This window comes from Colius striatus, chromosome 23 (assembly GCF_028858725.1).
Source record: "Colius striatus isolate bColStr4 chromosome 23, bColStr4.1.hap1, whole genome shotgun sequence".
NCBI lineage: Eukaryota > Metazoa > Chordata > Aves > Coliiformes > Coliidae > Colius > Colius striatus.
Window position 1 is genome coordinate 6233568 of NC_084781.1, and position 267756 is coordinate 6501323.

The 267756-nt window shown below is 58.4% G+C and overlaps 14 protein-coding genes and 1 long non-coding RNA gene across 31 annotated transcripts; 9 read left to right on the plus strand and 6 right to left on the minus strand.

Moving 5' to 3' along the window:
• Window positions 1–5154: 5154 nt before the first annotated feature.
• CEP164 (centrosomal protein 164) lies at window positions 5155–26413 on the minus strand. 6 transcript variants are annotated; one of them, XM_062014235.1, is made up of 30 exons: window positions 26352–26413; window positions 25988–26075; window positions 25659–25770; window positions 25091–25307; window positions 24672–24791; window positions 24403–24531; window positions 24165–24242; window positions 21394–21834; window positions 20139–20216; window positions 19118–19201; window positions 17254–17333; window positions 13886–14104; window positions 12944–13075; window positions 12593–12809; window positions 12229–12306; window positions 11849–11980; window positions 11464–11586; window positions 11213–11359; window positions 11001–11084; window positions 10170–10238; window positions 9652–9830; window positions 9035–9155; window positions 8758–8825; window positions 8504–8642; window positions 8049–8156; window positions 7750–7864; window positions 7161–7463; window positions 6917–6983; window positions 6521–6643; window positions 5155–6191 (listed from the first exon to the last, which is right to left on the minus strand). In XM_062014235.1, exons 2-30 carry the CDS (start codon window positions 26061–26063, stop codon window positions 6119–6121), a joined length of 3912 nt encoding a protein of 1303 aa, XP_061870219.1. In that variant the 5' UTR covers window positions 26064–26075; window positions 26352–26413; the 3' UTR covers window positions 5155–6118. The 6 variants fall into 6 exon arrangements, with proteins under 6 accessions (XP_061870219.1, XP_061870220.1, XP_061870222.1 ...); XM_062014236.1 differs by lacking the exon at window positions 26352–26413 and having other exon boundaries at window positions 11213–11356; window positions 25988–26152; XM_062014238.1 differs by lacking the exons at window positions 25988–26075; window positions 26352–26413 and adding an exon at window positions 25868–25942.
• Window positions 26414–26791: 378 nt separating this feature from the next.
• BACE1 (beta-secretase 1) lies at window positions 26792–34612 on the plus strand. Of its 2 annotated transcripts, XM_062013943.1 has the most exons (10): window positions 26792–27048; window positions 29933–30021; window positions 30118–30334; window positions 30563–30700; window positions 30783–30917; window positions 31031–31132; window positions 31268–31417; window positions 31521–31692; window positions 31776–32062; window positions 33394–34612. In XM_062013943.1, exons 1-9 carry the CDS (start codon window positions 26803–26805, stop codon window positions 32015–32017), a joined length of 1491 nt encoding a protein of 496 aa, XP_061869927.1. In that variant the 5' UTR covers window positions 26792–26802; the 3' UTR covers window positions 32018–32062; window positions 33394–34612. The 2 variants fall into 2 exon arrangements, with proteins under 2 accessions (XP_061869927.1, XP_061869926.1); XM_062013942.1 differs by having other exon boundaries at window positions 31776–34612.
• Window positions 34485–39984, minus strand: RNF214 (ring finger protein 214). Its single transcript, XM_062013915.1, has 15 exons — window positions 39940–39984; window positions 39583–39840; window positions 39445–39504; window positions 39020–39160; window positions 38561–38700; window positions 37936–38004; window positions 37483–37579; window positions 37153–37241; window positions 36984–37074; window positions 36701–36799; window positions 36051–36427; window positions 35726–35861; window positions 35428–35535; window positions 34996–35091; window positions 34485–34740 (listed from the first exon to the last, which is right to left on the minus strand). Exons 1-15 carry the CDS (start codon window positions 39982–39984, stop codon window positions 34675–34677), a joined length of 1872 nt encoding a protein of 623 aa, XP_061869899.1. The 3' UTR covers window positions 34485–34674.
• Window positions 39985–40151: 167 nt separating this feature from the next.
• On the plus strand, window positions 40152–51114 carry PCSK7 (proprotein convertase subtilisin/kexin type 7). Of its 2 annotated transcripts, XM_062014123.1 has the most exons (16): window positions 40152–40210; window positions 40545–41018; window positions 41818–41952; window positions 42072–42237; window positions 42534–42624; window positions 42938–42992; window positions 43483–43621; window positions 44122–44222; window positions 46524–46691; window positions 47503–47610; window positions 48249–48351; window positions 49095–49251; window positions 49334–49428; window positions 49517–49610; window positions 49865–49982; window positions 50095–51114. In XM_062014123.1, exons 2-16 carry the CDS (start codon window positions 40557–40559, stop codon window positions 50494–50496), a joined length of 2394 nt encoding a protein of 797 aa, XP_061870107.1. In that variant the 5' UTR covers window positions 40152–40210; window positions 40545–40556; the 3' UTR covers window positions 50497–51114. The 2 variants fall into 2 exon arrangements, with proteins under 2 accessions (XP_061870107.1, XP_061870106.1); XM_062014122.1 differs by lacking the exon at window positions 40152–40210 and having other exon boundaries at window positions 40391–41018.
• A 122-nt stretch (window positions 51115–51236) lies between these two features.
• Window positions 51237–53705, minus strand: TAGLN (transgelin). The gene is made up of 5 exons (XM_062014127.1): window positions 53376–53705; window positions 52170–52373; window positions 51919–52096; window positions 51730–51832; window positions 51237–51613 (listed from the first exon to the last, which is right to left on the minus strand). Exons 2-5 carry the CDS (start codon window positions 52347–52349, stop codon window positions 51472–51474), a joined length of 603 nt encoding a protein of 200 aa, XP_061870111.1. The 5' UTR covers window positions 52350–52373; window positions 53376–53705; the 3' UTR covers window positions 51237–51471.
• An 85-nt stretch (window positions 53706–53790) lies between these two features.
• Window positions 53791–60796, minus strand: SIDT2 (SID1 transmembrane family member 2). Of its 5 annotated transcripts, none has more exons than XM_062014119.1 (28): window positions 60303–60796; window positions 60039–60160; window positions 59390–59551; window positions 59262–59289; window positions 59077–59178; window positions 58916–58999; window positions 58662–58773; window positions 58506–58571; window positions 58302–58395; window positions 58164–58219; window positions 57869–57880; window positions 57689–57760; window positions 57539–57613; window positions 57232–57294; window positions 56872–56993; window positions 56724–56797; window positions 56572–56638; window positions 56357–56430; window positions 56142–56265; window positions 55944–56061; window positions 55733–55869; window positions 55513–55621; window positions 55336–55412; window positions 55200–55246; window positions 54810–54915; window positions 54609–54719; window positions 54398–54511; window positions 53791–54314 (listed from the first exon to the last, which is right to left on the minus strand). In XM_062014119.1, exons 1-28 carry the CDS (start codon window positions 60507–60509, stop codon window positions 54252–54254), a joined length of 2598 nt encoding a protein of 865 aa, XP_061870103.1. In that variant the 5' UTR covers window positions 60510–60796; the 3' UTR covers window positions 53791–54251. The 5 variants fall into 5 exon arrangements, with proteins under 5 accessions (XP_061870103.1, XP_061870101.1, XP_061870102.1 ...); XM_062014117.1 differs by having other exon boundaries at window positions 59262–59307; window positions 60303–60792; XM_062014118.1 differs by lacking the exon at window positions 57869–57880 and having other exon boundaries at window positions 59262–59307.
• Window positions 60797–63039: 2243 nt separating this feature from the next.
• PAFAH1B2 (platelet activating factor acetylhydrolase 1b catalytic subunit 2) lies at window positions 63040–66722 on the minus strand. 2 transcript variants are annotated; one of them, XM_062014124.1, is made up of 6 exons: window positions 66636–66722; window positions 66129–66216; window positions 65644–65733; window positions 64990–65106; window positions 64300–64422; window positions 63040–63899 (listed from the first exon to the last, which is right to left on the minus strand). In XM_062014124.1, exons 1-6 carry the CDS (start codon window positions 66662–66664, stop codon window positions 63621–63623), a joined length of 726 nt encoding a protein of 241 aa, XP_061870108.1. In that variant the 5' UTR covers window positions 66665–66722; the 3' UTR covers window positions 63040–63620. The 2 variants fall into 2 exon arrangements, with proteins under 2 accessions (XP_061870108.1, XP_061870110.1); XM_062014126.1 differs by lacking the exon at window positions 66636–66722 and adding an exon at window positions 66401–66488.
• A 563-nt stretch (window positions 66723–67285) lies between these two features.
• Window positions 67286–130177, plus strand: SIK3 (SIK family kinase 3). 4 transcript variants are annotated; one of them, XM_062013990.1, is made up of 25 exons: window positions 67286–67416; window positions 99845–99961; window positions 100270–100333; window positions 105977–106138; window positions 109965–110089; window positions 110814–110937; window positions 111846–111964; window positions 112279–112389; window positions 112536–112679; window positions 113212–113289; window positions 113396–113505; window positions 113893–114046; window positions 114498–114653; window positions 115191–115261; window positions 118237–118380; window positions 121172–121322; window positions 121460–121585; window positions 121848–121933; window positions 122625–122734; window positions 123092–123449; window positions 123550–124430; window positions 127326–127489; window positions 127998–128130; window positions 128395–128561; window positions 128690–130177. In XM_062013990.1, exons 2-24 carry the CDS (start codon window positions 99920–99922, stop codon window positions 128550–128552), a joined length of 3771 nt encoding a protein of 1256 aa, XP_061869974.1. In that variant the 5' UTR covers window positions 67286–67416; window positions 99845–99919; the 3' UTR covers window positions 128553–128561; window positions 128690–130177. The 4 variants fall into 4 exon arrangements, with proteins under 4 accessions (XP_061869974.1, XP_061869975.1, XP_061869973.1 ...); XM_062013989.1 differs by having other exon boundaries at window positions 67287–67416; window positions 113209–113289; XM_062013991.1 differs by lacking the exon at window positions 118237–118380.
• A 799-nt stretch (window positions 130178–130976) lies between these two features.
• Window positions 130977–132467, plus strand: APOA1 (apolipoprotein A1). The gene is made up of 4 exons (XM_062014253.1): window positions 130977–131061; window positions 131169–131224; window positions 131403–131556; window positions 131634–132467. Exons 2-4 carry the CDS (start codon window positions 131182–131184, stop codon window positions 132229–132231), a joined length of 795 nt encoding a protein of 264 aa, XP_061870237.1. The 5' UTR covers window positions 130977–131061; window positions 131169–131181; the 3' UTR covers window positions 132232–132467.
• A 378-nt stretch (window positions 132468–132845) lies between these two features.
• On the minus strand, window positions 132846–137011 carry APOC3 (apolipoprotein C3). Of its 2 annotated transcripts, none has more exons than XM_062014112.1 (4): window positions 136997–137011; window positions 133368–133427; window positions 133121–133247; window positions 132846–133014 (listed from the first exon to the last, which is right to left on the minus strand). In XM_062014112.1, exons 2-4 carry the CDS (start codon window positions 133423–133425, stop codon window positions 132918–132920), a joined length of 282 nt encoding a protein of 93 aa, XP_061870096.1. In that variant the 5' UTR covers window positions 133426–133427; window positions 136997–137011; the 3' UTR covers window positions 132846–132917. The 2 variants fall into 2 exon arrangements, with proteins under 2 accessions (XP_061870096.1, XP_061870095.1); XM_062014111.1 differs by lacking the exon at window positions 136997–137011 and adding an exon at window positions 133526–133569.
• APOA4 (apolipoprotein A4) lies at window positions 134946–136267 on the plus strand. The gene is made up of 3 exons (XM_062014252.1): window positions 134946–134994; window positions 135116–135242; window positions 135340–136267. The coding sequence occupies exons 1-3, from the start codon at window positions 134946–134948 to the stop codon at window positions 136265–136267; spliced, it is 1104 nt and encodes a 367-aa protein (XP_061870236.1).
• A 534-nt stretch (window positions 137012–137545) lies between the features above and the next one.
• APOA5 (apolipoprotein A5) lies at window positions 137546–139172 on the plus strand. The gene is made up of 4 exons (XM_062013916.1): window positions 137546–137643; window positions 137789–137864; window positions 137966–138077; window positions 138275–139172. The coding sequence occupies exons 2-4, from the start codon at window positions 137816–137818 to the stop codon at window positions 139170–139172; spliced, it is 1059 nt and encodes a 352-aa protein (XP_061869900.1). The 5' UTR covers window positions 137546–137643; window positions 137789–137815.
• A 723-nt stretch (window positions 139173–139895) lies between these two features.
• Window positions 139896–143632, plus strand: ZPR1 (ZPR1 zinc finger). The gene is made up of 14 exons (XM_062014110.1): window positions 139896–140042; window positions 140557–140718; window positions 140795–140885; window positions 141021–141091; window positions 141245–141331; window positions 141410–141532; window positions 141612–141665; window positions 141775–141841; window positions 142007–142077; window positions 142369–142458; window positions 142546–142656; window positions 142766–142852; window positions 142985–143050; window positions 143400–143632. The coding sequence occupies exons 1-14, from the start codon at window positions 139923–139925 to the stop codon at window positions 143526–143528; spliced, it is 1329 nt and encodes a 442-aa protein (XP_061870094.1). The 5' UTR covers window positions 139896–139922; the 3' UTR covers window positions 143529–143632.
• Window positions 143633–144152: 520 nt separating this feature from the next.
• Window positions 144153–149913, plus strand: BUD13 (BUD13 homolog). Its single transcript, XM_062014109.1, has 11 exons — window positions 144153–144296; window positions 144569–144668; window positions 145035–145119; window positions 145264–145321; window positions 146154–146803; window positions 147132–147289; window positions 147587–147692; window positions 148179–148317; window positions 148490–148674; window positions 149019–149100; window positions 149395–149913. The coding sequence occupies exons 1-11, from the start codon at window positions 144169–144171 to the stop codon at window positions 149486–149488; spliced, it is 1785 nt and encodes a 594-aa protein (XP_061870093.1). The 5' UTR covers window positions 144153–144168; the 3' UTR covers window positions 149489–149913.
• Window positions 149914–225901: 75988 nt separating this feature from the next.
• LOC133627651 (uncharacterized) lies at window positions 225902–230347 on the plus strand. Its single transcript, XR_009820334.1, has 3 exons — window positions 225902–225981; window positions 226292–226397; window positions 230304–230347. It is a non-coding gene; the product is annotated as an uncharacterized LOC133627651 (long non-coding RNA).
• Window positions 230348–267756: the final 37409 nt, after the last annotated feature.

Genomic DNA, 267756 nt, shown 5'->3' on the forward strand with positions numbered 1-267756 from the left:
TGTATATCCTTATTCACATCATGTCATTTCTATTTGTTGCATTCATTATCTATTCCTGTTATTTCATATTGCATCGTCTCATATTGCTTTCTATTGGTTTGTATTAACTTCTGGGTATTTATAGTTCTGTTGGCTTACAGCATTTTGTTGTATAATATTGTTTCTATTTTTATTCTATGACTTTGTAGTTACATTTATTCCTGTGTGTATTGTGTTTGTTACTGATCCATGCTGTGATTAACTGCTTCTGTCCCACTTAGTACAACACGAGGCTCTGTGGTGTGACCCAGAGCACCATCCGGTACAGAGGTACCTAGAAAAGGTGAATGCTTGGCCTTGATGGTGGAGATGTTAGTTTGCATGGATATGGCCACTCTTCAGTGACCATGAAGGACTAAAGAGCATTTGTTGTTGTCCATCTGATGTCATTGCACAGGGTCCAATTGCTGAGAGCTCGAGGGATGGGTTTTACAGGTGGCTGTGAAGCAGGTTTGGGGGCAGTTGTAGAAGGTTAGAAGCATCTTGTCGCAGCTCACTCTGCACTTTATGTCTTTGGCTTTGAGATACAGTGTGGGAACACGTGTTCACAACCAGCGTGCCCTTCACCCTGTGCCTTTTCACTGGGCAGAGAGCACACAGGTTACTCACAGGCTGGGGCAGCAGCAGCTGCACGTTGCAGCCAACGTCAGCTCGTCTGGAAGCCAGGTCTGTCTCACACTGATCTGTGTCTGCCTTCCACGGAGTGAAACCAGCTCTGCCTTTTCTGTGCCTCCCCAAGATCAGTGGGAAGCGTTGACAAGCAAGTGAGCAGTTCCCGAGCCGTTTCTGAGCGTTTCAAAGGCAGCTCGATGCTCATTAGACTTCAAAAGCCTTTCCGTGGTAGAGATTTTGAGGAGAGCCAAGTGCTCACCCCCATCTGATAGCAGTGGCACAGCTCAGCACCCACGCAGCACCTCTGCAACGCCAAACCCAGACTTCAAATAGAAGAGGCAAGAAAAGGCGAGAGCGCGTTCTGGCTGCGAGAGCAAGTGGATTAGCAAGATAAAAGGAAGCCCGGATTAAGGTCTTTTCCAGCCATAATGATTCTATGAACACACATCTTTATTGTAATTGGCCTAGTACAGATTTCCTTCTATATTTTAGCATATTTCTCTGCCTTCCCTTCCCCAGGAGCCTCAAAAGGTGAAAGGTCTGCGGAAGGGGCTGAGGACAGAGCCCGTGGGGCCACACTCCTCCTGACATGGCTGCTGGGGGTCCGCTGGCTGCTGCGTGGTTCTTGAGGCAGTGAGCACCGTGTGCCCTGGCCCACGAGGCCAGGCTGGCTGGGGAAGGGCTCACCAGGAACCGGAGCTCACGCTGAGCGGCGACCAACGCAAAGGGCAGAGCATCTACAGCTGCGTGGGCACCAGGAGCTACAGGTGAGGGAGCGGGTTCATGGGCGCCACGGCCACAGAGGTCTCCAGGGCACGGAGCAGAGACCGAGGGGGGACAGTGCAGGGCACGGGGCTGCTGCTACTTCTCCTGCTTCTGCTGCTGTTATCTCCTGAAGTGGGTCTGGATGGTGACGGCTGCCCTCTCGGAAGGGTCGCTGAAGGACGTGCCCTCGCTGCTGCCGTCGGAGCTCACGCTGCCTGTGGCGAGACACGAGCGTGGCAGCCAGCACAGGTAAGGACAAGCCCTGCCTCTCCAGCAGCACTGAGCTCTCTATATACACAGCTTTACTCCCCCCAGGGCTCTGCTTCCCCACATTTAATCACCAAGTATGGCTCTCACTTACTTTCACACACACAAATAAGATTAGGAAAAAAACCCCATCCTGGCCCCGTAGAGCAATAAAGCTCTCACGCTGACAAATGGGAGCCCTCCCCACCCCACGCTTAATGTGGCATTAGGGAAGTATTGTGAAACTCAACAGGAGCTGAATCAAAGCCACTCAGCAGTGCTCCTTTAAGCCAGCGTGTCACTGCTAAGCACCCCCCGAGCAGCCATCAGAAATCCTGCTGCCAGATGCTGCTGAATAAACTCTCTGCTGTCACCTGAACCCCTCTTTATTTGCATCCTACAAGAAATCGGGAAGTAAAAGATGCTTAAAGAGTCCACCTTGGGAACCAGCTCCCTCCTGCCTGCCTACCGAGATACAGCCTCGGCTGTGACTCCTGCCTGCTGCCAGAATCAGGTGCCAGAGGCTGGGGAGCCACGGGGCACGTACGGCCGGGCGCTGGTGGCACCGAGCCCCGGCCACGCCGGCTGCCAGCGACGCACCGGCTGCAGGAGCTCACTGGTAACGCCACAGCACTGCACCAGCACCACAGGCAGCCCAGAAGGACCTGCACTGAGCAACCCCCAACACGGTGAGTAGGAGCAGGGGCAGCTGAGCCCAGCCCCGAGCCCATCGCTGCCCGAGCGTGCCCAGAACAACCGCCCTCAAATCCTCTTTGCTGAGCACTTGACTTCAGCAGCACTTGGCCGTCACGGGAAGAGGGAGGCAGGGATTTGCACACACATGTTGGATAGTCAGCCAGGCAAGACTCAGGCCTCTAAGTGCCAGTACTACGGGTTTTAATGAACCTCTCCTCATCCTGCCCGTGCTCAGGGCACCTTCCCTGCTGAGGGGAATTGACTGAAAACCCACTATAGCCAGCGAGCCACGGGCTGGAGGGAAGCCATTGGAGAGGGCTTCTGCACAGCTGGCCTCCAGAATTACCCCTTAGTAATGTCAGATGGATTTGTCTGGAAGAAGGAAAGGGGTGGGTGCTGCAATGCCATCCCTTCTGTTGCATCCCATGGTCATAGCGAGTTCCCCCTGTTTGAGCAGGGCCATCTCTCTGCCTGCTCCACACTCACCCTTCTCTCCAGAAATGGAGTAGATGCTGTTGTGCCGAGAGCTCCTGCCCCTCTAGAAAGGTCAAGAACAAAAATACACCAGTTAGTGGTCTCTGAGGCAGGGGCTGCAGAACAGTCCCTGTCAGGGCAGGTGGGAAGCGCTGGCACGGTCAGGGCTGGTCTCACCAAGCTTTCCACTGACCTCTCCCTGTGGGAAACCTGAAAATGCTTACTGGCCTTCCCCTGAAGAGCACTGCACAGCCCTGAGGGATTAGTTTGTATTTGTGACAAAGGCTCCAAGCAGAAGTAGAAAAGAGCTTTGTGTGACAGGTCAGCTCCTTGTGGAGGTGTTGGCAGGGTCCAGCTTCACCAGATCTGCCCTGAGTCAGCCTGGAGCCAGACTTGCTGAGCTCCTTCCCCCCAGCCACAGGACTGCAGCACTTGTAGCCAAGTGCCTGTGCTTTCCAGCTTATCCTGCCACTACCCTGTGTGTTCTGTGTGTCAGGGAAGGAGCAGTCCCTCCCCCTCTGCCCAGGCTTTGCCGGGAGCCGGCGCTCACCTCGCTGTCGCGGCTGGTGCGGCGGCTCTGTGTCACACACTGGATCTGCCAGGGCAGCGGCTGGTACACCAGGTAGGGCAGAGGCTCTTCATGGAAGAGGTTGGTCCCCAGCTGCACACAGAAAAGATTGGCAGTGGGCAAGAGGACAGGAGAAAAGCAACAAGAAAGATCTGCTCGTCCCCACACATCGCCAGCGGCTGGGCTGAGACACGGGGCTCTGCACCAACACGGGGCTCTGCACCAACACAGGGGCACACGGCTTCCTCCCTGCAGGGGCACAGCGAGGAGCTGCACGCTGCAACACTCCCACCGCCACGGGCAGCCCGCTGAGGATGCAGCCCCTGCTCCCACCGCCTTCCCTCCCGCAGCCCACCCCCTGCCAGCAACGAAAGGGAGCATCAGAGCTGCTGCCAGCCCAGCCTCACCTGCCCGAACGCTCTCACCACGAAGAACAGTGCTGTCATCAGCGTGGCCAGCATGGCTGGGCCGGCCCAGGGGCTCCCTGGAAGCTCAGGGAGCAGCGCCGAGCAGTCGCCTGGGAGGCAGGGACTGAGAGCTGGGTCCCTCCTGGAGCAGGCGAGGCCAAGCCCCTAATGAGCTTGGGGCTGCGCCGTAATCGCCCGCTGCCCTTTTGCTCTTCTAATCGCCTGGTTTCTCCCCCACCACAGCCCTGGCACCCCAGGAAGGGCCAATCCTGTGCTCCAGGGCTCGTCCCCACCTACAGACCGCTGGGCAGCCCTCACAGCGGGCACTCACACGGTAAGAGCGGTCTGAGGCGGCTTCGGGGGTGGTCTGTGGGGTGCTTTGGAGGATGTGCCTCTATCAGCCTCTGTTGCTGCACGACCAGCTTGGTACCAAGAACTGGTCCAGAAGCAGCTCTCTCACACTCCACTTGGTATGAGCCAGCTCAGTTGCTTTTACCCCACGTCTCCACCCCTCTGAACTCAGCATTTCCAGGGAGCAGCACCCTGTGCAAAGGACTCAGAGCTGTGTGAGCTCTGCCTGGAGAGGCTGTGGGATCACTCATCTTTGTGTGAATGCTGAGCTTTTGCTTTGCTGTCTTGTCATGATAACTGGACAGTCAGAAACATGTTCCCTTGTTTTCTCCCTGGCAATTTGGGAGCAGAAAGAGCTGTCTAAAACACATTGACTCAATGTGGAGTCTGCTCAGACCTTTTGAATGGGGCTACCTGTGTGCAAACACTGAAGTGTGCTGGCACTGGTTTCTTGCTTTTGTCTGGTTGTTGGAACTCTGGGTTTTGCCTGTTTCATTAACCCACCCTCTTTGCTCCAGCACCAACCCCAGCCCCTTCTGCACCCTCCCCAGGCACTTAGCTGAGACTGTTCCCCCTCAGCCCATTCTCCAACCTTGGTGTGCAGCTCCTGAGGAGAGAGTGGTATGAAAGGGCAGGAGAGGAAGCCATGAAAAGCTGCCCTCTTGGCTGAAAGGCCCCTGAAGTGCTTGTGTATTGATTCTTGAGCTTTCTCTCTGCCCTTGCAGTTGCTACCCAGGCCAGGTGCTGAACAGAACAATGGTGACAAAAGCACAGGGAGCTGAAGTGGTCTTGGAAAGTGCCAGAAAGGACCTTGACAAGAACAAACAAGAGCGAGCCCAGAGACAAGGGAGGGGAAGACGGGGAAGGTAAGTACAAGCTGGATGTCTAGGGCTACAACAGAACATCTCACATGGAGAAAAACACAGCTGCAAACATCACCATCACACAGATCAGGCTCAGAATGATTTAATTTGATTACAAAACCAGATACAGCTGCTGTCCTCCATGAGGCTGAGCCTCCCTGGGTGACCATGCCTGAGCCACAGGGTCCCCTCTGCAGCACCTAAGGGGAAGGAGTGCCAGCTCTCCCACCAGGCAATGGAACCAAAAGTCCTGCAGATGATCCACACAGAGCAGGGCATCTGACAGCAGATGGGAAACCTGCTTCTCGGTCCTTCCCTTCCTGTGGAGTGGCTCCTCTGGACACCCACCGTTCCCTGTGGGCGCTTGTGGTCTCCTTCAGCCAGGGCTGGCAAGCGGCAGCTCAGAGTCCCTCGTGGGGACCCAGGGGGATGTTCCCCACCAGCAGTGGCTGCAGAAGGACTAACCCTGTGCTCTGAGAGCAGCCACAAGGTAGGAGAACACAGACCTGAGCAGAGCATGGGGCTGTCCTAGGCCAAAGGCTGGCCAAGTCATTACAACAATTCGAAGAAATATCAGCAAAAAAATATATCCCCAGAGACATTCTGAGGGAGTTTCACAGGGGGGTTCATCAAAAATAGACTTCTCTCTGCCATGTAAACATTTCCCAGCAGGAGCTGTTCGGGGGGGAGCTGCAGCTGCCTGGCTCAGCACCGTCCATGCCGAGCCCCTGGCGGGTTCCCACCCCACAGAGCCTGTTCCAGCAGCCCGGACCAGTTACTCCAAGTCGCCTCTGATTCACGGCTCTGCCTCACCACCAGCAGAATGCTGATGAGAGAGCTGCTGATTTATTGCAGCCCTGATGTTTCACCACTGGATTAAACAGTCCATAAAATATATTTGGACACGTGAGAGGATTAGAAGAATCCACCTGGGAAGTTCACTTCCTTCTTCCTCCGCTCTCTTTGTAAAGACACTTTATTTCAAGGGCACTGCAGGAACGCAGAGGGGAGGTGGCTGAGCATCACTGAACCCCCCTGCAGTGTGAGGGGGAGCACAGGGGCCTCAGCACCATCTCCCCCAGGCACAGCCTCCTCTTTCAGTTGTGGTACACTTTAATATGCCCCTTTTCATCGAGTCCCAGCTGAAGCTGTGCTGCAGGTAGGAGAGGCCTGGCAGGTGGGTGAAGGAAAAGCCTGGCTCAGAGCAGGACAGGGGCACACGTGCTGCAGCCAAGCCCAAGGGAATTACAGGGGGATGAGGGAGCTCAGGAGCAGGGATTTGCTGCTGAGATCAGAGCAGTTACCAAGAGCTTGCTGTAATGCTGTTACAGCACAGCCAATGTCCCCACCACGTGCCTCCCAGCCAAGCTGGACTGGGGAGAGCTCTGCCAGGGAGCCCGGCCCTCCCTGCCAGCCCCATGGGCCACCTCCTGCCGCTCTCTCATACCCGCTGCAGGAAGCTGCAGTGCAGTTAAAGACCAGGCCTAGGCAAAGGATACACTTTTGCATCCCTCTTGAAGTCTTCTAACCATTTCTTGTTGGCCTCGATCATTCTCTCGATGCTCAGCTTGTCTGGCTCGCGGCTCTGGAAGTGGGAATGCTGGAACAGCCGCAGCTGCTCCCTGTTGCACGGGACAAAGGGGAAGCACAAGTGGGAAAGAGATGAGAGGCAAAGTGATGAGCTGCTACAGAAAGAGCCACAGTTAAAAGCACTCCCAACCCTGGTCCTGCCAAGGGGTCCCACAGCTCTGCCAACTGACAGCAGCCAATTTGCCTACTCAAGATGGAGCTTGTGATTGTTATCTACTTCTTAAATGACATGTGACCTATAAAGCACTCCAGAGAAATGAAAGCAGCCCAATGAAGCCACAGCACTGAAGGCACGAGCCCCTTACTCTGCAGGTACATATCCCAGCCTGTTCTCCAGAGGCCTGGAGCTTCCGCTGAGCAACGGGAATCCACCTGGAAGACAGACATCAAATACAGGACCCAACGAGTCACTCCTGGCAGCTGGGTGCATTTGCCATCTTGTGTGATGGCCACAGCATCATCCCCACGCCCTGATAAGGGGCAGTGCTGGATCTGACCTTACCAGGTGGACCCTGCAGGGCTGTGAAATCCAACAGAGGGGAGACTCACCTGGGAAATATCTGCGCCACTTCTCTGCCAGGAGGTCATCCACCGACTGGGCAGCTGCCACGGACCGCCCAGAGCTCAGCCCCGTGCCCCAGGGCCACTGGGAGCTGGCAGCCCCCAGCCCTGCCAGGGGGGTGTATGCAGAGAGGGGCACCCCGCCGCAGGGTGCCGCAGGCTGCTGACCGCTCCGGGAGCCCAGCACGCCGAGGAACCCATTCAGCTCCTGGCTGAAGCGCTGTAGGGAGCTTGTCAGGTACTGGATCTTGTCCATATGGGAGCCAGGCTGTAAATCCGACCTCAAATCGACTGGCAGAAGGAGAGAGGGAAGAAAGGGGTGAGTGGGGAGGCCCAGCAGCCGCTGCCTGTTGGCAGGAGCCCCCTGCCCGCTGCTCCGTGCCCCGAGCCGAGTCTGATCTGTCTGTGCCACGTGGGACACGGGGGAAAAACCTCCTGTGCAGACAGACTAAAGGTTTTTAAATGCAGGGTGACAGCCAGAGCAGGCCCAGTCCCAGACAGCACGAGGTACAGAGGTGAGAGGGGAAGGCAGAGCGTCACCCCTGGGCCCGGCCGCTTGAGCCGCCCCAGCACTCACATGTGGGCTGCTGCAGGTCCACGCTGCCCGTGCTGCTGGTGTTCTCAGAGCTGCTCAGGTCAAAAGTCACCATCTTCTTGCATGCAGCACCCTTCAGCAGATCTTCATCTGAAAGCTGCTCAAAAGGAAAAGAAGGCTGCTAAACCCTGCTGTTCTGTCCCTGAGGCACAAGAGCTGTAGGAGGGCTGCCTGTGACAGCCCTCGTCAGGACAAGGGCCCTGCAGAGACACGAGCCCAGGGGAGGAGGTGGGCTGTGAGTGCCAGGGGCAGGCCTTAGCCACACTGGTGCTGGTGGTTACCTCCTCCAGCAGTGAGGACTCTAACTGACTCAGTTTCTCTTCTTTCTTGTTCAGCAGCACCTGCCCTTTCTGCACAGCTGACTTCACCTCATCCAACTGCTTTGTTTCCTGCAGGGGATCCCCAGCCAGGCCGAGGAGGAAAACCAAAGGAGGACAGGAAATAATCTGAGTTAGCACTCACAGGGACTGCCATCATCTCACTGCTACTCAGCACAGCAAACTAAGCTCCTGAGCATGGGCTGCACTGCAGCCACCGCTTTGAGAAGCGCTCCTAGTGCAGGGCATGCAGAGCAGAACGGAACTCGGGCATCCTGCTGCTCTGGGCACCATCAGCTGGAGGCCATGCACACACAGCCACTGTGCAGGGCTGCAGCCCCACAGCTGACCCTCAGTGCAGCTGCAGAGGCAGGAAGCCACAGCCCCTGCTGTGAGACAGGCTGTGCCCCAGAGCTCACCTCTTCCAGGTCCCGATGCTGCTGCTGCCGGGCGGCCCTCAGCGCCTGCTGCCTCCTCCTCACGGAGCGGCTCTGCCGTGCCACGAACTCCTTGGCCCTCCTGATGGAGATCCCTTCTGCTGACACCAGGCTCCTGACGCTGCAAGGGAGGGGAGGGCACGGCCCTGGACTCATGCTGCCCGTGGCACCCTCCCCAAAACCCCGCTGGGAAAAGCCCTCGTTGGGAAAAGCAAACCCTGCCCCCAGGTACTCACTGATCCCATGGGAAGCTGCTGGCCTCGTGGCTCTGGGAGGGTGGGGAAGCAGGTTCTCCAGACAAGGGCTAAGGAGGTGAACATGGCAAAAGCTCAGAGATACGGATGGGACACAGAACCCAGGCACCCCTGAGAATCCAGTCAGACCCCAGTTAGGAGCAAAACCTCAGAATGGCATCAGCACGATTCACGCAGAAGGAACAAGAGCTGGGACTTTCAGGGGAGTTACAGCCTCAGATCCCACCAGGCAAACAGCCTTACAGTCAGCTTTACTCACTTGAGTTGTTTCTCTTAGGTCTTCAACGTGGAGCTCAGCTTTTCGTGGAGACTCCGGCTCTTCTTCTGCCTCCAGCTCTTTCAAAGTCTGCTGCCTGCGGCTCACAGCTGCCTCCAGCTCGCTGCCACAAGAAAATGCAACAGCAGCAGCCCTTCGTTAGGCTGCAGGCACACCCAGCCCAGTGATCTGTCTGCCACAGCGTGCAGAGTGACCTCCAGCGTCCAGGAAAGGGCCACAGATGTGCAAAAGAACAGCAGCATCAGGTATGTGGGGGGATGTCAGGCACAAGCCCTGGCTGGGCAGGACATGTCGCTTCACAGCCCTGTCCCAGGGCTTGGGACCATCTGCTCTTTGCCTTTCAGTGCCCCTCTCAAAGCATCTCATTACCCTCTCAAGGCAGAGGTGGAGACAAACAAATGAACCTGACAAGCAGAGGCCAAGGGATGAATTTACACTGTGAGTTATTCCAGACCTGGGCCATGGAGGTCCTGGGCTCTGTGCCTTAACACACAGTTGTGAAAGAACACGGCCCAGCAGGCAAGGAGCTCGGAGGTAAGAGGTTTGTAAGGGGCATAGGGTAGATGTTTTGTACTGGAGGAAGCCCTTCCTACACACACCTGAGGCGTCTCTGCAGCCTCTGGCTTCGGCTCTGTAACAAATCCACCTGGGCCTCCAGCTCAGCCTTCTGGTCCTGGAGCTCCCCGAGAGTGCGGCGCAGGGGCCAGATGGACTCCAGGAGCCTGGCACGCTCCTGCCTGCTCTCCTCCAGCCACCTTTCTGAGGCCACAGCAGCTTCCTAGAACAAAATCAAACCAAGTCCCTCACAGGAACTTCCCCAGTAATCAGAGGCATGTACAGGGTGCAGGAGCTTGCTACAGGAGGTGCCAGAGCTACACAGGCACACGCCAATCCTGGAAGGACAGGACTGGCTCCCCCTTTAGGGAAATGACTCAGAGCTAATCAGTCTCCCAGCACAGGGACACTCCGGGCTGGGGCAGGGAGGGATTTTGAGACTCCCAGTTTAGAAGCAAGTCAGTTGCAGCAGGTGGCTGTGACCCCCAAAAGGAAAGCAAGGCGGCACCTCTCCAGGCCTAAGACACACGCTTCCTGTCCATGCAATACTTTGTATACATACGTCTCTTTCTAGCTCAATCTGTCTGTCTTCATCCAGCAGCTGCTGCCTTTTCTTCCTCAGAGACTCCTCCTGTATACAGATGGGAAAGTAGGTGAGTGGCAGAGCGAGGAGACCGCTGATGCTGAGCAGCACTCGGAGCAACTTCAGCCTGACCTCTGTACCAGACCCTTTCAAACACCTGAGGACCGCTGCCAGCTTTGCTTTATTCCCACACACAAACACGTTTCCCTCCCTTTGAAATCAAGCCAGAAGCTGGGGATATTTGTATCCCTGTGGGAAGCAGAACCCATCCTGCTCAGCCAGGAGAGTTTGTAAGGCACATGTCGCTGTGCTTTTGAGGAGCCTCCAGCATTTCTGCACCTTTTTACCTCCTCACTCCGGTGCTCCTTGGTGAGCAAGGGCTGACGGGAGCAAGGCTCTCTATGGCCATTGCCACGGGCCAGGATGTAAGAGACCTGGCAGGCAAGGGCAGCAGCCAGTGATTTTTGCTGGCTCCACAGGAGCCTTTGGAGTGTCTCCCTCCCCCAGGATCCAGAGATGCTCGTGGCCTTCTCGCAGCACCAGGGAGAAAGAGTGAAATCAGGAAGGCACTGGCTAAAAGCCGGCGTGGTGCTGAACAGGGTGTGCCACCTCGGGAGGCTGTTACAGCCTCTCTACCACTCTTAGAGCCACTCACAGCCTCTGACCTCTGCCAGGAGCCCTGCCCTCGCCTCTGATGGAAGCTTTGCCTCCAAGCTGATGGCAGCAGGAGCCCTGGTATTGGAGCAGGCATCCCCCAGGCAGCTGCCAGAGCAGCAGCATGGGCTGGGAACCCCTGTGGGGCCGACTCACCTGGCTCAGGAGCTGCGCTGACCTGGCTTGGGCTTTCTTCATGCGCAGGTCCAGCTCACTTTCCAAATCCTGCACTCTCCTTTCCTGTACAGAGCCAGGAGTCAGAGACAAGGGCACGAGCTCCTCGCTCCCCAGAGGAGCAGCACGAGCCTGGGACAGCGTGACCTGCGTCACCCCATGCTGCAGAGGGCACAGGGCCCTCTGCTCCTCACCTTCTCCCTGTGCCTGAGCTGCAGGGCAGAGAGCTGCCCGTCCAGCTCTGCCTGCAGAGCCTTGGCCTCGGCGTGGTGCAGCTGCCGCAGCCGGCTCATCTCGGCACACAGCCCCTCGGTCAGCTCTGCCCTGCGCTGCCGCTCCTGCTGGTCACACACAGAGCAAAGGGCTCTGGGCTCTCCAGCAAAACACCATGGGCACACAGCCCCTGCCAGCCCCTGCCACCCTTCCTGCTCTGCCCCCACCCTACCTCCTCCTTGTACTGATCCTGAACCCGGGCTATGGCCTCCTGGTGCTGCGCTTTCAGCCGCTCCAGCTTCCTCTCGTGGTCTCTTTCCACCTCCTGGCGCTTCTCTCGCATGAGCTCACTCAGCTGCAGGGACCACAAGCAGAGGTGTTTCTGTCACCTTCACTGTCACACAGCAGCAGCTCTCCCAGGCCTGAGCTTTGGGGTCCCTTGTGAGCAGCACCAGGCTGTGGCCTGGGTAGTGCAAGGTGAGCACCGTGGCAAGGAGAGATGCTGCAGGATGTCCTTTCCCCAAGCCCCCATCTGGGCAGGAGATGTGGCCTCAGACCTCATGTGCACCCAAGGGGAGGGGGTGAGGAACCTTGAGCAAGCCGGGATGGACACTTGCCTCGCGTTCGTATTCCCTCACTTGAAAGGCTTTCTGCTGCACTTTCTGCTCTGCCCTCTGCAAGTCTTCGTGCAGCTGAGCCTCCTCGCTCCTCTGGGCCTCTGCTATCTGGGTTTGCAGGCTGGAAATGACCTGCCATGAAAGCCACCCACAGAGACTTGTCACCCTTCTGCCGAGAGCCATTTAGTGCCCTCCCACAGAGAGGAAGCGCACGGCAGAGACCGGTGCGTGCAGTCTCACCACCCCCAGCCTGGAGCACATCCAAATGCTGAGCCACATTTAGGAACCAGGAAAAAATTAACACCCTCCCTTCCCTGGCCACCTTTGGTGACAGTGTGGGGAAAACCAACAGCTTACATTCTGAGGACACCATCTTTTACCTTCTGATGCTTCCGTTCTGCCGCAGACTTCAGCTGCTGGAGTTCAGTTGCAAAGTGCTTCTCCAGCTCTTCCACTGCCTACAGGAACCAGAGCAAGAGAGTCTGCTGCAAAAGCTCTGTGTGGAGACGTGCTGTGCATGGCACAGCTCCAATTAACAGCTACTCGTGAGCATCAAAAGCACAAGGGTGAAGCCCTTTCACGCTGGGTTACATACAAGGTGACTTTGCTGCGTGCTCTCCCTCTCAGGAGATCCCAGTGGATCTCAGCCATGTTGGAAGGCCTCCATAGGCCATTTGGATTATTAATAAGCCTGGACAGGGTGCACAGCATGGGCCTGAGCCTAGCTGGCCATAAAGATCTCACCTTCTTCTTCTCCCTGTCTAATCTTTCCTTGAGCTCGCTCAGGAATCGTTCCTTCTCTTGTTCCAGCTCATTCATCTCCTTCTGCTGGGCTTCCTCCACTTCTGCCTTCATTTTCTCCAGAGTGAGCTGCTGTTTCCTCTCCAGGCTCTCCTTCTCCATGACCTGCCGGGATTCCCACTCTGCCCTGAGTTTCTGCAGTGCCACCTCTTGCTCTGCCCTAGCAGGTTTGTGACAAGGAGACGGGCAGGTCGGCATCCATCCCTTGCCACCGGACTGCCCTTAGGAGCCAGAGCCAGGAGAAGACCCTGCTACAGGGTTCATGTCCCCAGGGATGGCAGCAAAACATCTCACCTGATCTTCTCCTCCTCTGCCTGAGTCTCCAGGGCAATTCTGGCTCGCAGCTTGGAGAGTCTCTCGGCTTCTTCTCTTCTGACACGCAGCTCTTCCTCCTCACAAGCCTTTGCCAGATCCTCCTTTAGAGCCCTGAGACACGAGCAGCCAGGGGGAAAGAGAAGAAAAGGTTGCTTTGTGTTTTCGTATGACACCTTGTTTCTGCTGCTTTGTCACTGCACAGACGTGCTCCCTTCCTGGGGGAATTCTTGTGTCTTCCCTCACACCCAGGACACCATTCCCAAGACATTCCACATCACAATACAGTTTCTGGCTGCCTCGCTGTGCTCAGGATGTAAGGACCGAGGCCACCTGAATAAAACACCAGCCTGGAGAGAAAACTCCCCGCAGGGAAAGGACACAGGTCCCAGTGCTGCTCCACTCCCTGGGTCACTGCTGGATTCTGGCTGCTGGCTGGGCTTCACACAGACATCCATACCCTATTCCTGAAAGCCTTGTTTGGAAGTCCCTCAGTAAAACACACAGCACTAGAGTTTCAGAGGGTTCCTCTGGGGTAACCTCATCTCCTCCAACGCTCCAATTTCCAGTCCTGTTAGCACCATTCAGCCCAGGATTTGAGGGTCTGCCAGGTGGTAGAGCTCCAAGCACTGAACTGGAAACTTCTCCCAGGTTAACCATAAGAGACGGGTTCAGAGCCCTGCAAGCTGCATGTGCACCACGTCAGAGCTGAGCTCGCAGGAGATGGCAAGATGCTCTCACGCACGGATCAGCCCACCCCGCTCCTCCCCAAGAGCCTTGCTCCTGCCTCCTTTGCCCACAGCTCTGCAGGGCAGCACCGCTTCCACGGGGCTGGCCCGGAACAGCACGAGCCCATGGCCGTGAAACCGCAGCTAGGAAAGGCTCAGGGAGAAACAGGGGAGATGGAGTGAAACGGGAAAGTACCTGAGGGACTTTTCTTTGTGCTGATGAAGCTTCTCAGCTGCCTCCTCCTCCTGCTGCCTCGTCTCCTCCTGGAATTGCTGCATTTTCTCCTCTTGGTTTTGCAATAAATGCATTTTGTCTCGCTGGGGCTCCAGCTCTGGCTCCTCGTCTGTTCCCTCTGGGGATCGTTCGCTAGGCTGCTGCAAACACTGCTCCTGTTGGATCCCCTTCTGGGGTTGCCTACCAAAACCAGAAAGCTCCTGGGGCAAAGGGGTGACAGAAAACTGCGTAACACGTCAGGAACGGCACCTTCCCCCCGACAGCATCGACTGCAAACCACTGCACGCGGAGCTGCCTCCTCTAGAGGCTTCCCTGCCGGTGAAGGGAGGGGACAGGCAGGATCCCCACGGGCAGGAGTGCAGGGGAGCGGAGGGAGAGGCGGCAGAAAGGCCTCTCACAGGGCTGCTGCAGCACACAGCAAGGCTTGGAGCTCACAGCCCTCAGCAGTGCTGTGCAGCTGGGAGCTGGCGGCACCCTGGACCAGGTACTTCCCTGCCTTTGCCATCGACAGCGTGCTGGGGCTTTGCCAGCTCCAGGCAAGAGAAAGCCCTGAGCGCTCCAAAAACCCAAACCCAATCTGTTTCTAATTAAGTTCTTTTATCAGGCAGAGAGCAGCGAAATTAGCAGGTCTGAGGGAGGCTGAAGTGGAAGGAGGAGAAAATGAAGATTAGGCTAGGGGAAGAAAAAGTGATTCTTTGCTGGTGGAAGCTGGAGCAGCGAGGCCTCCTGGAGCTCAGGCTGCTCACAGGCCTGAGGGGCTTTGCCTTTGCCAGGAACCAGGGGAAAACCAGCCCCGGTAACACAGCCCTGAGTCAAAAAAGGTCACTTGCACAGCCATTAGCAAAATGAACGAGACAGAGGAAAGAGTGGTTGTGTTTTGGCATCCTGCATCACTCCTGCTCCCTGTAAGGCTTCACCTCTGGGCCAGCTGCAGCGATTCCTGCAGGAGTCATTTATCAGGCTGCCCCGCAAAGCCCTTCAGCCTCTTCCTACCCTTTTAATAATTGCTTTAAAAGAGGCTCAGGCACCACCACCCCCCTCAACGCCATTCCTAACAGGAATAGGGAGATCCTGTGCTGGCCTCCACAGCAAAGATCCCTTCCCCACCACTTTGTCCTGAGAGGCACGCTGCCTGCCGTTCCCAGTTGCACCTCTGTCACTTGGCAGAGAAAGCCAAGTCAGCACAGCAGCGGGTGCACACGTGCACAGGGCATCCAGTCAGCCCAGCAACAGACTGCTGGCTTCTGCAGCCAGCCTCAGCTCTGGCCTGGTTGGGTCTTGTCGTTTCTCCTGGCCCGAGTGCGCAGGAAAGCGTTTGTGGGAGGAGGGTGAATGCCTACGGCCTCGTGAGAGACACTGAGGAGGAGGCTTTCCCAGGTACAAAGCAAACAGCTCCTCCTCTGTCCCAGAGTCCTGTGCCTCAGGCCCCAGGGGCTACGCTGCTGTTCTCAGCCTGCCCAGCACAGGCTGTTCACTTGGCGCTCCTGCCAGCCAAGCAGCTGCTTGGCTCCGCACGCAGAGGCACTGGGGCTGCGCTGTGCCCACCGAGCCGCATCTCCCAGCCTGCTGCCTTCACACACTGCCTTCCAACGCCACAGAGGGGAAGGAAAGGACAAAGGCTGTTCTGCTTACGCTGCCAGAGGGCTCAGGGGAAGCCCTTCCTCTCTGTGTGGGGCAGCTTGGCCCTGCAGCAGCCCCCCGGCCGGCTCCCGCGCCACAGCCTCGTCCTCACAGGCATTTGCTAAAGCACAACGCTGCTCCTCTGGCAGGTCACCAGCACCTTCATCCCTCTCGCTTTGCAGCACAAAAGAAGCAAGAGAAGGACCAGATTAGGATGGACCAGAGTGGAGTGGGTGCTGCAGGTAGAGGGGAGGGAGAAGAGGGGTGTGCAGCACCGAGCCATGCCTGCCAATGGGACCAGCGTGGGGCTGCCAAAGCCCCCACCACCCCAGCCCTGCCAGGCTAACAGGAGGAGCTCGTGTTCTGTCTCAAAACGGAGCTGAGGAGCTCGTGTTCTGTCTCAAAACGCTGACTCCTTTCCCTTGGGTCGTCCCCCTCTTCCCAGGCCCTTAGAGAACTTGCCCAAGGTAAGGCAGCCCTATTAACCATACTCACTGTCCAAAGTACAGATGGAAACATTGGCAGACATGTTTACATCTACAGTCCTACTTCATCTTGGAGCACAGAGCTGAGAGACAAGGCAAGCATGAGCTCATTTTACAGGCAGAGAGAAAGAGAAGCACAGCTGGGAAGCAGGTAGCAAGTGATAAGGAGACAATTCCTGCGGGCAGAACACATTTTCAGGGACCTTGGCATGAAGAGCTCCTCTAAGAACAAGGCTGTGAGCCTCAGTGCATGCAGCCTCTCGTTAAGGTGGATTCCTGTGAGCTTCTTCAGTTCACAAGTTTTCCTGGGACAGGAAACAGCTTCTTGGTTCCCAGTGCCCCAAAGTGTATATAACTCTGAACAGAGGCCAAGAGTTCTGCCACGATTCGTCTCCAAGTGCCACATGCTGCGGCTCTCAAAGGGTGAGGGGTGAGAGAGAGCAGGGGGCCCACTGCTCAGCACACTTCAGCTCTTTGATACGAGTCACCTCACTCGGGCTGAAGACAGCTCCTCTAGGTCTCACAGGACCTAAGGATCAGGAAGGCAGCATCACCCATGGGGTGCACCCTAGAGCCAGTCCTAGACACCAGGACATCAGATGGCTCAATGCTCACACCATCTGCTCTAGGCCACCTCCAGGGAAGGAGGTGGAAGAGAACTGTTTACACTGCAGCTGGACTCTCCTGCCAACAGGAACAGGCAGCAGGCCGGCCCTGGGAGCCTTCTGCCACAGCTCTGCCCAGAGAGGAGCCTGCAGCCCAGCAGCACCAGCGCTGACCGAGCCTGGGGGCTGTCTCACAACTGGGAAACTCTGTCATCAGGCGAGTCTGCCACAGTTAAATGCCACAGGGCATCACACACCATGTCAACAGGTTCAGATCATCTTGGCCAGAGCGTGACCTTTGCAGCCTTAGGGAAAAGTCAGAGAGCTGTAAGGCAAACAGCAGCCAGCTCCACACCCGACAAAAGAAAGGCAGGCACTTTGGCTGCCCACCCAGCCAGAGGCTGAAACAAAGCTAGCATCTGCTGTGGCTGTGCTAAGGAGGTGACAGGAGCAGGGAGAGTTTCAGTGGGAAAGTCCCTGTGAGAAGCTGCAGCATCTGGGCCAGCTGTAGAGGGAACGCAGTGCCCAGGGGACAGGGCCCAGAGCAGAGCAGGGCCGGATGGGACAGGGGAGTCACTCGGGCTGCCCAGGCCCCTGGGCTGCTCTGTTTGTACCGTACCTCTCAGCAGCTTCTGCTCTTTCGCTTTTCTCTTCCTCTATACTGGCTTTGCTTAGGGCTTTTTCCTCTTCTCCCTGGGCCTGCAGGCAAAAGCAAACAGTGTGGAGCTGGCTGGCTCCCTGAGCAGCGAAGCCTCTCGGGACCCTGCCGGGGCTGTGCTGGCGGGCAGGACGGCGCTGAGCCCAAGGACCAGCACCCAGCTCAGCTCCCCAGGCCTGGAGGTTACTTTTTAAGTAGGGAAGATCAGCTCCCTGTCAGCACTAAGCACTTGGGACACAGGTCTGGCTTTTCTCCTGGAGCTCATCCTACATACCCAAGTACCACTAAACTCCCTGAGAAGCACAGGATCTCCAGGGCAATGTCACACCTACAGAGCAAAGCAACGTGCTGTGGCCATGAAGCACGTCGATATATTGGCTGGGACCAAAGTGCTGATGGGGCTCAGCCCGGCCTCATGTCCTGGGTTTCAGGCAGCCCATGATGGGCACCACACACAGAGCCCAGGGGCTGCCAGCTGCACACCCCAGCACGCAGCCTGGGTGCTGCAGAGGAAGCTGGCTCCCTCAGCAACACACAGAGCAGCTTCAGGTGGCTTCTTCTGACCCAGGAAACGCTCGAGGTGTACATAGCAAATACTGGGATATGAAATAGTCAGCTGCTGCCCTTGCCACCCGCCGGCTCCCAGGTGCCTCTGTCCCCAGGGCAGGCACACAGGGATGCAATAGGCACTCCATGCTTCACCTGGGGAGGGGAAGAGCTGCCCTTTGAGCTGCCAGCCCCACAACAGGAGGCAGTAAGGGCTCATCCTCCCTGCTGAGGGTGAAGGGCCCCAGAAGTGCTGCCCATTCCTAAATTCGTAGCACTGGCAGATGAGTTCAGCCCTCCCCATGCAGGAGTGTGCTGTGCAGCAGGGCCAAAATAAGCCAGAATTAAACCAGCAATAATTTATGCAAATGTTCAGCAGAGCACACATCAGAAGGATTCCCTGCAAGTGCTGTCACCTCCCATCACATCAGCCTGGGCAGAGCTCTCACAGGCAGCTCCCCCTCCCAGCCTCTCTCCTGCCCCACTGGAAAGAACAACTCCAATCCTCAGGAACCGAGGAGCTCAGCAAACATTTCCCAGTTCAAAGAGGCTGTGTTGCTGCTGCTCAGCAAAGGGAAGAAGCCAGCACAGGCAGAACGCAGCAGGCACACGCTTCCTTTTCCCTTCACATCCCATTACGCTCATGATTAGGCACAAGAGGACAGGTGTACTCTGCAGACACAGCCTTACAAACAGGGTTGCTCCTTGCTGCTGGACAGGTGGCAGGTTTGCCACTCAGGGGCTCCTCCAGTGCAGCTGATGGACTCGCTTACAATCAGAGCAAGGCTGAGTAAGCCCAGCTGGAGCCTGACCCCGCCCCATCAGCCCCACGATGCCAGCTCCCAAGGCTCAGGAAGCTGACTCGAGGACATGCTGAGCACACAAGGGTGACACCTCAGGAAGCACAGCAAGGTTCTTCGCTCACAAGTGCCCCATCAGAGCCACATCCCAGGCTGACGTGGGATGGGATGCAGACGTGTGCCCCAGACTCACCGGAAGGAACCTACTTCTCCTTCTCCATGGAAGCAGGTAAGACAACCAAGTGCTTAAAAGCAAGCTTTTCTCTACCAAAAAAACTGACAAAGGGACTTTACCTCCTTTTCTTTGCATTTCTACTATCGTGTGCTGTTATGCACATCCTTTCCATCTGCTCAGGAGAAAGAAAAGGATGAAAAGACCTCACAAAAGAAAAGGGCAAATAGTCTCTGTTTCCCCATATTCCCCAGAGATGGTATGTTACCCTGCCCACTGGCTGCTGCTCCCCACTCAGAGCACTCACCTTGCACATGGGGCCATCCAAGGCAGGAGACAGAACCTCCCCAACCACGACCCGCTCAGAAAACCGACTCTGGAAACCCAAATCCTAAAGGAGAAAGCAGAAAAGGATCAGTGATGAGCACATGCAGGGTGGCCAGAGATCCTGAGACCAAAATCCTCCCTCGGCTTGGAATCCACACTCCTCCCACCGACAGCCAGGCCTTGGGAGCACTTGATATTGGAACACTGAAAGGTTTACATGGGAAATGGCTATGCCAAGACTCGGGCCTGCACCCGAGGGTGGGTCACATCTGTGCTGCAGTGCCAGGAGACTCTGGTGGGGGCTGCAGCAGCAGCCAGCTGGGCTGTGTCCCCAGGTGACACAGGGCAGCAGATCTGCCCCCAGCCTCTGCTGCTCTCCTTTCCCATACTGCAGCAGGTTTCCTAGATTTTCCCTAGGAGTCAGCTCCTGCAGTTTGCCCACGAGCTCTTCGCTCCCTGAGCCGATTGTCCCTCCTGCCCAGGAGCCAGCAGGACAAAGAGCCGTGTTAGAGGCAGCAGGCAAGTGCCAACACCCAGCCCTGTGCTAACACGGACAAATAATGATATTCTCAGCCGTTTGCTGGCCGTGCTGCCTCTGCTCCCACTGGCAGATGGCACCAGCAGTCTCCTGTGGAGATGAAGAGATGCTGATGGGCATCTCCCCCCATCTAGGGGACACCCTCCTCCCTCCAGCCCTTCAGGAGCCAGGTCTGCCAGCCAGCCAGCCTCCTCTTACAAAGAGCAGCTCAGGCCCTTAAAGCTGAGTTTTCACATTGCTTATTATTTTCCTTTTATTGCAATTACCCAAGCACGGTCCCAGCTCTTTGTGACCTACTTTTGCAGGGATGTTGCCTCACCCCCTGACAGAGCCTGCTAAGGGCAGGATGACATTGCAGGCACCTCAGTAGGGTGCCTGGGCCATGAGAGCTGGGTGCCACGGTGACTGTCCCCAGGGGAACGTGAGCCCACAGCCCAGGCACAAGGAGCTTGCTGGGACTCACCACAGGGCGCAGCAGCTCACAGTCAAAGATGTCTTGTGAGTCCTCCTCACAGCCAACGGACTCGGATCCCTTGGAGAGCTGAGAGGAGACATGCATTACAGCCTGTACCTGTCCTAGCCCTGCAGCCTCACCCAGGCATTTCCAACGAGATGACAACACCTACTGGGAAGATGCTTCTGGCTCCTCTATAATGCAGGGAAGAAGGGATGACTGAACATCACAGGGAAGACACTAACAGTGTGACCCACAAGACAAGCACAAAACAGCACTTCACAGGAAGGCAGGGGCAGGTTTGGGGACCGGGGAGGGCAAAGAAGTGCTCTTCAAATATTCCTGGTAAAAAGCACTTGCTTCCTGTCCTCTTCCTTCTGCAAGGAACAGCTTTATAGCTTATCATTTCTCAGGGAGACTACCAGTCAGCAGAACTAGAGAAATCAAAATCAGCTGGAAGGAAGCTAGATTGGAATGAGGGAGTTTTTTTCAGATCTGTGTTTCTGAAGACACTGAAGCAGAGTGGATAGCATGCACCTGTCTGGCAGCCCATGTGCAGGGGCCAGACCATGAGCCCCTCAGCACTTCAGGGTGCTCCCCCTGCCGGAGAGTGCCTAAAGTCTTGGCTCAGCCTGTTCTGCCTGTTCTCCTCCCAGAGAGGGACAGAGAGCAGCAGTGGGCAGACTGGAAGGCACTGTGCTCAGCAGAGTGGGGCTCCAGCAGCAGAGCCAGCCCCGAGGTGCCGTCCTTCCCCCGTGACCTCGCGCCTCCCCGGCGCAGCCTTGCTGCGAACATCGCAGCTGGCAGCTCGCTTTACACTTTTGGCCCATCTCTGCGTAAGCTGAGAGAAACAACAGAAGGAGAGAAACAAAGCAGCACGGACAGCTGGGCTCGGTGTGAACTTCATTATGAAACCTGCTTGCTTAGTACAGATGGCAGCACTGAAAGCTGAGACTTATTTCTCCTCCAAGACTCGCGACGTGCGTCACGGTTCGGGGTTTTTGCCTGTCGGATGCTTTGGACAGCACTCTGTGTGTGCCTAACGGAATGGTTTCCTAGCCTGGGACTAAAGAAGCCAATCTGGGAGTTGAGAGCACTCGTGTTCCCCCCCAGGAACACCCAGCTGACACAGAAAGTGCTTACACAGACTCAGCAGCAACCGAGGAAGTGCTCCGAGAGCTCTCCCGAGCCGGGGCCTTACGCTGCGAAGGAACGGCCCCAGGGCTCCCACAGCGAACCCAGCCCGTGCAGGCAGGTCTCTTACTTTGCCAGCATCCAGCCTGCTGTCTGTTTGCAGATCAGCTGCTGCTTCTTCCCTCGTTTCATCCACTGTCTTTTCCCCACCAGACACAGCATCCATGGTGGCAGCCACGCTCGCTGCCTCACATGCCTCAGCAGCCTCAGAAGCCGGAGACGCCGCTCGAGGTTGCCCAGGACCACCGGGCACATCTGTCCCTGCTGTGCTCCTTTCCCCCAGAGCCTGGGGCAGCTCAGCAGCTGCAGAGATGTCACCTTCCACCTCAGCATCCTGTTTTCCCCGTAGTTCACTCCCAGCGAGTTTCCCCTCAGACCCTTCCTCGTCCTGGCCAGACAGGCTACCATCAGCCTCGCCGGGAAGGACGTGAACTGGAGTCGGAGGGCATGCAGCATCAGAATCCAAGGAAGACTCTTGCCCTTCTTCAGGATGTCTTGATTTTAAAGACTCCTAGGCAGCAAGTCAAAGAGTTATAGCTAGAACTTTCTTTGCACCCTCTCTGAGAGGATGCAGGGGTCAGAAATAGCACAGGTTCTCCTACAGCAAGCAGGGAAATATCAAAGCTTTAGGGGCAACTTCAAAAGCGCTCCCTTGCAAGGATGGGAAACTTCATTCAGAGCAACACAGTCATTTCTTGGGCTCAGGCTTTCTTTTCTGTGTTGCTTTTTTACTCCCAGGGTCTCAGAGGCTAAGAGTTAGCAGGGGTTGCTGTGAGGCCCACCATCCTTGGGAGCACCCTGTGTGCTCTGAGGTAGAGCTATTTCTGCCTCCACATTGGGTCTGTCCAGCAAGAGACAGAGACTGTCACTGGACACAACCTCTGCTTGAAATCAGCAGAGGACAGTTGGTAGGATACAATCACCCCATCCTGATTTCTGCCTCCGCTTTGAGCCCAGCATGAGACTGTGATTCATCGGACTGAGAAACAGCAAAACTCGCTGGCCCTGGAGGAAAAACTGTCCCCAGGTAAAGCTTAGTCACCCAAAGGTTTGGCTGCCTCTCCCAGCAGTGGGGAGGCCCACAAGGCTCCCAGTAAACCTTGCCACAGCCAGGAGGAAGCGGGAGCAGGATCCCTCATCAGCATGTGAACAAAGGTGGCGGCATGTCTCACTTCCTCACTGTTTTATTAGCGCTGCGGTGTCTTGTCAAACATTAGCTGCATCCTGTGTACAGCGTGTACCAAGCACTGAGTGCATATTGTAACGAGGCATTTTTATCAAAGTGCAACTGGAATGCTGTCAGCTCTCACCCTGGAGCTGCAGCAGAGCGAGAGGACGGCTCCTCGCACATCGTTTGTCTGAGAGAGCTTCTCCGGGCCGAGCAAGCCATCCATCAGCCCGCAGAAGTCAGCGGCTGCTTTCCCAAAAGCCTGTTCACAGCCTCGTCTCCAACGCACAGGGCAATAACTGACAGAGTAGGTGAGAGCTAACCCACGGACAGCCAAGCCAACCAAGGTGCTCTGTTTCCAAGAGGGCACTCTAGCCACTACACAACCCTCACACCTCAACGGCTTGCTGCAAAATGCCTTTCCTCCTGCCCAAGGGCTGGGGCTGCAGGCTGAGGCTCACTCCCAGGAATGCTTTTCTACCGCCATCTCATGGCAATACAGGAGAACTTTCTTTTCCCGGGCAGCAACCTCTTAACCGCGACTGAGATCTCGCCCATCTGGCTTAGCAGAGCCTGGCTGCTGGGCAGCAATTGCAGTTTCATAATGGATTCCTGAAGCCCTGCTGCGGCATTGAAATGCCAAGACAGCTCTTTGTTCCTGGCCACCTTAACGTCTCGGTGACAAATTGGGCCCTGACAGGCTGCTGGTTGTTTGGAGAGGAGAGAAGGCCTCTCTTTTTCACACCCAGTTTAGCATAAGCCTTTGCAGTTTCTGCCCAGCATTGTGAATGGGTTCTCCAGCCAAGCACTTTACAGCTTGATGCCTGTATCCTCTGAAAAGGATAAGGGAAATACTGGAAAACACTTTCAAAGAAATTAATTTGCCTTTCAGATACTGGAACAGGATTTTCTAAGCTGTGAGAGGAGATCAATGTCAGCCCAAAGAGGCTGAATCCCTAGAGCTGCTTGCAACACACTTCCCATTGTGTCCTTGTCAGCCTAAGCCTGATCCCTGCTGAGGAGGCACGGAAAGCAGAGCCCCTTGTGCTCCTGAACTGAGGCTCTGTGCCTGAGCCATGGAATTCAGCAGCAGCGCGAGAACAAAACAGCTTTTAGGTCACCTCAGGAAACTGGGCACGTGTGGTCCTGATGGAAGTTGCTAAGATACTCGTGGAACAGCATCTGCAGAGTACATTCCCCCCTCCTCAGCAGTGTCAGCCTTGCAGCTTCAGCTGAGAACAAGCCTTCTTTCTACCCTCGCTGAGAAAAAGCAACGTGAAGCCAAGCTGTGCCTCTTCCTCCAGAAGCCTCCATCCCACAGGGGAGGGAGAGCCCATTTCCAGCTCGTCTGTCTCACCTCCATGGCTTTTGGATTCTCTGCTTTAGAATGAAACAAAGCTCCACCCAGAGAAAAGACACCATCTCCTCAAATCCCTCCTCATCTCCCAAACCATGAGCAGCCTCGTTCAAGCACGGATTTGCCTGGGATCACCTCCCTCAGCCCTGCTGTAGGGCCGCCTTCTCCATCAGTCTGCTCCAGGTGGCTCCAGCTCGTAAGTGACAGAGGAAACTCGTTCCCCCAGCAGCGTTCCTGCCCTCTCACAGCTCAGACCAGGCGCTGGCTGGTGGAGCCACAGCTGCCCTTCTTCCCCTGCCAGCAGCCACTGTCTTACCTCGCAGTCAAAGGTGCTCCCCAGGGCGCCGATATCCATGTGCAGGTTTTGGAACAGTCTCGCAGTCCCACGGAGACTCTAAAGGTATGAACAAAGGAGATGGGCAATGTTGAGTCCTGCCCTCTGCAACCCCAAAGGCCACAAACCAGCCATGAGCAGGGAATCACTGGCTGGTCACTCCTGGAGGCTTCCCCCGCTGTGGTTACAGACACGTTCAGAGCCAAGGCACGCCAGCTACCTCGTTCTCACTGTCATCCTCTTCACTTCTCCCTTTATAGAGAGCTCCTGTGTCCAAGGAACTCTTCTCTTCACACACCATGGCCAGCAACTTCTTGGTCTGGCTAGTGGGCTTAAAGGTCTCTGCAGGCTGGGAAGTCAAGAAGAAAGAGAAGTGAGAGGAGAGGCAAAGAGAGACGGGAGATAAACCTACCAAGACACCACCCCCAGGCCCATGGCCTTTGTCAGAGTGCTTTCCAGGGCATGTTCCCAGAGAAGACTGAGCCTCACCTGTGGCCCTGCTTTGGCCAGGAGGCTGGATTCCCCCGAGTTGCCCAGGTCGGAGCCCAGCGAGGTGAGCGGGATGCCACGCAGCGGGGGCAGGACAGGTACTGGCAGGGCACTTGAGGGCTGGAGCACACACAGGGGTTCGGTGAGAGCAGAACTGCTTATTCCCAAAAGGCAGAAATCAAGGAGAGTGGCCCCATTTACTCCCCCATTCCCAAAGGCCCGTGTGAGCACGGCGATTCACTTCACAGCACTGAGGGGATTCAGAAGACAAATGGGCATCACTCCGAAACCCAAGCGAGAGAAACCACCCCGATGGCAAGAAGCCTCCTGCTCTGCACAAGCTGCAGTTACCACAACCCAGGCTGCTTGCTCACCTTACCCCAGGGGGAAGGAAAGCACTGCAAGCAGGGTCTACTCACGGTGAGCCGCTTCAGTGACTCTTTCTCCTTCTTGTCTTTCTTCTCTTTCTTCTTTTCTTTCTTTTTCTTCTTGTCTTTCTTCTTCAAGCTGGCAGCTGCCTGCAGCTTCTCCCGCTCCCGAATGACAAGCTCTCTGTAGAAGGCATCACAGGGGTGGTCCCACATGGACTGGCCATTAGCGAAGTTGAAGTAATAGACATCACCGGTCACATCTTGGCTGTAAGGCAGAAACGGCAGGAGGTGAAAGAACAGAAGAGCAACACACTGGAACATTCTTAGTGGACCGTGCAGACACCTGAAGCTCAATGATGAGGAACACAACGACTCCAAAGACCCGTGGCTGTGGGGAAGTAGCTCTCCTAGAGATTGCTGATGCCCTGTTCCAACTTACCAAACGCTCCTTCCCCTTATTCCATCTTCCCAAGGACACCTGAGCTCCCCCATCCCCAGGAAGCACGTAAGTTGTGGCCATACTCCCCTTCAACACACAGTCCCCAGCTCTGCAACCAACAAGGGTGGCACAGAGGAAGGTGGGAGAGGCTGGGAGTTCCCCGGACAGAGCACTCACCAGGCCTTCCATTCAGGTGGCAACGAGGCCGCGATGCCTTCGCGGGCCACCCAGATCAGCTCTGGCTCCTTCTCAGGGTCGATCCCAATGTCCCGTGCAAAACTCTGGATTTCTAGGAAAACAAGAGAGGAACCTGTGCAGTGTCTACAACGGGCACCACACAGCACAACCTCCTCAGCTAAGCCACAGACACCCTGGGAAACCCGGACCTCGAGACCAGGCTGCTCCACGCTGCCAGGACGGCCCCTCACGTCAGTGAGTCCTTCCAGGCTGGTACAGCAGCGAGACACGCTGCACAGCGGCATTTGTCTTTGCAATCACACAGCTACCTTCCTCGGTGGGAATGTACGGCTCGTCATCTTCCTCCAGGATGAGCTGGTCCCCCACACGCAGAGCTCCCGCCATGGCTCCCCGCGCCTGGCGGGGAAAGGGAGGGTCACGGATCGCACAGCGCGGCCGGTAGCCGAGCCCCGCCCGCTCCCTGTCCTCAGCCCGCTCCGGATTTACAACGCTGACGTAAAGGCCGGCTCGGAATGGGCCGTTAATCCCGGCCCAGCGGCACCCCACACGCGGGCAGCGCGCTCCAGGCCCCCGCCTCCCGCGTCCCTCCGCCGCGGAACGGAGGCAGGCCGGGCCGGGCGCCGCGCTCCCCCCCGCGGCCCGCAGGCTGCGGCTCGGCTGGGCCCCGCTCACCGGGGCCGCTCGTGCGGCGGCGATGGCGGCGGCGGCCGCTGCCACGGACGCTCCCGCGTCGCCCGGGGCCGGCGGCGGCGGGTCCCGCCCCCGCTCCACTGCCATTGGGCGGCGCAACAGCGCGCGGCACCGGATTGGCCCGCGCTGCTGTGACGTCAGCGCCGCGGCGCCTGCCGGGGTCTGTAGTCCGGGCGGGGCCGGGCGCGGCGCGCGTTGCCATGGCGACACGTCAGCGCGTTCCGGCCGAACCGAAGCGAACCGGCCCCGGCCCCGGCCCCGGCCCCGGCCCCGGCCCCGGCTCGCCCCGCGCCGGGCCGCTGCCCGCGGACAGCGCCCAGCCCTGCCGGGACGCGCCGCGCGGGCGGGCCCGGCCGCGGCCACAAGCGCTTCCGCCGGCGGGCGGGCTTTCCGGGGCGGGGAGGCGGCGGCGGGCGCGGGCAGGGCTGCGGCGATGGCTGCCGCCTGGCCCTGGCTGCTGCTGTGGCTGGGGGCGGCCGCCCTGCGCGCCCTCCCGGCCCCGCCGCGCATCCGCCTGCCGCTGCGCAGCGGCGCCGCCCCGCCGCCCGGGCCCCGGGCGCGCCGGGCTCCCGACGAGGCCGAGCGGGGCGGCAGCTTCGTGGAGATGATCGACAACCTGCGCGGCAAGTCCGGGCAGGGCTACTACGTGGAGATGACGGTGGGCAGCCCTCCGCAGAAGGTGAGGGAGCCGCGGGGGCGGCGGGGCGGCGGCGGGGAGGACTCCGCCGTGGGGAAGCAAGGCGCTGCCCGGCTCGGGCGTCCTGCCCGGGCCTCCCTCGCCGTTGCCGTGGCGCTCGGGCTGCAGGCGCCGGCCGCAGGTGGCTGCCGCTAGCGCGGTGCCCGTGCCCGGCAGCAGCCCGGCCTGTCTCCCTCGCTCGCCCGCGGGCACCCGCCGGGCGGGAGCTGGCGCGGCGTGTGGGCGGCGAGGATGTGGCATCGGGCTGTGGCATCGCACGGCCGCGTGCCTGCCGGGTGCCGGCACGTGGAGGCACAAGGGGAGCGCGCACCCGCCTGGCACCTTCCTCCCAGCACGACACCAGCTCTCGGCTCCGTGTGCCGCCCCCTGGCCTGCAGCTTCTGCAGGGCTTGCGTTCAGTTCAGGGGGGTGTCATGGCAGGGGAGCAGAGGCAGAGTGGGGAGGCTCTGTGCTGGGAAAGGCACGAGCTGGCACCTCTGTGAGCTCTGCTCCTGCACCATTTGTTGGTGTCCTTTGCATTCTGGGAGCTGCGCTGCCCACCCCATTTGCACAGCCCCATCCACCTGTGTGCCAGGGACAGGATGGGCGCCCCTGACCATGCTCTGTGCTGGGCATCCAGCACAGCTCTGCAGATGTGGCAGGGGCAGCAACGCAAGCGAGACACAGCGTGCGGGGGGTAATGCCAGCACTGCAGAAATCGGCTCTCCCAGAGTGGTTTCGTGTCGTCCCTGCACAGCTGGGATTTATTCTCTGCTCTGACAGGATGCGTTTAGGGGAAAAGGAAGGAGATTATTCCTGAAATCCAGTTTCACACAGGGTTTCATGGTGTGCCTGTGCCCTGCCACGTGTCGCAGCCGCCGGTCATTTCCCCATGAACCACCTGTTTCCCGGCTCCCGCGGCGTCTCTGTGCCTCTCACCCCTTTTGGGCAGCACCCTCCAGCCGCGGGCTCCTGCCAAACGGCACCGTGGTGCCTGTGTGTGTACTGGAGCAAAATCCCTCCGGGCGTCGGGATGGCATCGAGAGCGGGCTGTGCACACGCAGGGCAGCGGCAGGGGGTCTGCCTCTGGGGGTGCGTGTATTCCTCAGCCCAGGCTCCTTGCTCCTCCCTGCTGTTCCAGCTCCCTCCTCTCTTTCCCACTGCTGGCAGGGGAGTTTCTTTATTCTGCTGTGCTTTAATTTTGGTTGTGAGCCGTGCTGCCAAGTCACTGCTGGCAGTTAATTGCTCTCGTGCTGCGTGTCCCTGAGCGTGTTGGTTACGCCATGTGCTCACGCCGGGAGCCCTGGGACCAGCTGATTCATAAATGCACCGGGAAGGGGGCGGGAGCTGAGCCTCCGGTGTCAGTGCCTCGGGAGAGATGGCGAAGGCTGGGTGCCTCTGTGAGGGGCTGAGGCTGGTGCCCTGGGACTGAGCTGCCCAGAGGGTCTGTCGCTGCCAGGGAGCAGCGGCCCCAGCACACGCGTCCTGGCCTCGTTGCTTCACGGCTCATGTCCTGGCCTGCATCAGCGGCTGGGCTGAGTGTCAAAGCGGGACAGCCCGGGCTGCAGGCTCTAGGGGAAAGCTGGGTGCTGAGGAGTATGCTGAACAGGCCTGAGGCTCTTGGTGGGGATGCTGGAGGAATGTTCATGCCACTATGATCTTTATTCACTCGTGCCTCAAAATGTCCCCTGGGCAAGCAGGCAGCCTGAGGCTGAGGGAGATGCATGCCCCAGCCCTGCATGGCCACGGCAGGGTGGCTGGTGCCCACAGGCAGCGTACTGCGCTGCTCCTGTGATTAGCACAAGCGCATTAGCCTCCCTCCTCTGCCCTCTGACCCTGCGGATTAAGGGCTGAAGCCCTGGCGTGGTGCTGCTGGGGTGGTGCTGCCAAGCAGCCCCCAGCATGGGGGTCAGAGCTCACCCCACACGGGCATGACCCCACGGAGCCGTGGTCCCACCCCACTGAGCCCCTTGCAGGGCAGAGGGGCCACAGGCAGGATCAGCAGGGGCAGGAGGCAGCCAGCCTCACTGCCAGCCCCGCTGCAGGGACGTGTGCCAAGCCCAGCCCAGCCTGGGAGCCGGTAATCCGCGGCAGAGGCAGAGCGAGCCCCGAGCAGAGCTCGCCATATGGACGGCCGATTAGCAGGCCCGGCACTCTGCAGGGGCCCACGAGCCACCAGCCCTTCCCACCGGCTTTGGGAGCTAAGTGTAGGGCTCCTGGCAATGGGAGCTCGAGCACCCTGTGCTGCCGCTGCTCCCTCTGTGCCACGACACGCCAGGGCCTTGCCAAATCCTGCCTGTGTGCCCTGGGTTCGGCGGGGAGAGAGTTAAGTTTCTGCAGGCCGTGCTGCATGACGTCAGGCGTGGGGCTGAGCTGCTGGTAGTGAGGGCACTGCCCGCCTTCCCTGTCCCCTGGCTGCCCTCACAGCTCCTTGTTCTCTGGGCTCTTCTGTTCAGTTGTCCTTATGTCAGCCCACAGAGCTCCACAGCTCCCTCTGGATTCTCCTCCCGTCCTGCTGAGCTTGGGGGTGATGAGGAACTGTGTGGTTTGCTTATGGTCAGCCAGGGCTGGACTGCTCTGTGGCTTTGGGGTCCGAGGCCGGGCTGTGCTGAGTGCTCACGCTCTGTGCGTGATGCTGGACGATGTCTGTTCTCTGTGCATCATGCTGCACGCTCCTGCCCCACCACTGTTCTCTCACGCAGCATCCCTGAGCTGTCCCTGGGCACGGCAGAGGAGGGACCCTGCTCAGCCTGCAGCTCTGTGCTGCTGCACAGCTCCCTCCTCCCTCCCGGGCGCATTGCCCGCTGTGCCAGGTGTGGGGATGAGGAAAAGGTGTCCCCTGGCTCCTGCTGCAGCCTGAGCCTCCCTCTGTCCCTTCCTTCTGCAGCTGAACATCCTGGTGGACACGGGCAGCAGCAACTTCGCAGTGGGAGCCGCGCCTCACCCCTTCCTCCGCAGATACTACCAGCGGCAGCTGTGAGTACGCAGGGGGGACGTAGAGGGCACATCCCCGCTCCAGCTGCCCCCTCGTGCCCCGCGCCCCTCTCACTCAGACCCTCGGTGCTGTTGCAGGTCCAGCACCTACCGCGACCTGCGGAAGGGCGTGTACGTGCCCTACACCCAGGGCAAGTGGGAAGGGGAACTGGGCACCGACCTGGTCACCATCCCCCATGGCCCCAACGTCACCGTCAGAGCCAACATCGCCGCCATCACTGAGTCGGACAAGTTCTTCATCAACGGCTCCAACTGGGAAGGGATCCTGGGGCTGGCGTACGCCGAGATCGCCCGGGTGAGTCCCGGCTCACCGCCGATGACTCTGCTGGCAGCCGCGGGCACCCATCCCAGCGGGGCTCAGCTCACCTCTCACCCTCCGGCCGCTACACCCCCTGTAGCCGTGCTGACGGCTGCAGGCCCTGCTCCCCAGCACGCAGGGGCACGGTGGGCATAGCCGGGGAGCTGTTCTGGGCACGGAGGGATGGCGCTGACGCTTCCTGCCTCTGCTTTCTGTCCCCACCAGCCCGACGACAGCCTGGAGCCCTTCTTTGACTCCTTGGTGAAGCAGACTCGAGTGCCCAACATCTTCTCCCTCCAGCTTTGCGGGGCAGGCTTCTCGCCCAACGAGACGGAGGCGCTGGCGTCGGTGGGAGGCAGCATGGTGGGTGCTCTGAGGGCTGCCGGGGGACGCGCGCGGCCGGGGCCGGCAGCACCCCGCGGCAGCGCCTGTGTGCCCGCTGCAGATCATCGGCGGCATCGACCGCTCGCTGTACGTGGGTGACATCTGGTACACGCCCATCCGGAAGGAGTGGTACTACGAGGTCATCATCGTCCGGCTGGAGGTCAACGGGCAGGACCTCAACATGGACTGCAAAGAGGTGAGGGGGCCGGGGGGCACCCGCCCGGAGGGGAGTCCGCCTCCGCTCCGACGGGGAGCGGGAGGGGAGGAGAGTGAGGCCTTGCACCCAGGTCACTCCTCCTCTGCCCACAGTACAACTATGACAAGAGCATCGTGGACAGCGGGACCACCAACCTCCGGCTGCCGAAGAAGGTGTTTGAGGCTGCGGTGAAGTCCATCAAAACGGCTTCTTCGGTGAGTGAGGCCCCGCCGTGGGCACGTCCCCGGGGCCGGTGCGGGGTGACACAGCAGCCAGTCACCATCCTGAGCCTGTGCTGCCTGCCCAGCACAGCCCCACTCGCCCCCCTCACCGCCCCTTCCCTCCGGCAGACAGAGAAGTTCCCAGACGGCTTCTGGCTGGGGGAGCAGCTGGTTTGCTGGCAGGTCGGCACCACCCCCTGGCACATCTTCCCGGTCCTGTCCCTCTACCTGATGGGGGAGGCCACCAACCAGTCCTTCCGGATCACCATCCTGCCCCAGGTGAGCCTCAGCTGGGCCGGGCCGATCCCGAGGGCCGGGCAGGACCGCGCTGGGGGAGCACGGCCCCTCCGGCCCCGTGCCGACGGCACCTCTCCTCCTGCAGCAATACCTGCGGCCCGTGGAGGACGTGGCCACCTCTCAGGACGACTGCTACAAGTTCGCCATCTCCCAGTCCTCCACTGGCACCGTGATGGGTGCTGTTATCATGGAGGGCTTCTACGTGGTCTTTGACCGTGCCCGCAAGCGCATCGGCTTCGCCGTCAGCGCCTGCCACGGTGAGGGCCGGCTCGGGAGGGATGGAGGGGACGGGGACGTGTGGTGGCACCACAGCTGCCAGAGCCCTGCCTTGTCCCCGCAGTGCATGATGAGTTTCGGACGGCGGCGGTGGAGGGGCCCTACCTGCACTCCAACATGGAGGACTGCGGCTACAACATCCCGCAGACGGACGAGTCCACGCTGATGACCATCGCCTACGTCATGGCGGCCATCTGCGCCCTCTTCATGCTGCCCCTCTGCCTCATGGTGTTCCAGTGGCGCTGCTTCCGCTGCCTGCGCCGCGACCACGACGACTTTGCCGACGACATATCCTTGCTGAAGTGACGGCGGAGCACGGGGGCCGCGGGGGAGGCGCCGGGGCAGGGAGAGGTAGGTCCTTTCTCCAGGGGCTGGAACGTGGCGGCGGAGCGGCAGCACGGGGAGCTCAGCGCCTTGGCACGGGCCGGGCTGGCCACGGGGCACTCGGTGCCCTTGGCGGCTGCAGGAGCCCTGTTGGGCCTGGGCTGGCTGGGTCCTACCGTAAGAGCGTGGTGGCAGCGGAGGGGGGCGGGAGCGCAGTGACCGCAGCCCAGGGGCTTTGGGCAGCCTCTCTGCTCCAGCCCCAGGCCAAGCTGTCCCAGGCTCTCCTGCCCAGCCCCGCCAGGCTCCACAGAGCCAGGCTGCCCGTCCCCATCCCTGCACAGCTGCCCTTCTCGCCCCAGCCCAGGAGGGAAGCCATGTCTTCCCTGCCTGTCCTAGCTCACAGCTCCAGAGCCTCCCAGCCCCAGCCTTTCCAGAGATGGCCATGCAGGACCAGCCTGGGGCTGCCTATCCATTCTTCTCCCCCTCCCATTTCCCCTGTCCTCCCACATTGCCCAGCTGCCACCAGCCCCACGACTCCCTGTGTGCACCCTGCCCAGCCAGCACAGGCAGGAGGAAGCACACATCCTCTCCCCACTCCTCTTTCACTCCCCACATCCCCTTTAGGGCTGGAAAGGGCCTCCGCTCCCTTCCAGCACCAGCAGCCCCTGCCACGGCAAAGCCAGTGGCTGCCGCCCTCCTGCCCCGGGAAAGCGGCAAAACCCCATGTGGCAGCGGGGAGGGAAGGAGAGCTGTGTGCCAGGAGAGCATGAAGCACCCAGCCCCGGTGCCAGCCACTCCCCAGCCCCGGGTGCTCCCCAGCCCCGCCACCCCTCCGAAAGCCATAGGGGAGCCGGCGCCGGGCTCGCCGGCCCCCGCTGCAGCCCCTGCCTCTGCATGGGCGCAGCCTGAGCCCCCCCAAGGCAGCAGCTCGGGGGCCTGAAGCATCCTCTCTTTTTTAAAGACATGGTTGTATTTGTTTCAGGTGGGTTTGTGTTTTGCAAGGCCAGTGAGGGTGCGGCGGTGCAGCTGCACAGCCGCAGAGCGTGCAGAGAGCGGGGCCCGTGCCACGGCCGCGCCGCAGCTCCGCCTGCCTCTGGCTTGAATTCTAGCGCCGAAAGCCACTCTGAACCCAACGGTAGGGGGGTTGGGCCGGGTTTGTTCTCGTTTTTTGGGGGGATTTTAAATAGTTTTAGCCCCCTGCTCAGGCCTGGGGCCCTGGGCACAACCGAGGCTGTCAGCAGCACGCACGGGCGGCGGCAGTACCGGGGGCTGCCAGGGGAGGGCAGCACCGCAGCAGGGGCCAGGCCCCAAGGACACCCAGCGCAGGAGGCACTTTTGTCCTCATCCTGTTCCTACAGCAAAGGGAGGATTGTCCGCTACGCCAGGACCACCCTCCCCTTCTCCCCACCGCCGCAGCTCGCCCAGCCCCAGGGACAGGGGCCTGCCTCTGCCCCACCGTGCCCCCTCCCCGGGGCAGACGCCCTGGAGCTTGCAGGCAGCTGCTGATGCTCCATTCCCCGGCTCCTCTGCCGCCAGCTCGGACGGGAATGTGCTCGTTTTGAACTGCTCAAGTTTGCTAATGAGAAGGTAACGAACGTTCCCCGCGGCGTCGGGGCGAGCAGGCGGCGCCTTGCCGGAGGCACACACAGGGCTGCGGCCACCGCCACAGGTAACGCTCCTCAGCCCCAGCCTGCACCGAGAGCTCCTCTGAGAAAGCAGCGAGGGGGCCGGAGGAGGAAGGGCACACAGGGCAGGAGAGGAGAGGCAGCCCGAGCCCTGGCACCACCACAACAGCCCCTCAAGCTCCCTCCGCTCGCCAGCGGCAGCCGGCCCCGTGCCTGGCTCCAGAGCCCACGCAGGCCTGCTGGCCGTGCCCCCGCCCGCCCCTGAGCCCCCAGCCCAGAGCCTGTTGTGGCCTTAAGGCACGCCAGCAGCGCGTGCGTGTGCGGAGCAAGCTTGGGTTGTGTCCCGCGGCACCGGCGCCCCGGCCACGCCAAACCTGTGCCACAGACTGCAAAGAAGAGAGGAAAAGAATTCTATGGAGTAAGTACAAGATTTTAAGCGGTGCTGAGCACCTCGTCACCCCATGGAAACCCACAGAGGACGGGCTGGTGCGTGAGCCCGGGCCTCAGGAGAGGGGAAGGCAGGAGCTGCGCCAGGCTGGTTCTCCCGCGGCTGTCGCTGGCGCCTCCAGTACTCTGTAACCCACTGTCTGTGTCAGAACGATGAATGTCAACACGGTAAATTATTATTACATTAAAAAAAGACCACAACAAACGCTGCTCCTCCTCCTCCACACCCCGGTGAGCGCCGAGAGGGGCAGGCTGGGCGAGGGGCCTGAGGCAGCCAGGCGCTCCCAGCCCAAGGAGCCGCTGGAAGGAGCCACGCGGGGAGAGGGAGAGAGGCAGGGCGAAGGCAGCCAGCCCCCAAAATAAGGAGCAGCAGCAAATGGCTGCATAATATACACACTTTATTTATGAACTCGTATGTATACAGACTTTCTATACACACATTACCTATAGAATAAAAATGTACATGTGTATACATGGTCGTATAAATATAGAACTGTAGAAATCTTCCAACTGATCCTGTCTATTCACAGCAGCTCCTCCCAGGGCAGCATTTTGCTCCTGCAGCTGTCACTTGAGGCTCGGGCAAAAGGGGCACGTGTCGTTCGTGTTGGTTTGTGCCCAGAATTTGATGCACTGGAAGAGAGAACGAGTCAAGAGCTGCTGGTGTGACCCAAAGGCACGGTGAGTGTTCTGGAACGGTGCTGCCCGGGATCTAACCCTCACGGCAACAGGCTCAGGGGCAGGAATAAGAACAGCCTCTTCCCAAAGCCACCAGCAGCCCAGCTCACAGCACGGCACTGGGGGCTGCCAGGATGTAGAGAAGCTGTGGACCCTTCTCCTGAGGCCCCCAGCACTCTGTGTGCTCCTGAGGCACAGCAAAGCACTCACCTCCTTGTGCAGCACATGCGAGCAGGCCATGGGGTGAAGGTCACTGGGCTGCACGAGCTTCTGGCACATCAGACACAGCTTACAGGCAGCCGGGCTCTGGGAGGAGCAGCGAGGGAGCAGAGACAGGCACTGATGTCAGCTTGGATCCTCTGTCCCCCATTCCAGCTGTGGCCAGGGGCCTCGGTGTGCCGACTCCCGCCTCTGCCCGCCACCATTCCAGGCTGCTGGAGCCCTGACACCTCTCTCATGACCCTTCCCATCTTCCCCACGGCAAAGCCCAAAGGACCTGCACCCCTGGCTCTTTGCTTCTACCTCCCCAGCCCGAGGAGCCGCGTGAGGACAGAGGTCCAGCTTCCCTGGCACATCCTTTCAGCCACCTCCCCGAAGGGTTCCCTCCCTGTGCTTCCCCAGGGGAGAGCCCCGAAGGCTTACGTGGGCCGCCGTCGCGGGGTAAGCCACCTGGCCCGGGGGCAGGAACATGGGCGTGCTGATCTGCGGCAGCGGGGCAGAGAACATGGGCGCGCGGATCCGGCCCAGCGGCTGCAGCGAGGAGCCCGGAGGGAGAGGACAGCCGTGTTACACCACGGGGCTCCAGCCCCTGGGGCAGGAAGCACAGCACAGGGGACGCACAGCCCCAGCTCTGCGCCAGCCCTGCCTGGCCAAGCGCAGCGGCTGCCGTGTCTGCTCAGGCTGCCCCACCGGCAGCCCCCCGGCCCCGGCGCTGTCCCACCTGAGCCCCAGCCGCTGCCCGCTCCTGCTGCTCCGCCAGCTTGGCCGCCACCAGCTGCTTCAGCTCCTCCATGGTCAGCCCCGCCATGGTCCTCCGAGCCGTCTTGATCTGCTGCAGTATGTTGGTGAGCTGGGCCCTGTGCGGACAGCAGCCTGCTGAGAGCTCCCAGCCCCCGCCAGCCAGCCCCACACCAGGGTCCTACTGTTAGAAGCCCCCCAGCACCACCCTCCAGAGGAAGCCCCTCACCCCAGCCTGTGTCCTGGCCACAGCTCACCTCTGGCATGCAGGGCTCCGCTCTCCAGGAAAGCCCAGGCCGGACACTTACTTGTTGCACTGTGGAAACCGAGCCAACAGCTTGTCCAGCAGCTTCTCCAGCTTGTCAGCCGGCTGCGGCCTGTGGAACTCCGGCGTGACGGTGACTCCCCCCAGGCCGGGCGGTGGGGGGATGGAGGCGGCGGGAGCCAGGTGGGGGCCGTGGGTGCCCATGAGCGAGGCCACGACGGGGCTGCTCCTGCCCTGGGAGGCGGGCAGCGGCGGGGAGGGCTGGTTGGGCCTGGAGATGGCGGGGTTCAGGAGAGGGAAGGAGAGCGCCCGGGGATCGGCGCTTGGCATGACCATGGGCACGGGGACGGGTCCGATGGGGAACGGCAGCCGGGGAGTAAGGGATGGGTTGGGCTGGAATGCCGTCAGCATGAAATCTGTCTGAGGAAGAGAAAGAGGGGGAGAGGAAAAGGCTGGTTAGAAATAAGCAGAGGTGAGTGCCTTCCACCCGAGCCCACAAGAGATGACTGAGCCGTGGGCCCCGGCTGCTCTACCCCGCACAGGGTCCTCTGCCCCAGGGAAGCCCAGACGGGCTGGGAGCAAGGGCAGGACTCCAAAGAAGCCCATCCTTGCAGCCTCCTGCCACAGGCAGAGTGGCCCCATGGCCACCCCCAGCAGCAACAGCCTGTGGCTGCTGGGCTGCTGGGCACTCACTTCCGAGGGTGGAGGTGGCAGCGTCGGGGTTGGGATCTGCGGGAGGCTGCTCAGTTTGGTTCCGTTTCTCACCATCTGAATGTGGTCGTTGAACTGATCCTGGCAGAGAGGAAAGAAGGGAGGCATTCAAAGCTTCTGCCTGAGGAAGCTTGGGGCACAGGGTTCCTCGAGCAGGCAGCCTCAGCAGGGCCGTGAGCCCCCATAGCTGGCTTCCCCCTGAGGAGGGCTGGCACTGAGCGTGCAGAGCAGCCCTCACGTGAAGAGCCATCCCCCAAGAACTCACTCGGACGCTTTCCTTGGTCATTCGTATCCTGTTGAGCCTCATCTCCCATTCCTGCTTTGGCCTCATGGTCTCCAGCGTGGGCGGTGCAGACCTGCAGGGTCACAGCAGCAGGGAATGAGCACATCCCTTCAGTGTGGGACATGCCCCATCGCACACTACGCTGACTTACTTGAGGTAGGTGAGGTGCAGCTCGGCTTCTTTTTCTGCCTCTTCTAGTTTTAAGACCAGCAGCTCCTTTCGGCTCTCCAGGGACAGGATCTGGTGGAGAGGCCTCACATGAGGAGCAGGTTTTGCACTCCCAGTTTCCTCTACCAGGCTGCCATCTCCTCGCTAAGCCCCACTGGGCACCCCGTTCACTATGCCTGGTACTTGCTTATCCCCCAGAGGGGGACTCAGCCTGATCCCTGCTGCTCATTTCACATTGTCATTCATTACGACCCAGGATCTCACAAAGATGCCCTTGGACAGTTGCTCAGCAGGTGAAGAGTTGCCCACTCACCTCTGCTTTCCAGGCCCGCTCTGTCTCTTCAAGAATGTTCCTGTTGATTTCGTTGTGCTGGTTCTTCAGCTTGTCCAGCTCCATCTCCCACAGCTGCCTGCAGACAGAAACGGCCCCAGTCGGCTCCGGCACAGGCATGGTGTGCAACAGGAAGCTGGTGACCCCCAGCCCTGCCGTGCTCCTGTTCTGCAGGGGTGGCACCGAGGGAGACTGACAGCTTGCAGAGCTTCCCTGGGCTGCACAAGTCTCCGTGCCACAGGCAAGCTGCTCTCGAGCACACCAGCAACCGGCACACCAACACGCCAGAGGGCATTGCCCACGGCAAAACCCACTCTGACCCCGGGCAGGGGGCACAGGAGATGGCCCTTCAATCCTGCCACGGTCCTCCCCACCCCCTGAAAGCGGAGGGGCAGAACATTAATGCATTACTGCAGTGCCAGGTCAGAGCCTTACTTCTCGTCAGACTGCTCTGCAATCAGGGAAGCAATCTTGTTTTCCTTCTCCTCCTGCTCCTTCAGCAATCTGCAGCAGAGGATGAGGGCAGAGGGAGTGAGCTGCTGGAAAGGTGTGACTGCCCCACGTCTGAACAGCATGCTGGCACAGCCCGTGCCCACCACAACCACACGCCTTGCTGGGACACCAGCGAGCAAGTGCTGGCATCCTGCAGAGCAAAGGTCCCGCTGCCCAGAGCCCATGGCACAGAGCCGGCCGGCACCATGCCCACAGCCTGTGCCTCACGCCAAAGCCGCTTCATCCATCGGGGGCCCCCAGCACAACCACCATCAGTGCAGTGAGAGGTGCAGTGGCTCCAGGAGAGTGCAAATATACCAGCGAAGGAATGGTCAGACCTCCACAAACACCCTGCGTCAGGCCCCTTGCCCCATCCAGCCAAGTTCTGTGCACGGAGCCCACAGCTGCCCACCCCAACGGGCCCTTTGGAGGAGAGCAGCCTGGAAAGACAGCTCCCTGCTCACAAACTGTTTAAAGGGATTCTCTTTTGCTTCACCAGGTACATGTCAGGCTTAGGCAATACCTTTCCTTTCCCCTCGCAAGAAATGACTCTTTTCCCTCCTCATACCTTCTGCCTTTCTCACAGAGTTTCTCGATTTCAGCTTTCAGGTCCTGCTCCTTCTGCAAGAATTCTTTCTTTTCTTTCTCCATCTTCTTCTTTGTCTCCTCCCGCTTGATGGTGACATCCTGGATTGCCTTCAGGATTTCCTAGGGGAAGGCACCGTGCCAGTAAAGTGCAAAGTCCCCCAGAAACTGTCTGGGGTTTAAATCTGCTACTGTTTCAGATTAACCGAAGAGAGGCCATGAGGTCAAACACATCATCAACATCTTTTTTTCTGATGGAAGCAGACAAGAGCTGCAGGGGTCATCACAAGGAAACCCAGGAGCCTGACAGTGTGCACACTGCAGGGGCCAGTCCTGACTGCTGTGAGAGTCACATGCCAGGGAAACCGCCACGCGCCTGCTCCTGCCACGCAGTGCCAAAGCCGCCCGCCCCGACCGCACCAAGGCAGGACAGCGGCAATACCTGGTGGTTCTTCATCTCTTCCTCCCTCCGCTGCTGGAGCTGCTTAAGCTGCACCTGCAGCTGGTTCTCCACTTGCCTCTGTTTGTCCAGCACCTCCTGGTAACGCTCCTTCAGCAAAGCCCTCTCGGACATCATCTTGTCCTGAAGCAGAGAGTGAAACATCAGGGGGAGAGAAGGCTGTGGGAGCCCAGACACAGGCGCGACAGCGCAGAACAGCCTCGCAGGTGCCACTGCCAACAACCCCCGGTGAATGGCCTCCACTTCCCCAGCCTGGGCTCTCTGGATGGGAAGGATGGAGGGAGGCCCTGCCTGCAGCTGCTCGTCCTCCATGACAGGGGACAGCTCCAGGACTGCAACGCTGGTATTGAACGTGCCGACAGAGCAGCACCGTGGCTCCTCTGCCCCACGAGGGACCCGATACCCACCAAGTTCTTCTCGATGTCCTGATCCGTGTTCACATCCATATCGTCCGTCTTGAAGTCAGTCTGCGGCGGGAGACGGCAGCTGTCAGACCTCCCCGGCTCTGCAGCCGCACCGCTCCCGGCCCCGGCCCCGGCACCCACCTGCACCGCGATGTTCTGCGAGGGCCTGCCCGGGGCCGCCTCCCCGTCCGCCTCCTCCGGCGCCCCGCCGCTCTGCTCTCCGGCCTCCACGCCGCCGGGCCCGGGCTGCCCCTCGCCCGGGGCCTGGCCGGGGGCGGCGGCGGCGGGCTCCCCCTCTCCGGGGCCGGGACTGGGGCCGCGGCCGGCGATCGCCGCCTCGCTGCAGCCGTCCGGTGCCGAGAGGCCGCTCCCGCTGCGCGAAACAAACAGGCCGCTGTCTCAGCTCGGCCCGCCCGCGGCCCCGCGGCCCCGCGCCGCCGGGCCTACCTACCTGCCGGGCGGCGCGGCGGGGCCGGGCTCGCAGAGGCGCGGCGGGGCCGGGGCGGCGGCGGGGCCCTCGGCCTGCGCCTGCTCCAGCGCCATCGCGGCGGCGGGGCCCGCGCCCGGCGCGGCGGGGCGGCCCGAGCGGGGCCGAGCGGAGCCGATCGGGGCCGAACGGGGCCGAGCGCAGCGGCCCGCGCGCCCCCGCCGCGCCGCCCCTTCCGCTGCCCCCGCGCCGCGGGACGGCGCCGCCCTGCCGGCGGGAGGCCCCCGCGCCCGGATATGACGTCGCTGTCAGCGGCCCGCGGGCGGCGGCGGCCCCTGCCCGGTGAGTGAGCGCGGGCCGGGCCGGGACGGGACGGGACGGGACGGGGCGGCGCGGGGGACAGGCTCGGCGGCGGCCCCGGCCCGCGGGGGACACGCTCGGCGGCAGCCCCCGGGGAGCGGCCCGCCCGGCCGCCCTTGAGCTTTAACCCGCGGCCGGCGGGCTCCGTGGGGAGCGGGTGCAGCGCGGGGTCCCAGGAGGGGCCGGGGCAGCTCCGGCTCCGCGCAGCAGCCGCGGCCCGGCCCGGCCCGGGAGAGCTGCTCGTGGCGCCGGTGGGGTTGGAAAAAGCCCTTCGAGAGCCCCCGGTCCAAGGGCGGACTCCGTTCCGTTCCCGCAGGCCGCCTGTCTGATGCCGCAGCGGGGGCCGCTATGGGGCGCGGGCATGGAGGCCGCGCTCTGTATCCACACGTGCCTTTGGCTCGGCGCCGCCTGGGTGCCGCTGGCCTCGCCGGACGGAGCGGCCGGCGGAGCGCAGCACGGCCCCGGCACTGACGGCGGCCGGCCCGGCGCGCTGAGCTGGGCCGTCAGCCTGGACGCGCCCGAGGAGCAGCTGGAGCAGCGTGCGGAGGAGCTGGCCCGCGCCGCGGGGCTGCGCAACATGGGCCGCGTCGGGGAGCTCAAGGGCCATTACCTCTTTGCCTACCAGCCCGACGGCAGCGCCGGGCCCCGGCCCGAAGCAATAAGGAGGTCGGTGGACGCTTTGTTTGCACAGCACGACAGCGTGCGGTGGCACTCGGAACAGAAGCTTCTGAAGCGATCCAAACGCAGCCTGCACTTTAACGACCCCAAGTACCCCCAGCAGTGGCACCTGGTGAGTGGCTTTCGGGCTCCCGGCAGGCCCAGGCCACCCCTGCCACCGCCTGCGTCCTGCTTTCGGCTGGCACGGTCGATTCTCTTCCTGGTAGCTGCTACAGGGCAGCGTTTTGGGTTTACACTGAAGAGTGTTGATAAGAGAGGAGTGTTTTGCTTGTGGTATTGCCCTTTGTTGCTTGTTTGCTCACAGAGCAGCAAGGCTCTTTCTTCTCCCTCTGCCCCAGCAGCGGTGTGTGCACAAGAAGCCAGGAGGGCGCATGGCCAGGAGAGCTGAGCCCAGCTGGCCACAGGGCTGTTCCAGGGCCTGCCCAGGGCAGAAACTGGGGGGACTGGCTGGAAGCAGGGGGTTGCTGCTGGGGCATCGCTCGCTGAGTGGGGAGCAGTTGTACTGGGCATCACTTCTTTGAGGTTTTTCCTCTTAGGTTTTGTTTCTCTTAATTGCTATTGTTATGTTTTATGATCATTTAGGGTAGTTATTATATGTGTTGTGGTTTTAATCTCCCAGTCTCAATTGCCTTTTCTATTCCTCTCCCCATCTCTGAGGCATTTGGGGAGGGTGAAGGGCTGCGTTACCAGCTCAGCTTGAGCCCCGACAGCATGTCCTCGTGGTGAGGAGGCAGCGTGCTGAGAGCTCCCCCTGCCCGGGCTCTGGCACCAGCACCGGGGCAGGCAGAAGGCTTTTGACCGGAGCACACCGCCTGGTCAGCCGGCTGGAGCAGGTCTGGGAGCCCCTTTCCTCACAGCTGACCCGCTCCTCCGCTCTTCCCTCTGCCCTCATTGCCCTTTCTGGGGCTTAGAACAACCGCAAGAGCCCTGGGAAGGACATCAACGTGACGGGCGTCTGGGAGCGCAACGTGACGGGGCGTGGTGTGACCGTGGTGGTGGTGGACGACGGCGTGGAGCACACCATCAAGGACATACAGCCAAACTACGTGAGTGGCAGCCCCGTGGCGAGCCTTGGCAGGGCTCTTTGCCTCCGTGAGAGCCGGCCTCCCTGGTCGCCGTCCCGCAGCAGCAGGAGCTGCAGCCCTGAGCACGGCTGTGTTTTCAGAGCCCAGAGGGCAGCTACGACTTGAACTCCAACGATCCTGACCCTATGCCCCACCCCGACGAGGAGAACGGCAACCACCACGGGACCCGCTGCGCCGGGGAGATCGCCGCTGTGCCCAACAACAGCTTCTGCACCGTGGGAGTCGCCTACGGCAGCCGCATCGCGGGTACGTGCCGGGGCACGGCTCCGGCGCTGAGTCAGCCCTGGCCTTGCTCGGGCTGGCGGAGGAAGAGGCTCTGCCCTCTGCGCACGGGTGGGCTGTGAAGCTCGGGCTGGGACTCGCTAGGAAGGAAAGCCTGGCCCAGCACAGAGTGTGGGGCTGTGTGTGGGGCTGCACTCACGGTCCCTCGCACAGTCAGGCCAGCCTGTGAGGTTCCCTCAGGGTGGGAGAGCGAGTGTCCCAGTGTGAAGCTGCCCAGGCCTTTGTCTGCAGCATCCACCTCTGTGTGCTTTGCCCTTCAGGCATCAGGGTGCTGGATGGGCCCCTCACCGACAGCATGGAGGCCATTGCCTTCAACAAGCACTATCAGATCAACGACATCTACAGCTGCAGGTGAGCCCCAGGGCACCCCGGGGCAAGGGCCGCACTCCCCAGCACCGCTGTGGCACCTTCCGGGGGCTGCCTGAGCCTGGGGACCACTGTGCCCCCCAGCACGCTCCACGACAGGCTCCCAGCCCCAGATGGGCTCTGCAATGAGATCTGCAGTGTCTGAGAAGCTGGGTGTTAAAGAGAAAGCAGCCATTCTGTGTCTGGAATCTGACCTGGGGGATGTGGTGCCAAGAGCAGTGATAGCTCAGCATTAGTGGGAGGGAGAGGAGCTCCTGTGGCGCCTGGGGCTGTCACTGCCCCGTGTCTCTCTTTGCAGCTGGGGGCCAGATGACGATGGGAAGACTGTGGATGGCCCACATCAGCTGGGAAAGGTAAAAACCAGTCCCAGCTACAGAGCTCATTGCAGGGCTGGCTCTCTGGGGCTCGTGCTTTGTGCTGTGGCATGGTGGAGCTGTCACAGGGCAGGTTCCTGTGCAGTGAGGAGAGAGGCAGGGCATTCAGGCACTACCAGGGGAGCTGCCCAAGGACAGACTGTGTCCAGGAGATAAAGCTCTTTCACAAGCTGTGCTGCTGTTGGGACAGCTGGTGCAACCCAAGGGACACTCTCCACTTGAGGGGACGGTTCTCCTGCAAGAATCTGAGTGGACTCTCCTGCCACATGCAGAGGCAGCTGTGGCACACAGGCACCAGCACAGCTTACTCTGCTGCAGCAGGGCACCCACAGGGTCTGAGCCAGCACAGTTACTCTCCACGTGCCCGTCAGCCACTTCCCCTCTGTGGGTGTCCTCCTGGGGCAGCAGCCCGTGGGGCTGGGCTGGGAAGGGCCCCGCAGGCTGGGCAGCGCCGCTTCCCCCTCCGCAGGCCGCCCTGCAGCACGGCGTCATAGCGGGTCGCAGGGGCTTCGGCAGCATCTTTGTGGTGGCCAGTGGCAATGGCGGGCAGCACAGCGACAACTGCAACTACGACGGCTACGCCAACTCCATCTACACTGTCACCATAGGTGAGTGTGGCTGTGCTCTGCCTCCTCCCTTCCCAGCGTGCCCAAATGAGATCCGATGGCACAAAGCCTGCCCGGCCGGGAGCTGGTGTCTGTCCTCTGGGAGTGCCCAGGGCAGTGGCTGGAGGGGTGCTGGGCCTGCAGGGTTCTGAGCTGCACAGGTAGAGCAGACCAGAGAAATCCCTGCCCAGAGAGGCCTCTGCCTGCACTCAGGCCTCTGTCCCCATGGCAGACACGCTGCCCTGCCGAAGCATGGAGCTGGAGTGCAGCATTCCCACCCCATGGGTTAGGAAACAGTCCTCTCATCCCCTCGCTACACGAGGGGCGCAAGATGCGTGTGATACTGAGCACAGTGCAAGGCCGTGGGCTGCAGCTCAGGCCTGGTCCCTGCAAGGCCACCAGCCTGTGGGGAGCAGAGCTGGCAGGGCAGGTCCCTGGGGGCTGGGGGTCTGGGTGAGGCAGCCCCTGGCAGGCAGCAGGGCGATGGTTTGGCCGTGTCGCAGGGGCGGTGGATGAGACGGGCTCGATGCCGTTCTACGCCGAGGAGTGTGCCTCCATGCTGGCCGTCACCTTCAGCGGTGGAGACAAGATGATGAGGAGCATCGTGAGTAGTGTCCCTCTCCCTGCTGCGGGCAGCGGGGGGCCGGGCAGCGGGGGGTGGGCAGCGGGGGGTGGCCAGCAGGGGCACCCCACAGAACCGCTCTGCCGCGCATCCCTGGGAGTGGCACGCGGGGAGCTCCCTCGGCCCTGCTCGTGTTCTGGCACGCCTGCTGCTCCCAGATGAATCTGTCAGAGTATTTTTATCAGCTTTGCCTTTTTGTTTTGCCAAAGAATGACTTCTTGTCAACAGAATGTCCCTCTTGCCTGAGCCAAGCGGCCGGGCCTGTTCCCAGCAGCCCCGGGCCTGCCCCGGCATGTTCCTGCCTGGGTGCTGCTGGGCTCCGAGGCTGCCAGGCTCACCAGCCCTCCTGGCTACAGCCCGCAGGGACAGCGGGCACTGCAGCACCCAGGCCACCCTGAGGCACCTCAGTGAGCATCACCCCTGCCAGGCCTCGCTCCTTGGGGTCAGCTGATCCGGGCAGGGTCCGGAGGGTCTCTGGGGGACTCCCCGAGGCACTGTCCCAGCAGAGGTGGTGAGGCAGCCGAGTCCTGGGGGCAGATCAGCACCAGTGACATGTGCTGGGGGGGTCTTGTAGGGTCTGGGCTCTGGGGAGGCTCAGGGGCTCGATGCTGCCCGGGGTGCTACTGCAGCTGAGGCTCTGTGCCTGCCAGACAGGAGCTGAACCCAGGCTTGTCGACAGGCTTCCCCACGTGCTGGGTGAGCGGGGGGAACAGGGAGAGCCCGGGCTCCTGGCTGGGACTCGCCAAGCTCCTGTGGCAGTGCTGAGCCATGTCAGGAGCCTGTGGCTCACTGAGGCACAGCTCTTGTGGCAGGAAAAGGCAAACCCAGAGCGTTTTTCCTTTCACAAGTAACTTCAGCTGTCCCGAGCTGCTTTGGAAACTTCTGATAGTGGGGAAAAAAGGAAGCAGCAGCCAAGCGAGGGCTCTACTTGTACTTTCACAGGGAGTTAGAAAACCACAGAGAGACTTGTGGCTTCATGTGCAGCTTCCTCCGAGCCTGCTGCTGCTGAGCATGCTGCAAAGGCCTCAGACAGCTCCTCCTTTGGCACCAGGGCAGACTGTGTGCCAGAGCTCTCATGCCCCTCTGCTGGCTCCTCCAGCCCATGCCATGCTGAAACCCACCCGTGCAGCCACGCACTGCCCTTTAGCTGTGCTGGCTGAGCTCCGAGCTGAGGCCTCAGCAGCCATCTGCGGGGTTTGTTCTTTTAGCACACTGTAAACTCGGTGTGGTTTCCTTAACGGGAAGAGTCTGATGCAGCTTCTGGCGCTGGCTGCCTGTCCTGCTGACAGCTTGTGCTGCTGGGGCCGTTCCTTGTGGGCAGAGGCTGGAGCTGCTGCTGGGTGCCAGAATGTTCCGGGGCTGAGCAGAAGGCAAAGAAGCGGCGAGGGTTGTGCAGCATGGGCTGCGCCTCTCGGCGGGACCCACAGCCAGACCCACATGTTGGGCTGCTCTCAGGTGCCGGGACTGGGGAACCTCCACCTCGGCTGGGGCTCATGAGCCCTGCACAGTCCCATGAGGTCCCTGCACAGAGCCCCAGCAGGGCTGGAGGGAAGATGAGGAAGGTCCCTAACCATCCCTGCCTTGGAGTTGTGCAGCTCAGGCCCAGTTCTTCTCCCTCTGCACAGGAAGCTGTGCATGGCTGCAGATGCATGGTCACTGCAGCAGCCCAGCGTCTGCCTCCCAGCCCTGCACCTCAGCTCTCACCAGGGAGCTTTGCTGCTGTCCTTCCCCCCCTTGTGCTGCTGTCTGCTGGGAACCCATCTCCTGGCCAGGAACTGCCTGGGAAATATTTGCAAGCTTTTCAGCAGCTAATCCCTGACCCTCTTTCCCCTGCTGCTGCTGCTGTTGTTGTTGTTCTGCTCTTGGCTGAGGGCTGATGACAGGATCTCTGGCTGCCCCTCCTGTCTCCCAGCTCCATCTCAGCAACCACAGAGGGAAGGAAAGCTCACATGCTAAATTCCTCCCTCCTGCCTTGGAGGGAAAGCTGCTCTTGTGGGACAGACAGCTGGGAGAGGGGCGGGTTAGGTGGGGTTCATGCAGCAAGAGGGTTAGGACCACCGCCCCGTGTCTCTGCTCTGAGGGGGAACCCTTGAGCAGCCAGAGGTCTGTCTGGTTTGTTCTGCAAGGCTTGTGGTGTGGGGTCAGGCTCGGGCAGGCTGCCTTGGGGCTCGACAGGCCCTGTGGCCCCTCTCTGCCTTTGGGCCGGAGCAGGGCTGGTTCCTTGGCACCCCGAGGGCCGGGAGGCCGTGGCCTGACAGGAGGCTGTCTGCTCTGTCCCGGCAGGTGACGACAGACTGGGACCTGCAGAAGGGCACGGGCTGCACGGAGGGACACACGGGCACGTCGGCCGCCGCGCCGCTGGCCGCCGGTATGATCGCGCTGATGCTGCAGGTGCGGCCATGCCTCACCTGGCGAGACGTGCAGCACATCATCGTCTTCACGGCCACCAAGGTGAGGGGCTGCCCTGGGGACTGCCACGCACTTCCTGCCTGCCCTCTGTGACTGTCTGGTTCCCAGCAAAGGGACTGCCTTTTCCTCTCCCAGGAGCGCAGCTGAGGCTTTTTCCCCTGTCTGGGAATAATTGGGATGTTTTCTTCAGGAAAACCCCCATCTGCTTGCCCTGCAGCCCATGGGAGGGGAAGTGAGGAGCTGTGCCTCTGCCTTCCCCTCGACCTCCCCACCGTCAGGCTCACTGAACCAGACGCCGTGCAGAGCTCAGTGGCCTTCATGTCCCTTCCTCTTGCTCAGCTTTGCTGAGGGGAGCTGCTCACATAGGGCCAGGGCTCCAGGGACAGCCCTCGGGGAGCAGGAGCCCGCCTGGAGCCGCTGCTGTGCTGGCTTTGGCAGCAGGCAGCACTTTCCACAGCCGCACACCAGTGTTGCCCGAGCGCTGCAGGCCGACAGTGATGGGACCCAGATCTGTCCCAGCCCAGCTCTTGTTGCTTTCAGGGCTTGGTTCCTTCCCCCCGGGCTCCTGCCGTCCCGTGGGCTGGGGCTAGGGCGGCAGGGAGCAGCTGGGATGCTTCAGAGCACAGGCATCTGTGCCCTTTGCTGCTGCTCCCTTTGCTTTCTGAGGAGCTGGAGCCCTGTTTGTCCCTTTCAAGCAAAGGTCAACCTATGTCTGCAATAGAGCCCTGTGTGTTTGGTTCCCCGCTGCTGTGGAATGTTCCTGAGCCTCTCCCAGGCCTGGCTGCCTCGGCCCTGGGTTCAGGGGCTGCCAGTGCTCCCCCAGCTCACCGGACTGTCCCATGTTTGCTTTCAGTACGAGGATCGTCATGCCAAGTGGGACGTCAACCGCGCCGGCTTCAGCCACAGCCACCAGCACGGCTTCGGGCTGCTCAACGCCTGGAGGCTGGTCAACGCTGCCAAGGTAACCACCCCTGGCACAGACCCCGGCCTGGCAGCGCCCTGGGGCAGCCCCACTGCCTCTCAGGGCCGGGGACTCTGGCCTCATGTGCCGGCCCTCGCTCAGAGACTGCTTTTGGGATGAAGTCATGAGGTTTTGGGCAAGGCCTGAGAGCTGCCCCCGCTCTGCTGCGCTCGCCACACTATATATAGCCATGGGCCAGAGCCTCGCTGAGGGGGAGGACACACACAGCTCTGATTCATGCCTCGGGGAGTGTCAGCAGCAGCCCCAGCACCTCCCTGTGCTGCCAGCACTGGACCGATCAGTGTGGTCAGAACAGGCACAGGCACCCCTGTCCCTTCCTCCTCCGGCTGTGGTCACACAGTGACCAGGGCACAGCCTTTTGGCACAGCCCCTTGGCAGCAGGTCGTGGCTGGTGCGTGGTGCACCACATCACCACACTGGGTTCCTGCATCTTGCCAGCAGTGCCCCTCTCTCCTAAGGGCTTCCAGGCTGCTCTTCCTTCTGCAGGCCTTTGGGTTCTGCTCCGTTCCCTGCCCCACCATACGAGGGGCTGAAATGGAATGGCTGCAGGTGGCCAGGGGTGGGTGCGCAGGGAGGCTGCAGCTTCCTGCTGACTCCTGTCTCCTGTCCCCCGGCAGGTCTGGGAGTCGGTGCCATACCTCGCCTCCTACGTGAGCCCTGCCCTGAGGGAGGGCAGGAGCATCCCCCTGCTGCCCCAGCAGCTGGAGGTGGCCTGGAACGGTGAGAGCAGGCGCTGGGAGCGGGTGCCACACACTGACCCGCACCAAGGCAGCTCCGGCCCCTTCCCAGCACCCCGCGGCTGCACAGGCCACACAGGGGTTAAGTGTCAGGCTGCCTGGGCTGTTTCCTCCCTCTCTCTGCTGCCCCTTCCCCGGGGATCCCTCTCTGCCCAGGGTCCCATGTGGGCCTGAGGGAGCGTGGCCAGGCTGGGCAGCAGCCAGAGCCACGCCGATGCCTCTGCCCATGTTAGGTAACGCCGCAGCTCCCGGCTGGGCCGGCCCCTGCCATGGAAACAGGGCGCTGCTACCAGTGGGAAGCACCAAGCCCTTCCTGGCCCCCTGGCCCACAGCCCTTATGCCCCAGCCACAGCTCCAGCAGAGCTGCCAGGGGCTGGCAGTGCCCAGGGGCACCACTCTGGGATGGGGGACCCCTACAGAGAGTTTGGGCTGCAGGAGGTCATGTCCCTCCCCTCCTTGCTGCAGGCTGAGGTGCTGGGCCCATCCTCTCCCTCTCTCCTGGGCTGCTGCCTCGCAGCTCCCAGAACCACAGGGCCTCGGGGACAGAGGGTGACACGCTGCCCCTTGGGTTGGCAGCCCCGTTAGCCCTGCTGTGCCTGCGGGGAGAGGGTTGGGGTGCAGGCGAGAGGCAGAGGGCAGGGTGTGGGTTCCTGTGCGCCAGGGGATGCGCAGGAGGCAGCTTTCCCCCTCCCCCATCCCCTCCCAACGCTGGCGGCCCTCCCACAGTCAGCGCCGCCGACCTGCAGCTGTCTGGCATGCGGACCCTGGAGCACGTGGCGGTCACCGTCACCATCACCCACCCGCGCCGCGGCAACCTGGAGATCCGGCTCTTCTGCCCCAGCGGCGTGATGTCCCTGATCGGCACGGCCCGCAGCATGGACTCGTAAGCCCCCGGGGCGGGGGGACCCCCCGGGCCCCTCTGGCCACAGCAGCCCCTCAGCCCCCTTCCCCCTCGCCCTCTGCAGGGACCCCAACGGCTTTGCCGACTGGACCTTCTCCACGGTGAGGTGCTGGGGCGAGGAGGCGCAGGGCACCTACAGGCTGGTCGTCAGGGACACGGGTGAGCTCTGGCTGCCCGGGCAGTGCCGGGTGCCGGCGGTGCCTCTGCCACCCGCCCCCTGCCCGCCAACCGCCGCTTCCTCCTGCAGGAGACGCCAGCCTGCGGCCCGGGACCCTGGCCCGCTGGCAGCTCACCCTCTACGGCTCCTCCTGGGCCCCTGCTGACATAAGGCAGCGGCAGAGGTAGGAGGGCACAGTGTGCCGTGGGGCTGGGGGCGGCATGGGGGACTCTGCCAGGAGGCTGCAGCCTGGGCGCTGGGCTCTGGCACAGGGCTGCCCTCCCTGCGCTGTGGGGGGAGCCTGGGCTCTACAAAGCAGGCCTGTCAGCAGGGGGTGAGGCGAGAGGGCAGCCCGGGACAGGGCAGGCGGCACTGGGGCCCTTGGTGGGCACTGGAGACCCTGCTCTTGGGACCTTGACGGGTGCCTGTGCCCTGCAGGCAGCTGGAGGAGGCCATGAGCGGGCAGTTCCTGAGCAGTGACTTCTCCCTGCCCTGCCCTCCGGGGCTGGACATCCCCGAGGAGCAGCACTACACCATCACAGCCAACACCCTCAAGGTGAGCCCGCCAGGGTCACCCCTCCCCGGGGGGCAGCAGGGCCGGGTGTGCCGCTCCTCCTGGCACCAGGCAGGGGAGGCCTTCGCTTCTTCAGGGCTTTCCTCCTCCGCAGACCCTCCTGCTGCTGGGATGCTTTGCCGTCTTCTGGACTTTCTACTACATGCTGGAGGTTTGCCTGACCAGGAAGGACGTGGGGCTTGACCTGGCGTGCCCCAGCTCTGCCGCCTGCAGGTGGTACCAGGCAGGAGGGAAGCGCAGAGCCCCCGAGAGCGACCTGGAGATGGAGTCTGTGCCACTGTACTGCGAAAAGGACGGCGAACTGGAGTGTGAACAGCCAGAGCCTGCCCACGAGGATGAGGGGGAGGAGGTACCCTGGACCCCCACTCACCCCAAACTCCCTGGCAGTGGCAGAGCCACCAGCTTCCAGGAGGCAGCCCCCGGCAGCACAGGGCACCTCGGCCGGGAGGCAGCAGCCGAGCTGCTCTCAGAGGACAGGGAGCTCCAGCCCTGCTAGCTGGGGCTGCAACCACTCTCACGGTACGTCCTGCCTGAGCATGGCCAGCACAGGCTCCCTGGGCGCCAGGGGCTGGGGTTCAGTGGCAGGAACCTGCTGCTGGAAGTAGCTCAGGCACAGAGTGCTGGCAGCAGAAGAGGAGCTTCCCCTTCCCGCGCTCTGGAACACAAAGTAAGCCTTAAAGCCGTTTGAGACAGAGCCTTTGGAGGCCTCCCTTGGTGCCTGGAGCGAGGCCTGTGGCTCTGACTCCCCTCCCGGGCACACAGCAGGGCTCGGGGGTCTTTGTGCCCCCTTCTGCAGCCTCAGCCTGGGAACTGGTGGGGCCCTGGCAGCCGCCTCCGCAGCAGGGACCCCGCAGCCCTGTCCTGGCCCTTTCACCTGCGTGCTGCAGGGTGGGCACAGCAGCAGCCCTGGGTGCTGGCAGTCTGGCCATGGTGCTGCCCGTGACTGGGGGGACAGGAGGGCCAGGCCGAGGGCCTGGGCGGTGGCTCCCGGGCAGCGCCGTCGTCTCCGTCGCGTGTCTCGGGGTTGGGCCGGATACTTTTTGTAAAGCCGGGGTGGTTTTTTAAGGAGTGAAGCCCTTTGCAGTAGCTTTCCAAATAAAGCCTGGAAAACCCACCCTGCTCAGCCCTCCCGGCACTTGCCCGCGGTGCAAACCGCTCCCGGCCCTCCCCGCTCTCCGGCAGGCAGGGACGCGGCGCAGGGACGCGGCGCAGGGACATGACACGGGCACCGGCGGCCTCGATGAAGAACCTTTTAATTTTGAACAAAAACGAAGTAGAAAACCGAGGCCAATTTTCCTTTGGTGCCCGTTGGCAGCGGGTGTCCGCGGCGGCGCGGGGCGGTGCGGGGCTGCGGCGGGCGCGTGGCGGCAGGGGGCAGGCGGCGGGGCAGCGCGGGGGCCGCGGCCGGGCCCCTCCTCGGCAATGGGTCAGCGCCGGGCGAGGGGCGGCGGGTCCCGGCGGGGCGGGCGCTTTAGCTGATGATCTGCCGGGGCCGCCCGTAGCTCATGCCCGCCTGTGACGCGCCCTTGTTGCTGCCCATCTGTAGCCCGATGACGTTCTTGCCCTCCTTCAGCTGGCTCTCGGTGAACTCCCGCTTGTGCTCCTGCGCCTTCCTGCACGGAGGGGAAAGGAGCCTGGTCACGGGGAGCCGCAGCCCCCCGCCCACCCGGCCCGCAGCCTCTCGCCCCGGGGCGCTGTGGGAGGCTGCGCTTCCCCACGCCCCGCTTACTTCATGAACCAGTTGGGGTCCCCGTGGTAGTTGCCGTCGTTCTTGGTGACCGCCAGGCTGCCCAGGGCCATCAGCGTCCTCTGCACCGCCGCCATGTCCTTGGCTGTGAGGGACACGGGGAGGGCGTGAGGAGGGGCACGGCCCCGCGGCCCCCGCGCCACGGCCGCCCTCCCGCCCGCCCCGCCACACCTTCAAAGAGGTCGACGGTCTGGAACACGTCGGTCTTCACCACGCCGTAGTCCTCGGCGGCCTTGAGGAACTGGGCGATCTGCTCCATCTGCTTGAACACCATGGTGGGGGGGGTGTCGGGGATCTTGACGGGCTTGGAGCCGTCGGGGTAGAGGCTGTTGACCAGCCTGCTGAGGACCTGTGGCAGAGCAGAGGCTGAGCCGGCCGCGCCGCGGGCAGAGCCCCCGCCGGGCCCCCGGCCCCGCACTTACGATGCCGTTCTTCAGCCAGACCTGGAAGCCCAGGCGGCCCCGCTCGGGCCGGCCCACGGCCGCCCCGCACTGCGCCACGATCCACTCCACCAGCCGCTCCTCCAGCTCATCGTCGTACTTCTTCTCGATCTTGGACTGCACGTCCCTGCTCATGCCGTAGGCCGGGCCCTTGTTCGCCATGGCTGCGGCGGGCGGGAGGGAGACCTGCCGGCGGCACGGGGGGATGCCGTGGCTCCGGCCGGGCACCCCGCGGCCACGCCGGCACCCGACTCTTCCCTCACCACGTGCCGGCCCTTCGGCTCCAGCCGAGGTGAGTGCACAGCCATGGCCAGCGCCAGCTGTGGCGGGGCACGAGGGGGCTGGGGGGCCGTGGCACGGTGGTGCCAGGGGCGGGGAGGCGCGGCGGGATGGCGGCGGGAGCCATGCCCGTGCCCTTGTAAGGGAATGGTCCGGGCAGGGAGGGTAGGTAGGGCCCCAGGGGCCGGGGAGGATGCCAGGAGGGAGAGGCGGTGAGAGGCAGCCGCCAAGCCCTTGGTGGAGCCGGCACAGCTGCCTGCCAGGGAGCGCCAGGGCTGTGCCCCCGCAGCCACGCCGGGCTCCAGCCATGCCATGGGTACTGCAGGGTGAGCTGAGAGCTGGCACAGCTCGGTGCCGCTCCGGATGGCAGCCCGCTGGCTGCTGGCGATGCAGGGGAACCCCACGGGTGATGCGGTGAGCTGCCACGAGCCATGGGGCAAGGCAGGGGCACCCCATCAGCCTCGTAGCTCGGGTCCTGAGCACCACCAGTCACATCTGGTAGTGCCACAGCCAGTTCCACACCCTGCCCTGCCGCAGCCTGGCACAGAGGCATCACCTGCGGCCCCCAGCTGCCGCAACCACGGCTCCTTCAGCCGCACAGCGGTGCCCACCGGCACCAGCTGCCTCCGGACCTGCCAGCCCGTGCCCAGCTCTCATCCCACCGAGGCTCAGCACAGATACAGGCAAGTGGGGTTGTAGCCCCCAGCCTGCCGCGAGCCCCCCGCTGAGCCCCTCCAGCCCCACACCGTGAGCCCAACCGACCCACAGCTGGTGCAGGGCAGCAGGAGCAGGGCAGAACCCCCCGGGCGGCAGCCCCAGCCCGGGAGCAGCGGCACCCCAGTGCCAGGGGCCGGGGTCCCCACCGCGGGCCCCCTCCCCGCGCCCTCCCCGCCCCCCCGCGGGACTCACGGCGTGTGCTCGGAGGCGAGGGCTGATGCCGGCCGCGGGAGCAGCGCACTGAACAGTTCCGAGCCAGACCCTGCGCTAAAAGGCCGGCGCCGGGACAGTGATGTCAGTGCCCCCGGGGCCGCCTCCTCCCCGCACCATCCCTCTGTCCCAGGCACCATATTTGGGGAAAGACTCCGAAAACCGGTGACTGCAGCCCGTGCCCGAGCATTCCCCGCGTGCCTCCGCCCCGGGGCCGGCGAGCGCGGCCGGGGGCCGATGGACCAAGTCCTTTTATAGCCAGGCTGTCGCCCAGGGCTTCTGTCCCGACTTCACGGCTGGTTTCCCCGCGCGCTCACGGCCGGGGCTGCCCCGGGGGTACCCACGGCGTGCCGCCAGCGTGGCACAGCCCCCCCAGCGCCGCCCAGGGACGAGGCTGCAGAGGGGCAAAGTGCAGACACTTTAATGCGAGTTCCTCCCCGCAGACCCGCTCGTGGGGAGCAGCGGCGGGGCCCCCGCACCCCCTGGCACCACCGCACCCCCCATCCCCCCCCCACTCAGGCACTGAACAGAGCCCCCGCGCTCGGGGGCCGCGGGGCTGCTGGCACGGCGGGCACGGAGCGGCAGCAGCACCTTCTCCAGTGTCACTTGCCACCAGGGACGGGCAGCCCCCAGCCCTGGCTCTGCCCACAGCCGGCCTCGGGACGGGCACACGGCACCGGGCAGGGACCCAGCCGGGGCAGGGGGAAGGAGGCACACTGGGACCCCCGGGCTGCACGGAGAGGGGGACGGAGCAGCCGGCGGGCCCCTGGCACGGGCAGCCCTCCCCTGAGGCACGTGGCGGCCCGGCGGGTCCCCGCTCCCGGGGCTTTGGCACGGCGCCGGGGCAGCCGCGGGCCCCTAGAACACGTAGATCTTGTCCCGCTGGACACAGTCCAGGTCATCGTCCAGCGTCAGCAGCACCTGCGGAGCCGGGGCAGCGGGGTCACCGTGAGCCGTGGGGCCGGGGCCCAGAGGCGGCCGTGCCGGCGGCCGGCAGCACCTACCAGGAAAGAGCCGAACATGGCGATGGAGGAGAGGAAGTGCCAGATGTCGTGGTCGTCAAAGAAGTCGAGCAGGATGCAGTCGCGGTTGTGCTCCCGGGACTCGGCCGGCGTTTTCTGCCGGGACACGGCCGTCAGTCACTGCGCCGACCCCACGCCCAGCCAGAGCCCAGCCAGAGCCCGGCCAGAGCCCAGCCAGAGCCCACCCCCTCACCTGCCACGTGCTCAGCCCCTGGAAAAAGAAGAAGAGGGCGAAGCCCCAGACCACGGAGGTGCCGACGATGCAGAGCAGGGGGATGAGCTTGATGCGCTCGCCGCTGCGGAGCTGTGGGAGAGGCCAGGGTCAAGGGCCTGCCCTGCCCTCCCTAAGGGGCACGCAGCACCCGCACAGCCGGGCCGGGAGCTCGGCTCAAACCTTCATGATGATGTAGAAGGCAAAGTAGAGGAGCAGGTTGCAGATGCCGATGGCCAGCAGGTAGGAAGCGAAGTCGTTGGGGCGGACAATGAGGCCGTAGGCGGCGCTGGGGAGGCAGGGACAGGCAGCGGGCTCAGCACAGCAGCCTGGGGTGGGCTCCCCACCATGCCCACACGCCCACCGGCCCCCCGCTACCCCGGCGCCACCAGGGAGAGCCGCCATGCTCGGCTCACAGCTGCCACGAGCTGGCCGTGCTCAGCCTGGCCCCAGCGCAGGGGCCTGCAGCCGGGGGAGGCTGTGGCAGGAGCAGGGGGCGAGCGGCACTGGGATGGGCAGCGCTGGGCTGAGGAAGGAGCGCGGCGGCCGGCGGGCACTCGGCTCTGCACTTACAGCGACCAGTTGACGATGTTCCCCATGACCAGGAGCACCATGCGGTCCTGCGAAGGGGGAGAGGGCTGTGAGGGGCAGGTGGGGGGCTCGGCGAGCCAGAGTCCCCACCACCGTGAGCCGCAGCACCAGCACTCACCACATACATGGGCCCGCTGCACTGCCGCACGCAGTCCGTGTACAGCACGTGCAGGATGCGGCGCGGCACGCCCGAGTCTGTGCGGAGAGGAGGGCAGGGGAGGGCAGGGGAGGTCATGCAAGGGGTCCGCAGTGGTGCCCCCCACCCGCCCCCCGCACGGCGGTGCCCCCGCCTCACCCAGCTTCCAGCGCCCCATGTAGTAGAGCTGAGTGCTGAGCAGGAGCGTGGCCACGATGTGGATGACGGAGAAGACGATCCAGAAGGCCGTGTTCCCTTTGCCAAAGACCTGCAGGGCGAGCAGGGCCGTGGGCAGTGGGGGCAGTCAGCCTCCCCATCCCATCCCATCCCATCCCATCCCATCCCATCCCACCCCATCCCATCCCCCCGCTGCACTCACCACGCCGACGACAGAGAAGAAGATGACGAGGGCCAGGCAGGCGTAGGCGCTGTAGGCGCTGGCATTGATGTCCGGGTGACGCTTCTGGTAGAGCTTCAGCATGCAGAGCCCCGCGATCATGTACATGAAGGAGGTGTCTGCGGGGGCAGCGGCTGTCAGCAGGGCAGGGGCAGCCCTGGGGCTGGCAGTGGGGGGGCTGGGGGACACTCACCGAACTGGAAGTTGGTGTAGTTGGGGCAGACGTGGTAGCAGGCGCTGAGCAGCCCCTCCATCATCAGGGCAGTGCCCATGGCATAGAAGAGCCCGAAGTGCTTGGGGATGCCACACTCCTGGGGGGTGGGAGGGGAGGGGGGAAGCGAGGGGTCCCGGGTGGCCACAGCCCCCACCTACCCCGGCACACGTCTCTTACCAAGGCGTGGGCGTCGTTGCGCATGAGCGCCCGGTTGTAGTTGATCTCCCGCTGGAGGATGATGAGGAGGAAGAGCAGGCCCAGCAGCACGTAGCCCAGGTTGCTGAGGATGTTGTTGAAGGCGCTGCAAGGGGGCACAGGCCGGGTGTGGGTGCTGCAGACCCTCCTCCCCCTCCCAGGGCCCCCCAACCACCCGCAGCCCCCCCTGAGCCCACCTGAGGTTCCCCAGCGGGTGGGCGCACAGGAAGTTGTAGTAGCAGATGTCCTGGTTGCCGGTGACGTTCACCACCTGCGTGCAGGGGCGGCTGAGAGCGGGTGGCAGCCCTGGGCTGTGGGCAAGGGGCACCCCCCAGCCCTCCCCATCCTGGCTGGGGAGCGTGGTGGGGGGAGCACAGCCCCCAGACCCCCCTAGCCCCGTGGCCTCACTCACCGTCTGGTAGGTGATGACGAGCTGGATGACGGGGAGGGCGTAGAAGACGGCGATGGTGGCGATGTTCCTGGGGGAGGCAGGCGGGGGGTCAGGGGGTCCCTGTCTCTCGGGAGGGGGGTCCCTGCACCCCATCCCCGCTGCGCCCCACTCACCAGAAGTAGATCTGGTACTTCTTCCGCAGCACCCGCTTGTCCTTGCGGGCCAGGTCAGCCACGCAGAGGTATTGCTGCAGGGAGAGGCGTGTTGGGGGGCTGCGCCGGCGGGGAGCGGCCGGCGAGGGGCGCGGGGGGCGCGGCGCACCTTGGTGCGGATCACGTTCTTGTCATAGTCGATGTCGGCCAGTGTGTCGTAGTCGTCCTCCTCCACCGAGCTGAGCGAGTCCAGGCGCGGCCGCCCCGCCACGTTCTCCAGCGCCCGCTCCCCTGCGCCCGAGCCGCGGCCATCAGCGCGGCCCCCGCACAGCGCGGCACAGCCCGCCCCGGCACCCCGATCACCCCCAATCAAGCCCCGGGACGCAGCTGGGCGCGTGCGTGGGCATGGCCCCGCGCCCCCGGCCCCGCGCCGAGCAGGGAGCAGAGCAGCTCAGCGCCACGGGCGCAAGCTGGAGGCAGGGCAGATTTTGGCTGGATTGGCCCGCCCCTGCCCGGTACCAGCATCTACCCATGGCAATGCTGAGCGGCCTCATCGGGGCGGACGGCGTGCGCCGCTTGAACTGCTCCTGCCCTTCAAAGGAAAGCGAGAGGGGTTGCAGTGGGAGCGGGGCTGAGCCCGGGGGACTCCCCGGCACGTGCCCGACGACGGAGACCCCGCTGCGGGCCGGGCACGGAGAGGCTGGAGACCCAGGGACCCTTCCCCGAGGCGCAGAGGGCGGAGGCGGGACGCTGCCGGCAGCGCGGCGCTGGCGGGGCAGCCCTGGCAGGCTGGCTCTGTGGGGCCGTGGCCATGCGGCCACCGCGCTGCGACTCACCCACGTAGCCGTAGGGGCCGTCAGCTGAGCCCAGGCTGTCCGAGACGCCCTCGGTGCTGCCGGAGGAGCCGTTCCCTGCAGGGACAGACAGGTGAGTGGGCACGGCCGCCTGGCAGCGGGCAGGGAGGAGAGGGAGAGCGTGGCACTCACCGAAGGAGCCATAGCCATAGCTGTCGTAGGGCGAGTGGCCCATGAAGGAGTCGGGGATGCTACGGGCATGTCCTGCAAGACAGGGAGGGCCACGTCAGCTGCCGCGGCCTCCCGTGGCACCCCTGGCCCCGGGCCACGAGCTCGCTCGCAGCCAAGGACGGGGCAGGCGCTGGCACCTACCCAGAAGCGATGCTGGGAGTCCCCGGAAAGCCGTGAGAGGAGAGAGACAGACTTGGTGAGATGCCCAAGCCCCGGAGCAGCCCTGGCAGCCCGGAGCAGCGAGGCCCGAGCCCCAGGACATCCCTGTGCCCCTGTTCGGGGATTGTCCCCAGGGACAAGCAGGGCTCAGGGGACAGAGGGGAGCTACTGCACAACTGAAGCCTTTGCCAATGGGCTCGAGGGGGCAAAACAGACAGGACTCCTGCAGGCAGACCTTCCCTCCCCCTGCCACCAGCTCCTGCCCCCAGCCCCTCACCTGTGTCCAGGCTGGGTGAGTCGATGGCAGCCAGCAGCCCCTTCCTCTTCTGCTGCCTGCCGAGAGAAGGGGCCGTGAGCGATGCCGCGCTGGTGGCACGGCCGAGGGCTCTGCAGGGCAGCGAGGGCAGGGACTCACCGGCACCTCTCCCAGCAGGCAATGAGCAGCGTGAGGACGTAGAAGGAGAGGAAGATGCCCAGGCAGAAGAGGACACTGCTCACATAGGCTTCGGCTGCAAGGAGCCAGGACAAGCCCCGGTCAGCGGGAGCGATGGCCCCAGGGACCACTGCCAGCCCCGCTGAGCCCCCAGCCCCAGCCCCACGTGGTCTCTGCCAAGCTTACAGGTTATGGCCGGCGACACCATCACCTCCAGCCTCTTCTGCCGGTTGTGCTGATCCACAGGTTCGTCTGGAAGAAGGCAGAGGGCCAGGGCCTCAGCCCTCTGCAGTCCCCACCGCGTGTCCCCTCCCCGGCTCGTCCCCAGCACCCCTGGCACACCTGGTGAGGTGGCTTTGGAGAGCGGGTAGTAGGGCAGAGCCCCTCCACACGCTTCATCCTCCGTCTTCACCACCACCACCACGTAGAAGCTGTTGCTGGGGAAATCCTTCTTCTGAGGCCACCGTCCCGAGGGGGTGAGAGATGGGGGTCAGCAGATCCCACACAAGGGTCTTGGGGAGGGGTCTCAGCTACCCGGCGCTACCTGCCAGCGCCAGGCAGGGGCCCAGAGCCACGTGCCACAGCCCTGTGCCCACCTGCACCGTGATGGCCGCCTTCTTGGTCATGGTCTGGTACATGCCGATGAAGGCCACGTTGTTGTCCAGGTCGTAGACGGGGCACTGCAGGGGCGGAGGGGCCGTCAGCCCCACGGGCACCACGGGCCGCACGGACGGGAGACCCCGCCACCCAGACCTACCAGGATGTCCTGGATGGAGATGACGGAGCAGGGGAAGGCCATGGCCGATGTCACCTTCACGATCACCGAGTCCACCCCCTCGGGAAACTCGTACTTGAAGTACTGCAGGGGGGAAAGGGCCCGTCAGTGCCACAGTGGCCGTGCCCTCCTGCCCCGGCACGGACCCTCCCATGCACCGCACTCACCTGCGGCTGCGCTGCCGTGGCGTTGAAGCTGAACCCTTTGTTGGTCCTGCAGAGAGCACAGGAAGGGGCTGAGGGCTGCTGAGGAGCCGGCAGCGAGGCCGGGGAGCGCGGCGCGGGGCCGGCCTCACCGCAGCACGAAGTTCTCCACGCGCGTGACCCGCAGCTGGTACGAGGTGTTGAGGGACAGCGTGGAGACGTCCACGTAGAAGTGCTGGGTCTCCACCTCCGCCTTGGTCTGGGGCTGGCACAGCGTGCGGCTCACCTCCTGGTACGCGTACTTCCGCTGGTAGCTGTGCAGGCAGGGCGCTCACCGAGCTGTGCTGCGCCCGCCGGGACCCCTGCTCACCCCCTGCCCGCTGCTGGGACCCCTGGCCCCACTGCTGGGACCCCTGCCCGCTGCTGGGACCCCTGCACGCTGATGGGAGCCCTGCCCACTGCTGGGACCCCTGCCCGCTGCTGGGACCCGTGCCCACTGATGGGAGCCCTGCACACTGCTGGGACCCCTGTCCGCTGCCGGGACCCCTGCACACTGCTGGGACCTGTGCCCACTGCTGGGACCCCTGCCCGCTGCTGGGACCCGTGCCCACTGATGGGACCCCTGCACACTGATGGGACCCCTGTCTGCTGCCGGGACCCCTGCCCACTGATGGGACCCTTGCCCACTGATGGGACCCCTGCCCACTGATGGGACCCCTGCCCACTGCTGGGACCCCAGCCCAGCACGGTCCCTCGTGGCTCGGCGGGCAGGGGTGCAGCGCCCACTGCGCCGGTACTCACAGGCCCCGCAGGATGAGGGGCACCTGGAAGGAGACCACCGCCGCCTTCTGCCGCACCACGAAGAGGACGGGCAGGTCCTTGTGTTCCGAGAGGACGTTCACCGACACCCGCACGCCCTCTGTCTGCGGGGGGCCGGGGGGGAGGGTGAGGCGTTGGCCGGGTGCCGGCGCACGGACTTTGCCCGGCCGCCGTGGCACAGCCCCGAGGCCGCGGTGACGGGCCGGCGCGGTGACGGGGAGCCCGCGGGGGCTCGCCCCGGCTCACCCAGTTCCTGCGGACGCTGTGGTTGAAGGCGTAGATGTGCAGCAGGTCGGCGTCTACCCAGTCGGTGTAGGTGGTGTCGAAGAGAGCTTCCTTCTCCTCCACCTGCCGGTGCCCGTGGGGCTGGGGCTGGGGCAGGGCGGGCGGCAGCGCCAGCAGCGCCCAGGCCAGCAGCGCCCGGGCCAGCGCGGCCGCGCCGGCGCTCGCCATCCCGCCAGCATCGCCCGTGGCTCCGCTACCGCACGGGCACCGGCCGCCGCGCCGGGACAGGACGGTCAGCCGGGCCGCGCACCGTGCCCCATCGTCAGCCCCTCCGCCGCCGGTCGCGGTGCCGATCCCCGGGCCGCTGCCGCCGGTGCCGGTGCCGACGCGAGCGGGCGCAGCGCGGGGAGCCGGGCGCGGGTGCCCGCGGTGCTGCCGCCGGTGCGCGGTGCCCGATCCCGGTGCCGGTAACTCCGTGTCCCCCCGCTGCGCTGTAAACACGGCCCGGCCTGACGTCACCCGCGTCGGGCGTTACAAAGGGGCCGGGCCGGGGAAGTGACGCGGCGGCGGGCGGCGTGTGCGGCTGCGCCCGCGGGCACCGGCACCGGCCGCTCCAGCCCCGGCCCCGCCAGCCCCGGCCGCTCCAGCCCCGGCCCCGCGGGACAGCCCCCGCTCCCCTGGCGGAACCCACGGGGCAGCGTCAGCCGCAGGGACCCCCGGGCGCGGGGCAGGGACCGCCCTGCACGCCGAGCCCCCGGCCTGGGGAGGGAGCTGGCGGGGCCCCCCCAGCCCTGTGTTGGTCCCGGGACGTGTTCGCTGCCGCCGTGCCCTCGTCCGTGGTCGGACACGCGGCAGCGGCTGCCCCCGGTACCGGGCTGGCTCGGTGCCGCTGCCGGTTCCCGGGGCACTGCTGCAGGAGGAAATGCTGCTGCTGTGCCCTGGCCGCACGGGGCTGAGACTGCTCCTCTGCCCAGCTCCAGCCTGTGGCCCCCGAGGCCTGGCTGCACTCGGGATGCCCAGGGCCCTTGCCCAGCCCGTGCTGCAGAGGTCCCTGCGAGGTGGGGTACGGGCACCCTTCCTTCAGGTGCTCAAACAGCCCCTCCACTGCCAAGCTTCCTGCCTACAGCCCTCTGCTAAGGGCTTCGTGCCCCTTCTGTCACCCTTCTGTGTGTGTGAGCGGGTTTTTGTGGCTTTACCCCCCGTGCTGAGACAGCCCAGACCCGCTTTATCTCATAGGAAGCCGTTTTCCAAGCCTGAACTGCCACCCCTGGCCTCTGCCACCCGCCTCCTGCTGTTCTGCCCTGGACAAATGTCAGGAGCCAAGAGCACTGCTGCTATTGTGCACTTTATTTCTACAGGTGCCCTCAGCGAGGGTCCCAAAGCACTTTCCTGGGAGCCTGCCGATGGTTTCCAGGGCTGGGTGGTGCCGCCGGCAGCAGCTGAAGGAGTGAGGGGCTGGGGGACAGGAGGGAGAAGCAGAACCGACGCCAGAGCTGGACCAGGGTGACGGTAAGCGGGGCTCTGAGCTCAGCCTGCTGAAAGGAAACAGACAAAACCCATCCCTGGGAGCTCAGGGAGAAGAAACGGATATTGACCGAGGGGCGAGGAGCTGGTGGGAGCTGGAGACAATGACAGGGGGCAGGAGGTCGGTGTGGCATCCCCTGCGGGGCGGAGGGCAGGGGGTGCGGGAGGGTGTTTGGCCCAGGAAAGGTGGTGGCAGCGCCTGCAGGGAGGGCCTCGTCTCACACCCAGCTCAGGGCTCCTCACCAGCCTCCTGCTGCCCAGCAAGTCACAGCAGACTCTGTCCCTTGGCACCCTTCCTGTTGCCTTTCCCTGCGCCCACAGGCAGGGCGCTGGCATTGCTCAGAGGCAGCAGGCCCTGGCACAGATCTGTCCCAAGCAAAGGGGGCTCTTGAGGGAGGGGAGAAGCTCTGCAGAGCTCCCTTTGCCCTGTAACAGTCACAGGGTCCCAGTGGCCTAAGCCCCAGGGACACTGGGCACCCCGAGCTGCAGCCAAAGCTTTGCCACACATCCTGCAGCCAGGTGCTTGGTGTTTGGCTCAGTGATGAGGGACTGCAGCTGTGTGTGGTGGGATGGGCTTGCCCCAGGCCTAGCAGGAGCCTGAGCAGGGCAGAAGCTGTCCTGGCCTTGCAGGGATGGTTTTGGGAGCAGAGGAGGATCCTGAGCAGCAAACCCAGCACCGAGGAGTGAGCCGGGCAGCGGATCCTGCACGAGGGCTGACACTGCCCCGGTGAGTTAGGAGCTTTTTACTGGAGGGGACATTGCTGGGTGCCATGAAATGCCAAGTGGGGTCTTTCTGAACAGGAGAGCTTCTGGAAGGCTGGGCTGCAGTCAGAGCACAAGCAGCCTCCTCACACAACACCCCAGGCAGGAACAGCTACACCTCCACTGTACTCCTGACCCTCAGAGGCTGCTGCAGGAGGGATACCAGCTTGGAACCTGAAAGCTCCTGGGTGGTTTTGCCTTGTGGGTGGGGGCATATAGAGGAAAGCAGGATGAAGCAGCCACACTGAAAAGTCCTCCACGGGCAACATGCAGCCCCAGGGCAGAGGCATCATGGTGGGACGAGGACCTGGGTGATGAACAAGCTAAATTGAGCAGGGGTTAAAAGGCAGCGAGGCCACAGGGGGCTGGGAGCTGAGGAGAGGATGGGCCAGGCTCAGCCTGAGCCTGCCCTGGGATGGGGTGGGAGGAGAGGAGCCCACAGTGGGAAAGAAGCACAAGAACACGCACCTGGGAGTGTTACACGACTTGGTTAACTGTTTCTTTACAGGTCTCAATTCCAGTTTCATGCTGCTTGGGAAGGAGGGGAGGAGTGAGAAGGCGACACGTGTCCCCTCAGCTCCCCTCAGCCCCCGGGAAACGCCAAGCGACCCCCCCAGAGCAACTGCAAAAGGTGGGCCCGAGGTTGGAAAGAAGCATCTGCTCTGGCTTTTGCGAGTGGAATGTGATTCTTGTTGAGCGGGTGACACACACACAGACACACACAGAGAGCCCCGTGCCCGGGGCAGGCCGGGCACGCCAGGCAGGCTACGGGGGTCTAGGACAACCACAGAGCGACGAGACGCGAGGGGGGTACGGGGCGACAGTCCTGGGCTGGGCTGCCACGAGGAACGGTTGCAGAGTAAAACTCTCCTTGGGCTGCTTTCCTCCTGCACTAAAAGCAAAGGCAGGCAGCTGCGGGGCAGCTGGAGCTTCGCCTTCCCCCCTCCGCGCGCCGGGGACGGGCGGCCGGGGACGTTCTACAATGGAAAGTGCTCGAAGAAAGAAGGATCCTGTAGTGCCGGGGCCACAAGTGCTCCGGGTGCCGGCGGGCGCTCAGGCCAGCGGGGCTCGCTTCTCCTCGGGGGTCTCCTCCAGCAGCTGCATGATCAGTTCGTGGAGGGGTTTGCAGATCTTGGCGTAGCCCCCTCCCGTCAGGTGCAGGAAGTCGAACATGTCATGGTAGGAGATGGTGCCGTCTGAGTGCACGAAGCCCGCGTCGGCGTCCAGCAGCTGCACGTTGGGCAGCTTGGGCAGCGAGGCCTTCAGCAGCTGGTTCACACGGGCGTTCTTCTGCCGCAGCGGGTTGGGCTTCTCCCCACGAGGTAGCAGGCCCTGGCACCGGCAGGAGGAGGAAGAGAGCTCGGTATGACTGGGAGGAGCTGGGCCCCGGCCCACCCCTCGGCCCCTGGCGCACGCCTCATCCCTCAGGCTCGGTGTGAGATGCAGCAGGAGCCGGGTGAGCTGCGACCCCGCCGCCAGGGCACCCCCTCGGTGTGTTCCCTCCCCGAGTTCCCTCGGGCTGCGCTGTCTAGCTCCTGGGCTCACAGCGAAGGCGACGGCCCGGCTCCTCCCCAGGGGAAGGCACAGCTCGGCTGCCGAGCCAAGGAGGCCACCGCGGCTTCCCAGTGCCAGCCCCAGCTGAGAGGAGGCAGGGAGGCAGCCACAGTCCCCTAGAGAGCTCCCCAGGAGTCCTGGGCTGGCACCTGCTTTGGCTTCACCGCGCCAGACGTACCAGCACAATGACTTTGGCCTGTGGCTGCTGGGTGTTGATCAGGCGGACGATGGCCTCGATCCCCCCTGCCACTTCTTCGGCTGTGTTTTCGTGGTTGTTGGTTCCAACCCAAACAACAATGACCTAGCAGGAGGAGAAGGGTGTTGGCAGGTGTCTGGGCACGGTGACAGGATGCCTGGCCCCAAGAACCCGGGATGAACGGTGTCTGGGGCCGGGGAGCTGCACCCAGCCTGCAAGAGTTGTCTGGATGTCAGTTCTGCCCCTTTCTGAAGAGCAGCTGATGAGCTTCTGTATCAGCAGGGATGAAGAACCGGCTCTGCTGAAGCTCTGCTTTTGTTAGTAAGAGAGTGCTGAGGAACAGCTGGAGGAGGAGCCTGGCCAGCTCCCTGGCAGGGGCTCTGCAGCCTGCCTGGCTCTGGGGACAGCCCCCAGGGCTCCAGGCCAGTAGCAGCCTGAGCAGTGTTGCTGCTGGGACTGGGGGGTGGCCTCTGTCAAAGGCTGATGACCCCACCTGCATCTTCACCTGCACCAAGCCCTTCTGGGAGCCATCCAGCTGCTCCTCAGCACTGCCCTGTGAGCCCTGCTCAGGCAGGGTTCTGCTAAGGGACAGCTCCCCCAGCTCAGCACCACCAGGCCCAGGCCTCTCTCCTCAGCCAGCACGTGGTGCCAGCTCTGCTGTGCTGCCCCTACCTTGGGTTTGATGTTCTCCAGCTCCCCGTTCTTCAGCCTCCACAGGACGTGACCCGTGGTGTCTCCCCCGATGCCGAAGTTCAAGGCGTGGAGGGGTGAGAAGAGCTCCCGCCAGATCTGCAGGCACAGAGCCACATGTGCCTCAGAGCAGTGTCCCCACGGGGACACAGGGCTCCTGCAGGGATCAGGGACACTGCCAGAAGGCACAGCAGGACAGGAGGAGCCTGTGCCCAGGGAAACCTTTCTCATCAGCAGGGGACCAAACCCGGGGTGAGGGAAGCAGGAGCTGCTCTGTCAGCTCAGAGAAGAGAGGCAAAAGCGGGCTTTGCAGGAAGGGCACAGTGAGGATGCCCACAGTCCCCCAGGCCCCTGGGGGATGGATGTTCTCTGCCCACACAGGATACATCTGGCACGGCCTGGCTGGCGGTTTGGAAGGTGAGGTTCAAGGAAGCAGCCAGCGGGGGTGTGAGCGATGGCTGCAGAGCAGAGGGCACGTGGCAGGGCTTTGTGCAGACACAGAGAGGGTCGGGAACAGGGGACGCAACAGGGAGGGCTAGCAGGGAAATGCGAATGGAAGGGATCAGCAGTCACTGCACTAGAGCCAGACAGTGGTGTTCCCCTGAGCCCAGCTTCCCCCCCCCTCTGCCCTGGTACCTCATACTGCTGCAGCAGCTGCACCATGGAGTCGCCCACGAACAGCACGTCGGGCTCCTTGTCTTTGCAGTCCAGGACAAAGCGATTGTGCTGGGGAAGGAAAACAGCAAGGTAAGCTCTGGCTGATGCTCCTCATTTTCCCCCTGCTGCAGGCCAGCCAGGACCTGCACACACTGCTGGCTACAGCAACCCCAGCAGCAGCAGCCTCTGCCTGCTAAATGCACATGAGCTGGGAGCCTGTGCACCCAACGATGGCAGAACAGACACAGGAAGAGCTGCTGGCTGCAGAGCATCCTCTACCCACCCCCTGGCTAGGTAGCCATGCCAGAGCAAGGCTGCCATTGCAGGAGCACCAGCACCACCACAGATGTATCCCGCCAGCACTGGCCTCAGGGTAAGAAACAGTGGCTGGGCCCCATGCCGTGGTCCCTCAGCAGCCCTGCAGCTCCCCGGCATGAGCCCTGGCCCTCCCTGCCCCACCGTACCTGGGACATCCACCTGTCATCGCCCTGCACGTCCTCGGCGGCGTGAGGCACAGCTGCGGGGTTGGAGCTGCCCTGGCTCATGCTGCTCCTGCGGAGAGAGCGCGTCAGAGCAGCTCCCGCTGCCTGCAGAGACAGCGGCTGCCCGGGGGCTGCTCTGCGTCCTGCACCAGGGCCCGCGCGGCACAGCTATGACGCTGCAGCCAGAGCCGGGGCAGCGGGCGCAGCGCTGAGGGAACCTCCCCCACCCCGCTCCCGGCGGGCTGACAGCGCACCCCGAGCGGCCGCGGGACCCGAGGCGAGGGGGGCGGCGGCCGGCGCGGGGACGGACCCGGCCCGTGCTCGCGGATGGCGGGGGGATGGCGGCCCGCGGCCGCGCCGCCGCCGCCTGGCCGGAGCTCACAGGCGGGGCCCGCGCGGGCAGCTCCCCGCGCGCCGCGGCCTCCCGGCTGACAGCGGCGGCCGTGCCCCGGGCGGCGATGGCGGCCGTGGCGGGCCCCGAGCACTCACGGCGGCTGCGGCTGCGCCCGCGACTCCATGGCGGCCTCGGCCGGGCGCGTCCCTCCCCTCGGCCCGGGCCGCCTCCCCCTCCCCGCCGCGCCTGCGCCGCCGCTTCCGCTTCCGGCGCGGCCCGCCAATCGCCGCCCGCCTCGCGCGCCGCTTCCGCCCGCGCTGCCGGAAGTCCCGCCCCGCGCGGGGCCTCCCGTCGCGGTGACGTCGCTGCCCCCGGCGCGCCGGGCCCGTCCCGCCGCCGGTTCGCGCTCGAGGCGTCGCGGGGCCGCCGCCGCCAGCCTCGGCGCTGAACGGGCACGGGGAGGGGGGCGCCGCGGGGTGCGTGTGCGCGAGCAGTGGGCGGGGCCCGAGGCTCGGTGCGGGGCCGTGACGTCACCGCGCCGGGGCCCGGCCGCCGCCGTTGCCCGCAGCGCCACGCGGGGGCGCCCCGGCGCAGCCGGGCCAATGGGCGGCGGCGGCGGGCGCTGACGTCACGGCGCCGCCCCCGGGGTTGCCACGGCAGCCGCCCGCCCCCCGCCGATGAGCTCACGCGCTGCCGCAGCCCCGCGCGGGGGGGTCGGCGACAAGATGGCGGCGGCTGCAGCGGCGGCGGCGGCGGCGGGCGGCGCGGGGGGGGGGCGGCGGCCCTCCCGCCGCGGCCCCGCGCCTGCCTCCGGCCGCGCCGCCCCCGCGCCCGCCCGGGCCCGCGCGCATCGGCTACTACGAGGTGGAGCGAACCATCGGCAAGGGCAACTTCGCCGTGGTGAAGCTGGCCACGCACCTGGTGACCCGCGCCAAGGTGAGCGAGGGGCGGCCGCCGCGGGGCGGGGGGGACTGTCAGCGGGCCCTCGGCCCCGGGGCCGCGGCGCGGAGCGGGCCCCCGCCGCCTCCCCCTGCCGCCGCTGCGGACGGGCCGGCCGGCGCCGCGGGCTGCGGGAGGAACAGCGGCGGGGCCAGGCGGAGCGGCTGCCGTGTGCTGCCGAGGGGAAGGCGCGGCTGTGCCGGGGCCCTGCGGCCGGGCGCGGGGGGACACGGGGAAGGGGCACGGCGCGGCACGGGGCCGGCTGCTGCCGGAGCAGCCCCGGCGCTGCCACACTGCGGGCTGCGGCATGGACTCGGTGCGGCTTTGCGGGCCGAGGGCTTCCCCCGGAGCCGCGGCGGGGAGCGGAGAGGCCTCCCCCGGCCTGCTCCCGGCTGCCTGAGGAGCGTGGGATGGCCAGGAAGGCGGCGTTGGCCTGCGCCGCTGCCTTGTCCTGCTGCGAGCCTCTCGCGGGTTGTGTTACACCGAGACAGCAGCGCCCGGCCACTGTTCCCTTCACTGCTGCAAGCTGTAGCTTTCTGGTCGCACAACTCATACAGTGCATCGCAGGGGCTACTGGAAAAGCAGCCAGCTAGCACCTCCTGGATGATGCTTGCCGGGATGGGGTGATGCTTGCCCATCTGGCATCACCTGACCTCCGTTTCTGCACCTTCGATTGCAAGACGCTGTGGTTTGACCATCAGCTCCGCTGCTGTGGGCTCGTGCGGGGCTCGGCAGGTGTTTTCCCCGTGATAAAGCTCCACAGGGGTGGCCAGTTGTGACCTTTCGAGCTCGGGAGCTGGATCCTCAGGAGTATCCTACAGGTCACATTCCTGGTGTCAGCCTCCTGCACTGAGCGAAGGGCTGTTGCGAGCAGCGCTCACGTGAAAGGCCGAGGCGCAGGCTGACTGTGCCGTGGGAACGGTTGCTTTTGCTGAAGGGTGGCCAAAGGCACCCAACCTCTGCCTTCAGGTCGTGTTGAAGGCTGCCAGGGCTGGGTTGTATGGCCCGTTTGTGGGTGCCAGAGGAGGATGTCGGGCCTGGGAGATGCCCGCTTGGCTCCACGGCAGGTTCCACTGGTGCGTGCTGCTGTGAGGGGGCCGAGGGAAAAGCTGGCAGTTGGTGGGATGGCAGGTTCAGCCGCAGCTGCTGAGCCTGCTGGAGTGTGTGTGGTACTGCAGCTCTGCCTTTGGGGACCTTGCACGTTCCCCCCGAGGAGATGGGATCCCTCTGACTCTCGAGTGCTCCCTGGGCCCAGGGAAGTGCCTGTGCTGGAAGAGCTGCCTCCTGCTCCCTTGGGCTGTGCCAGGGCCTGTCGGGCTGAGCGGGAGTAGCTGGGACCTGAAGCTCGCCCTGGAAGCTCTTCAGAAGGGATCCCTTGGGCACGGGCTGCTATACCCTGGCTCGTCGCACCTTGGTAAGAAGGTGAAGAGCTCCAGAGGCTGGTGCTCAGGGCCGTTCGGGGAGTTGGAGGCACTGTGTTGATGTCAGGGCTCCCTTCCTGTAGTTAGTGGCTCAAAGGGGCTGCGATGCGCTGCCAGGACTGAGCGTCCCTGCCCCGTGGCCCTTTCCCCTACAAAAGCAAAGCAGGGGCCGCTTTGGTGCCTGACCTGGTGTGAAAGACACGGGGTGCCTGTGGCTGTTGGTGTGGGGGCACGGTGTCGGCGTGTGGAGAGCAGCCCAGCACGTGCCCATCTCCGGCACGTGCCGTGGTGCCACGGCGCTGCCGGCCCCATGTCACTGCCCCTCACAAGCTGAATGGGTGTCAGCAGCCCTGGGGATGCCAGCGACAGGGTGTTCATCATCCCAAAGGACAGGAGGCCTGTGCTCACCGTTGTGTCTCCTGGAACAGGCGCCGGTTTGTGTGTGAAGCAGGCAGTCGCTGGCTCCTGGGCTGGGATCCTGTGCTGTGTGGCGGAGCTGCTGTGAGGGCTGCGCGGCAACTGCAGCCACTGCTGTGGCTGGGACGAATTGGGCACCGGCAGGGCAGCTTGCTGCACCTTTCCTCCTCTGTTTCCTGCCTTCCTCCCCCTTTGTCTCTTTCCCAGGAAACCTTTTCTTGTCTCCTTTCTGAACATCTTCCCAGTGACCTACTGGATGAGTTGTTTTCCCCTCACTTCCCATTTACCAGTCCTGCAGGTGACTTCGTTAGGATTCCAGCTCTGTTCAGACACTGGAGCTGTTTCTGATGTCACAGTTTATAACCGGGGTTGGTGGCTGTAGGTTGGCAGAGGGGGCTTCACAAAAGTGCTGTGGCCACAGGCCTTGTGTTCCTGGCTCTCTGGGTGCTGCAGTTCAGTGTGTAGGACCTGTTGGGGATGAGGAGGTTTTTCTCTCAGAGGAGCAGAGATAAGAATTCACAGCCCTGGGAGAGGGCAGCTGCCTCCCAAGCTCAGTGATGTTCCTTCTGTGCTGTCCTGACTTCTTCCAGGCTGCTTGTTCACTTCTTTTTGAGTTGCTGGGCATTTTCAACAGTAGCCAGGTAACAGATGAGGCTGGAAATGCATTTGGCATCCTGTGGTAGTGGCAACCTGCACTTGTTTCATTGGCTGGTCCCCCAAAACCTTGGGTCCTTGCCAGATAGATCCCTTCTGCTACCATCATCCCAAGCACAAGTAGAGAAAGGCTGGGACGTGTGTTTCTGCCTAAGTTTGTAAGGAGCTGAGCAATTCCTCAGGAACAGGAGGTATTTCTGCTTTTACTTGGAGAGGGTGTTCCCAGCTTAGTTTACGTGGCTCATCTTTGGAGTCACCAGCAGAACCAAGCTGGCAGTGGAGGTGGCCACTGTGGCTCTTCATGGGGGGATACAAACGCAGCTGGTAGACTCTCCTACTGCTGGGGCTGCGCTGTCCAGGGACTTCAGTGAGCATGGTGGGGATAAGAGTGAACGCCTGTGACTGAGGCATTGCCTGTACCGACTGCAGGCTCCACTCAGCGTGTTTTGTGACAACTTGTTTCTTGCTGTAGCAAATAACATACAATTGCCAGGAGATCAGTGCAAGAGTGGGTTGAAACTGGGAGACCAGGCTGCTTCTCAAGAAGTCTAATGGTGCTGACAGGTAGAAGCGGGGCCAGCAGAGCTGTGTGACAGGACGATGTTTCTGCCTGGGGCACCTGTCCCACAGGGAGCCTTTCTGAGCAGGGGGAGCAGCTGGAGAGAGCCGAGGCTGTTGGTACGCACCTCTCAGCTGCCTTGCTGTTAGCATCACTGCTGGGTGAGGTAGGTACATCTTTGGTACCTCTGCCACCTGTCCACCTCCCACCCCTCCTGTCCCCTCTCCTCTCCTGACAGCTGTTTGCAGGCCCAGAGGTTGAACAGGAGTGGGCAGAGGAAGGACCATGGCAGGAGGAGGGTTGGGAGCCTCACCTCTTGGTAGGAGCCTTGCAAAGGTTTTGTGAATACTGCAGAAGCCTAATTAGGGTTTCTACAGCCTGTATTCTCATTTGTGTTTGAAGGAGGAATCGTGTTAGAAGGAAATAAGGAAATAGCAGCGTGTTGCTGGGAGACTGGGCTCCTTGGGTATTAGCTATTTTCGCTGAAGAGCAGCAGCTAAACTCCTTTTTCCCCGTGTGCTCTCGCTGGGTCATGTATCAGCCCTGTGTGACTGCCACAGAAATATGCTGGCCCCAGCAGCTCGCCCCTTCTTGCTCTCGGCCAGGGGATTGATTGTGTGACCCCTGTGTGGCTTTCCCCACACGAGTAAAGCTTTGGGAACTGTGTCCAGTGGTAGCAGAAGTTGGGATTGACACAGGTGGAAGCTCTCGCTAGCTGAAGGGTTCTCGTGGCAATGGCGACCTCTCCGCAGGAGTCTACCGGTCATGCCGTCGTCTGCTCCCGTGGGAGCTTGCACGGCTTCAAGCACAGCAACTTGGCCACAGATCCCAGTCCAGGGCTTTAATGTGCTGCATTAACACTTTACATGAAGCAACCACCGAAGGCTGACTCATTTTTAGTCATCGTGTGCCTTTTTCTAGTAGCTCTGACCCCAAGTCTCCATAGCGGAGGCTGAACCTCGCCCTCTCTGTTCCACGGCCAATAAAAGGGGTTCCAGAAGAAGGGAATTACGTGGCTTCAGCCAAGCTGCAAAGTAGTCGAATCACATTAACCCACACAAACAAACTCCCACACCCACTGGAACTGACACGTTGTGCTCAAAAATAGCAGAGCACTGCTTGCCTGCGTGTGCGGGGGGAGCCCAGGCGCGGCTCGGCGCTGCACCAGAGCGGGATCCAGGGGGACATCCCGGGGCAGCCCCCCGGCACGTCGCACCGGGGGCCTTCCCTTGCCATGCCTCATCTCCAAATGTTCGTGTCTCGAGTGTCCTGATGATACTGAAATGTTGCTGTTGCTTCTGCTGTTGCTCCTGCCTCTACATTCAGTGCTGGGGACAGTGACCCTCCTGGACTGCTGCGCTTTGGGTACAGGGTGCTCAGAACCTGGGAGAATCGAGTGGGGTCTGGGTGTTCCAGCTGCAGCTGACATGGGCTGTGCTTTGCCTGGCTCTGGGGGTGATGCCTGGGGTCAACTGGTGAGAGGAGGAGGAGGCCTGGCCCACGAGTGACTCCGCACACCCTAAACCGGGAGCTGGACCGCCTCTTCCTTTCCAGTGACCGGCTGCCCGAAGCAAGGCAACTGGACTCTGGCCCGACTGCCTGAATAGGGCCTGCTGGCAGAAGCAGTCAGTGTGCACCGAGTTACTGATTTGCAGGCAGTCCGGGCCACGGACCCCAGTGTTGGCCAATGTTGTGTAACTCGGAGGGTGACTGTTATCGGCGGTCCGGTTCGCCGTGTTCGCTGTAGGTCAGCATCTCCTTGGCCTTTGCCGCTTTGATGTAGGGCTTGGCAACTGGAAGCAATGCCCTCGACTTCTTAAAGCATCTGATGGAGTTATAGTACATTAATTATCGAGTTTGGAAGATGGTTGAGAAGAAAAGGAGTCTCTGTAGGGCAGCGGCGTGCGGCTGCGGGCCTGGCGCTGGAGGCTGCCGTGGTTTGACAGGGAGCCAGGCGCAGGACGACTGTGTGAGCGGCGTTAGAACACACGCCTCGCTGCTGCTGGGAGCAACAGAGAACGTGGGGCCGCCGCAGCACATGAAAGTATTTCAATTGCAGTCTGGATTCGGAGGCTGCCTGTGTCTGCTGACTTTCAGCAAACAGATGGGAGTTGCGTGCCTCCTTCCAATCGCAGTTGAAATATGGTTAGTCCTACTGGAAGTAGTTTTGGCTGAGACGGACCTGGTGAAGGGTTTTCGAGGCTGAGGACGTGCGTGTGGATCCCTGCAACAGGAGGGAAGGCGAGTCTTTGTATGGTTTTTCCTTCCCTGAGCAAGACTGTCTCAGGCTGTGCTCGCTCCTTGTGCTCGCTGCCTTGGCCTTTGCGCTGGACTGCTTCCTGGAGAGCTGCGTCCCAAGCACACAGCGTCTGGTGCAGAAGTACCTGTGTAACGTGGGCAGAGTGTCAAGGTGACAGACTTATGGAAGAGCCCCAGGCACGGCACTGTGGGCACGGTGGGGTTTAAGGCTCAGGGATCTCCCGTCATATCGCCTGGAGTGTTTCTCCATTTTTTGTCTGCGTTCAGGCTCATCAGGTAGCACCAGGGGGGTTCCTGGTCCCTCTTGGGGTGAGGCAGTGACTTGCAGAGTTTTCTTGCAGATAGGAAAAGGCAACTGAATTGAAGCTGATGCCACTTCACTTGAAAACTGCCTGTAATGTTTCACAACATGCAAGTCTTTGTAGTGGGAGGAGCAAGTTGACAGGCTGTATGTAATTGTGTGTGAAGTCTGAGCGGGTGACATGCTGAATGGCAGCAGGGATCCTATGTGAAGCCAACTCCTGTCAGTGGGATGGAGGGACACGGTCTGTTCAGGTACTGAGCTGCTCTTGGAGGCTCACAGGAGGCTGTGCTGATGCTCAGGCTACCTTGGCAAGGGCAGCGTATGCCTCCAAAGCACAGCTGTTGAGCTCTTCTGGGGTACGGGCTACCTTACCATGAAAGTGAAGAAACTAGGTTTAAAAATTGCCTTGTAATCCTTGGCTCTAAATTCCTACAAAGCTGTTTTTCCGTGCTTTCCTTTAGCAACACGCCATTTCATAGTGTGGCTGCTCACTCAGTCTCTTTGCTGTCTCTTCAGGACAAGTTTGATGCCGTCCTTTGCCTGGAGACCTTCTAGGAAAAGCAGCCCAAGCAGCTAACAGCTACAGAAACTACTGAGCTGCATTACCAGCCAGCCTGCCTAAATCTTGCACTGTCCACTTGTGAGTCAGTGCTACAGAAAGCTCTTTGCCTTTTGGCCGATGCCGGTGACAGCATGACCATGTATCTGCGCCTCCTGCCTTGTAGTTCAGGCTCGGTAGCACTGGCAGCGATTGAAGATTAAAAGTGGCAGTCTTTGTACTTAGTCTTTCCTCTCTGGCTGTGCTTGTAGGAAATCCTTGGGCTGTCATCTTGCAAGTGGCTCTGTCAAGGCTATCAGCCAGGCTGGAGTGCCACTGACGGCCGGGGCTCCTGGCAGCGCACGGCATCTCCTGCTCCTGTCTGCGGCTAACGCTGGCACTGCAGGCCGGGGCTGCCGCCGGGAGCCCTTCTGGCCTCTCTCCTGCCTGTGAGGATGGAAAGCCTCACCTGCTGTCCCGTTCACAGCAGGTTTTCCCCTGACCAGGTGGCCAGAGGACAATAATGTTCTTTTGTGGGAAGTTTCTGTTGTATCTGGTATCTCCTGCATCCCCGAGGCTGCCAACAGCTGCAGCTGATTTCAGCAGGTTTGGAGGTCGTGGGGCTTCCCTCTGCTACCCCCAGGAAGACTGGTTCTTGTACGGCTCAGCTTGCACTGTTTCTTTGCACGAGTTAAACAGAATCCTTTCCCAGTGGCACTGAAGGAAGATGTTCTTAGGTGTTCAGAGCCCAACTGTGTTCCTGCACCTCGGGTGCCTGGCCACAGCGCAGTGGTGGTTGTCAGCTCTGCAGCAGCTGACAAGCACAATCTCATTGCAAAGCCAGGGAAACGATTTGGGTTCCTTCTGGGTTACCAGGATTTGAATATTTGGCTTCTGCAGAGGTAGTTTTTCACCTGAGCTGCTTTAGGAAGTGTGAGATAAAAAACCCAAAGGCTTTTCCTTGCTGCTGTTGGTTAGTTCAGCTGTTTTCTATTAGAAACACAGTCCAGAGCTGGGGGAGGAGAAGGAAATCGCGGTCGCTGCCGACCCAAGTCTGCTGCAGCGTGGGTGTCGTGTGCCCACTGCCGGGGCTGCATTTCCCGCTGCAACGAGGGACACGGGGAGCCCTATGCTTAGTCAGAACAAACTGGTGCTGTTGTTTGCAGCCAAGCTGAGACTCCCATTGCACAGTAAGAAGAGTAGTGCAGACTGGCTCCAGGTGTTTTCCCGCTCAGTGGGAGCTTCTGCAGTTTGAGTCAGTTGCCAGACACCATGGGCCTTGCTCTTCACCTTCTGTGGTCTGTCTGTCTGCGCTCTTGGTCCTGCTTCTGCACCCCAGAGAAAGCTGGGTCGTTGCTTTCTCTTGCCGTTGGCCACACTTAGGTAATGAAGTGAACTCCTTTGCCTGAGCTCGAAGGAAAAGCTGATGGATCAGAAATTGCGGCAGGGCTGCTGAGAAAAAAGGGCAAGATGCAGCCTGTCATTAGAGTCAGTAAACTGTCTGGTTGCTCTTGATACATTTTCAGAGGCCTGGAGAATCTGTGTGTTGTCCTGGGCTGGTGGGTTTCCTGCAGAAACACACCCTTTAGTCCATCTGCTTTGGTGGCAGTGGTCTCTCTCACACGCTCTGCTCTCAATCTGATGACAGCAAGACAAGCAATTCTGAAAACGTGTTTCAGAAGATGTGCTGGTAGAGCCCCTGGAGCAACGTCAGGTAGATTGGCAGCAAGTACTGCCTTTGGGAAAACTTCAGCTGAGGACCTTAGAGATGCTTGAGAACATGTGGAAAACAGTTGTCCTTTGCGTGCAAGCACTGTTTGGTTTTTCTGAGGACACGGGGTTAGTGGGTGACTCTTGCAAGAGTTAGAAGGAGCAGAAGGGATTTACTGACCACTTCAAGGTCTCCAGGAGGACAGGGGAACAGCTGTCAGTAGTTCTTTCTAAAACACGTTGTGGGAAACAGCAAGCCTACAACTGCTCTTTGGTTTGAGGACGTCAGCTTGTCTCCCTCTCCGAGCAGAACTCTGTATTGTTTGGCAAAACAAGGTTCACACGAATCCTGTGTGGCTGTGGCAGTCAGAGCTCTTGCATCTGCCTGGTCAGCGCAGAGGGGAAGCTGATGGCAGACTGTGTGTGCTACATTTGAAGACAGGTGGGGTTAGGGTGCGAGATCAACTCTTAGCACATGAAAGGAGTACCCAAGGCACCCCAACAGAGATTAGGCAAGAGAGATTTTGATTTCCTAGAGGTGTAAGTACAGCTGCCTTGACAAACGCTGTTGGCAGAGTGACCAGGCAAGGAGAGCACGTGGCCAAATCCCTTCTTCGGTCGTGTGGGTGTGGGAGTAGGGGGTTCCCACTCCCTGTGCTTACGAGCAGCGAGATGCAGAGCATCCATAGTTTGTAGTGCAGCAGGAAATCGGTGGGAAAACAAAATGTGTCAGAGCTTTCACCATGGCAACTGAGGCTGGCTTGCAGCGTGGCGAGACAAAAGCGGGTCAGGCCCGCACAGAACAAGGTGGGAACCCGCTGGAGGCTGCGTGCCCGTGGCTCCCCGCAGCCTGCTCCTCCACTCCTGGGCAAGAAGGGCTGCCCTTGCTGCAGGCAGCCGACAGCTTCAGGGTCGGACATCGGGGGCTGGAAGCGAGTTGTGCTGATCTCATTCGTGCTTCAGCAAAGCATCTGTCTCGCTTTTTAAAGGCTGCAGTGGATGGGAATGTTTTATAAGCTCCAAACACTCATTCAGATTGTTTACCTTGCCTTGAGAATTGTTTGTAAATAACAGAGAGCGGTTGTAAGACTACTTCATAGGACAGGGCCCAGTTGATTTGCTTGCTTTTTGTCTCCTTCTCTTGGATTTGAAAACAGTCTGTGGGTCGCACTGGCACCAAATCCCATCCCAGTGACACGCTGTCAGTTGGGTCATCTGGCTTCTTGCTCCGTGCCTTCCAGCATTTGGAGCTGGAAGAATGGCATTGAGCAGCTGGAAGAGCTGTCTCTGCCCCTGTTCCCCTGACAGCATCTTTCAGCACCACTTCTCCCCGTGCACTTTAGCCATCCCTAGCCAGGCCCCAGGCCGCAGCGGAACAAATGGCAGCGGGCTCTGCGCGCCGCCGCCGTGCTGCCGCTTAGGAGTTGTTTGCTTCGTAATTGAGTGGGATATTAAAAGGTTTATGGTTTACAGTTACAGAAGTTGTTCTGGCCGGAGGAGCGTCGAAATTGATACGGCAATTACTGCCGAGCCCGTCACGGGTTGTGACTTTCACATGCTTGGTGAGACGCAAGTGGAAGTGGCTGGAGGAGAGCCACCGGCGCGGCGAGGCCGGGGGAGTGGGGCTGAGGCGCTGGGCAGCCCACAAAGACATTGCAGCCAGGCTGTCAGTTGTGCAGAGCACAAATGTTGAAAAGGAAGAGCGCAGCTCTAGAAGTGCAAGGACAGCAAGGACATTTTATCAAACCTGCTTATTCCCACTGTCCTCAAGGCAAGACTCTGCTGAAGCTCACGTGGGGTTTCTCTCTGTGTGGCGCTTGATCTTACCAGTCTGCTTTACGTTTCCTGCTGTTCAGCTCCGTGGCGTTAGGGTCGGCAGAGCCCTTTCATTGCAGATCCCAGCCCTCCCCCCAGCATCAGCAGTGGCCCGACCCGGCCGTCAGGGAAATGCCGCTTCCTGGCGCATTTGCATCCCGAGCCCTAAGTCAGCAGTTCGGGGATTTGGGTGGTAGGGCGCCCTGGCTTGTAGCAGTGAGTCATCATTCAAATAGGCACTGGAGCGAACGTACTTGTCCAAACAAGAGGAGCTCTGCAGCGGCGCCCAGGCAGGCCAGTTCAAAGCAAGTTGCGTGTCTCTGAGATAAACAGCAAAAGGCCTTTGGTTTTACCACATGTGGGTCTCCCCAGTCGAAAACCTCATGTGTTAGTCCGAGTGATGAGACCGCTCTTCTGGCTGCCTGGCACAGAGCTTGCTTCCTGCCCCAGCTCAGGCCCCGTCGTGCTGGAGGTTAAGGCCATTTGGGCTGAGCAGATGAGTGGTCCCCGCTGGGTCCCAGAGCAAAGGCTGCTCCTTTGGTTCGGAAAAGGGTGCGAGCGGCTCTGCAAGAGTGCCATGTGGTTTTAGGAGGCTTATTTGTACTCTGTCTTCAGTTCTGAGTGTTCAGACTCCCCTCTGCTTGAGTAAGAGCAGTTTACGACGTGTGGCCTGAGCAAGTCGACTGCCGCAAAATTGGCATTGGCCGCACGGACCCACGTGATTGGAGCCCCGTGTGCCGTGCGCCTGGCTGAGGTTATCCTGAGTGAGGCTGCCTCCCTCGGCCCTGGCTGAGGCTCTGGGCTGGGATCAGCCTTTCTCTCACGTGGGATTTCTCCTCAAAACACCCTCTGGGCTGCAGAGGACCTGACTGCCGACCACAGCCCTTGTGAGTCCCTTGCTGTTGTGTCTGTGTGTGGTAATTGTCCTCTGGTTCCACTGCTGATGAGCAAGAAGGGTTGCAGGGACACTGTTTGGGCTTTGGGGAGTGTTTTCCTTTGTAATGGGTTCCTCTGTCCTTGGACTTCCTGTGCTTGTGCCTCTGGCTATCGGAGCATTCACCTTGGCATTTGCCAGGCAGACACAGCAGTCGGGCAGGTGCAGCCGGAACACGGGGCTGCCCTACCTCACTGCAGCTGCCCAGAGCTGTTCCCAAAACCTGAGGTCGAGTGGGCTGCTCACACCCCACTGCCACGGCTGCAAGTGGGTGCTGGTGCTGATGGAGGGTTGTACAGCTGTTGAGAAGCCGGGAGGAGAGTTCTGCCCTGCTCTGATGCAGTAATCTCTTGCTGGCGAGGTCCTGCTGCTGCACTGGTCACGGCAACAGAGCCGGGTGTTGGTGTCTGCCCGCCCGTTGGATTCACGTGCCCGTGGCCTGTGAACTGAGGCACGTTCTGCGCTTAGAACTGTGTTGCTTGGGAGTGGGAGCAAAAGCTTGTGGATGCAGACTGGGCCAGTGCAGTAAAAACTGCCCCTCTGCAACGCAGCAGCCCTGTCGGGCCACGCTCCCCTCCAAATGTGTGTGTGACCTCCCCGGCTTTGACGCTGAGCTCACGTTACGGGAATCCTTCCATGGAGCTCGCTTTCCTTGTCCTTGGCAAATCACGAGCCAAATGTGTAGACAGTTTAGTGCAACAGCTTCCTACTGACAATGCTTTCGAGTCGCTGTTGTTTATAAAGCGAGGCGTTCCCAGCTTGGTTTTTCTTCTCTCTCCAGCGCAGAATAAACTCTTGGAACTGAATTTCTCCTTTTCCGACTGCTTGATGATAGTTGTTGGATTCCGCTGCTGTTGGTTCAAACCCACGGAAAGAAGGGAAGACTGAGCTTTGTATCTGTGGGAAGGTCTTCCTACGGGCAGCTTCTGCTTGTATTCTGTCTGGAAGAGAAATGGAGGTGATAGGGGAACCAAGAGGAAGGAAGGAACACGAGCGTATCCTTGGTGTTTGGGCAGTGCATGGCAGGACTGGAGCGAGCGGTGCCGTTCCACTGTCCTGCATGCTCAGACTCGTGTCTCTCTCTTGTCATTCAGCACTGCAAAAAGCAAAAGCTTTTTGAGGCTCCATTTAGCTCCTATCAAGCTGATGTGTACAAAGTACCTTTTCATAACATTTCCAAGCCAGCCCTGTCAGGGTGAGTGACAGTGAGGGCCTCTCTTTGCACGGTTGGGCTTCCTTCCAATGTATTCCAGTCTCACACACACAGATGAGAATGGTGGAAGGAAAGCAAATCCCTCGACCTCCTCTGGTGATGTTAACTGTCATTACTCTGCTAGTAGTTTTTAGAAGTTCCAGGAGAAACCTTTGTCTAGTTCTGTCCTCTCCTGCCGTGTGCCTGCAACACCCCTCGGATTAATGCCGAGCGCGGTGGCTCGAAGTCAGGTTGACTGACGCCTCTGGCAACCGGCTTGAGATCAGAAGGAGCAGATACAAGACACTCGGTTGCCGTTCAAGCTGATCGTGCCAGAGAAATATTTAGCACGTAGGTGACACTTCTAATCTTTAAAGCACTTCATAAACATTGGCTAATCCCTCAGTGCAGCCCTTGGTTGGCAACCGATCCGTCTTCCCTGGAGAGAGCAAATGGCTGAAGGACTGTGCGAGGTTGCAGCACAGAGCTTGAATTTCAACGGGAATTTTTCAAGTATAATTCATGCTACTAAATATGCTGCTTCTGTAACCTGGGGCACGTGCCCTGCCTGCGCTTCACTCCCACCTGCAGCGTCAGGGGGAGCTGGGCAGGAGGCGGAATGTGCGTGCCAGGCACGCAGGAGAGGCACGAGCAGCTGGAGTGGGAGCCCTGACAAGAAAGCCAGGAAAACCTCCGGTCTTCCCGTTCTGTGACGGGGCCTCTCTCGTGTCCTTTGCCCTTAGATTTTTCGTGGTGTAGTGCAGAGGGTTCAGTGGGATCGGCATCAGTATTTTCTGGCCTGGCTGAGCTTGCAGGAAGGGACCTGCTTTGGCCCCTTCACAGGCTGCAGGCCTGTCAGCGCAGGCTTCTGATTAATGCAACGCACACCAGATGGGAGGAAGAGTTAGTAGGGACCAGGGCAATAAAGGCGTGGGAACAGTGGAAGAGACCTGGGAATTACAGGCTGAGCCTAACTTGCACAGCTTGCGTTCCTGGAGGTTCTGAGGCGTCTGTGGTCGGGAAGACAGTAGCTATGCGTGTGGCTGTTCAGCTGCGTGGTCACGGGTGGCTGGCGGAGGGGAAGGTGTTTGGAGCAGTGTGAACATCGTAGGCTCTCACACTCTTAGCGTGAGTACGAGTGACCAACAAGAGAACTGGCGACATCAGCTGTTTGTTTTCTGCTGCCAGTGCTTGAGTAACTCCTTAGGACAAGGTTCCTAATGGAAGGGTGAGGTGAACTTGTTTGTCGGCGTGGACATCAGTCAGCCTTTGATTCACCGTCTCCGTGATGGATGCTTTCTGGGGCCTTTGGAGTCAGGCTGCCCGCGTGTCCCATTATTCTCGGCCATGGAAGGTTTCTGGTTGTCTGGCACTGGATGTGTGACCACAGGACACGCAGAGCCTCCGCCTGAGATCTCACTTGGGTCAGAGTTACAGCCAGAGCTCCTGAAAGCTCTTGCTCGCTCTGTAGCTGTGAGATATGCGCTTAGAAATGCATGCAGGCTGGAATTTCATCTTTCAGCAAGCTGCCTTGTGCACCTGTGATGCACTTTAGATCCCCATTTGATAAAAACCAGATTAGAAGGCGGCAGTCTAATGAGAAGTCACCAGGGCAAGGCTCTGAAACCTCTACAGTAGTTTCACGTTTCACGTGTCTGTGGAAGGCAGCTTCTCCAGTGAATTGTTCCTGCTCTGGCTGAAATCACAGCCAGCGTCTTTCCACACAGGTAACAGCTCCAAGTTGGACTCGGCCCTGGCAGCATGTTGTGCTGCAGCTCTTGCAGCAGCTATAGAGGATCTTTCCTCTACAGGCACTTCACATCTGTGCAGGGGCTTTTGAGCATCTGTGTCTTCTGAAATCGCCAACCAGCAAGGCCCAGGAATTGCACAGAAGTGTTGCATTGCTACTTCTTCAGGATGAACTTCATTCAGAAAGTACTGTTTTCCTTTTTGATCCCCTTTCTTACCTTCCCTGCATTTGACAATAAGCTACGAGAGTAAAAATGCTAAAGCCTGAACTCATTCCAAACCTCTCACACTTCTTTATTTTGGGGCTTAAAGCTCTGCTATCCTTACAGCATGACTTCAGTTTCACTGCCTTTGAAAAAGTCCAGATTCCTCGTGTAGTGTCAAACTTGCTCCTGTTTCCAAAGGACTGGAACAAGCAGAATTACATTGTGCAGAGATTCGGTGTCGAGCACTGGGGGAAGCAGCAAAGCAGCCACCGGGTCACCAGCACAGGGGCAGCGGTCACTGCACGGGTGGTTAAAGACTTCTTTGACTCCCAGATTTTTAGAGAGCAAAGTCCATACTTGGGAAGCGTTTTGGAAACTCTGAAGATGAGACATTTGCCTGAAAAAGGAGAGAAAGGGCTGTCTTTTTGGCAGATGACTGAGCTGCAGGCATTTGAGAGCAGATACTTGAGCAATCGCTGTGTGCCTCTTGGACACCGATCTCTGGTTCATGTTGAGATGCTTGTGTGGGAGAGACACTTACCTGGTGCTGCTGGGTGGGTGGAGTTTCACCTTGCTCCAAACACTGGGGCTCAAATCACAAACCTTGGTACAGAAGACAATACTTCCCAGACTACCAGTTCCTTCTCGTGTTTGTTTACGTAATAGATGGCTGTTAAGGGATTCTTCTCTTTCCTCAAGTCTCCTGAAGCAAAATGCCATTGTGTGCCTATGGTTTGCTACGAGGAGAAAAGCTGAGCTACTTCTGCTTGCAAACAGCTTGGTCTTTTCCCTCGGCACCCCACTCTCATGGGAAGAACAGATGTGTAGAGGTGGCAGGGCAGGTGAGTGTGCTCCTGGAGCCTCTTCCACCTCACAGCCTGCATGGGGTTCAACCGTGGCAGGTGAACGCTGGTGTGCACTATGTGGGTGAGAGGGAGATGGGAAATGGCCCTGGCTGCCATAGCAGAGCTAAGCCATCTCCTGGAGCCTGGGGGCAGCCATGACTCTGGCTCCTGAGAGGGGCTTAATTGCTAAGCTATGGTCTAATAAGGGAGGGGATGCTGTGCCTCTCATGTTGAAACTGGGGTACTGTGTAGGAAGGCACGTAAGATTTGTATCATCAAAGGCTGCGAGCAAGAGGGAACATGAATTTGTAGTCTGGTGATGAGGGAACTCCCCTGGGAGGGGAGAGGCATCGGTTTCCATCTGTGCTCCAGGGACTGTTTATATATTTTGTGTTGAGAGCTGCTGGATACAGCACATCTAGAGCTGCACTCTGGCTAAGAAGCCAGTGAGTTTCTGAGCTGCAACTGGAGGGCCTGCCGGGATGGCTGACTGTCTCACCACCACTTGCTGCACCTGGCTTGTCTCTTTAGAGCGTTGCTTTAAGGCCAGGGACCTTGGTTATTCACAGCTGACTGCAAGCTGCCCAGTTACTGCAGCTTAGTGATTTATCCATCTGTACCACGAGGACTGAGCAGCCACAGGAGTGCTACCAGCCCTCTGCAGGGGAAGCACAACATGCTCGTTTCCCCACCTTCAGACAACCGAAGGTGTGTGGATAATGCAGTGTGTCAGACAGCTTAGAGCAGAACATCAGATAGTTGCCAGGAGCTACGAGCTGACGAAGGACCAGTTGTGTTTTGGGCTCACGTTTAAGAACCTCCCTTTCACTTCTGACTTGGGTATCTGAACTGCTTCATGAAAGTGATGTGAAAAATGAGCCACGTGGGAGGCATGGCTTCCAGTAAAGCTTGAACCACAGGCTTCTCAGAGTGTCTGGGTAGGAGAGGATCCTGCTATATATGTGTTAGCAGGGAAACCAAACAGGGGAGGCACAGCTCGGAAGACAAAATATCTTGTCACTTTGCAGGCATTGGTTTGCAAAAGGTGAGCAAAGGTAAGTGGAGCACTCAGTGAGGTGTGCAGAGCTAACTGCTTGCTCGCTACAGGAGGAGAAGCTACGAGGGCGTTGTTGCATAAAACAAGCCCAGTCCTGTGGCATTTTGTTTAGATAAAAGATAGAAAGAGCACTCGGCAGTAACCTGCAGTTACTTAGGAGTGCTGGCTAACCGGAGGAGGCTGCTGTGTTTGGCTGCCTGGTGAGCCAGCCGAGTTGGTCAGGCACGTAGGCAAAGCGCGCAGCGCTGCCCCGATGGCAGGAGCAGGTATGGCAGTGAAGGACCGAGGCCTGGCCCGAGAGGAAACCGACTTTGTTTCGACAATGCTATTTTGCTGACTGCCTTTGAGAGTGGGCTTGGTGTGGAAGCCAGGCTGCAGCGGACTCCCTTGCGTAGAACCACCAGTCCCCAGAGCTGACTGCTCGCGAGGCCGGGGGGCCCTTGCTTTTCACAGCAAGACCTCTTCTGATGGAGCCTCTGGTCTCTGGCAGACATTCTGTAGTTAGGCATTAGCTGGCAGTGCCAACTCTGGCTGGACCACACGCAGGCTGTTGGACAGGGAAGTTGTTTTGATGAGGTGCATCATCTTTGTCTGTGCAGGGATGAGTGTTTTACTAGCGAGCACCATCGGGAAGACTATCAGCTTGTGTGAAAATGGAAAGGTCTGAGCTTTATATAACCAGACATATTGGCTCAAAGACTTTTTCAGAAGCAAGTTCTGCGATGGAGCAAGAGGCAGTATGTCTGCTGGTGTTCAATATCTGTGGCATTGCCTGCAGGGAGAGTAGGCTGCAGCTGGGAACCTGCCTTGAGTATCATCCGCTTCAAGGGTCAGGGACTAGGGCTGGCCCGCATGGAACCGAGGCTTTTGACGCTCAGGGTGGTTTAGGTCTTGCTTTATGCTTTTCATGACTCTTACCTGGTGGTTTGGTACCACAGCCAGTAAGTTCCTGATGCTGCTGATCCTCCTGTCTCCAGCCCCGTGCAGTGATGTACAGCTGAAGCAGGGATGAGTAATGCTTTTGAAAGGAGTGTTACTCTAACCTTTTATGCTGGATGCGTAGACTGAACGTTTTAATCTCCAGATTTTCCATTGCATTGGGATGACTGTACATTCCTATCAAATGACTCATTTCATTAACATAACTTCTCTATGAACCAAAATATGGCTTCAGACCCTTGGAGCGAAAGGGGTCTAGAGCACAAGCCCAGATACTTTGCTGAACGGTCTGTTTTCCACAGCCGAGTGCTGTGGATAAACAGCTTGCAGTGTAAGGCTGGCCTTTCTCCCCTACCAAGTGCACCGAGTTCCCTCACATTCCATTTCAGTGACGTTGGACAGCTTTTTTCTTTCTTTTTCCCCAGAGGGACCAGGCAGAACTGTTTACCCTCAGCTAGCCAGCTTCCCCTCGGACTGACCAAAGCAAGGCTTCTCGGGCACAGCGAGGTCGGCATGGGAGGGGGAAGGAGAGGAGAGCACAACCAAAGAGACTCGCAGTGGAAGCTGGGATGTTTGATGCTCACCTTGTGAGGTGGTGTGCTACTGTTTGTTTTGCTTTGACAGCTCTTCTGTCAGCTCTCTCTGGGTTTCCACGGGCCAGTTTTGCATTTAGCTGCAGGACTGTGCTTGAGACTCCGTGTAACTGTGAATTTGTGATCTAGGACCGTTTACTGCAGCTGGGTTTTGTCCCTCAATAGCTGTTCCATGGGCACTGCTGCAGCTTGCAAAACATGTTACCCAGAGACGAGGCAGCAGCAGGCAGAGCTCAGGCTTACGGCTGCCAGCACCAGAGCCGCCATGGCCGTGGGGTGGTTGCGAGAGATTATCGTGTCCCGGAAGGTGATTCTGGGCTACTCCTCCCGTCCTGCTAACGGCAGGCGTGTACACTGTGTCTCAGGCTTTTCCAAGTTGTGAGTCCCGTCAGAGTTGTAGGTCTTCTGCCGCTCCCTGGGATACCCAGGCCACTGGTGTGGTATTATGGTGCAACTGATGACTTCGTGCTCGGGTTCTACAGTGTGTCCTCAGAGCCAGACGGCTGGGGCTGGGTACGAGAAGGGGAATGTGATGTGTAACGCCTGGAAGCTGTAGCTTGTAAGAGGTGTGTTTCTGTGGAGCCTTGCTGATGGGAATGACCTACTCCCTGGCAGACGTGTGGCTTCTTTAGAAGGTGTATGTAGTGGCCGTAGCCTGTTACAGTTATCTCAGATGCCACTGTTATTCATTGTCTACGACTCTACCACATTCCATAGCCAGGGAAGAACTGTTGCTTTCCCTGAGGCAGCTACTGCATTTAAGGAATTGTTTGTACGTGCTGGAATAGAAACTCATTTTCATTTTGTACCTGAATCATAGCAAGTCAAGCTCACGCGACTGGAGCTCGTTTCTGGAGAGACCAACCAGTTCTCCTGCACCCCACACACCTCTGCGGCCGCGCTTGATGTTTCTCTCCTCACTACCCCAGCTCTGGCCAAACAGTAACTGGCACTTCAGAAAGTGTGATGCCTGTTGTGCATGTGGCCAAATAAGCAGAGTGGTGAAGCTGAGAGGCTCAGCGCAGATGAACGTTGCTTAGCTCTAGAGTACGGCCTTGCAAATACGATGAGGTTGAATTGTGTGAGGTCAAAAGCAGACGTGGTATTTGCTCACCGTGTGTTGTGATTAAGCTGAAGCTTTCCAAGTCGGTTAGAGCACTGGAAAAAGCGCATTTCAGACATTCCAACCAGAGGTGCCTCGCGGCGATGGCGGCGGCTGCTCGGGGCAGGTAGGCTGGCGGCCCCGACGGCACATGCCGTGTGTGGGCTGCCCCAGCGCCTGCCTGGGCCTTGGGCTCGGAGAAGCAGGTTCTGCACACGCCTGGCTGCCCAGGCAGAGAGTTGGGGATCGCATCCTAACGTCAGGCGGCGTGCGGCTGTTGGTGACATTTATGTGTCGGTCTTGTGATGCGCCAGGTTTAGAAGGCCAGCGGCTTGTTTTACTGGCCGTGTCACTCGATACCCGTACAGTATGAGCGCCTCACCAAAATGCCCTCTGACTATACGGCACCAAGGGGCTGGGTTCGTCACAGCTCTGCCCGGACGCTGGGCTGCTTTCAGGGAGGATGGAGTAGGCTGGCTGCAGAGTGGAGATCTTGCCCCCAAGCTGGGGCTCTGGCAGTCCTCATGGTGAGAGAGAACTGCCTCAGGACTTGCATCAACATTTACTGCCCTTCTACAAGGGACTGGTGGCAGCTCATTGTTAATCCATGTTCTGCATTGGTTCTTTATTAGGTAAAGTCCAGTTCCAAACATAGGAGTAGCTGTACCTACAGCATCCCTCTGCGTGCTCTGCTTTTTGAAGTTACCCCTAAGGCAAACTTGACTTCCCAGACATTATCAGGCACCTCTGCTCCCTTGGGAGTGGGCATGCAAGGGGCCCAGAGACTCAGCATAATGCGCACATTGGCAGGATGCATCAAGTGTGAGACTGAACTCCTGAAACTGCTCTTTCTGCGGGCTGGGGAGGGAGAGATCGTGTTTCTGTCAGGGACTCTAGGGTGCCGTGGGCTGTGGCAGTGTGTTGTGAGAGGGACAAACGGGGTGTGCTGCGTTTGGTGGTCTTTGCTTGCTCACAGCAGCAGGAGAGACCGAGGCCTTTGTTTGAAGGAGGCAGGGGTGCTGGTGATCTGTTCCATGTACAGCACCTTTCTGTGCTGCCATTTTCAGTTAAGAGTTCTTGAAAAGAAAAGAAAACGTTGTGAGGAAACTCCACTCCTGACTTGGCAGCCCGTCTGTCCAATCTTTGGTAAAGGCAGATGTGCATCTTGGACCAATTTACTCCTGGTTGCATTCAGGGCTACCAGAGTGACTGTTTATTCCCACATATGGAGCGTGGTTTCAGAAGGTAATTTAAACAAATGGAGTGCCACTTCCAATTTTTCAGGCTTCCAGCTCGGGAGCCAAAGCTGTTCTCCTGGCTCCAGCTTGCCCACTCTGGCCATATCAGTTCCCACACGGCCTGCCAAGTTTGCAGAGAACCTCCTGTGGCCCCCTTCCCCTTCTGAGGAGGCGACTGTCCCTTGGCAGAGAGCGACTGGAGGCGAGGGCTGGGGCGTGTGGGTGCCGGGCAGCCCAAGGTGGGCAGCAGGGCCCTGCCTGGGTGGACGTGCTGCACTGCCCTGCAGTGGCAGGGTTCCTGCAGAGGCAGGGGTGCCACGAGCGTCCAGCTGCAGCGGCCGTCACGGCTTGTTGGGTTTGTTTGGAGACAGAAGTGCAGCTGCGGAAGGGCGCAGACACGTGCCGTGCCGGGTGTGTTCCATGCAGGGAGGCTTGGAGCCTCTGGCCAGGACTGGCCAGGGTCAAGCAGAACGTTACTGCCCAGTGGTGTCTGTAGCGACAGTGGCTGGTACCTTTGTGGTGTGTGGCCAGCAAGAATCGGTAGGACATGTGCACACCTCCTTATGGTGGCTGACTGAGAAGTTACCTTAGTGTAGGGCTCTTTGGCTTGTCCGTGCAGCTTTCTGTCCGACTGCTCTGCCTCCCACGCCAGGAACAGCTCAGGTACTCCGAGTTCAGCCGAGCCACGCGTTGCAGCCTTGCTTTGAGACCCCCAAACGGGTCTGTAGATTGACTTCGTTTGTTTGGGGTTTGTTTTCTTGCAGTGCTGCACATATGAAAGAGGCTTTGTCCTCCGTCAGGCCCCAGGTTTCCCGTGCACAAGGAGCAGCATTGAGCGGATTCCAGGCTGCGGCTTTGCGTCCACGTGCCCCTCCTGCATCTACCTGTATTTAGTGCACGGCTCTGACTCACTGTTTACTCTGCAGCCTTTAAACAGTCCCTAGAAATGAAATCTTTTGAAGAACATTATTCTTCACCTCAAGTGCTGGTAGCAGCCCAGTTGTGCAATGCCCACGCTCGTGTATTGGCTGCTGGCTCCTTCCCTTGGAGCAGGATTTACAGAGGCAAAGCAGAGCAGCAGCCACATGAGAGTGTTGATGCTATGGTGCTCAGGTCTGCTTTCAAAGTAGCAGCATCTCTGTGCCTCTAAAATCCCCCGCCGGCCCTGGCATGGAGTTTGGGAGCTGGGGTGCAGCGGTGGTTGTTCGTCACGTGTGTGAGGAGCGCGTTGGTGCTGAGGGCTGACTCCCAGCCCAGGCCCTTTGGTTGCCACCAGGCTGTTGGAGCAGGGCAAGGCCTTTGATGTGCAGGGGTGGAGCGGTGCTGATAAGACCATGACACCCATTGCAGCTTGTGATTTTTGGCCTTTTGCCACCTACTGTCACCAACCTGGAGTTAACGGCTGTGTGTGGTATTTGGAAGGCAGGGGATGGCTTCAGTCCTGAGAGCGGAGCTCTGGAATTGACCTGTCCCTGCCCAGGTTAACTCCTCTGAGGAGCTGTGTTGTGCCTCAGCTTGCATGGAAAGGTGAATCGTGAGCACAAGATCTGATCTTGCTGTGACAGTTTGGTTCCCTCTTACAGGAGTAAGGGTGATGATGTTTCCCCTGGTTTGCCAGTCAGGCTGGAAATGAAATCTTCCCTCTGTCCCTTATAACATGCCTTGCTCAGAGCTCTTTCCTCCTCGTGGACAAAGGAGGACTTCACCCTCAGAAGGGCAAAACGTGATGAAGTATCCATCACCATCTGGCTTGTATGGAAGCACATGACCCCGGGGCAGCTTGTTCCCATGGCCTTTGCCGTGGCACAGCCGTTGCCCCTCTGGGAGCCCCTGTGCTTGGACCCAGCTGTACCACGCTTCCCTGAGAGGCTGCTGCTCTATCAGGGTTTGGCTTCGAAGCAGGTATTTGACTCCCAAGTGTGTTATCTGTGGGTTTAAGTCATTTCTAGTGATAAGGGAAATCAGATACTATTGTTGGAAGTGGCTTGTAGGCTTCTCTAGTGCCATAATTCAGTACTACACCAAAGTGGAAGGTGACTCTTCAACAGGTTGGCCTGTGCAGTTGCTGCTGTGGAGGGATCTTCTGTCAAGCTGACTTTGTTATGAAACACATTTACATTTGAAGCTAATCTTTGTGTGTGGCAGGCAGGGTCTGGTTTGCTGCTGCTGCAAAGCCTGTGCAAGGCCAGGCAGAGGAAGGGGCTCTCCAGCGAGCGGAATTTCTCTGGGTTGTTGAGGGTTAATGTGTTGAAGGCCACATTCCTTACGGTTTCACTTTTGGCCTCCCTTGCTAAAAATTTCCATTCTGTTTCATAAGAGCTCTCGAGCGAGGGGTGGTGATACTCTGGGACCTCTGCTGAGACTGAAAACGTGCTTTGGTGTCATCGGGGGATGCCACAGCTACTGTCAGGCCCAGGGCAGCGTGGAACCCATCTCCCCAACAACAACGTTAACCCTCCCTCAGTCAGCTAAGGGAATGAGTTTTAAATAAGGGCTGGAGATAGTAAATGGAGGCAATGGTTTGAAGGAGAAAATAGCTTTCTGCCATAGCCTTGTGACTGATGAAAGTTGTGACGTTTGAGTGCTAGGTACGTTGTGTTTCACTGGTCTGATCGTTTCTCTTGCTTTCCGGAGCCAAATGCAGGCTGAAGTTCCTCGGTTAGTGACAGAGGAGTCTTTGTGGGGTAAAGTCCAGCCTGTGCAGGGCTTCTGCGAGCAGCCTGCTGGGTGGGTTAGTCTGCAGCAGCGGGGCTGGGGCTGCACACCCCTTGCACGACAAGGTTGGCGTGGCATGGATCTCCCCTCTGCAGGGCTGGGATCTGAGCCCAGCATTTGTGCTTCGGTGCCTGTCATGCACACAGGCACTGAGCTCCTTTGAGCGCCTCGACAGCGCTGGCATTGTGCTGGAGCTGCGTTTGGCATCCCCGCTGTAATTCTGCCTCACGAGCTCATAACCTGATCCCGAGAAATCTTTGCTGGGCTATGCTGGGACATTGGAAACCTTTCTGTGATTTGAGCTTTCATTGCCTCCGGTGCTTCATCAGTTGTTCCAGGTCAGGCTGTAGATGACGGGGGAAGAGGATGAGTGATGCAGAGGAAAACCAAGGTGGAATATGTGGCACAGAAGATCAGAAATGCATTGTGATGCTTCTCATCCTCACCTTGCTGTAGCTTTCCAGGCACCTTCTCCCAGCTGGTGTGTGCCAAGCGCTGTGGCACCAGCGCTCCATCACTGCCTGTGTCCTTCACAAGGAGAAGGGCCACTCCCAGGACCAAGCTTTGTGCAGCCAGAGGTTGCCCCAGTTAACGCAGGTGTCAGACGGGTTGGCTGCTGCTGGGGATACATTACTCCTGATGGCTAGTGCAGTCTTGCAGAGCAGTGGATGTTCATCATAAATGCCCACGTTCGCTGCCCTCAGCAGTTCAAGCACTGTCAGGCTGAGGAGCCTGGAAGCCTCCATCTCTGGGCAGTGCCGAGCGGATGGTGTCTGTTGGGCTTGGCTGTCAGAAAGGGCCATGTACGAGACATCTTGTGACAGGGCCAATGCTTATTTGTTCCCATAGAAACTGCCATCTAATCATGGCAAACCAATAAAGGCTGTTGCTGGAATAGCAGTGCCTCAGAATCTCTGAATACATCATCTAGATCTGGCGCTCTGCTTTATGTTTTGCTTTCCTGTCACAATCCCTGTCCCTTGGTACACTGCAGGCCCCTGTGCAGGTGTGTGGTTCAGAGCCCAGTATGTCCCCATGGACTTGATGGCACAGGAGCTGCAACAGTGGCTCATTCCATTGTACCTGTCACTTGATGTTTTCTCTGATACTGCTGTGTTGCCAACATGAATGCTTTGCAGCCTTCTTTTGTAACCAGGCGCTATTCTGCTTCTGGCTCTGACTGCACGTGGTGTAACTCTCTGTTGCAAAGGCTGTGCTGGTGCTGCTGCAGCCCCCAGCCTGCTGCCTGGGATGCGGGCACTGCTCCATGCGATTGCCCAGCACGGAGCCGCCACCGCTGCTGCTGTGGCCAGGCAGGGCGAGCAGGCCCAAGCTTGAGGGAAAGGGATTGTTATAGGGGATGACAGATTCCTCTGGAGCTTGTTGCTGTTTGCAGAAAGGAAGCCAAGACATCAGTGCTTAATCTCTTCCAGAAGTCCTCTGCTTTAACCCTTAAGGAGACTCGGGAAAGAAATTGGGGGCTGGTGCAAAGGCTCCTCATGGCTCTGCTGCACATCCTGGTGCAATGCCAGTCCCTTCTGCTGGTGGCAGCTTACGGCAGCAGGATTTCTTGTGTTGCATGGAAGACTGGTGTGCCAAACCAGAGGTGCTCTTGCTGTGTGCTTGTTGCTGTTGTCATTAAAAAATAGCTGGTTAGTCTTCATCTGAGACCTGTTGCAGTGCACCGATGCTGTATGTGTTTCTGACACGGGTGAGGTCAAGGTGTTCCCTCTTCTCACTGGAGACTCCTCCATCCCAGCAGAGATCTTGGCATTACAAAGATGGCTTAAAGATATCCAAGCCCCAAGTGCAGTATGTTTCTGGACACTTTGTGCATACCATCTGATAACTTTCCTCATTACGAGCGTTTGGGTTTTGGTAGGTCATGACCAGGGAGAGCAAAAAGACAATCAGAGGAGCTTTCAACAGCACTTTAGAAAGGCATTTGCTCCAATACCCTAGCAGCTTTGTCAAGACATCCTATGGATATTTGAGAGTGACTATCCCTAAAAACCTGGAAGGTAGACTGCGTGCTCGTGTCCCGTGTGCTGTCAGGCGAGGTGTGTGCGCTGCAGCGAGCGCAGCTGAGCTTGGCAGCAGGCGGGCCCGCGGCCGCTGCCGTGCGGCATTCTTGATGCGTAGCCTGCTGTGACAGATTTCTTCCTGCATGCAACTACGTTTCCAAAACTCTGCTGCTAAGCAACTCGTTCCAAGAGCCTCGTGTTGCTCAAACGCAGCGCCGGCGCAGAGCGGTCTCGGGTGGTTTCCTCCAGCTCTGCTGGCCGCAAGCACAGCGCGAACGTCGGCGTTGTGGGAGCGGGCTCCTTGCAGGCAGGTCTTGTCACCGGCCATGGCAAGGGTCCGGCTGTGTTACTGGTGCACTGCCTGCTTCGGCTCCCACTCGACTGTGAGCACAGCCACAACAGATGAGCAGCAACCGGAAAGTTTGCGCCTGTGCTCTTGCGGGACACTCTTTCTCGGGTGTGATATGTGTTCATAAAGCTGTGCTGACTGGGCGTGGATGGGTGGTTTAGTTTTAGTGACCCTCTGAGGTTAACCAGTGTGGTTTGGGGCAGTTGCAGTTGGCCCAGGGGACTCCACCATGCACCGAGCTGTAACTCAGCACCAGGATTTCTTTCTGTTGTTAGAAGGAGTGAAGTATGCAGAGGGGGAGATCTAATATACACCTTAGGTTTCAGGAAACTGTCAACTTGGTTCACAGCGAGGTTGATGCCGTGTCCTTAGGGCCAGCCGTTTGCAGAGGTGGCCTGACCTTGCTGCTTCTGTGCCTTTGGACAAAAGTTCAGCTACTTAATAAAATAAACAAAGTTTGTGAGTGGAGAGTGATTCAGAAAATAGTTTGAACATGATGCCTGAAGATGGAGGGTAACCTGTACTGAAAGGAGACTGAGGTGGCTGAGGTCTGGATTGACCTCGAGGCTCGGCATGGCTGCAGGTTGGTGGCAGGTCAGGACCAGAAAGGCTGTGTTCACCTCTGCTGGGCAGAGTGACGGGATCTCAGCCTCCTGACAGAGTAGTTGAGCTTACGTGCCCGGGATCTGCCTTTTCATGTTGCATTTGCCTAGCTAACCGCTTTGCATCAATTTAAATGTACCTCCATAAGGTTCTGCACTTGTTTCACTAAGCTCAGTCAAAAACCGGTTTTAATTAGCAAGTGCCGTCTTTGTGTAGTTAGTGCCAAGATGGCTTTGGATTTGCGTGGAGCCCACGGAGGTAGCGCCACAGCCTCTCCGCACATCGGCCAGCTGCTCCACAGCACTGCTCCTTGCTGGATTCTCTTTCCTCTCGCTCCAGCAAACCCAGGCATTGCATTGCCTGGGTAGATCCCCCTTTAATTAACCTGGGGCCACTCCTACCGCGACAAGCAGAGCTGCTTTCCCACTGAACATACACACGATGTGTTTCCACCTGCAGCTCCGGTCGGGTTTGGGCAGACTGTTGCTCACTTGCAGCTGGAGATCTGTGAGCTGACGGCAGCATGCACTGTGTGGGGAGAGCTCAGTCCCTGCTGCAGAAGGACCTTCCTTAGGTCAGAGAATCTAAGGCAGAGACAAGACATAAAGAAGTCAAGGAAGAGCTGTGCTGGGGAGAGGTCCAACATTGCAGGGTAGAGAGGCCCTTACTTGGCTTTCACATGAGCTTTTTCTCCCTTAGACTCAAGCCAACTTTTAAATACACTGCATGTGTAGTCAAGGTACGAAGGAGTTCTGTGAAATCACATAACCACACGTTCAGTGCTATCTGTGGACACATGTAAGTGTCACAGTACAGCCATCACTGTAGGCTGGCATCTGGGGGCCAGTTTGGTTCTTTTCCTTGGCTGGGATAAAGAAATGCTTTTCCATACCACTTCTAATTCATGGTTCTGACTCCTGTGAAGTTCTTAGAGTGGCATCTGTTAAGCATTATAGTAATTTTACAAGACTTCTGAACTAGAACCAAATTGCTGGCGCAAATGTTAGTTGAAGCTGGGGAGCTGGAGGGTTTTTCTTCTCTTGTAAAAGAGAGTGCTAAATGAAAAGATTGAGAGGTCAGTGGTAAAATAAAAACAGTGCTGGGTAACTGTGGTGGGCTTTAGAAGAGACAAGAATTGTGTGAATATCCCATACTTGTGTTGGAATTGGTTACATGTGGCCAGCTATAGTCTGGTTTGCTCTGCCTTCACCTCCATCCAGCATAGCCTCTTGCTGTAGCAGAGGAAGAAAAGGCTGCAGTGTCTGGGTCCAGGAGGCTGAGCATCTGACCAGAACTCAGGAGAGATTCTGGAAACCTCGTCTCTAAGAAGGATCAAGGCTGGAGGTGGTCACGGTGTAGCTTGTAGCTTGGCTGACCTCCCTGGTCACAGCTGGGTCCCCTGAAGCCCAGGTGGGTCCCCGAGCAGCCGTCAGGTTTTGGTGTTATGTAGTGATACGGTACAACCCAGACGTGCCCTTTGTGCAGAGCTGCACCAGCCTGTGCAGAGCTGCACCAGCCTGTGCAGTGCTGCAGCCTGGCCCTCCCTGCTGCCTCTTCCCAGCTCCGGTGTCTGCAAGCTGAGGCGACGCTTCGTGGGTGTCCCTCCTGCAAGCTGAAGAACTTGCACTTGGAGCTACTCTGATTGTCAGGAGGAGGTTCTTTATGAACTGGAATAGTTTGTTTATCTAATTGGCATCTCCACTTAGGTTCCCCTTGCCTTTCTGTGCAATCTTCATGTCCTTCATGCTGTTAGCATGCCTGTGATGGAGCTTCTGTTGGCGCACTCAGCAGCTGCCAAAGGGACATTACTATCTCTTGTCGTTTCCTGCTGCTACCCCATATGGTAAAATGGTGAGGAGAAGCTCTGCAGAACCACACTGTCACTGCCCTGTGGTGCAAAGCGACTGAGGAGTGCAGGGGAAGACAACTCCTGGAAGCCAGTTGTAGCCATGCACTGCAGCTTGCTCCTCTCTCACAGGAGACGAGCTCTCGCTGGCTGTGGCTGAACGTGCCAGAGCACGTCTTTGGGAATGGGAAAAGGCGGGGCTTGCAATTGGGGTTGTCACAGGTGGAAGCTCGTGCTGTGGGGCAGAGTTTCTCAGGAAGGGGCATTCCCCTCTCGGGTGGGTTTGACGGTTTCTTTTTGAGAGGGGAAGCTGTAGCTGCCAGTGTCGTGTTCATCTGAGACCGGAAAATGTGGAACTGGAGTTCTGGCTGTCAGCACAGGCGAGGGCCGGGCTCCAAGCACGTGTTGCACACGAGTCTTCTCTGGCCCCTGCAGTTCCCACCACGTTTTTAGGCTGTTGTACTTGCACTGAAGGATGAGATTTCTCACCTGGGTTTAGCTGGTATGCGGAGCTCTGGACCTGAATGTGCATTTTGTGCTTCTGTCATTGAAATCCGGGTTCTGCTCCCCTGGGGACGAGGAGAGGTCATAGCAGAGCTCAGCGTTCACACAAGCAGGGCATTAACATCGCAGCAGGACGAGAGGATTTGGACATATTGACTTCTCTGTAAGCACCATCAGTATTTTCTTCGCTTTGGGCAGGACACAAGTCACAGCATTGATTCTGCAGAGGGATGTGGACAAGGTGAGAACTTCCTTCCTGAGCAAAGCAGCTTTTCTGTACGCATCTTGGTCCACAGTTTCCTGCCTTCACTTGCTGACACCTCCAAAAGCCACTGCTTTTGCTGCAGAATGGCCTAGTTTTCTCTGCCACATCACTTTTAGTTAGGTGGACTCTGCCAGGTAGTGGATTCTGAGGAGGAGCCACCTCTGTTTTGCCCATGAGCTTGTCGTGAGAAGTCTCGCTGGTTCAGTAGCAAGCTATTGTCTGGGTATCCCCAGTGTCACCTAGAATGCATCTATTCTCATTGAGCATTTTCTTAGAAGCACAGATTGCCTATTTGTGTCTAGAGAAATGGCTCCGAGTGACCCTGTGCACACAAGCAGGCTTGTGGTGACAGCTTGCCTAAAACCCTCATACGGCAGCGCAGCGTTTCCGCCTGCAAGCAGAACTCCCGCAAAGGGCCAGGGCCCACAGCAGCCCAGGGTTCAGTGTTGGTTTTTCTCACAACCATGTGTCCATATGCCAGCTCAAGCGCCTCTACATGCAGCCAGTATGCAGATCAGCTTCTGTATGTAGTGGCTCGTCTGGTCTGCTGAGCTCTGCCGCCGCGACAGCTCTCAGGCGGGATAAGGCAGTGGCGGGGCCCGATCGCCGGCACGGGATACGTGGTGATGGGACAGCTCAGCTGCAGAGGGTGAGCGGTTGAGCTTCAGCCCTTGGTAGGTGTCTTGCAGCAACAGAGGGCTCAGCATCTGTGGTGCAGCAAGAGCAGGCGTGGGGGATGCTGTATGTGACCCAGAAATCTGTCCGTGTCCGAGGCTTCCTGAGCTGTGCTGGGCTGGCACTGCTGTGCTCTGCCGTCGCCATTGACTTTTCTCTTTTGATTTTCCTTCTTTTTTTTCCTTTTCTTTTTCCCCTTAATTCTGTCTTAATTCTGGTCTCTGCTACTGGAGTTCTCCTGAAAGTCTCGTGCGGCTTTGGTATCTGCTTACAGGAGTGATTTGTACCCCTCCAGCAGCTGCTTAATCCAAATAGGCCGTGTTCTTGAACTTCCCAAGCGTTTCTGGCAGGCAGGAGCAGCTGGAAGGAGAAGTTCTTCTCTGTCCATTCCTCTGACAGCTCACGTGGTCAGCCCAGCAAGGCTCGGGCTCTAGCAGAGGGGAAGGAGAGGGCTTCTTAGCTGACATGACCTGCCTGTGTAGAAGGAATTGAGGTGCCCATCCCTGTCTTTAGAGTGGCCTCCTCCAGATGTGCTCATCAGTGTGCAGAGTGGTGCTGGGGGCAGCTTCCTGTGAGCTGGGCTCTGCCCTGTTCCCTTGCAGCAACACGGCACCTGGGGCCGATGGATGTGTTTGACTACAGCAGAATGCATCCAGCCACTCGGTATCGAGGCTTCTCCAGGAGGAGTTTGGAGCAGGAGGAGGACTCGGCAGGATTGTAGGAGACGTGTTTCTCCTCACTAAAGATGCTGCTTTCTGTGGATGTGTCGGTGCCGCCTGCCTCTCGCTTCAGCGAGGAGCTCGGTTACTGACTTCTGGGAACGCTCCCTGGCACAGTTCCGCCGTTACCGTGATCACTGGTCACACCAGTCACGTGGGCACCTTCCCAGAGCGGTGGGCTTCTTCCTGGGTTTTAGCTGAGGCTGCTGTAGAAACAGCTGAACTGAAATTGAAAAGGTGATTTCTGTATGGAACGATCAGCCATGCAGCAAATCTTAATTATAGTTCAATTATAGTTACAATTAGATCTAAGCAGACGTGTGGCACGGAGAAAGAGATGTTAGCCCAGGACAGGGGCTGCAGCTGTTTTCCTTTATTTGCTGCACAGGAGAAAAAGGAAACATTCCCTGTTTGATCGCTCCTGAAAACAAACTGTCTGCTCCTACCTTTTCCTCTCTCTTTGGTAGTTCCTGAGAAGCTGGAGCAGGGAAGAGCAGGGTGGCTGTCCTGTCCCTGCCTCCCTGCTGCAACTCTGCCTGGGTACCCTGCACCCCGTTCCCCCCAGCCGGTGGGGTGGGTGGACTCAAGGAAGTCCGAGTGGATATTGACCACGCTTCATGGACAGACAGGTTGTTGTTAGAGGTTGTAATTCCTGTGAGTGTGTGGTAGGTGCCACAGCTGTAGGGTTTCCCTTCGGCTGCAGGGGGAAGCCCATTCCCTGTGCTTCCTTGGTGCTTTTTCCTGGGGTGAGATGGTTTTGTGACTGCAACAGCAAGTTCCTGCTAGCAGGAAGAACTGCTGCCAGAAGCTGCAAGCATGGCTGCATAACCTGCAGCAGCAGCTCAGGGGCTGGAGCAAACCCAGAAGGATGAGGAGTCAGGCAGGGTGAGCTTTCCCAGAGGAAGGGAAGTGTGTGCAGGATCCACTGTGGCCGTTTCCCTGCGACCGAGCGTGCGGTGAAGTGGATCTGGCTGGTGTGACCAGAGGACTTCAGCCAGTCTGTTTTCTGTTGAAATCCTGAATCATCTTTCAAGGGAAAGGGGAATATTAGCCAGCTGGGAAATGCAGGAATGGAGAATCCAACTTGGTGTGTTCTGGAGAGCCTTTAAACCACTCCTCCCCTCTGGAAAAAAAAAAGCAGTTGTGCAAAAGAAGGCGAGTGAAGTGCTTCTGCAGAGGCCTGGAGAAACATGAGCCCTCCGCCCTGAAATTCCCTGCGCCTGCCCTCTGCGGCGGGCGCGTGGGGGATTTCCTACTGCCACCCGCACATCGGCAGGAGGAAGCCCTGAATTTCCTGCAACCGGAGCACAAGGTGCTTTCCCCACGCTTTTCCAGGAGCCTTTGCCCCCTGTGTAACATCAGTTGCTGGAGGCATTGGAATGGAATGAGAACCCTTCGGTGAGGCCAGGTCTCTGCTTTGAGGATGGATTTGCTCGAGGGCCACCTCTTTGGCCAAACTCAGAGTAAGGTCGTTTGCAGGAAGACATCTTCTGACTGTTGTGTTTGTTCCTTTGGTGCAGGCTCAGGCATTGTGTGTCTTGCAGGTGTGGAGGTTCAGGGCACTGTGGATGCCAAGCCTGCCGAGCCAGGTGACGAGTGTGGGGCAGGCGAGACGGCAGCCTGGTTCTCCCAGCCCTGCATTATCACAGGGAAAGCCAGAGTCATTCGGTTCTGTTTGGCCAGGCCCAAGTGACCAAGTTGTGTTCAACCAGATACTCTACATACCTTGGACTTGGCAAAGAATGTCGATTCAGACCATGTAATTAAGCTGGGAAATGAGATTTCCTTAGAGCAGGTACAGAGCTGGGAGTGGAGTAAGGAGCTGAGGAATCCTCCACACCTGTGCATTTTAACTTACCTATTTCTGCCTGAAGGTAACTCGTGTCTCTTGGTAGACACCTTGACTTCACTCTCTGAGGAAGCTTCTCTTAGTTTTTTACATATCTACATGTGCTTAAGCTTCACCAAAGCTGGTTCTTGCAGGGAAGATCCTTGGTGACGAGCATGCAGTGAGTGCCTCCCAGCCTCGCTCTGCTTCTCTTAACTTTTCCAGTCCACTCCTGAGCATTGTCCTTGAAACTCTGCGACGCAGATCTACTGAAGCCATCCCCAGTGACAAATGGGCTCCTGGCCTATCTGCTGCAGGGCAGAGGGTGAGCTGCAGCCCGGGACACTGCCAGCCTAGGACAGGGCAGCAGCAGCCCGTCACCCCATTAATCACCGCCCGTTAGTGCTTGGCAGCCTCACGGAGTGGGGTCTGATCCGGGCGTTTCACCTTGTGTCTCGCCTCGAGCCCTGCTCCTGCCAGCAGCTCTTGGTGCCAAGTGCTAGACCTGGCAGCCTTTCAGCTCCTGCTGTAGGAAGCATGCTCCGTGACTTAGAAGTCTGGAATCGTTCCTGTGCTCTGAATTAAAGGTCTCAAACGAAAGAAACAGCTTATTGTACTCAGTGCCTTTTCGGGATCCTGCAGTGTTCTGCTTCCATGCAGGGCAGTCATTCCCCTGGCAGGGATTTTAGCAGAGCATAGGCAGCTAATCTTCATGTGCTTCAGGTCATTCTCTGAAGATCCTGGGTTTTGTTTGTTTCTCTCCAAGCAGCCCTGTGCCAGTAAGAGCATCATTTAGCATTGCCTGTGGGGTTTGCTGCTGGAGTGGCACGTGTTCAGGTCACGGCCCATGGTGGTGGTTGGTCTGTAGACATGGCACACCTTTGCCCGTCCCTCGTGTCTCTCCTCAGCCCCAGTGAGCACTGGGGTTTGTCTCAAGCCAGGCATTTCTGTCACTGGGCTCCGGGCTCCTGCAGCAGATCTTTCTGGTTGTGCCCCAGCAGCGTTTCTTCCCGCAGCGCTGCTTTGCATGCCCTTCCCCACGCCTTTGCATGATTCTGCAGTCTTCCTCGACTGAAGTTTGGGAAATTATGCCGTAGCAAAGCAGCCAGGAGAAGATTTGTAGAAGTGGTTCTTTTCCCAGGGAGAGTGCCACTTCTGAGCGAGAAAACCTGCTGGTGGATGGTAATTCAGCCCACGAACCTGGAACGGGGCTGGAATGCTGGAGCTGCGCGCTCACACTGACGTCTCTTGGTGGGGAGGAAGGCACTTAGGAGCTCAAGGCAAAGCTGGGTGGTGAGCTCGAGGAAGCTGGTTCTTTCAAGCAGTTGGGTCAATAACCTCTCTTCTGTTTTCCCCTTCTGCTAGGTTGCTATAAAGATCATTGATAAGACACAACTGGATGAAGAGAACCTGAAGAAGATATTTAGAGAAGTTCAGATCATGAAGATGCTTTGCCACCCACATATCATCAGGTTATACCAGGTAGGAGCTCTGTGCAGCGGGTTCCCCATGCCACTGCACCACAGCTTTACGCTGTGCAGAGGTGCTTTCTCTAGACTTACGCTTCCGGTTCTGCTATGGACAATACTGGGAAGGTCCCAGATGTTCTCGAGGTCTTGGAGTGACTTGATTAGAGGGGTGGCAGGGGAGAGCGTGGGCAATCCTTTTGTGTGCTGGGCCATCACTCTTCCGCCGTGGCCTTTCTCAGAGAAAGAATCAGGGTTGGTTGTCGTGTTCCTTTCTGCATATGGTAGTGTCCTTATGTGTCGCTTTTCTGTCCTCGTGCGCAGGTGATGGAGACGGAGAGGATGATTTATCTAGTGACAGAGTATGCGAGCGGAGGGGAGATATTTGGTAAGTACATTGATTACATTCTTTAATCAGATAATGCACTTGGTCACCTACAGTAACCTGAAAATAGCTGCCACGCTCTCTTGTTTCAGCTGAGAGATGCCCTTTCAGCCTGAAAACTTTCCGTTGATGAGGGGAAGAAAGAAATAAAGGATCGCAACTTGATGGAAAAATAATTCCCATAACCTCTGTTTCTCCTTTGGGTCTCATTCACAGGCGGTGCCTCTCCTCTCTTAGGCTGACTTGGAGATTAAGGTGTTGGCAATAGTCCTCCAGCTGGGCTTTAAGGTGTTGCTGGATGCTTTGCTGCCCAGCGAGCCGGGTGACAGTTGGTGGCGATAGCAGGAATGTTGGTGTTTGTCGGTGGCTTTCGAAGAAATGGGCAGTTCTGGAGGATATTGGTTTCAAAAACATGTATTTTCTTCCCCTTTTGATATCTGATGTTACCTTAGCGTGCTTTTTAACCTGCATTGTCTGCTAAGAGTGGTTTGGCTGAGTATCCTTGACCACAGAAGCTATTCTTTAAAGCAAAAGTGGTGTCTGTGCAGCACAAGTGTATTACTTCATTTGCTGTTTTGCCACCACCAATAAGAAACCTTGTGGAAACAGACATTTACTTACACACTACAACCTTGTGCCAGGTGACTGAGTTACAGTTTTGCCAGGTTGGTCTTTACTGACTTGGCCAACAGGAGCCTCAGTAAGGAGAAATCCTTGGTGCTCACGTCTGCTTCCACGCAGTGTCCTTGCGAGGACACACACACGGCCTGTCAGCTACGTGGAAGTTCCTTTTTGTCCCCTTAGGTGCTTGCAGGAGACTCACTGCTGATGTCAGAGCCTCTCACTTTGCTGGGGGAGGGGCTGGGTTTGTAGTAAAAGATGAAGCTCTTAGGGAAGCAAGGGAGGCCCCAAAGGCAGGAAAAGGGGACAACTTGAGCTGGAAGACGCTAGTTTCCAGTAACATAATCTAACAGCAGTCCCTTTGTGGACGGTTCTCTTCCCTTGCCTGTGCCTTTGGATTTCTTCTCGGGGAAGGTGACGGCTGAAGCAAGAAGCGAGTAGCAGCCGATGTTTGGAAAGCACAGAATGCCTGGGGAAAGGCCTGACCTCCTCCAGCTGAGCCTTCCAGTTGTTTCCTCGGACACAAATCGTGGTGCAGGATGCTCGTGGTGCAGGATGCTTGGCAGTTAGAAGGGTGCTGAAATTCCTCTTCCATTGTGTACTACTTACAGCAAAGTCACCTCAATGTGTACTGGAGTTCGCTCGTGTGTGCGCCCCCAGGAAAAGTATAAATCACTTCTTACTTCTTCCCCTTCTTCTGTTGAATTTGGCAGAGATGGGCTCATCTTTTTCTAAATGCAGAACTATGTGCAAGCTCATATGCAAGCTTGGAATGAGTTCTCTGGGTTACAAAAATAGCCTTCTGCACGAGCCGAAGTGAAAATCTAATTGCTTTCTGCAGTGTTTTCTGCTGTAGTACATTCAGCTCATTAGCATGGCTAATTTCCATGACACTGCCCGGCTTTTTCTGCTCCTGGGTAGCTGGGAGCACGCGGTGATGTAACAGCCAGGCTTCTTTTGGGAGCCAGGGCAGGAGGCCACGGCCCTGCTAGGCGGCCAGGAGCATTTGCAGGCGCGGCACGAGGCCCCGCGCGCTCCCGGCGTCGGAGTGGAGGGGGCGAAGCTCCACTCTCAGCCTTCTGTAATGAGAGCTTCCTGAGGAGCCACGAAGACTTTGTTCTGCCAGCGGAAGCAATTTACGGGGAGGAAGCGGCGGCCCGCTTTGGGAAGGTTTCCTTGCAGTCCTTAGCGGCTCCAGTGCTGCAGAGTCACGTCCTCATGGCGCCGTGGGAACGCCTCCGGCTCTGCCGGGGTCCCGCAGCGGGAGGGAACTAGAGGCTACCTGTTGCTCAGGATAAAACGTTGCTTGCACATTGCTTTAGCTCCCCACCCATCCCTCTTACGGTGAGACCTCTTGTAGGAAGTGCTGGGGGAGCTGCATTGGGTGCGCAGGGACAGGGCAGCCGCCGGCACCGTGTTACCAGGCACCGGGGGAATCCTCGCTGTTAAATGTGCCTCTGCTCAGTCTTAGATGTCTTTTTCTTGATCATGTCCTGACATCTGCATGATGTGGGTTTCAAGGAGCGTGGTGCTCCTTGAAATGTTGTGGGTGCTGAAGGCTTGGTGTGAGGCCAAGTGCCTCTCAGAGCCTGAGTTACAGTGCCGGGCTCTGGTGAACTGCAAGACTTTGTTAGAAGCAAATCCAAGTTCTTTCCCTCGATGCTTTAAAAGGACTCTCAAAGACTTGAACTTTACTGTCCAGTCGTAACTATCCCATGTGTTGGAATCTGTAGCTGAGGGAATGGTAGTTTCCCTGTGGCCACGGCTTCAGTCGGTCAGGCCCTGGTCCCTCGCTGGCCTTTCCTTGGTCAGCACCTGGGAGGCCTTTGCAACGTGTTTATCTGAACTTCCAGTAAGGGGCCACCGGCTCGTTCCGTGGCCAAGCCGTGCCGTAAGCGCCGTGGATTCGGCCCTTCCTGGAAGCGCTGTGGTAGCGGCCCTTGCGTGGCGGCGCTGGGGCCTCGGGATGAGGCTGGCTGTTGCTGTGGGCTTAAGCAGCAAAATGTAAACTGTTATTTTTGTCCCTGTGCGTGTTTGGCATGTGGTTGGGTTTGACATTACGAACAAATGAGTGTCTCCTTTTAAACATAGGGTGCTCTTTGTTCCAGGTCCCTCGAGTGCCCTTTTTTTGAGGTCAAGCGGAACGTAGTCCAAAAGCCTGTTTTGATTTCAGCTGCTTACTCTGAATCCTGTAAATGATCTGCAGTCCTTATTGACAAGAACATGGGTACTTGCTTGACGAATGAGGATTCTCAGAAGAGGTGACAATGTCCTCACCTGGGTAACGTGGTGAACCTGGGTAACGTGGTGAGCGAGTTCCCTGTCTCTGCCCTGCCTCCCATCCCCTGCCCACTCGCCCTGAGCTCCCTGAGCAGGAGCTGGACGAGGCGTTGAACGCTGTGGGGCCACTCTGCAGAAGGTCAGGTCAGGCTGCCTCTGGGATCTCCAGAGGTGCTGGGAACGGCGCTTCAGCTGCCACAGGGATGAGACGGGAAGCTCGAGCAGCGGTTGCTTTCCAGACAAAGCAGTTGAGAAGCACAAGGGGTCTGTCTGGAGGCAGACGGTGGGAACTGGTGCAGCAGTCCCATCTCTTACCCAGAAGAGGCTTTTTCTTTGGTGTAGAGTTTTGCTGTGTTTTTTCACGTAGAGGGCAGCAGCAGGGGCTTCCTATCAGTACCTCTGTACAGCGACTGATGCTTTTAAGGGCTGTGAAATGAAATCATGCATTCCTTCCTCTCTGGAAAACACTCCAAGGAGCAGCGCCGTGTGCCTGCAGCTCCCGAAGCGCACGGGCGCATGTAGAGCCTGGGCCTGCCGCGCTGCAGAGCGGCGTGTCGGCTCCCAGCTGGACACTCAGGTCATCTCCGTAACCTCCCGTTCCATGGGAGCTTCGTGCACACTAAGCTTGCAATGGTTAATTTTGGCACACAGTTGCCCTGGGTGGTATGTGAAGCATTCTGTAGCTTCATTGTTTCTGCCCTTCCTCTGGAGCTTATGCAGAAATGTCAGCGGTCTCCAAGCGCTGTGCCTACGTGCGGAGCTTGGGGACCGGCCTCCGCTCACGTTTCTTCATGAAAGGGGAAATTTTACACCTAACCTAAAAGGATTTATTTCACTGCCAAAGCAGGACTAAGGAGTGAAAGGGTCAGGAGAGCGTTTTCCTGCGGGGGCGGGTGCGTGGCAGGGCAGCCCCTGAGAGCAGGGCCCTGCAAAGCGCACAGGCCCGAGTGGCGTGAGGCGCGGGGAGCAGCTCAACCAGGCTCGGGCAAAAATAGGCTCAGGAGAGCCTTGTAGCAAGGGACCTGCAGCAGCAGCTGGGTTCCACGTCTTACCTGCAGGAGAATCCCTTAAATGCGTTCAAAACCCTCCTGAGGCTGGCGGCTCACACTCGGTTTGACGAGCTCCTGCTCTATCTGCAGGCTGCGCTCCCAAATGCTGGCAGAGGAAAAGACGTGGATGACCTTGACTCGTTTAGGAGCTGAGCTACTATCTGTTGATCGGTGGTAATGCTTAAATTGGAGCAAGCCCTTGCCTAACTCTGCTTGTCAGTCCCCCAAGTCTGTGCACAATTTATGACCGTGCAGACGACTCCATGAAATACGACAGGGCTACTTGAGAATGTAGATGCTGCTTTTGCTAGAGAGCAGCTTGAGGCTCCCACTGCAATTGGTGAGGGATCCCCTTCCCTGGCACTGCTTCATGTTCGCTCCTGGAGGGAGCAAGTTGATCCAGTGGAGAAAAGCTTAATTGACAAGTTGTCCGGAAAACAGCTTCACTCAGTTGCACAACACAAGCAGTCCAACGTGGAGAAGTAGGTTGCTGTGCAGTCGGGAGCCAGCAGAAAGGCTTTGATGGAGCTTGGTAATTAGTATTTACTGCAAGTCAATTATGTCACAGGTATTTTAATTAATGGGTAACTGGGAAAAATACAACCACCCGATGAGAAACCTTCAGAAGTGATTTATGTGGATTATTTGCAAGAGCAGATCTCTCTGTTGAGCTCTCCTGTTTAATGGAGTTTACGGTGTCAAATGAATCATTTCAGCCAGACGTTTTCTGAGGCCAACTTGATGGCCCAGCTGAGAAATAATGGCCTCTTGACACAGGCAAGGAGACCAGCCCCTGGGGCTCGGCTCACACCTCTGCTAACTGGAGCAGTGGCCCGTGCTGGAGGGGAAGGGGCTCACGAAAGCCTGTCCAAAGCCTTTCCCACCAGCTGGGGCAACTGAGGAGCCGTCCTGGCCCTTGGGTGGGTCAGGCCCTCTGGTTACTGGGGGCTCTGCAAAGCAGTTCTGGGATTTCCCCTGGCTTCCCTTGTCACTGCCCTCGGCTCCGTCACCTTGCAAACTGCTTTTCCTACCCACGTCTCGTACCACGCTACATCAGCTTTAGCTGCACTTGCTTGTAGGGCAGAGGGGTGTTAGGAAAGGCTAATAACTGTGTTTCATCATTCAGCTGCCACTTACTTTGACTTTTACACTTTCCTGGCTGAGCTTTGGTGCTTTCAGGGGGAAACTTTTTCTCCTCCTCTCTCTGCCAGCTCCACTGCCTGGCTCCTGCCTGGCCCTCCCCGCTAGCCATGAGTGGCTTCTGTAAGTGTGGCACTCACAGGTTTGGAGTGGATGGATTTAAGCTGGATTGCTGCCGTGTGCCTGCCTCTGTGAGACTTTTCGTGTCCATGTGTGCAGTGCTGGCTTCCAAGGAAAGCCTAGCTGGCAAGAAACACTGCCTTTGAGCCAGGGGATACATATTCAACGAGGTATCCGGGAGCACTCAGACTTCCACCGTAGGGGCAGAATGAGGTGCATCGTTGGATATTGCAAGTCTGGTTTTGCACCAAAGCAGTGGCCAGTGCCTGGGACTGGTTACGAGTGTGGGGCAGCCCTGCCTGTATTGGGAAGTGTCTGCACTGCCTCGTTCTGTGGCAGCGGGCTGGTGCCTGCTGCATTCCCCATTTCCCAGCGGGTGAGGAGCCCCTGCCTAGCTACTAAATAACCTGTTTGTTGTTCCCTTCATGCCCTGCAGATCACTTGGTGGCCCACGGACGGATGGCTGAGAAGGAAGCCCGGAGAAAGTTCAAGCAAATAGTGGCCGCCGTCAACTTCTGTCACTGTCGGAATATAGTCCACAGAGATCTGAAGGCAGAAAATCTGCTTCTGGATGCCAACCTTAACATCAAAATAGCAGGTGAGCTAGGAGCAGCAGTGTGGGAGGAAGGCAGCTGCTTTCAGAAGTTAATAAATGGAGGCATTGCCTGCTTCCAGGTATTCAGAAAGAAGGAAGCACAGTGCAGCGAAAGGAAGCTTTGGATTTCTGTGTGGCCCACTGCCCAGAGCTGAAACTGCCAGGCTGTAGCTGGGGGATTTGTGCCTCCCTTCGAGCAGTGCAAAATAAAAGAACTATGAAACAAAGCTGATTTGGCTTTGTGGGCATATATGTGGCTATAGGTACTGCAGCAATGCACGGGGTGAGACTGGGAGTAAACCTGCACCTTCTTTGCAGTCCTGCTGCCAGTTTAGCACTAGTCTGAAGCAGGTCAGGCTAGGTGAGAGAGAAGGAATGGAAAGCAGGGGTGACAGCGTTTGTGGTAGAGCAGCGAAGAGGAAACAGCGCTCTCGAGTCATTTCACTCTGCTGCCTGACACAGCAAGAGAATTAGCCCCGGTGCTTCGGGCCTGTCACTCACTGCAGGGTTATAAATAACCAGCCCCCACAGTCTGCTGCCAGGGTTCTGCTGGCCACTGGGCTGTTTGGCTAATAGCCTCCCTTCCAGAGAGCTTGCAACTTGGGCAGTTGCGAGGCTGACCAAGGCCAGGCCTCCATGTCTGTGGTGCTCCTGCCCCGGAGGCTGAGCTGTGGCTGCTCAGCTCTGGGAGGCACCAACTAGGCTTAACTTCATTCAGCTCTGTGGGATTACGTGGCAGCCGATTGAAACAGGATTTAATGCCACCCTGCTCATCTCGTTTCACGGCCTTCTGCATTGGAAGAGCTCATCCTTAGCCTGTAAGTCTCCTGGAGCCTAACGCAGAGCCATTTGGGAAAGCGCTTTGTTGCCCCCTCTCTTGGTACGCATCTTTGGGAGAGCTTTTACAAGGGTGTGCAACTTGATTGTAAACAAAAGAGTAAATGCTGAGGGCTATAAGAGTTTTCGGGCTGTGAGCAATTTTAATGCTGGGAGTTGGGGAGTGCTCTCCTAGCTTGATACCATCTTGGAGAGAGGAAGCAGTCTTGTTTGTCATGTCACCGTTGTCTTACGTGCCAGCCGTAGGTGTCTGATGAGAGTTGAACATTTGACTTGCCATAAAATCATGAGCAAGGCCTTAGCTCTCTCTCATCTCACTATGAGGAGGGAATGGGGAAGGGATAGGAAGAAGGACTGTAGGAAACTCCCTCTAGACAGTGAACGGCATAAGCCATGTCCTCCTCCTCCTCGGCACAAGGCTGCCGACCTTTGTCTCTGGCAGCAGCACTTTCTGGTGCGTGTTTTAAGGCGAGCAGATGAGCTGAGGATTTGAGGCCATCTTGTGTTCGTGGGCTAAAATCCAATCCCTGTGTAGCAGGGGAGGGTGCCTGAGGGAAAGAAGTTAAAAACTGCCTCGAGTAGAGCCCGGAATGCGGCTGGATTTCCTACAGCAGGGTCCACAGGAGCGTGCTGACAAGCTCTGCAAATGGCTGCAAAACCTGGACACTTGGGGCTTTTTTAGTCTAAGGGAGTTGGAAACTATTTTCCTTCCAAATCTCTGCTCGCAGAACGGGCTCCAGAAGACAGTTCCCACCCTGGTGGCAGTAGTGTTTTGCTTGGCAGGAAGCTGTAGCAGGGCTTGGAAAGGTAGCCTGGAAAAGCTAATTTATGGTATAGCGTTTTCCAAGCATGCAGCTTAGTCCCTACAACTGCTCAGTCACCGCTTGACACCAATTCTTCCATTGTTTCAAGAGTGAAAGGGAAAAACAGAAGCGATAGCAACTGGTGTCTCTCCCAGCAGTTTCCCCATGAACCCCGGGTGGGTTCATGCTGCTCATCTTGTTCCGTGGCAGCTCCAAGTGTGCTTTTGGGCTGCGGGGGTTTCTGGTGGGTTGCAGCTGTACCATTGTTCCATAAAGAGTAAGACACAGCCCTCTCAATTTTCCCATGGACGCTTTTTCTCCAGTGTACCTTCTCAAAGGCTGAGTCAGTAGCTTCTGGCACTCTGTTCCCTCGTGCTCCCAGTCAGAGAGTTCAGCCAGGAGGTGAGATGATTGCTAAATACCCCGGCCTTCCTGGGGTATGGTTTCAGAGAGGAATCTGATCTATGCATTGCTTTGCATTCGTTTGCAAGAGTCTGTTTGCTCTTTCGCCTTCTGAGGATAAAAGTCTCTGCTGTGCAGATACTGAAGCCAGCACCCTGAGGCTCTGCTCTGCTCTGAGGAGACGTGAGGGCCTGGGCCCACTTTTCAGGAACAGGGAGATGAAGCTTTTAAATATTCTCCCCTTACCACCTTGCAGCTTTCTCCTTGCTCTTTCAAAATGCCCTTTTCCCTCGGCATCTCTTTGTGGAGTGGCCCCTGGTTGCTCCCTGGGCATTTGGGTCTCTCCATCCCCTTGGCCTGGGATGACTTGTCATGGTTTTTAGAGGAAAAATTGTCTAATTCTTTGGGGGGGTTGTTTGGTTTAGATTTTATGTTGCTGTTTATTACTCTGGGGTTTTCAAGTCCCCCTCCCCATAGCTTTTGGAGGGGCTTTCAAACAGCCTGCTGTGCCATCCAGCCTTGAGCTGGGCTGCTGCAGCACAGGTGGGTCTGGGAGCTGTTCCCAGCCTTTGAGCAGTGCGTCAGGTAAGAGCAGCCGCCTGGCTCCAGCTCCCTGCCGAGACAACAGTGTGACTCACCCCGAGCCCCTGGGGAGCAGGGTTTTCATCCTGAAGTGCAGGGCAGCTGTGGGGTGACCACAGGAGCTCCGGGACCTGGGGCGCCGTGGCCCAGGGAACACCTCGTCCCTGTGCCCGTGCAGAGCTGGTGCCAGGGCTGGGCTGCACGGGGCGATACCCGCTGCTTCGGAAACGCAGCTGGTTGCCAAGGTGCTGCAGAGGCCACCTGAGGACACACAAGGACAAGTGAAAGTAACTACATGAGTAATTTGCTCCAAAGGTGTCAAGTCCCAAATCCCAGTGGAAGTGCAGGCGGGTGGGATCTCGTGTTTCACTGGCAGGTAGACAGTCAGCTGGGCGTTAGCCCAGACACGCTGCAGTTCTGGCCCGGGACGAAGGCACAGTCACCCTTGGGCTCTTCAGAGGAGATGTTTGTTTTCTGCAGGTGTGCCATACATTTCTGCCACAATGCTTTTTGCTTGAATCAGGCAGAAATTGCAAGCAGGGTATTTCTGACTCTCCTCGTTATGCCCATTACGTTATTCTCCTGCAAACCTGCTGTGAGGATCTGCTACTGGCACAAGGAAATGCCAGGAGAAATGGCCCCGTGCACAGCTGTGGCTGCGGCTCCTGCTGGCACACAGGAGGAATTGTTAGTGAGGATTCTTCCTTTCTTATAAGAGAAAACTTGAATCCAGACTTTAGCTCCTTCACTGTTTGCAGGGCAGGTCCCAGCTGTGTGCCAGGGCAGCAGGTTCATTAGCAGAGCATGCCGTTTGTGCCCACGTAAGCTGGCGGTTGACTGCCCTTGAGGTCAAGACCTTTTGTTTAATTTCTCTTTCAGGATCCATTATTTGCTGTTGGGGGATGGTTTGGCCTGGCTTGTCGAGTGCTCTGTGGAAAAGGAAAATTGCCCATTCTTTTCCCCTTTGCATTCTGTCTTCTCTTGTCTCAGCACAGAGAGAAGCTGCACACTGCCTGGGTGGCTTCATCATCTCTCTTGCTCTTCTTCCCTTCCTGGCACTCTTGTTTCTCTGAGCTCTGCGCACTGGTTGTTTGTTACAGGATGGTACAGGACTCTACAGGGCTCAGCCAATGACTTCAGTGTCACTTGTTGAGGGCAGCTGGAATGGATCAGGTTCCTCTCATCAGTTCTCTTTGGTCTTTCAGATTTTGGGTTCAGTAACATCTTCACACCTGGTCAGCTGCTTAAAACGTGGTGTGGGAGCCCTCCCTATGCTGCTCCAGAGCTCTTTGAAGGAAAGGAGTATGATGGGCCGAAGGTTGACATTTGGGTATGTGACGAACCCCTTTCTCTTATGTGGATCTCATCTTTGCTCTATTTGTTTGACTTTGCTTCATGAACACTTAGAACATGTCTTGGAGAAAAGCCTCCAGTATGGCAAAAACCGTTTTTCAGAGAAATGCTTATAAAATGTTCCTCTGGCTACCATGTCACATGCTTTCTGTATTGGGAGGCATCGTGCCAAAGACACTAGTCATCCAGAAATGCATTTGAGTATAGTTTCCCACAAATCCGGGTCACTCCACCAGTGCTGAGCAGCAGAGTGCTCCCTGCAGGAGGGCTCATCTGGCACAGCTGCAAGAGGGACCTTCCAGCTCCACTCTCTGAGGCTTTTGCAGAGAGCACGTGGGTACAGAGGCTTGGGACGGTCTCCTCTGCGGCATCAGCCTGCTCTGCCCTGCCCTGCAGCCCTGCCATGGGCTACCCACTGCCCTGAACCTCTCCTCATGGGCTCCTTGGCCCTCTGAAGGGAAGAGATGGGTTTGAAACAGCCTCCTCTTGACTTGAGCAGTTTGGTCTGGATGCACAGGTTGGCCAGAGCCTCCTGCTGCTCCGGCTCCAAAGAGTCTAAATGAGGTTTAAAGTTGGAAGGAGGAATTAAGCTGTCCTGGGACCACAATGGCACCAAGGTCCCTTCCAACGGGATTTGCTTTTCCTTCTTCATGGTGAAGGCTGGTGTGTGCCGGTGCTGACGTGCCCTTTGTCTGTCGCAGAGCCTCGGCGTGGTGCTGTACGTGCTGGTGTGTGGTGCTCTGCCCTTCGACGGCAGCACGCTGCAGAACCTGCGCGCCAGGGTGCTCAGCGGCAAGTTCCGCATCCCCTTCTTCATGTCCACAGGTAAGGCCTGCTGCTGCTCACCTGCTCTCTGCAGCACTCATGTTCCAGCACACCAGTGCACTTGTGTGCTGCAAAGCCAGGAGGAGGCTTTGGAACATAAGCTGAAATGAGACCTGAATCTACAGCTTCGAAACCAAAATACTCTCTGTGTTAAAATCACAGCTTTCAGGTGTATAACTGTGCAATAGGATTCTTCTCACAGCCTTACGGCTCGTGAGTTTCTGGCAGTAGCCCCATCAGAGATTAATGTCTACGTCCTTTTTGGGCAAGAAATGCTTTAGTAAGGAATCTGGGTTTGGAAAGGTGCAATTAGTTCTCAGATGAAACCGCCTGCACTTAACGAGTCATTTGTAGGTGGTTCTGCTCTCAGATGAAGCAATAATTTCACATGGAGTGTGTGGAGTTTCCCAGATGAAGGCTCCTTCACCTGCTGCCTTCCTTGGGGAAGAGGTTCTCCTAGTGCAGAAATTGCTTGCTGAAGCGTGTGGTGCGTTTAAAGCAAGCATAGCTCGCACCCCAGACAGGGAAGAGCCTCGGCAGTCCCCCACGGTGACAGCACAGACGTGACACTGTGCAGCAACCATTCACAGTGAGCTGGGACTGAGCAGGGAGCGCTCAGGGGATGCTCTGCTCTTCAGCCCCCCAAAGGCAGCCGTGTCCCCTGGCCAGTGCCAGCAAGGCAGCCAGGGCCAGGGCCCCAGCTATAACAGCCCAGGGGGCCAGGAGCCTGGACGGCTGCCTTCCTCCCCAGTGAGGGGAAAGCAGCTGCCTGCAGCAAAGTGGCGCCTCAGGGAGTGACCGGGCTCAAAGCACAGAAGGAGAAGCAGTGTTTGCCATGTGGGGAGAAACACCTCCCTCAGAAAGGAGCAGACTGCTGCGGATGGCACAGCCCCTGTCTTCCCTCGCAGAATGTGAGCATCTGATCCGCCACATGCTGGTCTTGGACCCGAGCAAGCGGCTCTCCATGGAGCAGATCTGCAAGCACAAGTGGATGAAGCTCGGGGAGGCAGATGCGGAGTTCGACAGGGTGAGAGGCGGGAGCGAGCGGGTGCGTGGGGGCACTGTGGGCGTTTTGGCCCTTTGGCACCTCTTGTTCCGAGGGCTGCTGTGCTGTGCTCTGCTTCCTGTGTCTCCTGCTCTCTCTTGCCATGTTGCTCCTCACCTGCCTGCGTGGTTTTGTCTTCCCCCTTGTCGTCGGGAGCCTGAGGCTGTAGGTTTTGAACCGGGGTGCCGTCAACCTCCCAGGCTCGTGCCAGCCTGCCGCCGGAGCAGGGAGCGCCGTGACTCATCCCTGTGCCTCTGGGAACGTCAGCGCTGAAGCCTGTGTCTGTGCTCTTGCAGCTGATCTCAGAGTGTCAGCACCTGAAGACCGAGAGGCAGATGGAGCCTCTGAATGAGGACGTGCTGCTGGCGATGGCGGACATGGGGCTGGACAAGGAGCGCACCGTTCAGGTAACACACCGCGGCCTGTTCCCTTCCGAGGTCAAACGGCCACGTCTGTGGCTCAGCGCCTCTGCCAACGGAGCCGCCTCGGCACAGCGTGGGGCACCTCCTGTCTCCTGAGGAGAACTGAGCGCTTCCTCGCTTTCCTCTCGCAGTCCTTACGAGCCGATGCTTACGATCACTACAGCGCAATCTACAGCCTGCTCTGTGACCGCCTGAAGCGGCACAAGAACCTGCGCATCGCCACGGCGCCCAGCGTGCCACGCACCATCCCCTTCCCCCCCTCTCCCAGCATCCAGGTACGTGCTGCCAGGCCAGGGAGCGCAGCCAGTCCCTCGCCTGCCACACGCAGCCTCGCTGCGGGCGCCCTTGGCCCGGTGGGAGTGACAGCGCCTTCCTCCTCCGAGAGGTCGGTCTGTATTTAGGGGGCTGTAATCCTGGGAGGAGGAAGGGTCGGTCTGTTGGCTGCGGGTTGCCAAGCACCCTGCAGGCAAATCTTGTGTTAGTTTGGGGAAGGCAGCCTGAGGGTTTCACTAGTTGAGAGACAGAGGTTACAGACCAGCTGCTGCTCTCCAAGAAATGAATATTTGCTTTAAGAGAGGCCAGCTCTCAAGGGAAGCAGAAGAAATGCTGACCCTGCCTGAACAGAAGGGAGGAAGGGAAAGGAGGCAGCCCCTTGAGAACCCAGAATAAGCAGCTCTTCCCTAGCTCCAGGGTCACCTGCCTGTTCCCAAGTGCTTAGGTCTGCGCCGGTGTTAATCCAGCAGTGTTTGTAAGGGGTTGTTAGAGATGGTAGCTTCGTGTCTGCCATTCATTCTCTCTGCTCAGCAGGCAGAACAGACAGGCAACACCGTGAGCATCAACGTGCCACAAGTCCAGCTCATCAACCCCGAAAACCAAATAGTGGAGGTGAGGTGCACCCCTGGGCCAGCCCTGCAGATGCTTCGCCTGGGAGCCTTTTGCTCTGGCCTCTCTCATGTTGTGTTTCAACACCTGCAATGTTTTTCCTGCCCAGACTGACGGGACGATGAACCTGGACAGCGATGAAGGGGAGGAGCCGTCGCCCGAAGCTCTGGTCCGTTACCTCTCGATGAGGAGGCACACGGTTGGAGTGGCCGACCCACGGTTAGTGCTGGACGGGAACTGCCTGAGGGAAGGTGCACTCCCAGCCACGTGCCTTGGCTCCTTCTGGGATGCCACAGATTGATTCAGGGGCTGCGCTGGCAGATGAGAGGCTGATGCTTCCTCTGGGCTCTGTGGTCTGTGTGACAGTAGATACCTTCTGGACTGGCAACAGTCTCCAGTTTCTGGGCTGGCAAATGCACTTCAGAGCATGCCCCTGGGCCCCAGGACCCTGCTTCACAGTAGCCAGGCCAGGTGGTGATGGGGGCAGGTGGATCGGTCATGGCTGGCATCCAGCCTTGGCTTTCCTGTCAGTGGCTTTGTGAAGGGGAGCTGTAGGGGGTTCTTTGGCCATCACTAATTCGCCTGCCTGTAACTGTGATTGCACAGGACGGAAGTCATGGAAGATCTGCAGAAGCTGCTGCCTGGCTTCCCCCGTGTCACCCCTCAGGCTCCCTTCCTGCAGGTGACCCCCAACGTCAACTTCATGCACAACGTGCTGCCCAGGCAGAACCTGCAGCCCACGGGTCAGCTGGAGTACAAGGTACTGGCACTGCAGCCTGTGCCCCGGCAGCACGGTGCGTAGTGGGTGCTCGCCCCTGCTCACTCTGCCACCTCCTCGGGCTCCATCAGCTTTGGCATTCACCCTCTTGCAGGCCCTTCAGGCTTCATCCTAGTCGATCACTTAAAAAGCTGAAGAATGCAAGGAGAGTGCAATGCGACAGTAGTTAAGGGGCTGGGGAGCTGCAAGTTGCAGCCTGGCTGGCACTAAAGCAGGGTGCAGGGAAATGGAGGGAAATGGAGACGTTGCCTCTCCAGCAGTGCTGCCTCTCTCAGCCCCACGGCAGCTCTGAGATGTTGGCTGCAGCCCTTGGGCTCCACTGAAGCCCTGAAGGACGGTGGCCTCCTGTGGCAAGGTGTGGGTGCTGAGCTGGGCCTCGGGTGCCTCAAAGCCATGGTTGGGGGTCGGTAATCGGGGTCTCTGTGCTCGGCAGGAGCAGTCCCTGCTGCAGCCCCCCACGCTGCAGCTGCTGAACGGCATGGGCCCGCTGGGGCGGCGTGCGTCGGATGGCGGGGCCAACATCCAGCTCCACGCGCAGCAGCTGCTGAAGCGCCCGCGAGGGCCCTCTCCGCTCGTCACCATGACGCCAGTAAGTAGCCAAAGGAAAGCAGAGGCTTGGCAGTGAGCTCAGAAACGTCTCCTCCCCAGGCAGAGTGGTGGCTGCAGGTCACAGGCTCAGCCCAGAGTTCCGGCAGCAGGGCAGGGAGTGTGCCCATTGCCTTCCTCTGCAGCGGGGTGCTGGGTCCCCGCTGGGGAGACCTGCTGTGCTGCCTTCCAGCTGCTGGCAGCTGAGACACTGGGCCTCTGGAACTCACAAAATGTCTATGGACTTTCTCCACGGCTTCTTTGCTTCTCCGCTGCTGACCTAACAGACAAAACGAAGCCGTCCCTCTTGGGCACTAATGCACGTCCTTTGTTCCCCGATGTGTCTGCACTGGTGCATTGCCCTGGTGGCAGCAGAAGAAGCAGCCTCCTAACAGGAGGTTTTGGCTGGGGAAGGAATGTTGGAAGGTTCTTGGCCCAGGAGCTGACCCACATCCTTGGGAGAGCTCGTTTGGGGAGGTCAGGTGTCTGCTGTGCGGCCGAGAGCGCTTTGTGGAACCTGTGGCTTCTGTTGTGTCTGCAGGCCGTGCCAGCTGTGACCCCCGTGGATGAGGAGAGCTCGGACGGGGAGCCAGACCAGGAAGCTGTGCAGAGGTAACTCCCAGTCCCTTAACGTTTGCCCTTCCCACGTCCACAAGGCTGCAGCCCACGTGTTCCGCTGCTGAGTGAAAGCACAGGCGGCCTCTTCACAGGCAACGGTGTCGATGACAGCGAAGGCTCCACGTTTCTCTTGTTCCTGTGGGTGCTGATTACTGTAGGCAATGACTCCTCTGACCCTACTAGGTGCTTACAGAGCTGGGTTCCCCCTGAAACGGTTTAGCTAATTGAGCAGTAGGTTCTCCAGAAACTCTGAGACTGCTGAATTCCTTCGCTTAGCGTGCACCAGCATGCGATCCACACTAACCTGCAACATGAGTGCTGAGTGATTCACCCCTCCCTGCTGAGTGGTGGAGGCAGGAGGATGATCTCTGTGGCCTTGGGTGTCAACGCAGCTTTTGTATCAAGACGTGCAGTAAACATCCAACTCTGATGCCTTAAACAAAGTGAGCTTGCTGGAAGTCAGGCTGCCTCTAGCTTCTGATTCTAGCCGTAGGCCTTCAAGTAGTCTGCCTCAATAGGGAAATGAGTATTAGATACCAGGACCTGTCTTTGTCTGCTCCAAACATGTCCTAGGAAGCGGGTAGAACGTGCTTGTAGTTCCTGGGTCCATGGAAGCACTAACCATGTCCTTGCTAACATTTCCTGAGTGGCTGTTGCGTGGTTTCCTCTCTGCTAACCGGCTGGTGCACTACCTGCGGTGCTTGCCGAGCGCTCCTGCTTCTCACCTCAGCCTGCCAAGGGCTCTGGATTCCCCAGCTCGGGGCAAGGCGGCCTGTCCTCAGCGCCCACTCGCAGGGGAAGATTCCAGCTCAGGGCTTGACTGCAGGCAGAAGACGTGGGCTGGGAGCAAGTCGTGTCTCTGCCAGCTCTGCTCCTTTCAGTGCTCTGCAGCAAAGGGGGGATTTGAGCAGTGGGGCTGTGCAGTGGCAGACTGTGCGGAGTGTGAGCTCAGGCTCGTTTCACCTGGCTGAGCCCAGCACAAAGCCAAAGCTGGCACACGTGGAAGGACTCGCTTCCAGCCCTGCCTTAGAGGTGACTTTGCCTCTTCTGCGTAGCCTTGTCTCTAGTTCTTCACCACCCTCACCTTTGTGCTCCCCCTCATGGCATTCCCCAGTGTCCCATTCTTGGGAAGGGGATGCTTTGACCTGGGCAGGCATTCTCCTTGCATGTTCTAGAACCTAAGGTTCCCTTTGAGTCCCAGAGTGAAAGCATTAGCTCAGCTGGAATCATTTAGAGCCCCCTGAGTGGTGTTTTGTAGGTTGCCAGCCAGGGAAACGTTCAGGCCACGCTGAAAGGCAAGTCTGTCTTGGGCCCATAGGTCACTGCTGCTCTCAGCAGTGCAGCCCTTAGTCCTTTGCTACCACATGTCCTCCCACCAGATGGCCCAGAAAAAGCTCCATCCAGGTTGTGTGTTAACCTGCTTCCACCCCGTTATGTTGCAACGTGTCAGTAGTCACCAGAGAAGGGTAAACAGCCTTAACATCAGGAACAGATGCAAATATTTAGCTTGTGAGAACACTGCTCGGAACACCCTGTATGCAGCCACTAGTGAGCAGCTCTTGCCCTTCTTATCCCGACCTTGAAAGCAGAGCCTGAGTTCTGCTCTGTTCCAGGGAGCAGTCACATCTCCTCTGAGCTTTGGGAAGCTGTCTTCCCGAAACGCTCTTATAGCTCACGATTGGATTGTTCCCTGGAGGTCTGAAATAAAAAGATCTTAGCAAACCACAACTGTAAAGCTCTTTGGGAGACTTTCCCTGTCTGCATCAAATGGTTCTTAAACAGCTAATGGCACAGACTTTGGCAAGTTACCACGACGCTGAGCGCTCTTTGCTCCTTTAACTTGCTGCCTTCTGCTTAAGTGGCTTCAGTAGCTCGCAGAGAGAGGGCAGCAACTCTCTTGCTTGCTGCCCTCCTGTGCTTCACCGTATGAAGTTGCAGGGAGCCTTAGCAGGGGAAGAGAGTGGAGGTATGTACCCCAGCTGTGGCTGCCTGAGTGCTCTGTGGCAGAGCTGCCACAGCTGCCTCGCTGCTCCTGCTTCACAAGGGTGCAAATATTTCACATGCAGCAGCGGACATTCACCTGGGCAGGTACTTTGTCCCTTCGCTCTTCTAGCCCTGAGCTGCTCCAGCATGGCTGCAGGCAATGGCCAGCAGTTCAGGGCAGTGGCTGTGGGAGCTGCCTGGCCACAGCAGAGCCTCTCAGCCTCTCCTTGTGTTCAGAGGGTTTGCACAAGAGCTGCAGTGCCTCGGTTGCTGGGCAGAGGGTGCTTTAGCGCAAGCTGCTTGCCCAGGCCGTGATGCAAGCAGCAGGCCCAGCCTCAGCGCCGCCGCCTGTGGCTCCAGGGGAAGGGAGTGTCTCTGTTTCCTTGGCTGGGCCATCTCCACCGAGGAGCAGGGACTAGATGGCGCGCTGGGGCCGGGCTGGGCTCCTTCCTCAGCCCAGTGCCCTTCCTCCTGCTCCTCTGGCAGCCACAGGCTCTGTGACCCCTGATTTGTGTGGGGTGGGGTCCGCTCAGCCTTTGCCTGCCATGGCAAGCAGGCTGCTGTGGCAAGCTGGCTGTTGCTTGTGGCCAGTGCCAAGGCAGCCCGGATCGGGGCTGAAGTGCAAAGGCTGAGCTGCAAGGCCGCAGCTTCCCAGGGAGAGGCGGGCAGAGCTGCTGCAGCAGGCAGGTAGTCACCTGGGTATTCCCAAAGGGATATACCAGCGTTCCCGCCAAGGTGTGAGGCCTGGGAAGAGCAGCCCTCTGCTCTTCCTATCTGAGGCTGGTGGCAGTGCCCCTGTCCCCAGGCGCTGAGGGGCCGTGGTGTGGCGAGCACGGGCAGCGTGCCCGTGGCGTGCCGCTCTCCCCGCTGGCTCCGGGTGCTGCAGCGAGCATCGCTTCTTCCCGTTCACTCTGGATTCTCTAACACTCCCTGTTTCCAGAGTACTCCCCTCAGTCTCTTATAAAATGTGCTCCTGCTTGTTGCAGATACTTGGCAAATAGGTCAAAAAGGCACACTCTGGCAATGACCAACCCTACAGCTGAAATCCCTCCAGACTTGCAGAGGCAGCTAGGACAGCAGTCCTTCCGACCCCGGGCTTGGGCTCCACACCTGGTACCCGATCAGCACCGGTGAGTAATGGCACCGGCCGTTCGGGCAGCTTTGCGCCAGGAAACCCGCTCCCATGGCGTCTGCGATGGAGCTCTGAGGACACCCGCTTGGCAGGGAGGGCTGAGGAGGAGGAACGTGGGCAGAGCGGCCCTGGAGCAGAGCAAAGGCTGCCCAGCGGCGCTGGGGCCACGGCGGCACAGGAGCAGGGACCCGCCAGCTCTTCCTCTCCAGCCCCGTTCTCACGGGCAGGGGCGATTTGCCACACTGGCTGCTGTCAGCTGGAGGTTGGCAGGAAGAGATTCCTTCCAGGGGAACACTTTCCCCTGTTGCAGTGGCAGGTGTCGAGCTAGCAGCAGGTAGCAGGTTGTCCACAGAACATGTTTGGAGGCAGATGCAGGCAAAAGGCTGCAGCAAGAGTCATCTATGCCAGAGCTTGAAAACCTCACTGTTCTGCACCAGAGTTGTGTGTTTTGACTGCAAAGTCTCTTTGCAAAGCTCCTCAAGAGTCATTTCCCACCTAAACCCCTGCTGGGCATAGTGTGGGGAAAAGAATTGGGGCAGGGGGGAGAAATCACAGCGTCTGGGAAAGAGAGAACCTCTCAGATTGGATCAGAACAGTCCCCAAGTGTGCAGATGGGACACTGCTGGCAGACATAGATGTGGATTCGACACAGAGTCCCTTCCACAGCACCAAAGCAGAGATGTGATGCCACGGAGGGAGCTCAGAAAGCGGCACTGGGAGCCTCCAGCTGCAGGATTTGGTGCCTGTTGGTCTCCAGTGCTGAGAAAGCAGTCGCCTACAAGGCTGGCTCAGTGCTGGTACTCAGCCTTGCAGCCAGCTCACACTGGCAGGCTCCACAAAGCTCTTTTTATTGGAGCCAGATACCTGCTGAGCTGAGCTGAGCACTGATGTAATCAGCAGAGAGGTGAACTCTGAGCAGACTGAGACAGTGCTAGTGCCACGCTGGAACTCGAGAGAACCCAGATAAGCACCTCTCTGCCCTCAAGTTACTCCCGCACAGGGGTGTTTGGGGGATGGGAAGAGCAGGAGGGGACAGATTCCTAGGGTCACAGCTTGATAGGAGGAGAAGGAGGAGTACAGCTTGCAAAACAACCAGAATGTGCTGTGTCCTGCTTTCAGGATGGCCTCAAACGCTCAAGGTAAGCCGGGTCCCTCACACGCTGCAGGAACTGATGTTTTTTCCACAGGACTGTTAAAATCTGTTTATCCTGTAAACACATTGGTGTCACCTCTGCCTCTTGGCTCTGGGATCCTGAGCCCGTTGCATCATGACCAGGGAGATATCTGCTGGTTCCACCCCCGCTGTTGTAACAGGCTCTGAGCCTGCCTCATGTTTCACCTCTGCACTCTGGGAAGCTCCCTCTGACCCTGGCCTGAGCAGATGGCCCCGAGTGGTGTCCAAGGCGTGTGGCACACACACCGTTAGCAGCCCGGCCTCAGCATGTCACAGGCCTCGGGTGCTGAAGGGCACCAGGGTTTTATTTTAGCACTTGACATATTTAAAGCATCGTCTCAGGGAGCACCCACTTTTGGCCATGGGAACGGGGTATCCCAAAGCAGAATCCAAGTGCAGCAGCTGGTTTGGGAGCCTCAGCATAGCTTTATCTGTAGCTCCTGCTTCCCGTGCCTATGGCAGGGTACGGCAGGGTGGCATCGTGAGGCAGGGGCACAGCTCTGGCCTTGGGAGGAAGCTGTGTGTCATACATCGAAACGCGAGAGGGCAGGGACAGGAGCTGCACCCAGCAGCTGGAAATGCTCCAGCATTGCTCACCTGATAAGCAGCAGCCGATCCAGGAGACAGCCTTTCACTCCTTGGCTACAGCTTCAAGCCAATGGCTACATATTCCACATTCCAGGAGCCTGAGCAGCACGGCTCAGGGCCATGCCAGTCAGCAGCCAGATGGGCTTCCATGGGGTTTGGTGCCAGAGTGTCAGAGGTGCTGCCCACACCACCTCTCTATAGCAGGAGTGTTGTTTGCTGGGTTTCATGGCTTGCATTTGCACAGGAACCATTAGTGGTGAGGTGTGCTGCGAGGTATGTGTGGCAGCTGAGCTGTGCTGATGGTGGCACGGGCTGCACCTCGGGCACGGCAGGAGTCAGAGTTTGGCTTCGGTAACAGGAGCCTCAGCTTGGGGAGAAAAGAGCTCCTGAGAAAAGTCCATGTCCCTCTGACAGTGGCCAAGAAACCTTGGGAAGGGAAAGGGCTTGGAGCGGCCTGGGCACAGTTGCCTCAGTACTGGCTGTGTCTCCTTGCCATGTGTAGCCATCGGATGGCACAGAGCCGGGCAGCCAGGGGGCTTGGTGGGCACTGGCAGCTCAGGCACAGCTCTGGGCATCTGTAAGCGCAGAGGGCAGCCCCCCTTCTCAGAGGCTTCTCAGACTTCTCTCTCCTGTTTTCCACAGGGGCCCTGGGAAGCCAGAAGCCTCGGGAAGGGGCCACTGCAGAGGTGGATGTTAGAGTTTTAGGGTGCTGAATGGCTTTTGCAGACCTTTTCCCATGGGAGGGGTGCTGTGGATGGACAGTGAGTTGCTGCCCATCCAGAGGCTGCTTTGTGGCCAGGTCACCTCCAGCCTTAAAACACATTAATGTGCCCAGGCCCCCAGGATCCTCGGCAATGCCGTTTCCTGTTCCTGGTGACGATGGCACTTTGTGTCTTGGTGTAAAACGTGTTTGCTGGTGGGTGAGCGGGCAGGCAGAACTTTGCACAGCTGGCATGAGTGAAATGTCTCTGCACCGCAGCTTTTGTCTGTGAGCTGGCATCACTAACCCACTTCCCCACGTGTTCAGTTCTATTTACAAGGACTCAAATACCCTGCACCTCCCCACCGAACGCTTCTCCCCGGTTCGGCGCTTCTCCGACGGTGCTGCCAGCATCCAGGCTTTCAAAGCCCACCTGGAGAAGATGGGCAATAACAGCAGCATCAAACAGCTCCAGCAGGTAACAGAGGCTCCGTGTCCTTGCACACCTGGTTCTGTCAAACTAAACTGAGGCTTTCTTCACTGGCTTTTCCAGACTGGCAGGCTGCAGAGTGCCTCTTGGCACTGCACTAAAAGAGTGCGTTGGGTTTGTTGCAGGAGTGCGAGCAGCTTCAGAAGATGTACGGCGGGCACATGGACGAGAGGACGCTGGAGAAGACGCAGCAGCAGCACATGTTGTACCAGCAGGAGCAGCACCACCAGATCCTCCATCAGCAGATTCAGGTAGCGGTGCCTGAGCCAGACCCCGTGAGGCCTGGGCCTGTTTGGCAGCGGTGGGGCTGGGATGGGGGAGCTGCCCGGCTCGCTGGACAGAGAAGGCAGCCAGATGTTTGCACAGCTGCTGTGATAGCCAGAGCTGCACTCAGGGACTGACAACGGGGTGAATCTGGAGGATGAACCTTCACCCTTGGATGTTTTCTGCATTTCCTAGTCGAGATGTTGTTGATTGCAAACACTTGTTGTTTTCTTCTGCTGCCTGGTTCAGGACTGTATCCGGCCACCTCAGCCTTCTCCACCCTTGCAAGCTCCGTGTGAAAACCAGCCAGCTCTGCTCACTCACCAGCTTCAGAGGTAACCAAACAGCTTCAGGAGAGCTCGGGGGAATGGGTTTTACTCAAGGCCAGGGTTGAGCTGACACACTTGGGAGTCTGGGGACAGACTGGAAGCATGTAAAGTGAGAATGGCAGAGCCATTTCCCAGATGAAGTTGTGTGGTCCTTTTAGCTGCCTTGTGAAGGACTTTTGGAAGCAGAGAAATGTGATTCAGAGGCACAAAGCTGCTTTGAACAGCCATTGACAGCCCTGCCTTCGGACCACTTGAAAGCACGTTGCCTTCAGCAGCCAGTTCCTCGTGTGCCCTCACCAGGAGCTGCTGCCGGACGCCTGGCGCCTGCTCGGGCTCTCCTCGGGTGACTGTCCGCAGCTCCAGCGCCCTGAGGCCTGGCCACAGGGCAGCCCCAAATGTAGCATGGGAGAAGGGAAGGTTTCTGACTGGCCACTGTGAGTCAGGAGCCCGGCCTGCCTGGCCTTGGCCCCGGGTGTTTGTCATAGCCACAGCTTCTGCTCGATACCCACGTGACTTGGGCAAGGCAGGTGGCTGTCGGAGAGAAGCCCGGCTGTGAGGAGCCCGGGATCCCAAACAAGGGCTTTCTTCTCTTTATGTAAAACAAGAGATAGGCAGCATTTAGCACCAGCTCTCACAGTGGAAAAGGCAGCTCAGTGAGGTGCAGACGTGCTGACAAGGTGCCTGTTTCCCTGTGTAGGTTACGGATTCAGCCATCCAGCCCACCCCCGAACCATCCCAACAACCATCTCTTCAGGCAGCCAAACAGCAGCCCCCCTCCTGTGAGCAGCAGCGTGCTCCAGCCCCATGGTAAGCGCCAGGGACACCGTGCTGGGGCTACAGCCTGCTCCCATGCACAGCACTGGCCACGGAGACAATCCTCCATCTGGCACTAAGGGCTGGTGCTTTGTGAGGAGCTGCCAGCTGGAGCGAGCTGTCAGGGTCCTTCTCGTGAGATCCTCACTTGTCAGGTGGGAGGAAGGGCTGATATCCGGGGGTGGGTGCGTTTGTCTTTCCGTGCAAAAGGGCTGGAGCTGCGACCTTTGCAGGTGTCACAGGCAGCTCAGGGAGACTCCTCTTGCTGGGAGTCCCAGTGTGGCCCAGGGGAGCAGCACATCCCAAGCCCTGCCACGGGCAAGGCCTGAGGAGGGTGTCTGTTCCTTGCAGGTGCTGCTTCCCAGTCCCAATTCCAAGGGATGCCATCCCACACCGCAATCTTCCCGCAGTCCGGTAACTGTTCCCCTCCCCCAAACCTGGGGCTGACGTGCCTGGGCTTGCAGCAGCAGTCACAGCCTCAGCAGGTCACTATCCAAGTGCAGGAGCCCGGCGACATGGTCAGCAGCAACCTCCTGCAAGGGGCGTCGGTGGGCGCGCAGGGCCTGGCATCGCACACGCGGGGCATGCCCATCAGCCCCGGCGCCAGCCAGATGCAGCTGCAGCACCGCGCCAGCCTCATGGCCTCGCTCTCCTACGGCCACAGGCAGCTCTCCAAGCAGCTCAGCGCCGACAGCGCCGAGTCGCACAGGTACGTCCCGTCCCCCTCGGCCCCGGGGCTCTCTGCCCCCCGCGCGGAGCAGCCGTGCCGAGCTGCAGCAGCGTCACTCGTTGCTCTCTGTCCCTTGCAGCCTGAACGTGAGCAGGTATCCCCCCGCCAACTACGACCAGGTGCACTTACACCCCCACCTGTTCTCGGAGCAGCCGCGTGTGTCCCCCAGCAGCTACAACCCCTCGGGAGCCGTCGGCTTCCCACCGGCACAGCAAGCTCTGAAGGTCCCGCAGCTCGACCAGTACCCCAGCTTCCCTCCGAACGCACATCAGCAGCAGCAGCAGCACTACACGGCATCGGCACTACAGCAAGCACTGTTGTCCCCAACGCCCCCCGACTACAGCCGACACCAGCAGGTACCGCACATCCTCCAGGGACTGCTTTCCCCCCGGCACTCACTCACGGGGCACACGGACATGCGGCTGCCCCAGGCAGAATTTGCACAGCTCATCAAACGGCGGCAGCAGCAGCAGCAGCAGCAGCAGCAGGAATTTCAAGAGTTGTTCAGGCACATGAGTCAAGGGGACGCTGGGAACATGGGCAGCAGCGTGGGACAGAGCCTCTCAGAGCGCCAGTCGTTGTCGTTGCCTTATCAGAGCGCTGACACGTACCACCCACAGAGCAGCCCCCAGCACCTCTTAAAAATCAGGGCGCAAGAATGTATCCAGCAGGTGCCCGCCTCGGTGCAGCCCCACGGATACGTCCACCAGCCCGCCCTGTTCCACTCGGAGAGCATGGAGGAGGACTGCGCCTGCGAGGGCGCCAGGGACAGCTTTCCAGACAGTAAGAGTTCAAACACATTGACCAAAGGTTGCCAGGAGACCCCTCTGCTCGTAAACGCGGGGCACGGGGACCCAGAGTCCTTGCTAGGAACTGCTCCCCAGGCGCAGGAGCTGGGGCCACATCCGTACCGACACCCGCCCGCGGCGGGCTTCAGCAGGAGCAAGGTGCCCAGCAGAGGTAAGGCTGCGGGCACGCGGCTCAGCGCCGTGCTCTGGGGCTGGCGTGGCCCCGGCTGGCCCGTGGGCACGGGCCCTCCAAGGAAGCCTGTTGAGCAAGAGGGAAACCCGCTCGGCCGCTTCTCCTCGGGGCCTGACCTACTGGTGCGGGCGGGAGGAGGCCGGGGCGCAGCATGGCACAAGCCTCTCGGGGTGCTGTGCCCGTCCAAGGGACACACTGCCACGCTTGTGTGTGGCCAGGACGTTCGCTGTCCTGTGTAAAGAGCGGGCTGGGAGCAGCTGAGCTGCTGATGGAACCCCCTTCTCTCAGTGGCAGCTCCAAGGGCCCTGTGCCCCGGCTGCCTGGCAGCAGCTCCTCTGGCACTTCAGCGAGTGGCAGGGCAGCTCAAGCCCTGCTCGAGGTGGAAGGTTCTGAAACGAGCAGGTGTCAGCCTGTGTCTGGAGGCCTTCTCTGTGAGCTGGAAGCTGTCATGCCTCTGCTGCTCGGTGCCTGCGTGGGCAGTGGAGCACTCAGGAGCTGCCCAGGCTGTATGTACAGGCCTTCTCTGCTAGCCCCTGGCTGAGGGCGCTGAGGAGAGGTTTCCAGGCCGAGCTGGGCAGATCAGTATTCAGCGCCATGTTGGTGTGAAGCCCTAGGCTTGCCCTTGGCAGGGGACCCCATTGCTGAGGAGCAGCGTCCCAGGCGCAGGGGGAACGGCTTTGTTCGCAGACACAACGTGGGTTTGTTGGGAAAGCGAGGAGCTGGCAGAGACTGTGTGGGAGGGAAGGGCAGGCTGGCAAAGGCCTGGCCCCCCAGGCACGGGCAGGGGGCCGGGACTGGGTCTGCTGCAACTTGGGCTTCCCGATACCTTTGTTCTCAGGCCTCCCTTTCCCTGTGGTGCTCAGGGAAGGCTCGGCCTGGCTCAGGCAGATTTTGGGAGCTCTGGAGGGGCGTTTTGTAGCAGAAGGGGAGTTTGCACCGTGGTGCTGCGGTCTGTGAGGGGAGCACCAGGAGTCTCTGGAGGCAGAAGCCGAGGTTCTGCCGCCGTACCGGTGCTGCTGGAACCGGTTCCAGGAGGGACAAGGACTTTAGACAGCAAGACTTTGTAAATGAGTAAAGGCAAGCAAATGTTTACAAATAGCATTGTGTAAGGCCTTCTGCAGCGCTCTGGGGAGGGCTCGGGTGCTAAAGCCTGTCCCCAGCTCCAGCTGCTCGCCCCGCTTCCCTCCCAGCCTCAATAACCCACTTGGAGTCTGGCCTGTGCCGCCCTGGTTCCTCCAGCCTGGGCAGCCTCACCTCACCGAGGCCCTGCCCGGCCGCGCCGCCGGTGCTGCTGGCCTTGCCCGGCACGCTGTGTGTGGGCACCGAGTGGCGAGTGTGGCTCCTCTCCCCAAGCCAGGGTGCTGCCCAGCAGCCTTTCTCAGTCCCGACTCTGGGCTTCCTGTTGATGCCCCAGCTCATGGCATGTGTTCCCCCGGGCAGGGCATCCCCTGCAGCAGTGGGGCAGTGTCTGTGCCCTGGGATCAGCCCCGGCTGCCCACGGAGCCGCTGCCGGGGCCGCTCAGAGCGTCGGCCGAACCCAGGCTGCCTCTGAGCAGCTCTGCTCCAGTTCTGCTCCGGCCGAGCTGTTGCCTGGACACGGCTGGGAACTCTGCCCGTGGGAAACCTGCCTGTGCTGGGCCCAGGGAGCGGGGCTGGCAGCGGCCCTGCCGCGGTGCCAGCGTCACATGCCGCGCCGGCACAAAGGCCGCCTGGCCGGCACAGGAGCCTACGGAGGGGGGAGGAGAGAGACTGTCCCTCTGCGGGCTCGGGCTTCGCGAGGAGAGCAGCGGGGACTGGGGCCACCGTCCCTCAGCCCGAGCCGCAGCCCCGTGGGTGCCCTGGTTGTGGCGTTGCCCATGGGGTCTGTGCCGGGGCCCGTTGCTGGGAGCTTTCCTGCTTGTGGAGCTGGAGCGGGAGGCTGCCGGCGCCAGGACCATTCCCACAGTTGGAGCTGCCTCCCGAGCGGCGCGTGGGCGGCTCTGCTCCGCCAACATCTGTTCCCTCATGTTTTCCTTCTGGCCTTTCCGGGAAAGCTGACTGGTAACCGCCTGTAACCCCGCCGTTGTGCAAAGGAAGGGCAGGCCGGCTGCACTGCCGCGGCCCCCGGGGAGCCATCTGCCCGTGCTGGGGTCCTGTTCGCGTCTGGGTAACTACAGACCAGGCCTCTTTGGGGAGCAGCTTTCTGGCAGCCGGAGGCCCGGCGGGCACCATCTCCGGCCGGGGCATCTACCGGTGGCCGTGTGACTCGGGGCAGCTCCCGCTGCTCCTGGCCTCGTCCCGGTGTTTGTGCTCGGCGGGGCCCTGCGCCGGGAGGGGGCTGTTTACCAGCTGTGGCCCCGGCGATAGGCTTCTCCTTACCTCAGGACTTTATTCAAAACATTGTGTTCTTGATGACGGGAGGTTTTGCTGGGTAGGAATGTAGCCTTTACCCCCGGTCACAAGAGCTGCAGCACAGATGGACTTTGCCAGGCAGAACTCATGAACTCCCGCAGGCAGATTGTAGGAGGGCAGAGAGGAGTCATCTGATAAAAGCCAACAGCCCGGCCAACTCTTGCAGCGAGATGAAGCTGCTCAGGATTGCCAAGGGGCCCCGCTGGAACGGCCCTTGCTGGGGAGGATGGGGAGACGCATCCCCCGCCGCTTGTGTAACGAACTGAGGCTGTGGGCAGCACAGCCAGGGCCGGCCTGGCCCCCGGCTCGCAGGCCGCTGTGGCAGACACAAAAGGAGGCAGCGAGGGCTTGGGGGACCTCTGGGATCTCGAGTGCTGTTGGGGAGGCTGTGGTGCCAGAGCAGCCGGCCCAGACCTCACATCCCCACGAGCCGCAGCTTCCTTCTGCTGCTCTGACATTTCTCTGTCTTGTCTGATTTTCAAGAGTCCATCGTAGGGAACTGCCTGGACAGGAGCTCCCCCAGCCCAGCGATGCAGGTGCCCGACCACAACGGCCTGGGCTACCCCGTGCGACCCGGCTCCGGCGAGCACCCGCGGCCCCGCACGCTGCAGCGGCACCACACCATCCAGAACAGCGACGATGCCTACGTAGGTTTGCAGCACGAGCACACCCTCACACCTCTGCTTCCGTGCCAGCCCTCACTGAAGGGAGCATTTCAGCGCAGTTCAGTATGGAAGGGCTCCTCCTCCGCTCACAGTTTGCCCCGGGGCTGGCTGCTGGAGACAAGGCTGCTCTCGTTTTTCCCCCAGAGCCTGTCTGCCATGGCAGGCCGGGCCTCGGCCAAGAGCAGAGCGTGGCTGCTTTGCTTCCCCTGGGGCTTGGGCTGCTGGGAATTGCCACCCTGAGCAACTGTGGGCTCTGTGCCGCAGCTCTCTTGCTGCAGGTCAGAGGGGCCCTTCCCTAGTTAGTCCGGGAGAGATCTGTGGGGCACACAGGCCACACCAAAGCCGTCCCTGACGCACGCTTTGGACTTGCACGTGGAAGCCCTTGTTAGAGGCTGGCAGGAGGTCCCTGGGAAGCCTGCCAGTGAGCTGGGGGAGCAGCGGGGTGCCTGCTCCTCAGCCCCCCGTGACTCGTGTCCTGCTGTCTCCGCAGGTGCAGTTGGATAACTTGCCAGGAATGAGTCTGATGGCAGGGAAAGCGCTCAGCTCCGCTCGGATGTCGGACGCCGTCCTCAGCCAGTCGTCACTGATGGCCAGTCAGCAGCTCCGTGACAGGGACAGCGAAGGTGAGGCCCTGCCCCGGGTCTGGGGGGCTCCTGAGGGGCCAGGCCAGGAACTGGGGTGGGTGCCCAGCCCACATCCACCTCTCGTCCCGGGGAGTGGGGAGGGCAGGTGGGCAGCTCCTCGGGCACCCATGGGAGCAGCAACAGAGACTTCCTGCAGGAAGCCAAGGCAGCATGTTCCCGTGCATCAGGCTGGCCTCATCCCACAGCCTTGTAGCTCCCTGGTCCTCCCTGTGCAAGCTCTGACGGTTCTCCTTGGCCTTACAGAATGTGGGGAGAGTTTGGAAGGTCAAGAGCATCCCAACTTAGGTGATGGCAGCCAGCACCTCAACACCTCCTGCTACCCGTCGACGTGCATCACGGACGTCCTGCTGAGCTACAAGCACCCGGAGGTGCCCTTTGGGATGGAGCAAGCGGGGGTGTAACAGGAGGGGGTGAGTATCCTGCTGCCCTTCCCTTGCCAGGGCAGGGCTGCCCTCGCTGTGCCCCGGGAGCGGGTGGCAGCAGAGTTGCCCTTCTCTGGTGTGTCTCCTAATGCTCTGCCACCTCTCCCGTCCCACAGGCTCTGTGTACAGCTTCGAAACGAAAAGGTCCATTTTAAACCAACAGTATCTAGCAGCATCGCGCCAAATCGCCGTAGTATTTCTGACTAACTGGAATACCATGGCCCCTTCCCTCATTGCCCAGTGTGTTGTTCCTTTGGTTTCTTTAGTTTTTTTGCCATATTTGCCTGTAACTCCAGCGATCACCGAAATAACCAGAGAGCCCGAGCGCGCGGCGGCAGAGCGCCCGCCCAGTACCGAGCCTGGTGTGGAGGTTGGGGCCCGGCAGGCGCCGGGGGCTGCTCCGGCCGACAGACGGACGGACGGACAGACGGACCCCCGCCAAGGGCAGGGCGGGAGGGAGGGCAGCGGGAGGTGCGGAGCAGCCACGTCCCGCGCCGCCTGGGTCCGTGCGCAGGGCCCCAGGGAGCAGCCCGTCCCCGCGCCCCGGCCGCCTCGGGCTCCGCTCCTCTCTCCCGGCTTCCCACGTAGGGAAGACGAGTTTCTCTTTGTTTTCTCGGCTTCTCCTCCCGATCATGTAGGAATTGTTTTTGGTAAATGTTGTTTTATTATTATTGTTATTAATAAAAGGCGAAAGGAATTTCTGTTTGAGAGGAATTTTTAACTAGATTCTGTTCTATATGAATTGTGACTTGCACCTTCTGTTCAAAGTATTTGATTTCTCTTCCCCACGCCATTGTACTTGTGGCTGGTTCTCTCTCTCGTGCCAGTGGCGACCGTGGTGTTGTCCCTCACGCCCTTCGCTTCCCACGCGCGCAGAGCTCCTCCCGCTCCTCCTCCCCGGGCTCCCCCGGCAGCCGGCGCCCGCAGCCCCCCGGCCGGGGCTCGGCAGCACTCGGCGTCACCGTTGCCTTCGGGACTCTACAAGCCACAGCTCAGACCCTTCTTACTGACACTTTTCTGGGATATTTTTTAAACGAGGATTAAACAGACACCCCCCCCCTCACCTCAACCGACGCAGCCCCTCCTGAGTTTGCACAGCAGGAAGTGTGAGACCAGCACGGCAGAGGTGACCTCGCTGTCCTTCCCCCGGCCCCGGGACGCCGCTGACGCCGTCCCAGGCGGGAGCGAAGCCTCGCCCCGGTCCCCCCGGCCAGGGCAGCCCCGAAGCCTTCCGCTCGCTCCTTCGTACCTTTGGTTCGTTTTCCTTCTGTTTACATGACACTGTACTTGTGGGCGAGGCGGCCGAGCGGGGCCATGCCAGACCTCGCGCCGTTTCGCAGCATCACACGTTTTTTTACCATGGCTTTGTATCGTAGTCCCCGACACGCGCAGTATATGTTGAATGTATATTAATATACTTTGCTATTATTTCTGGGGTTTGGAAATGTCTGGAAGTATTTTTTTCTTCCTCGTCGACGTTGGGACTTAAAAACAGAAACGTTTCGGTAAACCTTCAGTCCATTTTTCTTTTGGTGGGTCACTTGCAACTCGTCACTTAGTTGGACAGTGGGATCATGACAAATAAAACCATGATGATGATCTTCCTCGGTCTCCTGTTTGCCTTGTTGCACAGTCTCAGGGTGGGACAGCGGCCCCGCTTCTGTCTTCCTCCCCTCAGCCCTGGCCTGCCCCAGGGAGGGTTTCCCCAAGCCCGCAGCGTTCGGCCCAGCCCAGCTCGTGGTGTGGAACCCCTTGGCATCAGCCAGGCTTGCCTGCCCGTCTCCGCAGCCCCTCTCGCCAGGCGGCTTCCCCTGGGCTCGGGGCCGTGTCCCCAGTTGCTGCAGGTCCCCGGGCTGGTGGCAGCGGGACGGGGCAGCACCTCAGTTTGGCTACAGAGCAGCTGTGGGCTGAGGGGGAGTTTGGGGTTGTCAGGCTGGTATCTGGGAGGGCTGGTGAGAGGTGCCTGGAGACACGTAGCTCCTGAGATCTCTGTGTTGGGGATTTTCCGGGGAATGGGGAGGGGGTCTCGCCAACCCGGGTAAGGACAGGGGGTAGAGGCCCAGCGAGGTGGCAGGCGGGGAGGACGAGGGTCCGGGTACTGCAGGCCAAATCCCTGGGAGTATAAGCCCTGTCCCTGGGCTGCCGTCCAATCCCCGGGGGCTGCCGAGGGGCCCCGGCGAGGCCGCGGCCGCCAGCGGGAATCTGGGTCACCGGGAGCGTAAACAGGCCGGTTGGCCGGGCCGGCGCGTCCCGCGGGGAGCCGCCGCTGGCGCCGGCGCTGCCAAAGCCGCGCTCCGCGGCGCTGGCCCACGCGCGCGATCCTTGAACTCTAACTCGCCACATCGCCCGCGCCGGGGAGCGGCTTCTTGGGCTGCAGCGCTGCCTTATCTCCGGCGGGAACGGCCCCCTCCTGCATAAATAGCGGCGGCGGGGAAGCGGCCGGCTCAGACGGGACGAGCGGCAGCACGGCAGCGGCAGCAGAGACGCGGTGAGAGCCGCGGCGGCGCGGGGAACGAGTCCCACCGCTGCCGGGACCCCTCGCGCGGCTTCGCACGGGGCTTCTCCCGGCACCCAACTCTCTCGCTCTGCCCTCAGGTTCGGCGCAAAGATGAGAGCCGTGGTGGTGGCCCTCGCCCTGCTCTGCCTGACAGGTAAGGTCCAGCCGGGGCCGGAGCCGCGGCAGCCGCCAGCCCCCGCGGGACGGGGCTGCAAGCGGCCGCTGCCCAAGCGCTCGGCGAGCGGCTCCCCGGAGCCTTCCCGGGCCGGGCACAGCCGCGCCGGTCCCGCCGCCGTCCCGGCCGTGCTGAGCACCCCGCGCTCTCCCCGCAGGCACCCAGGCCCGCTCCTTCTGGCAGCGCGATGAGCCCCAGGCGCCCCTGGAGCGCCTCAAGGACATGCTGGAGGTGTACCTGGAGACGGTGAAGGCCAGCGGCAAGGATGCCATCGCCCAGTTCGAGTCCTCCGCCGTGGGCAAACAGCTGGAGTGAGTGTGGGGGGCGCGCGGGGGGTCGGCGGAGGGGTCCCCGGGCCGCGAGCCTGACCTCCCGCCGCTCCCCGCAGCCTCAAGCTCGCTGACAACCTCGACACGCTGGGCGCGGCCGCCGCCAAGCTGCGGGAGGACATGGCCCCCTACTACAAGGAGGTGCGGGAGATGTGGCTGAAGGACACAGAGGCTCTGCGCCAGGAGCTGACCAAGGACCTGGAGGAGGTGAAGGAGAAGATCCGGCCCTTCCTGGACCAGTTCTCTGCCAAGTGGACGGAGGAGCTGGAGCAGTACCGCCAGCGCCTGGCGCCCGTGGCCCAGGACCTGAAGGAGCTCACCAAGCAGAAGGTGGAGCTGATGCAGGAGAAGCTGACCCCCGTGGCTGAGGAGGCGCGGGACCGTCTGCGCGGGCACGTGGAGGAGCTGCGCAAGAACCTGGCCCCCTACAGCGACGAGCTGCGGCAGAAGCTGAGCCAGAAGCTGGAGGAAGTGCGGGAGAAGGGCATCCCCCAGGCCGCCGAGTACCAGGCCAAGCTGGTGGAGCACCTCGGCAACATGCGTGAGAAGATGACGCCCCTGTTGCAGGACTTCAAGGAGCGCCTCACGCCCTACGCCGAGAACCTCAAGGCTCGCATCATCACCCTCCTGGACGACTTCCAGAAGAGCGTTGCCTGAGGCGCGGCCAGGGACAGGGACTGAGCCCGGCCCCGCTCCCGCAGCCGCCCCGGGGCTGCTCCCTGCCCTCCCCGGCCTGCTCCCACCCCCCGGGGGGGCTCTGAGGATGGGCTGAGGAACCCCCCGGGCCGGGCCAGGCCAGGACCCCGCTCTTCCCCTCCCACCGCCTCCCCTCCCCGAACCGGCATTGGTCTCCGCTTTGCCTTCCTTTTGTCAAATAAACACGACTTAAGTTATTGGAGCTCGCTCAGTCTTTGCAGTGGATGCTGCGGAGGGGGGGAGCCGGGGGTGCTCTGGGCAGAGGGTGCCGGGAGGACCCGCGGGGGGCCGGGGAGCTGGCAGGCTGGGTCTGGGGACTCTCCGCGGGATGCATGGGCAGTGGAGCACGGCCAGCCCGGCTTTGCAGAAGCCGGTTTTCCCCCTCCCCGGTTTGCAGCAGCTGGTTTCCATTACCCCGACCACGCGTGCGGGGGCGGTGGCGAGTGGAGTTCAGCCCGTGGCGAGGGGTCCCGGTGCCCCGTCATGTGTCCCGGCCCTTCCTCGCCCCGCGTGCTCGCTCCCCCCGGCCGCCCCCCGCCCCCGCTCCCCCGGAGGCACCGGCACAGCCATCTGCTTCAGCGCCGCTTTATTACAAGAACCGCGACCGCGGGTGGGGGGCTGGACGGCCCCCGGACCGCCCCCCGGGGCTACGCGGCCTCCTTCTTCTTCCAGAGCTCCACCAGCTGCTCCCTCAGCCAGCTCAGCTTCTGCTTCGCCAGGTCCGTGTTGTCCGCCAGCCACTGCCTGCGAGGGGAGGAGGGGGCTCAGAGCGGGGCCCGGCGCCGCAGCCCCGCGGGGAACCGGCCGGGAGCCGCTCGGGTGCCGGGGCTGGCGGGGGGGGCGCGGGCACCTGGCGTGCAGAGCCACCTCCGACTCCTTCACCGTGGTCAGGGCGTTCTTCACCATGGCCGTGGCTTTCTGTGCGTACTCCCGCACCTTCTCCAACAGCGGCTCCGGCTCCTCCGACGTGTAGGCCCCTGGCAGCGGGAGGCTCGTGGGTGCCCGGGGGCCGGGGCCGTGCCCCCCGCCTCGCCCCGCAGGCTCCCCGGCGCCCCGAGCCCGTGTCCCTCCCGCCGCAGCCCCCGCCAGCCCCTTACTTGCTCCCACTGCCAGGACGGCCGTGCAGACGAGCGCGAGCAGGAGCGACGGCTTCATGGCTGCGGAGAGAGCAGAGCATGTGGCGTGGGGCGTCCCGCGGGGGTCTCGACCCCAACCCCTTCCCGGCACGGCCCTCGCCGGGGGCTTCCCCGCTCACCTGTGCTGGTCTCTGCTGCGCGGGGTCGGCCCCGACCTCCCACTTTATACCCTCCCGCAGCTGCCCCCGGGGGGGTTTGTGCAAAGGTCGGGGTGGTGGGGCCGGCGGGGAGGGGGCACGACTGCAGCCGCAGCCACCAGCGCCAGCTCTGCCGTGGAGCGGCCTCCCTGCCAGGCGTTGGGAAATCCCCGGGCAGGGCGGCTGCGGGGGGCTGCCTGCGGCGCTGCATGTGCCTGCGTGCCCGTGCACGAGTGTGTGCACGCCCGTGCATGTGTATGTGCACACCTATGCACGAGCGTGTGCATTCCTGTGCACATATGTGTGCATGCATGTGCATGCTGGTGTGCATGGGGCTGGCGTGGGCGCATGTGACACACGGGTGACATCCAGTGGCACTGGGTCGGGCACGATGCCACGGGGCTGGCGTTGCCCAGGGCTCTGCGAGGCTCTGTGGGACCTTGGTGTGGTGACCAGTGCCCGACCAGTCTCTGCCCCTCCAGTCGTGCTCTTTGCCCTGGCCAGGGACACATCAGTGCTGGCCCACAGCCTTGAGAAGGCTCACCAGGCTGTGGACGGGCTGTGCTTAGGGCTGCATCCCTGGGGCATGCGCCAGGAGCCACCCACAGGTCCCAGCTCCAGGCCAAGGCACTGCACAGGCGCAGCATCTCTCAGCTGCGAGGTCCTTCCCTCGGGCTTCCCCCAGCAGCCTGCCCACAAGGGGAGGCAGTGACACTCTCCTGCACCTACAGAGTCTTGTGTGCTTCCACACATCCGCCACAGCATCCCCCTGGACCCGTTCCCCTGCCCCACTGTATGTCCCTGGCATAGCACAGCCAGCAGCAGGGCTGAGGGGTCCTGCAGCATCCCCCAGACCCTGTGCCCTGCCTCACTGTGCACCCTGAGTACTGCACAACTCGTGAGGCCATCGCCGCATCCCACGGAGGGACAGGGCTGTACCCACTGTGCAATGTCTCCTTTGCCCTGAGGTGTCCATGCATGCCCCTATATTCTCTCTGTGCCCTGGCCCCTGGCACCCCAGCAGGAGCTGGCAGGGCTGCAGGCGATGCCAGGGCTAAGAATGATGGCAGGGCTGGGGGGCGATGGTGGGGCTGGGGGCGATGTCAGAGCAGCAGGTGATATCAGGGCCATGCACACGTCAGGAGCTTCCACGTCGTGACCTTGCTAAAGTCCAAGCCCGGGGCTGGGTCCCAGCCCGCGTGGAAGCCGCCAAGGCTGCATAAATAGCAGTGGGCTGTCGGCAGCAGAGCACGTACCCGCAGCCCGCAGCAGCGCAGGTGAGTGGCTGCACCAGGGGTGGGAGGCAGTGGGTTCCCAGCCCATGGTGGGAGGGGCCACGGGGGGCTGCAAGGCTCCTCTCATCCCCTCGCTGTGCTCCCACAGGCATCCCACAGCACTCAGGATGACTCTGAAGGTGGCTGCCTTCGTCCTGGTGCTCCTTGCGGTCTCAGGTGAGGTGGCCTTTGGGTTCTGGGCACGGTTCCTGCCCCTGGGCAGCAACAGGGACCTGCTGTCCGCCATGGAGCTGCCGAGCGGGACTGTGCCCGCGCTGATCCCCAGCTCTGCTTGCAGGGGCTCGGGCTGATGTCAACCCAGATGAGGTGGCCAGTGTGCTCTGGAAGTACTTCACCGAGCTGGGCAGCAATGCCAAGGAGACGGCGGAGCAGCTGCAGCAAGCTGAGATCACCAAACAGCTCAAGTGAGCAGAGCCACGGGCCACGGCACTGGAGGGGGGGCATGAGGGCAACCGGGGGGCTCAGGGCACGGGAGGATGCTGACAGTCCCCCTCTCCCCAGCACTCTCCTGGAGAGCAACCTGCGGAGTGTCAACGCCTACGCCGAGGACCTGCAGCGGCGGCTGGTGCCCTTCGCCAAGGAGCTGCAGGCGCAGCTGGCGCAGGACTCGCAGCGGCTGAAGGAGCAGATCCGGCAGGAGCTGGCGGAGCTGCAGGCCAAGCTGGCGCCCTACGCCGACGAGGTGCACCAGCAGATTGGCACCAACATCCGCCAGCTGCAAGCCAAGCTGAGCCCCTATGCCGAGGAGCTGCGCTCCCAGGTGGACCGTGGCGCCGGGGAGCTGCGGCAGGCGCTCGAGCCCTACGCCACCGAGCTGCGGGACCGGCTGCAGGAGAACACCGAGAGCATCCAGGCCTCCCTCAGCCCCTACGCCGACCGGCTGCAGCAGCAGATCGACGGCGGGGTGGAGGGCCTGAAGGAGAAGCTGGCTCCCCTGGCCGACGAGCTGAAGGCACAGGTGGAGCAGAGCGTGCAGGAGCTGCGGCGCGGGCTCAGCCCCTACACCCAGGAGGTGCAGGACGGCCTCAACCGGCAGCTGGAGAGCCTGACGGCACAGATGGAGCGGGTGACGGAGGAGCTGCGCACCCGCCTGGCTGCCAGCTCGGAGGAGCTGCGGGCCCAGCTCAGCCCGCTGGTCCAGGAGCTGCGGCAGATAGCCAGCAGTGATGCGGAGAGCCTGCAGCAGCGGCTGGCCCCGCTGGCCCAGCAGCTGGAGGAGCGCATGGGGCAGACGGTGGAGGCTTTCCGGCAGCAGGCGGCCCCCTTCGGCCAGGACTTCGGGCGGCAGCTGGTGGAGCGGCTGGAGGAGATGCGGGGCAAGCTGGACTCGGGCGCTGCTGGCCTGGAGGACCACCTGGAGCTGCTGGAGAAGGAGGTGCGGGAGAAGGTGGCCGCCTTCCTCAGCACTGCCCAGCTGCCAGAGAACTGAGACGCGCCCCCAGCCCCCCGGGGCCACCTGACTCCCCGGCCCGGGAGCATTCCTGGCCCCTGCCTGCAGCAGAAATAAACTGTCCCCTTGTGATGCACATGCTGGTCAGTGTCCATCCTTGTCTGCAGTGTCCATCCTTGTCTGCAGCGCCCCGCCGTGGCTCCCTGGCACAGGCAGCCCAGGGAGAGTGGCACCTGCTAGTCTGGGCCCTGGGTGCCTGGGAGAGGGGACAGAGGTGGGCATCATGGTTGCAAGTGGGTTGCCCATCAGCAAAGGGTCAAGGCTCAGGACTTCACTGCGCTGGGCAGCTGCAGCAGCTGCAAGGGGCTCCTGAGGGGTCAGAGCCCTGGCAGGCGGCCCCATTGCCATGGGACCAGCTGCCCCCGCGGGGGCTGGGTCTCTGCAGGCTGTGCCAGGAGTGATGATCACCTCATCCCCTGACCCCACAGCCCCCAGGGACCACGGCTGGATGCAATGAGGCTCAGAGAGGCAGGGAGCAGCCCTTGTCCCCAGGAGCTTGCCAGCCCAGGGAGAAGGGAAGGGAGCTGGAGCCACATCTGCAGCAGGCTCCCCAAGAGCTGCTCTGGCAGTGCGTGCCCCGTGGTCACAGGAGTGGGCAGAGCAGGGGTGCAGCCGTGTGCCCACACGGGCGAGGGACCTGAGTGGACTTTGGTGCCAGGGGAGGGAGGAGGGCTTGGAGTTTCACCCCTGCGGCACGCCGGACCTTACCCCCCGCCGCCGCCGTTGTCTGGTCCGTGCCGGTTGGTCACTTCGGCTCAAACCCTGCAGTGCTCTCCCGGGTTAGGCGCCCGGCCTCAGCAGCTCCACATGTCGCTGTTTCCGAGCTCACGGAGACTCGGCAGGTTTGGCGTCCCGGCGAGCCGCAATAAGCGGCCCCGGCGCCGGACCAGCTCTGCACACCTTCGGCTCCGGAGCAGGGGTCGGCTCCGAAGCGGGTCTCAGCCCCGGCGGGCTCTGCGATGAACAGGTCAGGATGGGACCCGTCCCGAGAAAGCCGCCGTTTGCCGGGGCGCTGGGGCACGCTCCCGGCCGGGGGGGCTCGGGGAGGGACAGAGCAGCCCCGACGGCGTCAGGGCTGCCCGCGGCCGCGGCGAGCTCGGCCCGGTGGGTCGGGGGCGGCGTGGGGCAGGCGACGGGGCGGCCGGCGGTCAGATGATCAGCCCCCACGTCACTTCTGGGGAGCGTCCGCGGACCTCCACGTTGTGTTTACAGGGAGTGAGGTCCACAGAGCACCCCCCCCCCCCCCCGCAGCCGCGCCTAATCGCCCGCAGTCCCCTGCCGCTCACCCGACCTTTATAACGGGAGGCACGAGCCAGGACCCGGCAGGAGGGACGCAGGAGGTGACCCAGAGCCAGGTGAGGGGCTGGGGGCCGCGCTGTGGGCTTGTGTTTCAGGGGGCCCGGGAGAGAGGTCCCTGGGGAAAGTGGGGAGGGGAGCTCAGACAGCAGTGCTGAGAGCAGCCCTAGTGGCTGATGTGCCCTCTCCTCCTGCTTCCCGCAGGACGACAGCAAGCCAGCCCCACGGACCATGCTGCTGAACGCTCTGCTTCTCCTCACCCTCCTGGTCACCTTGTCTGGTGGGTGCTGAGCGGAGGAGCTCGCTCGGGGAGGGCTGGGATGGAACCAGGGGTGGGCAGCACCGTGGCCGCCCAACTGACCGCCGTCCTCCTTCCCGCAGTGCCGCCGGCCGAGCCGGCACAGGGCGGCTTCTGGGAGTACCTGAGCCAACTGACGAGCAACAAAGACAGCCCGGAGCAGGGCCAGAGCGGCAAGCTGGGCAGGGATATCGCGTGAGTACAACGCTGTAACCGCCCACGGTCCCTGCACACGCCGCCCAGCCCGGCGGCTCCCCCATACTCTTTTCCCAGGGACACCAAAGCTCGCGGGGATGGCCCCTACAGCCACCAACAGCCTTTATTATGGGTGCATTAGGAAAGAGTGGGGACAGTCTGGGGTGCTCAACAGCCACGCCTGCCCTCTCATGCAGAAGCCTGAAGGAAGGCGTTCCGGAGGGGGTCAGCCGCGTGGGCCACGTCCTGGGGAAGCTGCCGCCCCTCGAGAAAGGCCTCCAGCCGCGGCTCGACCAGGACGCTGCCAGCCTGCGCAAGGTCATCAGGAAGGAGCTGGAGAGCCTGCGGGTGAAGCTGGCCCCGTACGTGGACGAGGTCCACCACAGGGTCGGCAAGCACCTGGAAGACCTTCACTTCCGTCTGCAGCCGCTGACGGAGGAGCTCCTGGACCAAGTGTCCCTGCGAGCCCGGGAGCTCCGGCGGCAGCTCATCCCCACCCGGGAGGCCACGGCTCAGCTCCTGGAGGGCGTGGATGAGCTCCAGCAGTTCATGGCTCATTACACCGACAAGATCTCCTTCCATGCCGACCAGGTGAAGGACATTTTCCACCCGTACGCGGACAGGCTGGTGACCGAGATCCACCGCAACGTGGAAGAGCTGCACAGAAACGTCGTCCCTCACAGCCGGGCCAGCCCCGAGCAGGTCAACCGCTACATCCAGGAGCTCTCCGCCAAGCTGACTCACAACGCCAGGGACCTGCACCAGAAGATCCAGAGGAACCTGGAGCAGCTGAAGGCGAAGCTGAGCCTCCCCTCAGGCAGCCCCCGGCAGCCGACGGAGGAGCTGGCGCAGGAGGTGCAGCGGCGGGTGGAGGCGTTCCGCAGGGACACCCACCGCCAGATCCAGGACTTCACCCGCGCCCTCGACCAGGAGACGGAGGAGATGAGGCTGAAGCTCTCCTCCTCGCCACCCTCCCTGCTCCCAGAGGAGACCCACGACGGCCCAGTGCCCGTGGAGGATCTGCGTGCCCGCCTGGATGCCCTCTGGAGGGACCTGTCCCTCAGCCTGGGCGAGCGGGGCGCGGAGGATCGCTGACGGGACGGGGCTGGGGGTGGGGGCAGGGGAGGGGGGCAGCGGGTGTTACCCAACTCCAGGCCAGAAGAAGCTCTCTGACACTCAATTTGGCGTTAGGCAGCTGTGTGACTTTATTTGGCGCCGCTCCTCCTGACGCACAGACCCCGAGAAAGGAGGGAGCACCCCTCACACCCCTGACCCCAAACGCCCTCCCTGCCCACCCTGTGCCACCTGCAGTACAAGGGCACGTCTGAGCGCAGAGCTGAGGAACAGTCACAGATGTTTAGCGTGTACTGCTTTCAGCTCATCCTCATTTTTAGGGGTGTCCGAGGGGTGCTGCCCGTGATACTCATGCCACAGTTTAATGAAGCAATGGTCTCAGTCTGGGACTGAAGCTGTTTGCTCAGCTCTGCCGTCTGTCGGCGAAGCAGAAGTGCTTTGCAGCCCTAAGGCTCCTTTAAATCTCCCTCCGTCGGCTGATTGCGGAGCTCACAGGTGGCAGCACCACGGACAAGCGGCCACCGCTGCCTTCGGGCCCTTTTAACCATTTGCTTGCAATTATCGCTCATTTCCAACTCCCAAGCGCGCCGGCATAAAACAGCCAGGCTTTGGGGGCCGTGAACGAGAGACGGCTGGAGCCCGGCAGCAGCGGGGGCGGGACTGCGCCGCGATAGAGGCTGCGCCGGAGGCCGGGCGGCCGCTGCGCGTCACGGCGCGTCACGGCGGGTCCGCCCCGTCCGGGCCCGTTCCGTCCGGGCCCGTTCCGGCGGCATGGCGGCCGTGCGGGATGCGGCGGGCGCCGGGGGGCCCCTGTTCCGGCCCCTCAGCGCCGAGGACGGCGAGCAGCGCCCGGCAGAGATCGAGTCCCTGTGCATGAACTGCTTCCGCAACGTGAGGCGGCCGGGACGGGGCGGGACGGGACGGGGCGGGCGGCGGCGTGCGGGGCCGCGGCGGGAACCGGGGCGGCAGGAGCGGGAGCAACCCGCCGCGGCGTGTCCCGCAGCGGGAGAAAAACACTTGCCAACGCTGATTGAGAGTTGGAAAGGAGGCAGCGCTCTACAGGGGCCCGGGCGCATGCGGAGTGGCTCCTCAGCGTGGCTCCGTGGGTGCCGTGGGAAGAGCTCCGGCGGTGTCGCTGCGTGCCCGCGGACCGCGCAGCCCGCGCTGGTTACACCAGCTCGCATTAAAATCAGTTCTACCTGCAAAGCACCTCTGCATCTGGACCTCGGGCGTACTGCTGTAACCGGTCTCCTCTGACCTTTCGTGTGGTTGCAGTAGGAGCTGGAGGGCTGGGAGAGGAGAGTGGGGGTTTGGTGAGCTGGTGGGGATGTGCCCCGGAGGGAGGGGGCTGGGGGTGGACGGTGGCCCGAGGCCGCGGGTTCCCATGAAGCCCCTCGCTGCGCAGGGGGTGACGCGGCTCCTGCTCACCAGGATCCCCTTCTTCAAAGAGATCATCGTCAGCTCCTTCACCTGCGACAGCTGCTCCTGGTCCAACACGGAGATCCAGTCCGCGGGCAGGATCCAGGAGCAGGGCGTGCGCTACAGCCTGGCCGTGGCCTCCCGGCAGGTGAGCAGAGACCCCCTCCCCTCCCTCCAGTGGCCTTGCCCCCACCCTCACGCTGCTGTCTGGCTGTCGTCTGCAGGACATGAACAGGGAGGTGGTGAAGACCGACTGTGCCACGGCTCGGATTCCAGAGCTGGACTTTGAGATCCCTGCGTTCACCCAGAAGGGAGGTGGGTGTGCTGGTGAAGGACCTGTCCTGTCAGAGGGAGGGGGCTGTGCATGGGGGGCTGCCAGGGATGGTGGGAGCTGACAGGGCAGGGGAGCAGCTCTGGGCTGTACATAAGGGCTTCTGTTTCTTCCTCAAGTGCTCACCACCATCGAAGGGATAATTGACCGGGCTGTCGCGGGCCTGGAGCAGGACCAGCCCGTGCGCAGGGTAAGCTGCTGGGCAAGGGCAAACTGCTCCTGGCCAGTGCTGCATTGGCATCTCCTGCTGCTGCTGGGAGGAGCGTTCTGAGCTGTGTTCAGCGCTGCTGTCAGTGCTGTTTTCAGCTCAGAGGCCCTGTCTCAAACGTGGCCTCTCTTGCAGGCGACGGACCAAGAAGTGGCCAGCAAGATTGACGAGTTCATCGTCAAGCTGAAGCAGCTGAAGGAAGTGCATTCCCCCTTCACCTTCGTGAGTGTGGGTGGGAGTTGGGGCCCTTACTGCACAGGGCAGCATGGGACAGCTTCCCTAGGCTCCCCTCTCCTGTAGGTCCTTGATGATCCTTCCGGGAACAGCTTTGTGGAGAACCCTCGGGCGCCGCAGAGGGACGACGCGCTGCTGGTCACTCACTACAGGAGGAGCCCGCAGCAGGCTGCCATGCTGGGGCTGCAGGTAATGGGGGCTGCTGCTGCCCCTCGTGCTCTGCGTTGAGGCAGAGAAACTGACGCTGCTTCTGGCATCCCCCTTGCAGGAAGAGGAGCTGGATGAGACGCCAGCTGAGCCTGCCGAGGACCTGAGGAACGAGGTGGGTGACTGGGGTGGAGCGGTGGCTGTGCATGGGTCTCCAGCCCCCAGGACAGGCTGCGGGGGCTGGCTGGGACTTTCTGGTTCTCCTTTCCCTTCCTCTGACGTAGGTCCTGCAGTTCAACACCAACTGCCCCGAGTGCAATGCTCCAGCCAACACCAATATGAAGCTAGTCCGTATCCTTGGTGGGGGGCTGGGGGCTGCTCTGTGTACTCCTCCTGGGGAGCTTCTAAGTAGAGCCCATTGGGCTGCAGCTCTGCCCTGGAGCTGCTCTTGAGCTGCCTCCTGCCACAGGCAGCTCCTTTGAGGTATATAGCCTTTTCCTTAACTGCCTGCTCCAGAAATCCCTCACTTCAAGGAGGTGATTATCATGGCCACCAACTGTGACTCCTGCGGGCACAGGACCAATGAGGTGAGCTGGAACTTGCCAGCCTCTCTGTTTTGGGAGCGGGAGGTTGGTCTGTGCTTCCCTGGGTAGGTGTTTCTCAGCCCCTGGCCTCTGCTTGGCAGCGTGGCTGTTTGGGAAGCCACTCTGGGAGGGAGGCAGCATCAGCAGGCTGCAGCAGAGCTCCTTGCTTCCTTCTTGTAGAGGGTACAACCTGATGATTGTACCAGGTCAGGCTGGGGCTGAGGGGCCTTCCCAAACACCTGAAAGGGGGAAACTGAGTCAGGAGGAGCTCCATGTGCTGCTGGCCCTTCCTAGGTGAAGTCTGGAGGAGCCATTGAGCCACAGGGCACCAGGATTACCCTTCGGATCACAGACCCTTGCGACATGACGAGGGATGTCCTCAAGGTAGGGAGCCTGGGGGAAGGCACTTGGCCCTGACTTCCCCGAGCCCTGACTCCCCTTGCTAGGGTCTCACTAGGTCCCTCCCCTCAGTCAGAGACCTGCAGTGTGGAGATCCCAGAGCTGGAGTTCGAGCTGGGGATGGGAGCACTGGGGGGGAAATTCACCACGCTGGAAGGGCTGCTGAAGGACATCCGAGACCTGGTGAGCAGTGCTGTGCTTCTGCTGCCTGGAGCAGCTCACGGCCCCTCCTTGTGAAGCCTGAGGCTGGGCAGCTCTCAGCTGCTTGAGACACCGGGCCCTGCTCTGACAGGTTGAGAGAAACCCCTTCAGCCTGGGGGACAGTTCCACACCCAGCAGAACGGAAAAGCTGCAAGAGTTTCTGGGGAAGCTGCAGGAGGTGAGTCTGCTCCTGATTTTCCACGCTCTGCCATCTGGCTATTCCTCTCCTTGCCATTCCTCTCCTCTGGTGTGCCAGAGGGATTTAAGGGGCAGAAGGAGCCTTCATCCCTCTCTGTGCTCCCTTTGGCAGATCATAGAGGGCAAGATGAAGGCTCGCTTCATCATGGATGATCCTGCGGGTAACAGCTACCTTCAGGTATGCTGCTGTGTGCTGGAAAGGTGAACTGCACGTCTCCTGAGCCGTGTGGGGGATGTTCTGCTTTATTTCCCTGGTCTGTGTGGGTGAGCAGGTTCCCCTGGGGCTCTGGGAGCTCTTGGGGCTCCATCCAGGCACAGGAAACCACTGGTGCCTCTGTGGGAAGGGAGTGATGTGTGCTCCCAGGGTGAGGGGCTGTTCTGGCCTTGAGTCATACTCTCTGACGATGGATGGACAAGCCCCGCCCTGGGGGAGGGAGGGAAGCTGTGCTGTGGCAGGGCTGGGGTTGCTGGGGGAGGGGCTGGTACCTGGGGAGGGCTGTGCAGGATGGCAGCATCTCACCCTGCAGAATGTCTACGCTCCAGATGAGGACCCGGAGCTGCAGGTGGAGCGCTACGAGCGCACGTTCGAGCAGAACGAAGACCTGGGCCTTAACGACATGAAGACAGAGGGCTACGAGGCAGGTGCAGGCCGGTAGCCACGGCCGCCGTCCGCCTCTTCCTGGGTAGCTTCAGTGTTTGGGGGGGAGCCGGCTGCGCGTGTGTGGGGAGGAAGCCCCCGAATAAAAGGAGTTGTCTGGTAGCCGTGTGTGTGTCTGTCGCTGTGGTGGTGGTAAGGGCGGCCATAGGGCCGCCTCTTCCTGCGGCTAGCTGCGGCCAGAGCCCGCCCGTCCTCCCGCCCCGTCACCCAGAGCCTGGCGTAACCGCGCCTCCTCCTGGCCACGGCCACGCTCCCAGCACCGGCCATTCACGCGCCCTTAGCCACGCCCACCGCGCCCACCCGCCAATCACGCGCGCCCTTAGCCACGCCCCCACAGCTCCCTCCATTCACCCCGCCCGTGGCCACGCCCACCGCGCCAACCCGCCAATCACGCGCGCCCTTAGCCACGCCCCCACACGGCTGCCTCCATTCAACCCGCCCTTAGCCACGCCCACAGTGCCAACCCGCCAATCACGCGCGCCCTTAGCCACGCCCCAGCTCCCTCCATTCACCCCGCCCGTGGCCACGCCCACCGCGCGCCCGCCCTCACGGCCGTGGCCACGCCCCTTTCTCACGCCATTTCCCTCCGTCGTCACGCGCCGGGGCCCTCTGTCGCGTCATTTCCGGCCGGAGCCAAGATGGTGTCGGCGGGTCAGTCGAAGGCCGAGTACCTGCAGCGGTACCTGAGCGGCCCCGCGGCCGCCCCGCACGCCCCGCAGCGCCGCCGCCGCAGGAAGAAGCCGCCGGGAGGCAGCGGCCGAAGAGGGTGAGCGGCGAGGAGCGGGGGCGGCGGGGAAGGGCGGCGGGGAAGGGCGGCGGGAGCGGGCTCGGCCTGCGGCCCGGCCTCTCAGCCTGGCCCGGGGACACACGTTCCCCGCGCTCGCGTCACAGGTGCCCCCCGCGGGATCGGAGATTCCCGTCCCCCGCCTCAGGGAGTCCCTCCGTGGCGTCACAGGTTGCCCGAGGGTCAGCTGTTTTCCCCCCACCCCGGTCCGAGTTCCCTTCCCCTGACGGCGAGGCCGCTCTCCCCGCTCACAGGATGCGGATCGTGGATGATGATCTCGGCTGGAACAGCATCTCCGATGCCCAGCAGAAGGAGGAGGAGGAGGAGGAGGAGGATGAAGGGGACATGCCTGTGGTGAGTGGAGAGTTAAGGCCAGGGTGGGCTCATATCATCAATCTCTTCTGCTGGGTGACCTGTGCTCTGTCTCTGGGAAGCAGTCACCAGCCTGTGCTCAGGGCAGTGGTGGGCGAGCTGTCCTCTAAACACGAGGGACCAAATTAGCTTTCTCCAGAGAAGAGGACCTGTTCTGGCCAGTTCTGCAGCTTCCCCAGGGGTAAAAGCTCATGGTAGAGACCCAGCTGTGCTGAGCTTGTGCTGAGGTCTGGCTGTAGGAAGGCAGAGAAACGATGGCTGTATTGTTAGTTATTTGTGTTCTAGGGTGGGAGGCAATTCTCTCTTTTCCTCAAAGCCCTGTGGTTTGCTCTGGTGTGCTGTCTCCAGGTGGCAGAGTTCATTGACGAGCGTCCGGATGAAGTGAAGCTCATGGAGGAATTCCGGACAAATTCGAAATGGAAACTTTTAGGAGGTGAGAGCAAGACTCTCTGCCCTCCTACCTTGAATGTTCAGCTGCTCCAAACCACCACTGGCTTAAAGAGAATCCTTGAAATGCTAAAGAGATTGTGAGCTGCGGAGAGCCCTCCTGATGGTGCCTTTCTGCTTTTGTCCTTAGACCAGAACGAAGACTCCCAAAGTTCGGATCTGTCTGTTCTTGCCAAAGCCAGCGTCAGGTAGGAGGCTCCAACCAGAGATCCTTCTGAAGGGTTGCTAAATCCTACTCCTTCTAAAGAAGTGTTGAGGCTCTGGGGTGTGGCACAGTGGGTTTGTTATAGCTCGAGCTGGAGCCCTCTTATACAAGAGCGGTCTCGAACCCCAAAATCCTGGGGTTCTTTTACCCTTACAGTCTGAGTTCCCTCCTCTCCTGTGAGGGTTCAGATAAATCCTCATACTTGAGCCTGGGATCTCATTCCTTTGTCTATCTCTAGGTGGCTTCTCTTCTTGGAGTCTTAAGTTTCTACTGCAGGTTTACAATCCCCTTGGCTGTTCCTGGGTGGCCTCACTCTTGTTCACCTCAGACAGGCCAATTTCCTCTCTTTTCTGTTACTTTATCTCTTCATGCAGCTCTCCCAGGGCTGTCCCTCTGCAGTTTGTGGCCTCAGCCCTCAGAGTTGTTTGCCTTCAGCAAATCTCAGCTCACCCTGATTTGGCCAAGTGAATTCTGGCGTTTTACCAGCAAGTTATTGTAATGCCCCTCAGTTTCCTTGCGAGGTGATGACAAAAGGGCACAGAACTGTGGTCACAGAGTCCCCGTGGTCCCTGGAGCCTTTCCAGTGCCAGCTGGGCTGTGATGCAGTGTGGGATCTACTCTGTCAGCTGTGCTGAGCCTGTGTCTCAGCACTGCAGGTCACCACGCAGAGGTGCCGAATTGAGCGTGGCTTTGCATGCAGAAAGGCATTTCCAGCCTTGACCTGTCCTGCCAGCTTTAGGGGGGTTTTGTGTCCAGTCTGCAGACAGCCAAACAAACCAGCCTCTAACTCTCCTTGTTGCCTTCTCCCCTGCCAGGCGCCAACGCCACGACTCCCCGGACAGCTCGTCCCCGCGGGGAGCTCAACAACTCTCCCCAGACACATCTCCTGCAGGGCAGCAGCGCCACAGCTCCCCAGATCTGTCCCCTCCCAGGCGGGATACAAACAACTGCCCCAACCTCATGGCTCCCAGGCGCCAACGCCACGACTCCCCTGACCTGTCACCTCCCAGGCGCCAGCGCCACGACTCCCCTGACCTGTCACCTCCCAGGCGCCAGCGCCACGACTCCCCTGACCTGTCACCTCCAAGGAAGAAGCGCCACGACTCCCCTGACCTGTCGCCTCCAAGGAAGAAGCACAACTCCCCAGACCTGTCACCTCCCAGGAGGAAGCGCCACGACTCCCCCGACCTCTCCCCGCCCAGGAGGAAGCGCCACGACTCCCCAGATGACTCTCCAAAGAAAAAGGGCTGCAAAAGTGCAGAGAAGTGGCAGCGAGGGGCAGTGCAAGGAGAGCTGTCTCGGCCCCAGCACGTGTCAGACCAGCCCAGCACCCGTCGCAGGCGTCAGGCCACTCCAGATCTGTCCCCACCGCGCAGGAGGCGGCCCGATTCAGACCCAGATGCGTCACCGCCCCGGAGGACGAGGCCTGGGTCCCCCAGTGTGCAGAAGCAGAGCCGAGCCAAAGGTGAGTGTGTGCAGGAGGTGGGAGAGGTGAGTGGCGTGGGGCTGGCAGTGTGTGCCCATGATGGGCAGCCGTTCCTGTAGCGCTGCTTTTTCATCAGCTGGGCTAAACCTCAGTGTTAGCTGGCTCAGGCTTAAACACCTCCCAAAGGCACACTGAACCAGAACGCTGTCTCCAGGCAGGATGTGTTCAGTGGGGAGAGAATCCACAGCCTTGGTCTTTTCCCTTCAGCTCGTTGTCTCTTAAGCTCTTGGTTTTCATGTTCAGCTCTTTCACGAGACCAGCACCATCCAGTTGTGTGGTTTTCACTTGGGGCCTGTCTTTGCTGCAGGTCCTTCTCCAACCACAAAGAAGCTTCGGCAGGTCCAGCGGAGTCCCAGCAGGTCTCCAGACTCGTATCTGTCCCCGCCACGGCGGGCTCAGCGTGCCTCCAGCCCCCCTCAGCTCTCCCCTCAACGCCGCAGCGATGCCAGGGGCTCTCCCAAGAAGGTAAACGTTGTGACTTTCCATTTGAGCTGTGGATTACTTCCTGTTCAGAGGAAACTGTAAAAGTCCCAATAACTCACAAGCCACGGAGGTGGAATTTCACACACCTCTTGTGTTTATCTGGGCCAGCCTCTCTGCTTGCAGTAACAAGAGGTGTGGGGAGGAGCTCTGCCCTGCCCTGCTCTGCTCTCCTTGGAGCTCTGAGACAGTTTGTGGCGTGGGTGCCAGCACAGAGGCTTTGTAACAGGGCTGCGTCTGCTGATGCACCCCTGGTAAATGCCATCTTGGGTTGGTTTGCAGGTAGCCATCATGTCATCTGGGGGCAAAGCTGGCTTGGTGTCAGCTGACGTGCTGCGGAGGGAGCAGCAGGAGCTCAGGAAGCAGCAGAGAAACAAGGTCTTGGAAGGTCAGTCTGTGAAAACACAGCAGGAGACCCATCTTGCTTTCTCTTCCACTGGTTTTAGCTGCCCCTTGCTGTGGTGTTGGGCCCTGGTGCCAGGATGCTGCTGGGGACTGTCCGTGTAGAGCGGCATCAGGCTGTGCCGAGGGAATCTCTGCGTAGGGCCACTGAGCCCTTGAAGGGAAAGCTGCACAAACAGTGGTTTGAAAGCAGTACCAGGAAATCATCAGCAGGGCAGGAGGCTTTCTTGTTTTGCTGCCTGTTCCATCTACAAGGCTGAGGAAGCAGAGAGAGAGCTTGAGGTGGGAGTGTGGCTGTGTGGGGCAGGGGTGAAAAGCAGCCATGATCCTGCCCGGTTATGGATGAGAAACTGACTCAGGGACCGAAAGGAGCGTGAGAGAAAAACGTGGTCAGGAGTCAGTTTGTTACTGAACGATCTGGAGATGGCAAAATGCTCTGCAAGGCCTGACCTGAGGCACCTGTCCCCTCCAGACGAGTCCCAGCACTCCCAGACCGTCTTCCGGGACAAGTGGGGCCGCAAGAGGAACCTGGAGCAGGAGCGGCTGGAGCAGCAGCAGCAAGCCGAGGCCCAGGCCGAGCGGGACGAGCAGTATGCCCGCTGGGGCAGAGGGTACGAGTCAGCTGAGCTGCCCTACACCTCCCTGGGCCCTTCCCCTGTCGCTTGGTGCTACACTGAGTCCCCCTCTGGGATCCCCCCCACTGGCAGTGCCGTGTGTGTGGCAGAGCTCGGCCAGGGAAGCCGTGGCTTGGCTTTTGGAGTGAAACTTGGTGTTTGTTTTCAGGCTGGCACAGGGCAAGCAACAGCAGCAGAACGTGGAGGATGCCCTGAAGGAGATGCAGAAGCCGTTGGCCCGTTACATCGATGACCAGGACCTGGACCGAATGCTGCGGGAGCAGGAGAGGGAAGGAGACCCCATGGCCGACTTCATCAAGAAAAGGAAAGCCAAGGAGAGCAAAGAAAAGAAAGGTTTGGATGTGGAGCTGCCCCAGGGGATGGTTGAAGTGCCCAGCAGAGCAGAGATGCAGCTGCTGGTAAAGCCAAGTGTCCAGGCTGCCAGAGCAGCTCAGGGCTCCTGGGCTGTGGTTGGTGCAGTCTTGGCTGTTTCTGACGCTTACGATGAGGGAGAGCGGGGTTTGTCAGCTGGGAGAGCAGCATCCAGTCACTTCAGTGCCAGCACACTCCCATTTGATCCATGGGAGTTTGCTCCCTGGGCCGTTGAGCAGCCTCTGTGCTGCACATGCCCTGTGGGCTGCTGCTGCTGTGAGCAGGCTGTGGGGAGTCAGCGGCCGCGTTGCTCTTTCTCTTTCCAGAGAAACCACGGTACAAGGGCCCGGCACCTCCGCTCAACAGGTTTAATATCTGGCCTGGGCATCGCTGGGACGGCGTGGACAGGTACCTGCTCCTGCTGGAAGGGTGTGTCAGAGGGGCAGGAACACTCCCAGAGCTGTGCAACCTGAAGGTGGAGGGTTGGCAGCACAAAGGGATTGGTGGCAGTGGCAGGGTTGAGTGCCTTGGGTCAGGAATGGGACACAGGGCACGGGTAGCTGCAGAGGTGCTGCTGCTCCTAAGCACAGATAGAGGTGGGACCTGAGCCACAGCAGCGTCCTGCAGAGCTCACGGTGTCCCTAGGAAGCTCTGTGGGTGCCCCGAGCCGCACCCCACGCTCCTCTCGCTGTCTCTTTGCAGGTCCAATGGGTTCGAGCAGCAGCGCTTTGCCAGGATGGCCAACAAGAAGGCAGTGCAGGAGCTGGCCTACAAGTGGAGTGTCGAGGACATGTAGGTGTGGAACCACGTGAAGCTCCCCATCGAGGCGTCAGAGCTTTGCCTACTGCCACTGGAACAGCGAAGCTCATCCTCAGCAGTGTGGGACTGTGTGCCAGAGGCGGGCAGGGGGAAGCTCTCTAGCTTCCCTTCATCCCTGCTGGTGAGAGAGCACTTGTGGAAATAACTGCAGTTGTTCTGGGAGCAGGTGTTAAATGTGGGGGCACATTCCATGGAGGTGCCTCATCTTCTGTGGCAGCGGGTGGCCACGTGGCCAGTCTCTGTCTGCAGGGGTGCTGAGGCACTCGGAGTGCAATGGGAATCCTCTCGGGAGTGGGAGAGCCTGGGCACCTCCTGCCCTCTTTTTTTAGTCCCTGTGTTATGTTTCTTGCCGTTCTGGAATCCACTTTTACACCTGTAAATACTTTCTCCTTTTTTACTTCATTTTGCCTGCTGGTGTTTATTTCCAAGGCAGGGGAAAGGAGGGTAAGTAACTGTGGGACTGCTGGGAAAGGACTGTTTGTGATGTCTACTGGGGCTCTGCCCAACAAATTGTGCTTCCAGGCCTCTTCCTCAAGATCCTCTGGTGGCCATTGGGTGTGGAGCAGGAGGTTGCTGCACCTCCGGTGCGTGTGGGGCGATGGGTTAAGCTTCACCCCGTCCTTTGGGGACAGAGCCCTTTCTGCTGCCGCTCCTTAGCGTGTGAAGCACAGAGTGCTGCTTGCAGCCTGTGCCTCAGGCTGGGAGAGGGATGGGCAGAGGTGGGAGTGAGCTGTGGTGTGGTGCTGTGTCTGAGCAGCTCTGGGGCTTGAAAGCTGTGCCTGTGTGGGTCCCGTTGCAGCCTGTTGGAAGGAGGATGGTTTGGGAGCGTGAGGTGATGCTGTGGCAGCCCCGAGGGATGTGAGCTGCTGGAAATGTCTGTGGTTTCCACTTGGTCTTTCCCCTTCTGTCACCGGAACCTGTACCTTTTTCCTCCTGTGCCTTGAGGCAGCTGCAGCCTTGACAAGCAGAGTTCCATTTGGCACGAGCTCACGGTTGCTCTTGCTGACCTGAGTGTTTCTATGTAGAGCAATGTGTGCTGTCTGAGCTGCAGGGTGGCTGGTCACCCTGGCTCCTGTGCTCTGGGGGCTGCACTGACACAGCAGTGGGGGATCCCTGGGAGGAGACGGGGGATGGAGGGGGAGCAGATCTCTTCATTAGCCCTTCTGAAGGACAGCAGCCCAGCTCCTGCCATCCAGCACCAGCTCTGATTAGCTTTAACCATGCTCACAGACAGACAAGAAGGACTGTGGGAATGTTAATTGAATTTGGAGGCCTGTCATTCAGAGTGGTGGCAAAGCAGCCAGCACAGCCATTGTTATGCAAACGAGGCAGATAGAAAAATGATTAATAATTGCACAAATTAGAAATTACTGTAAACATCCTGCGAGCAGCGATAAGTCTGGGAGGAGGGTGAGGCAGAGGCTGTGTCTCTGTGTGTGTGTGTGTGTGTGTGTGTGTGTGCACAGGCAGCCCCCTGCGCTCGTTAGCGGCATTTAATTAGGAGCCAGGTGGCAGCTGGATGGGGTGGAGGGGGTGACAGGGATGCAGCTCGGGCACCGAGCCACACCTTTGAGTCCAGCTCTTGACTTCACACTCTGTGGCTTTTACAGAGAAGCCGCTCCTGGGGCCGTTTGCCCCTTGTCGGAGGCTACGGCCCGCTCCTGCTGCTCTGTGCCCGGTGCTGGGCAGCTTCACCCTGCCACGGGCACTGCTGGTGGCTGCCAGAGCGGGCTCGCTCCAGCAATTAATGAGCTGATTTGTCTGGTGTTTGGCTGCTAATTGCACAACATTATGTTCCCCCCCCACCCCGTTCGACTGCTTCACTTTTATACTTTTGACAGCACGATAATAACAATAATAGGCTTACAGTGGCTAATAGGCTTAGGTGGTGCGTGAGTTGTGTCAAGGACAGGCAATTAGGCTTGGCCTCACGCATCATAATTAGATTTGTGTTGATGAGCTTGTCGCTGAGTGTGTGGCTGAGGCGAGGGGAGTAACTCCCTGACGTGTGACAGCGCCCGTCCCCAGGCCCTGCGTTGGGTGGGTGCTGGTGGGACCAGCCCCAGCCACCACCCTCAGGGGTAACGAAGGGCTGTCCTGCTCCTATCCTGCTGCCCCTTGCCTGGGGCTCAGCGGGGCTGCTCCCCAGCCCTGCCTCTGGCTCGGGGTCTTCAATAGCTGCAGCCAGGTGGCTTCTGGCAAGTGATGCCGGTTTCCTGCTCACGTCTCTTGGTATCCTTTAATTAAGAAGAGCCTGGGATCTGTCGTTCGGGCAGCGGCTCGGGGCTGCGGGCGCTCAGCAGGGCAGGATGGGAACGGGTGCTGGCCTGCAGCAGGAGCACGGGGGCGCTCCGGGACAGTGTCGGGGTGAAGCACTTTCCCCTCGGCTCCCTCCCACAGCCGGGCCACGAGCCTGACAGGTTAGCAATTGCATATGCAGATGTGCTCTTTCCCTAATTATTCCGTAATTAGGGACACGCAGCGATAAAAATCACTAATAATATTTACTCTAGACTGTTTTTTGAGTATCCTCTCTCTCTCTCATCCACCGAGTCTGGGTGGAAATAACTTTTGTGGATCCCAGTTAATGAATATTTGTAAAGGCGAGAGCGCCGGAATATCCAGAGGGCATCCTCTCTGCCGCCTCCTCGGTCTTTTCAGAGGGTGTTTAATATTTATGGTTGCACAGCCCGCTGAATCGAGAGCCACCCTCCAAGCCCCAGGAGCTCGGGGCCGGGGATATTTATGGCGCTTCCTCTTTCCCGTTTCAATTACAAAGACACCTCACATAATTAAGTGCTAATAACCTTGTTAATCTAAAATTGATACTCTTTTTTTTTTCTCCTGGCCATCCCTTAATAGAATTAAAAACAGATGAATGAGTGAGGGGAGGAGGTGTGGAGTGCCGGGACGGGGAGGGGGCTGTGCTCCTGCCCCGGAGCCCGGGGCTGGCACGGCCGTGCCGGGGCTGGTGCTCGCCCTGCCGAGGTGATGCCTTTCCCCTGCCCTCTTCACACCACCTCGGTTTGTCAGACAAACACCATCTCCTAATGAAACTGTTTTGTGTTAATTAATTATGCATCGAGGCTCATTTCCATGCGCCGCCCGGCTCCGCTTCCCCTCCGCCGAGCCTTTGATCTGTCAGAGGCTAAACGGCAGATAAATAATCAAATTAAAAAGCAGCCTGGATGGAAATAAACACGGTTTAGGTGTGTTATCTGGTGCTTGGAGCGAGGCCCCGAGTCATGGGGCTCCCGGGCCAGGCCCTGCTGTGTGTGTGGGGCGTGGGAAGCTTCCCAACCCCACTGCCAGCCCCGGCCCTGGGCACTGAGCCAGGTCTCGGGCAGCCTCTGCCTCCTGGGACATGAGCACGCTCATCCCTTCCAGGAGAAGGAGGCCGTGGAGGGCTTTGCCCACACAAGGGTGATGACAAAAGTCTGTGGCATCTCTTCCAGACACTGAAAGGTCGCCCTGGCGGCTCTGGACCACGACCAGTCCATGCCCAGGGTAGCGGGCACGGCATCAGGATCGTTGAGCTCAATCTCTAACCATTTGTTCCACCTCAGCAGAGGCAGATGTTCATCCATATTCACTGGGGAGGCCCTTCAGCTGTGGGAACAGCAGCTGAGGCAGCCTGGGCTCCCCTTCCCATGCAGGACACAAGGGCAGCAGCCAGGACCCGTCCTCCAGCAGGACCGGGCCAGCCCGAGCAAGGCTGACTGACCGAGCATCTCCTGTGGGGACTGAGCCACGCTCTGGTTCCTGCCTGGGTCTGCTGTACCCCTGCTTGGCATCCCAGCTGTTAGCTGGGGATTCCGGGTTCTTGATGTCCTTCCTCGTCCTGCTCAGCCCAAAGCAAAGCTCTTCATCACTGTCTGAGCTCCTCGGTGCCTGTTGAGCACCAGGGGGGTTGTCGTGCCTGGAGATGACTCAGCAGATTCAGGGGGGCGTTTGTTGTATTGTGTTGGCTTCTCTTCAGGGTGTTTTGGTGGTGTTTTATCTCTAGCCCTGACTCCACTTTGCTGATCATAGCGAGCACAACTGGGATGTTGGCCAAATCCTGCTCAGGTGCTGTGCCACAAGGTCTCCAGCCTAAAGAAGAGCCCTGTCCTGGGCAGCAGGCAGAGGACACGGGCACCCCACATCCCTCTCTCAGCCAGCGCTGCTCCGGTGCTGCTGGTGAGCATCCACCACCTTCCCTGGTGCCAGGGCTGGGCAGGGAGGAGGGGGAGTGGCACTGAGGGGCTTCAGCCCAGGCTCCCTCCGCATCCCAAGTCCTGCCTCTCCCTGGGAGGCCGGGGTTTGTGTGGGCTGACGTGCCCGGGTGCCTTTGCAAAGCCAAGCCCGGCAGTGGCTCTCGGCGAGGCCGATGCCAGGCAGCCCTGGGCAACCTGCCCTTCCCCGCCGTGGCTCCCAGCCCCTTGCTGCCGGCTCGTCCTGCTGCTGGGAGCCTGGAGCAATCAAAGGGAGCACGCAGAGAGCATCGTCCCCTCCAGCCTTGCCCCAGGCCCTGCCTTTGGGCTTCTGAAGGCTTTGCTCCAGCGGTGTCGGTTCTCATTAATCCCCACATCAAAGCTGGAGCTGCCAAACATCCCAGAGAGATCCCGGCGGGTTCCGAGGCAGCGTGGCAGGCAGGGAGGGATCCGAGGCAGCGTGGCAGGCAGGGAGGGGAGGCAGAGGGCTGCACAGGGCAGAGCAGAGCAGCCATGGCAGCGGCCCTTCAGCTCTGCCGCACCAAGCTGTGAGGGAGCTGTGCTGGGAAGGTGTGAGGTGTCCCCTGGACAAGGGGATGCCCTCTGAGCTCCCTCTGTGCAAGGAGGGAAAACACGAAACAGACAGCAGGGAAGGTGCTCCTGCAGGCGTGTTTCCCCACTGAGCTCTGCTGTGCTGTCACTGCCAGGCTGGGTTTCCCTGCTTGGCTCCGCCGTGGCTCAGCATCCCTCCAGCGAGCTAATCAGGTCAATGCATTTTTAACAGGGCATAGGAAATCTTTACATTTTTTTGTCAGACTCATTCTTCTCCCCACTCTCTCCGTAGGGGGCTGAATTATTTAACACCGAACACCAAGCAGAGTTGATTTCCCTTCGCCAGGCTGCTGACTGTGCACTTGACGGCCGGGAGGATTGGCAGGTGGCTGCTCTGTGAGGTGAGTGAGCAAACGGCCCACTTCAGGCCGCTGCCCGATGCAGGGGGTGTCTTTCCAGGTTGGGAAGGGGCTGGAGGAGCGGAGCAGGAGGGAGGGGGAGCGGGCAGCCCCTGCCCAGCCGTGGGGCTGGTGGTTGCCCGTGGGTGGTGGGAGGGGCGGCCCGTCGCCGGGGACCGGGGCCGTGCGCCGTCGGGGTGCAGGTGATTATCTCACGTCGTGCAAACAGGCACAAAGGGCTGGCTTGTGTATCGGGGTTTATCTTTTCCATTAATGGCTTTCCAAATTGGTGGCAGTGGAGCAAAAAAACCCAATCTGAACTCGGAGCATGCATGATTACTATTGTAATAACCTCGGCTAATAAGAATATGATGTGGTGTTAGGCTGGGAAAGAAAACACATTTCTCATTAGCTTTTTGATTAATTACTCCACATAATTTCCTAAGGGGACATGCCTGGGACTGATTGCCTTTGCTTTTGACGCGTGGAAGTGGTTTACCTTCACTTAATAATTTTCTCGGTGACATTTTAATGGCAGTGCTCAATTAATCAATGGTGGGCCGGAGGCAGCGCCGCCTCACCCGGGCAGAAGGCAAGCCCTCGTGCTCCCCTCGCGCTTCTGGGGGCTTCAGCTCCTTCTCCCCTTCGCCTACCCTTGTGCCAAGCTGGGGAGGGCAGGGTGAGGGCGGCTGCAGTGGCCTGTGTCCCTGGGTCCTCCCCTTCCCCCCGGCTGCCAAGGCCAGTGCTGCCGGGGCTCCAGCTGTCAGGAGGCAAATGTTTATGTGTCTTGGAAGAGACCAATTTCCTTCTGTGTGTTAGAGTATAAATGTCATATGGGAGCTGAAGTAGTGAGAGGTGGTTTGATGTTGCCAGGGTGGGAGCAGAGGGGAGCAAGCGGGGACTCCTCGGCTTCGCTCGCTGAGGAGGAAACGCCGCCATGTCTTCCCACACCGTGACCTTACCCAGAACGTTGGTCTGTGTTGAGTGTTTCGAGAGCAGCTGCTTGGCTGGCGATGGAGGCAGTGGCCTCGTCCTGCTCTCACTCTTGCTCCTGGTGGCACATCCTGCCAGCTCACCGCTCCTCCAGGCTTGCAACACACCAAACCAGGGCTGAGCAGTGTGCTGCTCACAGGAGGCTTTGTGCTGTGATGTCTGGGGCTGTGGTGGCGATGCACAGCACCTGCTGTGCCACAGCTGCAGGGTGCCTGGTCCCCAGGGGCCGGGAGGAGAAGTGCTGGTGATGTTTGTGTTTCCATCCCCACATATGGATCAAAGCTGACACTAGTCAGCAACACCTCAAGGATCAGACGGTTGCAGGTGAATCAAGGCCCTAAACTGTGATGTGCTTTTGTGTGTCAGTTGGCAGATGAGTCTGCAGCCTCCTTCTGCATCGTGCTGCACTCCCTGGGTTTCCTGCTTCAGGCCGGGACAGCTTTCAATTCCTGCTTGCCACGTTGTGCTGACTCAGAGCAGGGTTGGGCAGAGGGGAGTCGGGGCTGTGGGGTGTCTGCGTTCCTGCTGCTGAAGCCTGTACAAACCCACCCAGGCAAACCCACTGCTGCCTTGTGCCAGCTGCAGCGACTGAGAGGGCCCTGCCAGGCACAGCTTGGGATGGAGGGGCGCAGCGGGGAGGCAGCACTCAATGCCAAGGGAGTCTTCTGCCTTGGCTTCTCTTTATTGTGATTCTTTTTCTTTTCTCTCCTTCTCCTGGCCAGTGCCAGGCGAGTTGATGAATTATCCCAATATATATTCTGTCTGGAAAGAAAACACATATCATATATATCTTTGACAAGTTATTATTCTTCCTTATCAGAATATGTGTGCATCCAGCCACGCCATAACTCACCCTTCGCGTCGCTCATGCAGCCGGGCGCGAGGAGCGCGGCGGCTTCTCACCACTCCCGCGGCCCCGGCGTGGACAGGGGGGCTGCGTGCCCTGCCAGCTGGGGAGGGGGTCTGGGAGGAGATGTGAGCACTACATGAGGCTAATTCGGTGCCTGCCTCACCTCCAGCTGACTGCTGCAAATGAGATTTCAAGCCAAGGAGCTGGTGGAGGAGTTGGTGTGTGGTGCAGCGAGGCGGGCACCGGGACGGCTGGCGCTCTGCAGGCAGCCATTGCCGGCACAGCCTCCCCAGCCCGGCTCGGGGGGCATAGACAGGACCTGGCTCCATCCCTCTGCGCTAGGTCTGAGCTCCCCTGCAGCCCCTGTCCTGCCCGGGGCGGGGGGATGGATGGAAATGTCTGCACAGATGAGGCAGCAAACACTTGTGGTGGTTTTCTTCTCCCTGTAACGACAGCCCCGGAGTCTGAAATGAAGCCCAGCGGGGAAGCAGCTCTGCCTGGGCTGCAGGAGCACCGAGGACATGAGCTGCGGCACGGAGGCAGCCCTGGGGCTGCTGGGGGTGGGCTCCCCAAGGGTGGGAGGCACGGGGGTACCCCACACAAGGGCTGTGTGGGAGCTGCCTGTCCCCGCTGCGGAGCCTGAAATGTTTGACTTATTAAGATAATAGCTGTTCCATCTCCGTCTGCTTGAAACATGATCTAATAGGGATCTTATACCAAAAGTTGCTAAGCAGCTAGGACATGATTTACTAATAGACTCTGAAAGTGCTGTAGCCGAGATGGGAGTTAATTTAGCGATTAGGAGTCGAGTGTAGGGAGCGGAGCAGATCCCTGCCTGCAAAGGGCAGGGGGAAGCGTCGGGCTGCGCGAAGGCGACACAGCCCTCTCGTCTCCACACCTCCTTCCAGCGGCTGGGGCCGGGCTGCAGGAGGGGCAGTGCTGGCTGGTTTCCTCTCAGAGGTTGTATCCTTCCCCCCTCTGCATTTGTGGGTGTTGGTTGGTTTTGGCAGACGCCTGAGCCTGGTAACTGGGGAGAAAAATCCCTTGGATGGGGGTGTGAGGCAGCGCTGGGCTGCCGAGCGCAGAGGGAAGCGTGCAGGGCTCATACCCGCCCCTCTGTGACTGGGTTGGTTCTTTTCAGCAGCAGCTGTGCATCCATATTTATTGAGGGGAAGGGAAGCGAAGCCGTTGGGGATGGCGGGAGAGCGGAACATGCTGTAATCACCCGGGCGGCTCGGCGGACACGCGGTCCCCGGCTCCCGGCTGCGGGTCACCGGGGAGGGCGGGCACGAGGCAGCGGGTGGGCTGTGGTGAGGATGGGTTCCTCTATGGTTAGAGCCGATTCCAGGGTGCAGCTGAGCTCCAGGAGCTGCTCCCAAATCCAGGGTGCAGTTTTTCCCAGCAGGAAATCCACCATCCTGCCCCGGAGGGAGCTTAAACCAAGGTGTGTGGGCAGGCAGCCGCGTAGGCACCGAGGCAGCCCCACGTCGCTGCTCCCCACCACCCCACTGCCCACAGCTCCTGGTGCCGGGATGACGGCAAATATTTGCGGAGCAGCAGGGCCCGAGCGGCGCGGGGTTCCCGCCGGAGCCAGCAGCCTCTCGGAGGCTGGGATTAATTTGAAGGCATTTACTGGTGGAGTTTGCGGCGGGCGGAACAGTTTGCTTATTTCACACTTGTACGGCCACCTGCTACGAACTGTTTGCTCAGTTTCAAATTAATTAAAATCAACATAAAACAGATTGAAAACATCCCAAGAAGGGGATGCTTGATTTGCTGGGAGGATATTGCAGCAGACGAGCCGAAGAGCTTTAAAGACGCTTTACCAGCGGGATGCGGGCTCTCGGTGCCGCAGGTCGGTGTCTGCCCCGTGCTGGGGACACCGTGACCCCGGGGCACCTCGGCTCATCACCCTTGGTCGCCAAGGCTGTGTTCCTGTGGGCTTTGGCTGCTTTATGGCCGTGCCCACCCCGGCGTGGTGCTGTGCGGTGCCTCAGCCCTTAGCGCAGCCGATTAGAGGCCTCCCAACAACAAACATCAAAGCTCCAATTAACGGGGGCCGCTCGCGACCCTCTTGCAGAGCCCAGATAAGGACAGAAATTTCCCCTGGCAGATGGGTTTGTGTCGAGCTGCGTGTGCCGGGCGGTAAATGACCCGCTCCGTGCCGCGCCGGCGAGGGGCCGCCGACAATTAGGGTGCTCGTTGGGAAGCGGTTATCTGAAGGAAGCAGGCACGCTGCTGTTTAGCTGTCTCATATCCCAGTGGGAGGGGAAGCGGAATTAAAAACCCTCTCTTTTCAGAGGCATTTGAATCTGAAGGAGGATTCTTCCTTTATGCTCTGGCTTTTCATTTGAAGGGGCATCTCCTTCTATCCCGGTCCCTTCTTTGCGTGTGGCCGCCTGCGACTGAGAAGGAGGGAGAGGGGAAAGCTGGCTGGGCAGCTCGACAACCTGATGAGGGTTTTAGTAGCTGGAAAGGTTAAAATGCCCCCTTCCCCTCCCCTCCCCTCTCCTCGGGGTGTGCAGGGGCTCCTGCCAGCTCCCACGAGCCCAGGAGACCCGCAGCACCGTGGCTGTATTGATTCAATTATTCCCTACAATGTAATGCTCTGCATTTGTGTGATAGCAACAAACAGAGTTGAAAGACGTACAGAAAAGAAATGATCTGAAAGTTAATATGGCTGAACGAGCAGCTCTGAATGAGAGGAGAGGGCGCTTTGGTTTTACACTGTAAAATCAATAGCCTGCAGAACAATGTGCCGACTTCCTCCGGGGACCGGCGAGGACCCGCCTGAATCGATCGCTATGCAAAGTAATTGAATTCACGAACCCCGCATCGCCGGGTAATTGATGCTTCTTGTAATTACCTCCGAGTTCGGAGCTTTTAGGGGATTTCATGGGTTCCTGGCGAGGGAGGGCGCGAGGGGCGGGTTCCCGGCAGCGCCGGCCCGCAGCCGGGTGCTGGCGGCGGGGCCTGGGTGCTGCGCCCTGCAATGGGACGGGTTCCGTCCCAAGGGATCATCAGAGGCTTACGTGGAGCCTTGTTTAAGAAAAAGGGACAGGCAATTGAGCTCCGCAGACTAATTAGATTAAGTTGATGAGCTCATCAGTAATGTGTGGTAATTAAGATCAAGAGCTAATTGCGGGCTGTTTGATGCCCCGCGTTGAGCGAGTCATCCCTTGCTGAGCGTGGTGTGGTTGGGCTGGGGTGGAAGCAGCTGAGCTCCCTGGGCTCCTGCTCCCTCTGAGGCTGAGTGGGGGACGTGTGGCTGTCCCCAAACCTGCTCCTGGGTGCCGGGCACCTGGGGCCAGTTCCCAGCCCGTGACCTGGCGTCTTCTCCGTGCCCTGCCTCGCCGTTGCCCCTCTCTCCCCAGGCAGTGCCTGGGAGCAACAGGCCTCAGAGAATGGTAGGGGCTGGAGGAGAACTCTAGAGATCATCCAGTCCAACTCCCTGAAGCTGGTGTCTCATGGCTGGGGCCCTGGGAGTCTCTGTGTGAAAGGCTTCCTGGCTTGGCCCGTGGCTTTACAGCAAAGGGGAAGACTGAGGAGCCAGCGGATGGAAAGTGAGACCAGAAGCAGCCGGCCCGAGTTCTGAGGGAGCTGCAGAAATTGCTGGCTCTGGAGAAATGGTGTGTGATGCTGGTTGGGATTTATCAAAACAGATATAGCGCTTAACAAGACAGACAATTCCGGCTGTGCCGTGGCGGCTGCGGCGCCGGTGCAGCCGCTTTACGGCTTTTATCCTGGCTCTCCCATATTTCACATCTCATCTTTTCTCCTCTCTCCTGCATCAACGTCTCCTCCCCGCTTCGCTCCCTTTATTCTCCCACCTCACTGCCTCCTTCTTCCACGGTCTCATCTGCCCAGCCCTCTGCTCCCTCTCCTCTCACTGGGTTCTGTCCAGAAGTGCTTCGGACTCCTCGGGCTGTGCTCCGGGACCCTCTGTGGGGCTCTGCCTCGCCGAGGGCCGGCCTGGGGGACGGGGCTTACACCCCTCCTCGCCCAGCCTGCCACCCTCCCTCCGTTCCGGGCTTCTTGTCTCCGTCTCCAAGGTTACACAACTTGCTTCTTTCTCCTCTCTGGAGCTCCCAGAGGGATTTCCCAGCGCAGTTCACTGTTTGGGTTCTGTTCCTCGTTGCCATTGCTGGTTCTCTCACACCTTTTGGTGGCTGCTTCATCCTCCCCTCACGGAGCATCCCTTGCACTGGTTAAAGAGAAGACAGGGCTTTGCGTCCAACCACCCAGGCTCAGGGGGACCCTTGGCTGCTCCCCCCAATGCAGGTTCTCAGGGGGAGTGGGACCTTTGGGGAAGCCCAGTGAGGAGCTGCTCATCCTGCTGAGAGGTGAGGGGCAGCGGGAGAGCAAATGCCAACGTGCAGCGTTTATGATGTGCTGGCAGTGGCTGCAGCTGCGCTGGCAGCTGTAAGGGCAGGGAGCAGCTCACATTCCCCCAGCAGCTCCCAGGGGCACCTTATGGCAGGAATTGAAGGGGACACCCTGCCCACAAGCCCGGTGGCTCCCCTGAGTCCCTGGCATGTCTCTGCCTGTCCTCCTCACTGGAGGGCTGCTTCCCTCTCCTCAAAAGGGGCTGTAGGGTGCAGGGACGGTACTTGAAAACGTTGACAGGGGCATTTAACAGTCTAATCCTTTCAGTGGGGCCTTTTGGCTGTTACAGCCTGACAAGTGATTGCAGGGGAGGCAAAGGTGATTGCAGCGGGGACCCCCTGGGAAAGGGGGGCTGCGTGGGGCTGCCCAGGGGGCTGTGCCGGGTGGGTGAGCCCAGGGCCGGCAGCACGGACGGGAGATGGCAGTGCTGCACCAGCACAGGACCCGCTCGCCCTGCACCACTGCTGCTGTTGTTCATCCTTCCTGATGAGAACCTGTGGGCTGCTCACTGCCCTGCCCCGTGGTGACACAGCCTGCCTCCTGCACCCAGCCCAGGAGGGAGCTGCGGTGCCAGGGCAGCCTGGCTCTGTGGCTGCTGAGGTGCTGCCGGAGCGAGGGGTGTCCCTGTAAAGACTTTTATCCCTTTGTTGGTGAAGGCTCTTTCCACGTCCTCCCTCCTGCCTTTGGGGACGGCAACACCCAGCCCAAACCACCCCCAGCGCCGGTCCTGCTCCTGGGGCAATGCTGACTGCGTGCCCCGTGGTGCAGGAGAAGGGCAGAGGGGGCTGTTCCTTGGGGGGCACGTCCTCCAAGGAAATGACTTCAAACAGGAGAGGTTTTTCTCTCAAGGCTTTTTTCCTAAAAGCTCTTTTGAAAGCGGGGGAGGGAGTTTGGAGTAGAGAGAGATCTGATTCCCCTATCTCAGACAAACACACTCGCCTTTCCATGACTGCAAATCAACAGGACATGTTCCAGGGGAAGATCATCTCGAAAGAAATGGATTTTCCCCCTACTGCTTTGCCATTTTTTGCTTGTATTTGTGAAAGCCGGAGTGACGGGTTGTGAACTTTACGGAGCGATTTCTATTCTTCTCTCTCGCCTGACGTGTGGGCAGAGGGACTGCGAGACGAGACAGGGCCTTGCGGGAGGATGCTGGGACCGAGGCAGCGTCCTCCTCCTGCCTCCACAGCCTGCCCTGTGGCAGGGAGCTTTGTGCAGGGAGCGGGGCGGCCGCAACGCAGGGGGCTGCGCTGCCCATCGCCTTCGCCTGAAGTTCCCGAGCTCCGCCCCCAACTCGGCGTCCTCCACGTACGTAGAAGCCCCTTGCAGCCTTTTCAGCCTTGCATTAAACACTCATTATACCTTTGGTGTGACAAATGATTGAAAAGTGTAATTTGAAAGCTAAGCTCCCCAGCACTCTCTTCCCTATTGTTTATTTGCCAGCTCCGAACGGGTTGGCTGCCAAAGAAAGTAATCAGAAGGTAATAGCTTGATATCGGATGAATCCCCAGAGCTGCCAGCAAGCTGGAAAACTACAATCTCGGTGCCGCCTGCAGTATTCATGCGCTGAAAATAATTGTGTAGAGCGGCGGAGTCGGGATCAAACTTGGGCTGACATTCTGCGTCGTAAGGCTCGTGTTCGGCGCGGTCTGATGTGGTTATTAGTAACTTGCTCGGGGGCAAGGCAGCCGAAAGTGGCTCAGGGAGGGATGTTGCGATTCGTTTGCCCATGTAGATGAGACAGCATCTTCCCAGAGCAAAGTGCAGATCTTCAGGGCCGGCCCCTCCCTCCCTCCTCCCTCTCTCCCTCCCCGCGTTGCCTCTCGCTTCCCACTCTTGCCGCGCTCCTTGCGAAGCGCTGATTTTATTGAGTGTGGCAAGTGGCAGTTCATTAAAAAGTGGGAGCAGATGGGGAAAGGATTGTAGAAGAGGATTAATGATGCACACCGACAACTAAAACGGCCCAGGTTTTGGAGTAAACACAATCACACCGGCTTCCCAGGAGCGGGTAATCCTCCCCTGTCAGCTCCGCTCTCGTTAGGCACCAGCGCAGGGCCGCACGGAGCTAACGAGGAGGGAGGCTGCGGCTGCTGCCTTTGCCATGGAGCCTGGTGGGGCTGAGGCTGGCACCTCGGCTCCGTGGCGGGGCTGAGGCTGGCACCTCGGCTCTGGTGGCAGGGCTGGCAGCCGGGGCCGTCCCGGGGCTCAGCGGTCCAAGGGGTCCCAACTGGTGGGGCCACTCGCCTGGGGAAGGAGAGGTGTCAGACCCGGCATCAGGCTGCTCGTTAAGCCCTGTCGCAGCCTCTTTTCCCTGCTGTGCCTGCCTTCACCTTTGCCCACCTGCCTGGCTCGTCCCAGCCCCGCGCCTCCTTTCGTGCCCTGCCAGCGCTGCCCCGTGTGCCGGGCTGTGCCGGCGCTGATGGAAAGGGCGAGCCGCCCTGCCGCCGGGTTTAACTACAGGCTGCGTTTGCCGTTCAGCAGGACGGCAGGCTCCTGCCAGCCTCCCCTCAGGAGGACAAGCCTTTCATTACTGACGTGACTGTAATTTTGCTGCAATTTCCACAGAAGCCCTCGGCACCTTGTTTAAGCGCCGCTGGGGAGGGGAGCAGCGTGCGCACGGGGCTGGGGATGCGCTGCCGGGCCGAGTTGTGCGTCCTGGGGAACGCCACCCCTCGCCAGTGCCCCCCGGGGGGCTGCAGGGTGGGACTGTGCGGATCCATCCAGGCTGTTGGGACGTGGTGACTCAGCTGAGACAGTCAGTGTTGCCTGGGGGTGCTGCCGGGGACGGCCACTGCCCCGCTGAGCCAGCGCCGAGGGGGGAAAGAATTTAATAAGGGGCTGTTGCAAATGATATCGCCCTCAATAATATAATAAACCCTAATTTACTCACGTTTATCTCCTGGAGTTTTTTCTGAAAGCAGTAATCTCGCATCTTCTACAGTGATGGATTAGCAGGAAGGAAACTCCACTGGGGAATAAAAACCCACATCGTGTAGTTTTTGACATGTTATTATTCAGTTTTATCTCGGGTTGCTCATTCCTGGGCCATTACTCATGTTCACAGGGATTTTTCTCCCCCCTTATTTATTTATTTTTCTCATGACCAGAAGCGAAGACACTCACAAATCATCCTGCCTTTCCCTGCCCTGCTCCCTGGGGTGCTGCCTGCTGGGATGGGGCTGCCGTGCTGGCAGGGGTCTGCCTTGGCACCCCATGCACTGGGGCACCCTACAGAGAGCAGGGAGGGATGCAACCTGGGCTGGCTACCAGGTACCACTCACCCTCTCTAAGGCTGAGGATGTGGGAGTCTGCCATTGGTAGTTTAATTACTGCTCAAACTCTGTTGCTTGTTAGCAGTTCTGCGTGGCGGTACCCAGGATGCAGTGCCCCGTAGTTTTCCCCTCAGAGGGCAGGGTTTTTGGCTGCTTGGCTTAAAGTCACAAACAGGTTATTAAGGGGCTGCAAATTACAGCAGCAGCAGCCCAGGATGGTGGAGCTCTCGTTTATTTCAGCGACTTTTCTTACTCCCAGCCTTGAAACCAATTGCAGAGGTTGTGGTGGCAGCCAGATCTCAGCACGGGCTTGCCCTGAACCTCACAGCGGGTGTGGAGGGTGTCAGAGTGGCCCTTCCCAGTGAAACCAGTGGCAGTGGGTGGCAGACCTCACTGCCCCCAGCACCGGGCTCACCCCAGCTCCTGCTCCTGCCCGACTGGCCAAGTGCAGCCATGCAGAAAGCGCTTCCCAGGTGTGCAAAGCACGGCTGTGTTGATGTTTGCTGTGAGGGATGCTGGCTGTATGGAGAGAGACATCGAAATATATGCACATGCTGCATGGGGGGCTGGGACAGGGTGACAGCTCTCCAGGGTGAGGGGCTGGCAGGCATCTCAAAGCCAGGAGTGACCATGAAACCCCCCAAGCCCCTCCCCTGGCTGATGGCAGGAGGCTTTCAAAGCTGCTCCACCACAGGTACCAGCCTGGAGGCTGCTGAAATGCATCCTCCACATCAGCTGGATGCAAAAAGTAAAGGACCTCTTAACATTGCACTGGTGGGGTTCAGAGGGGAAGGCTTTGCTTAGTTAAGGGCTCAATGAGACTGGTGGCTGCTGAGCCCCAAGCCTGGCATCCCGTGCAGCCTGGGCCAGACCCAGCAGCCTGGGCTGTGCTTGCTGCCGTGAGCTCAGCCAGCCGGCCATCCGGCTCCTTGTTTGCCTATCCCTCTCCAAATTTGCTTAGCTCAAGCTGGAATCTGCAGTAAGCAAACGCCTCTCTGTTTATACTCTGTGCTAATGAAGAGGCAGCGAAGGCTGCCCGTTAATAACTTCCCAGGTGAGGGTGTTTGCAGAGGGGCCTGTGCACGGCGCGTGGTGTTTGCTGGGCAGCGCCTGCCCCCAGGCATGCTGTGAGGTCTATCCCCAAGGATGGGGCAGCTTGGAGGCATCCTGCTCGCTGCCTCCCGCCCTACCCCTACCTCTGGCCAGGCTGATAGCTCCGCAGCCGGTGCTGCCCTCGCCCCAATGTCAGCTCCCAACCGTGGCTGCTGCCGCCTGCCCTTGCGGGGAGTGCGAGGAGGTCCCGTTTGTTTGCAAGCAGGGATGTGATTGAGCCAGATGAGCGAGGTGATTAGGGGGCTCCTGGAATCGTCAGCACAGGCTGTGTAATTAGAGCTCAGCCGTAACACTCGTCATTACCCGGTCGCCGTGCTCCGCTCTCGAGCGCCGTACCCCAAGGCTTCCCCACCGCAAGGAGCGCGCGCCGCGGCCGGCTCTCCCCGGCTCCCTCATCAAATACCTGCTCGAGACTCTCAAGGTTGGCACGGTGGGGGTCAGACGTTGATTACAGAGTCGGCAGGAGCTGCTCAGATTTCTAATTAAGATTAAAGAATGCACGCGGCTTATAAACGCTTCTCAGGAATGTATAATTTGATTAGCTTGTTTTCTCGCGTCTCCATCGCTCCCAAATTGCCTTGGGTGGCCCCTCGCTGGGGTTCCCAGCCCCTGGCCCCGCTGCCGGCCCTGGGGATGCAGCCCGTGGGCCGTCTCGCAGCATCTCGGGCAGGATTGGTCCCACGCAGCCCCTGCTGAGGCTCGGGCGCAGCAGCCAGGGTGCTGGGGCTGGGTTCCTCGCTGCTCCGGTGACAGAGGCAGCACCATGGGCACACAGCCCTGGCACTCACAGGGGAGCTGGGCCTTGGTCCCTGTGCTGGGAGGGCACCCAGTGGGTACCGTGCTGCGGTGCCAGCCCGGAGCCGGCACAGAGCTGTGCACTGTATGGACCTGAGCAGGGAGGGGACAGCTCCGTGGCAATGTTTATTCAAAGCTCCCAGGAAACCTGGGTGAAGTGTAATTATCTCAGCTCAATCAGCCCGGATTAGCATCACATCCAGTCACCCGTCAGGCGAGGAGGGGGGTCGATTTCTGGGATCCAAAGTTGTGCGCTGCGGCGGCCGGTTGGCTGGGTGCAGGGGAGGTGGGAGAGGGAAGCGGTGTCCTCGGCTGCTTCTGCATTCCCTTGGTGGCCAAGACACCTCGTGCCTCCCGAAGTTCCCAGGGGCAGGGTGGGAAGTGGGGCCCCGACCTGCCGAGCGCCCGCCACGTACACCTCGCTGCACCAGATCGCCGCCCGCGCAGCAGCTAACCCTCAGCTCCACTCCCCTTAATTAAGAACTAAATATAGATCTTAATTAAGGCACTGATGAATTTAATTTAGACTGGCATTACTGCCTTAACTTCCAGAGCTCGACGCCTTGTTTGTATAATGTATAATATAAGCTAAATGAGTGCTTACTTGTTACCACCATAAATAATTCCCTCGCAAATCCCCTCAGATATGTCTCAGACACTAATCCATCTCCTCCTACAGAATATTCATGGGCAACAAACCTCTTTCTTCCTGCCCTGCAGATTTTCACACAAAACCTTTGCAAACTTCCCCTGCTAAAAGCAGCTCCTGGCAGGGGGAGGAAAGGGGGAGGTGGCAGGCTCTGTGTTTGGATTAGATGGTGGGGTTGTGGTCTCAGCCCTGAGGTCTCTTGCTTGGAGCCTGGGCTGGGGATGCTTCTGTGGTCCCACGTCCCGGTGGCAGGGCTGGGGTGAGCCTCACTTGCCTGGGAGTTGTGGCTTGGTGAGGAGTCTCCTCCCTCTGAGCTGGAAAAGAGGAGCAAAAAGCCGATGGAGAGCAAAGTGGGAAACACTGGGCTGATGTGTCTGACCCAGCGGAGCCCAACTGGTCCGCAGACACCCACCTTCCACTTCCCTGCATTGGCAGCCGAGTCCCACGGGCTCCCTGCTGCTGCCCTGCTGCTCCCACCCTCCCCAGCACGGCAGCTCCATCCATCGTCCCCACTGTGGCACCCTTCTTGTGAAAAAGCCATTTTGGCTGGAGCTAACAGGGTCAGGCCTTGTTGTCCCTGGGACTGGAGGGTCTGGAGGCGGAGTGGAGGGTCTGGCAGGGTGCTGGCACGGCCCTGACACCGGGATTAGAGGCGGTGGGAGGGTGGCTGTCAGATGCAGCGGGAGGGCAGGGAGTCAGGAACCAGCTCCTGCCTTTGATTAAATGACATCCAACAATCAATTTCCTCTGCTGAGCAAGTACAGGAGAAGAGCGCAGGGAAGAGGAGCGAAAAAGCCTCCGTTGGCTCTGCCCTGAGCCACCAGCCACGCTTGCATCCTGCTTGCTCAAAGGATTTCTGTTAAAGCTCCAGTGCTTTTATTCCTTGAAGATATAGCAAAATAATCAATAGATTTTTTGATGTAGCCTAAGCCCTGTGAACCTTTCTGTGGGAAGTGGTGGCGGGTGGATAGAGCCGGTGTTAATTCAGCTCTGAGGAGGAACACACGCAGGGACCCAACGGGCAGCAGGCAGGTGCCTTTGCGAGGGAAGCAGCTCCTGCTCCAGCGACTCCTTGCACAGCCATCACAGCCCAAACTCTCCTGCCCATGAAGATGAGGGAGGACAGGCTTGGTGGCTCCATCCTTAGGCCACCTTCGGTTGCCCACCTCCTTGTCCCACAGCTCTAACACCACAGGTCACTCAGTGAATTTAGCCACTGCTCCGCCTCTTAAAACCGGAGGAGAGATTCCTGTGGTTTACTCCTTACCAGAAGGAAATTATCTGTTCGAGATGCTGCCTGGTGGAATTAGCCTGAGGACAAGGGCTCAGTGGCTGTGGTGGTGAGATGGCCCTGACCATGGTGGAGGGGATGACCTCAGGTAAAAGCAGTGTGACCAGGCGAGGCGATGCTCAGGCATGTGGCGCGGGCTCACCGTCCCTGGGCTCTGCATGGGCACTATGAGCGTGCACGGGCACCATCCCCAGCAGATGGAAGGCAGCCGGGCAGAGCTGAAGGAAAGAGCAAAGCTGAGGCTGTGCCATCACCCTGCTGAGCATCCCTCCAGACTCCTGGCCTTGCCCTGTGCACAGGGCTGTCAGCGGTTTCCCCGCTCACCCCGTCGAGGATGCGACCCGTGGTGTGGCGATAAAAGCTGCTTAACCCCTCGCTTGGGGCCATCCTTCCCTGGCAGGGGGAGGCCTCGTCCCTCCCCAGCCCTGGGCAGGGCCCACCTGGACGTGCTGACCCGGCTCTGCCCCTGCCTGTCCGCTCCGCTCCCCGCTGTCCCGCTACAAACCACTTGCTGAGATGACAGATGACGTGTTTATCCCGAGGGATACGAGCCTGAATATTGGGATGTCAACAGCGGCCACGTTGGCAATACGTTACTGTCAGATGCAAAAGAGAAAGGGAGTTGCAGTTGTTAGAGTGGGGGGCCGGTGCAGGAGAGCGTGAGCAGCGGGAGGCTGCGCGCTGCAGTCGGCGTCCCGACCCGCCAGCACTGGCAAAGACGTAGCTTAGCGTAACGCTGCGGTGGGACAGAGGGGTTTGGCAGCCAGGGAAAGGGCAGGTGATGGATCTCAGCAAGTGCACGTCGGGTGTATCATCAATAAATGCATCTGTGCCCATGGAGCTGTCTCCTACACGGCCTGTTTTCCTGCAGCGGGCAAAGCCGAGGGGGTTGCTGCAGCCGGCAGCTGAAGGAGCAGCCGGTGCCGAGGCCAGGGGCTGCAGGTGCCTTTCCCGTGGAGCAGCTGCGTACCCCATGCTGTTGTTTCCACGCTGCCCCTTGCCCAGCAGAACCAGCCTCCCACCAGAAGCGGTGGGTTGGGTCGCAGCAGGCTGCTGCCACCCCACAGGAGCCGGGGACACAGCCGCCTGCTGCCTGTGTCTCACCCCAGGAGTGCGGTTTGGCAGTGCCTAATGGCGTTACCCACCTTTCGCCCCCACTCCGGCTCTGCCTGCCTCGGGTGACCTTGGCACGGGGCTGGGGGCTGCGTGTGCCCCTGGGCTGGGGGTGTGCTGAGTGCCAGGGCCGCAGCCTCCGTGCTGGTGCTGAGGTAATGCACTGGGTAATAGTATTCGACATATTTCATTGAAATATAACAAAATATTTGCATAGCATTATTAGATAAATGGGAGCTGACTGGAGGCAGAGCTCATTTGGAAATACGATGTGAGAATTCATTTAAAATGAAAGAATGTGGAAGCTTAAGTTTATAGTAATGGATTGATGGCAGAGGGTAGCTAATGACTCCCAACAAATAGATCTCAGGCGCCGGATCCTTCTTCCCTGCTTGCCTGCTGCCCCGTGCACGCTGGAGGGTGGGGATGCCAACCCCAAAGCCTTGCTGTGTGGGGTCAGAGTGAGCTGTGGGTGCCAGCTCTGGAGTCTGGGCACCCTGGGAGCCTGTGGCACATGGGGACTGGGCATGATGGAGCTGGGGGAGGAGGGAAAGTGCTGTGCGACTCTGGGACAAACACCCGAGTTTAAGCAGATTGAGATGAGGCGACTGAAAAGCTGCAGATGAGAGGTGTGGAAATTCATAATGTCACAGCAGTGAGTGGCTGTGCCTGCACTGAGGAGTTTGGGGCCCTGTGTCCCCTCCCTCAGGGTTCCTGTGCAGACCCTTGGGTCAGCTCTCAAGCTGAGGAGCTCTCAGGTGGGAGCCATCTCTTCTGCCCACCTGAAACTGCTCTGCTCATCAGCTGCTGCAGGGGTAACTCTGCAAATCAAGAGCTTTCAAATAGAGGCCATCCCAGCTCGGTTCAAGGCTGCAGGACTCACCAGGAGGGCCTGGCTGGGGCTGGAGTGGCTGCTGGCAACAGAGGAGCTTCTCTCCGGCTCTGCAAACCACAGGCAAGTCCAGCGCTCGGGAGCTTTGTAGAGAGACAGAAACGTGTGTTTTGGGAGTGAGGAAGTGGAGCTGTGAATGTGGCTTCTGTTCTCTTTGCTGTAAAGTGTCTCTGGGAGTTCTGAGTTGAGAACTGCCCTGTGCTGTGTCTGCATTTAAGCAGCCTTGTGTGCCAGGAGGCTGCACAGGCGACTGCTGGCCTGTGGAGCCAGGGCTGGAGTGCTGGCTCTGCTGCCTCGTGGGCACGTGGTGCTGTCTCGTCTCACAGCGGTGGCTGCTTCCCCGAAACTGCCTCCAACCCCGTCAGAGTCACTGATGGATGCTGTGAGAGGCTGCCAGGGAGAGAGGCATGAAAAGAAGGGCTGTGTTGCATGGGGCCAAGGGCAGTGCAGTGAAGGTCTCTGCAGCCACCTGTGGCAGAGATGAAGGCACACGCTCGATTTCTGGCTTTCAACACTTTAGCTGAGCTTCTCCTTTTAAGCTGTGGGTGGGTGTGGGAAGTGAAGCAGTGCGGGAGGAAAGATGGAAGGAAGAGCAGATGAAAGAGAGGAGAAGAGGTGCCACGCAAGTAGAGAACCGCTCTCTCTGTGGCTTCCCAGGCCTCTGCCTGTCATTCCTCTCAAGGGTTTGCAGAGAGGAAACTTTGTCTTCGGGGTGCTGGGTCGTGAGCAGCTTTTGGGAAGATGTGGGGTGATGTTACACTGAAATAGGTTGCTCAGGTGTGCGTTGCTAAAGGAAAACCAGCTGGTTAGAGGTGCTGTGCCGGGTCTCAGCTGGTGCCAGTCGGCTCCTGCTTGGCAGCCCCGTGGGTCTTGGCAGGGGGAGAAGGATCCTGGGGACACCGGTGGGTTTTGACACCTTCTCTGCTGTGTGTTGGGCTTTGGGAGTGCCTGGGACAGGCTGGAAGGGGTCCAACCACCTCAAATACTTGTCTCCTTGTTTATAACAAAGTCAGCCTGTCTCTAGATTGCATAAAGTGTCCATGAGCAGCCCCTGCTTAAAGTTTCCTGCAAGAAACTGACTTCCCACAGCTTCTGTAGGCAGGTGGTACTTTACTCTCTGCCAGAGACGGTGCTCGGGAGGCTACAGAAGGAAAACCACTGCTCCCAAGGCAGGAGGGAAGAGATTTTATCCTCACAGAGTGGTGTGTGAGGCAGTCGGGAAGGCAGCACACCGGCCTGACGTGGGGCTCCAAGCGGGCTTGGTCCCTGCCTCCCGCCTCAGTGCCGTCCCCATTAGTATTCGGGGCGGGTGGGAGAAGCCACTTAGGCCTCGAGCCAGCTCGGCACAGGCACGGTGGAAACATCTCTGTAAGCGACCAGGCTGGCTTTGAGTGACGTGCCCTTCTTAAGCTAAATAACATTACAGATAAACCTCCTAAAAAATACATGAGCTCCACGGCCCTTCCACACTTCATTATGCAAATGCCTCCGCCCGGCTGCGCCGCAATTAGCCACGTCCCTCAAGGCACTCGGCAGCTCTCCGGGGTGATGGGGAGGCTGTGCAGGCTGGGTGCAGGCTGGGGGAAGCTGAGCCTTCCTCCTCCCTCCTCATCCTCACTGGGAATCAAAGGCCTGGGTGCTGGGGGTGAGGGCGGGCATGGGGAGCCAGGCGCCCGCGGTGCTGCTGGGGCAGGGGGAGCTGCCTCCCACGGCACAGGCAGGAGGAAAGCGTCGGCTGCTTGTGAATGGGTGAGGTGTGACAGAGGTTTTGGCGTGTTCTGGTGCAATGTCCATCTGTAATGGCAAGGAGCACTGAGGGAGCGCTGCCTGGCCAGGCCTGGGGTGGCCAGCATCCGTGTGGGGGGCAGCTCCAGGCAGCAGGAAGGTGACAAAACATCTTCTTTCTCCCAAGAAAGAGGAACTGTTGGTGGGACCTCGGGGATTTGGAGCTCCTGGGGGCAGAGGCTGGTGCCTGGGGAGCAGCGTGGGTGTCGTGAGCTGTGCTGAAGCCTGGTGGGAGCTCTGGAGTGTGCGTCAGCGGGGCTGCAGTCGTGCCTCCCTCTCCATCCTTGGCATCCTGGCCAGCCCACGGGCCACTGCTGGTTCTTCTCTAATTGCCTCTGTCCTTGTTAACATGTCCCCTCCCTGCTCCCACTGATGAGTAATTCCTACTCCATGTACAAGATGTAAGCGTGCAAGTTATTAATCTTGCTCCAAAGCAGTTCCGTGGGCACAGGATCCCTCCCCGGTGGTGAGCTGCCTCTGCCGTTGCCCCTTTAGCAGCTCAGCAGTTTTGGATCTGTGCTGAGTCTTCAGAAATCAATTTTCAGCTGATTTTTGTGCTGCGGAATTTGCCACGCCTGGATCTCTGATACTAATTGAACAAGAGCAATTGATGTTTTAGTAGTAATTAAAGATGGTAATTATTGCCAAATCTCCCCGTGGCCCCGTGTGTTTGCTTTGGACTTGTCAAAACTGGAGGCAGGCGGAATCAATCTTAATAAAGTTGGTACTTCAAAGCATCTTCCTGGTAATGGTTTCCCACAAGGCTGGTGATGGAGCGAGAGGGGAAGGAGGAGGAGAAGTTATCAAGCCTTGTAGAGGGCAGACACGCCAATGGATGCTTCCCAATTGAAAAAACAGGGCAAAATCTTTATCCAAAGCGAAACATCATTGCTTTGGAATCACAGAGTCCCCGTGAGGGGGCCTGGAGAGGAGGGGGCTGCCTGCCCCAGCACTCTCCACTGCCCCGGGCTCTCGCCAGCAGTGCCTGGCCGTGTCTGTGCCTTTGCCGCGCGGCGCTGCTCGGCAGCCGTGCCAGGCCGTGCTGGTGGATGGATCGCTGACCTATTTCTCTGCACCTGCTTTACAGCCGGCGTTGCCTGCTTCCCCACGCAGCCCAGCGTGCCCCTGGGGCGAAGGAGGCGGGCTCAGGGGTGTCCCGTGGGGCCGGGCCGCGAGGGGAAGCTGTTGTGCGGGAGGGATGGAGGCAGCCCGGCTGCTCTCTGGGGTCTGTGCCCTGAGGTGCGTGAGCCCGTGGGCGTGGGGATGCTCCTGCCGTCAGCCCGAAGCGGGCTGTGCCGGACCAGCGTCCCCCTTCCCGGGTACACTCTGCACTCTGCCACCTCGGCTGAAATGGCTCCTGGCTGGTGTTTATCCAGCAGAAAGCAGGATCAGGCCTGCTGAACCGCTGCCTGCCCGTCCCCATGGAAACGGCTGCGGGATGCTGCAGAGCCGAGCTCCTCACGGCCCCGGCGCTGGGAGCCCGGCCCCAGCCCCCTGGCAGAAGAGCCCTGGAGCAGGAGGCAGTGGGGGGGTGAGGGGGAGGCCAAACCCCATCTCCGCTCTGTCTTCAGAGAGCGAGACCCTTCTCGTCAGGGGTAAAAATGGAAATGTAATCAGATCAGCTTGTACAGTGCAAATAGAAAATCAGTTTTAATAAAGCCAGAAGAAATGCAAAGCAGCCGCCTGTGATGGAAATGGTGTTAAACAGAGGCCTCTTTAAGGAGAAGGTGCCCAGGGGATGTGCACGGGGAGGGCAAATGGCTCCGTGGGGGGACACTCGTGCAGCATCCTCTTCCTCCAGTGCTAGGAGACGCCGGCCCCCCTGTGCCCCATGTCCCCCCCAATGCCGTTCCCCACCGGCTCCACTCACGGGGCTTCATTATAGCTCAGAGGAGGCACTTGGGCTTTATTGCTTTCATTTATTACAGAGAGACCAGTGTCTGTTTTCTGAAGCAGCTATCTGGTCAAATCGTGGCTGATAAGCAATGCTGGTCTGTCTTTTTACGACAGCCAGAATTTATCACTCCTCACTTATTTATTTATTTAGCAGGGCTCTGGTGGCAGTGTGTATTTTTCTTCAGGTGACGTTTTGCAAAAGGCTTTATTTTGCCATCCAGCCCTAGGAAAAAAAACCCCAAAGCAAAGAAGAGGCAGTTCTGTAACAAACCCCACGGGAAGGTCCGGGAGACAACTTTGTTTGTTGCGGTGGTGTGTTGCTCCGCAGGCCCTCCCGGTGCTGCTCGTGCTGCAGTTGCCATCCAGTGTTTGGTGTCTTTAAGTTCTGCTAAAATGCACCAGAGTCTCTGTGGTGCAGGGCAGGGGAGTGTTTGACCCTCCAGCCTCCAAACCTCTGTCTGTGGCAGCCCCTTGGAAGGGGGTTCACAAGGGGTTCTGTGAGGCCGTATGCAAGAGGCTACTGTTGCTGCTCTCCAGCCCCGTCTGGGACATGGAGGCTGGAGCTGACACCCACTGGGCATCTTTTTGCTGCTCCTTGCCCAGGCTCTGGCAGCAGGGTGAAGGCCAGCACAGCCTCCCTGTGGGGAGCAGCCCCCAATTGCTGCTGGGTACCAATAGATAAAGCTCCCCAGCCGTCCTTTGTGCCCATCTCTTGCCTTTCCCCAGTGGGTGGAAGATGGTCCAGGGGTAACACAGAATCATAGAATGGTAGAGATTGGAAGGGACCTGGGGCAGCATTTCCCCTGTTCTGCTGCTCTCTTCTCGAAGGGAGGAGCTGGGTGTTTGGAGGCAGCGAAAGGCACACAGAGGAGGGGCTCCATCTATAATTGGCCGCCCGTAACTTCATAACTCATCTCCGTGAAACACAATGAAATTAGAAGAGTTTGGGTTCCAAAGTGTAATGATCATCAATTAAATGCTGCTGGGGCTGAGCTTCCCTCTCATTTGAGTTTGATTTTAGTATTATTACGGCTCATGTGTGATTGTGGGAGGATGAAAACAAAAGCTGTGGCCGGGGCGTGTCGGGGATGGCAATTACTGCCGGGGGAAACGGGGGAAAGGAGGCTTTTCCTCTGCAGTGGCGGGCAGGCAGGGGAATCCATCATCCTGAGTCTAATCACTTAATGCTGATAAACTGCCAGCAATAACTGACAATTGAGCTGGGGGCTTTGGGCTCCGAGTTCATTCCTTTTGAAAGTGCCATAACTAACCCATTAAAAACAGCCGAGCACAAAAGCAGAGCCCCGGCCCCTGCCTGGGTGCCCTCATAAAGGCTGCTGGTGATTCTTTTAAGCGTGGATGATGGCGTGTTTAGCGGCTATTGATGCCGGAGGTTTAGCCTGGGCTGGAAAAGCCGCTTGGTGCTTTGAAGAAAGGAGTTTGTGTTTATCCCTGGCAGCTTTCAGCCTGGATGCAGTAATCCTGGGGGAGCAGGCAGAGGAAGGACTGAGCTGCAGGAGCCAGTGCTGTGATGGGGCTGCAGGAGCCGGTGCTGTGATGGGGCTGTGGGACAGACCTGGTGCTGTGATGGGGCTGTGGGACAGACCTGGTGCTGTGATGGGGCTGCAGGAGCCGGTGCTGTGATGGGGCTGCAGGAGCCGGTGCTGTGATGGGGCTGCAGGAGCTGGTGCTGTGGGACAGACCTGGTGCTGTGATGGGGCTGTGGGATGCTGCACCAGTGACGGTTCCCTCGGGGGGATTGACTCCTCAGGGCTGGAGGAGCACTTCTGGCCTCTGTGAGGTTACCGAGGCAAATGGCATGGGGCTGCGCTCCCTCTCCTCCCAGGCTGCCTCCTGAGAGGCAAAGCCTCGCAGCTGCATTCGGCATGGCTTCCCTTGCCACTTGTGCTGACCACGCAGCCAGCCCCAGGCACGCAGCCGCGCTGCCCCGGGGAGACGAGGGCTCGGCCAGACCCCAGCCATCACCTGCACAACCTGCCGTGAGCGATCACACCCCGGAGGCAGCTCACAGGAGCGGATCTGCACAGGAAGCTCCGAGCCAAGGCTGCAGAACCGAGGGGCCTGTCTGGGCTGATTCACTGCCCTGGGCACTGGGGTCACTCCCCAGCCCCGTGGGCCCTCGCTCTGGCCTGACTGGCTCGGCTTTTAGCGTGGCTTCCATCACGGTTTGAAGCGATGCAGACAGAGGTGGCCAGATTTACTGACCCGGGGGGATGTAGTCAGACAGCTTCCCTTACATTAAAAGGAGGAGTTTTTCCCATAAATTACAGAGCTGGGGAGCAACTGCTGGGGCTGTGACAGGGGCTGCACAAGTTCCCTGACCTGCCTCTGCTTCAGCGGGGAGATTTCTTAGCCGGCTGCCTCGCTGGGGTTACAACTTCCCCCGCGGGCCCCGAGGCCTTTCGCCTTGCTCCCGTGTTTAATTGCCCTCGCTGTAAATCCTGTGCCTGATGTCTGGACTCTGCTTCCAGCCACGGGTTTTTTTTCCACCTTTGTTGTTAGACTGAAGAGCCCTCTATTATCAATTTCCCTTTTGTTCTCTGTGTAGGTATTTAAAGACTTTGATCAAGTCACCTCATCACCTTCTCTTTGTTAATCTGGAGAGACTGAACTCCTTGAGACTTTGGCAGCGAGGCAGGAATTGTGACTCCGTGTCCCTGGGCGGCTTTGAAAGTCCCAGCCGGAGTGTCTAAGGTTGGGCACCTGCAAACGAGAGGGCAGCTGGAGCACTCGCCCCGCTCCGGCTCTGTGCTGCTCCCCCGCTTCTGCAGCAGGCTTTGACATTGCAGAGGGGTTGTGCTGCTGCCTCTGTTGCAAAGTTTCTGCTCCTGTGTTCTGCTTTTTCTCTCCCGTGACAGGTAACTCCTCAGAAGCAGCTTTTGCAGGGAAGCGCTGGCTCTTCCCAGAGCCCTGCTCCCTGCCCTGAGCCGGGGGAGCTGCTGCTGCCACTGTGCTGTGTTTGCAAACCCCGCGCTCTGCTGCTGTCCTGTTGCTCTTGGTGGTGGTGCAGAGCCCGTTGTCTGTGCCTGGGGAGATGGGCAGAGCGGTGACTGAACTGTCAGCTCAGAAACAGCGGTGTGTTGGGCTTTAAGTGCTGTTGTGGATCAGTCAGGGAGGACTAACTTTAATCTAGACCCAGCAGACCTTTCTGCACAATAGATTTGGGAGGTTGCAGGAGCCAGCTCCAGGAAAGCCCCCTGGGAGCAGGCTGAAGCCTATCATCAAAGGTGTTTAGTCCTAGCAAGAAACAGGATCGTGGAAAGACTAAATGATCCAGAAGGGCTGTTTCACCTCCAAGAGGCCTGTTTTCCAGCCTGGCTCTGAATTTCAAACCCCTCTGTGTGCTCTGGGCCCAGCTTGGTCTCTGAAAGACCAAAGTGCAACGTACTTGACTCTTCTCAGGCACTACCTGGGTCTGTGGCCAGGCATGAGGAGCAGCAGTAGGACAGGGTGATGGGCTGTGCTGGCTCTTTGCATTGCTCCTCTCACCCCTAAAGGCCCTTGAGTTGGTGAAGGGGGAATCTGGGGGCTGCTGGGTGGCAGAGGCGAGCAGCGCCAGCCCTGCAGAGCCAGGCTCGTCCTCCTTCACAGCCCCTGCTTCCAACGGTTGGGGAGGAAGGCTTCCTGCCCTCATCCTCCTCTCCCCCAGCTGCCCTGGTATAATGAGTTGTCAGGACCAGGAGGATGGACGGGGTGCACGGGGTCCTGATGAGATGATACAGCAACGATTCCATTTCATCTCGAATTTGACATTAAACTTTAATAGTCTCAAGGACAAGAAGCCAAGAGATATCAGATGTAATGAGATAAAGCAAAGTTTCTCTGACAGCAAATTTGATCACAAATGGGCTCTGAGATTGCTTCTTTGATATAAATGAAACATAATTCATCTTCCAGTGCCTTGAATGGGCTTTGAGGCCGTGTATAATAACAGTGTCGCCATTGCCTTGCTCTGACAAGTGCCCGCGTGGCACTGGGAGAAGGGGCCCTCAGAGTCCCCCTCTCTCCTCAGTGGCCCTGGATGGGAGGTGGAAGGGGACCTGTGGGCAGGGACAGGCAGCTCTGCACCCATGGCACAGCTGGGGAGAGATGCTGCCAGGCCTGGAAAGCTGAGGCTGCTTGTGCCCAACTGGGCTGTGCTCCTCAAGGCTCCCCACGGTCTTGTGGCAGACTTGGGCAGCGCCAGGAGCTGCTGGAACCCCAGGGTCAGGGGAACAAGAGATGCAGAGGCATCAGAGGGATGCTGGGGACTGGGAGCACTACTAGCAAAACCTCTTCTCTCCCGAGGTGGTTGCTTAGGCTGCTGCAGCCGGAGCAGGAGACCACGAAGCCTTGGTCTCAGCTGAAGGGTTGGCTTTGTGTGTGCTTCTGCTGCTTTCTCATCGTGGGAGTGGAGATGCAAACCCTCCTGTTCTGACTGCTGCCACCCTCTAGAGCCAGCCCATGCTGCTGCCTGGTTCATGACATTGCCCTCCACAGGCAGTTGCAGACAGGTACAGAGATGAGCCATGTTTCTCTTTAGTAGCAGCAGTGGTTACTGATATCTGTGCTCTGGGGTCTCGTGTAGGTTCATTCCTGCCTATAATGAGTTGAGAGGTGAGGCCTTGGCTTGCATACCGAGGGGCTTCCAGCCACCTTTCCATCCTGAGGCTACTCTGTTTTGTCAGTCCAAGTGCCTGACTGGAGGCCCCAGCCCCAGGACCACTAGTGAGGTGTCAGAAAGGAAGGAAATACTTGTGAACAGCCCAGGGACTGCAGCACCTTCCTTCAGAGGTTCACTGAGCAATTGTGAGTAATGAAGCAGTTTGCTGGGATGCATCTGCTTGCAGTGAGCTGAGCAAAGGGAAGCACTGGGCTGAGCTTTGGCAAGAGGGACGGACCGAGCTCTGCTTGCAGAGATTGATTAGTGAACAAAGAGATGGAAAAGAGGTGAAAGATTGACCGATGCTGCTCGTGGAGTCTGGCACAGCAGTGCCATGGCGAGGCAGATGTGATGCCATGGGCCTGCTGGGAAGCTGTAAAGCCCTCTTTATTCATAGGAATCAACATGTCCCTGGCTGAGAGAGGAGAGGTCTCCTACCAGCTGAGAGTGCTGGTGCTGGGGGGTGCTTGGTGCTGCTGAGCTGATCCCCCCAGTGCCCCCCGTGCACCCGCCGGGTCGGCACTGCGCTCGCCCAGCCTCCCCCAGCCCTGTGGGAAGACCTCGGGGCTGATGGTGCTGCTGCTGTAACTGTAATGGATTCATCTGGCGTCATTTCCTGATATTGTTATTATCTTTGTCATCAGGATTAATTTAGGCCTGTGTTTTTCCCTTCCCCTCTCGTCGTTGCAAGTGTCTGGGAGAGCATCCGAAGGGCCGGGATGTCGCTGCAGTGCTTTCCTGGGGGTGGCACCAGGCGATGGGGACACGCTCCGGGCTCCCCAACAGCCTGTCCCTGAGCTCTGGCTTTGTGGGGATGTGCTGGGTGACTTTTGGGGGCTGGGAGCTCTCCTGCTCCCCCTGGCTCAGCGTCAGTCCCCGTCCCCACGCCGGCGGGTGCAGGGGAGGATGAGGAGGCCCTTCTGTCGCAGTTGCAGCCAGGTTAATTGTCTTTAGGGAAATGAGCAGGGGTTGTTTCTGTGATAAAGCAGCCTGGAAATCGAGGCTGGCAGCTGCTTCATTTCCTGTGGGGTTTTTTTTTAATTTTTATTATCATTAAATTGCTTGCAGTGACCTGTAATATTTTTGTATAGTGCCAATTACAGCTCTTGGAGGATTAAACTGTGTGCACGCACGGCCCCTTGGCTTCGTGCCGAGGGCAGAGCCCAGCCCTGAGCCCCGCTTAGCCTCAGGAACCCCCGTGGCTCGGAGACTGGGTGCCACTGGCCAGCTCTGGGAGTGGGGAAGAGCTGCCAGGTGGGATTCCCTGGGATCTGCTGGAGTTGCCTCCACACAGCCTGGGTGATGGGGAGGGTGGGAGCAGCATGTTCCCCTCCCTGTTCCCTTGCACCCTGGGCAGGCAGCTCCGGTGTTTCCCAGAGGGTTTTCGTTGCCTGCGTCCCCGCTGTGCAGGGGCTGAGTGCAGGCTGCTGATGGGGTCCTTCCTGCCTGCAGCTCCTGCTGAATATGAAAAGTCGAATTGATTCCCTCTAATAAATGAAGCAGTTGGATGTCTCATTTGTAACCTGACATCCACGCCAGCGCTTCAGCTGCTGCTGCTCACCCCTGGCTGGGAGATGCACTTATTAAGACGGCATTCTGCAAAGCTATTGCCATTTACCAGGAGCCAATCTATCTGCAATTCGCTTTGGGGCGGGAAGGAGCCGCTGGCAGGGGCAGGGGAGGGGGCTCTGGGGCACCTCAGCATGCCTCTCTGCCCATAGATCACTGTCTTGTTCCTCCTCCATCGCCGAGGGAGAGCACTTGGTGTGGTTGGCAGCCGCTGTGGCGTGGGCCGTGGGGCTGGCTGGCGCTCAGTGAGGGGCATCCGAGGGCAAGGACGGGGCTGCTGTGTGTGCTGCAGGGGCGATTCGTCAGGTGTTCCCTTGGCTCCTGTGCCTTGTTCCCTGCGAAGCTGATGATGGGGGTCAGGGATTCTGCCCTTTGCAGGAGAGAAGGAGCCATGAGGGGCCGGGGCTGCTGCTCCAGGCCCTTCCTCTGCGTGCGCCTCATGATGGAAGCGGTTCTGCCTCGTGATGGAAGCGGTTCTGCGTCGTGATGGAAGCAGTTTTGCCCGCTTCCCCTCCCCTCTGCGCTCCGCCGCAGCTCCTCTGCAGGGCTGAAAACGATGGCGATGAATCAGAAACCCTCCCTTGGTCTTGGTGAGGTGCCGGGAACTCGGGATAAGAGTTTATCCATCCTAAATAATAATGCACTGGAGCTGCCAGCTCCGCACTGACTCGATTTGCATGATGCTGAAAATCAATGACCCAGGTGACTCTTTGATGTGGGGAGAAGAGAGTGCAGGGGACTCGGTGCAGGGCTATCCGGGACACCCGGGATGCTGGAAGCTATTAACAGTGAGGCCGTTGTCACGGGCTAGCCGTGCCCTGGATTTCACACCAATCTAACAAAGGGAGCGAGTTGCTGTGAGCACAGAGCTGGGGCTGATTAAATCTTTGTTTAAGAGCTCCAGAGCTCCATTACCTACATCAGGAGGGAGTTAATTAAACGAGGAAGGTGGGAGGTGGCAGCCGGTGGGGCTGAGGGCGTCTCCGTGGGGGCACAGCTTGGGACAGCGTGCCAGACAGCAGCGAGCCTGCTGGGAACAGGCAGCAGGCACAGCTCTGGAGAGTTCCAGTCCCTCACTGCCTCCTCTCCAGCCCCTGCCTTTCCCTCCCTTCTCCCAGAGAGCGTTTAGGGGATGACACTGCTCCTTGAATGGCCCCAGCATGATGGGGGTGGGAAGGGAGTGCGGGGCTGATGTCCTCCCGGCACGGCAGCGCCTCGGTGCCTTTGCATGCCCGGTGCTCTGGCTGGGAGAGGGCTGTCGGTGGGACCTCGTTCCATGGCGCAGGGAAGGAGCAGGCGGGCATGTGGCTGGGCTCCTCCTCCGAAGCAGTGTCTCTCCCGGCGCCCCGTTTGCTCTTTGGGGATCACACTGCCCGTGATCGGTTTCCACTCGCATTAGGCGCGTCCCTGTCAGGAGCTGGAGGCTCAGTGGCAGCCACCCCGCTGCTTCCATTTGGCTGGATGAGGCAATAGATTAGATTCCTGTTTGCTCCGTGGAAGATCCCCAGTGATATCAATTAGATATGTCAGAAGGACCCGGGGGAATGTTTCTGCCTTTATTTATTGGAGTGAAAGGCATCGCAGGCTATCACAGCGACACATAACGTCTCTCTCCCTTCTTCACTTGCTCACACTCACTCTCTTTCTATGGCTTTGTACCAAAGCACAGCAAAGGCCATTTCCAGAGGAGGGAGGCTGCTGCTGCCTGGCTGGGATGTCCCCACTCACAGACCCAGGCACGTGCTCGCTCTGTCCGAGCTGCAGCATGGAAGAACCTTCATGGCACTTTGGCTCATGTTTTGGAGAGCCTCACGTTTCATGGCCTGTGTTCAGCTGCCCTGGTCTGTGCCACAGCCCTGGCCCCAGCTCCCCTGGTGTGGGGCAGAACCTAAGGCTCCGTGCCCCCTCCATCGAGCCCTGCCACAGGTGCCAGCGGGAGGCACTGGACCAGATCTAATGAACTATGCAAGAGAGTGGTGCAAATAATTTAAATCTGTCAGTGCAGGAGACAGGGAGAGGTGAGGATAATGAAAGAAGCCCCGACGAAGCCTGATAGGGCAGCAGATAGGTTCCAGATAGGGCAGCAGGAGCAGCCGCTTGATCACGGCGCTGCGGCCTCAGCCAGGTGCAGCGAAAGGGACGTGTCAGTTCCTGGTGGCAGGTTCCTCGTGCCACACAGGAGCAGCCTGGACAATCCCTCCTTTCCTGGAGGGAGGATGGTGGATGAGCACAGGTAACAAAATCGGTGTAAGAGAAAGAAGTTGAGCCAGCCTGAAACTCGCTGCTCGTCCCTGGGGAAGGATACTTGTCCCAGGGAAGGCAGCGAGGGGCCGGGGGCTGTGTGGAGCGTGGCTCTGTGCCCAGCTGGGACCGTCTGCAGGGCAGGTGCCTGCGCACCAGAGGCCTGGGAGATCCCACAGGACGCTCCATCCTCCCACTTTTGGGGCTGCTGAATTCTGCGCCGCGGCAGCTGTACGTTGCTGTGACGGCGTCCTGCGTCTGTCCTGGCTGCTTTACAGGGCCTGTTCATCTGCGTCCTATAAAATACCGTTGGCTGCTGTCAGCAAGCGCGTCCTGTGCCCGCCGAGGTCAAGTGCAGACCTCCCGTCCGTTTCAGGGGGAAGGGCAGGCCATAAAACACGCTTTATGAGCGTCAGCTAACGAATCCCTCCCCTGAGGCGTGCGCCATGCAGCAGGGTGGCTGTGAGCAGCCTTTCTCTCCCCCCTTGAGGGCATTTGCTTTCTGTTTGGGGGAGTTTATTGCAAAGCAATGGGACTTTTAGAGAGAGAGGTAAGACAGCGTGTGGATTGCTGCTTCGACTGGCAGGAGCCTCGGGACGATCCGGTGTCCCCCCCACTGTGTTGCCCACTGGGATGGGGTGCTCCTGCCCCTCGTTACCCACCATAGCCTGGCTCTAGGCTCACTGGGGAGGGCTGGAGTAACCCACTGCACGCTGAAGTGAGGAGCCAGGGGCTGCCTGGCTCGCAGGCAGCCGGGATTAATGCACTGGCTCCCCCTGAGCTGTCGCTTTACTCCGGCTGGGTCTCTGGGAGTGAGGCCCATTTGAATGTTAATGCCTCGAAGATGAAACCTGGCTGATTAAATTTTAGACTTGCAAATGGATTTGTTAAATAGATGTTAGGAAAGGCGGGACAGAGACTGCCTGCCTTGATAGCAGATACAGTAAATAGCAGCACTTTGTGATTAGGTGAGAGATTCACTCTCAGGAAAATGAGAGTCTCCAGGGGCTGTTTTCTGGTGAGAAATCCTTTAAGTAAATAAATTTATGGCAGTTTTTCTTTTTCCCAAACAACAAAAAAAACCAACAGAGTCCCTGGGCTGCTCCTCCCAGGCTGCCTGCAGGCAGCTGAATGGGAAGCGGAGCAGCAGCAGCCGTGCTGGCTGGGAGCCCTGCTCCGTGCTGGTGCTGGGGCGAGGCAGCGGGTGCTCGCGCCCCACGAGCACGAGGCTCCTGTGGGAAATGCTTTTGTGGCAGGATGGATGGCCCCAGGCTCACCAAGCCCTCTGGGAAACGCAGCCCCTGTGAATGCTGCTGCATTCACACCGCTCTGGGGAAGCGCTTGAGCATCGACCGAAGGCAAAGGCAGGGAGCAGAGATGCAGCTGGAAGAGAGATCCTTCCCTCCTGCCCATCCCTGGCAGCAGCTTCCCTCTCGGTTGCAGCTGAGGATGGATTATTCCTGCTTGGCACACAGACTGGTTTTCTTTCCCCTGTGAAGCAGAGGGCCTGTGTTTGAAATACCTTTAAAAATGCAGATAGCAGGGCGCAGCGCATCGACCTGTGCGTGTGATATAGAGGAAGGCTTTAATAACAGTGGTGCATTCATTCTTATCTGGAGCACTGTGAAATATTGAGAAGGCAAAAAAAAAGTAAGAGTTGAAGCTTGGATTTAACACATATTAAACCATTTGTCTTTCGCTCTGCTTAGCTGAAGCATCCAGGTTGGCTCCAGCCCCACAGGCTGGGGAGAGTTCCAGTGCAGTCAGGGGATAAGGGGAAAGGGCTGCTGAGGTGCTTTTCCCTTGAGCTCCTTCCTTCTATGGCAGAGTCTTCCTGACCTAGTGGGATGTTTGGTATCTTTCAGGGCAAACTGGGCTGCCCTCAGAGGTCCTTTGCTTGGCATCTCTGCCCTGTGGTGGGTCCAGCCATGATCCCTCATGATGAGTGCAGCCGTTCTGCTGAGCATCTCCAGGGCTGGGTGCAGGGGTTTGCACCAGGGAGGCTGGGGTAGGGAATGGCCAGCGGGAGCTACACCTCCTGTTTTCCAGTTGGAAATCTCCATTGCTTTTCTTGTTCTGTGTATTGAAACATACATCATCTCTTCATTAAAGCATAATCTCCAAATGATGCAGGCTCTACGTAAACAAGGTTCCGCTGGCTGCTCGCCTCGGCCGGGATCGATACCGACCGTGCCTGCTGCAGCTGTCTGGGAGGAGCTGGTGCAAAGGCCTCTTTTCTTTGAGGCAGGTGAGGAGATGCCCTGACCTGCCAGGGCTGTCCTGCAGATGAATGGAGGTGTGGGGAGGTGAAGAGCCTGGCTGTTTTCAAGATGTCTGTGGTGTTTCTTGAAGCTTGCAAGACTTTGAGGTGTCTCAAACCTGGCATAGTTCCTTTGAGGAAGGGATGGAGTCAGTAGAAACAATCTTTCTGGTGGTAAATCTCCCACAAGCAAAGAAAGCAGCAGAGGTTTCTCCTGGAGAGAGTGGCTTGGGTTCAGGAGCAGTGTTTCTTGGGACCCCTGAGACTCCTTTCTTGCTGCGAGCAGAAGCGGAGCCCGTGCTGTAGCAGACACAATAACGCTCGCTGCGTTTGGCAGCAGTGGAGCTCATGGCTTTGCATGGCCTGGCTGGCTGCCAGGCTGTGCCACGTGCCAGTGCCCGTGTTCCTCAACGTGTGACTCGGGGCTTGGCCCACTCGTGGGAAGCCCAGCTCGTGGGAACCCTCCCGTTAGCAGCAGCGGATGTGGCTGAGCCTGCACCCCGTTGTGTCCCTGAGCCTCTGCCAAAAGGTATGGGCTTCCCAAACGAGTGGTGAACAGAGGGACCTTTTTCTTCATTCCCTGGCTTAGCAGGCCGGGGTTTTGTGGCCTCTGGGCAAGTGTGGGTGTCCTGCCAGGGGCCGTCTCACCGTGGCAGGCGAGGACTCGGCGCTGCTGGCGGTGCTGTGTTATCCTGGAGACACGTCCCTGCAGTACCCCGAGCGCCATCCTCATGGGCACAGGAGCTGGTTTGGATTTGACAGGAGCCACGGGAAAGGACTGTAAATAATACATGAAGTTTCGGCTCAGTTCAAGGCGTGTGCGCTCGTTTAACAGCAGCTGCGCCGTGTTATTGTCTGATAAACATGCTTGTTATATATTATGTATATCGCATCCCCGTGCCAGATTGGTGGGGAGGGTTCTGTGGTCATGCAGCTGGGCTGTTTGCTCTGCATGTGGATGAGGTTGCCTTTGCATCCCCCATGTAAACGCTGCTGCTGAGCTGAGCTCAGCTCTGCTCCGAGCGGCCCTGCCGTGTAGTGGGAAGGAGAGTCTAATCGCTACATCTAATTACCGAGCCGGGCAAATCGATCCGGAGCCTTTCCAAGTGTCTCACAGTATCTGAGAGCTCCTCCCTTGCCTGGTGCCGCTTGCCAGCTTCACGGGAGCTCTGTGGTGTGAGGGAGGTCGGGCTTGGGGCCGCGGGGCTCGGCCAGGCATGGGAGAGGAGCAGGAGGCACCGAGGGCTGCTGGCCACCGCCAAACTGCAGCAGTGCCATGGCCAGAGGACACCTGGACCTCTGCTTTCCCCTGATGTGACTCTTAGCCTGGTGCCCTGGCCCCTTTGATGGGCCTGGAGCCCTGCACTGGAGACCAAAGGACACCCCTTCCAGCAGCAGCAGTGGGGATGGGGATAAGGAGGAGGAAACAGGTTTGGGTTTGTTTTCCTCTCAGGCTTTTCAGAAGGGGGAGTAAACATTTCCTACATCCCACAGTGCATATTCAGGGCTCAGATTTAATCTCCCTTTTATTCACATGTTGATGAGATCCTTAGCATGCCTTTCCAGAAGCTGTTGTTTGAGCTTCCTCGATGCTTTCCTCAGCCAAAAAACGTTTGTAAAGGCTGTCAGTGGTCTCAGCCACCTCCCTACCCAACCCTCAGCCCTGTGGGAGCCCAAGCAGAGGGTCAGTGCTGATCCTCAGTGGCCTTGCCTACCTCCCTGCCCACCCCCAGCCCTGTGGGAGCCCAAGCAGAGGGTCAGTGCTGATGCTCATGGTTGCAGACCTCAGTGCCTTGCACTAGCAGTGCATTTCGGGGCTTTGGGGAAGCGAGCCAGCTCCTTAATGAGAAGCAAGCACAGGCTCTTGCCTTGCTGGGCAGCTAATTGAGGCATGTGAGCTGCTCTGCTGTTAGGTGATGGCCAGGAGTTTGTCCAAAGCAATTGCTGAGCACCCCGCTGGATCAAAGGGCCGTGGGCTCCTGAGCCGGCCTGCGCCGCGCTGCTGACAGCGCCTTCCTCCCGCTTCCCTGACTGACTGGTTGACACAATAAATCTGTGGGAGAAGGAGGCACTTCTGATCTGCTGTCATCTTCCCCAAATGCTCCTGATGCATTTTCTTTCCTCATTACACACCAGATGTCAAGTCCTCACCTGAGAGAGTGCAGCTTGACATCTCTCCTGCACGCCATCCTCCCCCTGAAAGGCTTCAATCCCCGGCAGCGGCGGCTGACAGGGCCCTTGCAGAGGTGACTGCCTTGGGGGGCTGCCAGCCGCCTTCCCACTATCTCTGACACCCCTCAGGGCAGCTGCCAGCCCGTGCCCTGCACTCCTGCCCTCTGTCCCATGGCCTCGATGCTGGGGGTGGGGTTGGTATGTGTGGTCAGTCCGATGAGGAGACCCCTTTGGCCAGAGACAGGGTGGTCAGTGTGTTCATCCTCCTGTGAGGGGCTCTGTGCCTCTTTGGTGGCTCCTCCAGGTGATGGGCAGCTCTGGAGTGTGCAGGGGCACGTGTGGGTGCAGCCCTGGCCCTGGGAAGGCTTCCCCAGGCACTGTGGGCTGTGGGGCTTCGAGCCCAGACCGCCTGCGGGAAGGAGCGGGGGGCTCGGCAAGGACGGCTGAGCCGATTCACCTCCAGCACGCCTTTGTGGAGGAGAAGGAGCAATTAGCAGTCTGATAGCAAGATTAATAGCAGATGCTCATAATTAACTCACTGTGCATGTAAGCAGCTATTGTCTCCATTTTATCCTGCGTAGATTGATATTCAGGAGTGACTCATTATATAGACAGAACCTATTTTGCCTGCAGAGTGCAGCCACCAGAATGGAAATTGCAATTAGAATTGGCTGTGTCCCTGCCAAAAGATTTGAGAGGGAAGGCGCTGAGGTGGGACAAGCACCCCTTGGCTGCTGGAGGAGGCTGCTGCCTGCTCCCCCTCGCAGCATCCCGCGCTGGGCACTGCTCCTGTGCTCTGTGTGAGGTTTGTTGCTGCAGAGCCGCCACTGCTGGGCTGTGCCCGGCCCTCTTTGCAAAAAGAGAGTTGAAAAATGGCTGGAGAACCTGGAGAGTGGCCAAAAACTGCAGAGAGTTGCAAAGAGAAGCAGAACAAAGCGAGGTCAAACGCTTCAGAGCTCTCCAGCCAGAAAAGCCTTGTTCCTCGCCCAGGAGTGCGGTCCGGGCCAGCCCTTCCCTCGCTGCTGTGATTGGTGCCCTGTGCTGCTTGTAGACCAGGACCTCTGTGGTTTGTGCCCCTCCCGAGGAGGGTTTTGGGGTGTCTGCTAGAGGATGCAGGGCTGTGCCTGCCGTCCTGGCAGTTTTGGACAGCGAGCCGTGGGCTGTCTGAATACGTGTCTCTCTGTGATGTCTGCTCACGGGTGCCGAGCTGCAGGGACTCGCTGGACCCGGCTTCTTTGGACATTCCTGTAATTGCCTGTGTCAATTTGCTTTCCTGGAACAGCTTCTCCAAGGATGACCCTCCCTGGGGAGAGCTGTAAAGCTGCTTCTGCAGTCTATCTCTTTTTTTTCCCCTCTCTCCCTGCTCACCATAGTCACTTAAAAGCCCCTCACTCAAGAGCGAGTCAGGAAAGGTTTGTTTGTGTAACCTGGTAAAGTGTTCTCACCGGCCATGCTGTGTCAAGTGACTTTGCTGTGGTCCTCGTGGCACTCAGTGTGTTCTTAACACTTCAGATGTAATATTAAATCACCTGGAAAGGCAGCCTTGGTGGCAGGAAAGCTGTGTCTCTGGAGGTCCCCAGCCGTGAAGCCAATGGGGAACCTGTCTGCAATGGGCTGGTTTTGCACCCCTGTGATGCCACACTGGGCCAAGAGCTTCCCTTTTCCCACCTTTGCTGAATTGCTTCGCTCTAGCTTGTCAAGAGGTGGGATTCAACTTGGAAAAGGAGCTCAGTAAACATGTGAATAGTGAGTAAACCTCAGCACAGGTACCTCCACTGCGGCATCGGGAGCGATGGGGCCACCCTCCTGCATCCTGCTGGGGCTGCTCCCCAGCTCCATAACAACTGCTGAAACACCCATCAAATCTGCTCACAGCTCTGAGAGACAGAGCTGAAGGGCTGTTTGTGATCCCTTCGGCTGCCACAGCTTCGCTGACGGGCACTAAGCGGAGGGCTGGCGCTGCCTTCCCCAGGAGCGGTACCCGCGGCGCCCGGCGCGGCTCTGCCCGGCGCGGCATCACCCTGCTGTGCAGGCAGGCACTGTCTGCCTCTGCACCCCAGTGAAGCACATGCTTCACTTTACAAACCCGTGCTCAACGTGTTTCCAATTAACCAAAGCACTCGAAGAAGCGCTGGGATTCAAGCGAGCGGATAATTGCGTCGCGGGCCCGGCGGCACCGCGGGGTCCGAGCCCGTTCCTGATGGCGCTGGGGGGATGTGGAGCGTGGCTGGCCCTCCCCGGGCTGGCTCCATTAGCTGCCCACACAGCCTGAACCGAGAGGCCACTTGTGCTGCAGAAGCCCTGGCAGGGAGCGGCTGCTGGTGCTGCCCGGCCACGGGTGCCGTGAGGACGTGGCTGTTGGGAGCGTTGCTGTGGGTGCTCGTTTCTCTAGCTGTGGGGCCGTTGGTAAGAGGGGATTTGGGAGTTACAGGGCTTTGTTTGGGTCGTTTTCTCCCTTTTAACAGGATGGCAAATACCCAGACCTCACCTTTGTCCCCTGCTGTCCCCGAAGCCCTGTGATGCTGGCAGACAGCAGTGAGGAAGGGCTGGCTGCTTTTCTAGGGAGAGAATAAATGTCTTTCCCCAAAGCTTCCTCCTCCGGGAACAAAATGGCTCCTGATTCTCCCTTCGGAGAGTTGTCTCATGCTGGAGCCGTGCCCGGGGCTGGGTGGAGGTGTGAGGAGCAGGAGGGATTCTGGGGGTGGGACAGAGACGGTGGGACCTGGGGCCAAGCGATTGCGCAGCACCTCCCGCTAAGAGATTATCCCATGTGCGTAATCGCCGCAGCCTGAGCCGCCTCTGCTGCCAGATCTCCTCTGCAACTCCAGGGAGAACCAGACAGTCTTGGCTAGTGTCACCTGCACGTGTGGTCAGCCAGCCAGCCCTGCCATCTGGGCCCCGTGCTCCCGCAGAGCTGTGCCCGGGCAGGGCTGCTGCTGGCAGAGCTGGGCTCAAGGAGGTCTCCAGCCCTTCGCCCGCCGTCGCTGCTGCGCTTTGTCCCTTCCCTGCTGGCACGGGCTTCCTCAGCAGGGACGCTGTGGGGCCCTGCTCTGAGCAGCAGGGCCTCTGCTTTGGGTGGGCCTGGCAGGAGGTTTCTGTCCGGCCTCGTGGCCGCAGCCTCGGCAGGGCGGTGAGCGGGCGGCCGGCTGCCCTTGCCGGGGAGGAGAGCAGCGGCAGATTCCCAGCTGCCTGTTCCCGTGAGCCGTGGCTCTGGCAGGGCTGGGGATGCCAGGCTGGCAGGGAAGGAGCGTGCTCTTCTGAGCCTCCAGCTCATTGCTCCCGAGTCTCCTCACTGGCTCATGTTGCCTCCTAACAGACCGCGAAGGCGGAGGCATATGGCAATGCATATTTAACTGATATTTACATTCAACATTGTGTCTCTGTAGCTCTGTTTTCCTTCCCAAATGCTCTGATTCCTCCAGGCTCCTGGCTGGTGCAGCTGGGGAGGCATGGGGCACGAGGTGGGTGCCCTTGGCAGGAGCGGGGGCTGCGCTGTTGCTGCCTGTGGGCTCCTGCTCCGCGTCCCCTTTGCTAGTGTGTGTGGGGCAGATACCTCAGCCAGGAGCCAGAATGCAGACACCTGCCTGCTCCTAGGCTTGGGGGCTCAAACTGCTCTCTAAGGATAAAATAAACCATCTGCAGAGCCATTCTGTGGGGTAAAATACTGGGTGTTTCCAGGAAAGGTGTGTGAGGAAGCCGTGGTGGGGTCTGTAGAGCCGAGGTGTGATGTGATGTGCTGTGTGCGCTGCCCTGGCCAGGCTTCCCTCCGGGCTCCCCTCTTCCTGCTGCTCTCCATTGTGAGTGAACATCCTCCTGCACCTGGAAAGCACTTCTTTCCCCTTCCCCGTCTCACAGCAGTCCCCTGCCTGGGGCAGCACATGGCTCGGGGAAGGGCCCTGCCAGGGCTGGGCTGGGTGCCGTGGCTCTCACCGATGGCTGACAGACGTGAAAACCAATTAAGGACAGAGGGGAACTGTTAAGGCACACAAATAAATAGCTCCTGTTCCAATTGACTCCACTCCGTAATCCTGGTGCTCGGGAGCTACCGTTATTCCCAACATAGCGGCGTCATAATTAAACATAATTACTTGTAGGTTCTGGGCCGGTGCCTGTCTGTAGCTAACGCTGCTCGTGAAGTTTCTGTTAAACACCCCCACTCTTAATAAATGACAGCAATTCCTCGCTGCCTTGTCAGGAGAAGGGCCTTGATGTGTTTGGGGTACCTGGACCAGGGGGAGGAGCATCCCCAGTCCCATCCCTGTGCCCCTCCAAGTGCTGCTGGGGGCTGTGAGAGCCCCCAGAACACCTTCACAGAGCCTGGCTCTCACATCCCCACCAGCCCTGGGGGTCCTCACCAGCTCTTGGCCTCTGCCCCGTGCTTAAAGCAGAGCCTGGGGAGACCTGTGAAAGGTGGTTTCAGTGTCTGTGTAACCATGTTAAAAAGCAAGTGATTATTTCTGTAATGAGGGTGTCATCGGAGCTCCAGAGACAGAAATCACCTGTTTGGCTCAGAACCTTTTCCTTGAGAAACAACCCTAATTTAGGATCCAATTATAAACACGGAGGGTGATACAAGGGCCTGGAACATTAGTGAAGGCAAATTCTGTAATTGACGACTGCTAATGTGAACCAGTTGGCAAATGAGGATGCGCTTTGTTTCTAAATCCTCCCTCCTCCCCCTGCTCTGAGAAATCTGACGGCTTTGGGAACACTTCAAGAGAACAAAGACCCTTTGAAAGCATCTTTTTTTTCCCCCTTCTTCCCCCCCTGCCCCCCCTTTTCAGTGCTTATCTGAAAGGACATCTTTTTCCCCTTAGTTGCTGTAATCATAAAAGCACAGGTGACAAACTGCCTCATACCAATTGGAAGCCGGGGGTTTTATCCCTACCTATCTCTGTGTGTGTAGATAGAGGCACAGCAGCACCGAGGCTCCGTGCCAGGTGATGATTCCCATCAGCTCATCGGGAAGAGAGCAAGCCAAGAAACTTTTAAGGGACACCTGTAATGTCAGTCCTCCCCCTGTATTGGCAATGATGGCTCCTGGCTCGGGGATCTTGGTGGCTTTGTGCCACGGTAGCCCAGGGAAGGGCTGGCTCCCTCCCTCACGTGGGGACCACTGTGATCCTCGTTTGGCCCTGGCAGGGCTGCTGGGTTTGAGGAACCTGTTCTTGCTTCTTCAGCCACCAGTAACACTTTGCAAAGGCACCACAGGCGACTTCTGGACCCGCACCTACTTCCATCTCAGCATTGTGTGTCGGGTTCCTGTGGGAAGGGAGGGCGACTTGCAATGTTACAGCTCAAAGCCATTGCAGCATCACGTCGCTGGGCAGCTGAGGGAAGCTGCTCTGAGTTTGCAGTGCTGTATGCTGCTTTTCCCCCTGCTCTGGTTCTGTGCAGTGTAGCGTGGTCATGCTCAGTGTTCATGTGGCTCAGGGGGGTTTATGTCCCCTGGTCCCATATTGCAGGTGTCCAAGAGCTGCCAAACCCTGCGTGCAGCGTTGCAAAGCGGCCGCGCCAGCCGTAGCGCTGGAGCAGAGCACCTGCAAAAGGGGCTTTGTTTGTGCAACTGGGTGAGAGCTACAATCCACCTGCTAAAGGGAGAGGGAGGGGGGATTCCTTCCCTCCCCACAACCCAGAGTAAATGACTTCAGTAAGGTTGGGCCCAGCTCGGGAGCCCGAGGCTGCTGCTTCTGCGGGAGCAGCCGTCACGGGCAGGAGCAGGAGGCATCTCCCCAGGGCTTGGCTGGAACACTGGGTGCCACCCCCACTCCTGCCATGGCCAGGGCTCGCTGATGGCTTGGCACAGCTCTGGTTTCCAAGGTGACTATCTCCTTCCCCAGCCTTTGAACTCCAAGGTGGTGTGTTGTCTCTGCACGGCACAGCACGGCACGGCGGGTGCGCCAGCGGCTCTCGGTGCCGTGCCGAGGTGGCTCTGCTGCCCGGGAAGTGTTCCTCACTCTCATCAGCAAAGTGTTTTGCTCAGATAAGGCCCATTCGGATTGTCACATGCTGAAATAAATACCCATCTCTCTAACAAATGTGCTCAGTGGCCTTCAGAAACTTCCTGGGGCTTTCCTGCCCGGCGTTTTCCTCCTTCAGCTCAGCCTCAGGTGGGCAGAGGTAAGAGGGAAATCAAATAAAGCCCCTCATGGAGTCAGGGGCTTGGGACATGGATATGGGAGCTCTGCGAAACGAGGGAGGGACCAGAAGGTGATGGGCTTCCCTGGATTAGTGAAGCCTGGAGCAGGGCAAGGAGATGGGGGGAAGCTGTTGCAGGACTGGGGGGGTGCAGAGTCAGAGCTCTGCTCCCCCTTGCTGCGGCACTCGCAGTCACCTTCCCTCACAGAGGTTTATCTGCCATCTGTGAATGACAGAAAGCAAAGGCAAAGCAGAGAAAGAAGGGACCGAGGGGGCTGAAAGTCGCCCTTTGAGGACAATCTCATTGTTGCAGCCTTTAGAATCCCAGAGGCTGAATCTGCTCACAATTCTGTGCCAGGCAACATCCAGACCGTGAGAGCTGTCCCAGCTGTGATCTGTGTCACCCTTCCACCTTCCCTTGCTGCTGTCCCCTGGTGCTGGGTGCCGTGGGGCTGCTCAGCCTCTGCAGCCGTGCAGGGCCAACAGCGACTCGCGCCGTGGCTTTGTGCTCGCGTCCCTCTCGCTGCTTGGTGTGGTTCCTCTCCCTGGGCTGATAATGATGTACCACTCAGCTAGTTGGAGTCTGTCTGGAGAGGAGCGGGTGTTATCACACAGAATTCAGCAGCCTCTGACCAAGGGGGAGGATTTTCTTTGTTCAGGGACAGGTCTGGGAGTTCTTCTGACTTATCTGCCTGTCTTTTTGTGACTGTCCGCTCAGATTGCTGTAATTCACTCACTCCAGGGGCATGGGAGTGCTCGTGGGGAGTATCTGCCTGCAGCATCGGTGCCTGTCCTCCCCTGAGCTTCTGGATGCAATGTGTCTCCCCAGAAGGTTAATTCAGCCTTAACCTTGAGCTCAGGGAGTCAGGGGTGGGCTCTCCTCGGACAGGCAGGACAAGATAATCTGCTTATCTTGGAGGCCATCGAGCCAGCACAGCCCTTTCTGCCTCTGGGGAATTAGTGTGCCGCTGCCAGGGATTACACCCCCAGCCCGACCTCCTGCAAATCTCTCCAGTTTTGGTGCCTCAGTGCCGTGCTGCAGGGAAGTTGAGCCAAACAGTAATAGTACTGGGCTGTAAATCCCTCCTCCTGCACTTAAAGCCATGATTTCTGCTTCCACCACCCCGGGTGGGACTGACGTGATCCCACCTGGACAGGCAGGGGCCGACAGCCCTTGGCAGCCCGAGTGCCCCGTGCCTGGGAAAGCTGCTGCCCCCTGCCATCTTCCTCTGCTTTTGTGGGGGAGGTCAAGGATGCCCACCGTGGCACGAGCACCTTCTAAACAGCCCATGAGCAGGGAGCAGCGCCTGGAGCAGTGTTGGGCTGCAGGCAGGGCACAGAGGAGGAGGTGTCCGACTGCAATCCCTATGTCAGGACAACAAACAGATGCTCCTAGGGCCTGGCTTTTGGTGGGTTCTCAGCTGCAGATTGCCCCTCTCCAGGTTTCCTCCCTGTAGTGGCAGGCCCTGGGGTCCCAGCTGGGACCCTGGGCAGGGGAAGCGTGGTGCTTCTCCCCACAAAGCTTCCCAAAGGAGGGGGTTTTACACAGGAGGAGAGCGAAGGACTGGCCCAGGGTGGCTGAGGGAGCTGGCAGGAGGCGTCTGTGCCGCCGGCAGAGGCTGTGGCACAGCCGGTGCCCGGGCACGGCACCGCGGCGCAGCCGGCGGCATCCGAGGACAATGTGACACGTAATCGCCGAGCAGAGGAGAATAAATCTGCAGCGTTAGGGGTGGATGTACAGTGCTGCAAAGCAGAGAACCAATATAACAGTCTACATAACACCATTAGTCTGGGAGCGAGGCATTTGATGTAGAATGAGAGATGGCATGAGCCAACAGGTCCCTACTTTATTTCTTTGCCGTGTGGTTAATACAGCGTTCCGGGCGCCGCTTTCGATGCTCAGTGTGCTTTATTGTGTTCCACTCGCCCTGAAAGAGGAACTGCTGGGGCTCTGACAGATGGATGGAAACATTGGACTGGTGGTTGCTGCGACTTCCCTGGGCGCTGGGAGCTGACTGAGCCTGGCCCTGGGCAGGGGGCTGTGGGATGTGCTTGCAGGGTCTGTGCGGAGCAGGGTGGGAGGGACAGGGCTGCAGCCATCCCATCACCCACAGATGAGTGTTGCTTTGTCTCCTGGCCTCTTACTCCTGCACCTGCAGGGCTTATCCCCAGCTCTGGCCACCGTGGCACACGGCACGTGACTGGTGAGGCGAGTGCTGGCTAGGATGATGTGCGGGGCCTGGCCCGGCATCCCCGCTGCAGGAGGAATTCAGCCTCTGAGTTGGCAGGTGAAAAGTTGCCTGATGGGCCCTGCTTGAGGTAAAAGGGTTGTCAGTGGGCCTGAGGCATCCCTGGGCAGTCCTCCCCTGTTGCCCAGCTCGGTGGTGGGGGCACAGCCCAGGGATGCACCGGGATTCGGTGTTACCGTAGCACAGAGCCGGCAGCAAGGGGGAGGTTTGCAGAAGCATCTGCACAAAGCCCTTGAGAATGAGCTGGGGAAGGAGCTACTGAGCGAGAAAGCAATTTTGGAAGACAAATGTAATCTGTGGATCTGAACAGCCACAAGTGAAACGGGAGGGAAGATAAAAGGAGCAAAAAGTCAGGGAGTGCAAGCAGCGGCGGTTGCGCTTCAAAGGGAAGGGAGCTGGCAGGTAGATGCAGCGGCAGTGCCGGTGCAGAGCAGAGCCAGCACGGCAGAGAGCTGGGCACGCACAGGGAAGCGAATCTGAGAAGCAGAGTTTCAGATGCCTGTTTTCCCCCTGGGTGAAATTACACAGAGAAAATATCCTGGCAAAGTAGGAAAGGGACAGAGATGAAAGCACGGCCCGGAATATACATTGCAAATGACATCTGTCCGGGAGGGGCAGCGGAGCTGGCTGCCAGCAGCATGGCCTGGGCACGGGGAGGCAAAGAGCCGGCACTGCCAGCGCTGCCTTGGTGGTGGGAGGTGCAGGAGGTGTTAAATCCCCTGTCCTCTCTTGATGCCCCGATTGAGACCAGTTAGAGGTGGGCAAATGGCACAAAATGGTCTGGGGATGCTCAAGGGAATCCATGGACATGGGAGGATTTGGCTGGGAAATGAGAGGGGTGCATGGGGCAGGTGATGCCCTGAGGGATGCTCCTGTCTGAGGATGGAGGCAGGGGAGTGGTGCAGGGCTGGGACCAGCTGCTCAGTACCCTGCCTTGCCCACTGGTGCGTGCCCAGGCCACGGAGGCCTTTGTGCAGAGTAACCAGGAGCGTGTGGGGAGTGGAAACAAAGGCACCCCGCCGACTTGGGAAAGGTTGCCTGTGCTTGTGGCTGAAAGCACTGGGCAATAATAATCAGAATGTATCGCTCAGCAATCACCATGGCAACATCAAAACACAAGTGGGAGAGATGCCTTCCCGCGGAGCTGAGGGCGGCCGCCCACCCGGGGGCTTCCCGCAGCTCCTCCCTGCACTCACAGCCCAAAGCAGGGGAAGCCAGAGCCTGGCAGGGGGGAAGGGGCTTTAAGTGGGGAAGGGAGGAGCTCTTCCAGCTGCCATTGAGCCCTGCCTTGCTGCAGAAACACTGGAGACCAAGGTGATGCCCTGCATGGCCTGGTACTCGCTCCCATCCCCGTCGCAGAGTGCCGGCTGCCCATGGGACACCATTGTCCCTCACTACCTGCTTCCCGGCTGCCAGACGACAGCAAGGTGCAAACACTGCATGGAAAGAGGAAAGTGCCACATTTTCTGTACTGGCTGAAGCCACAGGTCTCTGGCATTGGTGGCTCCTTGTGCTGCTCTGGAGGAGCACGGGCTGCTCCCTGGTAGCGGCACTGGCACTTCGCTCTGCTGCACCTCTGAACTGAGGAGCACTCGCCTTGCTGGTACTAGCTCCAGCGACATCTCTCCTACAAGAGCCACTAAGCCTCTATAAATATGCTTTTAATAATCAAGCACTGTTTGTTTAGCATAAACCAACTCCCCGGCTCGATCGATGCAGGAGCAGCGTGTGGTTCAGAGCCGTAACTCGGGGACTGCCTGGCACGGGCTCAGCAGGGCTGGGGAGAGCATCCAGCCCTGCTCCTCGCCTGGGCCAGCAGAGCGTCCCCTGGCAAGCAGTCAGGGCCATTTCTGCTCATGCTGATGGCCTGACTTGGCCCTGACTTGTGTTGGTTACCCTGAGCCCAGGGCGCTGCCTCTGCTCAGGGCTGGGCTCCCCCTGTGCAGGGAGCATGGTGTTTCTCCTGCCCTACGTAGGGGCTTCTGGAGAGATGGGAGTCATGAGGCGCTTTTTGTGAACAATAACTCAAAAGAAAGCAGCTTCTGCCATTGAAGGGGCAGCTGAGCTTTGTTTGCTGGGCGAGGAGCTGTGGGTTGCCAGGTCTTCTGCTTGCTGAGCCTGTGCCAGGTTGCAGGGGCTGAAGCAGCCTGTGGAGTTAGCAAAATCCTTTATTTTACATTTGATATCTTGTTCAGATCAATATGGATTCCTTGAGCAATTCGGGGGCTTGTAGTCTCCTGATTAGCTGTCCCTTTATCCAGTTAGATTTTTCTTATCTGGAGTAATTGTTGTTGCAGAGTTACATCTGCGGCTGCAACATGACCTTACCGGCAAGGGTACGGCGCTGGGAGCTGCTCCCCCAGACACAGCTCCACGTGCCGACCCTCCCGCCAGCCCCTCTGCCTTATCTCCCTCTAAATTGTTTCTGAAAGCTTTTGTTGCCTTCCCAAGGTGAGACAGGGCAATCCCAGAGGCAAGGGTATAAATGTAAACTGCTCCAAGGCCCCAGCGGTGGCTGTGGGGAGGAGGAGGAGGGAAAGTGACTGCGGTTGCTTGAGTACCTGGGTGGCCTGCAGCCTCCCTCCAGCCTCCCTCCAGCAGCTCTCACCTGCTGCACCTTGACAGGAGTTGCTGTTATCTGGTGTGCCTCCTCGCTCTATCCACAGCCCCGGTGAGATGCTGCAGCCTGAGATGAGGCAGCTTGGAAATAAATAGGTGGCCGAAGTAAAAACCATCTCCAGATGCGACAGTGATGAGTGAGGGCAGCAAAGGGGATGTGGAGAGGTTGCTCCTTGCTTGAGATGCCAGTGAGCATCTCAGCTTTCCCCTGGCTGGCGCAGCCAGGACCTCGTTGCCCAGCAGAGCCAGAGCACGAACACGGCCTCTTGGGGTTGTCAGTGGCTGTGCTCTGCTGAGACTTCATCCCCCTGGCTCTCACCCTTCTGCCTGGTTGCTTGTTCCCCCTAATTAGTTCATGGAAACAAATACAGGGCTGACAATCAAGGAGAGATTTGCTGGGTCAGGCTCAACAGCCGTCCCTCGAAAGCCACCTGACCCTGGCACAGGCTCTACCTGCAAAACAAACAGCTCCATTAAATGCGGTGCATGCATGAAGCGCTCCGGAGAGGTCGTCACCATGGAGCACCTGCCTGCTCCTCCTCCTCCTCTTTGTCTGTCAGAGAAGTCAGAGACACAGATTTACTTCTGTGGGATGCCCAGCTCCTGTCCTGCAGACACAGCACAGGGGTGCAGCTGGGCAGCTTTCCCCAGAGCAAATGGCGAGAAGCCAGGGCCAGAGACACGCTTGAAGGCAGCTGGTAAGGAGAGGTGGGAGACTGGGTGTTGTTGCTGACAGCTGGTAGACTGGCTCCCCACCGGCCCTGGGAAGGACTGGCACTGCCAAGCAGCCCAGGCTGAGTTTAGCAAGTGGCTTTGGCCAAGGTGACGTTGAAGCCACCAAACACTTCAGTGTTTTCAGGAGAAACCCAATTGCTTTTCAGTTCTGACGCTGCTCCAGTGCAACCCTGTGCCCCCACCACCTTGGCAGGGAGGGAGGGAGTGATGGAGGTGATGCTGGTGGCATGGGATTGCCCTGTGGTCATAGCATGCGGAGCAGCATGGGCAGCCACCCTCACCATGGCACTGCCGGGATGCTTCTGCAGCCTCTTAAGTGCCCTGAAAACTCACCCCTCTTCAGAGTCTCTTCTTCACCTCTTGTGTGCAAATTGCTGGGAGAACCTGGACAGTATTGGTAGTATTTCTGTGTTGCTCCAGCCCTTTTTCCTCCTGGCCCAGGGCCTCCTGCAGCAGGAGCATCCCCGGGGCATCTCCTGCTGCAGCATCCCCGGCTCCCCCGGCACAGGAACAGCAGCAGCCCCCCCGGACCGCGGCGGGGTCGGCAGCGCTGCCTCGGAGCCATGAGAGGGAGCTCTGCCATTGCCTTCCTCGCACTCCACCATCCATCCCTCTCTCCTCCCTCTGCCGTCGCCTGGCTCCTCTCTGCCGGCAGCAGCCGCGGGTACCCGACATCTTCATCTTCATCTTCATCTTCATCTTCATCTTCATCTTCATCTTCATCTTCATCTTCATCTTCATCTTCATCCTCATCCTCATCCCCATCCTCATCCTCATCCTCATCCCCATCCTCATCCTCATCCTCCTGCCTGTGCTGAGCCCTCTCCCATGGCATCACCTGCTGCCCAGCACCCCTAGGTGCTCTTGTGCACCCCCTGTGAGGGGGAAGGAGCCAGCAGGGAAAGGAAGGGTCTGTCTTGCAGGGAGTCTGAACCTTCTCCCTTGCCTGTCTCAGCCAGCCTCTGGCTGGTGGCAGAAAGACAACAGAAAGGGCAGAAAATGGTGTGTTTTCGTGTTGTGCAGTTTTCTGGGGGGAAAAAAATCCCATCCTATGTCTGCAATGATTTTATTATGCAGCACTAATGAGAAATACACTCAAACATTTCAAAAAGGCCCATGGTAAAGAGTTACTTAATGGAATAAATCACTTTTAAATTAAGCAATTAGCCCCTTCATTCTTTTTTCTCTTCTTTAAACCACTAGTTGGCTAAAAAAGCTTCAGGTGTGTGTTGGTGACTGCTGTGTGAGTCTGGGGAGCAGGGCACCTCCCGTGTCTGCTGCTTCAAACCAAGGCTGGCTCTGCTGGGAGCCCTGTGGAACTCTGTGGTGCTGAGGATGTGGGGAAAAGCTGCTGCTTCTTCCCCTTTGGCTAATTCCAGGCTTGTGATTGTTACCTGAGGCTGTGCAGGGTGTGGGGGTGATGGATTCCCCGTGCTCAGGGGATGTGGTCAGGACAGAGGCTTCAGCATCTCTAGCAGAGATGCCTGGGTGACGAGAGGGATGCTGCAGCTGTGCTGCACTGCTCTGCAGAAGGGCTGTCTCCCACATCAGCCCCCAGCAGAAGGGAGAGCAGGGTCTGCACGGGAAGGCTCCAGAGCTCTGGCAAACGGTTTCCTAAGAGACAGCAAGAGGCTCCTGCCTGTGGCATGGCACTGGTGAGGGTTGTGCTGGTGGCAGCAGCTGGTGAGCATGGAGCAGGCTGCCCTGCCACCTCTCTGGGCCGAGGTGGGCTACAGGGTGTGTGCCTGAGCACTGTCCTCTCTGGCAGCTCGTGCCAGCAGAGCCTGTTCCCACAGCGGTGCAGGCAGCTGGTGCAAGGGAGGGAGGGAGAGAGGCAACAGATAAATAAGCTGAGTAAATAGCTGGGCTCTTCAAAGGGGAAATCTGGAAATTAGGCAAAGATTATCTCGTGATCCTGGGGAACTGAGCTTCATAAATATTAACAGGCTAAGAAGCACCCAGGGCGAGGGAACAGCCCTGCAGAGGATGGCGACGGGCCAGGCCACGGATTTGTCCCAGGCAGGGGTGCTTTCACCCCAGCTCAGTGTGTGTCACTGAGGGATGTGGCCCCACGAGGAGCCATCCCTGTGTGGGGTCTCAGCCCCAGGAACAACCATCAGTGAGCACTCAGTCTCCGCTATAGCTCTCCCTGTCCTCCTCCTGTGTGGGTCTGAGTCCAGCAGCCTCGTGGCACCGCCTGCGAGTGCTGAGCCAGGGGTTTGTGTCTGCATCACCACGCTTGGTGCCAGGACAGCTCGTGGTAACACTGGGGTAGATTCTCCTTGTACCTCTCCAGGACCTTGTACTGTGCCTAACAACAAGGTTTCCCTTGTGCAGTTAGGCCTGGCCTCAGCCCTGATGCAGGGATGAGGATCCCCATCCCCCTGGCATCCCCATCCCCACATATCCCCTCCTCTCTCACCAGCACAAACACGAGTGAGGCAGCACCCAGCCCCATCCCCCCATGGATTGTGCCCTTCTCCAGCTTATTTGTTAAATATCCTGTAATTACACAGGACTAAAAGACTCCTGCCGATTAGGGGGTAATTAAACTTAATAGGAACAAAATGAGCATTCCTGGGTACCCGTTTGGGTTTGGGAGACAGATGGCACATCACCCCGTCCTTACCTCCTCACACGGCAGCAACAGCAGCTCGGCAATTAACCACTTGCTCTCTGGCTCGCAACCAAAGCCATTAACTGGTTAAACCATCCCTGTGTGTACAGTTTTAGGGGCCTAGTCTTTGAGGTGGCCAGCCTGGCTGCGTGGTGCCAGGGCGTGATGCTGCTCCCGCCCCCGGGGCCGCCAGCGTGAGCCGAGGGAAGGAGGCGGCTGCTGATGGCAGTGTGACAGGCAATATCCATAACTGCTCGTAATCTTCTGCAGGCCTTCAATTGCTCCCATCCAGCTCCATCGAAAGATGAAGAGGCTCCTATTATCTTGAGATCCTGCTGCCACCGGTATCGCTCGGCGACGCTGACACGCGGCCCCGGCGCGCTCGTTACCGTCCCCATTTTGTCATCTCTGGCACAAGGCAGCGAGAGCAGGGGAGAGAGAGGGGGATGGTGCGTGGGTGGGAGGTGATGCCTGAAGGAAGGGTCTCCTGGCTGGGGCACAGAGTTGCTCCCGAGCTGCTGGGAGGGCTGTGTGAGCCTGGTTCTGGAGGCTCCCGGCCGAGGCGGGTGGCTGCTGTCGGGAGCCCCTTTGAACGCAGGCGCTGTGATGTGTTGGTAATAAATGCAGCAGCAGCCACAGGGAGAGCTTGGTATTTACTGCCAATTCAGCACCTAAACACAAACATCGTTTTGTCTTCTCTGCTTTAACTCCATTCATAATTTTGGTGTTTTAAGGCATTTCCCCCGAGGCCCCCAGGTGCCTTTTTCCCCAGTCTGAGGCTATTCCCAGTTACCCACTGAGCGTCCCAAGAGCTGCTTGAACACACGCAGGGCTGCCTTGTCTGCAGCAACAGGAGCTGCCAGGACATGCACCACCAGGACATGGCCCCCTTCTCTTTCCTTAAAGACACCTTTGTATCCCTGAGCCAGGAGCAATTCAGTGGTGCCCGTCGCCCAGGCCCCTGCACCAGGCTCTTGATAAATCTTTATAGCTGTATCTGTCTAATTCCTTCTCGTGGCTGGGGAGCCTCCGTTCCCTGAGGGGCTGGTCACGGCAGCCCTGCAATGTGCCTCACACAGTGCTGCTCCCACACCCTCTGAACTCTCTGCCTCTCTGCATTTTGCCTCGAATCTGCTGCCCTCGTGGGTGCTGCTGCTGGGAAACGTGCCTTCCACAGCCTCGGTGAAAGAGGGTGCAGGAGCAGGGGTGGCTGCAGGATGGAGAGCACGTGAAAGGCAGGAGCCAGGCTCTTGTGTTGCTGTTGTGTGGCCCCTCTGGGATTCCCTGGGGCTGGTGCACTGAAGGGAGGAGGCTTCTGACTTGATGTTCTTCTCCATAATGGTTTTTGAGAGTCGATGGTTTTGATGAAAGTAGATAATTGGCTTTTTTTTCCACATTTCACGGGATTTTTTCATGTAAAAATACTAATCTTGTCACAGAGAAGAATGGGAAAGATCACGATAATGAAGTGTTTCCAAAGGATTAAAGAGAGGCTCGAGCTGATGCAGCCCAGTGGAGATTCACGCTGAAACTCTCCCTTGCAGCTCCCCTGACCAGGGCTGGGGACAGGGTTTATCCCACTGTGGAGGGACCCACGAGCCCCCGGGACAGCGTCTCTGGGGCAGCCTCAGCTCCTGGCAGCAGCTCTCGCACCAGCCTTCCCTCCTGGGAGCTGCTGCCTCTCCCTCCCAACTTGTTTTTGAGCTGCCAGGGCTGAATCTACTGGGGTCTCTGCCATTACCTGATTTCCTGGGGAATTAATTAGTGTCCCTGGAATGGCAAGTGGCTGCGGGCAGACAAAAGGCAGGTCCCAGGGGAGCTGTTCCTGCAGCACACGGAGCATCGCTCCTGGGCTGAACCCATCCTCGCTTGCTTTTGGATTGCCAGAGCTGAGCCCTCCAGCCTTGCTGGGGCAGAGCCCGGTCGGGAAGAGCCCCTCACCCTTCCCACAGCTCCCCACGTCACGGCTTGGCCCCTGGCTGCCGAGCCAAACGCATCCTTCCACCTCTTCTCTTGTCCCTCTTCCCTGCACACATCTGGGGACTCCTTAGGACTTGTGCTTGGGTGGGTCCCCCCAACCCTGCTCCCATCCCTGCCTCTGTCCCCCCCCATCCAGGCAAAGGGAGGTTCAGCCACGTAATGAATTTAGATTTAATTTGCAAGTGAAAAAGATCGTTTTCTTTTGTAGCTGATGCTGCAGCCCAAATGTCTAAGCTTCTAGGGTTTAAGTCTAATTAACTGCGTTTCACAGCTTATTTAAAGAAAAGAATGGAGGCATTAAAATTGTAAAATCTAATTTTTAAGTAAATCTTTCAGCACAAAATGAATGTCGCCGTCTCCCAGCCGCCTTGGCAATATATCTCTTGTCTTCAAGTTTCAAAATGAGCTTTTGCAAACATGAAATTATTCATTAGACCGTCTGGTAAAAGGATAAATAAGTGTCTCTTCACATCCAAGATCTCCTGGTTTCCCCTTTAGCAAAAGATTGGCTTACTCAGCCTGATGGGATCCCCAAGGCAGGAGGGGACAGCCCTGGGGCTGGGCTGGGGCAGCCGGGCTCTGCTGAGCCTCAGGAGGATCAAAATCCACCCCCAGGATTTTGTCCAGTGGGTTTTGCATGGTCTGTTCTGTGTTAGTGTGGCTGTCCTGAGGACCCCATCCCCACCCAAAGCCCCAAAGCCATCCCAGGGGGTCATCCATGCCCTCAGTTAATAGATCTTCATGAACCCAAAGATACTGTTTTAACAGCTCCAGGTTTCTGTCACTTTATAAGACCCCGATGGTTTCTCTTGTTCTTTGGCTAAAGCCACGTAACTAATTGTGGGAGTAACATGTTTAATACTAGTTAAGTGATTCCTTTTGTGCCCTGGCAGCGTGGGAGAAGCAGAGCTGGTGCTCCCCAGGGCCATGAGCATCCCCATTGCCCCAAGGGGATTTCTGCCTTGGTGACCAACAAACAAAACGTTCCCCCAAGTATTTAGAGGAGGCTCAAGGGTAAAGCAGAAACCAGCCCAGGGATGTTTCCACTGGTAGGAAAGGGATTGTTCAGCCACAGCCAAGCCCGTTGTGGGGCAGTTGAAGGGTAGCACAGAGTGGTGAGCACAGGCACTGCCCAGCTCGTGCCCCAGCAGACATGTCCTGCCCATGGTTTCCCTGCTCAGAAGCAGCTCAAAGCCTTCCCTGGTGCCCTCTGACCTCCTGGGCAAGGGCAGCATCTTCTTGGGTTAGTTTGTGCCCCTCCTCAACTTCTGTTCACCGTGGGGAGGGTTCATTCCTTTACAAAAGCTCGTAATTCTTCTGTAAAGGTCTCATTTCGTGCTCAATGTGCCTCTTCCCAAGCTGGTGCTGGAGCCTCGGGTGCCACATTCACTGTTGACACTGCCTCATCTTCCCTCCCTGAAGGTGGGGAGTTTGCAAGGGGGAGTCTTGGTCTAGCAGTTGTGCTGATGCCAGAATGCACATTAATTAACAGTGGGGCACCAAGGGAGGAGCAGAGTAATTAACAGGTAGGGAACGTGTAGACAAATTATGCTCATTAGCACACCCCACCCGCCTGGCCTGGTCTGAAGGTGAGATGTGATTTGGCACCGCCGGTCATGCTGGGAGGGGGAAGGGGCTCCTGGGGACAGGCAGCTCCAGCCTGGGCATGCTCTGACTGGGATTTTGGTAGGGAAACTTGTGTCTGAAAGCCCACTGAGGCCACCTGGCAATCGATGGATTCTGTCTGTAAGAGCAGTCGTGGAGTGAGCGTCCCCTGTTCCACGCCGACAGCTCGTCTGGCGCCCTGTGCCGTGGGGACAGCCTGGAGCTGCCTCCTGGACACCGCGGCGTTCCAGGGAAATAATGACCCGCACAGGGGCCGGCCTGAGAACCTCCCCAAGTGGGACGTGGCATCTTCGTTTCAGCTTGGCACAGCTGAAAGCCGCTGAGCGGCCGGAGCGGGGTTTGAAGCCGGGGAAGTGCGGTGACACCGGCACGGGGCCGGGCCCCACAGCAGAGGGGAGGCTGACACCGTTCTGCTGGTGTTTCCCTTCTGAGGGCTTTCTAGAGACAGCAGCACGGGGACCTGTGGCCCCTGAGGGACGTTCCCCTCTGACTGCAAGGGTCTAGGTCAATCCTTGGAGGCTGGAGGTGATCCTTTCTATGCCGGGGCAGCCCCGTCTGAAGTCTGCTGAGCAGCAGCACTCTCCTCTGGCCTGGCTCGTGCCTGGCAGTGAGGCAAAAGCCTGCCCAGCCAGAGGAGAGAGAACTCCTGTTTGTGTGAGTCAAAGGGAGCGCGTCTCCGTGGCTGCACCGTGTCCCTGAGAACCACGCTCTGTGCCAAGCCCGTCCCTGGCAATCAGGGTGTTCCTGATGAGTTCTGAGTCCCTGACGTCAGGACATGAGGTTGCCTGTTTATTTTCTCTCTGCCCTCGCCTTATCCCTCTGCGTTATTCCTGTAAGCTGCACAAAGTACATTAGATGTGTGTATACACATTTTTTTCGCTTCTCTCCCCTCTGCAGACCTCATTGGAAAAGTTAATGGTGTGTTTCTGGAGTAATTAGAATGATTTAAATGGCCTCGTAACAAAGTTCTTCTGCAGAGCAGCCGCTTCTCACCCCTCTGTCTCTGTCATCTCTGGGCTGGAAGAAGCAGCAGAGGCAAAACGTGGTGGGAAATGGAGGGGAACAGCCCCCAGCAAGGGGATGGGGGTGTGGGGGTGTGGGAAATAATTATCCCTGGCTGGCAGTTGGGCAGGATTTGAGTGTCCATCTGGAGACTGATGGAAAGGAGGGGGTGGCTTTAGCGAGGGTGCACTGCAGTGACCTCAGTGTCCCTTCTTTGCCCTGGAGCTGTGGCACGGCTCAAGGCAGGACAGGGTGCAGGCGGGGGAGGACGTGGTGTGCTGCTTCTCTCTGCAACTGGGCAGGAGGAGCCTCTCCAGTGCTAGAATATTCAGGATTATTTGCAGGCAGTGGCTTCTGGCCTCAGGCAGCTGCTGGCTCTGCAGGGAGCCGCGTCTCTTGAAGCCCTTGCTGCCTCCAGCGTTGGCTGCTCCCCCTCTCCCATTCCCCAGGAGCAATCCCAACCCTGCCCTGGCCCAGGCAAGCCCAGACCACCCAAACTGGCATCCACACTGATGCACTGCAGCCACCCCCCATTCAGCATCCCTAGTTTGGCCCCTAGTGATGGGCTCACCATGGCAACCGCTCAGTGGTCCAGCCTCCCTGATGCCGACCGGAGGCGCAGCCGTGGCTGCGGGTTTCGGGCAGCGCCGCGAGCCCTGACGGGCAGTGAGAGTGGGAGGGTGGCAGCAGGGCCGGGGGGACAGGCTGCCAGGGCGGGCTGGGGGCAGAGGGAGCGGGTGCTGCTGCGGCAGGGAGCTGCTGACCGGCTGCCTGTCCTTACTGCCCTCACCCATCCTGCCGCGGCTTGGGTCGGGGAGCTGTGAGCATCCTTGGCTTCGTGACTGTTGTGTCACTCTTTCCCAGCTTGGCACTGTGTTAAATGCAGGTGCCCTGAGCGTGGCAGAGATGGCCCCAGGGCTGTCAGCGTTTGGTTTAGGGAGCTGGTTCAATCCCCACAGCGAGGGGAGCGTGGTTGAGAGGTGCTGCCATCCTGGGTCTGTGTCCTTCGCGGTGCCGGGGTGGAGCCTGGCTTCATGGTCTCCTCGTGTGTTCCCAGCAGTGCCTTAGAAATTAAGAATCAATCCGATTATTCAAGCCCATAAACAACATCATAAAAATAACATCAATTTGCACAGAAAGGCGCTGCATTAATGCGCCGAAATAATGATGCACTTTTACAACATAAATTTACAATCAATCTTGCTTTTAACACCGTGAAACAACAGTTGGAGGAGGATCAATCCTTCGGCTGAATTAGATGGCTCGAGTCAGAGATGCTTCGGGGGGTTATTTTTGGCAGCTTTTAACGGCAGCTCCGGCGGGTCCTGGAGCGCACACGATGATGCTCCTGTCTCTGGACATGTGGGAGGCTGTGCCAAGGGCTGTGTCTGCTCCGTGCTCGCTGCTCCCTGCGAGGGAAACAGGAGACATAGGTGCAGAAAGCAGCTGGGCTGCTGGTCCATGTCAGGTTCACTCCTGGAGACAGGGAGGGAGAGGGTCAGTGCTCCAGTCCCTCTGCCCAGGTCCTGGGAAAGGGCAATTAGCCCAGATAAAGCTGGATAACCTGCAGCTCCCTGCACCGGCCTGGCTCAGAAACACCCCTCTGGTGCTTCCCACTTCCCTCTGCCCTGGGAAACTCCCCAGGGTCCCGTCGGTGACCTCTGCAGCTCTCTGCCCACAGCTGCGTCCCACCCATTGAACTTCACTGGAGCACTTTTCCACTAGTGTCTGAGACCTTGTTGACAACAGCATCCCCAGGCCCTGTCACTACCACTTTTGCGCTTGCTGCCTTTCTGCATTTATTATTTTTTCATGTCAATGGGCACCCAAATGAAATCTATGCTTATGGAGAGATTGATTAGTTAACCAACTCAATTATATCTTTAGCCCAGAGCTATATTAAGAAATGCAGCAAAATCATTGCTCTGCGCAGATCCATTTTGTTAAACAGCTGTTCACCGGCCCGAGGAGGAGAAGAGGGAGGTTAAAAAGGCTCAGGCTTCTCAGCCGAGCCGGGCTGCCCTCCTGAGGGACTTCCAGCTCCAGAAGAGAGGCACAGGGACCGTGGCAGTGACCACAGGCGAGGGGGCGGTGGCACACCGAGCCCTGTGCGACGTGCCCTGCGCTCTGCCAGTCCCCGGGACGCCGGCTGCCAGCGTTCACAGCAGCCTCCAGTCAGCACTCCATAAATCCTGAGCTGAGATATTTACATACTCTGTGTCCTGGCTTTATAAACAGCAGAGCTGGGCGCTGGGCGAGGAGCTGCGGCGGCAGAGCCCGGCGCGGGGCTCCACCAGCCGGGCCCGGCTGCTCTGACAGCATCAGCGGCTTCCAGGGAGCTCCAGCAGCTCCTCTGCTTAATTAAAAGGAAGCTGAGCTCACCTTCTTATTATTCCACGTGTCTTTGAGGAACACGATTAGTTTCTGTGCTGCTTTTGTACTTTGTGCGCCTTGTAACCGTGCAAGGACAAGGGTGTTCCTGCCGGGAGCGGGTACGGACCGATGCCAGAGGAGCTGGGGCAGGCGTGGGTGTAATTAAAGCTGTGTGGCCCATGTCGAGGCGCCTTTCTGCACATCTCACCTGCCTTCACGTGCGCTCGCAAATGCCGCCGCGCGGAGAGGGCCAAGGGCCGCGTGTTGAGCCGTGCGGACCTTTCCTTCCCGTGCCGCAAGGAGCAGCCGCCTGGCTGAGCGGCCCACGGCTCGCTAAGCACAGACAGGGGAAGGGAGGGTGACACCTCAGAGAGGGTCTCTGAGAAGTGCCAGGTTTGTAGGGAAGGGCCTGGACCCTCCCCGGGGTGGGCTGGGTTGGGAGAGCCCTTCGGTGTGGATGCTGTCTGTGGGGTGCCTCAGAGCCTCCACCCTCCTCCGTATTAACAGTCCTCTCCTACTACAGTAGATGCAGTTTTCCCCCTTTGAGCAGCTAATGTGCCACTGAAGAGCTCTCTGGGATCAATGATCCTTATCCTCTGGAGAGAGAGAAGTCAGGAAAAGGTGCTGGCTTGCCTTGGAGGGAGGGAGGATGCGGGGAAGGCAGCTGCCAGGCTGTTGGTAAGTGCAAGAAGAGGGATGCAGGTATCTGCTCTCTTGGATGCCTGCCAAGCAACAACTGCAGTTCAGAAGTTCCTCCCCAGAGCTCTCACAACCACCTCTGCGTGTCACAAGAGCCACCCTCCTGTACGAGCCCCCCAGCATCTGCCTGGGCTCTGCAGGGTGACGGGGATGCCTTGAGAGGGGAGCAGGCAGGGCCGGCAGCCCCCAGCTCCCTGTGTGAGCTGCAGCTGTGTGTGCAGACCCCTCGGGAAAGATGCAGAGGGGTGTCAGCCCGTCTGAGGAGGGGCTGGCGGCGGTTGCTACGGCACAGGTCCCTCTGCAGTGGTTTTGGGCTGTGTGTGTGGCCTGGCCTGCGCTGCCAAGGCCTGGGGCTGCTCATCAGAGGGCTGCCAGCCCAGCCCCGTCGGCAAGCGAAGCGGCAGACTCCGGTGACAGAATGAGTTTTCATTGCCATGCCATAAACTTTATGGGAGTTGTAAAGTGATGAAGGTGCAGAATGGTGGCGACTGGCCCTGAGTGGCGTTTCCAAGGGGGCAGGAGCTGCGGGGGCTCAGCACCATCCAGCTGGGCGTGCGGGTGCCTGCAGCGGGGCAGACGGGCTGATGTGGAGAGGGTGAATTAAATACCCAAACCACCACCCCATTACAGCTTCACATGAGGGTCACTTGTTTTATTGACCAGGGCACAATTCCAGCCTGACATTTCTGTTCCTTCCTGCCTCTCAAAGCTTTTCTGTTACGGCAGCTCAGCTCCCCAAAGAGTGGGTTGTTTTTTTCTCTTCCTCTGCCATTCACGGCCTCCAGAGGATTTATGTTGTCTCTAGACCTGAGCTCCAGCCCGGCTGGCAGATGCTCCCCGGGTCTGCTGCCCCCCCAGAGCGGCTGGGAGAGGCTGCTCTCCCAGGGGGGCTTCTTCCCCATCCTCCACCCACATCACACTCTGCCTGTGCCATTCACCATGAGCTACAGATAGTTTCACCTTTCCTTTTCTTTTGGTGGGTGACAAAACTGCCTTACAGATGTCACCCATGCTGCTTGTGATGATGACAGCCCTTCCTGGGGCTGGGGGGAGCATGGGCAGTGGGGCAGTGATACCAGAGAGATTGGAGGGTGCTGCTGGAGGCGCAGCATCCCCAGGGAGGGGATAGTTGCATCATTGTGGCGACGGAGCAGGACTGACACTCTCGTCCTGGCACTGGCTGCCTTTCCCCTCCTGCTTTCCTCTCTCTCACAGCTTCTCTGTCTCTCCATGCCTTTAAGGCTCCAATAGTAAGGATAACAACAGTAACTAAATTTGATATATATCTTCATTGGGAACAAAGAAAAGCTGCTGCTCATGGCTCCACACAGAGACCTGCTCCTTCCCGTGAAGCTTCTCCCGGGCTTGGGCAGATGTGCCAGGGTGGGAGGCTGCAGTGCTCACCCTCAGCACCTTGGGCTGGGATGGTGGCTTCTCACCCCATGGTACCAGGGATGGGCCGAGGGAGCTTGTGGGGCTGCAAAGTTCACTAGGGTGCTGTCTGAGGGGGCTTGGGCTCGCTCCCAGCCTACTGTGATTAACAAAGGACCCGTCTGGCAAAGATGTGCTGATGCAGTCACCGGGGGCTGTGTTACAGGCATCGATGCTGGCAGAGGCAGCATTAACTGGGAGCCATCGATTGGGACATTAGCTGGCTTTTACATGCGAAAGCAGACGACGTGAGGGCCTTCAATTATCTTCAAAGCAGCTGAAGGGAAGGAAATTGGTCTTAGATGTGGTAAATAGACTCCACAAACTCTACTGAAGCATGCGAAGATGTACACAAGGGAGTTAGGGGTTCTTGCCTAACCCACTGGAGTTTGCTCAAACGTGTGGTTGGAGCTGTCCAGGTTTCCTGGCAGGCTGTTTTGGTGCTCCTCTGCTGTGGGGCTTTGTTCAGCTGGTGGGGCTGAGAACCCGAAGTGACAGTGGGGCTGCTTTCAGCAGCACTCACGCTTCCCTCAGCCTCACGCCGATGATGTCAGCTGGGGCTGTGTTTCAGCTTTGGGTTTGATTTTTGCAGAGGTGGGTTTGTTTTGGGGAAGGGGGGGAGTTTCTTTCTGACATCATATTAATTGCCTGCATATGTTGGACCAGATTTTCCCAAGAGCATCCCAGCAGCAAGGGAATGTTTCCTAGGCTCCTGAGTAATGTCTGTCCCTACAGATGCTGTGCACACAATAGATTCCGTCCCAAATTCTCCTGGGACAGGTGGCCCCCGGGGCTCCCCGGTGCCTGGTGAGGCTCCCCTCCCGGGGCAGTGCATCCTGTTCCATGGGAATCTCCATCCCCTCCCCTGGGCTGCCGTGTCCCCGAGCTCCCCAGCCCCTTAGCAGCCGCCTTTCCACGAGGGCCCAGTGGGAATCCCTGGCACGGCTCTGCAGTGGGAGGAGAGGAGGGGGCAAGTGTCCCTTGGGGTGAAAAAGGCCTGACCTGATGCTAGATGCGGGATAGGAGCCCAGGAGCTCCCAGTCCTGGCTGCATCCAGGCTCCTACCCATCTAGTCTTGCATCCTGAGTGCTGGTGAAGGTGTTGGGATCCCGGCTGTGCCCACATCAGTCAGGATGTTGTGTGGAGAAGTGCAGAGCAGCGGTTTAGTGCTCCCTGCCTCTGCTGCCACAGCTGGGGGACAGCATGCCTGGCTCCCTTTCCCCCAGGCGCTGCTTCTTGCCTGCTTATTAACGCTGACGAGGAAGGGGACTCTCCCTGCGAGCCAGCGCCGCTCCCTCTGTGCAGGGGAGGGAACACCAGCAGGAAAATGACTCTGTTACTGTGCCGAGGCTTAAGTAAGGAAATCCTGTTTAAAATGGGTTTTTTCAAGCCCTGGTGGTTTCCCCAGCCCCAAAGGTTGTATCGAGCAAACACACCAGATCTTTCCGACAAGGATTATTGACTGGGAGGCACACACCGTGTAAACAGGGGTGGCAGGGTTTGATCTGCAGCGCAGCCGTGTCAATACTCCGATTGATGCGGAGGCAGGGAGAGTAAAGCCCTGGAGGAGATGGGACTCGGTGTGCAGCAGCAGCAGAGCAGCCGGAGAGCTGGCAGCCGGCCCCTTAGCCCCTGGCATGGGGGGACAGCTGCCGTGGGCTCCGGGGGGCCTGGGCAGCTCCGGGGGCCCTGCGAGGCGCAGGCTGAGCCAGCGGCGCTGATGTGCCTGGGCTTGCTCTGCCCATTGCTTAGCAACATTGCAGGGCCAGCAGCAGCCCGAGGCAGGGAGAGGAAAAGCCACAGGCAGCTAAGCTGGGCTTTGGCCATGCTCTGCTCTGTCAGAGCATCCTGTCCCTTGCCACCCTCCCATCTGGCCCTGGGGGCTCAGTGAGGGGAGGTGGTGGAGCGGGGCTGGGGGATGCTGCAGCACTCTCTGGGACTCTCAGGCTGTGGTTTTTTTGTGTTGCATTTGTTTTGACCTTTGTGGTTTGTGCTGTGGCACTTGGGTACCTCTAGAAGCGGTTTGGGACACGTGGAAGGCTCTCCTTGGTTAGATACAGAGTGCTCGTGTCTCTCTTAGTTCAGGACAGTCCCCAGTGGAATATGTGTGTCAGCCTGTCTATGCACCATGTGGCAGATGTGGAATTGCTTACGACCCAGTGTGAGTAGCGTGCTGTGGAAACCCAGAGGTGCTGGGCTCTGTCCCCACGCTGGGCACACAGCACCGTCCACCAGACCCACGAGAAACCCTCATCCTGTGAAGCGCTTTCAGGAGCCGAGCCCAGGCCTGTCAAGGAAACTTTCCTCGAAGCCCTTCCTGCCGTTTGTAATTTCACAGGAGCAGAAGGAACGTGCGGGCGTGTGAGTGAGCTGCGACGGGCACCGGCGGGGTGAGCACAGCGGCAGTGGCGGCGGGAGTTCAGCACTGTCGCTCCGCGCAGGAGCCGCCTGGGCGCGCGGCGTGGCCGAGAGCCAGCGTGATTTGTGGTGGGCAGAGGCCAGGCAGACGGGGGCAGATTCACATTTCAGCTGGTATGAAACCGCTCCTACGTTTGGATTAAACGTGGAGCTCCTCGGAAATGAAAAAGAGCCCAGAACGCAGCCTGCAGACGCTTGATTGTGACGTGGGAGCTCTGAAAGCCTCGTGGGGTGTTCTATCTCCTCGTATTGCTGTGCAATGAAACCAGAGAGAGCCAGAGCCATCGGTGCCCCTGGCAGCACCCGCAGCCCAGCCCATCCAAGGCACTGCAGGAGCAGCCCTGGGCGGTGATGGAGCTCACGAGCCTCCTGGTAACTCCCTGCAGGCCGTTTCATGTTTGTACCCCCAAATCCCCCTTCTCTAGCTGCACTTTCCTTTGCCCAGTAATTAAATCAGGCAGCACAAGTGCAGAAACACCTAACGAGCTCGACTCTGGCATCACATCACAGCCCCAGAGCTGCCAACCCCTCTGTCCTCACGCACAGCCTCCAGCGCCGCTCCCTGGGAACAGACGGTGCCGCCTCTGCCCAGGTGTTGGGCTCCAGGAGGAGATGAAGGGGGGATGCTGACCCTGTGAGCGAGGGCTGGCTCTGCCCAGGGCTTCCCCCAGCACCTCTGCTGTGAGCGGGAGCATCCGAGGGCCGTGGTGGCCGGTGGGCTGTGGCACTGCGGGCTGGCAGCTCCAAGCAGCCTGTGCCGTGAGCGGCTGGCCCAGACCACGCTCTGTTTGCCTGGGACATCCTCCAAACCGTGTCCAGTCAGAGGGAATTTTCAGCCTGAGTGGTGATTTGGCTTCGTCCTGCAGGTAGCAGAAGGTTTCCCGTGACTCTGGGGTGCTCCAGCAGTTCGGGCAGCTATTGTGGGGGCCTTTAGAAGTGACGGTAGGCAAGGAGGCCGGGGGGAGCTCCTGGCACGGGTGCACGGGTGGGACGTGCCCGGCGCCGGGTCCCGGGGCAGGGCTGCGGCGTGCAGGGAGCTGGCGAGGTGGGGTGCTCCTGCCTCCGCTATTTATCTTGGGAGAAACAGAGGAATATTTTGTATCTTTGACAAAGCAGCACTTTACGGGCGCTTGACACTTTATTAACTAATCTCTGGTACTTGAGTAATTTATTATGTTTAAGCTGGTGCCATCAAGTCTCTCAGCAGCGAGGGGAAATAAATTAAAGACTGTCCAGAGATCCTTGGCTCGTGGCTGTGATTGCTGGGCCAGCCTGATGGAGGGCTAAGGTTCTCTCCTCCCGCAAATTGGAAATTAGGAATTAATAAGATGACAGGACAGAGAGCCCCGCTGGCTGCGTCTGGCGGGGAGCCGCCGGCGGGGGCTTGGGCACCGCGGCTCCTCGGGGGGCTGCATGAAGCCTAGTGCTGTGCCAGCAGCTCCCACGAGTCGAGGGGGTAGCGTGGGTAGTTACAGACCTGTCAGGCTGACAGCAGTCCCGGGCAATGGAAAGGGGGAGCTGACGCGGGACCTCGTTAAGAGCAGATTAAAGGAGGCGACAGAGTAAATGGAAGTCAGCAGGGGTGCAGGGCACACGGGTCCCCCTGGGCTGGGGGCTCCCGGCTGGGGCAGTTGCCGCCCTTCAAACAGCAGCAGCAATGAGATGGTGAGGTGCCCCATCGCTGTTGCCATGGCAACACCCAATTCCCGGGGCTGGGGAGGAGGGAGCAGCCCCAGCTATGTGATGCGATGCAGGAGCCGTGCTGCTCCTGCCAGGGCCACGGGTGACACCGAGGCGTGGGCAGGCTGGCAGGAGCATCCAAACGGGTGCCAAGGCCCAAATGACAATCACCACTTCAATTACTTGGCCTGAGCCTGCTTTTCGTCTTCCTCCCCCCTCCCCAAATTGCTTGACTCGCTAGAAGTGGAAGGAATAGGGAAGGAGGCTGAGGGCAAAACCTGGTTGTGTTTATTAAGCTGATACAAAAACTCGCTGTGTAATAATAATTAGATTAATTATAAAAGCAATTTGCTTCCGAAAATGGGATTTGACAGCTTAAGAGCTCTTGCACTGATCTGACAGCCTCAGCTTCAGCCTCACTGCTGGCACTGGGAGCCGCCTCTGCCCCCTCTTCATCCTCGAGGGCATGTTGCGACTCTTTTGTGGCTGGGCAGAGGGACAAGGAGGGAGAAGCTGCCCCGGGCCAGGGTTCTCCTCCCCTCGTGCCCCTCAGTCAGGCTGCGCCAGCCTCTGCCAGCCTGCTGCATTCTGCTTTGCCATCCTGACTTCTTTTGCTAACAACAGAAGCTGCTGCTGCCACGTGAAGTAGGTCAGAGCCGGAGCAGAGCGCTTTGGGAACGGCCTGGGCTGGGAAGCGGGGAAGTGCTGTGCTCCTATCCCACTCCTTGCTGCCAAGGCATGCTGTGACATCCAGCCGCTGGGTATGAGCAGCAAATGATAACTTACGTTATAAATAATGCCTGTCTCTCCCGGGGCTCTGTCTGTTGCAGCAGACTTGGAGTCGCTCCCCTGCCTGGCTCTGCGTTCAGGCCACTGCAGCCGTTGGGTCTGCGGGGTGCCTGGCTGCATTGATTGGCCTGACAAATGCATGAGCGTGCTCCTCGGCTGAGAGCGTGGGGAGCTGAGGCTCCCAGCGTCCTGCCACAGCCTGGAGGGTCCTGCCCCAGCCATGCCACACTGTCTTGTGGTCAGAACCAGTTTCTTACTGCAGTTTCATCCAGAGAAATGCTATAGCCCCCAGGTTCTGCTGCTCTGCAGCCCACCCAGGGTGCAGTTTGCCAGCCCGGTGCCCGAACCACGGGGCAGAGGGATGGTGCTGTGCCCGGGCGCTGGGATGTGACGTCGCTGTGGTTCTGGGGTGTGATGCCTCTGTGGCATTGCATTGCCATGCGGCTGATGAGCTGCTGCAGGGACAGGACTGAGAATCTCAGCAGCTGACACTGAGTGTCGAGTCCGAGGGGCAGATGGCTGCCATCCCTTCCCTGTCAGGACGGTGCACAGGGAGCTTCCTGGAAACACAGGCAGAGCTGTGCTGCTGGGAAGAGCTCAGGGCACGCTGCAGAGAGGCTTTTTAACCACAGCAGAGGCTGCGCCGGCCCCCGTGCAGGTCTGGGGAAAGCCTTGAGGGTTTGCTAGCGCCATTCATAAGTTGAGGCGGAGAGGAAAGTGCTGGCTAAGCTGCTCCTCTGGCTCACCCCGTGCTTCACCCATCAGGTTTCTGTGTAGGTGTAATGGATGGAGAAGAGTGGGTTTGAAGGTCTCAGGGGCAGAGAAGACAGCATGTGAGCCATCAGTCAGGTACAAAAGCAAAGTAGTAACATTTCAGTGCAGTGATTCTTAATAATTTATGAGTTTCACTTGGTTCCCAGAGTGTTATTACCTCACTTAATATCATTTACAAATTACACATGATCCCATCAATTGTAGTAAAGTGAGGAAGTGTCTGGGAGATGGTCAAAACTCAAACGGTAGAGAGCAAATGAGGATTTATGAACCTGAGCAGGCTGCAGCCACAGCAGGGACAGCGATGCAATGCCCAGGACACCGCTCACCCCGCTGCTGCTGCCCCAGTCCCCACAGCCCCGTGGCCCTGAGTGGATGCAGGGAGTGGAAGAAGGGGAAAGGGACCAGCTGAGGGACCCTCTGCACTCGTGTGATCCACTTGTTGCTTTGGCACTGGCTGTGTTGATGGTTCCTGATGGGGCCGTGTCGCCCTGCGGTGAGCAAGAGCCAGCTCCCTCCTCTATCCAGGGGAGGGCTGAGACCCTCACAGCCCACACAGTTTGGCATGTTCCTGTTTTCTCCTGCCATTCCTGCTAGAAAGCAAGGCAGCAAGCAAGCCCTCTTCCCGCTCTCCTCCTCCTCATTAGCTGCATCCCAGGCGAGCTGGGGAAAGCACCGTTTCCTTTGTGTCGCCAGTGGCACAGAAACCTTCTCCATGGCAACACGGCCGTCGGCGGGCAGGATGCGACCCAGGGGGATCCTCTGCCAGAGAGGGACTGGGTGCCTGGCGATGGGCAGCGCTGGCAACAGGGAGCCCCTCGGGGTCTGGAGGAAGGGAGAAGACCGTGGGGCTGCAGTAGCTGACGGAATGAACAGCTCACGGTGTCCTCTGCCCGTTGAGGCCGGGCATTGTGCTTTGGCCTAAGGAGAGGGTTTGGGGTGAGCAGCCAAGAGGCAGTGTTGGGTGTGTGTGGGGACAGCTGAGCCAGGGGCTCACGCTGTCCTTGTCTTCCCCCTAAACCTGGCCATGTTTCAGCTGGAGGAAACCTGTTGCAGTTTCCTCCTGGAGACTGCCAGGGAAGGGGTGAAAACAATCCTCTGCGTGGCTTCCTCCAGCATCCCTTAATTATCCTCCTCACAGGGTTCAGAGACAAGCAAGCCTCTGCAGAGAAAACAGTCCTTTGTTATCTAATAACTCACAGAGAGCTGTGATTTGCATACAGCAAAAGGAAGGGGGAAAAAACCCACGGAGGAAAATGCCTGCCTCTGAACATCAGAGAGGCGTTTGATGGCAGTCACCGGCCCTGGCCACTCTCCCTGCCCAGTAATCTGGGACCAGTGGGACTCGTGGTTCTCTCTCCTTCAAGGCACTGCACTTGCAGAGCCTTTCAACTAAATGGAACGTCTCTGTCCTGCACAGAACCTGCTTATGTTCGGCCGTTCATGCCAGCGCACCTGGGCACGCCAGCCATCGCGCCGCCGAGCAGCAAAGGCAGGTGAAAGGGCTGGGGGAACGGCAGCAAGGGAGCCGACACGCCTCTTCAGCCCAGCTCTCATCCCAGCTGAGAGGGGAGCTGGGCTGCCAGCACTTGTTGCTAAGCTGAGGAAGGGTTTGAGTCCGCAAAGCTCTCCGTGTGTGCCGGGGCTCGGTGCGGTGCTGCCGCCGGTCCCTGCAGGCAGAACTCCCCAGCAGCCGCCTCCAAAGCCGGGCTCTGACCAGGCTCAGGGCTGCAGACAGATTCCTTTCAAGTGAAGAGACAGTAGCAGCTGCTTGAATGTCTGGACTGGTTGGGAAAGGTAGAGATTCGGGTAGCGATGGCGTAGAGCGCTATCGCTCAGGTGTCTCAGCCCATCTGCGTGCAGCAGCTATTGATCTGGGCTGATGTGCATTGATTCCGAGCTAACTGCCCTGCTTGGAAAATGAGCTTGCAGTAGTTTCGAGGGAATCGCAAGGCGTGGGCTCCCTCGCAGGGCTCCCTCGTTTCGCTCAGCGCCGATGGAGAGCAGGAACAAAGCCAAACAAATAGCTCGGGGGGGAATTAAAAGGCATTGATTCTCAGGGTGGGAATAGCGGCCTCCGTTCAAAGCTCCTGGAGAGCGCTGATATCCACTGTTTGAAGAAAGCTTCTCCCTCTCCTGCGCCTGCCAGCCCGGCAGCTGCTGGCATGGGGCGGTGGGGAGCAGCGCTGGGTGCCTGCCGGCCTCACCGGCGTGGTGGCCTCGCTCCTGGCCCTGCCTGCTCCCTCCCAGGGGATGCTCTCCGCCTCTCTGTAGCACAAGAAGCTGCTTAGAGAGGGATTTCACCAAGACCCCTGCCTGGGCTGGCGTGGGGCACTCAGCCAGGCACAGCTTTTCCCGCGGGGCACAGGGCTGCTGGCACTGGTGCCTGTCCCGGTGCCAGGGCTGCCGTGAGCCCGCAGCGCTCCCACGTTCTGCAGGAGGCCACTGCTTGGGTGTTCCTCTGTCCCTCTCAGCTCTCCCCTCCCTCACAGCACCTCAGTCAGCAGGGAACGGCGAGTGAGGCAGCAGCAGGTGCAGCCTGGCCTGGCAGAGCCTTGCTGTTCACACCGACAGGCAGAGTCTGGTCCTGGTCCCTCCAGCAAGTCCTTACCGGTAATTAAAGCGATTAATTGGCACACAGCCTGCTTATTTCGAGGCAGCAGCCTCTGTGGTGCCTGTGGCAGTGATTAGAGCTACAAGGAGCTGTTCTGAAACCTGGGTGCAGGCAGGGAGAGGGGAGCAGAGCCTCACAGTCATGGCCAAAACCGGCCGCCGCAGCCCAAAGTTTCCCAGACTCGTTAAAGTCTTTGCAGCTCCGTTTCCAAACGTGGCCTGGGAGCAACGTGAAAATTAGAGCTAATAATGACTGATTACAACTTTCAAGTTAAGTCTGGTTGGTTGACTAATCAATTTGGTTAAGTGAAAATCCATAGCAAATGAGTCAGCCGCAGTACGACTTTTCTCCATCCCATTAAAACTAAAACACCAACCGTAATAATTTCACAATCACTCCGTGGGGACGCACCAGGGACTTGCCCCTTGAGAAGGACAATGTCAAGGATGGCATGAGAGGCCCTGGGAGCTGGAGGGAGCGAGGAGCAGCCTCAGGTGTGAGCAGCCACTCTGCCGGGCAGCGGCGAGGTGGTGCTGAGCCCCGGGGTCCCCAGCACAGCCAGTGCGTACGGAGCAGCCGCAGGGGGGTAGGAGAGGGGGGTCGGGTCTTGTAGATCAATCTGTAATTTCTCTGTTTTGCTGTGGCAGGAGCGTGAGGGATGTGAACACTAAATCCCCGGGAAAGTCGCCTCTGCAGCAGCCGTTAGTGGTCTGAATTATTGATGTGTGTACAGTTGTGCTACGTGCAGGGCTGTACCGAGAACAAGGCGCTGCAGGCGTGGTGGTCTGTGCAGGGGGGCTCCTTTGGGATGGGTCCCTCATCCCACTGGCCGGGGCAGCTTTTCACCCTGAAAGCCCCTGATATTGCAGGTGAGTATCAGAGTGGCTCTGCCCACGGTGACAGAGGCGGTTTTGCTGGAGTTACTGGTGAGGGAAAGGCAAGATTTTCCTTCATGCCACAGATGCAAACGTCCCTGTGCAGGTAGTGGCTGAAGAGCAGCAGCTGTGGAGCTCCATGAGTTGTGGAGCTCCATGAGTTGTGGAGCTCCATGAGTTGTGGAGCTCCATGAGTTGTGGATCAGTTGTGTCTTCAATTCAACTTTCCCAGGCTGGGGAATGGGGGGGACTTGGTGAGCCAGTTGCTGCCCATTGCTACAGGAATCAGTTTTTCCTGTTAGAAAGCTAAAAGGAGAGGAGATGGCCAGATGTGTCTGGTGTAACAGATGGATTTATGGATTATCTGCAGCTTCTCGTGCTAATTTTGCAAAAGCTGTATGTCTGCAGGCTCTTAATCATTGCATTCCCAGCTAAATGGATAAAGAATGCATCCTGTGGGGACCAAAGGCTTTGGGGAATAACTTATGCAAATCCTCCATCCTGAAAGCAGGTGGTGATGAGCTGTAGCAGTTTCCCTCTGGGGCTGGTGCAGACCTGCTTGGCGTGGTCCGAGGAGCCCAAGAAGGACAAAGCACTGTCTTGGCCCAAGGACGAGGGAGGTGCTGCCATCCCTGCTCAAAGAGGGCTTTTGGATGGTAAGGCTCTGTTTTTATTGCTGCTTCAGCTGTGAGGGGGGAAGCTCAGGCAGTGCCACAGCCCAGTTGGAGAGCTGGAGCCGAGGTGTTGAAAGATGCATTAGGAATGCAAGGTGTGGGGAAGAGAAATTATTAAACTCACAGATAGCAACAGAGCTTCCTTTGTGAGCGGTGGAGATGGGAAATTATGCTGAAGCAATGCATTGCAAATCACCGACTGAAAGGCAGAGAAGGCCCTTTTATCCTCCCGGCCCTCAAGTTTTCCTGGTATCTTTGTATGCAGAGGCATTCCTTCAGGGGAGAAAGAGAAGCCAGCAATTTTGTGCCTGATTGGCAGGCTGTCCAGTGCCAATAAAGATATTTGTTTTTTCAGGGAAGTGCTCACAGACTGAAATCTCGCTCTTGCGTTTTCCATTACAGCAGAAAATGAAACTTGGAAGGCGTTCTCCATTAGCGCTGCTTAGCGTGGGTGCTCCAGCGCCAGGAGGGGAGGAAGGCTCGGCTCCAGCCCGCCAGCACACGCAGCTGTGGGCTGGAAGCGCCGGGGCTCGGGGCACGGCAGAGCCCCCTCCACCAGCCGCCAGTGCACGGCTGTCCCTCGGCGGTGGCAGAGCTGGGCATGGGATGCTCTGTGGCAGCAGGGTGGGTGCTGCTGCTTGAGGCTGAGCCCCTGGGCTGTAGAGGGGGGTTTGGGGTCTGGCCTCCTCCAGGATGTGACTCAGCACCCAGACTCGTGTGACTGTGCTCTCGGGGTGTTTCCAGTCCCTGTGATGCATGTGGGGCCCTGCTGCCCATCCAAGCGAGCCATTGGTGGGGATGCACATTCTGTGCTGGGCTCTGTAGCACACCGGAGATATTCGGGGCCATCCAAGGACCCCTCAGCCCCTGATCCCCTCCTCAGCCCCGTGGGGGGTTTGGGCAGGAGCAATGAGCCCCCCAGCTGCCCCTGCACCCCTGTGGGGCTCTCGCCAGGCTCCACGCCGCGGGCCCCGCTCGCCGCCGATCCAAGGCAGAGAGCAGGAACATCTGTTAACACAAATGCCTTTCTAATTTCTCCTTAACTCTCGCTCAGCATCTGCGTCGAACAAGCCCCCGCTCGGCTTGTACAGTGTTTAATTCTGGAACGGATTCAAAAGGTGCTTCGGAGCCGGGAGCGGGAGGGAAAGAGCCTCTAAATCTTTAATAAGGCGCCGAGTCAGAACTTCTGCCGGGCTCCGTGCTCGTCGCGTGGGGGAGAACAACCACAGACAGCATTCCTTAATAACAAACACCTTGGCAGCAGCTCATTAAGTCACCGCGTTTCTGAAGCGCAGCAGGACACTTGTGTGAATAAATAGTGCAATCTCCCAGTCTGAAGTATTTTCACATCTGAGTCCTTTCCCCTGCATATGATCAGCTCCTTCCTTGGGCTGTTTTGCTCCCCTGTCTCTGCCACGAATGATTTTCGCTGATGAGCACAATTAACAAATGAGAGGGAAAGTCACAAAAACACATCTTCCCCCCCCCCCCCCCCCGCCCTGCCACGTCCTTCCTTTAATGTTTTACAGTTTAACAAATCTCCCAGGAGAATGGAGTGAGGAGAGATTTCTCCTGATGATCTAACGGTGCAGCTCTTCTCTCTTTCTCGCTGCTTGTGTTTGTAGATGACAAAATGCCCAAAAAAAGGAGAGAGAAGAGGGTAGTGGAAAAAAAAAAAGGAGGGTGGAAAGACAGACCCTCTTCAGGACGTTTATCTGAGCAGCGTGTCGGCACCTCTCCCACCCCAGCTTGTGTGTAGCTGCAGTGGGATGCTCCAAAGGTACGTGGGGCTGGCAGCAGGCTGGGCTTGCGTTGTGCTGGGGGATGTAGCCCACTGCAAGGGTCCCGGGGGGGCTCCCACTCCAGAGACCTGGGGGTTCCACAGAGCTGTGCCAGCACGGGGACCCCGCCATGTGCCGGCGGCCGCTGCTCCGTACCCCCGCGTGCCACGTTTCGGAGGAAGCGTCTTCCGTCACGGACTCGTTACAAGGTAAATAAACGGGCCCTCCCTCACGGTTAATTTGTTGGGTAGCTTTATTGCCAACAGGAGGGAGATGATACAGGAGGATATTGTGGCTGGTAATTATCTTTATGGCTCCGCGCGAGCTTTATGGCGGCAGCGGGGTGAGTTTGGAGTTGCCGCTTCCTGTGTCGGTGTGATGAAGGTTCCCCGTGTGCCGAGCAGAGCTGCGCCAGGGATCGCCAGGAGAAGGCTCTCTGCAGTCTGCTGCTGCCCTACGACAGCAGGAAGGCCCGTGGGGGCTCATCCCTCGGCGCCCTTGCCCTCCAGCCTCCTTCCTTTCCCCTGCAGATGGCCAAAGCCTCTGTCCGCAAACCCAGCCGCTTGCACCAGCAAAGGGCTCCTCGTCACACCGGAGGAAACCAAGGTATGTAAACGTCTTGATGGGTTTCCGCAGTCTTCTCTGGTGAGTTCAGCTTCCGTGAACCTCTCCTCCTCTCTTTGCGTGCGCTAATTGGCGTTAGCGTTAATTAATCTGATTTCATTAATATTCTCTTTAATTTGTCAAGATATCACGTCTTTATCGGGCAAAGCAACGCTTTACGGCATCGCCACAATTGGAATAATTCCCCCCTTCCCCTTCTTTAAGTTGCTGGGAGAAGTCATTGCCAATTAAGCTAATTTGCATAGGCATTAGGGTAATCGTTTCAGTTTAGCCAAATCTGCGAGAATTTACACAGCGAATTGACCTTCCACATTTTCGCTGAAGCACGTGAGGTGCTGGCGAGACTGGCGCCGGTAACGAGGAGGGGAGTGGCTTGCCGGGGTCTCTGACTGAGAGAGGGCCGGTTCGACCAGGTAATCTTTGATTTCCCCCTAACTGCCAAGCACACAAGCTCTGTGGCAGCTTCTCACGTGGGTGGGGAGCGGCGGTGGGGAAGTCACGTTCCCCTGGTCAGAGCTGCCTGGCTTCCTCCTGAGTATCTTATGCTGGAGGCACTGATCCTCCGGGAGCAGCCAGCTCCCAGGAGCCACTGGCCCAAGCAGGAGGGCAGAAAGGGGAAGGGCATGGGCGTTCTGGTCCTGGCTTTGCCCCCACAGGCTGGCACGAGGCCTGAGGCGGCGGGAAATGAGCCTGTGGGGCCGCTGAGCCAGCAGACCCCCTTCCCCTTGCCACTGTGCTTCCTCGGCCATGAGTGTTCTTAACGGCAGCCTTCATGGTTTGATGGAGGATTTTCCACTAATGCAAGGCATTACCTGGTTAATTTGGCCGGAATAGAGTGTAATTTTGCACGGTCAAAGTCATCGCTACTTGAGCTAAAAGTTCCATTACGGCACGCTGCCCGCCTCGCGGTCCCGGGGCACGGCGAGGTGCCTGCTGCTGCATCAGTAGCTGTCCTGGGAGCCTGTGGGAACCACGGCTCCTCTGTGGAGGAGGCACAGGCTGGGGAGATCAATCCCTTCCATGTGCTACCCCTTTTGGCTTTGCAGCCCTGCTGCATTCCATCCTGCTGCAAAACAAGGCGTGGGGACAAAGCCACAGCCCTGCACAAATTGGCCTAGTCCCTGGTGTGAGAGGAGGAAGCTCTGACCCATCTCATCGAAATCCCTCGTGTCTGGGCTGCAAAGGCCAGCTAATCTGCTTGCTGTGCACCCAGCACAGCCCCAGCCCTGTGCTGCCAGAGCAGGGAAAAGGGGGATGGATAAGACTTTGGAGCTGCTACAGACGCTTGGGGAAAGGCTGTGCCACAGCAGTGAGCAGCTGCTGCAGCTGATCCATTTTCCAAGCACATTTGCAAGATACATAACGAAGAGTTTCATCAAGGGGGGGAAGTGAAGCAAACCATTAGGCTCATTCATGGAGTCCTGGCTCATGGAATACCTGCTCAGGACCTCCTTGGGTGGTGAAAGGCAGGCTACAGGCACCAAGCCAAGGGCTGCCAGGGCCCTTTGGAGGCTGAGGGGGAGGGACGTTGTTCTCAGGAACATTGCTCCCAGCAGCCCATATCTCCTGAGCTTTGCAGGTGGCTTTTAGGCAGTGAGGCCAGCACGCCGAGGCACCTTCCTCTGCCTCCTGTCCCACACACTGGCCTTTAGTACGAGCCTTGGGAGGTTGGTTATTCATCTTGCCAGACCCCCTCTGCTGTCCCCCAGTATCCCCAGCACTGGGGCCGAGTCAGCAGAGCCAGAGGCAACCACAGTAGGAGCACAGTCGTCAAAACGTTAGCAAAACACACGAAGAAGGGCAGGAGAGTGAGGAGTTTGCTGCAGCCCCGGGCAGCCTCCTCGTTGGTGGACGTGCTGACAAGCTGCGTGCCCTGTACGTGCTGGCAGGGTGACAGATGCGTCGGTACTGCCGTGTGAAGCCAACCACTGCTTCCAAAGGGGCAAACACACACCAGCCAGGGCTCAAACCTGCCTGGCTGTGGCCTGCAGCACAAGAGCTGCGTGTGTTTTAAGGCTGGGGATGCTCCGAGGGCGCCGGGGGCACGCGGGGCCCCGCTGCCTGCCACGGCGCAAGGGGCGAGCTGGCACGTGAGAAAACACCTATTTCTGCTGAGGAGGAAAAGAAAATCCATCCCCGCTCTCTAAGCTGTCTTTAAGACACATCCAGCACCGAAAGCAGCCCATTCAACACCTCCAAATGAGGTCTGCCAGGCTCCTCGCCGGGGCCAGCGGGAAGGATCGATTCGGGGGCTGGGAGGTGGTCGGCAGCCGGAGCCAGGCGCGGAGGCGACGGAGGAGCGGCGTGTCCAGGGCTGCTCACGGGCACCTCTGGACTTGCCTAATTACAGCAGGAAGGAAGCGAGGTGGGCTGCTGTCTGTCTAACTGTCAGGGAGGATGAGTTGGCCGTGAGTCAGAGACGTGCGAAGGATGCGTGAGGCAGGAACTGTCTGTGCTGGGTTTAATCAGAGGGGCCGGGTGCTTTACATGTTTTCCAGGTGCTCTGCTAGCTCCAGGTGCCCGAGGCTAAGTGCAGGCTGGATGGCGAGCAGGGGGCTCATCAGGCTGCCGTGCCTCCTGGGCACTGTGTCTCACACCACCCCAGCTCTCACACAGGCCCAGCCTCACAAGCTGTTTGCATCTCTTTGTCGCTGTTATTCTGTTTGTGTCTCTTTGCTGTTATTAGCCCTGACAACGTTGTTGTTCTTGTCAGCAGTGCAAAGCCCTTCACCTGCACAAAGGGTGGGATTTTTGTCTTCAGGAAGGATCCAGGAATCTTCCACCTCCCCGTGTAGTATTTCTTGTGCCTGGTTAAAGATCATTAGAGCCTTTGTTAGTGGAGCTGACTGACAAGGGGAGTAGATTAATATTAGAGCACCCTGTCAAAAGTGGTGAAAAGGCTGGATTGATTTTATAGGAAGTTTAGTCAGAGTTGTGTGTAAAGCCCTTGGGGGGTTACACTGCAGTGAATCAATCTCCTATATTAGCAAGTCCCTCTGGGAGCAGTCAGCTTCACTGTTTATTACAGCCAAGGCTGCATATAATAGATATGGCATTCGCTTTCTCCCTCTCTCCTGTCCTCTCCTGTAATTCACCACTTGAAATTCGCCACTTGTGCTGCTGTACAGATGAGCACCTGAGACAAGAGGAGGGGCCAGGCTGCTGGTGCCTGCAGAGCCTCTGCCTTGGTGCCCCCTTCCCAGCCCCCTGCCCAGGGGATGTGGTTGGTGCCCTGCTGCCCTCCTGGCCCAGCCCAAACTCTGCCGAGGGGAGCCCTTGCCGGATCCTTTCCCTTCTTCCTCTTCCACTGTCACTTACTTCACTTTTATCTGCACAACAGAAGTTCCTTCCCGTGCCCCCCCAGCCTCTTCTTTCACTAATGCTCTTCACTTTCAAATGCTAATAATCCCCAGCACTAAAAGGCTTAGAAGTGGTTCTAGATTGTTTGATCTTTGCCCTGTGATCTACTTTCATCTCTGGGCTTTCAAATGTTACTTTAGATTTACTTTAACCTGTTAACACGCTTGGTATTCACAGGCAGACACGTTTGCATCACATCCACCCAGCTTCTAATGAAGATGGGGAAAGTCAAACTTCTGGACATAACTTTTTGGAGCTGTTGGGCCCCACCATGGTGACCACAACAGGAGGGGTTTTTTTTCCCCTCCTGTGCATCGATGTTTCAACAGGTGAGGATGGGGGACGTGGTCTTTACCCCCTAGCAGGGAGATACTGGGGGTACAGCTATGACCCTGGCTCCTCTCCCAGGGGATGTGGCAGGTTCGAGCTTTGCTCCTCCTGCTTTTGCAGATAGGGGCAGAAGCATCAGAGCCCTCCTGAAGCTGTTGCAACTTCATCTGGCAGGGCAGGTGGTGCCTCTGCTTTCACCAAGAAGTGAAGAGTGCCAGAGTGCCTGGTGATTCTCAGGCATGAGGGAGTGCAGTAAATCAGACAGCAGCAGTGATGGAGTGCTTCACTAATGGACAATTCCTTCCCCAGCAGCCCCTCCTGGGCTCCCCAGGGGCAGCTTTCGCAGAGGGGAGCCAAGAGGAGCCTTGCCAAGTCTGATCTCCGCTGGAAAGCCGCTGAGGAAGGAGGATACGAGGTGAGAGGGAGGTCCTGTGGCTGCCTGGGCAGCGTGGGGGTCTGGCCACCTCAGCTGCAGGACCCAGCCTGCTGTGCTTCTCCAGCAGAGGCAAACAGCTTCCAATGTAGAGCTCGAGCAGCCCAGGTGAAGCTGCTTCTCTTTTTTTAATTTATTCTTTTAATTAACTGCCAATTAGCAAGGAAAAGAGCAAAAAGGCACTGAACACTTCAATACACGCTACACCCAGGTTGCTATAAGTTGTCTGGTGCTGAGCCTCGGCTGGAGGCATCTATGCCACCTTCCCTGGAGAAGCAGGGATGGGGCAAGCGGGGTGCGAGGTGCCTGGGGTGCTCTGGGGCTGTTCCATGAGCCTGTTCCATCGCCCTGTGGGTGAGCAGCGAGTGCAGAGCCATGTGTTGATTCGAGGCAGCGACTCAGCCTCCAGCTCCTCCGCCAGCCCCTCTGGGAGCTGGATTCATTCCTGGGGAGCGACTCTGCCGCAGACGCCGGCCGGGCCCTCGGGGAGCTGCTGGGGAGGAATTCTCCTCCCTCCCTTGAAACGGAGACGTTGAATTATGTACATCTTCCAATGTAGTTTCCTAAGGCTGATACTGCTGGATTTTTGTAGGCTGTTTCTTAGGGTTGCTTATGTTTCTAAAGGCCTCGGGACCTCTGCGTGGGTAAAGTTTCTTAAGGCTGTTAATGTTTCTTAGGGCCTTGTGACTCTGTCAGGCAAAGCTTTGTCTAGAAGGGGAGTGCCCCAGCTGTCCTGTGGCATGCAGGTTGGGTGGAAGGATCCCCCGAGCATCCATCCAGCTCTGCATTAAATACCTGCTTCGTACCACTCCCATGTGGTTGAGTCTTCCACCTAACTTCCCACTCCCAGTGAGGGATGTTGGAAGGCAAGGGGGTTAGGAAGGAGTTTCTAACCCCAGTGATGTTGGGAAGGAAGGAGATTAAGAAGCTTAGACTTTGAATCACCCTCCCTCCAGGTCTTCTCTTCCCAAGCGAGCTCAGTGTCTGCCAGTGAGTCCACACAGAGCCAGTTGCAGATGAAATGTGATGGTTTTCAGGTCTCTCAGCCACTGATGGAGGGTGACCCACTTGATTTTCTGCCCTTTTGGTGGAGCCACTTTTCCAGCCTCTCAGTCTGGGACAGGTGAGATGGGACAGGGCTGGAGCTCACAGCCCGGGTCGTGCCCCTCCGAGAGCAAAGCTGGCCATTTGTTTCCCTTGTGCTTTTCCAGTGCCCGTTTGCCCTTCCTCTGGCCGCCTGCAGGAGGGGTGCTGGGGCAGAGCACAAGGTGTTTATTGGCATTTGCATGCGTGCTGCCGTTCCAGCCTTCAGCCCTCATTTGCCTGCTACCAAACAGCAAAACAAAGCGAGCGAGAGGCTGTGAAGGGAGAGCATGTTCTAAATGCGCCGGGGAGAATTCAAAGGCACTTTAAAGTGGGGATGTGGTCTGGGGAAGAGTCTGTTTTCAATGCAGATTTGTTTTTGTTTGAATTAGTTGATGCTTATTTTAAGCTCCTGTGGCACATTGTCATCTCTGGATTGCTTGTTTTCCTGTGCCAAAGTCAACCTTAATTTCTCCCTTCCTTTCAAGAGGGAGCCGTGATTCTCCCTGTGCTGAGCAGAGCATCAGCTGGGCAGGACAGAGCCAGGCTGCCTAAGCAATGCTGACAGGATTGCCTCCCCGTTCCCACAGTGAAGCGTTGCATTTCAGCTCAGGCTGGGGCAGGCAGCAGAGGGAACCTCTGCAAACTTCTCTCCCATTCCCAGTGAAGGACGAGCCTCCAGGGGACTGGAGATTGGCTTTGGATGGGCTGCAAAACTTTGGCTGCTAACAGCCAGCATGTTCAGCGGCATCTCTTGCCTTTGGGTGGGTGCTGAGGAAGGTGGAGGCCCAGGAGGACTTCAGAAGAAGGCTGTGCCGGTCCCTGGGTCGCAGCTCAGTGGCTGCTGCTCACATGGGGAGCTGCAGCTCAAGCGCTTTTGTGGTGTGGCAGGATATTTTGGCAGAGGCTGGAGCTGCTCCTCACTTGCAGCTGTAAGCAGCACAGCTGAGCCCCCAGCTCTGGACAGAAAGCCTCTCACTTTGCCTTGCTTGTTTGCCATCCCTGTTCCCTCACGTCTGGCAGACACGTTTCAGGGAGGAAAAGTTGATCTTTCCAGAGGAAGGCATTGCAAATGAGATACAAATTGCTGATGACATTCCTGCCTTTGAGCCTCAGCTGGGAAAGGGCCACAAAACTCAAAGGAGTTCCCTCCAAAGGGAATGAATGAAGTCACTGGCAGGACGTGCCCCAGCCTCGAGCCCTGTGTTGCTTCCCCTTCTCTGGGTGCTGCCTGGAGCCTGGGCTGGGTACCCCCTGACCCCCAGCCCACTCCCCCGCCTCCAGCTCGCACCTCAGAGACAGGCTGGCCTCTGGGTCCAGCGCTGCCTGAGCTCTTGCCTGCCTCAGAAGACAAGTGTGCAGCTTAGCGCAGAGGCATGTTCTGTGGTGCAGCTGAGAAGTGATAGATGTTGGCTTTGTAGCTCCACGAGAACGCTTTCTCACGGAACCCGAAATGACCGAGATTAGATTTGAATGAACATGTGCGGGGGTTTTTATGAAGATTTCTAGCACAAGCATTTCATAAAAATGCAAATCTCAGCTGAGATTCATAATTAGCAGAGATATGTGCGGAGCCAGCAAATTATCAGCACAGCCAAGCTCTGCACTGATAATTGCCCGGGGCCGCACGCGGCGTCCCAGCGCAGCCTCTGCACCTCGTGAGGAACCCACCTGCAGCTCCCCAAGCCAGCAGGACACGGGGGGAGGGGGCAAACCCCCACAGCACCCTCTGCCCCCCTCGCAGGAGGAGGAGGAGGCGGGGTGAAGACCTAAATCCCAGACCCTGAAGGTTTTGGGGAGGTTTTGGAAAGGGGAGATCTGCTCTTCTCCAGGCACCTCGGGCTGCAAGGCTTTGCTTCTCTTCCCTTCTCTGTGCCATTTCTCCCGGAGGCCAGGAGCAGACCCTGGTGGAATATTAACTCTGCAGTCGACAAGTGATTATTTATTACAATCATTGCTTTTGGGTCCTTTGACTCCTCTCTGTTAATTAGACTGCAGGGTGTAATAAACGTGATGGAAAGTGCCCAGGCGTGGGAGGCAGGAGCGGAGGCTGCTCTGAGGAAGGCACGGAGGGACAGCCGAGCTGGGCACCGTGAGCACCTCCAGGAGCTGTGTCTGGGCTCAGCTCTGGGCAGGAGGGCGGAGGGAGCCCCTCCAGACCCTACCTCTCACCCTGGCTATGCTGGAGGAGAAGCCGCTGCCTTGCTTTGCACCGTTCCAGCATCCCTGGCATGGTCCCTGCGGGATGGAGGAGGTTGTCTGTGTCCTGGGGACATCTCGGGGCTGAGTGGAAGCCAGGCCTGAGGCAGAGCTGCCCCTGCCCCGTGCTGCAGGAATATTGAGAAAGCAAGGAGAGATGAGTCCATTTAAATGGTGTTTGAATCCCCTGTGGGGACTCTGGCAGAGGCAGAACGTGAGTAGTGCGGCTGGGCACCGGGAGCAGCTCTGCTCCAACAGTTATTTCAAACCCCCAAATGAAGCAGATTCCTTTTTATGACGACAGAGCCCAGGGCCCCACGTCCCCAGACACCTCTCCCTCCCTTCAGGGACTGGCATCAGCGGCTCCTGGCTTTCGGCATCGCCTGTGCCACTGGCATCTGCACGGAGCCCCAAGCCGGGCGCTCGCCGCTCGTCCTGGGATGAAGCTGCTGCCTCCCCTCTCCTGCCCACCACACAGCTGCTGCTCTGGATTTCGGCTCCACTTCTTAATTTATGGCTCGAAGCACAATCGTGGCAAGAGGAGGAGGAGGAGCCCTGACATTTGTATCACGAGAGGAAACCCTCCTGCTGCTTGCTTCTTCACAGGCTGCCTTTCTCCTGCTGCTACCTGTTGCTCTGAAGGGATCCAGTGGTAATGAAGCTTTGGGATGAGAACGGTGGAGTGGGAAGCCCTGCAAGAAGAGCAAACATCACAGGTGAGGAATGTGAGTGGTTAACAGAAGGAGGGAAAGTGAGAGCTTTCCTCTGTGCCATGAAATGCTGGGCCGAGCTGCTGGGCCGGGCAGAGCCTGGCTGCTGCGCTGGGGCACAAGGGATTCTGCCACTGACACTTTTCCCCACAGAAGGTAAGGACTTAGCTGAATAAATTGGCTGATGAAAGCTGGGTTTTTTCCCCTCTGGAGTGCACAGGTTTGTGGCAGAAAGGCAGACCCCACGGAGCGCTTCCTGAAGCTACATCGTTCCAGTTCCAGCAGCCCACGGGTGATATGTGCGGGTTCTCGGGGTCGTCTTTGGCACAAACATGCCCATCCTTTGTTCTGGCCTCGCTGTGTTAACGAGGATTTGGGATTACTGTCAGAAACCTGACTGGATTTGAGGACCTAAGCCTGTCCTATGAGCAGGAAGGAGACTGTCCCTGCAGCACGTTTCTGCTGAGCCCAGCAGCCTCAGCATCCTCCTCCCCGCCTGCTGGTCCCTGGCTCGATGGCACTGGATCTTCCAGCAGTAGAGGCAGGAGCAGAGCAGGAGCCCAGGGCGGTGAGCTGGGGGAGAGGCTGGGGCAGGAGACTGCAAAAGACACGAGTCTCAGGCCAGGTCTGTGATGCAGCAGCACGTAGGGCAAAAGGGGCAGAGGCAGAAAGGATGCCAGAGAAAAGCTCTTTTATCTCAGTGCAAAACTATCCGCTTTAAATACCCTTTTTATTACATTATCTGCATAGTAATACTAATAATAGATCTTGTTGGCAGTTCTAATGAGGCTGGAGAATATAAAGTTTCCAATAAAGTTAATTGTTGCCTTTAATACTCTCATACATTTATGCATGGTAAATCTTTAAAGCAAAAGCCCTCATTTCTGTCCCATAAAACACTCTGGACTGGTCCATCCTTTGATGGGCCGAAAGCACATGCTCTTCTCAGCTGAGAAAGCTGGAGTGATTGCTGAGAAGACCTCGTGAAGTGAGGCACTGGGGGAAGGGGCAGGGGGAGAGGGGGCTTCTCCTTTGGAAAGCAGGTTGGCTCCTGCTTTGGGTCTCTGCTGAGGCGAGTTCCTCTACCCCAGGCCGTTGCCCAGGGAGCGATGGCAGCAGGTTGTTTTTTTCATCTAAGGCACTAAAGACCACAGGGGACCCTTCTCAAGGTGAGAATAAACGTTTGAGGTTCTCCTGGCCCCAGGGGCCGTGTGGGGTGGGGGTCTGTGGGCCCGAGCCCCCCGCTCCCCCCCGCCCCAGCCGTCCCCCGGCAGCGGGTGAGCGGTGGGGGCTGCGCCGGCTGCTAACAGGTGGTTGGATAATTAAGCGTGCTTTATGCACACAACACTGTTTTGCTGAGTGTAATTGCAGATTCCGTATAAATAATTCACATGGAATTATTACAGCGAGGACATCACCCGCCTCCTCATAATTTGCTTAACTGGAATAGGCTCTTTCATCACCAGCGCTGATGTGCTCGTGTACACGCCGTCCCTCACAGCCTGACTCCCGGGGGCATTACTGTACATTTAATTAAGTTATGCAAATTGTTTGTCCACTCTGTGGCAGGAGGGAGCCAGAGGCCCCTGGAGCCTGCAGCCCGAGGGCAGGGCTGGGGGCAGCAGACCCCAGATTGTTACTCGTGATGAGATCATGAGGGGTGATCACGGAGGGGTGTGTGGTGCAGCCTCCCCAGGGTGGGCTCCTGCTTTCCTCCCAAGGCACCCAGGGCACTCTGCATCCCGGGCACAGCCCTCCAGCCCTTTCTCCTTCCTGTATTCTCCTTTCACTGCCTCTCAATGAGCTCAGTGCCCTGCCCTGCATCCCAACATGGGCATCCCAACCTGCTACCGGCCATCACCGAGCCCCTGGTGCTGCAGCCACCCCGGGGACTGGGCTCTCCTCACCACCGAGGTACTCACAGGGGTTTGGGTGCCACAAGCCAAAACCGGGCTGTGTATTGCCAATGGCAGCGGCTCCTGCCTCAGAGCTGAGGTTTGTGCCTCACCATGAACCACTTCGAGGCACTCCAGGGGTTCCTGCCTAGGGGGATTTAGCTCTCCTGTATGGGCAGAGGGCTGGGTAAGAACACAGGGGCGTGCAGCACAGCCCTGCCCTGTCCCGGGGCTGTCGCTACCCAGCGTGACCCGAGGGACAGTGACCCATCCCGTGGCACTTGGCTGCCGCACCAGCTGCTCTCAGGTGAAAGAGCCACAAGAGCTCACCCTTGCTGTCTGGGCAGATGAGATCACTCTAGAAACATTAATTAAGAAGTAGGCTCCACGGCCCCTCCCCGGGCAGTCGATTATCCCCATTGTACAATCCAAAAGCTCTCTGGTCTGGAGAGAAGCAGCACCCTCTCCAAGGTCACCCAGCGTGTCAGTGACAGAGATGGATTCAGAGCCCAGGAGGGGGCTTTGTGGAAGAAAAAACCAATCCCCTTATCTTTGTTTTTTATTGCATTTAAAAATAAACCACAGTTATTAAATATCATAATACCCATAATAGATTTAAAACTTGAACCGCATCCAGAGATGCTAAATGATAAATATAGCTATTATCAGAGTAAGCACTCAGTGAAATTGATAGCTAGCATTTGTTTAATGAGGGTGTGCGGGCACAGGCGCCGCAGCACGCGTGCGCGGGGACGGAGGCGCTGCCGAGGCCGGCCCTGAGCGCTGGCGTGGTGGTGCTGAGCGCCCACCTCGCGGGGCTGAGCGTCCCTGGAGCTGCCGGAGTCAGACACCCACTGCTCAGGAGCGCCGGGGGGCAGCTCCCACGCTGCCATGGCTGTGGAGCGGCCGCCCAGCGCCTCGGCACAGCGGCATGAAATGCTGTCATGGTAAAGGTCACGGCCAGACCCAACAAGTGCCCCGCTTAACAACGGGGAGAAATGTTTTGCTGGGTAACCTTTCGTGGAAGGGGGTTTAATTGCACGCTGACAGGCGCTCAGGAGCCCCGTGGAAGCGAGGGACGGCACTTGAAGGGTCATTAACGGGCTCCTTGCAGCGTGGCCTGCAGCGGGGCTGCTGCACCCCAGGCCGATGCAGGTATGCGGGGTGAGGAGGTGCTGGGAAGAGGGGGATTTAGAGACCTTCACAGGCAGCTGCTGATTTTGGGGGTTAGAGGGCTTCTCTTGTCAGTGCAGCAGTGTTTTCGTACAGAGAACACAAGAGTTGCATGTGCACGTCAGAGCCAGCACTCCCTGGGCACCACCTCGGGGGTGCTGGTGGGTGGCAGGTGAAGGACGGGCTCTGTGGTTATTTGGAGATGAAAGCAGAGCACCTGGGGGGGAGGACACAGCTGCCACACATTACAGGAGAGCCTTTATGATGGTGCTGCCTGGGGCAGGCTGGTTTTGGCAGCAGGCACGTGAGCTGAGAGGAGTGAGGATGTTTTCTTGCAGGGAACATGGCATGTGGGGCATCCTGCACTGCTGTGCCCTCTTGCCCCTCTCAGCCGTCCAGCAGAGAGATGGCTGGGGCTGCTCTCAAGGCCTGGCTGGACACTGGGAGGCTACTGGAAGGTATGTGCAGTGCTTTCTCTCTTTTTAGCTTGGTGGTGTGTGTAAAAGTCACTGCAGCTTCTGATGCTCATGGAAACCAAAGAGAGAAGATGTAGTGCCATGCCCAAGCAGCCCCATGTCCTGCTGGGGGTCTGGGGCTGTGTCCAGGGCAGGGCTTTAACCAGCAAGGTCTGTAGCAATGGATTAAGGCTATCCCCGGATATACAGAGACTGTAGCTCTGCTGAATGGCCAGAGGACTTGGAGGTGGGGTAGCTGAAAGTGATAGTGGTGATAACTGAGCACTAATTACCTGCTGGAGGGGGCCAGAGGTGTCTGGGGTGGCACAAGAGGAGAGGCTGAGTCAGGAGACTCTGAGGGCTGGCTGTGATGCTTTCTTCCAGTCTGGCCCAGTGAGGGGACAGGGCTCAGAACCTCTTCTGGGTGCAGGAGAAAGAAAGTTTGCCTCTTGGTGCTCAGCTTGTTTCTTATCAGCTCTGTTTGGCTGAGCTGAGCAAATCACTCAGCTCTGAATGTGCTTCCTAAGTGCTTCTGTGCAGGGGGTGCCCCCTTCTCCAACCTGTAATGGCCCTGCTGATGTAGTACCTTAACAGGTTGCTTCCTCTGTCTATGCTCTTAATCTCATCTTTTCCAAAACTGCTTTGCCTTTATCTTTTGAGGCTGTAAATATCTATTTGCATCCCCTCGGTAATGTCCTGTTTCAGTTGCTGAGCACTTACAATGCAGAAATTAATGTCTCAGCTTTAATGGCTGCAGGGAAAGTGAAGTGTGAGGTCTGCTGCAGCAGTTGTGCCCGAGCTACCTGGGTGTGGATTTTGGCTGGAGGTCCCTGGGTGCTACAGGGAGCTCTGCACCCCCTGCAAAACAAGCCCTTCTCCCCCAGGAGCTGTTTGCTCTCCGGTGATTTGTGCCCTTCTCTCAGAGGTGGTCGGCAGGGATGGGGAGATCTTGTCAGAACGGGTGTTGCTTGCAAGGAGCATTGGCAGGAGCAATGAGCAGGGCCTAGAGTCTCTTTTGAAGCGTGCTGAGCACCCTTAGACCCTGACTTTGGGGGAGCACTGGGTGGAGTTTTGGCACTGAATGCTTCGGAGAGGTTTGTTGTCTGTGGTTCAGGCTGGACACAGAGCTGGTGAAACCCTGCCCTGGCAGCAGTGCTGGGTATGAAAGGGTAGGCAGCCCATCTCCTGTCCATCCTCGACCCTGGCCTTGTTTTGTGTATTTATGTTTCAGCAGGAGCATAATATAAACAAAGCACCGCCGTAAAAATGTCAGGAGAAGTTCAAACCTATTCATTATCCATTTCTCTCGGATTAAAATCCCCATCAAGGCTGCCTGGGTTTGACTCGAGTCGCTTTCCTTTTAATGAGCGTGATGTAGAAGGTAAAAGATGCTAATTCATCCTTACATCTCCATCATCTCCCGGCTTTCGCTATATAAAGCATCAAGGTCGCATTCTGGGGAAATGTCTTTTTTACCAAAGGTGCCATAATAATAATGAAGAAGCAATTTGTTTCAGCAAACTGCCTACAGTAATGAAGCTTAATTATAACTGTGTTATTAATACTGCTGCTTAAGGTAATTCGCTTCTGAGCGGGGCGCGGAACAGTAAACTATAATTTAAACAAGAATCGAGGCCTCATTTAAATCATCAGCTCTGCTGTGGGAAAAGGCAACTCGGAGCCTTGCTGTGCTCAGCCCTGCAGCCAGCCAGCCCTTCCCTCGGCCCAGGGCACCCCAGGCTGCTGCTGGCCTCCAGGGCACCGGGAGATCCGGCTGCCTCAAGGCAAGGCGATGGACGTGCCCCTGACAAGCGCTGAGGGGAGGCCGTGTGCCGCCCTGAAACCTCTCCCGTGTCTCCAGCGCCCGGCCTCGTCCCGCAGCCTTGCAGGGAACCCCAGAAACGCCTCTCTGGGAATGGCTTGTTCCGTTCCTTCCGCTCCGTGATTTCAGGGCATGTGCCTGGGGGCTCGGGATCCTTGCGGCTTCCCAGGGCTTCGCATCACGTTGCTCCCCGCCTCCTGCCGTGCTCCTCGGCTCTGGATCTCTCTTTTCCAGGCTGAGCATCTCCATCCCAGCCCCTCCCTCCTCTCCCACCCTGCCAGAGGCACGCAGGCTGCTGCACGAGCTTCCCTCTCACATGCTCTTCCCTTGCTTTTCCAGGCCCTCACTTCCCCCTTCATCCGTAACGAGCTGCCTTCTCTTTGCACAGCTGTAAGCCCTGACATCCCCCTTCCCCGAATCCCTCATTAGTTCTGTTCCTTCCCTGTGCTCTCTCACCCCAAAGCCTCCTTTCCACTGCCTCTCCCTCCAGCAGCCCCAGCGCTCGTGCGCTCACACCGCCTCTGCCGAGACCAACGGCCCGAGACGTTCCTGCGTCGCCGATGGCTGCGGTGCCTCGCGATAACCCCGCTCGGGTGAGGAGTAAGGAGCTGCCCCATCTTCCTCTCCCCTCCCGTTCCCCTGCGGGGCGCGCTGTCAGAGCTGCGTTCCCAAGCGCTCAGCCATCCACGCCAAGCCCAGGCAGCCGGGTTTGCTCGGTGATTACAGCCCGGCTCGCCCGTGGCCCTGCCAGGTGTGGCTGTGCTCGGCGGGTGGCAGCGAGGAGGAGCGGGAGCTGTGGAGGAGAAGTAAATAGGTGGAGTGTTTCTTCTGGGGAAGGAGAGAGACGGGGAGGGGGGGGAAAAAGCGCCTCCATCAGTGTTCCAGTCGGCTGCAACCTCCCGCAGGCTGTTTCATCTCATATTATCTGAGCTCCAAGGGGGTGTCCAATTTGAGGAACAATAACTATAAAGTCATTTACAGTCCCCCGCTGCGACACAGCACATGATAGCCTGTGTAAAGCAGCAAACAGCCTTGATGGCCCCTTCTGCCGAGCCGGGCTGGGCGGCAGCGAGGGGTCAGAGCCTCCGGGGAGCCGGTGGCTCACGCACAGCCAGGGCAGCGCTGGGGCGCAGGATGGGACCCACTGTGATGCTGGGAAGGTCACCGGGGTGGCCACAGTGGCACAGAACTTCTCCGTGCCAGCCTTTCCCTCCCAGTTCCCTGCTGTCATGCTGCTCTGGAGCTGCAGCTGGAGTGAGCCCCTGCAAGCTGCTCCTGCAGCTAGTCAAGAGCACAGGACGTTGGGAGAAAGGCCATAGCTTAGTGTCTTGCCTTTGGGAACGTGCTGGGGGGCTTCCTGCTCCGTGGCTGGGACTGGTGCTGGGGAGACTGTGCCTTGGAAAGCTCAATGGGAGGCTGAGCAAACCCTGATGCTGCCACGGCAGCAGCCCCATTGGCCTCTCCCTCCGTGGACGTTCCCCTGTGCCCTGTCTCCCCGTGGCTATCGGCTCAGCCACGCTGCTCCCCAGCCCTGGCACAACTCAAGGGCAGTCTCTTGGAGATGTTCCTGATGTTAAACACAGAGCAAACCTCTTCCAGCCTCAGAGCTGGACTCCTGCCTTTATCCCCAGGGTGTTCCCTCTGAGCTGGGGTGCACCTCACAAATCCTGACGTGGTTTCCAGAAGAAAATGGCCGTGTAGCTGTATTTTGTGAGGGGCTTTGGTGAGTGCTGAGGGCAGGCTGAGGCTGAAGCCCAGCACTGCTGGGACAGGACAAGCAGTGCAGGCAGCAGCACGGCACCAAGGGGGACAAACCCACTTTCTGCTCTTGCCCTCTACTGTGGCCCCTTCCAGGCACAGAGCTGAAGTGGGAATGTCTTTACTATGGATCCTCTCTACTGGAAAGAGGCCATCAGAGACTGCCTTGTAACCCCAGAGAGATCTAATCAGCCTTGCTTTGCCCCTCCAGGCTCGTTCAGCTGGCTTCCTCCCTGCTTGAAGGGGGCTATGTTAGGGACCCGTGGTGTCGTGTGGAGCTCAGCCGCGGTGTTGCTGGTGCTGGCTCAGCTCTGCTGCTGCCAGTCCCACGGGCACCGGTGGCTGCTGCAGGGCTGGCTCATCCCATGCACTTCAGAGCTGAGCTCAACGACAGCCTTAATCCCTGGTAAGAGACTTGATCTCAGCAGGAGAGAGTCAACTGGCAAACACGGCGAGTGATATAAAGCAGCCCAGCGGGACTGAATGTGTTACCTAGAGATTATTTTGAGGAAAGCAGGGAAGAGGCAAGAACCAGGGGAAAATGGAAGGGAAAAAAACCCCCTCAGGTGCTGAGTTTCCTTGTGCATTTGTGTCACCTTGGCAAATGGTTCAAGTTCTTCAGACCAGAGCACGGGTGAGCTCCCTCCCTCCTTCCCTCCGGAGGCTGGGCTGAGATGAATACAGGGAGGACAAACCATAATGGATACACCTGTTAAATGGGGCTTAGAAAAAAGCCTTCTGCAGAAATACTCTTGCTAGGGCTGCCTTGAAGAATAAATTGAGTCAGAAAGAGGAACTCCATGACAATTTGTATGGATGTTGTACATGATTCAATACTGGGGGAGAGGGATGAACCTATTACAGTAATTAACTCACTGCACATCAAAGCAAATGTGCTATAGAAGCCTTTTCTATGCAGTGGTTCTATTCAGCTGAGGAAGAAAATGGGAAATATGGGGGAATTAAGTGTGTCCTCTCTGCTATTACTCTCCTCTGGCTTAAAGTGTCTTTCCAGAGGGCTTTACACCGGTGGGCTGCCTGGGAAACCCACTTTGGGCTCGCTGTGACCTCCCCAGAGCCTCTTCCAAGCTCCCTTCGTGGTGAGAAACCCCCGTGGGAGCTGCATGGAGCGTGGTGAGCAAAGCATCCGTGTCTGTCCAGAGCAGGTCCAGCTGGCCCAGACCAACACTAAACCAGAGTTTGCAAAGGGGAGAAAAAGTGGTTGGCAGGGACTTTGGGAAGAGCAGGAGTTTTAATTGGGTTTTATCTATTAGTTAATCAGCAAGTATTTTGGTGACAATTAGGTCAAAGCCTCTGGCATATCTGTTGAAGCAGCCATCCATCATTAGCCCTACCTGGGCTTGCAAAGTGGTATTTATGAGTTTCCAACTGGTGTAAAAGCCCTTCTAAGAAATTAAGGTGAAAAGCAGCCTGTTGACCATGGGGGGAAGGCTGTCAGCTGTGATTGATGGCTGGGAGTGAGGAAGAACAGCTGTTTATTGGGTCCAGCAAGGTCTGAAAGCCTTTGTCTGCTGGCAGCAGCTGCTCCTGGAATGAGTCAGTGTGGGGGTTTGTCCCGAGGGGTGAAGGAGCCGCTTTGGGCTTGTGCGGATGCTCTGAGGCCAGGGTCTGGTGTGGATGTGATGCTCTGCAGCCAAGCAGCAGAAGGACAGATGTCTGTGTCTCGTTGCAGCAGGAAGGAGGGCTGAGCTTTCCTGGTGCTGCAGAGCCCTTCTCTGCAGCTGCTCTCACCTCATTGCCTCAGTGAGAAAACAGCATTTTCCCTGAGCCGCTGCACGTGTGATGCTCGAAATGAAGATTCTTGGTGTGGCTTTGCCCAAACATGTTGAAGTCCTTGAAAACTCAGTTAGGTGCCAATGCTGTTCTCCTTTGGAAGAGGAGTAGCTCTGGTCCCTCTGGAGCTTGGGTAAAGCTTGGCACAGACAGGGCAGCTGATCCCTGGGAGATATGAAGAAGAAAAAGCTATTTAAGTGTCCTTTGGTTCCTTTTCCAGCTAATGCTGGTCCATCCCAACTGAATGGATTTGTCAGAAGGGGATGAAGCTAAGTGGTGTGTGTCTGAATCTGAGTTGTACCATTGGCTAAAATCTGGGGGTTTTGGCTGTCAAAACAAGGAGATTAATTTATTGCAAGGAAACAAGAGACTGGAAAAGGAGCTCTGAGCAGGTTTTTAAGCTGTGAAGACAGAATACTTGGGTTGGTGTTACCTGGGCCTTGGGGTGTTTGCTGGCTCTCTTGTTTGGCTTCCTCAGGCACTGCCCTTCTGGATTGCTCAGTTTCAGACAGGCTTGCTTGTTTTTAACCTGCACAGTTCTAGGCAGGTAAGAGAATCATTTCTCTTCCAGTTTGAGCTTTCAGGTAAATCCCCCAACTGCAGAATTCAATTGCATCAAGAGAGTCCCAGGCCCTGACCTGCAGGGCATCTTTCAAGGTGTGTTTGCTCCTCAGGCTACATCAGATGATGTGGATAGAGCAGGAGGTCAGAATTTTCCCTGGGGTCTCGGGCAGAAAGCCTGGTGAGTTGGTTTTGTTGTCAGAGACCATCAAAGATGCTCAGACCAAAGCTGAGGACTTGGCACAGCTTGCTCTGCACATCAAAGGTGCTGCTGGGTGCAGCGTCCCTTTGCTGAAGGATGAGCCTGGGCAGCCTGTGCAGGGGTGCTCTGGCATCTCTGGCATCTAGGGAAGTGTAGCCTCCCCCCAGGGAGAGCAAAGTGCTGGAGAAGTGGGGCTGGGAAAGCGACTTGGTTGCACCTGAGAGCTTTTCAAGTGGGGTGAGCTGCTTGGTACAGGAACAGCGAAGCCAGACCTGACCTGCAGGAAGGTTTTGTACTCTGAAGGATTTCTGGGCAGGAAAGCAATAACTATGTAAATGAGCCCCCCCCCCCCCTTTTTTTTTTCCTTACATAATTCTGACTGAAGAAATGTTAATTGGGCATCTTATTAACAGTTGGTTGCTGTCCTTCCAGGTCTTTGGGGAGCAGCGGAGGGAAGGGGCAGCTGCAGCAGCACACCAGGACGTGGGGCCAGGGACAGGAGCGAGGGGTGGTGGTGAGCCCACTCCCAGCGGGCTGGAGCCGGGCAGGATGGTGTCCTCAGAGCAGAACAGGAGCGAAGGAGGGACATCTTGAGCTGGAGCTGAATTGCAGAGGAGGTAAGGAAGTAATCGCTCTGAAATTGCAGGTGAGGGGAGGCTGTCATTGCTCTCGGGTGCCTGTGAGAGGAACCTGCAGACCTGGGGTGCGAGCACAAGGTCTTCCTCTCTAAAATGAGCATTCAGCCATTTCCCTGTCTGCAGGAGGCCGGGCAGCCACGAGCCCTCCTGCTCTCAGCAGCTGCAGCAGAGCCTGTGCCGCAGTAAACGTCTGGAGCTGCTGGGCACGCTGGGTACATCCCTCCTCTAGGTTAAGTGGTAATTACTCCTAATTAGGAGCAAATAAATATTGTGTGTGCTTTGGACTGCTGCAAGTGACCAGCAGACACCCAGGACTGCTGGAGAGCCTCCTCACTGGCTGCGAGTCCTGGCTGGGGTTCTTGACCTCCCGCCGTGCCTCACCGCGAGGTAACTTCCCTCTGGCCCTTTGGCACCTTCTCCACGTTGGCAAGCATGGGTGAGAGTAGCTGCCCAGCTCACGGGGCTGATGGAATTACTGCCTGCTGGTGCCCATAGATGTTGTGTGCGCACTCTGAGCTCGTGCCACCGCGGGTCTGTGCCCGGGGACTCCTGCGCTGCCTCCTCCCCGCTTTGCGAGGCAGCCTGGCAGGGAGGGGGAACTGCAGCCCCAGCTTTGCCTTTATTATGTGTCTGTTCTGTAATAACCAGCAGTGGGTATTCGTTATTATTTAAACACCCCGGGCTTCTGAAGCCTTATTTAGGCGGCGTTTTTCCCCAGCATATGTTGGAATTTACAGTAAGTGCAGCCGCTCCACAGTCAACATTTGGTTTCTCTCAACCGCAGACTGCAGTGCTAATTAGGGGAGGGTTTCCCTTGTTATCACGAGGAGGTCAGGCACGGCAATTAGCATTTTGCAGAAATCCGGGAACAGGGATGGGAGAGCTCAGCCACAGGAATGTGGGGGGAGAGCTCCTGGCATGGGGCAGAGGGGGCTCAGGAGCTCACCAAAGCCACAGTCCCCAGTCACCAGCGCTGGATGAGCTCTCCCAAAGGCTGACATGTGAGGAGGATGAAGGGGAAGGCATAGTAGTCCTCATCTGGGCTGCTGGGTGCAGGGTGGCTGTGCCTGCTGCTGCCTTTGCTTTCTGAGCACCCACCAGTTGTGTACGTGCTCCTCCGAAGTGAAGTGTCAGACTTGATGGCAAAGCTTTGTAACTGCATTAATAATGAAGGGCTGGGTGGGTGCCCTTGATCATACACCCCTGGAAGGTGTCAGCCTGAGAAAAGCTTAATCAGTAGGGGCAGCAGAGCCCAGCCCAGAGTGTCTGTGCAGGGCAGGATGTGAAGCTTTCCAGGGCTTTGGGATTGAGGGGTGGATTTAAAGGTTTTCCTCCCACAAGCTGCCTCCCAGATGGTGACGGTGGCTTGGTGGGATGCAGAGCACCACAACCCCGCTCTCCAGGGCTGCCTCTGTACACACACACACACAAGCCCGGCTGAGCAGAGGCAGAGCAGGTCCTCAGGCAGGGCCCAGGGAGTCAGCCCTGCTTGCTGGCTCGAGATAGCATCTGTGAGCCGCTCGAGCTGCTCGCAGCAACTGGAGTCTGTATTAATTGCAAGGAGAAGGGCTCCAAAGTTCAGGATGGGAGAGAGGGAGCTTTGATGTAGGAGGCTGTTGTCTCTGAATAAAGCTTTATATGATTATGTAAAACATAAAGGGCATTAGTTAGGAAACTGCGCTGATTAATTTAAGAACTCTGTCTTCTCGGGCTCTTCCCCCTCCTTTGTTTAACAAGTGAGGGGGAGGTAGAATCTCTTGAGAAATGAACCTTTTTCCTCCCAGGCTTGTGGCAAAGGGCTGCTGGTGGAAGGAGGAGGTGACACTGCTGCCTGACCTGGCCTTCAACAGCATCTGGGCAGCTCCGTGGGGCTGCAGAAGGACTGGTGCCCATCAGGCACCCATCAGCTGCCCCAGGTAGGAGAGCAGAGCTGGCACTGAAGGGGTTGATGCCCAGCAGCGTGTGTGTGCAGCCCTTTGCCCTGCCAGGCTCCAGGGTGACTGGTCCCAGCCCGGCCATGCTGCTGCCAGAGGTGTAATCAGAAGCACACCCTTCCCCCCTAATCGATAGGGACACCTAGAGGGGTCACCTAATTGGATCCTGCTCATCGAGAGGCCCTTGCAGTAAGAGACCCAACCACACCTCTTCAGACTGTCTGTGAGATGATAAATCATATTCTGAGCCCTGCTCAGCCTTCCCTCTGTCTCGATGCCTCATTGATCTGCTGCCGTGGCTCTGCCCTGCGTGAGCGAGGGAGGAGGCTGTGCCGTGCCGGGCTGTGCCGTGCCAGGCTGTGCCGTGCCAGGCTGTGCCATGCCAGCCTGTGCTGTGCCAGGCTGAGCCACCCTGCCTTGCCTGGGGCAGGCAGTGCTGCAGGCTCCCAGGGATGTCCTTTTGTTGCTGTTCTTAGCAAGGAAACGGTTTGTTTTTTCAGCAGGGAAATTCACTAGGGTTTGTCTCTTTGTTTATTTGTGTTGGCAATGGGTTTGGAAACATTCCAGGGTGTTGGCTAAATACCAGCTAATGAAATACCAGCTTTGCCCAGCCACCAGCCCCTCTGTGCAGGCTGGGGTAGGAGCCTCACCTGCCCATTCTGCCCCACTTGCACCTCACAGTTCTTCTGGGTTCTCCAGAACCTGGGCTCCCCTTTTGTGCTCAGACTGGACTCAAAAGCCAGTTTCAATGGGAACAAGCTGTTCTGAATAAGATCCCATCTGTACGTGTGTGGCCACGATGCACATCACCTGTGGGAATCTGTCTAAAGCAGCTCCTTCTCATCCTCCCTGAGCTGAGCAGAGCCATCTTCTGTCTTGCTGGGCTGGAGCAGGTGAGGGTCAGTGCTGGGAGAAGTCCCTGTCAGGCTGGGCAGCTCCTCCCTGCCGCTGCTGCCGTGGGGAACCGGGCTCTCTGCCATCCCCGGCCAGGTCCCGCTTTCTAAATCACTCAGCCACCCTGATTTAGAAACTGCTTTGCCTGCCCTGCTCACCCAGCAGCCTGCAACCTCCCAGCCTCTAAATCTGCCTTGAAGGGATGGCTTCCAGCTGCAGCACGAGGAGGGAAAGGGGCTGATGTGCACAACGGTGGAAAAGCCAAAGCCACGGGAAATAAACCCAAACCTGGGCAGAGATGATGTGGGAGAAGCGTTTCGCAGTGGCTACGAGGCAGCTGTGGGATGCCTCCCTGGGACATCCCTCCCGCAGTTCAGGGTAATACCCCGTGACTCATGGCCCCTGTTGCTGCGGGGTTGGGCCGGGGGTGTGCTCCTGAGCTCGAGGAGAGCCGGAGGAGGCTGAGTCGGGGTGTGTGGGGCTCTGGCTGCCCACGCGCGGCTGCTGCCGCGTCCTTGGGAAAGCGCTGCCAGCTCTGAGAGGGCCGTGTGTGCTCCCACGGATACACCCAGAAGGGTGGCAGGGAGAGGAGAGGAAGTAATCACCACAGACCCAAGATAAAAAATCATAATAATCAAAGACTAATCCTAAAAACTCTCCTTTAATCTTTGTGCTTACAGCCCTCGCCTGCCTTTCATCTAGGACTTTGCTGTTCTCTAGTTATGCCGCAGTTACAGACACCGTGAGGCTGGAAGAGGGGAAGAAAAGAGAAAAGATTAAATTAATGAGCAGGTAAGCAGGTCTATTATTTTGTCTGATCCTTCCTTCCTTCCTGCTAATTTCTCTGAGCCAATTTGGGAGGTAGAGCCCCACGTTAACTTTGCGACAGACTGCTGTATCTGTTCTCAGCCTTTAATATCTTTCAGATAAATGGTTTGAGTCCAATTTGCAGAGCTGCTGTAAGGAGCAGCGCAGCGAGGGTGTCTCTGCCAAGCCGGGGCATCTGACCAGGAAAGCATTTTCCTACATAAAAATGATGAAATGGATCCTTTGGGCTTCTGCTAATTAGATGTTTGCCACGCTGTAAGTATGCAACAGGGCAGCAGCATCGGTGGCTGCAGCGAACGGGACGGGCTCCGCTTGGAGTCGGTCACTGGGGAAAGCAACTTTGGGGCTGCAGGCAGGTCCTTGCCACCTCAGAAATGTCTCTGCAAGACTTGGAGATGTTGTGGGCAACATCTTGCATTTGAGCAAGGGCACTAAATAGTTGAAATGGGAAATGAGGAAAGGGGTGGGAGAGGAGATCTCCATCAGAGTCACGCGCTGCTCGTCTCCTGGGCTCGGGACATCGTGCCCCCTCTTTCTCACCCAAACTTCTGTTTCTCGTGGTGTTTGTTCCAAAGCTGTTTTCCTGCTTTGTTTCTTCCCACCTGCTGCCTCTTTTCAATCCAATTAGTGCCTTGTTGATAGTTCCTTGGATTTCAGCGATGGTGTTGGCATGACCCCCGACTTTGAGGTCCATCTCTCGCACTCTGTAAGGCACTGTCTGACACGTTCCTGCATTTCATCTTAGCTTCCCAGAGCTGCCTGGGCTTCTCTGAAGCGCTGGTGCTGTCTCCAAAGTAGAAAGCTTTTCAATTAAGAAACTTTTTATTTTAGGACTCATTAAAAGAGAGAGAGAGAAAGGGAGAGAGGGTTTGGGGTTTTTTTTTTCCTTCTTTGTGGGTAATTACTGTTAATGGCCTTTCTTGTTGCAGAGGTTTGTTACCCTCACGCAGAAGGGGAGTGCTGGCAGGCTCCTGGGTGGGGGGTGTAACTGGAAGTGACAGAGAATGATGTCTCTTCCATCATTTCGTTAGCAGCAAAGCACTTCTGAGGGAATATGTGACGGGGCCGGGTGCAATTCCTCCCTCCCAGAACCTCCTGCCATCCATCCATCCATCTGTACACCAGCTCAGAACAGTGGGTGCGGGGCAAAGGAAGGACCTCAGGGCTGGGCACGGGATAAGACTGTTCGTGCCTTGATCTCCCACATCTCTTCCCCTTAGGTCTGGAAACAGGCAATCCTCCATTTCTATATACAGCCTTTTGTCCCCTGCAGGCACACCAAGGAAAAGTCCCAGGACCTGGATTTGGGGCACAGGCAGGGCAGGCAGATGCAGGTTCTCTGGAGTCTGCACCATGCAGACCACACAGCAGCCAGTTCCTACATCTTCTACTCCTCTGGCCGTGCATCTCCAGTGCACCACCGCACATGACCCACTTTTGTATCCAGAGCATCCACTGCTGCCTGAAAGCTCCTAATGCTACAGTAATCCCGGATGATCAAAGCCTCCCTCATCCACCCACAGGTATGACAGAAACAAGCAGGAGCCAGGCTGATGGGAGCAGTGCTGTGGGCAGAGAAGGGTACAGCACATCCCTCTGCAAAGCACCCAGGGCTTGCTAGCGCTGCCAGAGCAGAAAGCAGAAAATGGGACACGTCCCTGGGAAGCCCAGGTCTCAGCCTCTGCCTTGCTGGGAAATGCAATCAGAGCAGGATGACTGCAGATGCCAAACATGGGGAACTCCTCTGTCCCTTGAAAGAGAGAGCCAAATGGAGAGGAAAAGGTCAGCAGTGGATCTCTGCAGAATGGGAGGAGTGGGCCTGAGCTACCTGGGAGAGGTAGGACGTGCCACTTGCTCTTCTGGTGCCTTCTTGTGGGGACCCTGTGGTCTTGTTCTGCTTTGAAGAGATCTGTTTCCTGAGTCAAATCTGTAAGCTGAGCTGACAGCTAAAGAAAGTCCTCCCATGACCTAGAGTGTTAAAAGCATTAACAGCCCAACAGCTCTGCAGTAGGCACATGGCATAATCCATGGCACATCTATGTGTCACACCCCCTGCTGCAGATGCTCACTGGAGGCAGATGCCCCTGGACTGCTCCCTTGCTCGCTGGAAAGGGAAAGTGTGGCTCAGGCTCTCTGCAAATGCAGGTGAGGGAGTGGCACGGCCTCCCTCTTGCTCCTCAGGAGTGTTTTGCTGCGAGTGACAGCCAGACAACTCCTTCCTTGCTTTATTTTTATGATCTTTTTAATGAAAGCTGAGGCTCTGGAGAGGGATGGAGAGGCCTCTCACTGACCCCACCAAACTCCCTCATTACCCTTCAGGGATGGGCAGACACCCACGAGGATCAACACTTGACTAATGCACAGGGCTCTGCATCATAAACATTGCCTTCCCGCTCGCACTAATTGTCCTCCTTGTCATGCTCCTTGCAGAGTGACAAATGATTTGGGTTTAATGGAGATCGGCTTCCCCTGTCACTCTGAAGTAATCTCTCTAAGCCAAGGATGAGTCACGGAGACAGGACGGGGCAAGGGGGAGCAGCCTTCCAAAGAGATGGTCCCTCTCCAGCTGCGTCATCCATAACAGCCAGTCCAGACCCATTTTCCCCCAGGTGTACTTTTTCAGCCAAAGCCGGTTTGTTTCCCGTAGCAGGAGCAATATTTATCCTTCCCCGTGCTGCCAGATGAAGTGAGAGCTTGAGAGAATTCAAAGGCAACTCGTTGCAAAGCGATACCAGAGCAGCAGTGGCACTGCCTGGGAAACTTGCGGCTCTGGGCTCCTTTTTCAGTAATAATTTGGGAAGGACTGAAAAGATGACCCGGCCTTTCTTTTGTTGAGTGGGCTGCTAGACCAGAAGCTGGTCTAGTAGATGGATTGGCTCCCAAGCAGCCCCAAAACCTGGGCTCTTGTTTGCAGGATGGATATCTGTGCACGAAATATTGAAAAGGAAAGGCATCAAATCCCAAACCCTCAGCTGAAGGTAAAAACCCCCCCAACCTGTTATAGACACGGCTAAAAGCATTTCTTCCTGCTTCTGAGAGGGAGCACAGGAGCAGGATAAAGTCCTCCATTATCTCAGGCATTCACACAGCGGCTCAGGAGAGTGTACAGACAGCCTTCATTTACCAGAGGCCACAAAACATCTTGCGGCGCCTGTTACCAACTTCAGATCTATGGGAAAAGCGGCGTAACAAATGTGCGGCAGCCAGAGCAGGAGAAAGGAAAGCATTGACCTTAGGCCCTGGCAATGGCAAGGAATTTCTGAAGATCTAAAGGAAAAAGGACAGGATGACTATGATTGCTGTTAATGCCATCTGCAGGAGAGAATTTCTTCTCCAGCCCGAGTATACCAGTTGAAACTGAGGAATGGGACGCAGGTGCCGTTGCGTCCTGCTGGGAGTGTTCTGAGGACAGCAACCAGCAGGGCAGGCAGGAGCCATGGAGCAGGATCCCTGCTCGTCTGCAGGGGCTGCTGAAGGAGCTAAGAAACTTGGCACCAGCGTTGCCCGAACCTGAGGAAAAAGCACGTGGGCCCGTGTGTTGGTCCAGCAGGACGAAGTGATTGTCACATCACAGGCTTTGTTCTCTCTTGGAAAGCAGAGAAGCACAGAAAAGTACCCAGAAGGTTTGTCAGGAAGGAAATCAGACAAGCCCCTCTTCAAAAATTATCTCGGTGAGTTAATGATGTAAAGAAGACTGCAAGATCCAGCTGGGTGGAAAAAAAGTCTTCCAGCTGAGATTCAGCAGCAGCCTCCTGTAGCTCAGAAGTTCTTACCAATCCTGCCCCAGGGAAAGGCCCCTTCTCCCTGTTACTGGCTCCCGTCGCCCACGTGAGGATTCGGAGATCTTTCTGAGCCATTTTCATTTCAGCAAAGAAAACAGATATTCTTTTTTTAATAAAAGCCCTCACCATCCCTGAGCTTCTCTGCATGGTTTTCTTATTCTCTTGTCTTTTCAGCTGCAACTGGAAGGGAACAGAACAGCGGTTTCCCATGTCGCCGTGCGTTTCGTCTTGGGGCATCTCGCAGCCGCATACCTCCGGGCAGCCTGCCCTCAGTGCAGCCTGCAGCTCCTCCAAGGCACTTTTGGCAGAGCACTGAAGCAGTGAGGTCTCAGGTGAGCCATTCTGTTAGGGGGTGGTGGCATCTCTCTGCCTCTGTTGGGGTTTAAGCCCAGGGTGCGGCCGCTGGGGATGGGTGTGGAAACGGCGTCTCCGCTGCGCTCCCGCACTGACACGGCGCTGGCAGAGGTGGGAAGCAGAGCAGGGAATCTGGGCCAGTGAATGTGTCACGTAGCGGCACTTGAATGAGCCAAGCTGCGATTAGCAGGAGCATCCTGCTCACGTGAGATGCTTTTGTGATGCTGTTTTAGCAGGCGGCTCGAGAACGTGACCTTGTCCCCATGAAGAGGACGCAGCCGAGTCCCTGGTGCAGAGCGGTGACCTGCAAGGCAAGGAGCCTGTTTGTGAGATGCTTGCCCTTCAGAACATACGGTGTGTTAGAAAGAGAAAAAAGGGAAAAAGACATGAAAAGATGGCATTTGGCCATTCCAAGGACACTGGGGACAGGAGAGAAGAAATCAGTTGGAGATAAAAGGTCTGCGGTCAGCTGTTAGATCCACTATAGGAGTGATGCTGGAAGTGGTCACCAAGGGAGGGCAGAGAGGCTGCAAGGCTGAGGATCTCCACGACCAGTTAAAGGCCCTTGTCCCAGGCGCTGTCTCAGTGCTGAGGCAAGAGCTTGTGCTCCCTGAGATACCATCCAGCCCCGCGAGGGCAGGCACAGGAATTGTCCTTCACCATAGGGCACTTGCCCCCAGTTTGGATTCAGTCCTCTCTTCAAAGCCACTATGCTATTGTGTTATCCCCAGCCCAAGGTTGCCTGGGAACTTCCACCTGGGACCTGCCTCATTGGCTGGCTGCCTTCTCCACTCCAGTCAGGACTGTGCAGCTTCCAGTCCTGGTGCAGCATCTCAGTTACTTATCCATGTCTTGACCGTGCTGCTGGAGTAATCAGGGGCCCAGGCTCTAACCTGCTAAATACCACTTGAAATCAGAGTGACAAACGCATGCTAATTACAGAGCAAAGGCACAGCCTGGCTCAGGAGCATCCCTGCTCTGCTGCCAGCCCCCAGCAGGGACGCAGCAGAGCCCACAGCCAGGCTTGTTCCCAAGAGCAGGGTCCTTTCCCTAGAGCACTGCCTGCCTTGGGAGCTTGCAGACATACCTCTGGCAAGGGTCAGGAGTGGAGCCTCCTGCCCCTCACTCCCTTGATGGAGGCTGCAGCTAATCCTTGTTAGATCATCCCATCTGACCTGTTGGACTGTAAATCGCTTCCTGCTGAGCACCCATCACAGACAGATTGGAGGTAACTTTACTCCAGAGAGCCAATTAGTGCAAATCTAGGCCTGGTAATTACAGCGTGATAAGATCCCAACTGCTGATATCTCAGGGCAGATAAGGCCCCAGGAAGCAATCTCTGAATGCAATGGCAGACATTAGTACAGCTTAACCTCGGTCCTGCAGAGCCCTGGGGAAGTTCGGCACCGGTTGGGCACCGTGCTGGGGCTGTGGGAACAGGGGAGATCTGCAGCTGCCCACGCAGAGCCTGGACATCGCCCCACAACAGCTCCTGTCTGCTCCAGCCTCTGCACCGACAGACATCTCCTTCCACTCCTGGTCCTCCTGCTGATGGGCAAACTTCAGCTGGCAAGGGTTTGTCTGGCACCATGTCTGCTGAGAACTGAAACTGCTGGAGAGCACGGGGGATCCTGCCAGCCCAAAGAGAAGGGGTTCTAGGAAGACTGGAAACCCCTTGGTGATGCCTTTTAGCTGTGGGGTAAGGTGCCAGGGCTCTGGCTGATGACTTTTGCTCACATTTCTGACTGCTAGGGCTTAAGGAGCCGAGGGTCCAGAGCAGATTTGATTGTGGGAGAGGGGAAAAAGGAGATTTCTGTGCTGAGAGTGTACCTGGGCAGGGCTGTATGCTGCTTCAAGCAGCCTCCCTGCTGTGCTGTAGCTTACCTGGATGCAAGTGAGGGCCAGGTTAGGCACGTGCTTCGAGGTGTTCACGTCCTGGGAGCTGATGTGCTGCTGAGAATCCTGATGCATTGCCCCATCTGTCACTCTGAGTCATTTGCAAACTGTCCCCCGTTTCTCCTCTCTCTCTCTCTCCTCTTCCTGCAGGATACAGGCGAGTCCTTTTCTTGTCTTGTTTGGGTTTTATTTTTAACTCCACTTTGCAGGGAGTGATGTGTTTGCTTTTTTGGCTTAAATAACTACACAGTGTTTGCTCTAGAGGTGTTGAAGCACCGGCCAAACTCCCTCTGTGTTGACGAGGAGCAAACAGTCCAGCAGAACATGAGGTCCCAGCAACAAGCAGTGTTTGCAGAGAAAATCCAGGGGCATTTCTGCATGTTCAGAGCTGTCTCCTCGAGAGGGGACACTGACACTGCTCGTTCTGCCTTGTGACAAGCACCCTGGTCTGAAAGAGGAGGGCTGCATGCTGCTGGGTGTGCTGGGGCTGTGATGGTGGTTTTGGCATGAGAGGAGCCGGAGGGAATGAGCTGTTCCCACAGTGAACACACTGCACTGGCTCCACTGTTTAGCTTTAGAAGGTGATGCAGACAAGACCCGAGTTACTGGAGAGCATCCTCTTCTTGGGTGAGCGTGCCCCTGGTGCTGCTGACTCATCAAGTGGCAGAGTTCATTAGCAAAGCGAGGCTTTGCCTGGCTGGAGCAAGCTGGGGATTGCTATGTGCCTCCTCCCTCTGGGCTCTGAACCTTCCAGGCCAGGGCTTGCTCCCGTTATCCAGGCAGGGATCTGGCTGTTGTCAGCAAGCTGGGGCTGTCAGCACCGCCGCTCTCACCGGCACTAACCACGCTTGCAGATCATAATAACGCACAGAGGGAGCTCAGGCAGAAAGGGAACACACTGTGCTGCTGGGGAGCAGCCTCAGCTGAGGGCTCCAGCCTGCCAAGCACCGAAAGCACGGCAGGCAGCAAATCCTCCTCATCTGCCGCCCGTCCGGTGCAGCCTTCTCCCCAGTCCCCCCATCTGTTGGCCACTCCACAAACCGCTCCCGGGCTCCTTCTCAGCAGATGACACTGGATTGGGTTTTTTTTTCCCTTGAAGCCCAGCTTGAAATCATTGTTTGCTGACAGCTCAGCCTCCCAGAGCTGGCCCGAGTGTGCCGCCAAGGCACGAGCGAAAATAGACGCGCTACTCCCTGCACCTCCTGCCAGGGGGACTGGGGGTACCCCCAGGGCTGCGGGACGAGGCTCAGCAGCGTGTGGTTTGCTGCTTGCCCTTCCCTGGCATGGGAACTGCGGGCAGGAGGGACAGTGTGGGCAGCAGCCTCCCCCTCCCTCCCCATCTTCCCAGTGCTATAATATCCTTCTTTCAGCATCCCCCTGTAATAAGGTGGGGACGTGCTGAGCGAGGCAGCGGCGGTGACCGATGCGAGGGGCTGATTGTCTGTATGGTGATGCTGAAAGGGGTCGCGACTCTCTAAGTGCTCGTCAGGATGAAGGATGACAGCCCCAGACAACGAGCCACTTCCCTCCTCCCTGCTGCTAATGAGTGCTTGGGCAGCCAGGGCTGCCGGTGGGCTTAGGTTATTTTCCCTCTGTTGTTTCTCTCCCTATTTATTTGTGTAATTAGTTTATTTATTTTAGGTTTCTCCCTCTTTTCCCCCCTCCACCCTCCCCCCCCCAGCCTCCATCCTTTCCCTGCCTCCCCTCTGGCTTCTGCAGCTATTTGTGTTGGATCCTGAGCAGTTAGCGCTCTGAAAATTTAATTAGGCACTTGGATGAAGGCTGAGCTGCTGCGGGAATGGAGCCCGGGCGAGCCCTGCCCCTCTCTCCCGCGGCCCCTCTGCAGCGGGCAGGGGCACATAGGAGCCCCCCGAGTCCTGGTGACATTGCCCTGGTCCCAGGAGTCATGCAGCCACCACCAGACGGTACCTTTAGTTCCCAGAGGAGGAACTGGGAAGGAAACAGGAGCATGTTTGTCAGGCAGAACCTCTCCCCAGCTGCTTTCCCCCAGAGCAACCTGCAGAATGAGCTGGAGGGTCGGGGTGAGCAAAGCTTGCTGAGCCTCGTGTGTGCTGCTGGCACAGAGCTGCTGCTCTGCTCCCACAAAGTAGGTTGGGGCTTTTTCTTTTCTCCCCTCCTCTATCTGGGAAATAAGTTTGGTCAGTTTAAGTCCCTGTCTTTTCGTTTTGTTTGTTCCTTATCACAGAACAACTCCTCCTGCCTTTATCCTTTACAGGATCCGGCATTATCAGGGCTTGTTGCCAGCAGGGAGCTGAGGAGAGGACGGGGTGGGTTTGGGAGGGATGTGGGGTATCCCCATCAGTCTCCCCTGCATAAAAGGTGGCCCAAACACTCAACAGTGAGGAGACCACATCACCCCCTGGTGATGGCATTAGCATGTGAAGGCTGGGACATGTGAGCAGACACCAATAAATCCCTCCCCAAACCCCACAGTTTAGGTTGGAGGGCTTGGTTTGTATTTCCAGTTGAAAAACAAGTCAAAAGTCTGCCAGGCTCGCTCTTGCCTCTGTGGCTTTTGTAAGGATCAGTGAGACAGAGAGACGCCAGCGTGAATAAACTCAGATTTATGTCCCCATCAGGCAGATCCTTAAACTTCCACAGGACTTAAACCATCCGTGTTCCAAGCTGAAGAATCACCAGGTCCGTCTAAACGAGTTTCCAAACTACAACACGAAACTCATTCGGAGGGAGAGACTTTTCCTCCAACGAAGCAAACCCAGGCAGTCAGACAAAAGTTAAACCAGGCATAAAGGGAAATGTCAGATGTGTGGGAGAGCCAGGTGTGTCTCTATTTCCCCCCCTCCCCCCTTTTTTGTGTTCCCATAACCTAGATCAGGTTCTAGGGGAATGTGTGAATGTATTGAGCAGGGAGAGGCACACAGAGGAGGGGCACCAGAGGAGGAGCATCCTGCTTCCAGCCTTTAACTTGCTGTAACGTGGAGCTCTCTACAAAGAAAAACATTTCTTTATTTCTAAATAAAGCACTTGAGAGTGACACATTTATTGCTGGCGAAGAATTACTCCAATAAGAGACATTGTCAGCTATTTATTTTAAAAGCTTTTTTTTCCCCTTTGCCTGGGTTTGGTGAGAAAAGAAAGATCAAAACCCCTTTCTGTTCTCCTCTCAATATTCCCATGAAAGCTTTAAAAAACAGTGGGTTTTCTGCTCCTAAATTGCCTTTCTGGTGTTTGCAGGAGAGGGATGGAGAGTCCAAGGCTTTCCCAGCTGGGAGCACAGCACCCTGTAAGTAGCAGGGCACACGGGCTGAGCGCAGCTCTGCACACTGTGCTGCTCCCTGGGACTTTGTGACATTAACAGTCACTCCTATATCCATTTATCCAAAGCAGTGTGAGTCCCCAGAGCCTGTTGCCAGTGTGCCATGCTGAGTTGCTTCTGGAAGAGGGGGTAACAAAGGCAGGGAGAGGAAGGGGTGATGCCGGGGAAGATGCGATGGGTTGGGATGGGGCTGTTCGGGTCCATGCCGATGTTTCAGAGCTGCAGCGTGGGATGAGAGGTTTTGGGGTGCTGGGGGACTTTGTGAGATGAGAGGCCATGTTGCTGGCCTGTGTCTCGTGTGGGCACGGCCCTGCTGCCCATGCAGGAGGAAGGTGCTTGGGGGCTGACGTCCTGGCATCAGACCAACGGCCAACGCAACCTGGAACGTTTGCAAAGCCGTGATCGTTTCTACAAGGTCGGGTGATGAGAAACAGCTCGTTACATTGCTCACACACTGAGCCCTGTCTTTAACCAAGGCCTTTTAATGTCAGCTGCGGCAGCCACAACAGCAGAGCATTAGCATACCCGTCAAGGCTTCCCAGCTAACCTCTGCCAGGGCACTTTAAGTGCTTTTCTCAGCCTGTGGCACCTTTCTCCTTTCTCTCTCTTGTAAAAACAGGAAAAAAAGAGAGAAGGGAAGTAGGTTTTTCCTAATCAGGGTGCAGAGCATGTCCTGTTTGCACGTGGGGTGGCTTTACAAGTCAGCAAAGCCCATGAGCTGCTTCCCTGCAGCACAAGGCCAGCATGGCTGGTGCCTGTTTGCAGGGCAGCCCCGCTTTGGGACACCTGTAACCCCACCTGGCCTTGGGCATCAGCCCCCGGGAAGGAGCCTGGAGCAGGCAGAGATGTAGGAGGCCCGGGACCAAGGCTGAATCCTTGGCTTCACCCTTGACTTGCCCTCTTCTAACACCAAATACCCTTTTATTCGGCTGGATCATTTTGTCTTTGTCATTTCATTATCTTTTCATCTCATCTGCTTTCTTTCCCCCATAGATTATTCCATGTCTCTTGCTTTCCCCCTTTTCTATTCCTTTTACTCTATAATTGGATCATTTGCAGTTTACAGGAAGGATGAGAAACAAAAGGTATTGACAACCCAAGCATCCAAAATTATATGTCAGGCTGAAAAAAGAGGAGATGAAAAGGAAATCTGTATCCTCTTTCTTTGCATTCTGATTTCTGAATCTGCAGAGCTCATTAGTTTCCTGTGTTTGGGGTTTTTCCTACATCTGTAGAAACTAGAAACCTACTTTTAAGAAGAGCCTTAGCTGGGTGACTCTGGAGGCTGGGGATTGACGAGAAGCAGTGATGTAGAAGCCTGTGGGAAGGAAGTGTCCAGCATTAAACTCTTCCTTGGGTGAAGCTTTGTATTCAGGCCTAGAGCTTCTCACACTGGCCCTTGACACAGATGATAGGTTCTTCTCTGGAAGAAAAGGAACGGAGTGGCTCGTCTCTATCAGGCAGCGAGCGTCTGCCAGGGCAGCACCGTGCAGTGCTGGTTGCCCGCAAGTCTCTGCCGCGATTCCCGACTCTCGGCTCCAGCTGCTGAGCAACCCGGTCGCTGCCATTCTTGCCCATCTTGGGCCGCACAACTCCATCTCCAGAGCCTGACTTTTATCAGCCAGAGCCCCGTGGCAGGCACCGGGAGGGAGGCAGGGACTGTGCATGGATGCAGAGCGGCTGCGTTCGGGACAGCCTGCCAACGCCTGACCGAGGCTCAGACCAATTACTGCTGGCATGAGCCCAAGCCATCCATCTCGGCAAATTCCCCTCCAGGGGCCGCCCCATTAGTAGCAAATAACTAATTATTGCTGTCAGCTTTAATAAAAAAACATTAGTTGAAAGATATTCCCCCCCTCCCCCCGTAACTTTCCACCGCTGTATAAATTACCAGAGTCAAAACTAACTTCTAAATTGAGTAATTCCAGACATTTGTCAGACTCCAAGAAGTGCTTTAATTAGTGTTGGTTAATAAAGTGTTTAGGTAATTAGGACAACATTTGTCCTGCCTCTGCATTTTCTTTTTTTACCCCCGTCTTGCTTACAACAACTCAAAAGAATTAATTGGAGTCCAGGCTTCAGGAGTTCCTGGGCTTTGTTTCTTCCTTTCTCTTGGCTTCTCCTTCGTGACAAAGCCCCGGTGAGGCTGTTAATGATCACCAGCGGAAGGCATCTCTACCGACCAAGTTGGGGAAGTTTTTCCTCCTCTTTGTGGCTGTTTTTGCCGAGGCAGGGAGCGTGGGGAGCGTCAGCGCGCTGGCTCTCCGGGGACGGATCAAAAGCAGCTGCAGCAGCTGATTCCCCGCGGGGTTCCGGGAGGGATGCGCTCGGGGAGCATCTCTTGTCTGCGGCAAGCGCGGCGGTGCCAGCCACGCGTCTGCCTGGCACTCCTCCTGTGCCGGGGAGGCAGGAGCCTTGCTTCATTTCCAGCCCAGAAAGCTGTCACTCTGCCAGAGATGGGCCTGGGAAATGTCCCCGTCCCACCGCAGCCACTGACAGCTGCCGCCAGCACCGACAGCCCGTGGCATGTGCCGCAGCAGCGCGTCTCGCCTCAGCTTCTAACGCCTCTCTGCTGGTTCTGCAGCAAACAACTCTGGCATGGTTTTCCACTGCCTACAGGTTTCCATTCTCACCTGTCCATAAAGTTGTGACCCTCTGTCACCCCAGCCAAATGACCCCTTTCTCTAACATCTCTGCTCCTTCGTATTTGCTGGGAGGCTGGGTGGGCTGAGTGCAAGAGCTGAGCTGTCAGGGAAGGAGCTGAGGGAAGCCTCAGCTGCTGGCAGAGCACAGCTGCCTGCCATAAGCAGTGATTTGGTGGGAATTAGGGCTGCTAGGGCTATAAAAGGGCTGGTGGTGGAGGCACTCAGGCTTTTGGCTGCTGTGGAGAAGGTTTGTGTGCTGCAGAGAGGACAGGAGCAGAGAAGTGCCTTTTTAGCAGCGTTTGATGACTTGAGCAAGATAGCTGCTGGCAGACCTGCAGCCCTTGTGCTGGATGGGGAATGAAGCCTGCGGAGCAGCGAGTGAGCCCAGGAGGTGAGCATGGTGTCGGGCATGGAGTTGAGGCTCTTTGGGGGTTGCTGTGTGCAGGCTGTGCTCAGGGTTGTGCTGTGTGAAGCTCTTTGCTCTTGAAACGACTTCTTCTGCGTCTCTGACACTGGTTTTCCCACAGCTATTTTCACAGCTAGCTCAAACCAGCTCGACTCGTCATGCTGGGCTTGGTGGAGAACAGAGGTATTTGACAGATGTTTGTGCTTCAGATTTGAACATCTAAGGGCTGGTTAGTCTGGAAGGTATCCTCCCAGGAAAGCCTTCCCTTGTCGAGCTGAGAACCTCACGTAGGTGTACTTGGCGCCTCGCAGAGCGTTCTCAGTGAGAGCTGAGCCCCGGCACTCCCTGCAGGTCCCGTGGCTGCGTTCCGAACTGAGTCCTTTGCATAAGTTACTGCATCTCAGCCTTTCCAATCGATACCTTAAGTGACTCTGCCATTAATTCGCTTGTGTGGGTTATGGAAGTGTGGGAATGTCAAGAACCACCAGGTATTCTGGTCTGTTGTGTACTGAGGTCCATTTGCACGGCACGGGCAGCCCTAAACCCCTCGGCTTCAATCTGGCAGTCCCTAAACTCCCTCTGCACCAAATCCTAGGCTGTCATTTCTGTGGCTTCCTTCTTGGAGGAGCTCTGTGTTCCTGATGGCCCTTGGAGAGAGAAGGGTTTTGAGAGGCTGCTTGGCTCTGTGGTGCCAGATGGACATCTCCACTCCAAGCCTTGGGTTTAGCAGCTACGTGCAACTCTAAGGATGTGAAACTCTGCCAAGAGTCCTGGCAGGGAAAGACAGGGCTCAACTTGCAGCCCCCATGTTGGCTGAGCAGCACATAAAGACCCCCTGGGGAATGAAGCCCAGCACTTTCCCATACTTTAACCCATGGTGATATGTCACTGATCGGCACAATTGGTCCTAATAGCTCCCCAGGTAGATTCGGGAGAGCAACGAGTTGAACATAAAAATCCCTTTATTATTGCCATTTTGCTTTTATATACCCATCAAGCTTTCATATTTAATCTCCTACATCACAATAGCCGATCATTTTTAACATTTGACATTGATAAAGTGCCCGCTGCTATTATTCTGACATACTATAAAACATTACACCCATTTGCAATAGAAAAGGCAAAGAATCAATACTCAGCCCCATTTTCCAGCAAGGCAGTAAATCATGGGGAGCCTAACAAATTGTTTTAAATATAAGCACCTTCAGAACCAATAAAGAACCCAACCGATCCCTGTCCACTGTCATATCTGTCAAACATCTTCTGTGTTAAATGGGCAGGTGAGTGCCCAGAAAAGGCCATCTTGCTACCTGGTCCTTGGGAGAGGTCTGTTGGGGGGAGTTGTCGTGGGATGTGCTGCCAGTTCCTTTGGGCAGTTGCCTTGGATGTCAGGCAGATCTGTACAGCTCAGCTCTGGCAGAGGGGAGGGTTTGTAAGCCCGGGAGCAGAATGAGCTTCCGGAGGCGAAGCACTTCACGTGCTGATACAAAGCAGAGATGCTGCTGCTTCACCCCAGCTGCGAGGCTGGACGCTGCAGGAAGTGGTCTCAGATTGCAGAATTGTAGGTGTTTGCTGCTGGGGGCTGAACTTGCTGAAAAGGATGGGAACCGCTGCACCTCAGGGTGTTCGCAGGGTGTGCAGGCGCCGTGTCCCGGCTGCAGCAGTGCCTCAGTCAGTGAGGGCTGTGTTCCCCAGAGCACAATGAGGTATGGCCTGGCATTCTGTACGTGGCAGTCCCTCCTTGTCACACATGAGAGCTCGCTGTTCCCCGCCTTCACCCGTGCATTTGCTTCGCTGTGGGCGTCCCTGCGTTGCCTCCGTCCACCCATCCATCTCCTCCCCTGTGTTCCTCTGCGTGCTGGGTGCTTAGTCATGGAAACGTAAAGCAGAAGAAGAAGTGTGTAACATTTACATCACAGCTGATGTAAACCTTGTGTGTGTCCTTTAAAAATGTTTTTGGCATGTCTGCTGTCAAAAAGCTCCTAAATAAGAGGGTTTACCTGGGCTGGGGAATTTACAGGGAGCTGGCTCCCAGACCCCAAGCATGACATTTCAAGCACATCTTCCTTTCATTTGTATGAGATTAAATGGACATGTTTTGACAAGATCGATCATATGGAGGTTCAGACGATTTCGCCTTGTGGCTTCAATCTATAGCTTGTAGAACTGATGGAATATTATTGTGTCTCATTAAAATAACACATGGCTGGCAAGAGCCGCTGCACCAGGGAAACAGACATTCTGGGAGTCCCCTCTGCCGTGGCAGCCCCGGGGAGCTGACAGAGGCACAGCCAGCGAGGCTCCTCACCACCACATCCCCATCGCCTCCCACAGCCTCTGTGGACATTCACCTGCTTCTTTAGTAGATGCTTGTTTAACGTGTGCTCTGAGGGTTCAGAGCCAAATCGTGGCATTAACAGCAGTTTGGAGTAGGAGGCAGGTTTTAATACCTTAGTTTATCTGCAGGAAAGGTATTTCTTCTTCAGATATCATGTTCCTGTTCCTCTCACTGGTAACTGACTTTCAAGAGTGTAGCTGCCAGTGCCTGGGTGCTGTGCAGCACATCAGCCCTGCAGTGTGGCTTTTAGCCCGAGTGTGGCTACAATCAGCTTTTAGCATTGTTCTGTGACATTGGTGCCAGAAGGACTGTTGGGAGCATGGAGGACGACACTGTGTTTCTCCCACAGGCTGAGTGTGGAGTCCCCAGAAGGCTCTGCCGGGCTGCTCTGGTCCCGGTTCATCTGGGGCTTGTGCTTTCCTCTCTTGCTGCGTGACAGCCGTTGGTGGCGTTGCCCTTAGGCACGCTGCCAAATGGAAATGGGAGAGGACTTTCTCTCTATCATGTTCTCAGCTTGTAGACATGACTTATCTCCTTCCTGGCTCTGTCCAGGCTGAGGAAGCCATTACCCTTGGATGGCAGGTGAAGGCAGCAATCTTCTAGGCGTTCGCTGGCGATTTGCATCGCTGCATTATGCATGGACAGAAAACACAGAAATAAAGTACAGGGAGCAGGAAATCATTGTGGTGGCTTTAATCTCAAGGTGAGATCGAATTGCTGTGTGTAGGCTCCCTTTAATGGCCCCTCAATTGGTAATTAGTGTTATATTATCATCACATATCTTTAATAGAATATTGATGCTGTTGACAGAGGTATAATCCCAGTGTCAAGAGCAATTCCCCTCTCTCCAGCGCCTTGCCCTTATTACATCTGGGCCCGGAGGAGCCGGTCGGGAGGCTCGGCCCGTGCATCTCAAATCAATTAGAGGCAGCACTTGGTTGCCAGTGGCTCGGAGTATGGCAGAGAAATGCATGTTAATGAGTGGCTTTGGGAGCCTGACCCACCAGGGAGGAGATGCCAGCTGGGTCTGACTCCTGCCCTCTGCGTGGCTGAGCTTGGGGAGAGCCTGTGGATCCCGGGCACGGACGGGCACCTTCCCGGGTGACACGGCAGAGCCAGGCATGGCTCTCGGTTCATTTATCAGAGCACCTTCTGTTCCCGTTTGAAAGCAGGTGAAACAATAATAAACACCCAACGACAGAAGTTAATCTCTATCCACAGCTCTGTAATAAATGGGAAGTTAAACAAAAATCAATGGGGACGTGTTAATTCCGACCAGCTCCCGAGTCCTCTCCGGAGGTGAATTCATCGTGGGTGGGATGCTGCGGCCAGCCCCTTCCCTTGGGGCAGGGCATCCTCTCCTGATATGGGGCATCCTTCCCATGGCGCTGGGAAGCTACGCCTTCACAAGAGCCTTTTCCCCTGCCAGAGCCCAGAAGGTCTCCTTTGGCAACGAGCATCAGGCCCTCGAGTTCTTCAGCTGAGGTCATTTCGTTTCTTCTGCCTCTGGACCATTTGAAGAGTTGCTTAATGAATCACATCCCGTCTCTGCCCGATGTGCACGTGCACAGCCTCGGATCAGAAAGAGAGCACAGCCCTCCAGCAACCGCCTCTCCAACGGCAGCAAAGCGAAGCGGGGAGCGACCCCTCCTCTGTTATCTCCTCCCACTGAAGACCCTGCTGTTTCTGGCCCTCCATGCCTGCTGCTCCTCCTTCCTTCCCCTTGGCTGCGGAAGCTGAGCACGCTGAAGCCGGCCTCACCCCTTGCTCTTGTCAAGGATTTCTCAGCCATCTTTCAAGGGCACCCGCAGCCCAGGGGCAGCGGAGTGCAGACAGCATCCTTCAGCCTGTCTGATGGCAGCAGTGCCCTGCCTTTGGCATGCTGGGAAAGGCTTTCCACAGGGGCTTTGCCTTTCGCTCCCCGCTTCCCCCTGCGCCCGTAGATGAGTTCCCTGGCGGGACTGCAGCCTTTCCTCCCCCTCCCCTCGGGACGGCTGCTGCGCTGCCCTCTTGCCGGGTGGCACTGGTGGCTCTGATGGATGTGTTTGTGGGAAGAGCGCCGCGTCCCAGCAGAGCGATGCTGCGCGTGTTCCCGGCACATGCTAATGTCAAGTATCAATCATGTGTGATAAACACGGCTTGAAGGCAAAGGACGCTTCAGAAGAACGGCACAGAGCAGTTTTAGGGCCTCATGAGAGAGCTGGTTCCCCTCAGAGCAGGATGGTGTCGGAGAGGTGACCCCCAGCCCTGGCTTTGGAAGGACCCACAAACCCTTTTGGAAGGGTTTTGGTGCAAGCTCAGCACCTTTGCTTTCCCCCTGGGACCGCAGGATTTGATGACTGCAGAAACCGCTGTACCGAGACAGCTGTAAACAACATCCCACGCTCAAGACCGCTGTCAGCATCCCCAGACCCTGGGAGCTTCTGGATTGGTTAAAGCGCTTGTGGGGAGCCTGTCAGGACAGCGAGGATCTACCTTTCCACGGGACCTTAAAAGCCCTTCCCCGGCTCCCGGACCGACTCTCCCTTGTCCCCCCGCTTCCCTCCACCAAGGGGAGCTGCAAACCCATCTCAGAAAGGAGGATGGTTCAAGCTTTGGGCTCAGGCTGGGGCTCCTGTCCTGGCGAGGATGTCGGACAGCCCTGGCTGTGTTGCCCACGCTCCAGCCTGACCCTCCCTTGCATCCAGCACTGTTCACCCCACGAGTGCTGAGGTGGAGAGGAGCTGTGGACGCCTCACCAGCCTGCGTCAGACCACCTCCAAGCACCTTGTTCCAGAGCAGGTGCAGGAAAGCTGCTGGGGCTCTGCTGCTTCCATTTGCATGGCTCCCTGATGTCTTTCTTTTCCCTTTCAGTGCCTTCAGTCTCAATTAAGGAAAATAGCTTAGTATGTCCCTGCCTTACCATCCTAGTGCCATTGATGCTTGCACTCCAGTGTAGAGTTTTTTGAGGTGCCCTGCTCTACAAGAATCTTTCAGTAGACTTATTTCCATTGACTTGGATGTCACTGCTGGTGACAAGGTACAAAACTCTCTGGGAAACGTGTGAGCTGCTGAACTCACTCCCCTCTCTGCGGGAATCCCCTTTGGGTAGCGCCTTTGACTCTTCAGCTTTCTGCAAGGCTCAGATACATCGCCCAAGCACCATGGATATAGAAGAGGAAGCCTATGACAATAGCTGGTGACTACCAGCTCTGAAATTCAGCAGGCTGGGAGCATTCATGTCATTGCCCAGGGCATGTTGGGCCGTGGCACAGCATCCCATTCCCATTGACCCTCACGGGATGTAAAGCTCTTGGAGAAGCTTGATCTGTCAGTAACCCAATCCTGGCCTTGAGATATGAGTGGGATGGGAGCTGCCAGAGGGCAATTTCTGCTTCAAAACGCTCCTGGTGAGTTCCAGAGGCTGGATGTATTTAACTTTTAGCAAAACCCCAGCACTCAGGAATCTTCCCTTGACAGCCACGAGAGCGTCTGCAGCGAGGGCTCCCGGATAACGACGGCGATGCACATTAGCATAGATTTTCTTGAGAATGGAGCCGTCAGAAGGCTGGCCTGGCAAGCTACTCCGAGTATTTACAGCTTTTATGAGGCCCCCCGGGAGAGAATAATCTTAAAGTACTGCATACTCTGCTTGGAAGAACTGTGAAAAACATTCAATTTAGGAACAATTTTGCCTCAATCTAGGCATTTTTTTCGTAAGGGCTCGCTCCCACCGCCGGTGATTTGCCCACCCTGATCTCCTCTGCCATAGCAGTGGGTCTCAGCAGAAGCCACTCACACGGCACAAGCAGAGAATTAAGGGTTTGGGTCAGGAAAGGGCAGCAGTAGGCGGAAGGCTTTGGGAAGGAAAGCGATGTCTTCATGCAAATGCCTCTTTAGAAATGAGACAGAAGGAGAGACTGGCAAGAAGACAAAGCAGCCGAGTTGTCTTTTCCATACTTTTCCGGGAGGCATCGGTGCATTTCTGCCTCTACCCAAACGCGTGTGTCGTGTCCTATTACCCCATCCTCGGGATTCTGTAACCATGTCAACCGGGAGGGAAGGCGAGGGAAGCGAGCAGTAGAAAGAGAGGAAGACAAAAAGGAAAACTCAGCCTGAAACCCACTATCTTTTGGATTATGCAAAACGCATGAGTACCTGATCCAGCTTTCTAAATTACAGGGTTTTACAGCTTTCTGTTTATAGTGGGATGTCACAAGCTGTAATGATCTGCTATATCATTACGGGAGCAGATGCCAAGCGCGGAGCTCTGCGTGTGTATAGAAAGGCTGGTGCTTGCTGTAGCGCTGCCGAGGGCTTTCGGAGCTCCTTGGCAAGTTGAGAGGACGGGGATGATGTTTGCCCAGGGGCGTGTGTGTGTGTGTGTGCAAACACAGCTGTGAGCCCGCCGGCGTATGGAGCCACTCGCGGCGCAGGCGCACGCCGGTGCTGTGCCAGGCTGGGCTGGGCTGGGCTGCCTGACCCGGCAGGAGCTGCCTTCTCTGGCCTCTTCAGTACAACAGCTCTGCCGCTCTCATGGTTTGATTGTTGGGATTTTTTTTTCCTATCACTTAAAAACTTCAGCACAAATCTGTTCTGGCCGTATTCCCTGCAAGTCAATGTAAAGGGCAAGTCAGGAGGCTCTGACCGAGCAGCTTGAACCAAACGTAACAGGCAGAATACTCCTCCAGCTATCTGGTAGATCATTTTTAAGCAGTAGCAAGAGCAATGGAAATGAGGAGGGGTTTAAATGCCCCGAGGCTGTGTGAATGTCCCTGCCGAGTCGTTTGCTGCACCTCAGCTCCAGAATAACTAGAGCTACATGCAGTGTGCAGCAAACAAGCCCTGAGCCTGGCTTTGCCTTTAATATCAGCTCACCCCAAGCTTTGGACATCGTCAGGCAGTGATTGGAGTGGGATAAACTGGGAAGAGCAGCAGTCCCACGCCCTGGGTGTGCATACTGTGAGCAGAGGAGGAGCTGCTGCTGGCTCACGGCATTATTCGTGGTGTGGGTGCCAACATCTGGCACCCTGTATCTCCCAGGCAAGGAGTGGTATGCCTATCAAAGCAGTGACAACGTTCCCTACATGAAATAACCTGAGAAGAGCAACATGCAGTGCCCATCTTTGCAAGTGTTTGCCAAAAGAAACGGAAAAAGAAAGAAAAGGACTCTTGGAGCTCGTCTTTCCATCGCCGCTACGTTCAGCAGCATGAACGGCATGTTTTATTCAGCGAGGAGCAGCTGCACTACCTGGAGCAGAAATTCAGCTTGTTGAGGTCTAATCTAGGTAGATCACTGAAGCTTTGGAGAGTCTAAACAGTCAGAGAGCAGAAGATATCCTGTCTCTCGCAAGGAAGATGCTTCTGCAGAGGGAGACGACCTTCTGTGTCTGTCTGTCCCAGCGTGACCCCAGTGCCTGGGTGGCACATGCCAGGTTTGTCCTCTGACGGGAGTTTTCACAATGCCAAGGCCCTTGTGGGGCAGCTGGCCCCTCCCCACTGAAGCCCCCAAAAGCCTCTCTTTTACTGGTTTAACTGGTGCAGTTCCGTCTCCTCATCTGCCATCCCCCTGACAGCCCAGCCTGCAGGCTTGGGGCAGGACCCTGCTGATGTGCCATAGATCGCCCTGAGTCTGGGTCTCTGCCTCCTCCTTGGCTGCTGCTCCACATCCTGAGCAGAAATTCTGGTTGCATTCCAGTCTGCAGCCTGCCTCTGCTGCTTGAGGTCAGGCAGAGGAGGTCGTGACATGTTTTTATTCTCCTTTCTTCTGTGTGCTGGGATTCAGAAGATAAAGTTAGTAAAATTCCTCCTGTTCAGGGCAAAGAGCAAAACTTGCAAAGGCAAAAGCCTGGCAAATAAAATCCCTCACGTGCCTGGAACGTGAGGCGTGGGGTGATGAGCTGGGGCTGGACTGGTGGGTGGCAGGGAGGCCAGACCCACTCTGCACGTTGCTTTCCCTTCATGCTTATTCAAGGTCCATGGTGCCTTTTGCTTGGCTTGAGCTGACAGATATCCCCCTCCAGCCCTTGAGAACACGTTAGCAGAGGGATTATCCTTACTCCCCACTCAGCCATGACCCCCAAAGCCTCTCCTGGACTGCCTTCCTCTGTACTTCCCAACAGCTGCAGAAGCAGAGCCGATCCAGCCTCCCTGCTCTTCCTTTGGCTCCCAAAGCTCCAGCGGCTCCATTCTGAGCCACATCTTCCCCATTTCATGTGCCAAGGGTGCGACGTCACTCCACCGGGGCCTGTCCCACAGCATCCCCATGAGCTCACCCAGGGTTAAATGATCTGCACGGGCAGGATCAGGGAGGGGGGACTCTCAAACCCCCTTCCAGAAACCCAGGAACAATCTTTGAAGCTGAAGGAAGCGAAAGGTTTCTGTGTGTGGAAAAGGAGAGAAGGGGGAGGAAAAAGGGAGATTGTATTACTGAAATTTGCCAGAGAGACTCTTTAATAATGTCATTCATCTTTCTGTCGAGTGTGTCACATTAGGGTAGTGAAAAGGAACTGTGAGAAGATGAATTAAGACTTAAATACATTTAAATGACTTAAGGAATATTTAAACACAATACAATTTATTTTTTGTGTAGGCTTGTTTGAAGCTGAAGTCTCTGCCATTTCAGAGGCCAGCACAGAGCCTGGGAAGCAGGCACACGGCTCTGCACAAGCGCTGCTGCTTCCAGTAGCAAGGAGACTGAAATCAGTCTTCTCTTTGGGCCAGAGAGAAGCTGGATGCCTTGAGCTGGCACAGAACCAGCGCCAGGAGTGAATGCAAAGCCAAATCCCCCCACAATGCTCCTGCATCCCCCCCTGCTCCTTGTGAGCAAGGGGATGCTTGGAGAGGGAAAGGCTGTGCCTTTGGCATTGGCTGCTGTTAAAGTTCAGTCCACTGGTAACCTTCACCCGGAGGGATGGCTGGTACCCAGGGCATGTTTACCTCCCTTTCCTTCCTTTGGTGTACAGTGAAAAGAGAAGTAAATCTCAGTTTATAGGCTCTGAGGTGGTGGTTCCACGTAGCACCAGGTTTGGCTGTGGGGTGCACAGTGCCCCGGCGCTGCAGGGGGCAGGGAGACCTCTCCTTCTGAAACAACGCTTCTATCCTGGCTCTGGAGGAATACATCAAGAGAAGAGAGACGGGGAGGGGCGAGAAGAAGAAAATTGCCTGGAGCTGCTCCTTGTTCTGCTACGTTAGGACTAAAAATAGCTCGGCAGAGACTTTCTGCCTGTGGGTGCTGCGCGTGGAGCGGGCGCCCGCCGCCTCCTGCCACTCATTTGTTTGTCTGTCTCGTGGTAAGGGCTTCGGTTGACTTTCAGTCCCTTTTTGTTTTGCTTCTCACCCTTAACTGCTTTATCAGAGAGCAGCCACGGGAAGATGCCGGGAGTAATTCAGCTTCTAGGAAAGAAGAAGTGTTTGGGGGGGTGGCGGGGGGTGTGTGCTGAAGCACAGAGCTCGGTGAATGCGGGATGCGCCGCACTGCGAAGATTGAACTTTCTCTGCCACAGAGCTCACTCTGAAAGCATCCAATTATCTCCCCGAGCCCATAGAAAACATTGGAATTGCTTCCCAAAGTCTTTAAAGGCTTTTCTGTATAAAAGGCACACGGTCTCTCCGTGCTGGAGGAAATGAAAACCCCTCCACAGCAACCTGTTTGTGTGCCTCGGGGAGGCTGGTTCCTCTGGAAGCATCCCCGCTGCTGCCCGTGTCTTCCTCCCGCTCTCCCCACGGCCATATCAGCGCCTGGGCAGGGTCAGGGGGTACGGGATGCCTGCTCAGATGGCTTGAGGAAGGGGTTCATAACTTGAGAGGTGGGTGTTGTGCCGGCTCAGGGATGGTGAGGCAGAGTGAGCAGGTACACGTGGCCTCGCCATCCAGTGCAGGGTTGGCGTCTGTCCAAGGTCATGGAGTGAAACACGGCTGGATTTAGAGAGGAGCTGCCTAATTTCACGATCAATAGCAGCATTTGTGAGTGTGAACAGCAGACAGAGCTAATCAGCTCCCGCACTGAAGGTGTGGGGCTCGTGGCTGCAGAGGCCGCGAAGGGTTTCCCCCATGGCACGTGGCTGCCCAGGTGACTCTGTGAGTGGTTCTGGTCTCCCCTCCTTCCTTCCCTCCCTCCCTCTGAAGCAGTGCACACGCCTGTCAGCCCGGCACGCTGCTCTGACCACGGCTGTGTAATTACACCCAGCGCAAGGCAGCCATGATTTGAAGCCAGCTTGGCAGAGCTGGAGGGGGGTGACAACTCTGACCGGAGGGGAAGGGGATGTGTGGAGCCCTCCCACGACCCCTCCAGCTCCTCCTGCGCTGTCCCATGAGGGGGGAACAGCGAGGACAGGGACGTTCTCCCTGCACTCAGGCTCGGTTTCCCCACAAAAGCATTTCCCTGTTCCACCCAGAGCCGAGGAGGGTCATCCAGGGCCAGGGCAGGTGCTGAGTGAGGACTGGCGAGCAGCACCCTTCTGCAGCACCCCCCAGCCCCGCTTTCTTGCAGCCTTCTCTCATCTTTTGACGTAGCCTGCTGCCTGAAATGCAAACTGATGAGTTAACAGATGTGACAAATAACTGGTATCTAATTGGTGTAAGTTGTCAGAGGCATTCTGGCGTGCTCCCGCTTGGATGTGCGGCAGTCGTGCTGCATTTTAGGCTCCCCTGATCTCCCGCTCCTGTCTCTGCCAAGTCTACAAGCAGGATCTGAGC

Coding starts and splice junctions, on each gene's coding strand:
- APOA5 (XM_062013916.1), top strand. CDS start 137,816: ATGCTGCTGAACGCTCTGCTTCTCCTCACCCTCCTGGTCACCTTGTCT. Junction 137,865..137,965: donor CCTCCTGGTCACCTTGTCTG/GTGGGTGCTGAG, acceptor TCCTTCCCGCAG/TGCCGCCGGCCGAGCCGGCA. Junction 138,078..138,274: donor AAGCTGGGCAGGGATATCGC/GTGAGTACAACG, acceptor CCTCTCATGCAG/AAGCCTGAAGGAAGGCGTTC.
- RNF214 (XM_062013915.1), bottom strand. CDS start 39,984: ATGGCGCTGGAGCAGGCGCAGGCCGAGGGCCCCGCCGCCGCCCCG. Junction 39,841..39,939: donor AGGGCCCCGCCGCCGCCCCG/GCCCCGCCGCGC, acceptor GGGCCGAGCTGA/GACAGCGGCCTGTTTGTTTC. Junction 36,800..36,983: donor TGACCAAGGAAAGCGTCCGA/GTGAGTTCTTGG, acceptor CCTCTCTGCCAG/GATCAGTTCAACGACCACAT.
- ZPR1 (XM_062014110.1), top strand. CDS start 139,923: ATGGCGGCCGTGCGGGATGCGGCGGGCGCCGGGGGGCCCCTGTTCCGG. Junction 141,332..141,409: donor TGCATTCCCCCTTCACCTTC/GTGAGTGTGGGT, acceptor CCTCTCCTGTAG/GTCCTTGATGATCCTTCCGG. Junction 142,853..142,984: donor TTCTGGGGAAGCTGCAGGAG/GTGAGTCTGCTC, acceptor TCCCTTTGGCAG/ATCATAGAGGGCAAGATGAA.
- PCSK7 (XM_062014123.1), top strand. CDS start 40,557: ATGCCGCAGCGGGGGCCGCTATGGGGCGCGGGCATGGAGGCCGCGCTC. Junction 47,611..48,248: donor GGCTGGTCAACGCTGCCAAG/GTAACCACCCCT, acceptor GTCCCCCGGCAG/GTCTGGGAGTCGGTGCCATA. Junction 49,611..49,864: donor GACATAAGGCAGCGGCAGAG/GTAGGAGGGCAC, acceptor TGTGCCCTGCAG/GCAGCTGGAGGAGGCCATGA.
- BUD13 (XM_062014109.1), top strand. CDS start 144,169: ATGGTGTCGGCGGGTCAGTCGAAGGCCGAGTACCTGCAGCGGTACCTG. Junction 144,669..145,034: donor ATGAAGGGGACATGCCTGTG/GTGAGTGGAGAG, acceptor TGCTGTCTCCAG/GTGGCAGAGTTCATTGACGA. Junction 147,693..148,178: donor GAGAAACAAGGTCTTGGAAG/GTCAGTCTGTGA, acceptor TGTCCCCTCCAG/ACGAGTCCCAGCACTCCCAG.
- PAFAH1B2 (XM_062014124.1), bottom strand. CDS start 66,664: ATGGAGTCGCGGGCGCAGCCGCAGCCGCC. Junction 66,217..66,635: donor CGGGCGCAGCCGCAGCCGCC/GTGAGTGCTCGG, acceptor CTCTCTCCGCAG/GAGCAGCATGAGCCAGGGCA. Junction 65,734..66,128: donor ATGACAGGTGGATGTCCCAG/GTACGGTGGGGC, acceptor TTCCTTCCCCAG/CACAATCGCTTTGTCCTGGA.
- CEP164 (XM_062014235.1), bottom strand. CDS start 26,063: ATGGCGGGAGCTCTGCGTGTGGGGGACCAGCTCATCCTGGAGGAAGAT. Junction 8,826..9,034: donor ACCTAAGAGAAACAACTCAA/GTGAGTAAAGCT, acceptor TCACCTCCTTAG/CCCTTGTCTGGAGAACCTGC. Junction 6,192..6,520: donor TTCAAGAGGGATGCAAAAGT/GTATCCTTTGCC, acceptor CCCACCTGCCAG/GCCTCTCCTACCTGCAGCAC.
- SIK3 (XM_062013989.1), top strand. CDS start 99,920: ATGAAGATGCTTTGCCACCCACATATCATCAGGTTATACCAG. Junction 113,506..113,892: donor GTTGGAGTGGCCGACCCACG/GTTAGTGCTGGA, acceptor GTGATTGCACAG/GACGGAAGTCATGGAAGATC. Junction 121,586..121,847: donor TCCTCCATCAGCAGATTCAG/GTAGCGGTGCCT, acceptor TGCCTGGTTCAG/GACTGTATCCGGCCACCTCA.
- APOA4 (XM_062014252.1), top strand. CDS start 134,946: ATGACTCTGAAGGTGGCTGCCTTCGTCCTGGTGCTCCTTGCGGTCTCA. Junction 134,995..135,115: donor GGTGCTCCTTGCGGTCTCAG/GTGAGGTGGCCT, acceptor CTCTGCTTGCAG/GGGCTCGGGCTGATGTCAAC. Junction 135,243..135,339: donor GAGATCACCAAACAGCTCAA/GTGAGCAGAGCC, acceptor CCCTCTCCCCAG/CACTCTCCTGGAGAGCAACC.
- BACE1 (XM_062013942.1), top strand. CDS start 26,803: ATGGCTGCCGCCTGGCCCTGGCTGCTGCTGTGGCTGGGGGCGGCCGCC. Junction 30,701..30,782: donor CGTCGGTGGGAGGCAGCATG/GTGGGTGCTCTG, acceptor TGCCCGCTGCAG/ATCATCGGCGGCATCGACCG. Junction 31,693..31,775: donor CGCCGTCAGCGCCTGCCACG/GTGAGGGCCGGC, acceptor TTGTCCCCGCAG/TGCATGATGAGTTTCGGACG.
- APOA1 (XM_062014253.1), top strand. CDS start 131,182: ATGAGAGCCGTGGTGGTGGCCCTCGCCCTGCTCTGCCTGACAG. Junction 131,225..131,402: donor CGCCCTGCTCTGCCTGACAG/GTAAGGTCCAGC, acceptor CTCTCCCCGCAG/GCACCCAGGCCCGCTCCTTC. Junction 131,557..131,633: donor GCCGTGGGCAAACAGCTGGA/GTGAGTGTGGGG, acceptor CGCTCCCCGCAG/CCTCAAGCTCGCTGACAACC.
- TAGLN (XM_062014127.1), bottom strand. CDS start 52,349: ATGGCGAACAAGGGCCCGGCCTACGGCATGAGCAGGGACGTGCAGTCC. Junction 52,097..52,169: donor TCTGGCTGAAGAACGGCATC/GTAAGTGCGGGG, acceptor GCTCTGCCACAG/GTCCTCAGCAGGCTGGTCAA. Junction 51,614..51,729: donor GACCCCAACTGGTTCATGAA/GTAAGCGGGGCG, acceptor CCCTCCGTGCAG/GAAGGCGCAGGAGCACAAGC.
- SIDT2 (XM_062014117.1), bottom strand. CDS start 60,509: ATGGCGAGCGCCGGCGCGGCCGCGCTGGCCCGGGCGCTGCTGGCCTGG. Junction 56,798..56,871: donor AGAACGTGATCCGCACCAAG/GTGCGCCGCGCC, acceptor CTCTCCCTGCAG/CAATACCTCTGCGTGGCTGA. Junction 54,315..54,397: donor CCATGTTCGGCTCTTTCCTG/GTAGGTGCTGCC, acceptor CCGGCTCCGCAG/GTGCTGCTGACGCTGGACGA.
- APOC3 (XM_062014112.1), bottom strand. CDS start 133,425: ATGAAGCCGTCGCTCCTGCTCGCGCTCGTCTGCACGGCCGTCCTGGCA. Junction 133,248..133,367: donor CGTCCTGGCAGTGGGAGCAA/GTAAGGGGCTGG, acceptor TCCCGCTGCCAG/GGGCCTACACGTCGGAGGAG. Junction 133,015..133,120: donor GAGGTGGCTCTGCACGCCAG/GTGCCCGCGCCC, acceptor CTCCCCTCGCAG/GCAGTGGCTGGCGGACAACA.